This window comes from Mauremys reevesii, linkage group 5, assembly GCF_016161935.1.
Source record: "Mauremys reevesii isolate NIE-2019 linkage group 5, ASM1616193v1, whole genome shotgun sequence".
In the NCBI taxonomy this organism is placed as follows: Eukaryota; Metazoa; Chordata; order Testudines; family Geoemydidae; genus Mauremys; species Mauremys reevesii.
In genome coordinates, this window is record NC_052627.1 from 61,135,856 (window position 1) to 61,358,651 (window position 222,796).

General features: G+C 41.1%; 1 protein-coding gene and 1 long non-coding RNA gene across 9 annotated transcripts; one reads left to right on the forward strand and one right to left on the reverse strand.

Annotated features, from left to right (window-relative positions):
* The first annotated feature begins 78,801 nt into the window (after positions 1–78,801).
* Positions 78,802–218,175, forward strand: GUCY1A1 (guanylate cyclase 1 soluble subunit alpha 1). Of its 7 annotated transcripts, none has more exons than XM_039539151.1 (10): positions 168,752–168,888; positions 198,339–198,473; positions 198,925–199,341; positions 204,269–204,330; positions 206,452–206,510; positions 208,129–208,838; positions 210,518–211,003; positions 211,571–211,714; positions 214,036–214,190; positions 216,751–218,175. In XM_039539151.1, exons 3-10 carry the CDS (start codon positions 199,087–199,089, stop codon positions 216,950–216,952), a joined length of 2,073 nt encoding a protein of 690 aa, XP_039395085.1. In that variant the 5' UTR covers positions 168,752–168,888; positions 198,339–198,473; positions 198,925–199,086; the 3' UTR covers positions 216,953–218,175. The 7 variants fall into 7 exon arrangements, with proteins under 7 accessions (XP_039395088.1, XP_039395086.1, XP_039395085.1 ...); XM_039539155.1 differs by lacking the exons at positions 168,752–168,888; positions 198,339–198,473 and adding an exon at positions 169,262–169,350 and having other exon boundaries at positions 210,518–210,809; positions 210,897–211,003; XM_039539154.1 differs by lacking the exons at positions 168,752–168,888; positions 198,339–198,473 and adding an exon at positions 78,802–78,880.
* On the reverse strand, positions 98,098–120,551 carry LOC120405518. Of its 2 annotated transcripts, XR_005598636.1 has the most exons (5): positions 120,232–120,551; positions 119,828–119,937; positions 118,010–118,122; positions 117,197–117,331; positions 98,098–98,870 (listed from the first exon to the last, which is right to left on the reverse strand). It is a non-coding gene; the product is annotated as an uncharacterized LOC120405518 (long non-coding RNA). The 2 variants fall into 2 exon arrangements; XR_005598635.1 differs by lacking the exons at positions 118,010–118,122; positions 119,828–119,937.
* Positions 218,176–222,796: the final 4,621 nt, after the last annotated feature.

A 222,796-nucleotide genomic window follows, 5' to 3' on the forward strand; every position in this document is an offset into this window, starting at 1 on the left:
AGACAATACCTTCTATAATTTTAAATTACAATAATTCACATAACAAAAACATTCTTCCCCAAAGCCCAGTTCCTTTCTCTGTCCCACATCCTGGGAAGTTGGGGCACAGCATAATCTCAGCTTCTTGGGGGAAGGAGGAAGAATATTGAACCCCTTGTTTTCCTCCTCCTGGGTCCCATGGATCTGACTTGACCCTCTTCTCCTGTTTGAGCTGGTGGCATTTGTCCTGGTCAGCAAGCTTGTGTCACTCCAGTGCTGACTCCAGCTCCAGTCCTCTCTCCTGCACAGTAATTCAGTTCCACTCTTAACTCCACATCTCAGGCTACCCGCAATGGCTGGTGATGGGATACTAGATGGGGAGGGCTCTGAGTTACTACAGATAATTCTTTCCCATGTGTCTGGCTGGCGGGTCTTGCCAAAATGCTCAGAGTCCAACTGCCTACCATATTTGGCTTTGAGAAGGAATTTTCCCCTGGGTCAGATTGGCAGAGATCTGGGCGTGGGGTGGAGTGGGTGTTATGCCTTCCTCTGCAGCATGGGGCATCGATCACTTACAGGTTTAAACTAGTGTAAATGGTGGATTCTCTGTAACTTGAAGTCTTTAAACCATGATTTGAGGACTTCAGTAACTTAGCCAGAGGTTAGGGGTCTATTACTGGAGTGGGTGGGTGAGCATCTGTGGCCTGCAATGTGCTGGAGGTCAGACTAGATGATCATGATGGTCCCTTCTGGCCTTAAAGTCCATCTCTTGTCATCACTGCAACCTCTGCTGGACCATCTGTGGCACCATCTCCTTGGTCCCTGCACACCCAGTAGGAGGAAAAGGGAACTCTCCTGACCCCATCTAGGGGAGGTACACCACCCATCTCAGATCATCTGAGCAGAGTGTGGCTACCACTTCCAATTTTTCCAGATCAGTAGCAAACAAATCTTGCTGCTCATACAAGTTCAACAGCTGCTCTTTCTTCAGTGGTCCCTAATTCTTGTTTCAGTCTCTCTTTTCACTATTCTGTTCCCCCAAATACTACAAGACCCCCTTTTCTCTGTGCCTTTCCATCTCTGATACCTGTGTTCACTGCTGTTGACTCTTATGGCAGTCATACTGTCATAGATCCCATACACATTGCCACCATATTGTCACAGTTTCAGGGTAACTGCACCTGTATTTCCCTCTGTGGCCCACTTCAGGAGTGCCCAGTCAGGTCTCAGGTCTGTAGCCATCATTAGTCTCTGGGAGGGACCCTTGTTCCACTCCCTTATAACCAGGGATCATAAGGCTGCACAGCCCAGTCCCATGCTCGTGGATCCAATGACCAGTGCCCATGCATTGCTTTCTCTCCAAGGGCTATGAACAGTGTATTGCCAGCAGTTACAAGTTACCATACAGCTTTTTTTAAGCAAGGACAATTATTCTTAAGGTAAAAGCATAACAGAGAAATAAACAGATTTAAACATACTTTAAACATGCCAGACATTGCCCCTCAGTCTTATGGGGCACTACTAGGCCAAAGTTCTTCCAATCTATCAGTAGGACTGGGGCCTCTTGTTTGCTGAATCAAAGAAGGCCCTGTGCCCGTTTAAACTCCTAGGGCCCGTTCATACTCAGCCTTTTCATACCAAAAGTGCTTTCTTTGAGTCTCTGGAAAAACTCAATTTGAATCAGGCTAGGCAAACCTCTCCAGGGGGTAGTACCTCTTGGGAGTTGTGTAGTCTCAGTGACTCACCTTAATCACCCCTCTACTATTTTTGGGTTCCTGGAATAGTAACCCTTCCCCATAAACTCTCATTTTCAGTGGAGTACATCAAGAGTAAGTTTGGTGAAGTCACTGAGTTATTCTGAATTGACACCAGTGTAACTGAACAATCTGCCTCAATTTATCTCAACCAAATTATCCCATGGAGTAGAACATAATCTAGTCATAAATTTAATACAGTGGTCTACAAAGATATATGGAGTTGCAATATTTGTCACAACCAGATCTGGGTATTACCTCTGCATAAGACATTAGTCTGGTGTCCACACTTCCAAAAGGATGTTGGCCAAATTAGAAAGAGTTCAGAGAAAAGCTACAAGAATGATTTAGGGTCTGGAAAATGTGCCTTATAGAGGGACTAAAGAAGCTCACTCCATTAAGAGGTGACTTGATCACAGTCTAAGGCCTGGTCTACACTAAGGGGGGGGGTCGAACTAGGGTACGCAAGTTCAGCTACGCGAATAGCGTAGCTGAACTTGAAGTACCCTAGTTCGACTTACTTACCCGTCCAGACGTGGCGGGGTCGAACTCCGTGGCTCAAGGTCGACTCCGCCACCGCCGTTCGCGGTGGTGGAGTTCCGGAGTCGACCGGAGCGCGCGGGGAGTTCGAACTTGATTAGACGCGATAGTTCGAACTCGGAGAAGTCGAATTCACCGCGTCGACCCGCGCGGTGAGTATGGACCTGCCCTAAGAGTACCTACATGCAGAAGGGATGTGTGATAGTAGATGGCTCTTTAAACGAGCAGAAAAAGGCATAATGTGACCCCATAGTTCGAAGCTGAGACTAGACAAATTCAGCCTAGAAATAAGGTGCAATACAGTGAGAGTCATTGACAAATGAAACAAATTACCTTGGATTCTTCATTACCTGAAGTTTGAATGTCTTTTTACAAGATGCTCTGTTTCAAACAGGAATTGCTGCGTGACATTCTTTGGCTTGTGTTATGGAGGTCAGAATGGATGATCATAATGGTCCCTTTTGGTTTTAAAAATCTATAAAACTATGTGCTAGTTTGGTGGCTGGACCTCTAATGGTCCAATATACGTGCAAACCCCATGTGTTGGGGTCTCAAAACATGGATTTATACTTAAAAATGGGTGCTTGTAAATTTAAAGACCCAAATTAATCTCTAGCGTGACCTGAAACCATTATTTTCAGATTCTTTCCATGTTCAAGTGAATCTGCCTTTGAAGTACCTGTGGCCGAAGTTTACTATTTAAAATGAGACTTTTAAAGTTTACTTGCAGCCTGATGTTTAGAGGCAGCAGCCACTTGATTGTAAGTAGATGTAATATTTGTTTTTTTAAAGTCACTAGCCTCTTTTTGATGAGACCAGCTCCTATAACTACTTCAAGAGTAGGAATGAGCATGGCCTTTCCCATTGCATCTTCTGCCTTTGAATTATCCATAGTATAGCAGCTTCTGTCAACACAGCCAATATTTTTGAGAGCTTTACAGAACTATGAAATTGTCGGGGTTTAGATGCTAAAATTACTGCACAGGATAAGCAAAACACCATGAATTTATCCAGCCACTGAGATTCTATTTCTGCTAGTAGAGCTGGGAGCTCTCAGCAAAATATAGCTGGAAAATATTTTGGCTTGTATAAAAACATGCTTTGCTTTGTAAAATAAAAATAATGGAAAGCAGATCTAGATGAGGTAGTAATAACATGCTAATCAATTTTGCGGTACATTTCAATGTTTCCCAAGAAATCTTTTTGCTAATGGTATGAGCGACTCATTTGCACCGCAGTAAAATTGCTAAATGGATTATGCACTGTATGTTTTAGATAAAAATTACTGGCTCTCTTTCTCCTCAGTTCTTGTTACTATTTTCTTCTTTGCATACATCTATTTACTGCATTATTTTAAGTCAATGTGCTTTTTTTTTGTTTGCTTGTCTGTCTCCTCAGTCATCTGGTGCAAAATTGTGCCTGTTAAGCACAGCCAGTGCTAAGAAGCAGAGTCATCCCATACTGTCCTACGGGGTACACTGGGAGGCATTGAGTCTGTGGAACTTTGCTGATTTATACCAGTTGAGGATTTATTAAGATCCAATGTAGTTTTCTCTAATACTCTCTGCAAATTTCATTAATTTGGCTCCTCCAAGCCTCCAGGGTTCTCCTGGACATCCATAGACTCACTGGATCTATACAGATTTAGGGTACATATACATTGTTTTGAAACCTGTGGCAGTGAGTCTCGGAGCCTAGGTCTACAAACCCAGACTCATGTTATGGTGTTAAAAACAACTGTGTAGATGTTTGGGCTCAGGCTGGAGCATGAGCTCTGAAGCCTAGGGTGAAGGGTGGTCTTCAGAGCCTGATTTACAGCCTGAGCCACAGTGTGCGTACTGCTGTTTTTAGAGTCATAGCACCAGGCCTGTAAGCCAGAGTCTGTAGACCTGGGCTCTGAGACTCACTGCAGATTCTCTCTACCAAACAAACAGAAAGATGCTTATAAAGGGTCACAGGCTCCAGTCAGGGTCCATCGTCTTTCAAAAGAGCAGAAAACCCTTCTGTGCCAGCAACATTAGGGCTTAAGACACATGCTTAAGAATTCTAATTCCATCTAGCAAAGTTCAGTGATTCAAATATAAGCCAGCCAGCACATTACAGGTGGGATGTTCAAAAGTGCTCAGTATTAGCCTAACTCAGCACCTATTAAAATCAATGGAATAACTCCAGTTGACTTTAATGCCAGGAGAGTTAGGCCAATGTTGAGAGCTTTTGAAAATCCCACCCTATACATTTATCCCAGTGAGGCAATGCTATTCAGATGTTTGTGGTTCCTACTGGTTTATCTGTGACTATCAGATTGCACTAGAACAGGTTACATACATTGTAATGAATAATTTATTCAAGAAACTGCATCTCTTTCATTCATGCATTGTCCATGAACATGATTATATTGACTTTATTCACCAAATGTCATATGCTGCCACCTTACTTTACCAGTAGCCCCTTTAATCTCAGTGGGAGTACTGATAGAACAAAGTACTACTTAGGGTACGTCCATACTTACGGCCGGGTCGACGGGTAGCGTTCGACTTCTCGGAGTTCGAACTATCGCGTCTAATCTAGGAACTCCACCACCGTGAACAGCGGTGGCGGAGTCGACGGGGGAGCCACGGACTTCGATCCCATGGCAGCTGGACAGGTAAGAAGTTCGAACTAAGCTATTCGCGTAGCTGAAGTTGTGTACCTTAGTTCGACCCCCCACCCTAGTGTAGACCAGGCCTTAGTGTGTGTAAGTGTGACAGAACTGAGCCCTAATTAATTTTGGCAAGTAATTCTTAGACTAGATTGCTGATGAGACTTCATTATGAGTATTCAATATTTGAGTTGTTTGGATTGGTCACTTAAATCGCATAGTCTATTTTTGTTCCATAACTGGATGAGCATAACTTTTAGCAGTAGATTTCCAGTGCAGAGAGTAACTGTTATATTGTCTTTAAGCACATCCTTGAACAAGGAGTAATGCCTGAGCTGCATGAACTCAGGAGTAACCCTGAGAAACAATGTGACTAGAAACACTCCTCAGAGTCACTGTGCCGCCCTACTTTCTCCTTACTCCTCAAGGGTAGTGATTTACTGTTAGCCTATACAGTCGTTAAAGTTGACTGAAACAAGAGGGAGGGAAGTAGAGTGAAGCAACTAAGGAGAAGGTTGAGCTGTGGCCGAATGCTAGTTCCCCAAGTCAGGGAGTGGAGAAGTAGCTGCCATTTGATTTAGTTGTATATGGTGTGTTTCTCTTTCTCTCCCCCTGTAATAATGGTATTTAGAAAATTATAGAGCACTTCACATATTAAAAGTGCAGTACAGCCATTAAGTAATTAGTCTTGCAAGCACCCATGTGAATTTATAATATGTAAGTATAATCCAACTTTTAAGATTCAAAAATTCAGCTATATCTCAAAGGCCTTCCTAAAACACTGAATTAGATATTGGTAGTACAGCACCAGTGTAGGATTATGGAAAGCTATACCAATAGTTTACACACCAATATCTTACCAATAGTTTACACACAGCCTTGGATATTAGGACCTGTTTTAGTGTGACAGTCTTTCACATGAAAGAGATACTAGTGACAAACAGAAAGGATCTTGGTTTTGTCCTATCATGGAGCACACCACTCACCGCCAGACTGGTGCCTCCTCCTCGTACTCTGAGGATTAACTTGAGGCTGACAGTCCCTCCCCGCAATCCATGGCTTACACACTGTCACTCTGTCTCTGCTGTTTGCCTGTAGCACCTCTCTCAGCCTCAGGAACTGCAGCATCCTCTTCGTGGTTCAGCCCTCCAGCTGTTTCACTGCCCATGTTCCTTCCAGGGGAAGGTTTAGCTCCTCAATAATCCTAGGCAGTCTTCCTGCACAATGCCTCTATGCCCACCCTCTTCTCTGGGTTCCAGCCCAGGGATCCTCAGCTCAGCAGTCTGGACCTTCTCTCTCTGGCCTCACTGCTCTATACCTGGGCTTCTTCCTACCACTGGTTCCCCCTTCTCTTCCTGGGCCTACAGTTCCCAAAGCCTCCTTCCTCTTCCCAAGGGGTGATTGCAGTCTGCACTCATGCCTCCCTTTCTCCTAGGCTTTATAGGCCTTGCCTACTCCTGCCCAGCTGATCCTCCTTAATCAGATGCCTAATTGGTTAATTGGCCCATCTGGCCTGCATTAAATCCTGCAGGGGAGTATGCGGTAGTCACTCCATCACATGCGCTCAGTTTTCAAAGCCCAGGGCAGTGGATGAGTCACGCACTCCCATGATGTAACCCTATCTTTGCATTTGACCACCATCATAGTTTGCTCATCTAAACAGCCATCTGTATGTGCAGTTATTGGATTGTAACATCTGTATGAACTGGCTTCTTGGGTGTGCTGTGAGTATGTGTGCATTTTACACAGATCACCAGCTATGTGAGGATTTTAACATTTCTTATTTGGAAAGGTCCTATTTGCATATTTTATATATGCATCTAGTATGTTATATATTTTTGTATATGGTACTTCAGTGTACAGACTGTAATATACAAAAGGAGTCCATATATAATTTCATATATTCAATATATAAATCATAAGTCATGTAGACAGTATCTGCATATAAAGTATGAGTGGGATTTTCAAAAGCATTTGTATTGGACGAACTCTGCTACCATTGAACTCACTAGGAGTTTTACCATTGACTTCAAAGAGAGCAGAAATAGCCTAAGGCCTTGTCTACATTACAATGTTTTGTCGACAAAAGGTGACTTTTGTTGACAAAAGCTGGAATGCATACACACTGCAATGCCACTTTTGGTAGCAAAAATGCCTTGTTTTTGAGACAAAATACAACCACCCCGATGAGAGACATAAGTTTTTTCCTCTAAATTTTTGTCAACAAAGTGCCAGTATAGACACCACGCTTGATTCGCCTCCAGGAGGTGTCCCACAATGTCCATCATGACCACTCTGGTGAGCAATTTGAACTCCACTGCCCTGCAGCCAGGTAAACAACCATCCGCCCCTCCTCCTTAGAAGCCCCAGGAATTTTCGAAATTCCATTTCCTGTTGGCTCGGAGTGGAAAGGTCTCATTGCATCTTCCCAGGTGACTATGGCAGGTTATCGCAGCAAACGCTCTCCCGCTGGACCACTGTGGAGCTGTTGCATCTGATCAGTATATGGGGAGAGGAGGCTGTGCAGTCCCAGCTGCGCTTGAGCCATAGGAATTGGGATACCTACAGGCACATTTCTCGAGGCTTGTGTGAAAAGGGCTATGATCAGGACATGCTGCAGTGCAGAGTGAACATAAAGGTGCTGAGGCAGGCATACCATAAGGTGAGGGAGGCAAACCGTCACTCCGGTTCTGCACCTAAAATCTTCACGTTCTATAAGGAGTTGGACGCTATTCTCATGGTGACCCCACCTCCACCGCCAAGAGACCCGTGGATACTTTGGCAGGACTGGAGGCAGTGGAAAGAGGGCCTATCCCAGAGGACGAAGTCATTGATGAAGAGGTGGAATTAGACGATGATGAGGAGATCCTGGCATGGTTGCCCAGTTGGGCAGGCAGCCAGGAACTGTTCATTACTCCAGAGGTGTTTAGCCCGTCCCAGCAGTTGCTCTCCGGTGAGCAAGAAACAGGAGAGGAGACGCCTGGTAAGTGGCCGTGGTTTGTGTAGTGTGGAGGTGGGTTCAGGGTATAGAAATGTAGAAGGCTGGCTGTGTTTCTGTGAGCTGGACATTTGTCTGTGTAGCTAATCAGTATGGCGGAACAGGGTGTTGGTGCACACCGAGATCTCACAGGAATCCTCCGGAGAGATCTCCAGGAAAGTTTCCTGAAGGTACTTGGTAATCCTCTGCCAAAGGTTCTTTGGCACAGCAGCTTTGTTCCTTCCCCCATTGTAGGAAGCTTTTCCGCACTGTTCGGCAATCACTTGTGCAGGGATCAAAGTGGCACACAGGCAAGCAGCATGGGGAGCAGGGCGGAAGCCAGAAGCATGTAGTAGATATACCCTTGTTTCTCTGCTTACCTTTAGCAGTCAGATGTCTGCTAGAATTAGCTCCACCTGTGGGAAAGTGTGGGTGAATTTTAGAATTTTTTCCCTAGTTAGCTGCACCACAACTGTTGCAGAGTGAGTGCTCTTTACCCCATGTAGAGCACACACACCCCCACCAACACTCATCATGCTTTGGGGTTTTCAGAGATGTGCCCTTGCCAAGGGTCAGTGAGAAAGTGATTGCTATCTTTCAAAAGGTGTATTTTACTGAAATGTTTCAATGCTGTTCATGAATTTAACAATCATGCTTCTGTGCATTGTTCCTTGTGCTTCGGCAGATGTGGCCTTTAGGAACACCCTACGCACACCATCCCAGTGTCTCCACCAGATAAGAAAGCAAAGACATGTTCTGTGAGGTACTGCACTCCTCCAATGCAGAGAAAAGGGAAACAGGGCCGCCCAGAGGATTCAGGGGGACTGGGGCAAAGCAATTTCAGGGGCCCCTTCCATAAAAAAATTACAATACTAGATTCTCGTGGGGGCCCCTGCGGGGCCCAGGGCAAATTGCCCCACTTGCTCCCCCCACCCCCACGGGCAGCCCTGGGAAAAATAAACCTTCCGCATCTCAGCACAAAACCAGTTTTGAGAAAACTTCTTTACAAGGTATCACTGGGTCTCAGCATCAGCTAGTGCTAAAAGGCACTAAAGCTCATTACAAGGGTTGGACAAATATTTTCCATCAAAACTTTTTTTGGATCAAAAACTAGGGTTTTTTAAAAAGCAGAAAAAAAATCACGGACAATGTCTGCTTTCCTTCAAAATTTGTTGTGGTTTTTTAAATTGAAAAGCTTAAATTAGTCTGCCAAAACCTGAACATGGTTTGAGGTTTCAGAAGTGTGTGGCCAAATATTTGCTGCTTGCTGTGTTTGATTGTTTAAAGAAACAATACATAAATTCTGCTTAAAAAAAAATCCAAAACTTTTGAACCACCTCAGCTTGTGACCAAACACCTGAGCCCATCCAGTCAGAGATTTTTCCAGGTTCCTGATACTCTGCTGGCTTCCTTGACTCATATCTGTCTCCATGACTTTGGGTTCATTTAGGTTAGAACATAAAAACAACCATACTGGGTCAAACCAAGGGTCCATCCAGCCCAGTATCCTGTCTACCGACAATGGCCAATGCCAAGTGCCCCAGAGGGAGTGAACCTAACAGGTAATAATCAAATGATCTCTCTCCTGCCATCCATCACCACCCTCTGACAAACAGAGGCTATGGACACCATTCCTTACCCATCCTGGCTAATAGTCATTAATGGACTTAACCTCCATGCATTTATCTGTTTCCTAGAGACAGGCTCCATGGGGTCCCTCACAAACTGAAGACAGTTACTGTGGGTTTGTCTTTAGTATAGCTTATGTACATATTCCACGAACTGAGCATTTGAGCTTGTTCCAGAATCTGGGATGATCCTATGTTGTGAAAACTGAAATGCTCAAAATAGCACATGCATGTGAATGGACACAGGGTGCTAAAATTAAATTAACCCAGGGGTTCTCAAACTGGAGGTCGGAACCCCTCAGGGGATCACGAGGTTATTACTGGGGGTTGCGAGCTGTCAGCCTCCACCTCAAACCCTGCTTTGCCTCCAGCATTTATAATAGTGTTAAATATATAAAAAAATGTTTTCAATTTATAAGGGGTGGCGGGCGTGTCGCACTCAGAGGTTTGCTATGTGAAAGGGGTCACCAGGACAAAAGTTTGAGAACCACTGAATTAACCCCTCTGAAACCTCAGGGAATGCGCGGGGGGGGGGGGTCTCCCTTGGTAGGGTTGGGAAGGAGGTAGGTGGTGTAGGATATTGCTCTTCTCATGTGATCCCTCCCCCAGTGGCTAATTTTAAATGAAGCTACCTTCCCCTGACATGAATCTCCCTATGGCACTGAAATTAAACTATAATCTGGTATTTGAGAAGTGAAAGGGATGGTAGCCCTAATGGAAAAGCTAACAGCTTGGCTCTTCTGCAAGCCTCAAAGTGCCGAATGAGCTTCAGGGTATGGAAGGCTGTGCCTCCCCAAACAGCCTGGCCCTGCCCCCTATCCAATCCCCACCCACTTCCTGCCCCCCCGACTGCCAGCCCCCAAAATCCCTGACCTATTCTGCTCCTTGTCCCCTCACCGTCCCCCAGAAACCCCACCACCCCCCTGTGGCCCCACCCCTGCTCCCTGTCCCCTGACTGCCCCGACCCCTATCCACACCCCCCGCTGAGTCCTGACCGCCCCTCCCAGTGCCTGACTGTCCCCAAGACTCCCTGCCCCTGGCCCTTCCCTCACCTGGAACTCAGCGCGCCGCTGAACAGCTGCAGTGTGTCTCCGGCTGGGCCTCCTGAGCTCTGCCCCGCTCAGAGCCGCGTGGTAAGGGGGCGGGGCTGCGAGCTCCAGTGGGGCCTGAGCTCCGCCCCGCTCAGAGCCGCGTGGTAAGGGGGCGGGACTGCGAGCTCCAGCGGGGCCTGAGCTTCCTCCGCTCGGCGTGGAGCTTGCAGCCCCGCCCCCTTACCACAGGGCTCTGAGCGGGGCGGAGCTCAGGGGCCCCACCGGAGTCAGGCTGCAGCGCTGTCCGGGGACGCTGCTTGATGCGCTGAGGCTTCAGGAGGGGGGCGGAGGCGGGACCCTCAGACGTTCTCTTGGGGGCCCCTGCAGAGCCCGGGGCCTGGGGCAAATTGCCCCACTTGCCCCCCCCTCTGGGTGGCCCTGAAGGGGAACACAAGGAGTGGTGGGAAGCCGAAAGGCAGAACAGAAAAGAAAATCAGGAGTTTATTAAGGACACTACTGAGCAGATGATTAAAGTCATGGAGGAGCAAATGCCGATGCTAAAGGCCTTAATAAAGCTGCATACTGAGCAGATATATGCCCGCCCTCCTCTGCAGCACATTCAGAACTCTTTTCCATGCTCCCCCCAAACTCTGCACGCACAGTCCTTTGCAATTTCTGGGACTTTTCAGTTTCCCCTTCACTCCACCCCCTCGGAAAACTTTCATAATGATAGCTGGACCTACACAAAGTTGTGAAAGTCTGCCCTTCCCTGATTCCTCCTTTCCCGCCAAACATCTTTGTTTCTTGTGCAATAAAAGCAAAGTTTTTGAATGATAACATCTTTATTTGTTTTCTACAAATTGAGATAGCAGGCACTACCAATACATACACTGGCAGTTTATTCATGTGCTTGCTGGAATGTAAGGCCCCCAATGTCATCGTTACTTCCTAGGAAAACATGTAATGTAACATTGCAGCACAAATTACAGAGATATACATTACTGGTTCTCATTTTCAGAGTGTTGCCTCAAAGCCTCCCTGATTTGAACTGCCTCTCTCTGGGCTCCTCTGATAGCCCTGATAACTGGCTGCTCAAAATCAGCAGCCAAGCAGTCTGCCTCAACACTCCATCCCTGAGCAAACCTTTCACCTTTAGCTTCACAAATATTATGCAAAGTACAACACACAGCTATGACCATGGGAATATTATCCTCATTAAGGTCTAACCTGCCATAAAGGCATTGCCAGTGCACCTTTAATCTGCCAAAGGCACATTCCGCTGCCATTCAGCACCTACTCAGCCTGTTGTTGATCCGCTCCTTACTGCTGTCCAGGTTTCCCATGTAAGGTTTCATGAGCCATGGCTGTAAGGAGTATGCCGGGTCTCCCAGGATCACTATGGGCATTTCAACATCACCCACTGTAATCTTCTGGTTTGGAAAGAAAGTCCCCACTTGTAGCTTTCTATGCAGGCCGGTGTTCCTAAAGATGCAGGCGTCATGCACCTTCCTGGACCCTGCACTGATGTCAGTGAAATGCCCATGGTGATCCACAAGCACCTGCAACACCATGGAGAAGTACCCCTTCCTATTGATGTACTCCGTTGCAAAGTGGTCTGGTGACAAAATTGGAATATGTGTGCCATCTATCACCCGGCCATAGGGAAACCCATTTCTGCAAAACAGTCCACGATTTCACGCACATTTCCCAGAGTCACGGTCCTTCATAGCAGGATGTGATTAATTGCCCTGCACGCTTGCATTAATGCAGCTCCAACGGTCGACTTCCCAACTCCAAATTGATTCACAGCTGACCAGTAGCAGTCTGGAGTCGCTAGCTTCCACACAGCAATTGCCACAGGCTTCTCTACAGATAGGGCAGCTCTCATTCTGGTGTCCTTGCACGACAGTGCTGTGGTGAGCTCTGCACACAGTTCCAAGAAGGTGACTTTCTGCATCTGTAGATTCTGTAGCCACTGCTCATCATCCCACACCTGCATGATGATACAATCCCACCATTCAGTGCTGAGCCCCAAAGCAACGGTCTACCCTTTGCAGCTGTTCTGTGAATGCCAAAAGCAATCTAAAGTTGCTCCTATCCATATCACACAGCATTCCAGCAACTGGGAGTCTTCTTCAGTTAGGGACTTTGTGATTAACTACACTGCCATCTGTGATGTCTTCATGACAGTTAACAGAGCATAGGAGAGTAGTGTGAGATCCATCCCTTTTCACAAAGAAGGGCCATTGAAAAATGCCACAAAAGAAACCCATGGAGTGCTGGGACAGAAAGCAATGCATCATGGGACATTAAGCCCAGTCCCAAAATGCAGCATGATATGCACCGCCTTCCCACGACACTTAGTGACAGAAGCTTTCAAGCTGGACTGTGGGATAGATACCCAGAGTGCATTGCATACACTGTCGATGTTAGTGCCCCAATGGTGGATGTGTCTGCTGACAGAGGGAGCAAGTGTGAATATGGCATTCAGATTTTGATTATGCTGACATCACTTTTGTCAACAAAACTTGGTAGTGTAGACAAGGCCTAAGACTGTGGACTCTTGTGGACCTTACATGTATTTTTGGATTGTCTCTTCTTATCCTAGCAGAACTGTTGTATTTACTATTAGTATGATCTTTATAATTGAATTCTCAATGTTAATTTGCAATGCAGATGTGAGAATTTAGCAGTATAAAGCTTGATTTATTTGCTTGCTTAGTTCTATGTATCATAATTAGTTTCCACTACTTTTCGTATGGGGCAAAAACCCATAACGCTTTTCTGCTGTGAATCATTCCAGTGTGTCCAACTCAAATGTAGTGCTTAAATCCCTTTTAATTTCATTTTTGTATACTCTTCTTTTCATTGCTTTATAACTTCCTCCTGCTTAAAAAAGATTAGCAATGCTAGGATATATTTTTGAGGGGTCTATAGTTCTACTTAGAAACAAAGATATCAAATATCCAGTTTCCTTTCTTTTTTTCTTTTTATAGGGTAAGAAAAGATGTAATGATGTGCTAATGATCCTTGCACTGCTTACATACTCCAAAGTTATATTAGACCCACGGTAAAGTGTATGTACAGTACTATTATGGAGGTGTTATGCAGTATACATACTTTAGTGCCAACTTTCTGGTAGCATTAAATGCTGCTATATGCAAGGGGAAGCAAGTTCACATTATATGAATTCCACTATGTTTAAGTTTATGGCAATTGACTTCAAGAGGCAGATGTCTAGGTAAAACTTGGCTAGATTGATGAAGTCTTTCCTTTAAAAAATATATCTTCTACTCCTACTCTAGATTATGGACACTGATTCAGATTAAGAAGGAAATCAAATTTTATGCTCTTGGTCCATCTCACTGTACACAAAAGAGACCATCTGATGCTACACAAATATTCTGCAATAGTTAACACTAACAGTATGCAGCTGTAAAATGTCAAAATTCTGCACAAACATTAACTAATTAATGTATTAATGATGACAGGCAAAAGCAGATGACATCAAATAAATAATTAATCAGATTTCTTATAATTCATCTCTTTCCAGCCAATAAGTAAATACTTTTGTGATGATGCTGACAGCGACAGTCATGTCCGTGAGAACAGATATTGGAGATTCAGAGCATGGCAGCTAGCAAGAATATGTTTTATTTGCCTTTAAGGTTGGAATTACATTATTATTATTATTATTATTATTGGTTTGTATTATGGTAGCCCTTAGGGTATGTCTACACTGCAATAAAAAAAACCTGTGGCTGGCCCAGCTGACTTGGGTTTAGAGGCTCAGGCTGCGGGTTATAAAATTGCAGTGTGGCTGTGCCCAAACATCTAATAACCCCACAGTCCAAGCCCTGTGAGCCCGAGTCAGCTCACTTGGACCAGCTGTGGGTGTTTTATTGCAGTGTAGATGCACTTAGGTTGAATCTACACTGGAATAAAAGACTGGCAGCATGGATGCAGATGGCCTGGGTCAGCTGACTTGGGCTTCCAGGGTTTCTGCCTCAGGGCTAAAAATTGCTATGTAGACATTTGGGCTCTGGCTGGATCCTGAGCTGTGGAACTCTTCCCCCACTTGAGCCTAAATGTCTAACACAGCAATTTTTAGCCCTGCAGCCCGAGCCCCATGAGCATGAGTCAGCTGAATCAGGTCAGCTGTGGGTATTTAATTGCTGGGTGGACATATTAGGTACTGTACAAATACCTAGTAAGAGACTGTGCCTTCCCTGAAGATCTATCATTCTAATTAGACTAGACAGAAAAAGGAAGTATTATTATCCCCACTTTATTGGTGGGGAACTGAGGCACAGAGAGATTAAGTGACCTGCTCAAGGATGTATAGGAACTCTGGGGTAGAACTTGGAAACTCACTCAGGTGTTCTTACTCCTAATCCAGTGCCTTAACCACAAGACTAACCTTACCCTCTTCATGATTTAATTGTACTATAATATTTGAAGGGTCACAGTCCCTGTCTCAAATATGATGTTAGCAAGAACTGTGGGAGCAAGAGATCCAAACTCAGGCCCTCCACAGATCAGAAAAAAGTGCTGTCACTACAGCAAGTCATATCACTCTGTTTGTACTGGAGCCAGTCAAACCTAACTGGGTAAAATAAGAACTGACCTAAATCTTTGGCCAGTCCTTGAAGCAAATGTTAATTGTGATGGCATAAGTGTACACAAAGGTGCAGTGTTTGCTAGGTTCTCCCCTGGAAATGAGGATGACAGTATCTGGAAGAAAACTTTGTGCTCTGAGTAGTGTTTAGACATTCTTATGTGAGCTTCAGTAGATGCTTTCCACAAAACATTTTCTCAGGATGCATATATTTAAGGCAAGCATAAACAACATCTTTCTCCTAATTTCCCAGGTAGTGCATCACACTGGAATACTCTTTCAGGTACATTTGCCATACTGCTGACCCATCACTGCTGTTCTTCCCAAGAATCTTCTTTTCTGAAGACTTCTCCCAGAATTCTTGTCTGTCTTCTGGAAATTGAACTTCAGAGGGGGATTAAGGAAGTCATACTATCTTAGAATTCAAATTCTTTCCCTTCATTTGACTAGATGTTATTCCCGCAAGTATATTCTTTCCAAATAGATAGAAAATCTGCAACTTTCCCACTTATTTTTGAATACCAATACTTTCAACTCCATTTACATATTATCCATTAAACAAAAAAACAAAACGCTTAGAAATCTTAAAGGTAAATACTTTTGGAAATTCACTTTCTGTTCATGCTGCACAGAATGAAGTGCAGTTGTAGTCATCAATTTGCTAATGTGCGCTTTTCTGTCTGCCTTGTCACCATTAAATATATCTGTAACCTTTGTTTCCCTCTGGAATGCCCTTTCAAGAAATACACGCTGTGCCTGGAGTGAAATAAATGTGTCAGCTTTTAATTAAGTATTGAGAGATAAACCACTATCTTTCTGTTTCATCTGCCCAAGAAAGGATTGGGAGTGGGAGAATTCAAAACATTTGTCTTGTCAAACCATGTGCCTGTTTTGTCTATTTGGACTGTAAGCTCTTTGGGATAGAGACTGTCTACTACTCTGGGTGTGTGCAGTGCCTAGCACAACAGGAGCCCATTCTTGGCTTGCCTTTAGGCATGACTGTAGTAAACATGATTATTAATAATTTGCTCCTTTTCGCTAACTATATGATTCATTTTGTTGTTTAGTTCCCATTATTTTATTATGAAAACTGAACATTTTACCAGAAGTTGTTTTCCAGTTTTACTGTCTATAGAGGGCTCCCTGGTGCTGGCTGAGCCGCACTAGACCTCAGCTGTGCTCCAATGACCCTTGATTCCTCTGATATTTTAATATTTAGAGATCGATCTAAGGCACTGCCACACCCGCGGCTCTGCCCAGGCCCCACCTCCACCCACACCCTGGCTCCGCCCCTGCCCTGCCTCTTCCCCACCTCTTCCCACCCCTGCCCTGCCCAGTTCTGCCCCCTCTCCTGAGCATGCTGCACCCTCTTTCCTCCCCGCAGCATCTCCTGACACTGCAAAACAGCTGTTTCGCAGCAGGCGGGAGGCATTGCTAGGGGGGCTGCCGGTGGGTGCTCAGCACCCACCATTTTTTTCCCTTGGGTGCTCCAGCCCCAGAGTGCCCACAGAGTTGGCGTCTATGGCTGGAAGGCCCTTAGAGAGGCCCTCTAGTCCAGCCCCCTGCACTAGACCATCTCTAACAAGTGTTTGTTCAATCTTTTCTTAAAAACCTCGAATGTTGGGGATTCCACAACCTCCCTTCAAAGCCTATTCCAGTGTTTAACTATCCTTATAGTTAGAAAGTTTTTTCTAACATCTAACCTAAATCTCCCTTGCTGCAGATTAAGCCCATTACTTCTTGTCCTACCCTCAGTGCACATGGAGAATAGTTATTCACCATCCTCTTTACAGTAGCCCTTAATATATTTGCTACTGAGTCCTCCCTCAGTTTTCTTTTCTCAAGACTAAACATGTTTTCTAAACCTTTTTAATTTTTGTTGAGCTCCTCTGGACTCCCTCCAATTTGTCCATATCTTTCTTAAAGTGCGATGCTCATAACTGAACATGGTACTCCAGCTGAGGCTTCACCAGCGCTGAGTAGAGTGGGACAATTACCTCCCGTGTCTTACGTACAACATGGCTGTTAATAAACCCCAGAATGATATTAGTTTTTTTTTAACAACTGCATCACATTGTTGACTCATATACAATATCGGATCCACTATCACCCCCCGCTTCTCCCCCCCCCCACTTTTTTTTCAGCAATACTACCAACTAGCTAGTTATTCCTCATGTAGTAGTTGTGCCTTTGGCTTTTTTCTTCCTACGTGTAGTACTTGTCTTTATTGAATTTCATCTTGTTGATTTCAGACCCTTTCTCCAATTTGTCAAGGTCATTTTGAGTTCTAATCCTGTCTTCCAAAGTGCTAGCTATCCCTCCCAGCTTGGTGTCATCTGGACATTTTATAAGCATATTTTCCACTCTGTTATCCAGGTCATTAATGAAAACATTGACTAGCGTGGCAGTGAAGAAATTATTTGTAATAGATACATTGTTTAGTTGTAACAGATGTTGTTGATTAATTTAAACTTCTGCAAATGTCTCATTTCTCATTTCATCATCATACAAAAAATATATATACTTTGCAATAAATCATTGATATGGGAAGAGTAACCGGCTTTAGCTGCTAACTCTAAAATAAACTTTGTGTCTTATTTATTCTACATTGCCCAAAAGAGGGAAATGTGCAGGTCTGAGCACAGAGAGAAATATCAATGTGATGTAGTTCTACATGTGTTGAAAAGGCATGGAATAATTACCATGGTTTAATGATTTTACTTATCGGGATCCAAGCATCCTACATTTCCTTGTAAATAGAAATCTTATTTACTCGTAGCTTGGTAGCACCCAAAATGTGCTTGGTACTCTCCAAATTTATAAAAACAACAATCCTTGCTCCAGAGAGCTCACACTCTGAAAAGATAAGGCAGAAAACAAACAGCATCTTTCGTAAAATGTCTACGTTTTGCTTGTTGTTTTTCTCCCTCTTTCTGCCCCTGCAAACCTGACCCTCTTCCCACCTTTACAGTGAGATGCCAAAGTCTGCCTACACAGCTATTACTGTCCCAATGCACCCTCCTGCCAACCTTAGGGCATAGATATTACAGGCCTTGCTGAATCCCCTTTAGCAGATAGTTACCAGTCTGCTGTATTGAATCCAAACTTTGGATCCCACATGTTTTCAAACCATCTGGTTCTTAGCAGCATCCAACATCCCACATTGTCTCTAGTTCTGGCCTCTCAGGTCTGCTCCCGGGGTCTAGACTTCCTGTCTGGCCACCTCCCTTCCTGTCTGGCCACCAGTCCAACTGCCCTCAGCCCTAAGACTAGCACTGGCCCCCCTAAACCTTCCTCATAACTTATGCAAGCCTTTCCCAGAGGTCCACCCTCATGGGCACTCCGGATCATAATCTAAATAAAGAACACAAGCTTCACAAAGCACCTTCTGAAGCACCCACACACACTTTTAAAAATCACATGAGTTACAGAGCTATAGAATAGACAACAAACATGATTGCAATTCCCTTCCTCAGAGTCCTCCCCATTCTTGAGAGTCTTATGACCTTAAGGACTGCCAGGTATTTCCTGCTCCCATTCCTCTTTATTGTGTCTTCTGCTTCTGGAGATAGTATAGCCCTCTGGTGTAGAGAGCACATCTCTTGTTAAATATGTCTGTGGTACCTTTTCCTGCTTCTCTTCTTATGCTGGTAGTTTACGTGCTTTAGCCTTCGAGTGAGACTACTAGCAGAAGACCCCATTGTGCTAGGCACTGTACACACACAATGAAAATACCGTTCCTGAGCCAAGTTAACTGTATGCCAAGAACCACACCTTTGCAATGTTTTACATATGGGAGGTTATCCGTGTGTGGCCTTATTTTAAAAAGGTTTAATTATGTTGTAAGCTACAGTGGAAGTTTGGATTGAAAGACAATTTTAAGTTGAGTGCTATAAGAAAATAAGATGTCTTCAAAACTCTATAGACAGGAACTAACCACAATGAATATAACTGACTCATGGGAGTATTGGAGCTAAACCTTTTATATGACAGAGTTCAGACACCAACATAGCCTAAGGCCACGTCTACACTAGCGAACTTACAGTGGCACAGCTGTACCTACGCAGCTGCAACACTGTAAGATTTCTTGTGTTGCTGCTCTATGCTGACAGGAGAGAGCTTTCCTGTCGATACGATAAAACCACCTCAATGAATGGCGGTAGCTCTGTTGGTTGGAGAAGCTTTCCCATCAACATAGTGCTGTGCATACGAGCGCTTATGTCAGCAAAACTTATGTTGCTCAAGGGTGTGTATTTTTACACTACTGAGTGACATAAGTTTTGCCAACATAAGTGGTGGTGTAGACATGGCCTAAGTCAGTGTAAGTAAATTTTCCAAAATCTTGAGTTTCAATATACTACTGAGTGAATGAATGTGCATGATGGAACTTGAGTAAGATTAGGTAAGTAAGTAAGAAGAAAATCATCAGCTCGGTGAAGCTCATTTGAAATGAGTCATATGCCAGCACATAAAGTAATTTTATTTTAATGTGAAAAAAAATTGTGGAGAACTGCAGCTAGGTTTGAAAAACCCCATTATTTTAGTTCCCAAACCATACATTCCACATCCTTTCTATTTACTCAAGCTGCACAAAAATACTATTTTTTCTTTTCTTGGTTTGTGCTTTATCCTTTGTTAGATTCCTTTAATCCTAGAATAATAGCTTCTAAACCATTTCACACAGAATGCAAGAAGATGAAGCTTTAATTGTTGTGAGATCCTCACTAGACATTGCTAATCCCTGATCAGATGCAAATCAGTGGTGGCACATGTTGACATTGTATTTTATCCATTGCTAGCTATCTGCTTTTATTGAATATTTCTGTGTGATATGGACATTTAATTTACTTTAAAGATGAAAGATATAAAGAGACGCAGGACCAGACTCTGAGCCCCTTATTTACATTGGGGAGCAGTTCCTCACATGGGTAGTCTGTTTAAACACAGTTTAAGTAAGAGAGTTCACAATTTGAACCAAAGCTATTTTCTAAGGACCAAATTCTACGACTTATGCTCACACTGGACCAGATCATCATTCATCACTTTGTGATCTACCAGGCAGTTTGTTGTGCTACCCATGGGAGGGAGATGGTGACTCCCTTACAGTTTCTTAGCTGCTCCAGGAAGAAGTAAATTGTGACAAATCTATAACTAGTGTAGTGTATGTGCCTGCATAACTATGCCACCTAGACTGTTCAGGGGCAGAGTCATGTCTCCAGCTATTCTCCAAGCCCTCTCATCCCTTCTCACCCACCTGCATTGGAGAGGAATGAAAGGGGAAGAAAACAAAGCAAAACACTGTCTGGCAGGAAAACTGAAACCAAGAACTCCTTAGCTTTCTAAAAGGGTGTAAGTTGAGTCAGTTCTTTTCCTGGAACTGAAGTGGGAAGTCCATCTAACTTAGCTTATAATGAAATGTAAGAGGGGATGAGACTAAACATGAATCTAAGTTTGCTGTTTTAAAATAATTTTCTCTAATGCATTGCTCCATTTGATAACAAATATACTTGTTTTAATAAAGCTGTTGGAAATTGTGTCACTTATCACAGCTACTGAAGAGAAGAAGCATAAGTATTTAGTCAGACCTGCATGGGAATAAGCATTTGACATAAATGGGTGGTTGTACCCAGAGTGGAAGAATTCTACCTGAGATAGGTAAAGTCACGAGGCCTAACACCTGAAGAGTGCACTCACTGAGAGCACAAAGGGGGCAGAGCTGCATAACTTTGACAAGTCCTTTTTAAAGTCTCACCCTTACTCTCTGAGTAATCCCATAGAGCAAGTACTACTGAGCATGAGTAAGGGTGACAGAATCAGGGCCACAGTGAAGCTACAAAACCTAAAGCAATCACTCATATATTTTTGAAATGTGTCTGTTTAAAAAAAAAAAGCACAACCCACCCCCCAAACATTTGGAATAGTGTTTATTAATTTGTATAACTTGTACAAATAACTTGCCATGAGAAAAAAAGTCCAGATTCTGGTCATTAGTAGAGCTAATTGGGGATTTTTGATTACATGGGTTTTCATCAGAAAATGCTGATTTTTAAAACACAAAAAACTTGTCAAGGGAATGTACCAGTTTCAATTAACCATTAATCAGGAAAGGCTCCACAGGCCAAAATGGAATTCCTGGTTACAACTGGAGAGAAAGAAACCCACCCCAGCATAACCAATACCAGGGGCGGCTCTAGACACCAGCGCGCCAAGCAGGCGCTTGGGGCGGCTGTTTCCCGGGGGGGCGGCATTTGGCTCCGGTTGAGCTCCCGCCGGCATGCCTGCGGCAGGTCCACCGGAGCCCGGGACGAGCGGACCTACCGCGGGACCGGGGAAGGGCGGCGCAGCGCTCCGCGCTGCTTGGGGCAGCCCGATTTCTAGAGCCGCCCCTGACCAATACTTATGGTTATAGCACGCAATTGGGATATGGGAAATCTAGATTCAAATTTCTACTATATATGATCCAGGCCAGCAAGGTGAACCTGGGTCTTCTCCAATGCAGGGGATTGCCCCTAATCACCAACCTGTTGGCTTTTTTGAGGTAAATTTCTCTCACTGGTTTTTCATGAAAAACTGCAGCAGAATGAAACCAAAACTTTTTGAAGAGCTGGAAATTTTCTGAAACCATGAATCTCATTCTGCTCTTATCTCTACCAGTTTTACACTAATGTCACTCCATTGACTGCAGTAAAGTTATGCCTGAGTTACAATTTCATGAGGCTAGAATCAGGCTGACATATTACTACAGAAATGAGGAATCATTCTGCTCTTTCTTCTGTCCTTACTACAAAAGGAGTTTGTAGATATGGTCCTTCCAAATAAAGAAGGGAGTCTGTAAAAGGGATAGCCACCACCTGCACACCCCCTCATGGCCAGGGCTGCTTGTCCCTGTTTTCCCCTTCTTCGGGACTCCTTCAACAAACTCCACAGTCTCTCCTTCAGTCACAGCCTTTCTTAGGGGGCTGGGTTTTTAGTCAATTAACAAAGTTCTGAAAAACACAAGAACATTCTTTCACCCAGGCTTAAGCTGGGCACAGCTGCCCCTCCTCTGTAAGATACTGTCCCTTCTTTAGGGATCACTGCAAAAGACTCTCTTTTCTTTCCCAACAGCTTCACTCTGCAATAACCTTATTACAGGAGCCCTTCCCTCTAACTTTTGGCCTTTTACCCTGGGATCACTTAATTCAACCCAGATGTGGCTCATCTTGCAATAAGGGATGGCTTAGACCCAGGCTCTCTAGCCCCTGGGCAAGCCACCCTGTTACAGAGCATCTTAACTCATCAATCACTCACTGTTCATTAGAGCTGGCTGAATTACTCATTAAAAATAATGGCAAGTTTCTCCCCCATTACTCTTGGTATTTTATTCAAAACATAATCTAACTGATTTCAGCAGAAATATTCATGGAGTAAGGTTATACTTAGCACGAATATAGATGACAGAAGCTGGCCCAAAAACTGTTGAAAATTTAGCCCTTTTTTCTGTAAATAAATGGTTTGCAGACTAATTCTGGTTTCTATACACACATTCATTATTCATATATAAATTATGCTGAATAATTTATACAGACAAATTTCACCCTGTTCACATCACCTGTTCTCTATTTATGGCATGTGACGTGGTGTTTCTATTCCCTGATTGGACGACTAAAACTTCTTAAATAGGATGTAGCTAAAAGCAGATGTTGACTAGTAAACAACATGCTTCTAGTACACATTTTAAAATGACAAATTAGTGTGCTAAAATCCATGAAGCCTTTGTGATTCATTAACATTTTCACAAATACCCAGCCTGTCTAAATACTAATGGACAATGACTAATAAGTCCCTAACAAATAATGCCAATCTGAACACATTACTTTTATATGCAGAATATCCCTTAATTACTTTTGTGTTATGCATTGTTCAAGCATTTGTGAAACTGTTAAGGATTCTTTCACAAATCCTGCAAAAAATATCAGCTCTTCTTCATATGTTAAGGGTGTATTTACATGGGACACTGAAGAAAGTTAATCAGGATTAACTAAAGGTTTGAATTTAAAGTGGGTTAATTAAACCACTTTAAACCCATTTGGGCTCTCTTATTCAGAATTAAAGTGGCTTTAATTCAGTGTAGTTTAATTCACCAACTGCCCATATGCAAGAGGGTGGGGTTAAAGCCTCAAGCTTGTATGATTTCAATAGCAGCAGCTCCAATTAGAGCCCCATTTCTGCAGAGCTCATTGCATGATCAGGGCCATATAAAATATTTCATCTATGTAGTTGATATATTTAACAAATAGGTGTGCTTTTTAATGTTTCTACAATAAATATTTTTTATCAACAGCAAGGGGCTGAATTAAATGATTTGATTTGCAAAAGCTTTTGGTATATGACAGGAGGCAGGAATGGGTAGGTGCTTAGGCTTTTTTATTGATAATATTTTTGTAGCTGGTAAGAAATTACAGGCATTTTGGAGAGAGAAAAAAAGAGAGAGAGAGAGAAACAGTGTCTTTATTTCCATCCAAAAATTTTGAGCATACAGGTGTGTAATGGACTAGTTTCATTGCAAAAGTGTTGGTTTCATTGTATTTCTGTCTGCTTACGTGAAAATGTACCAGACTTGCATCCGAAGAAGTGGGTATTCACCCACGAAAGCTCATGCTGCAAAACGTCTGTTAGTCTATAAGGTACCACAGGACTCTTTGCTGCTTTTATGTGAAAATGTACCAGCTGGAAAAATTAAAACAGCATGAATCACACATTCAAAAGGTCACTGATCTAAAAACACAAGCCCTGAGAAAAAGATACAAATGATGTATGTAAATTACAATTACCAACTGAAATCTAAAATCCTTCCAAACATTCTGAACTACTAAGGACATTAATTAATTTGAAAGTAATGTGGAAAGCAGGCAGGCAGCCACCCTGTGATGTCATTTTCATTATAGGAAACATAGCTAAGGAGATCCTGTGGAGCACAAGAGAAGATAAAGGGGCTTACTGGCTCTGTGGGGTGGGAGAGGAGGAGATATATGCAGGTAATGTTTCATGTGTGAAGAGCTGAAAAGAACCCCAGTTTAAGGGATTTTAATATATATTATTTAAAAATAATATACATAACAAAGATTTCAGAATTATTATATGGGCATTAAGGATCATAAAGTAACAACATCTGTCAATAATAAAAAAAACAAAGCTAACAGGTAAAAATAGTTTGCCCTTCACACAGCTATTAGGAAGAATTTTGAAAGGAAACAAAAAACATCCAGCTCTGTCAAATGTTGAACCTTCTTGTCACGGCATAACAAGGGCTTAACAAGAAAGACAAAATGAAGTGTATGCATGAGGCAGGAAGGAAAATGTGGTGCTTGTAACTTTGATTGTCAGAAATTTCAAAGATGGGCCTCGAGCTGTTTTGGTTCAAAACAGGCTTCTTAATTTTTTGTGTCAGAATCTGTTTGCATGAGTATGCAGAAGGCTGAATTCAGTAGGCTGATTTTATAGCAGCTGAAAATCTACTCAAAATATTCACCAAAAGCTATGATAGAACATTTTTTCTATCTGTAAGCTGTTTCACTGCTGCTTCACATAGATACACTGATCAAACTCAAATCAAGTCTGATCTCAAGTACAGGTAATCCCGAGTTTTACCAAGTTTCAGTGGATCTATGCGAACCCATCCCTTTTGTATGTGAGCACCTTCAACGTGAAATCAATTAACAATAGCAAAGTCCATGGCGAGCTTCATGGAGTCTCTTTATGGGTAATATAAACTTCTGCTTGGGTTTGGGTTATGTTTTTGTTTGGTTGGATGTTTTGTTTTGTTTTTTAAGTAGTGGGGGAAAGCAGCACATTGAAGAGGCTGTCAGTGTTGTCAGTACAGTACTATTCTTTTTATGGAGGAGGAACTTTGTCAGAGCACAAAGTTTTGCAGCATTTCCTAATGATGGATAGACTCCAGATTTATCAAATCTCCTCTGGAAGTTCCTTCGATAGCCACATCCCCTTGACTGAGACAGTCAGTGGATATCCAAAATCTGTGTAAAATCAGAGATTAGCTCAGGTGGTGAATCATTGCATCACAAGGCCACCTATTAGCATGATGCTGGGCAACAAATCATTTCATCGGGAGGCAGAGTCAGGCAGCTTAAAGACAGGGAGTACAGTGGACTAGAAGCTGAGTGGAGCAGTGTTGCTAGTTAATCAAAGGCACAATTTAGTGACTGCTTCAGTGAGGCTGTGGTGGATAATGTTGTGTCTGGTGGGGACTCCCAAGGCTTTTAGACTACACAGTTCCAGATTAATGAGGTGCAGATAATCAAGGTTTACCTGTACTTCTATGGTGTGAGTTAAATCATAAGCACAGACCTAGTCAGGTCCTGACCCACAAATCCAATTATCCTGGCGAATGGTAGCCTATTATGAAAAAGCATGTGTATTTTGTTATTGCTTTAATATATGCAAATTTAGCCATTACTGGCCCACTCCATTAAGAGTATTAATGAGACATATAGTATATATTGTCTGAAAGATACTCCAAAAAGTAATAGATTTTTAATGTATATACCACAAAATAAATGAAGCTATTGCTTTTGTGTTTTCATTACAAACTACAGTTACCATAACATACAGGGTTGGTGGGAAATCAATTATTCTTCTAGGATACTTCAGTTTTAACAAAAGAAGATAAAAAAATACCTGTCATAAGTGGATGCCTTTATTTGAACCATTTTTCAAGACTAGAGAGTTTATTATGTAAGGATTTTTATGTATACTACAACCTGAAGTATTAATTTCAGCCTAGCAAAAATTCTGTTCTTGCACACTTTTATTTGTTCCTTTTCATTATCATGATAAATGTGAGACAGTGGATTATGTTCCTCAGGGTGAAAATTTTTATGACAATTTTGCAAGTAAGGTTAGTTATGATTCTTTACTTTCAGAGGTGGCTTTTGTATTTTATTTTATTTACAAGTAAACTAGTAGCATATAGTTTAGAGCCCAGGTAACAATATTCAGACCGTTCATCTAAGATTTAGGGCCTGATTCTCCTCTCACTTACCTTGCTGTATGGCAGTACTCATTCCACTGAACTCAATATATTTACACCATCATAAAAGTTGTGTGACTTCAGTGTGGCCAGAATTTCACCCATTGACTTATGTGGAGTTACTCTTGATTTACAAAGGTGTCAGTGTGGAGAAAAAGGTCCTTAGGGTCAAATTTGGCTCACAGATTATTATTAATCATTTATTATTTCACATTTTTGTATAGTATTATAGATTTGCAATGGTGACTTGCTGAAAGAAAAAGACATAGTCCCTACTCCCGGGGTTTACAATTTTGATATACATTGAATGTGTATTCAAAAGAACACAACAGCTCTCTGGATAGTTGATAATTCATCCTATTGTTAACTCCGTTGCCTTCAGTGCACTTACAGCAAGAATTAATAATAGGTGCTTTGACCAGTGTGGAGCTGAGAGCTATGAAGCTAGCTAGCTATATGGTTTTGTTCTAGTTTCGTTCCAAGGTAAATGGCTGGATCTGAAATGCTAACAAAGGAAAACATTGTTGGTTATCAGTCTATCCCACAACACCAAATTTTGACACATGGGAAGTTAGGAGGGATCCACTGGTCCTTGCTAGCTCCTCCCCAACCTGTCCATACCATGCTTCTTTGGCCCTATTGTGCAGAGTCAGGCTGTGAGGAAAGCAAGAGGATTGTATCTTCTGTGCACCTGCTACAAATCCTGCTTTCCCCATGCAATGGTAACAGACCAGCCCCACAGCAGTTCTGCTGTGTCTAGGTCCCTTCACAACTATGGATGAAAGAGTGTGATTTTGCCCCTGGAGAATAAAAAGAGTGCCCAGGGGGCAGAAGCAAAGACATAGCATTCTTTGCCCCACTGATCTTTTTTTCTTCTTGTCTCAAGCCTCAGCTGTGTATAGTACACAGTTGAGTCAAGGTTTTAAAGAAAGAGTTTCATAGTGAAGGAAACAGTCAAAAATATCGTAGTGGAAACTTAAATCCATCTCCCTTTCACATGGGTTTTAGAACAGCTCTGCACAACTTGAAATAGACTATTTTTGAGGTTCAGTTACTTTTTCATATTGTTCAGGTGTTTATAGGTCCCTCTATTTTGGTTTGGCCTTGAAGAACTCTGCATCCTGCCTAGAAATGAAACATTTCCAGAAAATATGAAGACTTTTTTTGGGGGAAACAACCTGGAAATGTTGGGAAAAAACTTAAATATCTGCAATAGCTGCTTGCTTATCAAAACTAAACTTTATTTTCTTCTTTAACAATGAGAAATGTATTATGTGTAATTTACATAGCACATAAATAGTACTGGTAGATGCACAGTATTTATGAAATAAAACATATAAATTCTTACTTTGAATAATGACAAATACAGCTAGTATCTGATATGGAGCTATACTCTAAGATACTTAAGTGTACTTTTGTTGTCTGTTGACATCTCTCTCAAATAGGGAAAAAAATAAAATGTTGAAAATAGAAAGCATCAATATTGTTGACTTGTAAAGAGAAAGGAGGGTTATATCTGTAGGGTTCAGAAATAAAATGTTAATAGAGACCTGATATTGTAATACAGATACAGAAGAGACTTATATTTCTAAAAAAAAAATGCTCAGAAAATGAACTTCCCTATACATATTCATTATACTATAATTAACACAGCACAGCAGTAAATTTGGGTATAAATCAAGACATTTTAATAATGCATTGTCTCATTTGTAGAGTAGATGTCATAATGGTAGAAAAACTAGCCATCCTGTAAACAAATATAATAGAATTTAAAAGGTTTAGTTACCAATATAATCTTGGAAATGCTAGCATAGCTCAAGATTTTCTTTGTGACTTCTCTAATAGGAAAATGTGTCTGAAAGATCCACAGTTTTAGATTCTGAATTTTCACGGTGATCTTCATGTACTCCATTAAACTGAAGATTTGCACGAATTGAAACAAGCTTCTCAATTCTTACACATGTGAGCCTGTTTCTTGATTGTGGGTATATTTACAAATATTGACCAGTTTCTTTCACAACTGCAGAAGACAGAAGAATCTGAGGCAGAGGAGAAGTAAGAGGAGTCAGAGGCTGTGTTGTAATAGACCTTCCCACCATGTTGTAAGAGCAATATGCTTGGCAGATTCTGAGATTACACACCTGGCCCAAATTTCTGAAGAGGTTCTGCATAATTTGAAAGTTGAAATTTCCAACATCTAGTCCTAAATGTGTTGCTTTTGTTTAGTAATCCAGTCAAATGCTGTAACAATGCTATCATCACTAATATTACTACCTTTGAATCTTGGGTCTAAGAGGTTTGCAGTTACATGCCTTGTGCAGGAAAATTCATCCCATGTACGAGTGAAGTCCTTCACTTTTACTTCTTCCTGACTTGTGAATGGAGATTCACTTAGAATCTCAAAAACAGTTGCCTTTCTCTTGGCCATAAATAAAGCTAATATTTTGTCATGATTATTTTTAGTTAAAGTTATGGACACGTCACAGACAATAAACAAAAATTCAGGGTCTACAACCTGTCTGTGATTTTTACTCTAAATACATCTGACTAAAACTTAGCACCTCCTGAGGCCCAAGACACTGCTGCTTTGGGGTGTCCTGGGGGCCAATGGCTAGCCCTTGCACTGGCAGCAGGGGCTGACTGCACCCAGCCGCTGGCTGCTCAAAGGACCACTGCTCCGAAGGCCTCCAGGGGCTGCTTCTGCTACGAGACCACTGCTGCTCCAGCAGCCCTCCTGTTCAGGTGGACCCAGGGCCAGCTGCCTGGAGCCACTCCAGCAGCAGTTGGTGCAGCGGGCGCCAGGGTCCACCACCCCAGTAGCTGTCTCTGCCAGAGCAGTCGCCGGTGCGACTGGCCCCAGGACTGACCCAGCGGAACCTGGGGTCAGCCGCACCGGCAGCTGCAGAAGTCCTGGAGGTCTCAGAAAGTCTCGGAATCCATGACTTCCATGACCTCTGTTTGACAGACTCACAGACTTAGCTATAAGTTGAGAAATATCTGAAAAAGTGCTTTGTCTGATTTGCATACAGTGATTGCGGAAACAATTGGTTTTAGAATCTCCAGAGCGCTCTGCAGGTGAACTCAGATCTCCTCACTGAGTGCAGTGTGTTGTACACTTTTAACTACTTTAAGATCTTCAATGATCACTGTTTCTTGAAGAGCCTCTATGTTTTTAAATAAACTTTCAATTGACTTCACCACTCTTCCCCCTCTTGTTTTTGTAGAAAGGTTCATTGTTACCAAGTCTCAGTCCCAGTGTCCCATGTCTGAGTCACAGTGTCTCAGTCCTCTGAAGCAGGAAACCAGTGCCCATGTTTTCAGAACAGCATGCACAAAATGTGTGCACATAATTTGAATTCGCCACTACTGTGACTATTGTAACCATGCAATCATGGTTACTATGAGAACAAATAATCATTTAGATTTTTAGCTCGTTGTGTATTCCCCTGAATTGTGAATGTGATTACATGTATGCATTTTAGCACATGTGATTCTGAAAATATAGGCCATATTCTCCTGCACATACTTCACCTATGACCTTTCTATTCCTATTTATATTTTACTCCTGTGGAAAGGGACTTTTTATGCTTCAAAGCCAATTATAACAACATGTCCGGTCATCTAATGAAAGGTATCACATGTTCACATTATTTTTCTTGTCTGCTTTTTTCTTAAGTATCAATACAGCTACACACATTTTCTTCTCACGCAGAAAAGAGGAAGGAATGTAGTCTGTGCTGATTCAGTTTAATAGCAGTTTGTCGTGAAATGCAGATATTGCCTGATGCACATGCTACAAATTCATTCTACCTGATTAGGAAAGATTAAAGTAGAAACTCTTCTAATCAACATAAGTACTCAATGTAAACTGGGAAAGTACTTTATGGTCTGCAAAGAGATCCCTTTTCCCATTCTGTGATTCCAGGGAGTGACATGTCTTTGCCACTAGCTGACTCTTGCATGCCACTACTGTTGCCAGCAGCCAGAGTCTTGTGTTGATCCTAATGAATGGCGACACATATTGTTAATTATTCTGACATAAATTCTCTCTGCCCTTTTTCTTTTAGGCAGATATTCTGTATAGTTTTACCAAAGTGCCAACCAAATACGCATGCTGTGTTGTTTTTTTCAAAGACCGTTGCTGCAAGTCAGCTGCAATTAAATACATATTGAAAACTGACCTTCTAATAGGAACTTGATTTCAACCCTAACTCTAATAGTATGAGCACCTCATCATAATTATCTGAGGATAGCCTTTTGAATTTGAGATCTGACAACATTCAATAATAGTGTCACATTAAAAATCAGCTTGTAAAAACAGGAGTGGTATCATAATGATGATAAGAATACATACCAGACAAATTACTTCATTTTGATTAAATGAAAACACAGATGAAGTCAAGGAGGTAGTGGGAGGTCTTCTGGCTGTTAGTGTTGATCAAACAATTTTAATCAGCAATCCATCTCCTTTGGCACCGAGATCTGAAAATCTCCCTTGGCTATGTGAAAAATTATTAGGAAAAAGTATTTCCAGCAGGGCTATTTTAGGAAGTTTATTGTAAAATGATGGTTCTCCACTTTCTCGCTGAAAGGAGCATAATGATTCTGAAGATAAATAATAGATTTCTTTTCTTGTTAAAACTCTCAGCATGGTGCTGGAAGATGTGCTAGAACACTCTGATGGGAAAAGAGGATGACCCTATGAGGGGAATGTGCTACCACTCCCATCATACTGCCTTGTGCTGTGCATGCTTGCTTGTTCTCCCCATCCCCCAAACATGCAGCTTACATTACTGACTTGGAGGAAGAGTTTAAATTAAAAAAAGAGTTTTTCTTTAAACTACCATACCAAATAATATCCCCTTTGCTGCTTAGTATTGATTTATGGGTTAAGAATGCACACCTCGGAACTATAACAAAACATTTCTGAGTAAATTTTACAACGGAAGACAAATTGTAGTCCATATATAGTTTTCCTTTTAACAGATTCCTTTTGCGTTGTGTAAACCTAAAAATAAGTGGACTGAATTTCAGTGATGGGTTATTAACTGTAAACAGTGTAATAATATAGCTTTATCAGTCTGATGGTTTGACAGCAGTGTTCTAAATACAGCTGGGTGGATAATGGATTTGTTGGTTCATTGGCAATTACAAAAAATTGGGAAAAAATGTGTCAAACCAAAAACAATTTTAAAAAAATTCAGTGAATGGAAAAGTAAAAAAATAGGTCAGACTAAAAGTTTCATTTTGGTTTTGAACATTTTTTAAAGTTCTGAAATTTTTAAATAAAATTGAAGGAAATTTCAAAACAAATTTTTTTTGAACAAAAATATCTAAAGATGTCACTTTTAAAAAAATGAAACAAAATGTTTTGTTTTGTTTTCTGATTCCCCCCAACAAACAATTTAGTCACATGACATGAACAGCTGACATGAATTCGGAAAATGGTTCAGTGCTGCCAAATTTGCATTTTCACCAGAAAAAAAAATGTGGATGAAAATTTTGCCCTGTTCTAGTTTTAAGTTCCATAGTGGAATTCTAGATTTTTTGAAGGTATCATGTTGTTGCCCTCTGTTATGCTATATGGAATCATAGTCTGTCTTAAAGAGGAGGCATTTAGTAAAGAGAATAGCTACAGCTACAAACAATCAGGCTTCCACACAACTTGAGTTCCAGCTTTGTCTATCTTCTTTTTGCCAGGGACCAGCTCCTATCTGGGACTTTTTATAGCACATAGCTAGTGAATGAATAATATACTGCCACCAAACATATCATTATGTCCTGGGCCCTGATTCAATAAAGCAATTATGTATGTGCTTAAATCTATCTGCATTCAGGAAGGGTGTTTAAGCACATATTTAAGTTTAAGCATTTTCTTAAATCTGGTTTACTTCAAGTGCCTTTCCTGAATAGGTTTGTTTTCCTGAATGAGTGCCCTGTTCTTAAAAAACAAAACAAAAAACTTGAGTGCAATATGTTTGACTTAGATTGTTTTTCTAAATCTAAATAGAATACACTCTTCAACTATTTGCAAGACAATTTAAAAAAAAAAGTTGCATGAGATTGTATGAACCTCAACTAATGTGACTGAAAACAAAGAACTGTTCCTCTTTTCTTCTCGCTGATTGCCATTCATAATCACTTAGAAAAACATGGTGAAGTCTACCCACAAAGAAAGGAGATTTGGGCAATGGCACTATTTTCAATAATGCCGGAACAACAACATATTTATTTCTATTCTGCTTATCCCTTTGTGTTTCTGGCTTTTCTTTTTAATTTTTTTAGATAACATTTTTTGGAAGTAGTGACTGGCTAATGAGTCTGAAAATTTACTTGTGGTATGTGAATTTACTTGTGGTATGTGAAATTTACTTGCTGCTAGTGACAAGCTTGGTGACTAGGCGTGACTGGAAAACAACATTTCTGTTTTGCAAAAAGTGTCAAGGTTTTGAAATGTATTTGCATTCTGATGTGGAATGAAAACAAGACCTTTTAAAATTTTTTATGAAAAACATGAGAGTCCCCCGTAGCCAGGTGGTCAGAACATTCCCCTAGGTCTTCTGCGTCCTGGGTGAATGCCCTAACCACAAGGCTATTGTCTAATCTGTGGAGAGTCTCTACTATATTGACTTCAGTTGAGCTATGGCACTTCACCCCAGCCCAGGCTCTTTACTTTGCTAGCATAATATATGTTCACCCCTTCCTTATTTCTCTTCACAAGAGGAGCATGTTTTATTTTCCTTTGCTTTAGCTTAGTTTGAATGGAAGCAGAGTCCCCTGGCTTTTTTACTTTTCTCTTGGATGCTTCTAGATTTATGACAGACAAAATGAGTCAGACTATTCCTCACAGCTCTAAGCTCCTTATAAAGGTCAGTATATTGTTGTGAAAAAATGCTCCAAAGAAGATACATGTGACATTTTATAGTATTGATCTGTTTATAATTGCGTTGGTAGCATGGCTGCCTGGAGTGCTTTGATTTCCTTGATCACCCATTTTTAGTGCTGCTGGTTTTGAAGCAGCAAGGGAAGCCTCCTGTGTCTTTGATGATTTTCCATCCTTTTCCCTATTCTATGCAGCCCTCCTCCCACACAACATCACTGAATAAGGGCTCACTCCTGGAAGGTGCTAAGCACTCTGGCCCTGACTCAGTATTGCTCTTAAGCACATGCTTAACTTTAACTTTAAGAATGTATCTTGTCCCATTCACTTAATCATTAGGATCACTTGCAGGATCAAACAACATATCCCTATGTGACTATACATCACACACTCAATTACTAGAGAGAGATGTTGGGTTGGAGAAAATCTGAAAATGAAACATTCACATATCTGAAAATTCATTTTTGTGAACAGTACATGTGTTCAACAGCAATATGTTTGTAAGAACTACATTAGCAATGTTATTCAAATCATATAAGGGACAAATTGATTTCACAGCCATATTATTTCATCCTGGTGACCAATGATGGAGATGAAACTGAATGCAAGAAAAAAAAAATCAAATGACATCTTAGGAGCAGATTCACTCAGTTACACCAACATCAATGGAGCTAATCCAGATTTATTCCAGTGTAACTGAAAGCAGCCCTTTGTGAACTAATCATCTATACATACACACTGGGGGAGTCATATGCTGCATTCCTTGAACTTTAACTTCAGTGATAATTCTGAGTGCACAGGAAATACAGATTCAGGAAGTGTGTATTCCATCATTATTTTGACATCAATATTTGGAATAAATATTCCAATGAAGGTAGCTGATCAGTCAGAAAATTTAGAGCAATATTCTGAACATGAGTAGGAAACATATTGAAATTCTGAACATCAGTAGGTATAACCATCTAACCCAGTAAGATACTCTGCTAGTATTTCAAACAATAGTGGATAAAAATTTTAGAAAACTACCGGACAGAAAGTACAGTATGTTTGATTAAATTGGTAGAGTAGCTCAAAGTAAACCATTTTTCAAATTCAAAGACATGCTTTTTTTTGTATTTTTTTATGCCTTTTTTCACAGAAAGTAGAAGTTTCAAAACGTTTTTGTTCCAAAAAAAGCTGTTATATTTCTGGCCATATAGGAAGGTAATACTGGAAACCTTCTGAAAAATCTCCTCCTGATAAGCTTCCCAAGCCAAGGATCTGATCCAACTCCTGTTAAAGTCAATGGAAAAGCTCCTATTAACTTCAATGGGAGCTGGATCAAGGGTCAACTTTTTAGAGCCAAGACTATCTGATAAGCATCCTAACTTTAGGATCCACACCTTATTGAGAACATCAAGATAATCAGAGGTTTATGCATATCATTAGTAATTTTACCCATCTTAACACTCAAGCTGGGAGACCATTCAGCCTCCTTGCCAAACAGATCACTATGCCATGCTGAGCATTTTTCAGCTAATTTTTGTTCTTCAGCATTTCCCTATGTCAGATGAAAGACAGAATATAGAGATGCCACGGTAACTCTCAGCTTGGATTTACCCTTTTTATTTTCCACTTCTCCCCAGAGAAGAATTTGGTTTGTTTAAAATGCCATTTCATTTTGCAGTGCAGTGGTGTTAATTTCATCAGCTCTCATTTCCTCTACAGATACACAGCAAGAGTAAAAGCACTCAGAAGCAGATATGTTCCCAGGAAGATGGCCAGCCCAGGGTGAGCACCATAGTCATTTTAGGACTCTTGAGTGCAGAAGGGGAAGATGCCTTCCAGGATGGTGGAAGAGTCCATAGCTACTCCACAGGGGCTACTCATGTGTGATTCCATAAACATTACTGAATTTATACCAGGGATCAATATGGATAAAAGTTTATGAATTCATTAGGTCAAATCTGTCCTCAACCAGCCTTATTGACCTCAGCATATTAGGGGCCATCAAACTACAGATGATACTTTTAGTATGTGCCTTCTACCTGTTGTGATAGACAAATTCCTATTTTTGGTCAAAACAACTGTCTGATTAGTAGTGTCAGAATTGAAAGGAAAGATGGAGACATTTCCTTGACTATAACAAAGTTCAGTGTTCTCTCTGGATACTGCTAAACCATTCTCAGACAAATTTTGTCCCTAGCTCTGCTGTCTCTTAAATTTGCTGCTACCACCAGATTTCTCTCACATATATCTATATATATATATATACACACACACGCACCCACACACATTTATCTAGTTGTGACTGGTTGCTGCAGAACAACTTGCAAGATAATTAGACATGATTTTAGTCAATTGTGGTTTATTGCAGATGTGAGAGAAGCCAGTGATTGAGATTCTGTGTTGCACACTCTGGAGGTGCAGCACGTAAGGAATAGCTAAGAGGCAGTAGGTGGGGGGCTAAGGTGGCTTTAAACCATCTTTGCACCCATCTGCTGAATCTGGGCTGCTCCAGTGACTGGCGTGGTCCTGGTATAATGTAAAAGCCGTCCACAGCAACAGAAAATCCATGTAATGGCATATACTGCAGGGACTCCTGACAGCTCCTCCCATCCCCAGCAGGCCCTCTGCACAGAGGCTTAAGCAGGGGGCTCAGCCACATGATAGTGGAGTTTGGGAAAAAGAGGAATCTGAACATCCAGACAAAATAATACAAGAGGCAAAGCTCCCCCATCCTTCTCACTAAAGGTAGTTGTAGAGAGTTGAAGCTGCCAGAGGCACAGCATCTCTGAAAAGCAGGCCTTAGATGTCTCAGGTTAGGCTCTCAGAAATAGAGGAACCCTAAATTAGGCCTTAACTTTCACTCATATTGTGCCTACCTTATGCCAAAAATCTGATACCAACATTTGTTCCAAGTTGCTGAGTGACTCTTTTGAGGTGGTAAGTGCCCCTTGTGTCTACTGGCTTCAGTGGGCGTGGAGAGAGCTCAGCAACATGCAAGAGGCATTGAGCACCTTGTAGGATCTGATCCTTAATGAACAGGACCTCACGGGTTTCATTCTCTAATGCTGGTGAATTAGGACTTGTCGATGCACCAGCACAGGGATGCCTATATTGCCCCAACATGGTGCCTGCACTGGAGAAATTCTGCCCTAGGCTCCTGTGGGCTGTTGATGGCCCCTGTATACATATAGGGATGATGTGGTGATGGGTGAAGAGAAGAATCCCTTCCTAGCCACCATCATTAGCTGTTGGCAGCAGTACAGCTATAATGAAAAGTCATTTCACCCCAATGCAGAGTGGTTTGTGCTTACATGGTTTCCCCAGTGCAAATCATACTGCAGTAGTCACAACTGAAGGAAAAGGTTCTCCCCTTGTGGGAGGTTAAGCTTCTGAATATGATACAGATACAAAGGATACAGAGCTCAGGAAGATCCGCCACAATATAAGATTCTTGATTACTAAATTGACAAGGTTGTGTTTATAGAATTGATTTTACTTCTTATTTTGGATCTGATCCTGTAAGGTGCTGATCTCCTATGATTTCCATGGGAGTCAATAGGTATTGGGAGCGCTCAGCTCCTTTGAACATTGAATGCTTTATTTGTAAGATTAGGAATCTCTAGAATGTAGGGCTTGTCCATAACATTATGCATCTTTAATGCTACTTATTGCTGGTGCACATCACCTCCTTTAGTGGCACAGGTGAGGGATTAGCTCTGAAAGTCCTTTATCATCACCTAGATTTGGACATGTATGTGAAGTTCTCGGGGGAGCGAGGGAGGGAGGAAATGGAGAATACATACAATAATCTGCCCTTTATAGAACAGTTCCTCCATATCAAGAGGACTTCTGTGGACAGCAATAGAAAATAAAAGAAGGCTAAAGCTAATGTGTGTATGGACAGCAGACATGGAGGTTGCTGTATAGTTCAGTGTTGGTACTAGTGGAAAGGAGAGTGCATGGGGGAAAACATGAAAACTATATAGCATCCAAATGAACAAATGGACAGCAGGTCATGCTTTAATGCGCGGTAGCAAAGGAAAGAAAAACAATATAATTTGCTATTATATTTCCAGTGTCTAACCCTTTGTGTTTTACAAAGTTTCCTTTCTAATATAATTTACTCAACCACCTCTTCAAACAAAATATTTGTGTCTTTGCCATTTGCTTTGTGCAAGACTATCTTAAAAGGTCAACTGGTTTTTTTCTGTCACTGTAGTTCATAATAAGAGTACCATTCTATGATAAATCCCCTTACATTGTTGCATCAGCCTCTATAGCCACTCTGTCCTATTTTTTCTGTTCCACAGAATGAAGGGGTCAAAAATGTCAAGCCTTCCTCTCCCTCTGCTAATTATCTCAGTATTGATTTTAAATAGCTCTTTTGTTCCCAATAGAAAGAATTATATTAGAGGAGAACATTGGTATTGCATTGGAAGCTTATTCTATTTTACTCTCCAGAATGATTTCTCAAGCAGAAGGGAACCACAGAGTGTTCCATGTATTTTAGAATGAGGCCAGTGAGTTAATAATTGTGGTTAATTTAGGCCACAATCCTGCAAATGACTGAATGACTTCAATAAGGTTCTGAGTGGTTGCAGGCATCCACTCAAGTGTAGTCACCTTTTTGTGCCCTTTTTTCCTTATTATACTAGTAGTACTGAATACAGATCTCTGTTAACCCCTGATGAAAACATGATTATCTTAAGGTTCCTCAAAATTGTTCTTAAAACCTCAAGGCAACACCTTTGATTAGTGACCAGCATGGAAGTACTATTTAACCTTAAGATTCCCAATTATATACACAAATGATTTGTTGATATCTGACAAAAAGCATTTAAAGTTATAGGGATGTGAAAGATTAACAATGCAATCTGAAAACCTCAGAAACAGAAGATTTTATGTTTCATTATGAATTTTTAAAGCTTGTCCAAAAACCTCCACCCATAAGGAAACCATGGAATTCTGGAGGATTTTATTAATAAATAGTAATAGGTTTTAGCAGTTTAAAACATTTGAAATGTATTCAATGCATTTGCTTTGAGTTTTGATGGTGTGACGTTATTGGTTAAAGATCAGTGACCATGAGACAGAGAGCATCAGGAAAAGCAAGGAAACTGCAAGCCTTGAGAGACAGCCTGCAGTTTGATTATGAGCAAGAACTGGCAGAAATTCGAATGGAGAAAGAGGCTGATGAGAGAAAGAAAGAAGTTGCTAAGAGAGAAGAAAAAGCTCGTAAGAGGCGTCTGGAGCTGCTGGCTGCTGAGGAGAAAACTCGACAGATGCAACAGGAGACAGCTAGACTCCAACTCCAAGTCAAAAAAGCAATGGAAGAACAGCAGAGACTGTATCCTCTCGAAAGTCCAGTTTGTAACAATGTTGGTATGTTGTATAACTCTGAGCAGTTGTCTGCGGGTAACCAAATGTACCCCAACAATGCCACCTTTTATGTCAATGCTGTTACTGTGTGTTCAGTAGGGGGTGGTCCCATAAATTGTGCCAGTGCTATGTATGAGAGTGTAAAAGTCAATGGTAAAAGCTGTTTAGGGCAAACTATGGCTTCTAACATCACTCTTGTTAGAGCGGATCTGGTCAAAGAGGAAGATTATTTACCAAATCAGAGTGTGAATGTTGTGATCCTCTGTGAGTTTACTGTCCGTGTGCCTTTAGCCAGAATCCACCTTGAGTGGAATGGGGCTCAGCATGAAGTGATAGCTGGCGTCAGGAAGTTATTGCCTAAAGATCTTTTAATTGGGGAAAATGTTGAAGCTTTGTTCAATCCAGGTAGCCAGTCACAGGAGAGGAATGATCTTAAACCTGTGTCTATTGTGGGCAATGATTTGCCTGAGGTGGGTTGCTCCAAAGGTTTGTCTGTGCCAAGAAGCAGTGTGTCTGGGAATGAAGTTGCTGAATGTCTGTCTGATGTCTCAGAAGTGAATCTGGAGTTAGATCAAGAGCAGAAAGATCTCATTGGTGAGGAAAATGTTTCTCAGGAGCAGATTAAAGTAGATGGTCAGGTTAAATCCCTAACTGAGGAAGGAGAGGGTAAATTTGTAATGGGTAATGAATTGTTGGCTAGTGCAGCTTGTAGAAGTAAACCTGAAATGGGTAACTGTGATTTGCTAAAAGTAGCTCAGTGTAGTGAAAAGAGCAGCAGCTTATCTGTTGGGAGAGGCAATGTGCCTAAAAGGGGATTGTGTAGAAATCCGCCTGTGGGGCCTGAAGTGAGTCTAAGTGTAAGTGAGACCCAGAAAGCGGCTGTGGTTGCTCAGGGAAGTGTTCCTGTAGAGCAAGCCCTAGGTGGAGAGGGGAAGGGCAGAATTTCTGTGAGGGGTGAATTGCTGCTTAGAGAAGCTCCTAGGGAAAGGAATCCTCATGGTAGCCTGTGCAAGCAGTTTACTGCAACTGAAGGGTGTAAAAGTGATTTAATCAAGAAAGTTTCAGTTCCTAACCGCCAGAAATTTTCTGTTGTGAATGGATCCACTGACTTTCCTTTTGAGAGATCCAGTGTGGGCAGCTTTGAAAAGGTCTCAGGTGGAGTAGAAGCTGTTAAGGAAGTTGAGCAGCCCTATAACCACCTGGCTGTGTGTGGCCAGCTTGTTGGTGGGGAGACAATGCTGTTGGGACAGGAATGTCTCCATGCTGAATCTGTAAGTGAGCAGTCGGTGCTTCAGGATCTGAGGACAGATTCAGTTACTGGTGTTTCAGGGCAGAACAGTTGTATGGCTAAATGCTTGAGGAGGCAGGGGAGAGCAGGCCAGCTCTCACCCTCAGACTCTTTGGATTTGTGTGGTATCTCTGTAAGACAAAGTCCAGCCGTGGAATCCATAGCAGCTAAGAAGTTAAAAGCGAGTGTCTGTGTTGATGCGAATTACTTGGCTGGCAGGGAGAAGAAAGACTTGCTAATAGCTGTTAGCACAGAGGGCCCACCCCATCAGCCGGTGATCTCTGTTAAGCAAGAGAAATCAGGGTTTAATCCTGCAGGACAAGAAGGAAAGAGAAGACTGAATTTTGCAAAGGGAACCCACAGGTTAACCCTAAAAGGCCCAAACTCCAATGGTATTGAGCCAAGGGTGTGGCATGACAAACATGTTTGTAGATGGACACTTGCAATCAATTTGTTGTTATTGCTAATGCTAACTGTAACAATGTATAATGTGCCTAATCTTTTGGAAAATCCCTTAAACATGTTGAAAGGAATACATGAAAACACACTTTATGTTAAAGGGCCTTACTATACTGATGTTTCACAGTTAATGCATGCAAACAGTGTTGGAACTTTTCACAGGGGAAAATACATTCCAGACCTGATGTGCTGTATGAGAGGGGAAACTGAGGCACACTACCATATTGCTTTCATGGCTAAATGCCAAGATTCCTGTTCTATGAACAACATCAATATCTACATTGGTGTAATGTTAATTGGGTTCCAAACATTGGCCAAAGCTGGTATGGATAAAGTAGCTGTTTTCTTTAGCTCTTGGCAAGATCACATGAAACATACAGGAACCATGCTGCAAAAGCTAACCAAGTTATACCTTGAGTTTGTAAGGAGATTCATTCATGTTATTGAACATGGCTTTGATAAACCATTTCGGTTATACACTGGTACGGCCTCTAGCCCAACACTAGCTGTAGTGAGACAGACCCAAGGAAAGGGGGCTCTTGGGATGCAGTCAGCGATGTTTTGTCATCCCTTCCTGCATCAATTTTGCGTTGGGGGTGTGACGTTATTGATATAAATTGGGACCATATAGAACATGGGTTGCAACCAAGGTCCTGTAGTGGCACCAAATCCTAAGTAAAGGGGGTCATATAAGGTGTCTAAGACCAGGTTATGGGTTGCTGGTTATAATTATGCTGTCTGTATGTCTGTATCATTTTTAGTTGAAGTTATGAATGTTGGTTCTATGCTGTCAGTATTTCAAGTTTGTGCTGTGCTTCTGGGGGAAGCCTCCCAGACAAGCTGATGTTAGCCCGGCATAGCTGGATTGATGGCCCATTAAAGAGCCATCGGCTACACAATTGACCCATGGAGAGAAGGCAGACACGCCTTGTGACTCAGCAAAGTATGCAGGGACTGGCCCATGTGACTCTAGGCTCCATTTTGCTGTAAAATTCCACAGTGAAGACAAAGGGATTCTTACACCTGGAAAAGTCTATATAAGCCTAATGCCTCACCTCCATCTTGTCTTCAATCCTGCTTCTGACCTCTGGAGGGACTTTGCCACAAACTGAAGCTTTACACAAGGGACTGAAGGACCCATCCCAGTGGGGGATGCTCTCCAGAGACTTAATCTAAACCTGCAGTTTACTCCAGCACTGCTGCAAGCCTGAACTAAGAACTTTGCCATTACTGTATGTAATTGATTGCATTTAACCCATTCTACCTCTCATCTCTACCTTTTTCCCTTTGTAAATAAACCTTTAGATTTTAGATTCTAAAGGATTGGCAACAGCGTGATTTGTGGGTAAGATCTGATGTGTATATTGACCTGGGTCTGGGGCTTGGTCCTTTGGGATCGAGGGAACCTTTTTCTTTTATTGGGGTGTTGGTTTTCATAACCATTTATCCCCAGGACGAGTGCACTGGTGGTGATACTGGGAGACTGGAGTGTCTAAGGAAATTGCTTGTGTGACTTGTGGTTAGCCAGTGGGGTGAGACCAAAGTCCTTTTTGTCTGGCTGGTTTGGTTTACCTTAGAGGTGGAAAAACCCCAGCCTAGGGCTGTAACTGCCCTGTTTAAGCAATTGGTCCTGATTTGGCACTCTCAGTTGGGTCCCGCCAGAATCGCTCCGTCACAGATGGTACCTGCTCTGTTTGTAATCTTCAAAACAAAAAAAACAACAACCCACTGAGTTGTCAGTATAAGGATGGTAGCTGAAAGTGTGTTTGTGGATGAAAGAATGTATATGGAGAAGTAGAGGTACAGAAGGAATAGAAAGATACATAGTTTGCGTATGAGAGTGAGAGAACTAAGCAGAATTTTTTTCTTCTTGCAAGTCTCTTTTAAGTTTGTGATCTGGATAAAGAAATGTGCCCTCCAAGAAGTAATTAATATCTCTCATTAATATCACACACCAGAAAGAGACAGTAATTTTGTTTTAAATTCTCTGCTAGAAGATAAATTAGCATGACTGAACTGAGAAGCCTGAAAGCCATAATTCACATTCTTTATTCAGGTAATTATTTAAATTGTAGAAAGGCAATGGAGGAGGGACATACATTTTTAATATATTGTAGAATAATCATGTGTCAGAAAAATATGCAAAACTTGGTAAGAAAAGAAATGCCTGTGAATTAACAATTCAAAGCTCTTCTTCCTTTAAAGGTTAAAAACACTGAACACAATCTGTAGGCTATAATGAAGCATTCTAAGAAATACTGGCAAAAGGCGGGTGGAAAATGTCAGATCCTTGTTTATATTTTTTCCTCTTGAAAGGTTTAAGACAGTTTTACACTCATCATCCAAATAAAAGTCATGCCAAAATGTTTCTAACTATGTCAGATGCTCTATACTGTAGTTTCATATTTATGCCATTCTCCTCATCTTGCTGAGCAGGTTAAATGAACTAGACTCTAGAACAGAATCTCCTTGTTAAATGTACATAACTCCAATTTATGTCACAAGGACCTGGCTTTGCTACAGAAACCATGCAAGAGCCCATGCCGTGTAATGGACATTTTAGTTCTTTGGGCTTTCCCTTGCTATCCTGTTTCCCCTGCCACTACTCTGACCCCCACCCCCAATTGTATCATCCCCCTGGGATCTATCTAGGGTGACCAGACAGCAAATGTGAAAAATCAAGATGGGGTGGGGGTGGGGGGTAAATAGAAGCCTATTTAAGAAAAAGACCCCAACATCGGGACATCTGGTCACCCTAGATCTACCTTAGATACTTATGTGGCCCTGCCATCATAGGATCTAAGTACCTTGCAATCTTTAAATGTATTTATCCTCACAAAACCCCTATGAGGTAGTGAAGTGCTATCTCCATTTTACTGATGGGGAAGCAAGGCAGAGAGGGTAAGGGCTTATTTACACAGTGTGGCAATGTGCACTATGGGTGTGTGATTTCTAAATACACTAACGTGTTACACATTAATTGGTCTGTGTACACCCTGCTGGTGTGCTGTCTGAATGTAGGGAACTTTTAGTGCTTACCAGCAGGGTCTACAAGGACCAATTAATGTGTAACACATTAGTGTATTTAGAAATCACACGCCCATAGTGCACATTGCCACACTGGGTACAATAGGCCCCTGACTTCTATATGCTACCACACTATACATGTGGAATAATAATAATAATAATTAATGTGTAAAAATGCACATGCATATTAAAGGGAGAACATATCCCTAGATATTCCTGTGGGAGTAATAAAGGAGATATTCTAGGAAAAAATACATTATTTAGGATGTACCAATTTTCTAAGGAATGAAAAATATAAAGTAAAGCTTAGAAAGGCTTTCTGGTACAGGTACAGAATTTTCTGTGTAATCTGGGATTGCACATAAAGAGTACAAAAGGTCATCCTCCTGAAGATCATTTTAGTTTCTCTTAGCCTTTCCTGCCAATTTTTCTGTTTTTCCCCCTCAACAATTGTATTCACTTTAAAACGAAACCAAGAAAACAATTTCCCCTTCCCCATGATCTCCTTCATGAGAAACTACCATTGCTGAAGGCAGCAGCATGGGTGAGTTACATAGCAGTATATTTGCCTGTGTTCCTCATTATCAGGATATAATTTAGTATTTTACATTTGTGATAGTGTCCTGTATCCAGGTCCTCAAGCTTTGGCCATGCATAAAACAATTAGTGGTGCACTTGGCTTATTCTGCTTTCATTCTCTCCAGCTGAGCAGTATGGTATAAGTGAGAAATCAGAACTAGTCCCTAGCAAATAATTAGACAGTTGTGAAATGCTGTGCATGAAGAGAAAGTTCTTCCTAATCCCTGCAGGTGAACAGCATGAGATAGGATTATCATTATCACCTCTTGCACAGATACCAATGTAATAGTAATCACAAGAGCACTCAGACCATTTAACATTCTGCCATAATATCTGGCTCAATGACCACCTGAAACAGTGAATTCCCAAGGGGCCATTCCCCAGCTGGGAATCACTGGCATGTAGCAGAACTCCAGCCATTCCCCTTACATCTGGGAGGCAGATTCTCACTTAAAAGAGGGGGAAATAGCCAAAATTAGAGGAATAGTTCCCCAAATATGTTTAACATGATAATGCTAATCTTTCCATAACAATAACACAGTATGTGCACAATAAAATAGGCACTGAGCGCCTCGTTTCCAGCATTCAACACCTACTGATGTGCTCACTATCTCTGAAAAATCAGATCACCTCTTTTTAAAAAAGCTTAAGTATGAATTTAGGAGCCCATATGTAGGTGCTTAGGTTTGAAAATTTTGTCCTAAGCTGTTAATATAGATAAGATGGCTTTCACCTGCCGCTTCTATGGTTCCTATAGTACCATAACTTTAAAACTGTTATGATTCCCCCCCCCCAACCTATTAGAAACATCCTACCCTAGGATGATATGCAACATGTACAATTTCAGGGGTATTGTTACGGGGAATGCTGAAAATTAGGTTTATAATGGGAAGGTAGTTTCTGCCTTGACTACAGAGTGGATACTGCCATTTATAATCAGAACCCTTATTTCTTACCAAAGCTGACATAAGGCCTTAAAGTCCAGAGTCTTGATGTGTACTGGAGGAAATGGCAGCAAAGCACATTGGTCTCTTAAGTCTGAAAATCTGTGGCTTAACTCTGTAAAGCATTTCCAGATTTATGACTGCTGTCTAACGCTTATTCTTCTAGCTTCAGAGGGTCTGCTCACGTAAGAAAGGGCTGCAGGATCAGGCTCACAGTTTAGTAAAGAATCTAAAAAAATAGTGCTATATTCTGCAATATGGTAACACTGGACTCTTCTTTAATGCCCATAAGAAGTGAATTTATTATAATTATGACAGGCAAAAAAGCCTCTGTAATTCCCATCTCTGAATTCCTCAGCACACTGTCCTCCTGGTGTCTATAGCATATAAGCTCTTGCAGTCTCATCAGAGGTGAAAGTAAGCCGGTACAGTCCAGTATGGCGTACCGGCAAGAGCTGGTACGCCGTGCCGGACTGGACCGGCTTCCCCGGAGGTGATTTAAAGGGCCCAGAGCGCCAGCTGCTGTGGGGAGCACTGACCCCTTTAAATCAGCGCCGGAGCTCCGGCAGCCGGGCTCGGGTGGTGATTTAAAGGGCCTAGAGGCTCCGGCTGCTGTGGCTCAGGCAGTGCTTTAAAGGGCCCGGGGCTCCCCACAGCAGCCGGAGCCTCTAGCCCTTTAAATCACCATCAGAGCTCCAGCAGCGGGGCTTGGGGAGCGCTTTAAAGGGCCTGGGGCTCCCCACAGCAGCCAGAGCTTCTGGCCCTTTAAATCCCCACCGGAGCCCAGCAGCAGGGCTCAGGCGGGGATTTAAAGGGCCTGGTGCTCCTGCTGCTGCGAGGAGCCCTGGGGCCCTTTAAATCACCACCAGAGCTCCGGCAGCTGGGCTTGGGTGAGGATTTAAAGGGCCTGGAGCTCCAGCCGCTGCAGGAAGCCCCGGGCCCTTTAAAGTGCCGCTGCCAGAGCTACAGCAGCAGGGCTCAGGCAGCGCTTTAAACGGCCCGGAGCTCTGCGGCGGCTAGAGCCCCAGGGCTCCCAGCCGCCTCTGCAGCCGGTAGCTCCGGGGTGATTTAAAGGCCCTGGGGTTCCCAGCCACAGCCAGAGCCCCAGGCCCTTTAAAAACCATCTCTTCCGGTTGAGGTCACGCCCCCACTCAGGACTCCGGCGTACCGGTAAGTCCTTTCAGTTACTTTCACCCCTGAGTCTCATTGTGTATATTGTACAGCACCCAGCATGTCAGCATTGACCAAATAATAAAATATTGCCCTGCTAACATTTTAGAGTAACAAATATTTCAAGAAATTGGTTTCTTTGCAGAATGAAAACATAATACAGGTTTGAAGACTAGTGACTCTACTTAGAATCACAAAAAACTCAGCCAAAAACCAGAACACCTCAAAACATTGAGAATGAAAGTGTGAGGCCAGGAATAGATGCAGGACAAGCACTGCAGTAAGTTTCATAAGCTTTCTTTCTGCCTCTGCTCAGTGGAATTTACAGAAAAGGCTGTGTACCATCGTCCTGGAATCTTTTTATGAGCCTACACAAGTGCTAAGCAATGATATTGTTGGTCTAAGTCCATTGACCATCTTGGGGCTTTGCCTGCTGCGGGGGGCAGGGGAAGTAGTGCATGCAAAGATAAATTGAGGCAACTGATGAGGTTGTTGCAGTGAATTTTGCTAAGAGCATCTTTATACACAGGTCACTACTGAGTCAAAGTAGAAACTTAACTTCTTTGATAACCATGCCCATTGGGGGAGGAGTGGGGGTCAGGAGTAACACTGACCTTTAACATTAAAAACTTCCCCTCAGACAAAACTGGCAGTTGCACGCCACAGATGATTGGAGAGCAAGAAAAGATAACTCCCTGCATTGACATTATGGGGCAGGTAGAGGAGAGTGCAAAAAGGGCTGTACAAAACTTATGAGGGTGAATCATGGCATCCCTTCTGAATGGGATATTCCTGCCTAATTATGATAATGAAAGAATGGTCTTGCTGCACAGGCAAAAATCAAACCCAAACTATTAATTAATCTCTCAGAGAGAGGACTGATGAGAGATGCAAATTCTGGGGCAACCATAAAGTTTAGGATGGGGGTGGGATATTTTCTTTATCTGTGTGATCCTAGTTAAATATGGCAAAGCAATTACTGAACTGTACTGAACCAATAAGCAAAAACTGATAGTGATAAGCAGCATGCCTTGGATACATAGTGCTTTTGTTTCATATTATTTCATGTGTCATTATGCAGATCAGAAAGAAAGATGTGATCAAAAGCCGTGATGAATCCAGAAATAATAAAGGGAATTATCAACTTTTCAAACCACTGGTGGCATTATCAGGAGGATCTGAGATCACTGGGAGCTGCTAGGTGCCATTAATGGCCAAAATTTTACATTTATCTAGCCTATGGGTAAAATCCTGGTGCCACTGAAATAGTTGGAGTTTTACCACTGACTTCAGTGTGGCCAGGATTTCATGCTATTTGTCTAGCATTGGTGCAGGTCAAGGGTAAAGGAGAGTGTGTTGCAGAACCAATATCCTTTTGTGACCTATGCTGTACTTCTATCCACCATGAGCCACCAGATTTTTCCTCCTTCCATTTGAAGGTAGCATTTAACACACAGGATCAGATTTTTAAATATATTCAGACACCTAAAGATGGAGATAGGCATTTATTGGGATTAGTGTGGGCAAGCACCATAAGAAATCCTATTCACTGCAATGAATCTCAGTTTTTTGACTTGACAGACGTACAATTTATTCTGCCAAAAAGCTGCCTTTAGTTTTTGTCCAAAAGTTCAAGGTAAAACCACCACTAGTTAAGATATAGAGGGTGGTGCTAGATAGCCACCCTGTGGAAGATAAACCCCCAAACAGAATTTTATTTAAATATTTTATGACTAAAATTAAAAAAAAAATTCATAAAAATATTTAGTGACTGAATCATTGTGGGATGTTACTCAGCCCACTATGTAATTGTAGTGGCACCAAAAAGACTAAGCAAGACCCAGGGAGGTGCTATAGGATGTGCTGTGTGCGCGTGGAGACAGTTTTCTTCAAGCCTAGCCTACAGTGCAACCTGTTTCATCCTGACATATATCACAGAGATAATCTGATGCATTTGATACTTTATCCACATTACAGTGCATATCACAGTAAATTAATTACATTACATTTCTTTTGGGGTTGGGGAAGGGGTTGCATGTGAAATTTTATCTTCAGTGAAAATGAGAGTTTGCCTTATTGAGAATTCCCACAAGCATAACAAGTTTTTGGCAGTAGCTTCCAAAAAGCTGCAACCTGAAACTCTTACCACTGGGGTACTGACACTTCTGACCAATCTCTCTCATGAGAACATATGGTCAGACTCCCTGGTTTGTCTGAGCTGTGCTTGATGCAAGGCCAGAAAGGGAGGAACAAAGTTGGTTTTAAACTGCCCTGCTCCTGGGGTTTGCCAAGGATCAGGCTCCATAAAGGCTTCTGTCTCATACGCTTGGCTGCCCATGATCCCAAATAGCTGTTCCAGCAGCAAGGAATCATCCAGATACAGCAGCTACCTAGCTACACCCCCTTTTCCCTGGCCACAGCACATATGTTAGGGTGTTGGGGTCGGAGGCACCAAAACTGTTATGCCATCCCAACTGTACAGAATGAAATCCCCAGATAGTTGGTTAATCTAGCTTTCTGGGTGTTTTGTGCCACAGGATCAGGGGCCAGAATCTTGGCCCAAAGTCCAAGAATTTTAATGGGAATGGACAACATTCTGGATGCAGCTATCCTTGCCTCCCTGTGTGGAGGATAGGTCAAGTGGTCAGTTAAAAAAAGGGTATTGAAATGAGCAAAATAGTGTCACTCTGGTATCATTTTTAGACTATATTTGATGACCATTATATAACTCCCAATCTGCTACAACCAAAATGCAAGAGAAACAATACTGACAGCAGTTTAAAATGATGTGAGACAAATTTCTTTAAGAGGCATAATATTTTTTAAACCTTCTGCTTCAGTATTTCTGAAGTGAATAATTTCCAGTAATAAAAATGAGGAAAGAATAAGCCAGGAAATGTATATGTATAGGGAGGAAAGCAAATGCATAGAGATGCCCTCCAGCATGAGGATCACTTGGGAGGTACAGTGTGCTTCATGCAATAAAGAAATCCTATAGACAGTTCACCATAGGTTGGGGCATGATTTTTGCTCCTACTTTTACATCTGTGTAACTCTATGGAAGTCAGTGGAGCTATTTTTCATTTACACCAGAGCAGGATTATCATAGAATCATAGAAGATTAGGGTTGGAAGAGACCTCAGGAGGTCACCTAGTCCAACCCTCTGTTCAGGATTACACTCCTAAGCTTTTCTTCTTTTAATTGACCACATACTAGTTCTCTCAAACCACCATTAAGTTAATTAGCTGAAGCCAGACCACTGTTTAAAGGTCTGTGGTCAGTTTCTTTTAGTTTTGGTAAACCGTATGGGCAAGAAGCTGGGAACAGAGCTCCACGTGAGTGGGTACTATTCTTAAAACCATGCTGCTGGTTTTGCACTTCTCTTCCCTACCTTGTTTGCTATATAGCAAGGGAAATCTGAATTGTTTCTCCATGTTTATGAATTCCCAATGTACATTAACATTCCATGCACTAAACTGGAAAAGGCCAAGTGCTGTTTTAAATTTTTGCTAGTCTTTTTCAGATACATTCTGCTTCATATTTGAATCTTTTCTTGCAGACCACGTATGCCCAGATAGTGTTGCTAAGACAACAGGATGAATCATTTACTTAATTTAGTAAGGTTTTGAAAGCTTTTGATTATAAATAGCTATAGCCTATTTATATTAAAAATAGCTGTTCCTGGTGTTTTGTCTCTTTTGTTTTAGGGCAAAAAAAGTCACTGTTATGTGTGTATATCTTAAGGGAATGTTTTCTGTAGCGATTTCGCCAACATATTGACATTAATGTTTAGTGTATTTTTTTTCTTGGTGGTAGGTTTAAAACAAAGCTTTGCATTTGTGCTATAAAAGGATCTGATTCATCACCGAGAAAGAAATTCTGTAGTGTTAGGAATCAATAAGGGCATGTTCTTTATCTGCACTACTGACAATCGTTGCATTATGGCTCACATGGGAACAGATTATAGTTTGGGTCAGTAGTTCACAATAAAAGTCTCCCATAATACTCTGGTGTTCTTAGATAAACAGAGGTCTGGATGTGAAGATCAATTGTGTGATGACACTGAATGGAAAGAGCGTAGTGAAAAGGAGGGTAAATGCCACTGACTCCATAGTCTTGAACGAGTGATAGGAAATGGAGCTATGCAGTGTTGTTGTAGCCCTGTTGGTCCCAGGATATTAGAGAGACAAGGTGGATGAGGTAATATCTTCTTTTGGACCAATTTTTTTGGTGAGAGAGACAAGCTTCTGAGCTACATAGAGTTCTTTTTCAGGTCTGGGAAAGGTTCCACCTTGTATTTAGCTGTGAAACTCAGAGTACCTTTCCCAGACCTGAAGAAGAGCTCTGTGTGGCTCGAAAGCTGGTCTCTCTCATCAATAAGAGATATTAACTCACTCACCTTGTCTCTAGGGTGACCAGCTGTCCCGATTTTATAGGGACAGTCCCGATTTTTGGGTCTATTTATTATATAGGCTCCTATTACCTCCCCACCCCCCCATCCCGATTTTTCACATTTGCTGTCTGGTCACGCTACTTGTTTCAGGAAATGGAACAGACATTCATCTTCAGGATCCTTTTGGACTCCATGTAATAGCTAATGCCCATGTGAGATTCCTGGGGGAGTGCCAGGAAATCAAGCCCACTGTGAAGTTTGCCAGAAGTAGAAATGGGACCAGGAAGTATAGAAATATTAGCTCTTTGAACACAGACATTGGTGACTAGTGCTATAGTTAGGATAGAGATTTGGTTAACCATGCTTCAGGTGAACAGAAATCCGGTCATAATGTGAGATAGTGTACATGAAGGTACATTGAGCTAGTGGAATTATGTGTATTCTGGGTTGTCTGTATAAAGAACCATAACTAACTGGAGGGAACAACCAAGTAGTCAAAGCATCAGTCTGGAATGGATATGCCTGGATCTCTTTATTCTCTCAGTTGTCTTCAATTTCTAGTCTCTAATTTCTCTTTACATTTATACTACCAAATTCTCTCAGCAGATACATGAGAGAGAATTTGGAGTAAACAGTTTCTCAGGATTTACAGCATCATTACTGACTTGGTCTGAATTATTTTGAAAACAAAAGGGTATGTGACAAGAGTCCATGAAAGGCATGAGCTCAATAACCCTGTTGCTGTTTGCTAACTGCTCCTTCTAGACAAGTTAATGAGGAGGAGGGGCACAAAATAATCCATCTCCCAGTTGGAGTAACTCAGAACAACTTTCTTCCTGTATCACATCACTTTCTCCTCCCTATTGTTTCTCTCTTTACTTCTGCTGTAACTTCTCAGCAAATGTTGGCAGTGGGGGAAAGGCTACTCTGCCCAAGTAGCCATGAATTCTTGGCCAAAGTGGATTTTGTCAAATATGTGTAACTTTAAGCACATGAGTAGCCCCATTGATTTCAACAGGACCACTCACAGGCTTAAAGTTATGCATATGCCAAAGTACCTTGCTGAATTGGAGGCTTTTTCTATATATGCAAACAGTAGCTTCCACTTGAGACAAGTTTAGTGTGGCTCTTACTGACTGACTCAGAGGATGGTTCCGACAAATCGCTGGTCTTGAAGCTGGGCCTGTGGGTCCCCAGGCAGTGCTCAGACCATAACCACTACCTGGTAGCTCATTAGAGCCAAGAAGTAGAGGAGTTCTAGCTGACCAAGGACTCTGCCAAGAAGCTCCTCGTTCAGGGAGACGTTCGACCCACTGATTGGCCCGGATGAGCTAATGAACCTGGAAAGAGACACAGGTCTGAGCAATTAGGTGAATCCCTGTCTAGTTGCCACTTGGACCTTGCCTACTTTTCTGACTCCTGAGCCCTGCCAGTTCCTGCCCTCCTTATCCCAGATGCCCATCTGCCCTCCCTCCACCTCCCCATCTTGCTTTCCTGCCTTGGTCCCTGCTCCCATGTCCTACCTCTGGCTATGACTCTCACTCTTGGCTTGACCTCTGACTCAGACTCTGTCTTGACTCCTGATTTGACTCTGATACTGGCTTCAGCCCTTGGCTTGACTCCCGACTCTGGCTCAGTTTCCCAGATATGGACTAACCATTAGGTGTGGCTGCCCACATTCCAGTCCCTGTAATGGTTCTCTTTTAACTCATTTGGTAGGCTCCTGGTTCAAATCTCAACTACAGCAAAACATATGACAAACACAAAGCATGTGCAGCCATTGGATGGGGCAAACTAATTGGATACTACTTCCACTGAAATCAATGGCAAGACACACACTGAAATTACTGGGAGCAAGATTGGTATCAAATATGCTCATGTATCCTGCCACCAATTGGCAGATATGTGTTAGGCCGTATCTATATTAGCAAGCATTATAAGCAAGAGCTCTCTTCATTATCAGCATTAAATTACACAATGACAAAAATGCCTGAGTCCTGTCTACACTCACAGCTTCACAATTGACTCCTTAATGGAGGTGAACCAGTATAGAAATACGAGTCCAAATTTTCTCAGTATTCTCCAAACACCTGAAGATACAGTAATTGATAGTGTCTTGTGCAAAGGTAAGCAAGGTGTCACAAATACATTGCACCTTCAGACAATTTTAGTTTAGAGAATTTTAAGTTAATCAAATACAAATATTAATTGAAAATTAAAATTGAAATTTTAGATCAGCAGTGGTATCCAGAAAATAAGCATGGCTCATGTATTAAAGCACAGCTTGTTATCTAAAGGACCCAAGCTATTCTGAATTCTCAGTTAGGTTTAAAATGCTGATAGTTTTCTATAAAGGGGGAGTTATGCAGAAGAAATCAAGACTATAAGATAATCAGACTGCAAGGGAATGGAGCTGACAGATTTACAGGTATTATGGATGGCTGAATATTTCATATAAAAGTATGAAGTGACATGAGTTTATCATTGGCAGTGGAACAATCCTTGAAGCAGGGTCTCCTACAAACATGGCTAGTGTATTTAAAAAGGGGAGTATTCTCATTTAAAAAAAAAACACACCATCAGTACTCTAAGGCAACCTGTGAGCTCTTTAGCAAGCATGACCAGTGTTCTTTTTAAAAAATATACATGGACAGTAACAGTTCCAAAAATACTATTTTTTTTAAAAAGAAGGCAAAATCGGGGGAAAAGTATATATTTACTTACTGTAAGTCAGCATAGCTTCATTGGGGTCAGTTGGACTTTTGTCGACACAGGTTATAGGGCAAAAAGATTGTTTTTGTCAATATAGCTTATAAAATTCCTTTATCCAAATGAGTTATTCCAGCAAAAAGCATGTCTTGTGGTTTAACAGAATCTACATTAGGGTTTTTGCCACCATAGCTATGTTAGTCAGGGGTGTGATTTTTCATACTCCTAACTGAGATAGCTATGCCAGCAAAACTTCAGTGTAGACCAGACTTTAGGTCCCATTAATGGTTCAGTGGGACTTGTGCTGCTAAATCACTTTAGCCCTTTTGGAAATCCCACCCAATGTGCCTCCACAGTCTCCCATCTTATGCACTTCACAGAGACAGGTATTACTACCCACAGGAGGTAGTTAAGGGACAGCTCCCAGTTCACCAATTACTGAAATCTGTGGTACAATTGGGAAGTTGTTTAACAGAACAACACAGCACTACACAACAGGACAATATTAAGTGCAGAACACTTTATCTATCATTTGTCACTTGACCATAACAGTTGTTTAAAATGTCAACAAACCAGTGAAAAGAATATGATTTACAGGGTATATTACAGCTGCTTCTAATTCTGTACTCTGCCTGAATTGTAATAAGCATAATTCAGTAACCTGCTGTTATAACAGAATATGCTACAATTCTGATATTCATGGCCAGTGTACTTTTCTTTTCACTTTGAAAGTAAATAAACAACATTCATGAGATAGTGAAAACAGACCAAGTTCCTAAGAAAACAACATGAACGGTCTGCGGTAACTGCCATGTGAATTCTTGCAACTAGAGTTTAAGTAATTATCAGTAGGCATGAGATTTGTGTGTGTGTGTGTGTGTAAGAGAGAGAGAGAGAGAGAGAGAAATAACATTTAACTTTATAGATTAAGGCAATGCAATGCAAATACATACTCTATCAGCATCCAAAAGCATAAATGGCATCCAAAGATAGTGACTGTCAGTGTGGGAAAGAAAAATAAATAATAATACAGCTCGAAAGCTTGTTGTCTATTTCCACACTAAGAGATATTACCTCATCCACCTTGTCTCTAACAACATATAGAAGACTTCAATTCATTTGAAAGAATGTTGTTTGGAAGATGAATGATTTTTGCAGAAGAAGATAAATGCGTGTTTCTTTATAGCCTGGCATGTTAAGAATCATTTGGTGTGCCCATTATAAAACCTCTTTTCAAGGCGATTTTTAACTATTGTAAACGTTGCAATTTGCCATTGGGCTGAAGCCAGGAGTTTAAGTTGTCAGTTCAGAGGCAGGCTGGGCTTTTTCCTGAAAACAAAATTGGTTAACAATGCCACATTTTTAGGATATGTCAAAAATAATTCAGATTTTTTTTTAATTTGCTTGTGGTTTTAAATCCTGAAATTCTGAAGGCTCTAGAGCCAGATTTAATGAAAATAAGTCCAGCTTTCAGGCTGTGGAACACAATGACAATGCAACTATCATTTTTCACAGTTTCTGTGGCCTTGCTCTGGTTTCACTGCAAACAAACTGGGTCTTTTAAAATCTTGTGCAGGCCTATGGGTCAGATCCCAGAATAGATGGGGTCTTTGCAGCGAGTTGCCAGGAATGGAATCCTCCCTCTTTCAGATCATGTAGTACCAGTAGAGCATCTACAGCCAATACTCCATCTTAAGGCCTCAAAGCACCTGCACGCTCTGCACTTGAAAGTAGAGGTTGACATTTAGAGCTAGGCAAGTTTTTTGGCAAACACTTTATTCACAGAAAAATGATATTTCAGTCAATTGGAAGCTAGATTCACAAAATGCGGTGAGGAAGAGCAGCTCTCTTGAAACATTCAGCCCAGTGGTTAGGGTACAATGCTTGTGGAGTGTGAGAGAGCCCTGTTCAATTTTTCTCTCTATCTGATAAAAAGGAGGGATTTGAACTTGGGTCTCCCACAGGGCAGGAAAATGTCCTAGCTACTGAGCTATGAGACATTCTAGGATGGACCTATCTCACTTTGTCCTGTTGAAGCTGTTCTAATTTATTTATAAATAATTAGTCATTGGAACAGGGGTTTGAATTTAGGAGAGTACCTGTTGTAATAACTGGGCTTAGAAATTTACCTGAATTGTGAGCTCAGTTGTGAGGTGAGTGAAAGTTCATAAAGTGTCACAATAACCTATAACAACAAATTTGATGGAAAAAAGGTGCAAAAGGAAGACAGAAGAATTGAATTAAACCAAACAAAAAGATCCGCCGATATAAGGCAAGGACTGTGTTAAGACCAGCGAGCCTGGTAAATAAGAAAAGTGTGGGACTGGAAATCAGTGAAAAATTGGGATGTCAGAATTAAGTCTAATTGGTAAACAAAATAATGAGGGGTTGGGCTACTCCACCCATCACTCCCTTTTGGGGTACCAGAGACTTTGTGGGGAAAATATGGACAGATGGATCTGAACGCTGTCTGACTGAAGGACAAAAGAAGAGGAAGAAATGATTGTCTCCATCATGGCTACTACCTCCACTGTCCCCTAATCTTCATCCTAATCCTGAGAAGTGTCCTGACCAGGCCAGAAAGAGGGACCCATATGCCACTACCACTTCCATGGCTCCAGCTAAATCCTGAACACTGCTTGGGATGAGTCTCTCTTTCTCCCACCCCACCAATGTGTCCTTTTCCTTCTCTACCTTATTTCTTCTCTTTAACATCCTTCTCCTTTTTCCTTCTAAGAGTCTGTCTTAGGCAGCCAAGAATATATATTTTGTAACACTGCTGTAAGCCTATGACCAGAAAAGGTATCTCAATTCAATGCCCTAAACAGCCTAATGCTGGTACAACTTTATCAGGTCTTTGAATGGCTGATAAAACCACCTGCTGTGCCTGTGTTTCTCCAACCACAAGGTTGCAAGTTAAAGTCTACACCAGAAACAGAAGCTTCATATTTCCCACCCACCCACACACCATGGATCTTTTTTTTTAAAACAGCAGCAACAACAGCTCCAGCTGATTTCAACTAATTCTCTTGTCCCCACAAAAGACAGTTATTGCCATCTAAGAAACTGTCAGACAAGGGGGTTTCCTTCTAAAGACTCTCGTTAGCTAAAGGGAATAAGGGGTTTTGTTAAAATGTAAGTATTAAGATTTTAACTTTAAAATTATATAATTGTTTTTCCTTCTTTCTGTATTTTTGTAAAAAGATGAAAAAAGTCTGTATAATGTAATTGCCATGGTACTAAGCAGGCTGAGGTGTCAGTGTACCAAAACCCAAACCTTGTTTAAAACTGTTTGTTGTTGGACAGTTTCGAGCACTATTAACAACTTTGAATCTTTGAGCCCATTTATTCCATCTAATTTAATGTAGCATGATCTAACCACCAGGCTAGAGAGTCATTCACACTTTTTCCTGGTTAAATAATTATTCATTGTCAAAATGAATGTCTATGAAATGCCACTACGAATGACAATGGGGGAAAACAAGAGTCTCCTTTGAGGAACAAAACTGACTTGCTCTGAAAGCAGATGTCATCCTGCTGTACTGATAGCTGCGGATCATGGCTGAAACATAAGAACATAAGAACGGCCGTACTGGGTCAGACCAAAGGTCCATCTAGCCCAGTATCCTGTCTACCGACAGTGACCAATGCCAGGTGCCCCAGAGGGAGTGAACCTAACAGGTAATGATCAAGTGATCTCTCTCCTGCCATCCATCTCCACCCTCTGACAAACAGAGCCTAGGGACACCATTCCTTACCCATCCTGGCTAATAGCCATTAATGGACTTAACCTCCATGAATTTATCCATTTCTCTTTTAAACGCTGTTATAGTCCTAGCTTTCACAACTTCCTTAGGCAAGGAGTTCCACAAGTTGACTGTGCGCTGTGTGAAGAACTTCCTTTTATTTGTTTTAAACCTGCTACCCATTAATTTCATTTGGTGACCCCTAGTTCTTGTATTATGGGAATAAGTAAATAACTTTTCCTTATCTACTTTCTCCACATCACTCATGATTTTATATACCTCTATCATATCCCCCCTTAGTCTCCTCTTTTCCAAGATGAAAAGTCCTAGCCTCTTTAATCTCTCCTCACATTGGACCCGTTCCAAACCCCTAATCATTTTAGATGCCCTTCTCTGAACCTTTTCTAATGCCAGTATATCTTTTTTTGAGATGAGGAGACCACATCTGTATGCAGTATTCAAGATGTGGGTGTACCATCGATTTATATAAGGGCAATAATACATTCTCCTTCTTATTCTCTATCCCCTTTTTAATGATTCCTAACACCCTTATCTACCTCCTCATGGTTCACTTAGAGAAGCAGAGAGAGGAAAGAAAATGGTGGCTGCAGAGCACAGGACTCTGAGGTGGGGGAGCCCTTTTCAGAACACTTGATGGGACCTAGACATGGTCAAATTAAGTCAGTATCAATCTGTGTATATCAATCTACAGTGGGTGGGAATGGGATCTATATGAGTGGTGGATTGATGAGCACTGTAAGGCCTGGTCTACACTAAGAAGGGGGGTCGAACTAGGGTACACAAATTCAGCTACGTGAATAGCGCAGCTGAATTCGAAGTACCCTAGTTCAACCTACTCACCCGTCCAGACACAGCGGGGTTGAACTCCGCGGCTCCCCCGTCGACTCTGCCACCGCCGTTTGCAGTGGTGGAGTACCGGAGTCGACCGCAGCACTTCTGGAGTTCGAACTATTGCGTCTAGATCAGACGCGATAGTTCGAACTCCAAGAAGTTGAACTCACCGCGTCGACCCGGAAGGTAAGTGTAAATCTACCCTAAGTCATTTACAGATCAAGTTTCTCAAAGGGCTCAAATTTTGATGTTTCATCCCCTCAGTAGGGCTCCAATGAGTAGACTAAGGTCAAAAATTATATTAGATCACACTTGATGTTAGGGAAGCTCCATTGCCCATCAATATCCAGGATGCAGTGAGTTCATCGCAATCTTCACATGGATGGATTGGGACAGTCCCCACTCCTCATCTCAGTTTCATTTAATTCCTTCTTGCAGGATGATGAAGTCCAGACTCAATCTAATTAATTGCCTAGAATGATTCCAAAGATATAATGTGACAGATTCTGTCTTTTCAAGGGCCTCTGATAGAAGTTTCTCTCTAAAAAGTTACATATAAACCAGCATCCAGTTGGAGTCACCAGTTCAGTTTCTGACTTATATTACATCCCCCATGTAATAGATTTTTAAAAATCTATCCATAAAAAACAATACCATCAATGAAATTTAATTTAGTACTGTTAAAGATCAAATGAGCTGCAAAAACAAAGGGAATTCATGGTAAAAACTGCCATTTCTCATTTAATGAATCCTGCTGTGCCACAGAGTATAGAAAAAAAATGAGTCACTATCAAGATGAGGAATACAATAGAGAAATTAAAGCATTAAAAACTAAGTTTACTGAACAATAAGGGTCACATTTTCAACTGGCCTCTAAAAATGTGCATGCAGCATTTACTGGCTTATCCATTTGAGCAGACAAAACCCGAAATTGTGATTGCAAAATGGGTACTTTGAATATAACTGCCCATTTTTAACATATATATACCTGCTTTATGCACATCATTGTGGATGTTTTGTACACTTAAACAAATATGTATGCTGAGAATTTGATTCTAAAGAAAATTCACAGTTAGAGTTGGAATTCTAGACTGCATCTTTGGCCTTCCTAAACTTAGCTTGTGAATGGCAAAAGTATCAGGAAAGCATGATGTTGTGTTGTGTGACAGTATCACCAATAAACACAGTGGGGAGTGAATTAAGCACCTAGTGCAAACTCGATACTTTGGCCTTAACTCTGAACTGCCCTGCTTTGGTACATATAAGTCAGACCCTTAATATTACTTTTAATACTGTCTTTTCTAGTTTAATATAAGTTAAATTAGGAGTTCAAGGCTAAAATGTGCAGAGTTCATAAATCAGTAGTTTAGCTAATGGATTGGTTCCAAATATCTGGCTAATAGCAGGCAGTTCAGCTTAGATATGCATTTCATCTGGCTCCTGTCCATGCTACTTTTGTAGTACAACATACTATATAGGAGAAGCACTGACCTTTTGCAGCCTGTGACTGATTCAGTGCATAGTCTTCAAGACTAAACATTGGTGCCAAGATACAATTGTCACTGGTGCTTCTGGAATGCATATGAGTAATACTTTACAGTAACTGAACATTTTAATGTGCTTTAGTTGAGCCTCTCAGGTACAATAATCTGATTAGCAGGACAAAGAAGTTGTATGGTCTTGAATTCCATTAAACAGAAATTCTGGGTGGGATTTTCAAAAGGGGCTAAGAAAGTTAGGGAAAGTCAATGAGTGCCTAATTCTTAGTCCCCTTAGAAAATCCCAGTGTCTGGTCTTTGTCATCACTTCCTTATCTTCACAAAACCTAACATCCCATTTCCTAACATGTTTACCTATGAAAGGTGTCCCACAAAGATGTCTTCACAACGGCTAAGCATGTTCAAAGAGAACAATGATTTGGCAGATTCAGATAGTCAGATTATAAGATCAGATGGGACCATTATGATTACCTACTCTAACAAACAAGGGAAGGTTCTCCCAGGATGATTGACAGCACTAGCCCCAATGGAACATTAGTATATTTTTTAAAGTAATGGACTTTCTCACACAAACTTTTTTGGATTGCACTTGTAGATTCTGGAGGAAAACAAAGGCACTGATCTAAGTTACTTATTTTCTTTCTAATTTTGAAGACTACTAATTAGTCAGGCTTTGTGCCTAGTAAAGGGGAAATCTCAACTTTCATTTAAAAACAAAGTGTCTAGCCCTCTTCTTTATGAAAGTAGCCTTGAAAACAAACAACTTGCTACGACTGAAAGGAACAAATAGCTGGCTCCACTTCCACAGCAGAAGATGCGGGGTGGTGTGTGTGTGGGGGGTAAAGATCCATATTCCTCACCACCACACAGACACTTTTTATATAAAATGAATCAGTTAAGTGCTGCAAGGGGACTCCCCTCTTTCATCTGTCAGAACCTCTGCGTGTACCTATGGAGTCCCTACTTCCCGGGTACTTCAGAATCAAATGAGGAGGAGGAAGGGGTAGAAGAAGAGAGAAGTCAAAACTGATTTGCACAGAGTGCAAGTTCTGCACCCTGGCTTAGAATCTCCACACACACTTGTTTTCTTTGCTAAGGCCGCTAGGTGGTCATACTGTTGGTCATCTCCTTAAAGAATGTGCCTATCTAACTCCTGTCCCACACAAACATAGCAGGTCATCCATGGTTGGTTACTTGAAGATTATCTGTCAGACTTTCTTGTGTGCAGGACAAGTTACTTCCTAAAGGAGTCTTTCTTTATTTCTAAGTGCCTTAAATCTTACAAAATGTTCAGATCAAATGCAAATTGAAAACTCTACTTATTTTGGGATGTGAGGAAAATGCAGGAAGGGGATTTAAAAAGAGGGTAAAATAAGTATGGAGAATTTTAGTGGATATTTATTTGCTGGCAGTCCTTTATATCGTATAGTATAGTTAGGCTAAGTCTACATTACAAGTTAGAAATTTGATTCCCAGCTGACATACATGTACTCGTGCTAGCTCTTATGGAACTAGCATGCACTAAAACCAGTAGTGTAGCCATAGTAGCACACGCAACAGCAGCCTGGGCTAGCTGTCCTCAGTACAAACCCACCTGCACCCCCTGGGTATGTACGCAGGGCAGTTACCCCTGTGCTGCTGCTGCCACTGCAGCTACCCGACTATTTTTAGGGTGCTAGCTCTCTAGTGTAAGTGTACGCAAGCTAAAAAACCATATGCCTATTTCATAGTGTAGACATACCCTTAGTTTGAGATAGGTATAAATCAACTTACGAGCATAGGGTGAGCACCTGTAGGTATTTTTATTCATTTGACTAAATAAAATAAATGATTTTACTATTCCTGAAAGTTAGATGTTTTCTAAAGAGCCTGAGATTTGTAGGTACCAAGTTCTAAAAAATCCATTACTGAATGTTAGGTGTTTCAGGAATCTGCATGTACTGTGTGTCTTGAATATTAACCGCTTGTAGTGCTGAATCAAAGTGATGACAATTTAAATAATAATAATAAAGTCATTGCTCTCTAAGTAATTGTGCATATTGTACTTCATTCAGTGCTTTGAATTTGACTTAAATCAGGATCGCAAAATGTTTTGATTCCACAAAGCAGAGTACCAAGACCCTTATCAGCCTACTGCCTTCAGGCATCTAAGTCTGTTTCTGAATACGGCTTAACCCTGTCAATAAACAGAGAAAACAAATTATAAAATGTACTTTATTCTTCTGTTAGGTGTGCTGCATGATACAGTCTATACTGTATGTACTGTAATTGGCCAGCTCTATCTGGTGTTTACTTCTGGGAGACCATATTACTTCAGGTACATTAGTCAATGTCATATTTCAAATTCTGCCACCTGTTTCTAACATTTCATTTGCAGCTCTGTGGAACATAATCCATGGGATATTGATATGGTATGCTAGTATGTATATATGTATCTTTCTATCCTTAGAACCACAGTTTACTGAGATTTTGAATGCATATGCAAAGTTGTTAACTTTATTAGGAGCAATAATCTTCTTCACATAACTATTTAATTAATTTAAGAAAATGAATATCTAATGTCAGTATGAGTCATTTGTATCCCTGCTATATAATCATCAATAAGTCACATCTTTGGGAAAATGTAATGATTTTAGATCAGTTTTAACAGTTTGCAAACTTTCACACTAATACCCTTTATAAAAGATATGTTGTATAGAAAATCTAATCTTCAAACTGTCTATCTTCAGAGCCTTGCTTCTGCACACAGGTGACTCATCTACCATAGCACCTGTCCTTGCTGTTATGCAGTGCAAAATACAAAGTGTACCCTAGTTTAATTTTTATTTGAATATTTTCATACAGGCAAATAGTAATGTTTGTTAGGACCCCAGGATTGTGTTGTAAGGGAATTTTCGATTTATTCCTTGCAAGTAATGTGTATTTATATGGAGATCAAAAAAGACTTTAGAACAGGACAATGCTGTTTAACATCACCCTATATAGAAAAAGTGGTAGATATTCCTTTAGCTATATATGAAATGTGCAGCATCTACTCACTCACCTATCATCTTATTCTGCACAGATAATGGCACAGGGACAAAAAGTACCCAGTGAAACCTATCATAACCTGGCTCTGACTTTAATTCCATGCATTTTGCAATTTGAGTGTACAGGTTATTTAGCAGGTGAAAACACCTCACTGAGTTTTGTATGACATATTTTACTAATGTAGAGATTTGTATGCATGACTGCTATAGCAAGAGCAGAGAATTTTCTTAAGGCCCCTTCTCTGGAACACCTTGAGCGTAACTGAGCTTGAGGCTTGCAGAGCTGCTTTAACTCAGTGCACGTGACTTGCTCTGCCACTGCTGAATTAAGTGTGAATGTGATAGAGTAGGTAAAAAACAAAACAACAACAAAAAAACAAAACAAAAAAACCACACTCAAATTTCGAATTTAATGTTCTTAATTAATTTCCTTTTTCTCTCTCAAGTGGTTAGATAAAGATTAACAAATGTTTTAGCAGTTGCTATAGTTGGTTGTTACTAGTTTGAAGATACCAGTAAAACTTGGTGCCAGTGGAAAATCCCACTGGAACTGTCATAGAAAAGTTATAAATAGTTAATCGAGGGTGGAGGTGGGGGAGGAAGGAAGCTGAGTGAGGTAGAGGAAGAAGGATCACCTCCTGGAGGAAGGAAGGTGTGGACAGTCAGTCAATCTGTCTCCACCCACTGAGCTCTCCAGTCACCGAAGGGTAAAACTTGCATTGAGTGTTAAGAATAGCTAGCTTACATTCAGAGAAATGACTGATTTAACAGCAAAGGGCAATCATACAAGGTTTGAAAGACAACCTAGATTCTGTGGAGTCAGCTCAAACCACCACCAAAGGTTAAGCTCTTGGGAGAATCCTGCGTAAGTTAGTAACATTAGCAAAAGAGCAAGTAGGATTATGTGATGTTATAAAAATAAAGTGTTTTTTTAATTAACTGATGTAGAGAAATTTTCAAGGTTAACTTTCTTTTTAGATTAAAACATGACAAAGTGCACAGAAAGTAATCCTGTATAATCACGGCAGGGTACAATAGAAAAGTCTATACCATTTAGATCTGCTGGACAAGACTATAACGGAGGTCCCGAGATTAATGGAGACTGGGATGGGGACACCTTTATTTGGTGAGCCATCTTGCATTCCCCCCAATCCTAGGACTGTCCAGCCTCTGGTCTAGTCCTTGGTGTAAATTAGAGCCACATCAGGGCTGCTCTCATATAGGCTGGCTGCCAGGGCCCCAAAAAGCCATTTCTAGTAGCTGGGGATCACCAGGGTTTAGAGAAGTCCTAGACGCACCTTTTGGCCATAACTATGTACACTACATTACTGCACAAAGGTTGGTGATGTAGAAATACAGTGGATCTACAGCACCTGGTGATTCCCCTATAGGGTGGGGGAACATCCAGCTGACTAGATAAGACTGGAGAGGCACAAAACAGCTATAGTGGGGATCAGAACCCAGGCATATAAGGACAGCAACATTAATAAAAAAAACCCTGAGCCTATGTTATGAAACAGACAGGTGCATTGCTTATTAGTATATTCAAAACAAAATAAAATCCAGCTAATGGCTGCATAGCAGCATCTGTGCAAGATTTTTCTGGTGGTCTTCCTAAGGGTAGATTTTCTACATAAGCAATGGCATTCTAATATTTTGCTATGGAAGAGCACTGAACTGGACTGAAATTGATTTAAACCTTTTCACTTGCATTTGTCAGCTTTCAGTAAAAGCATGATTTTCTTTATGGGATCAGAACCAGGCTGGAGTCATTATATTTTGCTAGAGAAAATCTTCAATTCATTCCAGTCATACCACTGCTGTTTCTTTGGATTCTGATGTTTGAAATAAATGTCTGCCTCTGCAGCCTCTATTGTCGCTTCATGCTCTGGGGAAATGTAAGAACACACATATTTCCAGATCTTTACACACCAAGGGGAGTGGGGGGAGAGAGAGAGAGAGAGAACACAAACTGTTACTAAATAAAGTCCCCCAATGAACTACCATGTAAATGATTTGTGGTGCTGGAGTCTGATATATAGACTATGAAAAATTCTGAGAGCTGACTGAGCCTGCATTGTACATTGTAAGAAAGAAAGAACAGGCATAATTCAAGTCTTTGGGTCTAGTATTCAAAGCCCTCCATAAGATTAGTACAGGCTATGAGAAGGTCTGCTTCTCTCATGTCTCCTACAGCATCTACATCCCTGATGAACAATGACACTGTTGACCACAATAGTCTCACACATGTATACAGGTGACAGCATCCTTGGCCTGCATCTGGGGAACTCCCTTCTGCCAAAGACGAGAATGACCACGAACTTCCCTTTCTTTGGAGTAGTGTAAGGCTCATATCTTCATTTAAGCTTTCCACAATAAACAAGAAAAAAAATGTAGAGAAGGGAAGAGGGGAAACAGACATTTATTGATTTATTGGAGCCCAGAGACCTGAAGTCAGTATCAGTGTCCAATTGTACTAGGCACTGCATAAACACCTAGGAAATCATGGTTGCTGCCCTAAAGAGCTTACAGTCTAATCAATCTCCTTAAAATCTTAAGAAATACCATGGTGATGGATATAGTTTAAATGCTTAGTGTCACAGTTCCGGTTAACTGTACCTATATCCCCCCACCCCCCATGGTGTAGCAAGGGCACTCACTCTATGTGTCTCAGCTGTCACCTGTCTTGGGTGGAGACCAGCATCTATCTCCCAGGGAAGACCAGGGATTTTCCCTGCTTACACTGAGTTGCCAGCATGCCAGATTGATTAAACAGCCCACTGTCTATAGCCTCTGAAGAGAAAGCAAAGCACAGTGTAATTGCCTACAGTTATAAGCAAGCACATTTATTCTTAAAGTAAAAGCATTGCAGAGAAAACATTAAACCAACAAAGAATCTACACATATGCTAATAAGTTTACCAGAGATCATCCCAACTCCAACAAGGGCTCTTGTCATCAGTGTCAGTGTCATCTTTCCTGCCTTTCCAGGATTGGGCTCTTCCCTTGGACAGACAGGGCCTCCTGGGCTGTCCGACCCCTGCCCCCACCCCCAGATTTAGTCAAGGGTATATAATACAAGTCATGGACAGGTCACGGGCTGTGAATTTTTGTTTCTGCCTGTGACTTGTCCAGGACTTTTACTAAAAATATACCAGACCCTCGCTAGAATGCAAATCTATATAGCATGAATTCGCATATAATGCGATTGTGGCCATGGATCCCAAATTTAATTACTTTCATTGCAATTCATTTTAATGCGGTCCCCGCTATAACGCGGTCCCCGCGTTAACGTGGTACCATGCATGGATCCCAAATCCCGCATTCTAGCAAGGGTCCGGTGTACCTGTGACTAAAATGTAGTAACGGAATGCAGGAGACAAACCTGGGCTCAAAACCAAAAGTACAAAAGCTGTGAAAAATATCCATGATCTACACAATAATACATAAACCTTTCCTTCTGGAAATTGCACTGTAGGAGATTTAAAATTCCCTCCTTCCCAAACGTACTAAATCACAATGACAAATAACAACATGGTTTTCCTTCTTCGCACTGAAAAATGCTGAATATCAGTACTCTGCAATCTGAAATATGTCACTTGCCCTTTAGTTATAACTCTCAGCTATGTGAATTGCAAGGAGTAGTTCTTTCACTGAAGTCTTTTTGTTTTGTCTTAATCACTGAGACACAAAAACAAAGCCATTGGCTCACAATTATCTTTTAAGGGATCTACATTTTTCCCCCATCATATTCAAACAAAGAGAATCCTGGCTGATATCCATGCTGGCTTACTACACTATTATTTACTGTGAAGTGGATTGCAGATATTATGTGTTGGTGGAGAATGTCAACATTCCATGTGAGGGCAATGTACACATTGACTCAAAAATAAAAATACCTCCTAGAGCCTTGTCCCTAGCATGCTACATTACACAAAACACTTAACTGAAGAAAAGAAGAAAGATCACACACGAAAGAATGCAAGATGTACTTCATCTGGGGAAGCAGACTAACTCTCCAGGGCAGGAACTGTCTGCCTATGTGATTGTATAGTGCCTCTCAATACAGCTGTTCTTCTGACTGGGCTTTTTAGACACTTACACAAGACAGGCAAACAAACAAAACTACTGCTACTCCTCGGGATCTTAGGAGACAACAGGAGTTTCAGCATTGATTTTGTTGAATCAGCTTTTGGCCTTCAATGTCATGGTTATTTTCCTCTGACCTTTATTTATTGCCCTGGTATGATAGGAAGGTGTCTAATGATGCTATTTGAATTTCACAGGACTTAAATGCTATTCACTAACATATGTAATAATTCCTAATACAAATTATATTACGGAAGAGTATTGGTAAATGGGTATTAACTCATAACTGTAGCACCTAGGAGCCCTAGTCTTGGAACAGGACCCCGTTGTGTTGGGCACTGTACAAACACAGAACAAAAAGAGACAGTCCCTGTCCCAAACAGCTTACAATCTAAGAATGTCTATAGGACCAACTCTGCAAACATTTATTGCACTGCTTACTACTGTGAATAATCACATTAAAAAGTAGCCATTTCTGAGTGACCCAGAACTTTCCTGAGGTTCATGCCTATAAACATTAGGCTCCTGTAAACTGTGAATCAAGCTATCACATTTGCACAAAGTGATTGTGCATTATGTATGCAGTCAGGTTCTTATCTGGCTCATTTAATTGCCTCTGTATGGTTCTGGGAAACATATCTGTTGTCCCCTTTGTCATGCAGAGCCCCATTCCATATAAAACATAGCATTTACACCAGAAATTATCAAGTATGTAAGCTCAAAAATAGCTATTAGCATTCGCATGGCATGACTCAATCGCATGAATATTCTGGGGAGGGTGGAAAGTAACATGAACACAGCAGAAGCAAATTGATTTTCAAACATGAATGAGTACTTCTGGGAAAGCTTTCTGAAGAATCCAACCAATTCTACATTTTTGAGTCCAGTCAGCACCATCTTCCAAGGTATGCCACACCAAATAGTATGAAATCACTCTGTCAGAGTTAGAGAGACAGATATAAGGCCAAAAGGGACCTGAGGCCCCCCACAATAGCAGAAAAGTGATAGGTGAGATATAAACCAGATAATCAAGGGAAAGTAACCCACACCCTCCCACACACAGTGCTGAGGAAAGCAACCCTGCCCCTCCCTCCCAAGTTCATTGCCAATCTGATGGGGGAGAGGAATTCCTTCCCAACCCCACATATGGTGACCCTGAGCATGTGAGTGAGAACCAGCCTGTCAAGCACCTGAGAGAGAGACAGAGAATGCTCAGTGCCACCTCAGAACTGTAAGGGAGGATTGTGTCACAGTTCAGGGGAACTGGGCCTGTATTTCCCCTCAGTGGTCCAGTAAAGGCACCTGCTCAGGCTTCCAGCTGTTGGATCTCTTTGGTGGCGACAAGTGTCTGTCCCCCTTCTGACTGGGGTATTTCTGGGCTGCACAGTTCGTTGCCTCTACTGTTATCGTCAGCACAGACACCTGCTTGCCTTCTCTTCAGAGACCGTTAACAGTTGTAACTGTTATAGTTATAAGGCAACACACAGCTCTTCCTGTGCAAGCCTACTTTATTCCTAAGGTAAAAACCATTATAGAGGAAAAACAATAAAAGAACCTACACACACACACACACACACAGGCGCTAATAAGATCACCAGAGTTCACCTTAACATGGATTCTGGCAGAATAATTCCTTCAACCCTCCACCTCAAAAGGGATTCCTTCTGGTTACAAGTTCATCAGAGCTTCAGTTTAGGGCATGCACTCAGTCTTATAAGGCCTCATTAGACCCAATCCTTCCAACCCTTCCCAAAGGATCAGGGGTCTCTGAGAGCAGGGGTCCTGTCCGTTTGCTGAATCAGGAAGGAGGGCCCAAGCTAATTTAAAGACAGGCTATTTATCCAAAAGCCATTTCTTTGTTTGGTGGTCCCTGGAGAATTCAGTTTCAACTAGCATATGCATAGGTGTTGATCCCCCCATTCTGCCCTGAGGCCCCGTCCTTGCTCTGCCTCTTCCTGCCCACCCTGCCCCCTGCCCTGAGGCCCCGTTCCACACCCACCTGCCACTCACTGCTCTCCACCCTCCTCCAAGTCCCTCCCCGAGCCACTGAACAGCTGATTGGGGGTGGCACCACCAAACACTGTGGCTGGTGGGTGCTGAGCACCCACTATTTTTTTTCCCATGGGTGCTCAAGCCCTGGAGCATCCATGGAGTCAGCACCTATGAGTATATGCAAATGTACCCAGGGGAGGCTCCAGGAGGTTGGTAATGGGGAAGTATATTAGCATTCCTTCTCAGGACAAGAGAAAGTACATACAATACCACAACAACATATACACAATTGCATTTTTAATACAATGTACCCGAAAGGTATTAATCCTTATTCAATAAGGTTTGATCAGAATATTATCAGCATCACAGATTCTATCTTAAATACTTAGAATGGCTCCCATTGCTGTAATGTCTGAGTGCCTCATAAACTTGAATATATGGATCCTCACAACACCCCTGTAAAATAGGAAAGTGCTATTATGCCCAGTAAATATGCACAAACACCATATGTATGTAGGGAAAAAATTAGAAAGGCCAAGGCACAAAACGAGACTAAACTAGCTAAAGATATAAAAGGTAACAAGAAAACATTCTACAGATACATTAGAAGCAAGAGGAAGACCATGGACAGGGTAGGCCTTTTACTCAATGGGGGGGTGTCGGGCAGGAAGGGGGAAAACAATAACAGAAAAAAATGTATAAATGGCAGAAATGTTAAATGACTTTTTTGTTTAAGGTTTCACCAAAAAGGTTAATAGCAATTAGACATCTAATTTGATGAGTGCCAGTGAAAATGAGGTAGGATCAGAGGCTAAAATAGGGAAAGAGCAAGTTAGAAATTAGTTAGACAAGTTAGATGTCTTCAGGTCATCATGGCCTGATGAAATACATCCTCAAGGACTTGACTGAGTAGATATCTGAACCATTAACAATTATCTTTGAAAAGTCATAGAATAAGGGAGAGATTCAAGAGGACTGGAAAAGGGCAGATATAGTGCCAATTTATAAAAAGGGAAATAAGGACAACCCAGGGAATTATAGACCAGTCAGTTTAACTTCTGGTTAAACAGTACTCAGAAAGATAATGGAACAAATAATTAAGCAATCAATTTGCAAACATCTAGAAAATAATAAGGTGATAAGTAACAGTCAGCATAGATTTGTCCAGAACAAATCATGTCAAACCAACCTAAATAGCTTTCTTTGACAGGCCTACAAACCTTGTAGGTAGGGGGAAGCGGTACATATGGTATATCTTAACTTTAGTAAGGCTTTTGATACTGTCTTACGTAACCTTCTCATAAACAAATGAGAAATACAACCTAGATGGAGCTACTATAAGTGCACAACTGGTTGGAAACTGTTCCCAGAGAGTAGTTATCAGTGGTTCACAGTCAAACTGGAAGGACATATTGAACGGAATCCTGCAGGGATCAGTTCTGGGTCTGTTCAATATCTTCATCAATGATTTAGATAATGGCATAGAGAGTACACTTACAAAGTTTGCAGACCATACCAAGCTGGGAGGAATTGCAAGTGCTTTGGAGGATAGGATTAAAATAAAAAATGATCTAGAAAAATGGTCTGAAGAAAACTGGATTGTGAATAATTTGAACAAGAGTATCGTCGAGCTTGAAATGAACAATAATATTGTCAGTATTAGGCCTAAAACTTCTGGTAGTTTTACAGAGCGAGCCTTGTAAAATTAACTTTAAAAAGCAAGCTTTGCAAAATTACACTGAAACTTGTGGTCTAAAGACGCTACAACCAGAAAACATTTTGTGCTGACTCCTATGTGGTAAGATAGGCTAGGCCTTCAGGCCAAGCTTATAAAAAAAACACCTTACCCACAGTCGAGACAGTGACATATTTGGAGATAAGTTATCTCCTGGTGATAAAACTAAAACACCAATTGGCTATCAAAGTAACCACAACTACCACAGTAAACATTTGGCCTAACCTGATTGTTTGGCCTGTTTTGGAACATGGCCGATAGATGAGATAAAAAGTACAAAGGCACAGAACTGTGTGTGTGTGTGTTTTGGTCAACCGAACCCACACACCCCCTGAACCGAAGGGATGTGAACTTCTCGACCATCTGTACCTGGCCAGTGCGGAAAATGGCCAACTGAAGGGTAATGTATTCTTGGAAGAATGCAGAGTAAAGTTATGGAGTAAAGAAGTCTGGTTGCTCAAGCTAATTTGATCTCAAATTGTGTTGACACTACAATATTAAGAATGGTAATGTTGGGATAATTTGATCTCAGGTTATATCAATGCTGCAGTATTAAAAATAGTAGTAAAAGTTTAATAATAGTATCAAGTTGGTTAGAAATAGTAGTAAGTTGTTAATTTATAGTCTGTCTGTATGTGCTTGTGCGTGTCATCAGTATAGCTTGCAATGCTAATGACATAGTTTTATAGTAGTCAGTAGCTAATGCATAATATTACCTTTACTTGTGCTTGTTTTCAGTATAATTTGCCATTTATATTAATCCTTATTCAATGCTGGTCTTTAATTCTGCTTTTCTTATTTTGTCTGTTTTGCATTTATATCCATAAGTCATTAAAAACCTATCTTGAGGAATAATCAGTAGTTTTAATTTATTTTATACAGTCACCACTTAACCTCATTACATCTGTGTTGGGTGGTGGGAAGTAGTGATCACCCAGGGTCCCATTAGGGTCCTGATGTGTGTCTCCTTCTTCCTTTATCTCCGCAAGGATGAAATTCAATAAGGACAAATGCAAAGTACACCTTAGGAAGGAACAATCATTTGCACTCATACAAAATGGGAAAGGACCGCCTAGGAAAGAGTACTGCAGAAAGGGATCTGGGAGTCATAGTGTGACTACAAGGTAAATATGAGTCAACAGTGTAACACTGTTGCAAAAAAAGCAAACATCATTCTTGGATGTATTAGCAGGAGTACTGTAAGCAGGACATAAGTAATTCTTCCGCTCTACTCTGTGCTGCTTAGGCCTCAGATGGAGTATTGTGTCCAGTTCTGGGTGGCACATTTCAGAAAAGATGTGGACGAATTGGAGAGAGTCCAGAGAAGAGCAACAAAAATGATGAAAGGTCTAGAAAACATGACCTATGAGGAAAGATTGAAGAAATTGGGTTTGTTTAGTTTGGAGAAGACTGAGGGGAGCATGATAACAGTTTTCAAGTACATAAAAGGTTGTTATAAGGAGGAGGGAGAAAAATTGTTCTCTTTAACCTCTGATGACAGACAAGAAGCAACAAGCTTAAACTGCAGCAAGGGAGGTTTGGATGGACATTAGGAAAAACTTTTTAACGGTCAGGGTAGTTAAACACTGGGATAATTTGTTTATGGAGGCTGTGGAATCTCTATCAGTGGGGACTTTTAAGAGCGGGTTAGAAAAATACCTGTCAGGAATGGTCTAGAATACTTAGTCCTGCCTTGAGTGCAGGGGACTGGACTAGAAGACCTCTCAAGGTGCCTACAATTCTATGATTATATAAAATAAAACCAGGAGCATTGTAAATTAGTGTGCTTGAAACCCACACCAGGATTCTGATGTATAGTTTATCATGTATCAGAACAGAATTATATCCTGACTTTCAGTTGCTTTATATTTATTCTAATCTAAATAAAGTAGGCAATACATCTACAACAGAGACTTTTCCTTCCATGTAAAGTGTTTTGTACATTATGTTTTGCGGGTAAGGAAAGGGTTAGTTTTCCTCCAGCAAATGGAATCCAGAGGAGGATAGAATATGTCACATTGGTTTCGCCGTGTGTTTTAAACAAAGCATTAGATGCAGTCACTGATCATGAATGTGCCTTATCCCAGAATATATCACAAGCTGTGTAATTACTCATTCAGTATTACAGTTGTGCCAAGGGCAGGTAAAACCCATGGCATGTCAAGGCCAATATGTCAAAAAAAGTTTAATGATCTCTTTAGCACGGTTCCTTTAACACAGTGACTTTGCAACCATACTCACTAGTGGTCCCTAATTTGGTGATCTTAAAGCTATACCATGAGCTATGGAATAATTAAAATATTTTAAAATGACTGCTAGGAGCCAGCCTGGAAGTTTGTTATAAAGCTTTTTTTAATGCAATATTTTCTGCTGTTTGAATTCAGTTACCAAGTAAGTAGTGGGGTACAGGTGAAGTGCTGCATTTGTTGGGTTGCAGTTATATCAATACTGCTTTGCTTTGCAGTTATATCAATACAGCTTTTCATTTCCAAACAAATACTAACTATCCAAGTGAATACCTTATTTCAGTGTGAAGACGTAGAGCAATTTTCTTTGCATATGAGCCACTAAGGGTGAAATCCACTCCACCCATAAGAAGCCTAAATATTTGGGTTCTCTGATGGTGGAGTACAGAGCAATAGGGGATAATAGGCCACTACTCCTGGCGAGGGTTCAAGGCCGGAAAGTTTTCTCTACCTGTCCTTCCTCGTGGTGGCCATTATTCCAGCCTCTCGGCTGGATCAGTGACTGTACCTCTCTTCCCCCCAGGGCTGGCTCCAGGGTTTTTTCCGCCCCAAGCAGCGGCGTGTGTGTGTGTGTGGGGAAGCTGCGGTCGCAATCGGTGGTAGCTCCACTGTGCCACTTTCTTCTTTGGCAGCAGGTCCTTCCCTCTGAGAGGGACCGAGGGACCCACCCCCGAATTGCCGCCCTTTTCCCTTGGCTGCCCCAAGCACCTGCTTGCTCAGCTGGTGCCTGGAGCTGGCCCTGCTTCACCCCGCCCACCTCCACTTATTAGTTGTGTCAGGTATTGGGGTCATTGGATCTGAATAAATTCAGATCTGTAGTCTCCTCCCCTTGCCTGCCTCCATTATGGCCTTCTATGCTGGCAATACAGCGGAGGTACTGAGACGCTCTCTCTGATGCATAGGGACTGTGTAGGCCCCTATGTGCAGCCACTCAGCAGCAGAATCCCCAGCACAAAGATTATACGGAGCTTAATTAATTCAAGAGACCTTGAGCTGGTCCTTTGTACCACAGGTGAATTCACCCTATGAAGGTGAAACAGTCATGAAACATCAGTAAATTAAATGCTAAAATTGTGTGTGGTATTTTAAAAACAAAAGTAACCCATGAAGTTCCCTCTCTAGTTTGGAACTACAATTTTGGAACTAAAAATTTTCTGTTCAAATGGCATAATGTAGAGCTTCCTCTTACAGTTGAACCCTGTTATGTCGCTGGCCTAGGGGTTTGCCAAAAAGCGTCGAGATAACCGATGATCGAGATAGCGGGGACCGGGTAAGCGGGGCCGGGCGGGCGGCAGGCGAAGCGGGGACCGGGTATGCGGGCCGGGCGGCAGGCGAAGCGGGGACCGGCGAAGCGGGGCCGGGTGGATGGGCGGGCGGCGAAGCGGGGACCGGGTAAGCGGGGCCGGGCGGGCGGCAGGCGAAGCGGGGACCGGGTATGCGGGGCCGGGCGGGCGGACGGCAGGCGAAGCGGGGACCGGGTATGCGGGGCCGGGCGGGACCGGGCGGGCGGCGAAGCGGGGCCGGGCGGCCGGGCGGGCGGGCGGCGAAGCGGGGACCGGGTAAGCGGGGCCGGGCGGGCGGGTGGCAGGCGAAGCGGGGACCAGGTCCGCGGGGCCGGGCGGGCGGGTACGCGGGGAACCGCGGGGCTGGGGAGCCGGGGAGCGGGCGGCCGGGGACGCGGGGAGCCGGGCGGCGGGGGTCGCGGGGTGCGGGCTGCTGGGGACTCGGTGGGTCGGGGACGCGGGGTGCCGGGGGGTTGGGGACGCGGGGAGCCGGGGGGTTGGGGAACCGCGCGGCTGGGGACGCGGGAAGCGGGCGGCTGGGGACACGCTGGGTCTGGGACGCGGGGAGCCGGGCGGCTGGGGATGCGGGGAGCGGGCGGCTGGGGAACCGCACGGCTGGAGAGCCGGGAGCGGGCGGCTGGGGACACGGTGGGTCGGGACGCGGGAGCGGGCGGCTGGGGACACGGTGGGTCGGGACGCGGGAGCCGGGCGGCTGGGGACGCGGGGAGCGGGCGGCTGGGGAACGCGCGGCTGGGGCCCCGGGTCGCGGGCGGCTGGGGACACGGTGGGTCGGGGACGTGGGGAGCCGGGCGGCTGGGGATGCGGGGAGCGGGCGGCTGGGGAGCCGGAGAGCGGGTGGCTGGGGAACCGCGTGGCTGGGGAGCTGGGGAGCGGGCGGCTGGGGAACCGCGCGGCTGGAGAGCCGGGGAGCGGGCGGCTGGGGACACGGTGGGTCGGGGACGCGGGGAGCCGGGCTCGAGATATTAGGGTTCGGCGAGATTAAAGAATCGACATAACGGATGAGAAACCCATAAGACAAAGAGGGAGTTTGGCGGTTCCACTTCTCAAACGTTGACTTAATAGGATTGGCAAGTTAACCGAGGTCGAGATAAATGGGTTCGACTGTATAATGAAATAATCTGTTGCAGTAGCGTGATGGCTGTATTTTATTCTACCACCACCATCTACGTTAAAAACTGGTATTTACCACCTATGCCTACATCAGTGCATCCAAAAGACTAGCTTCCTAACGGAGATGAAGATATAACTACAGTGTAGACATACAGTCAGTGGGATATGCCAATGCTCCTATACATATTACATGAGCTTTTGCCCAACTTCCCACCCCCACAAGCATGTGCATATTTGCTAGTGCTTGCACAGCTGGGAGTATAGGTTAAAGACAAGCTTTAGCTCAGACTGGAACCTGCCCACTTTGCAGTGAGAATGCAAGATCATGCAAGTGGTGATAGTCCTCCAGTGCCCTTCTCCTGCAATTGATGGTTGACTAGGAAAGAATCTTAGAGCATCTCTCAGCACAAAGAACCATGGGAGATGATCCCAGATACACATGGGTAAGTGCAGAAACAGAGGATCCAGAAACATGGGTAGTGCTTTCCTGTGGGAAGGCTCATACTCGGGCTAGACTAGGTTAATCCAAATGCTCAAACCCAGGTCCCAATCTCCCAGGCTAACTGTGCAGTGTAGACCTACCCTAAGCAGCATGCTTCCCATGCATAACTGCAGACCAATTTGCAGGAGACCTTGTGCTTCCTGAAAAAACATTGACTCTCACTGCATACGCCACCCAACTGTGCTGGGTTGAAAGTCAGTGGCAGCATAACTTTCTAGTAAAGCTAGGGTGGGGCCTCAGGATATCAGCGGGGATCAAACAAGACAAGGATGCCCCATTTCCATAGAGGCCCATTGCCCAGCCCTCCTCTGACTACTCTGCAGCCCACTATGACAGCTGGAAGAGGCAAAAGCAACTAGTTTTTTTTTTTTATTAATTTGTTCTCCTCCACGTACTTTTGAAGAAGAGTGCATCTGAGCTAAGGCTATCATTGAATGACATTGTTCTCACTTCAGCTGCTTTTATTTTTTCTCTGTAGTTAACTATTCATCGTGCTTTAAAATTGGTGAAGACTAAAAGCAATAATTTCATATGACAAATTACCTGAAGCTGCTTTTTTCCCCAAGGTAAAGATATGTATAACACCACTAACTTTCAATCTGTTTTTCTTTTTTTAGCTTGCATTCTGATATTTTAATAAAGAACAAACTGAACCCATTAATTAATGGGATTAATCTGAGTGATTTTTTTATGGTTGAGTTATCTAATCCTCTAAACAAATGAGTTTAAAGGGGCAATAATTAGACTCTTCACAGTAAAAGCAGAGATGATGCCACTGTTATGTAAGAAGAGAACAGGATTACTTTGGCAGCTTGTGCCATGTCCTTTTGTTATATTTTCTGTGGGAATGGGATAGTCTGTCCAACATGGGAAACATTATCCACATTTCAGTTATCTGTTTTTTCACTGCCTTAAGTTTTAAAGGAGTCTTTTATACATGCCAACAATTGTGCACTTACAAGGAAATGTTCTCTTTTATTGTTGTTCTATTAAAATGTGCATTCCAGACAATAAATATCTTTGAATGTTGCTTAGGTCAACTTAGGTAAGTGAGTCTCTTTTATGCTAGAGTGTAAGCATTGTAATGCAATAATGACGTTGCCTATAGAACAAAATTTAAATTATATGGATTCCAACCATCAAAATTCCCTTTTAGATAATACCTTTATAATTCCCTTTTAGATTATAATACCTTTATAATACTCTTCATCACTCATGATTAGTGCATCATGAACCACTGTAGTGGGTCAGTGGGAGGTCACTCCCCCTAGCTACATCACTAGGCATCGCCCACAGTCAAGGAATTAACAGAGCACTGCACAGACGACAGCTGTGCAGTCTGGCCAGAGCCACAAATGAGTCCCTGAGCCCAGGCCCCCAATCAGGGCGGGGCGGCAAACAGTTAGGGGCCCTGGCCCTGATCCTGGCAGAGCAGCACAAGTCTATAAGGTCCAGCCCTCCATCAGGGTGGGGCAGCAAACAATTTAAGGCTCTGGCCTACAATCAGAGCAGAACAGCACAAGAGTCAGGCATCCTAGCTCTGGCAGATGACCTAGAGAGGGTAGGCTGCCACCCCATTGGTAGGGAGGTAGGGGGTAGGTAGGCTTGGGCCCACCTGACTCCACCAGGCCCCATTAGGGTGACCAGATAGCAGGTGTGAAAAATCGAGACGGGGGTGGGATGCCTATATAAGACAAAACCGCAAAAATAAGGACTGTCCCTATAAAATCGTGACATTTGGTCACCCTAGCCTCAATGCAGGGCCCTAACAGTGGTGGAATATTCCACCACTGGGTCAGCAGGGAATCCAGCCGCAACATGCTGACCAGGTCTCTGGCAGCAGCACAGCCAGACTGAGGTCGTCTACCCCGGGCCACTTCCTCCCCTCCCCTCGGGGTGTACCTGGATCTGTGGAGGGTCCTCCATTTAGTGGACATAGAAGGCGAGCAGCAGTCCCAGCTACTCCTCAGTGCCTTGGTCAGTGGGTGGCTCCAGCAGCTCTGGCCAGTCCTCAGCTCAGCTGGGGTCCACTGCAGACTCCCATCTCAGGAGCAAACAGGAGGCATCTGTCTCCTTCTGCAGCTGTTGCCCAACTGAGCTCCAGGACCTGCCCTTTATACTTCCTGTCCTACTTCCTCACTTCCGGTGGGAGGGGCGAGCATGGCCTGGCTCTGCCCACCTAGGTTCAGAGAATGGTCCCTCCCACTCTGGCTCAGTGGGAGGCAACTCTGCCTCACTACAACCACTGAGGCCATGCTCCTGTTTTCAACACAAGGATATTTTTTTTCTATTGCTCTCCTAGATCAAAAGTCCCGCTTCTCACACTGTTCATTCCACACTAATCACACCTCCATTCTTTGGTCATGCCCTAGTTTTTCTTTCCAAATTTGGGGTATGTACACTTCCTTGTAGGTCTTGGTTACTTCAGGCATGGAACATAAGTATGAAACATTTCAATCTAAATCTCTGATAAGCGAATAAGCAAAAAATCTTTTAGAACTGTGACTGAACCACTCTTCGGATCTTGCTCCTCCTTGGTCCTGCTGACATCTCTCCTAACATTACCTGCTGTACCCTTTTGCAACACAACTTTATCATGCTGTCTTGAGTGGCTCATGACCTTGAGTGCCTACCTCAGGGCCGACAGTCAAAAGCAGGGTAGACACCTCAAATTGGTGGTTTGTTCTATATTTAGATTTCACTAAGCCAGTAACAAATGTGAACTCCTGGCCTACTACAAATAGTTTTATAATGGAGTCACAGACAGTTCCCTTAGACGCTCCAGTTATTGTGCCACCCAGGCAAGCTAGATTATGTGATAAATGGTCACTTAGAGACAGAGCTTGAAAACACCCACCGAAATATAGAGTTCCTTGCAAGATTTATTGAAATAAAAAATGGATTTAAAACAAAGAGGATTTGCTTAACATGTATAAATTTGTACTCCCTGCAATCTAAACTAGATAGGCGTTCTGTACTTTGTAACAGAAAAGAAAAATCGTCTATGCTCAAAGAGCAAGTCCTATCTCTAGCCTCTCCTTTGAGAGCTCACATTGCATGCTTTCCAGAGAGAATCCTCCTCCCCTCCATGCATCCTGTTTTCAAGTTCTAGCTGTTAGGATTCATTACCATATTAGAGGAGACCACTTTTCTCCCTAAAACCAGATTTTTCTAATGCTTTTTCTAATGATGTAGGTCATTTACATCTCACTGGGAATTTCCCTGTATCTACACCTTAAACATAGTATTTCACAGGTTGTTCTGAGAGTATGCCATCAACTTGTTTCACTTCTGATGGACTGACCCATCATTTTTGGGGAAGGTAGCTCAGTCTGGTTGGGTGAACTTTTTTTCTAAATCTGAAAAACCTCATCTCCTGATTCTCCCTCAGTTATTATGAAATATATCAGTTTCACAGATCATAGTCAGTTTGTCACACTGGTGACACAAACTATCGTCTGCATTTACTTTGATATACTAAGTCATAAGTTAATATGTTATTCCTGTGTGCCTTGTCATAATCTCTTGTGATTGATCACGGGACAACCTACGTTACAACCTACCTGTTGTGAAGATTTGTGAATCTGTCTATGTTTAACCAATTATTTTATGATGGGATGGATGTTAATAGCAGCATAGTGCCCACTATTGTGCACCACCAACAACTATTAATATTTTCTTCACCAGTTCTGCAACACCAGAAGAGCTGAAGACTCATCCAGCTGAAGGATAACACAGGTTTTCTTCTGTAGTATCCAGTGTTATGGTAAGCACAGAAGTTGTCAGAGCAAAAATATTTAGGCAAAGTACCACAAGAAATATGATGTGAAAGAATTCTACAGCTTTCCCAATTTACACACTATTCATCATCTAAGTTTATGTCTCCCTAGCAAAAGGTCAGCCAGTGCTTTGTCATCATGTTAATCATTTTTATGTCCCAGGTTCAGTCACAGAAAGAAGAGTTAAATAGCTAAATTTATACCCCCTAAAAATAGGCTTTCAGACTTGCTGGATTCCACCGTATTAAAATGTCAACAACTGTCAGCTCTTCTGGAAAAGCTAGTTCTGCCTTGCCTGCGACTACCCCATGAGAATTTCCTGATTTTTAAAAAAAGAATCTGTTGAAGATTTGTTTCCATAATTGGGGCAGAACGGTTTCCTCAACAGAAAGATGAAAGCTGAAAACTCTTCCCAGTTAAAACAGTGTTACTTGTCCCAGGACATACAAAAGATTTAGAATACAGTACAACCCGCTCGGGCAAGGAATTAGGCCAATGTTTTTGCACTTCTGTGTCAAAAGACACTCAGCTAAATCCATATTTAGGCACCTAAACAAACATTCCCGGCCTGTTTTTCAAAAATGCAGCACACTCCCCAGCATTGAAGTCTGTGGGATCTCTGAATATACAGCAGCTTTGAAAATCAAGCCATTTTTACTGATGAAGCTAAATATGAATTTAGATACTGCACTTTAGGGAGAAGTTTTTTAAAATTTGGTGCCAAATTTTGAACACATTTTTGACCAAAAATATGTTCACTTTGCTATTTAGCCATTTTTGAACAAAAGTCTGATAAATAACTTAAATCTGATTCCACTTGAAATGGGCAGATGTATGTTTCCTGACTAAACCTAAAACCATCTCCTCCAATAAAGGCTCAGGTTAACTCAATATACTCTCCTTCATGTGTTCAGGACCAAGGTGTGATGGAATAAGTGGGTGCAAATCCCATGGAAGGCGGTGAGCCATATTCCTCAGTGATGAAAACAATGATGAGGAAGATAAGTTCCTCTCATTTACACAATCTGCCAAATCAGTGCAGGATATCCTACTTTGCCACTTAAACCAGTCTATATCGTCTGCTGAAGAAACTGTACTTTATCTGTAACTTAAGTTATGCCATACATCACCATTGAATTTCGCTTGTTGGTCCTCTATCTCTGTGGTCTGCTTTTTAGGAACTCATCTGTCAAACCACAGAGAAGAGCTACCTTAAGTGCTGACAGACCAAGCATGCTTTTAAATACTTGGGAGGTGCCACTGCGGAGATCAGACAAAGATGGAGGAGGGGGCAAATACAAGTGCCTAGATAGATGAGTTCTGATTAAGAAAAAGTAGTGGGAGGTAGGCAACCAAACTATGGCCTGGGTCAACATTAAAAAGTTAGGTAGGTTAACCCAGCTGTGTCACTCAGTAGTGTAAAGAATCCACACCTGAGTGATGTAGTTAAACTGACATAACCCCTGATGTAGACAGACACAGGGTGATGGAAGACTTCTTCCATTGACCTCGCTATTGCATATTGGGGAAGTAGACTACCTGCACCAATGGGAGAACCCATTCCATTGGTGTAGGTAGTGTCTACACTGAAGTGCTACAGTGTTTCAAGTGTAGACGAGCCCTGAAAAGTAAGAAAGAATGCTATGGGGACATTAAACCATTAGGAAAAAGTGGAAAAGAGAATTGAAGAAAGGAGAGCTGGTTTTGGGAAAAGTAGATGAGAATATAAAGGAAAAAGGAAAGTCAAGGAGAAGCAAATAAGGTGTAGATAATGGAGTAAGAGGAGGGAAAATGCAAATAGGATGGAAGAAATAGAAAGATAAGAGGCAAATTAAGAGAAAAGAAGGAAAAGGGTATAGTTTAATTGGTCGAGATTCTGAAGCAGAGCTATAGGAAAAGTTCTGCACCTAAAGTAAAATTGGCTAACTTTTGTTTTTCATCAGGTTTGTGATAAGGCAAAAAATATTTTTAAAAGTCTTTTCACAAGTATGGCTTTCATGGACACCTTCAATGCAATTGTTATTAGACTATTGTTATTAGACAGCCAGTCCTATATTTTGTGGTTTTCAGTCTGTCTTTTAAAAAAATGTTTAAAAACTACCATACAAAGGGCCTAGGACTGCAATGGTGCTTGTAAGACTCTTAACACTGCTCAGTTCAGTTTTAAGCTACCGTGGAATAAGGCCTTTCAGGACAAAAAGAGTTACTGTATAATAAAGTTTTAAAACAAGACTAGTTGGGGACAAGAGTGTAAGATTTTATTTACTGAACCAAAAGAAGTCTGCCAGATTCTAAATGTTTATATCATTGGTAGACTTTAGAGTCTTAATTGCTCTACCATCTCATGTAAATTCTTTTCAGATGAGTGTGTTGAAATTTGCAGGAGGAAAGGGGAAGGGAAATATTTTATCCATGACATCAGGTTGCATATTCTATAAATAGATTTTCTAGTACATCCACACTTCAGGATCTCAGTTGGACTCCTGCATTTTTAATATGATTCAATTTTCAGAAACAGGTTTTCAGCCATTTATTTGAGTTTCAAAATGTGCATTGTGATGGGGTGTATCAGCCCCGCACTGGTACAGCAGGTGTTAACTCCTCTCTCTTAGCTGAGGAGGCTACGCACCCCCGGCTCTGCTGGGCATGCTCCAGCTGGAAGCAGGATATAAAAGCCAGCAGAGCAGCTCAGTCTGGGCTGACCGCCGGTGGGGAAGGAGGTGTGTTGCTAGCTCCTGAGGGAGGATCGCCTGCACTCCAAGATGCAGAGGCCAGCCAGTCGGAGATGGACCCAGACACACTGGCTCGGGTCATCACGGAGAGTGAAGAGACTGGAGAATCCCAGAGAGGGAGAACCTCAGAGACTTGAATAGGAAGTAACCCAGGGGAAACAGTTACAGAACTAGACGAAGGCTCAGCCTGTTTCAGTCGAAGCCCCACCAAGCTAGTGGAGGGTGATAGGGCCCTGGGATGGGACCCAGTGGAGAGGGTGGGCCCGGGTCCCCGTATCCTGGCCACTACCCACCCTGAGGTGGTGGCCCCGCTTACCAGGACTGCAGACTCTGTCTGGTAGGCCACACTGCCCTGAGAGCAAGGGCCATCTCACTGACTCTGGCCATTGGACCACGCTGCCCTGACAGTAAGGGCTGTAGTATTGACTCCGGCCATTGGGCCGTGCTACCCTGAGAGCAAGAGCCGTGTCACTGATGCGGGCCGTTAGGCTGCACTGCTCTGAGGGCAAGGGCTGTATCTCTGACTCTGGCCATTAGGCAACACTGCCCTGAGGCAAGGGCTGTAGTACTGACTTTGGCCAGTAGGCTGCACTGCCCTGACAGTAAGGGCTGTAGTTTTGACTCTGGCCATTGGGATCCACTGCCCTGAGAGCAAGGGCTGTATTATGGACTCTGGCCTCTAGCCTCAAAGCCACGCAGCCCCGAGATGTGGGTCAGCCCTTCCAACCCAACCATGGGACTATGATGCGCCTCTCCCCACCACCTTGGGGTGACGGTGTGTATCAGCCTCGCAACATGCTTCCTTCTCACGTTTGAATTCATAGCACTCTTTCTTGAGCACTACATCATTGCCAGAGGGGACTACTGAAAGAGATCAGCTTTCTTATAATTGTAATGTTTTTTTATTCTATTAGCATACATGTCACCATGCATTGTTTTCCAAGGGAAAAGAGCAAAAGGTTTTCCTAAATTTTCTAAAGGCAAAACAATCCGCTGTCCGGCAGATTTTTTACACTTAACTTTCAATTTTCAGAAGACTGCTAAACAAATAGGACAGCATGAATCCTACCAAGTTCTTTCCCATCAAAACATTTGTATCCAGCTCACTGGAGAAAGCTATGAGAGAGGAGTGTGACAAACTGATGATATCTGAGCAAACCTCATGTAATTAAGACATTTTATTGAACTAAATCTTACTGAATTAGGGTTAATACTTTGGGATAGATTGTTTGCATGTTATTGTAGCATTGCCTGGACCGTCTTTAATAGGGAGGGGGGATGCTAATGAACTTTCTCCATTATCACTCTTTGAAACTGTATATGCATATCCCCATGGCAGGGTGTGTGTGTGGCTTCAGCTCATCCTATTCCCCACCATCCCTTACCAATGCTGGGACTATGTAAGTGCCCCGTGTAGGCTACTTCAGTCATTTCTTCATTCACAGTAACAATATTTTGGTCAGAAAATTGGTTGCTCTCAAAATAACCAACTACTTTATGAATAGGGATTATCTATCTGCGGGCAAGTATTATATTAACCACAGTATACCAATGTAATTTGACAAGATCATGTGAAAGATGGGTTTTGAATCAGATAACTAAATAGAGATAATCCCCAGAAACATCCTAATTATAAGGGATTAGACAACACATAAGCAGTCCGGTGAAGTCAAGAGTTTTTAGAGCAGGACAAACCATCATACTCCAGATGACCTGATACTAGTGTTGGGACTCCAATTGCATTAGTAAACATTTTTGTTAGGATTATTTTTAAGTAAGTTATTTCTGCAATTCCTCACCCCCTGCATTGTGGAAACAGTCTGACCCTGAAAAGGTATGGTTCTATATTATTAATAAAGAGTCCACAAAAATAAATTCCTACTAACTGAATATAATTGTTAAATATTTTTAACTTATGCTTATTTTATTTTGGCTCTTATTTTGCTTCTTTTGAAAGTTTTAAGTTCTTTTCTCATCTTCCATTCTATATTAGCTCACATGAAAGGCAAAAAGATATTGCTTTTAGATTAAGTCACTGGTTATCTTTAAAAATAAAACATACACATGCCATTAACTATTACAAAACCCCTAAGCCTTTAAAAGCATGGAAGCACTTGAGAGAGGGAAGATTATACATACACATGCACAACACACAACCAATTCATACAGTCCCATAAGTGTACTTTGTAAAATATATTGGTTTGGGATTCTAGCCTAGGATTAGGTTCTGACAGGAGCTCTTTGCATCATAAACAGGTTCATTATTCAGGAGGTTACTTAGAGTTAATTAAAAAGATGAGATTGCTGAAGCACACAAATTTTGTGGGCTTTAGTTATTACAGACAAATATAATTGGAATGATAGAAAAGTCAAGACACATCAGTATAAGAATAAGTACAATAATTTATACCTAAACAGCCTTGTTGCAATGCCATGCAAAAACTATAGGATTATGATTAATGCATTTTAGTGCTTGTTGCTCCATATAATTTTTTTTCTTAAGTAAGCTAAAAAGGAGTTGAATCTCATTAACAATGTTTGCAGTGAGAGGAATTTTATATATATATGTGATGTTCCTTAGCTCACACTGGAGTGTCGATACTATAAACCAGTCTCTGGCATTCAGAAGTTATGTTATTCAATCCTTTGTTTCCTGAAGTATAAGAAGCTAGTATTTATTTCAGGTAGTGTTTCAGTTTCCATTTCATGCCTCTTTCATGTTTGTTGGTGTGTGTGTTATTTCAGAATAAAAGAAAACATGGAAATATCAATGAATCAGAAAAAGGGAAAATGTCAGACACTAGAAAAGGTTACCTATTTTCTGACAGTTTCTCATCATGCAGCCTAGGACATGCTTCAAAAGGTTCTGATTTTGGTTTGGTTCAATAGATTTTAAAATTCATATCTTTAAGATGCAAACCTGTTGCGTCTGCAAGATTGTACTGGAAATCCCATTATACAATTTTTGGTATTTCCAGCATCTGATCAGCTCTAAAAAGATGGGTTGGATTCACCCCTCCCACGATAAAACCCATGACAGGCAGCTAAGGGCAACAGATGTCATGAGGATTCCCTTCCTGTTTTTTTTCCTAATCTTCCTATGGAGCAGATAGGGTTTGCTCCCAAGGAAAGAGCAGCAGCATCTATCCTCAAAACTCCCCAACCCTGTGGGATCTTCAAGAAGCAACATCTATGTCTATGGAGGCCTTGTACTCCTTCTCACCAGCCCCATCCTATTTCCTCCCCTATTTCCTGGAATCATGACTCCAGTGGGACCATACTACCAGAGAGTCTTCAGAGCCATGTCACAACCCTCCTCTCCCACAATGACCCTACTTAAAGGATGATCCATGGGGAAAAGTAATAGTCATTCATTGCCCTGTTTTGGAGCAGTTTCTGGACCATCTTTTCATGTTCTCCATTTATTTATACATACACAAAAAGGTGATTGGGTTTTTTTTTTATAGCAACTCTTTTAGAAAGCCATGATGATAAAAGATCCATTATTACACTGACTAATAAAACATTTAAGATTTTTTTAAGGAACATTCTATGAAGAAAGCTTCTTGCTAATCAATGTAATCTATCAATATAGAAAAGCAGCAGCATCATAGCTTCTATCAAAAGCTTTGTTATAAGCAGAAGTTTCACCTGAATAAATTTAATCAAGACCTTAAACTGTTTTTGGCAATGGCAAACTTTCATTAATGTACATCAGCCTCCCCTTGTCAATTACAGTTGAGGCAAGAGAATGCTTTGGAGGCAGACAGCAGAGATAATGAACAGCCATCTGTGCTGCTAGATGAGGAATTAAACCTGAAAATCCTTATTGACGTGAATAATTTTACTCACCCAAGTAGTCCCACTGGAGTCCACTGAAGTCAATGGAACTGCCTCAGATGAGAACCTTTACTTCACATCCACAAAGGCTTGCTGGATTGGGCCCAAATATCACCATCCTTTTGTTTACTTCAGTTCAGGTTCTGCCTCTGCCTGTATGGAGATTAGCTAGCAGTGTGCTTGGGATATTTTGAAATGGCCCTATATTTAGAAAAAAATTACACAAATGTCACTATTTTGAGTTTAGAGAACCATTTATAGAATTCAAAATAGAATGTGAAACCGTGGAATTTCAGGCTTTGAGTTTTGAGACTATTTCATACAGTATTAATGAAAACTGAAGAAGGTTCAGAGAAGAGCCATGAGACTGAAAAAATGATTAGAAAAAATGCCTTTTCATGATTAGCTAAATACACTGAGCTCCTTGAGCCTAACAAAGAAGGTTTAGGCTTCTCGATTATGTGTATAAGTATCTACATGGGGAACAAGTATCTAATAATGTATAACACAAACCAATAGCTGGAAGCTAAAGCAACAATTTCAAACTGGAAATAAGGTGCAAGTTTGATAGTGAGAGTAATTAAGCATTGGAACAATTTACCAAGGGTCTTAGTGAATTCTCCATCACTGAATTTTTAAATCAAGATTGGATGTTTGTTTAAGAAATATGCCCAGGAAATTATTTTTGAGAAGTTCTATGGGTTCTCTCAGAGCTCAATTTGTGCCAGGCTACAGCCCTGGCATCTCTGTCTGTGGTGTTTAGTAAGGCATGCAATTCTACACTTGCATGTTAGGCGTGACCTTGCACGTATGGTGTGTGAGATCAGGCTATGCAGAGGATGCCATTTTGTTTTGTTTGAGCCCCAGCATCTCTTTCTTTACAAAGAAAGCACTGGCCTGTGTTATACAGGAAGTCAGACTAGATGGTCACAATGGTCCCTTCCAGACTTGGAATCTATGAAAGCCAGCTGGTGTAAGTTAGTGTAAATTAGAGCAGCCTCAGTGCTGCTCTAATTTACATGGAGGCTAAATTGGCCTGCAGCTCCTGATATACTGATATACTGCATCAAGTGCAGCTTTGCCAGACCTAGACACTGGGGTCTGAGAGTGGATTATGTCATATTTCTCTAAACCAGTTAATTATACTAAGCAACAAGGAGTCCTGTGGCACCTTAAAGACTAACAGATATACTGGAGCATAAGCTTTCGTGGGTGAATACCCACTTCATCAGACGCATGTAATGGAAATTTCAAGAGGCAGGTATAAATATGCAGGCAAGAATCAATCTGGAGATAATGAGGTTAGTTCAATCAGGGAGAGTTATCCAGGTCTCACACCCATAGAGAAGAGTAGGAATGAAAACTGCTTTGTAAACCAAAATCTTGGTACCTGTTTGCAGATCCCTATCATTGAAGACTCATTTGAGTAGTCTTCCAAAGGCTGTGCTGGCACAATGGATCCTGTATTCAATTTCTGTGTCAATGCTGGCTGTTTGGGAGATGTGGCTGGCAAGGTATTGAAAATGGTCCATGTTTTCCAGGGTCCTCTCTGATGGACCACAACCTTGTCATGGTGAAGAGGCTTGTGTGGGCTAAAGACCCTCAGAGCTACATTGTCCAGAGCTTTCATACTCCTGGTAGGATCCCCCTTGGCGAGCAGGCCTGAGGCGAGGCTCCTGACTAACCACGGTCCAAACTTCACAAGACCGCAGTGGTAGATCACGCGCATAAAGAGGACCTTTTAGTACTCTGCAGCTGAGAAGGCAGATGAGGGCTGCTGCAGGAGGAAGGCCTCTGGTTGTCTTTGATCTCCTTGCCACTGGGTCAGGGTTTTCCTCCTGTCAAGTCTCGTGTTGTCACTGCCTGCATACTGGTTTCTCCACAATAAAAGATTTCACACGAATTGTGGTACTAGTGAGGTTTCTTAGAGCTTGTGTAACAAACCAAAGTTGTATATACTGATACTACTGTGAGGAGCAGGGACTGAACCCAGGTTATTCAGCATCAAAAGCACAAACCTCAGCCATTTGAGCTAAAGGAGACCTGGCTTGTTCAACTGTGAAATAGCTGTCAACTATGAGGAGGGTCCCAGAGCCCAGACTCCAGCCCATGCCTGAAAGTCTACATTGCAATTGAACAGTCCCATAACCGGAGTCAGCTGACATGGGTCAGCCACAGGTGTTTAATTGCAATGTAGACATACCCTGAATGATCACTGCAGTCAACCATTGAAAGAAGTCCTGACCACATTAATTAGGCCAGTATATTACATATTCCCTTTATTACATGAAAATCACACTGTCCAAACATTCTGACTGGAGCATTTAATTAAGATAAATGTAAGGAGGACTTCTCTTCTATATTTTAATTTACCCTTCTATCTCTGTAAGACAACCTTACTTGATTCCGTATGAAGGGGATTGTCAAATGTCATGTTATTGTATACAGACTGAATAAGGCAAGAATTGTGCAATTGAAAAAGGTTTTAAATTTGTTCCACAGGTACAGTATGATTCATGGTTTGTGAATATTATGGGCCTAATTCATCTCTTTCTTCCTCTCATGTACAAATCAGGAACAACTCAATTGAAACCAGTGGATTACACCAGTGTAAAATATTACTGTAACATTATAATCAGGTTCATTGTTTTATACTACTCTGCATAAACTTCAATTCATATTTATTCCTAGATTGATTGAGACTTGTTTGCTTCAACTCATGAAATTACAGTTAAAAGAAACTTAAATTAGGTCTTAAATTATGCTAATGACAAACAATAAGATAGTGATTGCAGTTAATGAAGCTACAACAATCATCATTAGCCAAATAGCAAGTGCATAGTTAACCTGCAGTAATTTTTTCATTTAAATAAACCGGCAGCCAAGTGTATATATTGTAAACAGCATTTGCACAAACTGTACAACTTCATATATATATATATATATATTTTTTGGAGAATGAGAGGGGGTAGTTGAATTTAAAAGCCTCATTTAACACCCTTTCTTCTACCTCTATATAGGTCTGAGGTACAAACCTATGAAAATGATATTTCTCTTTATGCTTAATGTGAAAAGGCACAAGATATTCATAATATGTACAGAAAATACCCAGATTTTGGCTTTGACCATGCTCAAGACCTACCTGGAAGTGATTATGTGATGTGGATAACTGCTGGCAACTAGAATTTTCAAAACAAGATTTTAAAAAAAAATTTCTTGGTAGGCAAAGCCGCTTTGGAATTCTGTATATGTTCAAGCTTATAGCAACCACGATGATATTTTTGGTAGATGCATAATAAAGTCATGTATCTGTTTAGCTATAGTCATTTGAGTGCATTCCAAGAGAAGGTTGTCTGTGCAATAGAAACATCAATAAAAACCTGGTTTCTTGGAGAAAAGCCTATATCTTTGTTTGTTTGTTTTTTCTAAATGGACAGCTCAAACAAATATCCTGCTACTAAATCCTCAGTGATTTTTACTGGGTGTCATTAGCTGCCAAATCCCCCAGGCAAACTGGATATGCCATATATTATGAATCTGTTGCTTGCCAAACACGTCATAAAATGATAATTAACTTGGATTGAAACTGAAATCCCTGTTCATCTGCTAGCAGCTGCAATACCAACAACACCCTGTTTATTCACCAATAGCCACTCACTGTCAGAAAATTTGTACATTATAATAGTAATTTAGAGCTCACCAGTATTGAGCTTCTGTTTGCAACTCATAGGTTTCACAATATTCAGCTAAAATTTATTCCTTGTGTTTACTTTTACCAAACATAGTTTTGGTATCAGTATGTATGATTTTCACAAGGAGTGGTATTATCTTTTCATTGTATATTTCACCATAAAGGGAAGAATACATGAGTTTATTCACATAAAACTAGTATATGTAAATACTGTATCTGTGCCTGTGTGGCTGTGATTGTACATCTGTCTAGGATGGAGATCTTTGTAGATCTCCTGCCTTTGAGAGTTTTTTTACAAACCACAAAACAAAGTCAGGTTTGGAATCAAGCCACAGTAATTAGCACTGCCTCTGATTCCTGATATGTGATTGTCCTCCAGGGGAAACAAAAACCCACAACAGAAAAGGAATGAGAATTGTGGTATTCAGTACATGCCATGAGATAAATCATACTGGCAGGTCTTTACTTTAGGGAAATAAGCTGCAGCCCCACCGATCCCTTCAAGTAAAGTTCAACAGGCTGTACAGCAGTAGGGAAACCACACACAAAAAATTGCCAAGAACAGACAGCATTGCCCAAGCCATAAACAATTGGAAAAATGCTCTTGTCCTGAGAACAATGATCATGCCCAACAAGCTAGAATGCAATTTGCTTCTGGTTTTGTGACTAATAGCTCCTGCCCCAGAAATAAAAGTAGATTACATATTCAGAAATGGTATTCCACTTTCCTTCTTTGAACCACCTATAGCTGAAAATCACTATGTCTATCTCCTAATTACACTGCATGTAGGAGTGTACAGCTTACTGCAAAATGATGTTGAATCATAATCATATTAGTCTTACTGATATTGTTCAAAATTTGAGAAAGAATATCAGACATTCTGTAATGGAATGACCTTGCAGAATTCCCGTAGGCAAATGATTTTCAGCCCCTGCCCTCCACTTGTGAGTACAGATTCACACTTTACAATGGCAAATATTCACATGCCTATTTTAAAAATGTCTAAAGTCTCTGTGGGCACAGGTGTTAAAATTTGCACCTGTTTGCTCCTCTGTGCAAGGTGGTTATTCATAGAATATGGTTGCATTTATATGCATATGCACAAAGTGGGGCCAGGCAGTGTCCTCGCTGAAAACTGAACCTTGATTTTTGGAAGTGCTGAGCAGCTACAGCTGCCATTAATGCCAAAGGGCACTGTAGTTGCTCAGCCAGCCATTCTAGAAATCAGGCTTCACAAGACAAGAATAGCTTCTAGAATTTTTGTGTGTTCCACTCTCCTTTGCATCAGTCTTTAAGACCAAAGCACTCCCCTCTGCAACATATGTAACAAGGTTATTATTCCAAACAAGTTGGTGTTGTTTGCTGAAATGTTTAAATAAAGATGTAAATCTTGATCACTGTTATCTGAAAAAAAGATATGTGCAGCACAACCACCATTTTGGGAGCTGGTTTTTCAACCAGTTCTATTAAACACATAATTATCCTTGTTGCCAGTGACTGAGGTGATACTGCTCTCAAATGAGTATATGGGACTAGGAGTTTATTTCTCATATCAGAGGCCAGAATGTGGCTCATAGTTAACCCTCAGTTTTGACAAAATACCATGCAAGCATTTCTGGCTTTCTAAAACCCATATGCTCTCTGTACTTTTGGAATAACTAGAGATCTGCCAGGAAAAAATAGTCTAGTTGCAAATGGATATCAGATTTAAAAAACAAACCAAAACAACCTATATGAAAATAGAACACAGAACTACTTATTGCACCCTTAGGCAGTAGTTATTGATTTGCCAAGCAGACATTTTACCTATTTCCAAACTTATAGAATGAAAAAGCCACAGTGACCTTTGCAGCTGCTACTTTTCAGCTAGACAACATCTTGAAGAAACCCATCTGTCCATTTACGTCAGCAGGACTTATTCTTTTGCATCATTGTAAAGGAATAAATCACATAACAATGAACATGTCATATTGTATCCAGGTACTGACATTCATTTATAAAATAGGGTTTGTTTTTTTTTAAACAGGAGTCCGCAAACTTTTTCATTGACTTTTACCTTATCACTTGATTTTTTTGTTTTAATTAAAAAGAACATGGGTTAAAAATAGCATTACATATTCCTCTTGACTGACAGCTTCCTTTGGCTTCTGTATCACAATCAGCAGAAATGGAGTCAGAAGGCCCATATTCCCTGGAGGGACTACTACTGAGGGGACACCACTGGAAAAGGAAACATGGGGAGTTAGGTTGGAAGCAAAATCAGCCACATGAAGAGAGAAGTGCACAAGGTTTAATGAAGTTCCACTTGTTCATCTCAAACTGCGTTCAGCATTTCACTCTTTAGAAGTGAAAAAAGTTACCATTAGAGAAACAAAAAGCATGGTTGCTACTCATCTAAAACCTCATATCAGAGAGATGCCACTTTGCGATAATGTTTGATAAATGCGGATTTAATGGCAAACATGATATATCTATATTACTGCTCCAACCCCTTGAAAGAAATTCCCCTGATGTACTGTAATCTGAGGATCTGATTGTCACAGTTGCAGGACTGTATCCCTGTATCCCCTATCTGGTTTCTCTGAAGAAACCCTGTCAGGTTTCAAGCCTCATGCCATCACTTATGGAATTTCACCTCAGAACAGTTCTACTACTCTTAGACTGGACTCTTGGCTTTATCACCTTGTGTATCAACTGTTTAGTCCACAAATTCAACCAAGTTTGGACAGCTGTGGTTGTTCCATTTGGGAATCTTTGATTAGTGGCTGTACAATGATCAGACAGCCTTCTTTAAAGTACTGTTTATTTTTCAGTAGTAACAAATCATTTAGAGAAAAAGTATTTTAAAAACAGTCTACATGTGTCTAATACTTGAAGTCTTACCATCTCTTAACAGTAATCTAGGCAGGCCTTACTTCTTCAGGCAGTCCTGTAGGCTTCTTTCTGGTTCCCCCAAAGAACTACCCTCCTCTCTTGAGACAGACACACAGAGACAGACTCCTTTTAAGCCTTGGTAAAGTTCTTTGATCTCCTGTTCCTCGTTCTTCTGTCCTGGCATTTTCTCTTAGTTACCGTCAAGTGACTCATTCCTTGAACCATTCTCTTTGCCTGGCAGCCTCCTGTTAAACTACACTATATTCACACTATATATATACCAAATAACTGTCAACATGCTATATAAATATTGCAGAGCAGCTCCAGATCTGTCACATGGATTTTACTCTTCTGAAGTTCTGTGGTCAAAATTTGCAAAGAAGAACAGTGGCATGAACACTGTCTAATGCAGATACATATGAGAAAGAATCCAGAGATGAATAATTATAGTTAACTGACCATGATTATTTGTGAAAGCCAAAAATGTTTCCAGCTAAAAAGACTGGTTCTTCTAAAAGTCTGTGAAACTTTGAACATAAACCATGTAAAATATGCCCAGTATGTTTAAAAGAAAGCCTGAAACTTTTAAGACTTCCAGTGACAATGCAGCTGTAGTTGCCTCCCTACTTAAAACAAAGTCATGTATATTGTCTATGAAGCACACTGATAATCATGTGACAGTGGCAAATCACTTAGGCTCTGTGCCTCAGTTCTTGATCTGTAAAATGAGGACAATAGCACTTTCCTACCTCACAGGGATTTTGTGAGGATAACTACATTAAAGACTTACGTGTTCAGATACTACAGTAATAGGGACCACATAAGTACTTAAGATATAGATAATTTTAGCTGATTGGCGAGGATGCATCATGCATCAGATTTGTCAGGATAGGCTTCTATCTGCTAGACACAGTACTCATCCTTAACACTTTTACTTGAATAAGATAACTAAATATCACCTCAGTATCTGCACTATTCCACAGCTCTATACAGTAGCCAGCACTAGGATAGGTGAGCACCTACCAAAGTTATGAAGTGCACTCAAAGATATCGTTTCTCTCTTCAATCCAGTGCCAAGGACTGGGCTTCTTTTGTTGTTAGGAAGTATAGGTTGAAGAAGTGGGTTTTGCATTTTCTTTCATCCTCATCTCTTCTAGGACAGAGTCCCAGATTCCTGGGGCTCTCAGGCACTGAGAAAGCTCTGTCTCCTCTCTATAGAAGTTTCCACTCCAGGTTGACAGTTCCATTTTTTCCAACACAATGTTATTTGTATAGGAGTTTGTGATCATGCAGTATGAGGAAGTCAGACAGATAGGCCTTTGAAGAGGACAAAATCTTTAAATATGACCTAGTATTAAATGGGGGACTGTGGAAGAGAGCAGAGCACTAGGATGATGTGCTTTCAGCATCCTGTTGCTGTTTTCTAAGGTAACTGTAGCTTTAAGGTCAGCATCTTTTCTCACCCAAGGTCAAGCTTAAAGGTTCAGGTGGGCTTGAGGTCAGCTGACTAGGCTGAGCCTGCTTCAGACCCACAACATCCACACAGCTATTTTTAGAGCGCTAACTCCCCAGCCTGAGAGGCTTGCTCCCAGTTGTAGGGGTGGGTATACTCACTAAGGCTGCAGTGGGTATGCCCACACAAGAAAATATTTTTTCACGCAATGCACTGTCAACCTCTGGAACTTCTTGCCAGAGGGTGTTGTGAAGGCCAATACTATAATGGTTCAAAAGGGAGCTAAATAGATTCATGGAAGATAGGTCCATCAATAGCTATTAGCCAGGATGGGCAGGAATGGTGTTCTTAGCCTCTGTTTGCCAGAAGCTGGGATTGGGTGACAGGGCATGGATCACTTGATGATAGCCTGCCTGTTCATTCCCTTTGGGGCACCTGCCATTGGCCACTGTCAGAGGACAGGATACTGAGCTTGATGGCCCTTTGGTCTGACCCAGTATGGCCGTTCTTATGTTCTTAATGACCTGAAGGCTGATGCTGTCAATGGACAGTGATATTACATGGATGGCTTCTCTCCCAACTAGTATTACCTCAGCCTTCCCTCAGTTAAGCTACAGCCAGTTGCTTTTCATCCAGTTGAAGATATCTTCCAATCCCTAGGATTTCTGGGGAAATGGTATTGTTTATATTGGATATGAGGGTGGTGTAGAACTGGCCATTTACTGGACTAGAACACCAGCTATATGCAGGGGTTTTCAACCAGAGGTACACGTACCCCTGGTGTATACAGAGATCTTCCAGGGGGTACATCAGCTCATCTAGACATTTGCCTAGTTTTACAACAGGCTACATAAAAATCACTAGCGATGTCTGTACAAACTAAAATGCTCATACAGACAATGACTTGTTTATACTGCTCTATATACTGTACACTGAAATGTAAGGACTTTATATTTCAATTGATTTATTTTAGAATTATGTGGTAAACATGAGAAAATAAGCAATTTTTCAAGTAACAGTGTGCGGTGACATTTTTGTATTACTATGTCTGATTTTGTAAGCAAGTAGTTTTTAAGTGAGGTTAAACTTGGGGTTTCTCAAGACAAATCAGACTCCTGAAAGGGGTACAGTAGTCAGGAAAGGTTGAGAGCCACTGGTCTAGTCCATTGTGAACACAATCTCAGCTTCATAGCTTCATACAGAGGGAGGAAAGAACAGATCCTTTGGGACTCTACAGGTGAGCCGTCTGAAGTAGAGCTGGTTAAAAAAAGGGAGGGGATTCCCCAAACATTTTTATGAAAAATTCAGCCTGTTTCCCGCCTCCCCATCCCCCCACTAAAAAATGAAAATGTCAAACATTTCAGCCAGCTATACTCTGGAGGTGGAGGAGTAAGACAGTCTTGAGTCATTCATTCTTAGACTGCAATGAAACCATCTCAGTATGATCCTACTTATCCCTACCACATCTGAGGCACTGTTTCATACTTGGAATAAAGAACACTCCAAACACCTCAGTAGATTTAACAATAAATGTCCACCTTTTAATGGCCCTTCCCTGCCCTCCTGAGATGCACAGCACAACCCCTTAAACCCTGAACTGTGCTAGAAGGGGTGAAGGTATAATTTGTAGTGGTCAAGCAGAGATTTCCCCAGCCATTCTGCCTGCACAGGGAAGGCAGGGACAGAATGGCTGAGGTAACATGGTGGAAGCATACTGGCAACAGACCTAAAACTTATTGCATAAAAATTTACTATGCACTCCATTTCCTTGCTACATGCTGCCAGATACTAGTAGATCTAGTATGTTGGGTTGGATGAGGTCCTAGCCATGATCTTCAAGCAGCTGACTATGCGTAGGGTTGTGGAGTACTAGTGTGTTTTGTTTGGGCCCCCTGCCTAGTGCTCAGGTAACACTGGGTAAATACTCTGCCTGGCATCTGCACAGGAATGCTAGCAGGATAAAAGGCTCACTTGTACCCTGCTCTCCCTTGGTACACCTGTGTAAGGCAAGCTAGAATTTGTTTATGTATGTGAAAGGATCACTACTTACAACTGAATGGCATCTTGCTCTGGGATGGAAACATGGCAGCCATGCTGCACTAGATACACTGAGGAGGAGATGGGAAGAGTAATTCTTCCCATTTAAAATACATGAACTTAACCCAGTTATGTGGTCAGAAATCAAGAATTCTGAAGTCATTATTCACTGTACCCTACTGAAGATCAATGGGAATAGTCCTCTGAGCAAGGGTTGGCACCTTTGTTAGCAATACATTTCAGAAAGTCTCTCTGATTGTCTCTAAACAAGGAGGAATAGCTTTTGTTGCCATCAGGAATATGGAAAACTCAAGTGTTGTTCCTGTTAGTGGCGCTGCCAGGTTAAAACAGTCATGTAGGATAGTGGTAAAGACCATTATATTTGTTTGCAGTGTTGTAGCCATGGTGGTCCCAGGATATTAGAAAGAGAAGGTGGCTCAGATAATATCTTTACAGGATCTTCTTTACAGACTTGAAGAACTGTTTGTGTAGCTCAAAAGCTTGTCATTCACCAACAGAAGTTAGTCCAATAAAAGATTACACAAACAAAAGATGAGGTAGGTGAGGTAATTTTTCTATGCTTACAATTTGGAGGCATATTTAACTTCAACAGACTTTGTTTGGGAATAAGGTACTACTCAATACAACAGAAAAGGTCATTAATATTTAAAGGACTAGGCATGTTTAAAATGTGTGAAATTTTATACAACAGCTTTAATTTTTGTTGACCACTGTTTGATATGCCAGCCTGGAGTTAATTGTAATTAGCCATTGACATATGTAATATATGGGACCACAGTATCTGAACAGCAATATGTGTGTGTTCCTTAATGTCATTTGATAACCAAAACTAGATTTTAAAAATTCCTTTAATAGAACTGAATAAACCTTAGTGCTTAATTACACATGTGTATGGGACAACTAGTTACTTCACTGCTTTGGCAAAGATTTCTAGTTAGATAAGACATTCTGTCAATGCTTTGTTACATTTACAATATATAATTTAGAAATAGCACAAGCCAGAATTAACAGTAGTATTCTCAGAGTAGTGATTTTATTAAGCATGATTTTATTTTAAGTTTGTTTTGACCCTTCTATCCCATTATATGAATCTTCCTATTCTGCTGCAGCCCTATCAAACTACCTCTAAAGGAATCCGTGTGTTGGGTAGGGATTAAATTAATTTCTTTTGCCAGAGACAAAGCTGAACTCATGACATTTCTGTCCTGGGAAATAATTTTAAATGTAATAGCTTGGTATTGTGCTTTCATCTTTTTTGCTTCTGTCACTGATCTCCTCCCCTCACACACATTAAGGAGTGCTAGCTACTGGATTTAGAACAAGTCCTTTGACATATGGCCTAGGTTACTCCACCTTCTTTTATTTCAAACTAGATTTTGTTAAATGAAGTTATTTTCATTCACAACACATTCTTATGCTGAAATAAGTGCTAGGAAATCAGTCCTGAAGAGAACAATAAGGAAGAATACAGGACTCCTTTGCATACTGATAGTACTAATTATATAGCACCTTGGCTAAATTTTAATTAAAATATCTCTTGAGAGCATTTCTCCTTTCCCTGCCGAAAAGGCCCATAAAATAGATATTACTTAAGGTACTTGGCATTCTTCATCTTCAGTCATTCATAGTCTTCATCATTGTTTATTGGAAGCAGCAGCTGAAGAGTATTCATTTAATGACTACTTTCTTCATTTTTAATTTCAGATGGTTATTTAGAAACAGTTAATTCCAAGGTCTTATTTGCAAACTATTGGAAAGATACTGAAGTGGGAATAGGGACTTCAGTTCGCAGTGTGTAGGGACTAGCCTGGATCCTGAAGTGAACAGCAATGTTCACACAAAGCCCCATTGGCCTTAGCTATATTATGAAGCTATAGAAATAACATATGGGTAAGTTTTATGGCCAAGGATACTTTAGTTTAGAGCAGGGGACTTGACTTGATCTAACCCAGGGAGGTCCCTTCTGGCCCAAGGTAGTTACATGCTAAGAAAAAGGTAATCAAATATCATGCTTTATGTTCAGGAAGGGTAGTAAGATAAAAGTAAATCAAATATCAGTATCAAAGCAATATTTTACCCTATACACAGCATTGTTTGGAATGTGCCTTCATCTAAAAGTTTAGAAACTTGGTTAAGAAACAGAAAACAAAGGAAGGGAGTATACTGATTGTCAACTTAGATGGAGATTATGAGAGGGAACTCTGTGGATCTGTAGTAGTACTGATATTATTTAGCAACAGAAGAGGCCTGTGGCACCTTAAAGACTAACAAATGTATTGGAGCATAAGCTGACAAAGTGGGTATTCACCCACAAAACCTTATGCTGCAATACATTTGTTAGTCTATAAGGTGCCACAGGACTCTGTTGCTTTTTACAGATCCAGACTAACACAGCTACTCCTCTGCTACTTGATGTTATTTTGGATATTGATTAATGAAAGGTTGAATACTGAAGTGGCAAAATTTGCAGCCAATACAAAATGTAGATTAGTTAAGTCTAAAGCGGATTGTGAACAATATTTTTGAATATATTTTATTAATGTTGTTCACCCAATTCTAACTGTTAAGGAAAATTAGAGGACCCTGAAAAACTAGGTGAATCGATAACTCTGATACTTAAAAATTGTATGTAGACAATGGCAATATCATGCACACACTAATATTACTGTGTTCCAAATTAACTAAAGGAAGGATTTCCATTTAGTTCAATATACCTTAAGCTCTATGCATGATTGTTGACAATACAGTGAAAGATCTCTGTTCACCATGCATCTTTGATCCAAAAAAATCCAAACTAGATGTTACATCTTGGCTGTAAAGCATGTCTATGCCGCACTGGGGAGCAAGCCTCCCAGCCTAGGTAGCTGAGTAAACTTTACAGCTCGGGCTCTGAAGCCTGGGGGTGGCTGGAGAGGGGAAGAGAAAGAGAATAGTCTTGAGTCCCTGAGCCCAAGGCTCAATGTCAAAACAACATCTACATAGCTATTTATTAGTGCAAGCCTCACTAACGTGACTGTGGATCTGGCCAGGGAGGCTTGTTTCCAGATGTAGTTGACATACCCAAAGAGCTTAAGTGTAAGGCTGGTGAAACCAGGTAAATACAAAACCCGGGGAAAAGCACAAAGTGACCCTTCTGATTAGTGTAGTGTAATAAGCAGTAGTCACAGCATCTGTATGTTTGCAGTTCTGGCCCAGTATTTTTCATTGCAATTTGTTTTCAAAAAGACATTGCAGAACTATACTATTTGTAAAGAAATAGTTAGCATAAATTAAACAAGATATCTGAAGACAAGTATTTCTTGATATGTTCTGCTCTCTTCATCAGCACCTGGAACGACACATGAAATAGTGGAAGAAAGGTATTGTCAGCCTGATTCTGATCTGAATTTAGTGGTGCTGGATTTGCTTCTCATTCAGCATTACTGTAATTCTTGACTTCAGAGCTACTCCTGATACAGAAAACAGTGAGAGGATAATCAGGCTAAAGGAATCACATCACTATCAAATGTGCAAATCTGAACCCTTTGTGTATTATTCTGCAATCACTGTTTATATTATTAGTGACCGAGTATAATGTCAGGATGACCAGACCAATCAGTTGTGCAAGAAACGTAGCCATCACTCACTATAGAAAAACCTAACCAAGAGTTTAAATATTAGCTACTGCAAGGTCTCTATGAAACTGAGTTTTGTATCAGACAATGTAGTCATGCTACAGTATACAGAAAATAAAGGGCTTATATGACAACCTTAATGACTACAGTAGCCAGATGACTTTTTTTTTGTTTTTTTAAAAGTATACATTCTAGCTAGATTTTCATCTCTATATTTGTACTTCTAACTAAATATTCTCAGCCTGATTATGATCTTGCTTACACCTCAACCCTCCCCCCACAGTGAAACTCCATTGGGCCAGATTCTAACATTGTACTGATTTTGTACTAATGAAACTTCATGAATTTCAGTGGAGTTATTCCAGTTTATGCAGACATGAGTGAGATCAGAATCCATTCCTTTATACCAAGCCCATCTAGAGTGGATTATTTTATTTTTATACTAGAGTTCAGAATGTTACTGTTTAACACAGCTCCACTGTATTAAAGTCTTCTTGATGATATCCATCCACAATTATTGATAGAACTTTTCCTGACAATGAACACAGAGCCTAAAATTGTATTCTAATGACTGCTGGAAAGTCATGAAACAGGACATAATGGATCAAATTCTGCTCTCAGTTATACTGCTGTAAACTTGGGTTGAAGTCAATGGAGTTACTCTGGATTTACACCAGTATAAGTGACAGTAATGGAGAACATTAAGAGCTGTCATGGTCAAGGTGGATTTGAGGACAAGCTCTTACTCTTTAGAAAATGCTTCATGAGGCCAGTACAAAGTATAGCCTCTGATGACTCAAATCCTACCCTTTGCCTTCTGAAAAGAGAGCAGGTGTGAAAAGCATGTCTGGTGCCTTATAACCAGATTACTCTGGGGAGATGCTTGTTAGCCATGGTACACAGAAGTCCATCTAAGAGAATGGACTCTAATATCAAAGCCAAAGTGGTCAGGCCTGGCCAGCCATTTTGTAAGAGTTGTGCCAATCACCCAAGTTCTATGGGTCTTTGTCTTCATGGAGTATATCAGTATAGTGTTAGGTTGTCCCTCAGAAGTGATGCACAACCCCTTTGCATGACTCTGTGGAAAATGGGAAAAGGCTACTGCATTTTGGGTGCATACAGCTAGAGAAGCAAGCCCAAGAACTATGTTTGGCTGTCCTGAATGCAGGAACAATGACTGAGAAAAAACAACCCACAAGTAGCCAAGACATAGAAACACAGAAATGTAGGACTGGAAGGGACTTGAATACATTATGTAGTCCTGTCCCTACACTCAAGGGAAAACTAAGTAATAACTAGGCCATTCCTGACAGGTGTTTGTCTAATCTGTTCTTAGAAATCTCTAATGATAGATATTCCATAACTTCCTGTAGCAAGGTCGATGACTCACCAGCACAGTGCCTCCTGCTGGTCATCCTGGGAATTAGCTCTCCAGCTCCAGAGCGCCCTCTGCTGGCCGGTGGCTAACCTGTTGCTGGCCTCCGTGTCCCCCCTGGACCCCAGTGCCCCTTTTGTCAGGGTTCTGCCCACTGCAGTACCCCCCCCAGTCTTTGGGTCTTCTGTCCCAGGGGAACCCACAACCCCCATCTCACCTTGCCTCAGTGGCTACTGTCAGTCATCATCAAGCCCCTGCTCACTGGGGCAGATTGCAGTCTATAAACCACTCATCACCAGCAAGGGGGGGGTTGGACCTGCTGCCCTTGCCTAACTCTGGTTTGTACCTCTGCAACCCTAGTACCTGTTTTGGGCCTTTAGCCAGGCTGGAGCTCCTCTGCTCCTTTGCTTTTCCCCAGCCCTGCTCTACCTCAGGCATCCTGCTCAGCTCTCAGGCAGCCAAGTCCTTCTCACTCCATTGCTAGAGAGAGACTGCCTGAGCACCTGGCCCACAGCCTTTTATAGGGCCAGCTGTGGCCTGATTGGGGTGTGGCCCCAGCTGTGGCTGCTTCCCCAATCAGCCTAGCCTTCTGGCTCCCTGGGGCAGCCCTTTCCCAGGGCTGTTTTAACCCCTTCAGGACTGGAGCGGGTGACCACCCTGCTACACCTCCCTAGGCAATTTCTTAGAGTGCTTAACTATCCTGGGAGCACGTTTTTCCTAGTGTCCACCTAAACCTCCCTTGCTGCAATGTAAGCCCATTGCTTCTAGTCCGATCCTCAGAAGTTAATGAGTACAATTTTTCACCCTCCTCCTTATATCAACCTTTTAAGTACCTGAAAACTTATGTACCCCCAATCTTCTCTTCTCCAGACTAAACAAATCTAATTTTTTTTCCCAATCTTTCCTCATAGGTCATGTTTTCTAATCCTTTAAATAATTTTTGTTGCTCTTCTCTGTACTCTCTCCAGTTTGTCCACATCTTTCCTGAAGTGTGGTGCCCTGAACTGGACACAATAGTTCAGCGGAGGCTCTCTACTCACCCCCCTCTCCCCACTGGCTTACTGTGTCCCGCCTCACTCCCCAGCTCCCATGAGGGAGGGGAGGAGAGGAGGGATGTGGTGAGCAGTGTGGACTCTGGAGGTAAGAGAGAAGCATAGTAGGAAGGCATTCAGCAATGAGCACAGTAAAGTGTGTGAAGTTGCCGACATGAACCATTTGCTGCAGGGCCCTGGACTGGAACCCAGAGTAGGGGGTGGGTTTGGGATCCCCTACTAACAACTGCAGAATGGTACTGTTTAGGGCAGTGAACTAGTCAAGTGCTGGGGTCAGGGTGGTGAGTGTGAGGACTGCCTGATGCTGCTTGAGCAGAAAGATTGAAGTTCTCCCCACCCCCAGAGGAAGAATCACAATGTGACCGTGTTGGAGGGCTGAGTGATGAAGCAGCTGTACTATGACGACGTGAGTAGGAGGAGAGCAGCACATGGGAAGAGGGGAAAAAGGGGACTCTGAACCAGGTTGAGCTAATCCCCAGAATTAAGTGCCACTCAGCAGTGAGTTGAGTGCCCAGCGAAAGGGGTGAAAGATGAGTTGTGGAACAAAGGATAGAGTGGTGGAGGCTCATGGAAAGGGAAGTTAGAACCTCATCCATAAATCTCAGATTATGGAGATTGAAAAGCATTTTATGTAAGGGAAGGGAGTTGTCCTGTGATAAGAATGCCAGGTAAACTAAAGAACAGAGTGTAAGATCATAGTGAGGCCATCCATTATATGGGTCAGAAGGCTGGCTAATGAGGAGAGAAGAACTACTTCACACTGCTGAAGTGAGAATGCTCAAGAAGGTGCTCAGGAAGAGCAGAGCTGATAGGCTATGCCAGGTGGTCCCCAACCTTTTCGTCTGGCAGGCGCCAGATGAAGGACCGTGGTGGCGGTCAAGCATCCGCTGAAATGCCGCCGAATTTCGGCAGCGATGCCTCTCGATGACGTCGCTTGTTGGTGGCAAGCGGCATTATCGAGAGGCATCGCCGCCAAAATGCTGCCGAATTTCTGTGGCATTTTGGTGGATGCTCGACCGCCGGCCAAGATGCAGGAACCGTGTTGGGGACCCCTGGTCTATGCAATGAAACTATACAAGTCATGATACAGATAGCCCTCCCCCCATCATGGAAAAACAGAGGATGTATCAACTGAGATGGCTGGGACATGTGAGAATTGAGATGTTTGATATAGAAAGTACAAGAGCTAGCAGTCATGGGACAAAGATGATAAAGACCTAGAAGAAAGTGGTTTGAGATGCTGAAGGAGGACAAGAAGCTTGAAATATGCACTTAAGAACAAGGAGCTGCCAACATTTATTTATGGGACAAGGGGGAAGAAGTGGATAACATTAAAAGCAAACATGCCAGTAACCGGGGCAAAAAAAATTATATATATATAAAAATGTGTGCCTGGTTTTTTTGTTCACATTTAGTTTTGCCGGCTGGAGCGTTTCCTTTTCCACACATGTTAATTATGCTGGTTAAGAAGAAAAGAAATTTGGTCCAAATGTTGTTCTTCATATTGATAGTGATTAAGTCAAAAGGGGGTTATTTGAGGTGTGTATAAATTCTAAAATCTAAAGATTTCTAAAATATTTTAGAGTGTCACGATGCAATTATGTTGTAGGAAGGTCTACACAAATGTATCAAACACTGGCAATTTAAAGAGTCTACAAGTCTGCTTGTGTAAGTGTTACTGTCAAGCATCCAGTTGTCTGCCAGTGTTTGGCACAGTTGTTATAAACAGCAACAATTAGATTGGTTTGAATACAGAATGGAATGTTTTGAATAAAAATAATTGACATTCATTAGTTAAATTGGCCGATTTAATCAGCTCAGGAAAAAAGCCTCAATAGCTAGGATTATTGAAAGAATTGTTTCATATTGGTTTAAGTCATCTGCTGGTATAAACTGAGACAGCCTCACACTTGGCTAAGTGATTTAATCAAAAGCAGAGATCTATCAATACAGCCCTTATCAAATTGCCAGAGATAATTTAAAGACTTGGAAAAGCAACTCCCATCTTTTCATGTACTGTATATTTATACCTGCCTACTGAATTTTTCACTCCATGCATCTGATGAAGTGGGGTATAGCACACAAAAGCTTATGCCCAAATAAATGTGTTAGTCTCTAAGGTGCCACAAGGACTCCTTGTTGTTTTTGCTGAACAGACTAACATGGCTACCCCTCTTAAAGACTTGGGAATCGCAAAGCAATCAATTTTGGCCAGAGAGGAGACTGCAGGCTGAGACCCCCAAAGTTGCATCACTTGCCTTTTGGAAGCCTACTCTGGCTACACCAGTATAACATGTTCTGTACTATGTTGATGGCACCTTGGTATATGCAGTAGAAATTCTTTACAGCCACAAGCCTGTGAGTAACCTCTTGAATTAAATGATTTTTCAAGTGATATACTACACATTTAAGTTCCAGCAGAAACTGGGATGCTAGTTAATCATTTTGACATACCCAGGATACACTCTAGGCCAGTGAGTACTGTGTCACCCTTACCCTCGAAGCTGGGGTGCCCTTTACACTGCTTTCCTGTGGCCTTCACTTCTGGACTGCTCACAAGCAGTGTTTAGCATGTAAGTCACTCTCAGCTATGTCTGTATGTACTTGTGGCCTGCCAGTGACATTCAGGCTTTCACCAGCCAGAGTTATACTGCAGTGTGCTCCTGACACACTCCCAGGCCCACATTTCCCCCCAGAAATATAAATCTTTTTCTACCCAGCCCTTTCCTAGACAATACAAGCTCCTATAAGTCTCATTTTATTAATAAAAATGATATGCACCAAATTCAAAACAAAGTCCGCTCCCCTCCCCCCCTGCTCTCTGGCCATACTTCTATGCCAGGATCCCTTCTGTTTAATGGCCCCTTCCTTTGTCCATCAATTTACTGCACCAGAAGGAACAAAGTGAGAGCAAAGAGGACAGAGTCCCTTGGGGTGTTTGTCCCTCATTTTTATGGTAACAATCCCCTTCTTAGAAAACAGTCTCCTGAATCTCAGCTGGAAAAGAAGTCTATGCAGAAGGGAACCCCATGCCTTCCTTTGCTAAAATGTAGATTTTTTTGCCCACACCTGCTTCCTGCCAAAGAATGGCCATTCAGCAAGAAATGGCCTATTGACCTTATTTACACCTGGCTGAAGCATCAGCTTGTCTTTTATCTGAGGAACTGGTTCAGCCACTCTCCAGACTTTGAAAGTGTTTTCAGATAGGTCTACACTTACACAGCTGCACCAATGCAGTGTTTTAGCACTTTAGTGAAGACGCTACTATGCCAATGGGAGAGCGCTTCTATTGGTGGTGTTAATCCATCTCCTCGAAAGAGAGTAGCTATGTCAAAGGGAGAAGTTCCCCCCTCAGCATAGTGCTGTCTACACAGGGGGTTAGGTTCGTATAACTACCTTGCTCAGGAATGTCGATTTTTCACACTCCTGAGCAACAGTTATACTGATAGAGATCTGTAGTGTAGACCTGGCCCCAGCAACACTATATAGTGGAATCTTATAACTTTACACACAATGTTGCCACACACCTTACCAGGACAATGACCAGTAAATTATGAGTTTTTAAATACCTCACAAGGTATACTTTGTACAAAGATTATTACAATAGTGTGCAAAGGGATATATAGGGGTACAGACAGTTACAGTCACTACAACTGAGATTATGGCCTTGAAAACATACAAAACCATTATAGGAAATGGGTTAAAAGTTTTGGAGTTTTGTTTATTCAATAAAGATCAGAGTCAAAATGTACAAAGATGTATTGTCTAAAAGATAGGTTAGTACAGCTCAGTTCATAGGATAATGACTAATTGGAAATTGTACCTTTGACTGGGCCCAAAGCAGTCCCAGATGTTTAGCTTCTCTATTGCTGTAGGCAAGACAAATCATTTGAAGTTTTGGAACACCATGTGTAATTTTTCTCCTTACATCTACCTGGCTTCACAAAAAAAGTTCTAGTTTCTGATTCTTACAAACTGCTCTCTGTCTGAGGTACTTATATGGCCTCCCATTACTGTAGTATCTGACTGCTTCACAAGCTTTAGTGTCTTTATGCTGAAAACTGCTTCTAAAATATCTAAGGAAGAAATTCAATGCCCATCTCCAGGTAAAAAGTAAATTGACTTCCTGTGGGACACACTATTTAGGGAATAATAATAAGGGAAAACCACCTCCCTTAAAACTCACAGACTGGGATGTTACTCTGGCTCCTGGGCTTGAACAAGATTTGTGACAACTGTGTACCTGCTCAATGGAGGTTTATGGCTAATAGAGCCTCCATTACTGACTCACGGGCCCACCCACTCGTTCTAACTCATCCTCTCCATGTTTCACACCCCTTTTTTTTTTTAAATGCAAGAGAGAAATAATCAAAGCACCAATCCGTTGTGAACCTTATAAGGAACATTTTTGTTCTTGCTTCTAATTGCTGTAGAGTGGTATAACAGATTCAAATACAGGATCGTTACAAAAAACAAGTGCAAAAGACTTGTCTGAATGAATAAATCCAGTACAAAAAGTGTGTTTTCAGCGTTTTTTCAACAATTGTTGACATTATGTACTTTGGTTATGCTGGAAGGGGGAGTTGGCAGGTATGGAGAGTTGTGCTGGAACAAAGCACCTTTGATTAAGTAACCTTCTGTTAGGGGTCATTAATGTTCATTAAATGTTTTGGGAACCTCAGATGAAATGAATAAAACTGAAAACTTCATTATAATAATTTTACAGTACTTAGACTTTTTCCCATAAGAGCTCTCCACGGATCTTCAATTACTCCTTTCTAACACATTTTTTTTTAAAGCTGCTTTGAAGTTCTGTCTTACAAAAGAGTGAAACCAAAACAGCCAGGTTCTATCTTTTTAGCTCCAACCTATACCTATAGCTTCATATTCTTGCTAAGTCACAGTGGGAAATGTCATGGAACATATGCACCTCATTTTGGTAAGTGAACACACAGTTGCAAGCACTTGACAGACCACTATATATACACTCACATATGAAATTCTCCATATTTTTCTTCACCATTAACGTCTGCATGAAGCTTTGTCAACTGAACAGAAAGGATAATATTGGGCTTATTTCAAAATCAAGAGCCTCAGAGCTGCTATTGTATAATTAGTATGCAGTATAATTTTCAGCATTACCTCACTAATCACTTTATTTTCCTAAATCAAGAGGATCAGAATATTAGCTCTGGATTTTGACAAGCACTTTGAGTTGGTGGGTCCTAGTCTGTGGGGAACTTTCTCCTGATGAAGAGCTTGGTTTTGGGGGGTATTTTCTGGCCTTCAATACAGAAAAAACCATCTGACTGCACTTCTCCAATTGTCACCTACACTGGAACCCAAATTGGATATCATTAAACAATTGCAACCCATACTTGACAGGGACCACATCCTGAAAAAAAATAAATCTTTCCCTCTTCTGGCCTTCCAACAATCCAAAACCTCACCAGCCTCATTAGAGGCAAGCTCCCCATAAACCAGGACACACCAACTCAAAGCAGCACCAGACCGTGCCATACTGGATGCACAACCTGCAAACATATCATTAATACCCACCCCAACACATCTTTCAAGATCCCTGGGTCCTACACATGCCTATCACAACAGGTGGTGCACCTCATCCATTGCACTAAATGCCGCAACTATGTGGGTGAAACCAGAAAAAAAAATCACTATGCTCTCAAACTCATAGAAAAATAAGACAAAAAATAAAAAAAATAAGACCAAAAAACCCCATCAAACACACCATAGCACTTGTGAACACTTTTCAAAGTGATCACTCCATATCTGACCCCCTCAGTCCTTGTCCTCCAAGGAAACCTGCATAACACTTTCAAAATATGAGCCCAGGAGCTTAAATTCATAACTTTGGTAGACACTAGAAATAATGGTCTTAAGGCACTGGATTTATGGCTTATTTCAACAATCTATAACTCACTAACCCCTCTTTTTTTCCCCTATGACTGCGGCAGTGTTGACTGATCACCTTGAATGATCTCTTACTCAGAGCTACTTATGCTAAACAATCTGTTCCATCTTGTAGTTAGGTGTGACACTCCAAATACTTTTCCCAGACCAGAAGAAGAGCTCTGTGTAGCTTGAAAGTTTATATCTTTCACAAACAAAAGTTGGTCCAATAAAAGAAATTCCCTCACCCCCTTTGTCTAATATTCTGGGACCAACATGACTACAACACTGCAAAGCCAGAAAATTAAAGACCATTTGTGATTAACACTGTATTACTGATCCATCACATTTTCCAATTACCAGCACTAAGAGGTATCCTCATCAGAAGTGAGTCATTCCAATAAACTAAACACAAGTTCCCACAATATTAGTGGGTTTAGAACGGGGGGAAAAGATAAGGCAAAGAAATATCCCATCCTCCACTATATCCCCAATGAAAAACAATCACCCGAGCAGCAAAATCATACCAAAATGACTATCTAGGTTGCTCAGACCAAGCTCACCATTAACTTAAAAATAAATAAATAAATCAGACCTAGTTTAGAGTTGTCTTGAGTTTGGCTTGCCTGTAAATCAGACTTTCATCATGGTCTTGAAGGACTTACAACAATGAATAACAGAACTCCGAAATGTTTGCTTATTTATTGATGTGTCAACTAAGTGATATTTGGAAGGAGGATATTGACAGCTTGGAATGAAAAATAAAAATCAAATCAAGATCTGAAGACTGTGTACATACAACGAACAACTCCAATTACCTCAACCATAATGGGAGGCTAAGGATCATTAGGATTACAGTTTGAAAATGTGCAGACACACAAAGAAGATGTTAGCATTTTAAAGGAAACTGATATTTGTTGAATGATATATTGATCAGAAGACAGGAAAATTTCCTCAAATTCTCTGATAAGTAGGGTCACTCATGATCATGTCAAATGTGTTTACATGAACATAAATTAAGCTTTGAAGTTCTCGCTGATAAAATGTTGCTTATCCCCCATGACAGCCTGAAAATGGGTTCTGGCTTTCATCCTGCATCTAAAGTATATGTTTATAAGGAAGAAAACAGAAGGGAGCTACTTTTGTAGAGTACTCTGAATTTCCTCTGAGTGCCTGATCGGGGGCTTGACTTCAGAGAAATTTCCCTGATTTTACTAACAACGTAATGATAAACCAGTGCAATTTTGCACTTGGACTATTGCTTTTGCACTTTACACAAGAAAGACAATGAAGAAGCCACATGGGCACAGCTGGATCCCAAATTTAGTAAAGATATATAGAAATAAAGGCCAACCTGCATAAATACTGCTTCTGCTCTGAGTGATTTCTGACATCTTCTAAAAGAAAAATCAGTGAGAGCTACTTGAGGGCTCTAACTAATTAAAGTGTTATACCCTAAATTCCCTCTAAGCTGCGCAGCTCCCTATTAAGCCCCGTGCAGGGGCTCAGGACTGCGGCAGGGAGAGATGCCTCTCCACCAGCATGGACCTGCTGCGGGGGGGGGGAGAGGCGCCACTCTCCACTGGCCCCAGCACAGACCAGATTTACCATGGCCAGGGGAGAGGTGCCTCTCCTGCCCAGCCCAGGTGTTGCTGCAGGGAGAGAGAGCTGGGGACAAGTCCTCTCTCCCCACCATAGCTCCTGAGCAGCCTGTACCCCAAACCCCTCATCCCTGGCCCCACGCCCGAGTCTGCACCCCCAGCCAGAGCCCCCACCCCCACTCTCAATCCTCTGCCCCAGCCCTAAGCCCCCCCACCACTCCAAACCCCTCGGCCCCACTCCCACCACATTAATTTTGTTATGTGCACCAATATGGAGGTGATGTGTCAGTGCACCAATATGGAGGTGCTGTGTGGTGCACATAAAATTCATTCTGCACATGCATGGGAAAAAATAGAGGGAACACCGCCCCTATTTCTATATATTACAGGTTTAAACTACCCTACATTGGTTTAGCTGCCCCTGTTAAATTAGAATTTAATTGAAGCATCAAGTTAAGCGGCTGATGTTGTAATGGATTTGGTAGACAGCAACAGTACATTACTCTCACCAAATGAAAGAGGACCCTTTTTATAATGTTCAAGGAACTATCGAAGTACAGCTTTGTTTTCAGCTTCTGGATTCAAAATATATCTTGCAGCCAGTTTTCCCTCTGGAAAACTGTCCTGATAACAGATTCTTGCAAGCAGGGTTGTGACTTGAATGTCAAAGAAGATTACGGAGAAAGCTAAGAACTTGGATAGGGATTGAGTAAATGGGCAGAAAGTGCCAAAAATAAAATTCAGTTTGGGAGTATTACCTGCATCTCTTCTTTCACAGCTTCTCTCATAATCAATTTTTCCAGCCTAATGGTCTTCATTTGGTCTGACTCACATTTTGTTCTATATCAAGGCATGCAGGGTCAAATTTTTAAAGGTACTTAGACATGTAAAGATAGGCACCTAGTGGGATTTTTAGAAGGACTTCTGTGCCTAGCTCTTATTGAAATCAGTGAGAGTTAGGCAGCTCGTACAATTTCCAAAAAGCACCTAAATGCCTACCTTCATCTTTAGACCCCTAAATGCCTTTAAAAGTCTGGTCTTTAGATACCACAACAATCTGGATGGGGGAGAAATAAGAACATATATGTAGGAAAATGAAGTGTGCAGCATAGGATTAAATAAATCTCTCAATCTATATCTCAAAGTGTTAGAGACCAACTTGCAGAAGAGATCTCAAATGAAGTGATGACCTTCTGCTCTACTGGAGTAACAGATATGGGCTTGCCTTTTGCTAGTGCGCATCTTAGGATAAATCCTCATGTCAGCTCTCCATTATTGACCTTAAGTGTACTTTAGCGCTGCTGCTGCTCTTTGCACAGAGAGTACTAGCACCACTAAGGAACTAACATTTACCAAGACTAACCACATTTTTCCTATTGAGTATTTCTGACAAAATACTCTGTAGGCAAATGTGATCTAGGGGATTGAACCTGGGGCCAAGAGTCAGCAGTTTTGAGTTCTCTTCCTCGTGGATGTATCTTAAAAAGGGTGTCATAAGGAGGAGGGAGAAAACTTGTTCACCTTAGCCTCTAAGGATAGAGCAAGAAGCTATGGGCTTAAACTGCAGCAAGGGAGGTTTAGGTTGGACATTAGGAAAAGTTCCTAACTGTCAGGGTGGTTAAAGACTGGAATAAATTGCCTAGGGAGGTTGTGGAATCTCCATCTCTGGTGATATTTAAGAGTAGGTTTGTCAAGGTTCTTCCCCCACTCTGAACTTTAGGGTACAGATGTGGGGACCTGCATGGACACTTCTAAGCTTAATTACAAGCTTAGATCCGGTAACACTGCCACCAGCCAGAATTCCAGTGTCTGGCACACTTCCTGCCCCCCCAAAACTTTCCCCTCCCTGGATAGCCTTGAGGATCACCAAGTCCCCGGTGATACTGATCCAACCCCTTGGATCTTAACACAAGGAGAAATTAACCATTCTCCCCCTCCTTTCCCCCACCAACTCCTGGTGAGTCCAGACCCAATTCCCTGGGATCTTAAAACAAGGAAGAAAAAAAAAATCAATCAGGTTCTTAAAAAGAAAAAACTTTTAATTAAAAAAAAAGAAAGGTAAAAATCATCTCTGTAAAATCAGGATGGAAAATACTTTACAGGGTACTTAGATTTATATAGCCCAGAGAAAACCCCTCTAGCCTTAGGTTCAAAGTTACAGCAAACAGAGGTAAAATCCTCTCAGCAAAAAGGAACATTTACAGGTTTAGAAAACAAACATAAGACTAACATGCCTTGCCTGTGCTACTTACAAGTTTGAAACATGAGAGACTGATTCAGAGAGATTTGGAGAGCCTGGATTGACCTCTGGTCCCTCTTTGTCCCAAGAGCGAACAACCCCCAAAACAAAGTGCACAAACAAAAGACTTCCCTCCACCAAGATTTGAAAGTATCTTGTCCCCTTATTGGTCCTCTGGTCAGGTGTCAGCCAGGTTTACTGAGCTTCTTAACCCTTTACAGGTAAAAGAGACATTAACCCTTAACTATCTGTTTATGACAAGGTTAGATAAATGTCTATCAGGGATGGTCTAGACAGTATTTGGTCCTGCCATGAGGGCAGGGAACTGGACTCGATGACCTCTCGAGGTCCCTTCCAGTCCTAGAATCTATGAATTTTCCTGGCCAAGTCATTTAACCTTATTGTACCTCCATTACCCAGTCTGTACTTTGCAGTACATTTCATTGGTAGAGTTTGGTGTATAAATGGTGAGTCTCTTTATTCTCGGTCAGTCCTACAAGGATGACACTGAAGCAAAGTTGGTTTTCTTCACCACTCTCCTGCCACTAATGAAAGGCACTAGAAGAGTTACAAGTAAACCATATGAAAGTGTATTATGTATGGACACAACATCCACTGTAAGGAAGTTAGTAGAGTGACACAGTAATATTTATTGGACTGGCTTCTGATGGTGAGTGAGACATTACTAGTTCTTGCATAAATTAGGACACCCAATTTTCAGGTGCATTTGGTTTTCTGCAGAATCAGAAATGTTAACTTTTTTTTTTTAAATAAAAAGCTGTTCCATCCTTTGCCATGAGAGATGTAACGTGAACTAGTGTCCTATTAACCCAGCTTTACAGAAAGTTTGCAGATATAGTGCAGCAATAATAAAAGGGCCTGACTTCACTGGGCATGTGTGTGGACATCAGTGGGATTATTTATGCAGTTGAGTATTAAACTCAGGCAAGGGTGGCAGTGTTGGGCTTAATACGTGAATTCCATCAGCCACTATGGAGTTGTCCTCAGGGACTACACCTGTACTACAAAAGATGGGCTTGCTTTTTTAAGAATGGTGTTAGCCTGCTGCAGGATTTCAGTGTCGGGAAAAAACACAAACACACATCCCACACTTTATCCTATTTTAGAAAACCATATTCAATTAGTTTAGCCAGATGTTTTAAATACATTTAAAGGACCAGTTCATATATATATATATATATATATATTTATTTTTAAGACCACCAATGTAACTTCAAAGCCCAACTGCAACAGTTTTCTGTAAACACCATCACTGGGTAACAGCAAATGCAGAAACATTCCAGTATAGATAAAATTCTAACCCCACTGGGAGGAGTTTCACCCCACAATAGATCTTGTTTGTGTAAGCTTTTGCCTCCTAACCAAACTCATGCATTTAAAAAGAGTGATCTACACAGCCATGTGGAAGCGAGGGACTACTCAATCCCACTACTGTTTGGGATTTTAGATGCAAAGGGACACATTAAGCAGGTGTAATCCCCAGTTTGCATCAGGGCTAATTTTCAAGGTTCTGAAAATGCATTTTATGGGTATACATTGGTATTGCAAAATATATATTCTCAGCAGGTTATTTTCTTGACTTTTTAAAAACTTGCATTTTCATCCCAGGGTGTATGGCAAATGGATGTTCTAATGATTTATTGCTTTCCGCATCATTTCAACCTCTTTACAGATTTTTAAATGTGACTGCCTTCAGGATGTTACTGTATAAAAATCTCTCTTCACAGAAGTCTTAACACTCACTTAAGTTTGTCTAGTATAAAATATTTAATTTATGCTTCACTGGTAATATTAAGTAATCAGCGTTCATATTGTGTCACAATTCTGCCTTGCATTGTAAATCATACCTAATGAAAGCAACATTCAGTCCTCAAATTCAGATTTGCAGTTGGTTGATAAAGTTCAGTGCAGCATTTGACAGCACTTCATTTAAAAAGTGCTCCATATTCATGTGAGAAGAAGCCTCCTAGCACCACCTTAATGAAACATGAAGTTATGACTACAGTCAAGAGCTGCTGTTCTGTTTCTAGCCCCACTTGTGCAGCCAATTCCATGTTCAAGAAGGCATTCCTGCTCATCAAGTATTTGACCAAGCGTTACAGAATTTATTAATCTGTCTAATCAGATGAGGCTCACCCAGATGTTTTTTTCATTATTAAAAGCAAAGCCATAGCAGATGGAACATTAACACTTGCATCTCTGTGGAACTGGACCACTATGCAATATTGAAAATCTTAGGGTGTACCTACTGTGTCTCATTCTCTATTCCTTGCACTAGTTTTATACCAGCTGAATTCCATGGAGTTGCACTGAATTCCATCAGCTACAGCTGACTGAAAAATAGGAAAACAATGTCATGAAAGACATTAAAGTGCTCTCCTTTTACACAGTTCAAAATGGAGCCATTTTCAGATTCTTGGCAATAGTATTAATGAAACTTTATCAAGATTTTTCACTTACGCAAAAAAAAACCCCAAACCAATCATATTCTTTCTGAAAACTAGATTTTTGGTAAGCAAAATTCCTATGCTGGCTTGGAAGAATATTGAATTTTGTACCCACCTACACTCTGTGTGTCATTTAATTAAGTGACTCGTGATGAAAAAGTGTCATTTTCAGAAAAGCCATTTTCAATGAAAAACAGTGATGTATAAAGTGGTTATAAGAGGGGGAAAATTTGGTCTACTTACTTACAGCAAAGAAAGTGAAACCCATGATATTCATATCAGCAATATGGTTGTTTACATGGCTAAGGAGGTGTTTCATAGAGATATATACTGCATTACAAAGTAAAGATTATATTGACATGTCTGGCCTACTACTTGCAATGACCACTTTGTTAACTATCTATTTTGGTACCTTTTGTCCACAGTATCAAAAATTACTCTGTGTAGTGCACATAAATGATTACACAGTTAACATGTATCTATCTTGTGTTCTTATTCCTGGTGTCTGTTACATCCTCACTTGTCTGTTAAACCCATCATTTAGATTAAGCTTTTTGGATTAATTTTTTTTTCTGTGAAGCAACTAGCACACACATTGATGCCATAAATAAAAATTAAGAGCATGACATTTGTGACACTTCTAGCATGGGAACTAGGTCTTAGACAGTCTCCATCCTGCTTTCATGCAGTTTAACATCCAACCAAGAATTAAAACTTTCACGTAGATGCATATCTGCCTTGCCGGGGTGCACTGAAGAAAACAGGGAGCCTCTACTCCACAATGTAGAAGCCCTGAAGAATTAGCACACCTATGAGGGCTAGTCTGTGAACAAGTTACTGTGTGGAACTTCATGGATTTAAAGGGAGTGACCATTTATTTTGAGGGCTAGCATAGGGCAAGGCCTGGGTTTTTTTGTTGCTCAGGGAGATCACATACTACTACTGAAGCAGCAGTAAAAAAATAAAAAATTAAAAATAAAAAGCACTATCCAGGATGCTTCCCCAAGACATGTTTGAGCCATAAGAATGGCCATGCTGGGTCAGACCAATGGTCCATCTGGCCCAGAATCCTACCTGACAGAGGCCACTGCCAGCTACTTCAGAGCTAATGAACAGAACTGGGTAATCTACGTGATTGATTCCCTGTCATCCAATCTCAGCTTTTGGGAGTTGGGGTTTAGGGCCACCTAAAGCATGGGGTTGCATCCCTGACCATCTTCGGTAATAACTATTCCTGGACCTAGAATCCATTAACTTAAAACAAAACAAACAAAAAAACCCAGTGTTATACTTTTGGCCATCACATCATCTTCTGGCAACAAGTCCCACAGGTTGACTCTGCATTGTATGAAATACTTCCTGGTGTTGGTTTCAAACCTGTTGCCTATTAATTTCATTGAGTGACCCCTGGTTCTTGCATTACATGAAAGGGTAAACAAAATCGTTCCCCACTCACTTTTTCCACACCATTCATGAATTTATCCCTGTGGTCATCTCTTCTAAAATGATGAAGTTCTCCCATATCCTGAGCCTTTTTGTTGCTCTTCTCTGGACTTTTTTCAATTTATCAACATCTTTCTTGAAATGTGGCTCCTAGAACTGGACACAATACTCCAGTTGAGGCCTAATTAGCATGGAGTAGAGCAGAAGAATTATTTCATGTCTTGCTTACAAACACTTCTGCCAATCCCAGAATGTTTGCTTCCTCCCCCAACAGTTTTGCACTGTAGACTCATATTTAGCTTATGATCCACTATTGACCCCCAGATCCCTTTCTGCAGTGCTCCTTCCTAGGCAGTCATTTCCCATTTGGTATGTGTGCGACTGATTGTTCCTTCCTAAGTGGAGTACTTTGCATTGGTCCTTACTGAATGTCATCCTATTTACTTCAGACCATTTCTCCAGATCAGATCATTTTGAATTTTAATCATATCCTCCAAAGCACTTTCAACCCTCCCAGCTTGAAATCATCCACAAACTCTGTAAGTGTACTCTCTATGCCATTATCTAAATCATTGATGAAGATATTGAACAGAAATAGACCCAGAACCCATCCCTATGGAACCCCACTTGATATGCCATTCCAGCTTGACTGTGAACCACTGCTAACTATTCTCTGGGGAAAGTTTTCCAAGCAGTTAAGCCTCCACCTTATAGTAGCTCCATCTAAGTAGTACTTGAGATGGGGCAACAAGAAAAGCAGTCTATATTCAACATGTGGGGGTGCCGTAGACTTATATATGGCACAGGTGACATGCGGTGTCAAGAAGGGCTCTGTCCTTCTCCCCCCACACATGTTTGTCCGCTCTCCCTGGCAGTTGGGTGGGGAGTAGGATGGAGCAGCTTCTGTCTGAGAAAGTCTGACTGGGAGGCAGGGCCCAGACTGTATTCAGAATGGAGACATTCTTTGTTATCAGATTGATGAAAGAGAAATTAAGTCTCAAACAGATATTAAGCCTGATGAACTTGGTAACAATTCTAAATACGATCAGCCATAGATTCAGGTAGAAGTGTGAATAAAAAAAATACACTTTTAGTTGGGGGGGGGTGAACAATTATGTTCTTTTAAGCACAGAATCAAATTATGCTGTTTCCTATTATTTACTGATAATTAGTCATTGACTGCAATTGCATTGGTCTAAATTTCAAAGGTAATATAAATAGAGCCATTAGTTAAATGCCAGATGCTTGTGGTGTCTCTGGAAAGACAGGAGTCAAAGAGTCAAATTTAAGAATTGTGGTAAACTTGCAGAGAAAACAGGGCCATGTTTTTCTGGAATCTCTCTAGGACTGCTGAAGATTGGTGTTTTTCTCTTTTTTTCTTGTCACCCAGCTTCTTCTGATTTGTGGGGCAATATAATGCCAGTGCTTTCTTTGCCGGTCACAGGCTGTTGCCAGGGAAGACACCACCCCCCCGCCCAAAAATAAATAAAAAAAAAAGTCGCCCACCACTCTGCTTTAACTCCTGTTATACAGCCTATGAGGAAATGTGGTCAGTATTTTTCATTGCCAGTTCATACTCCACTGTACAGCATTATTCATGTTTTAATATGCATGCTCTGATTTAGGTCTATGTAGTATCTGGTATTTTTACCTGGGAAATGATAATGTCAAAAATTTGTTAAAAAAAACCCCACCATCTTGAATGGTGTCTAGTAGTTGTTGGGCAGCCATGTTGGCTGCCCTTTTCTTTGGAACTTTGGTGCCCTTTTGTTTGAGTTTGGCACTCTTTTGTGGAAAGGTGGGAAAAGGACTGGTCAGGTAGTCACTAGTCTGCCTAGAGAATATATAAGCCCCCCCTACAGGTTCTAGGGTGCTGTCCTACCTAGCAGCAGCCCATGTTCTCAGATCAAGAACTGCTGGAAGATCTCAGAGATACCACCACAGCTACTTACCTGAGAAGTAATCCCGATCCTGATTGATCAGTCATAGGTCCGAGTCCATCCTGTGCTGCCTGTCATTCCCAAGCACATTGGTAGGTCCGAATCCAACATCTTGAGGCTGAGGCAGACAATCAGACGAACTTTGATCTGTAAAGTATAAATACCTTTGTCTGTCTTTTGTAGAGGGAGAGGGTTCTGGACTTCATGCTCATGCAAGCCACAGAGATATTTTGTCCATATATTTCCCTTATGTTAAATAAAGCATCTTTTTAGTTTATCTTCTCTTGTCCCTTATCCTTATTTGCACAGAGCTCAATTAGATCTCAATGCAGGGACAGCCGTACCTGTGACTTCTTAGCAGGGGTCCATAACATTCTTCATCTCTCCCCTCACATTGATACATTGTAACAATTTGGTGCCCAGAGCAGGACCCCTGATTTTGGCTGCAGTGTTAATTATAATTTACTCAGTTAAGGCTTTACCCTTTTCCTATTTACCCTCTTCATATGCATCTTAATCACAATGCAGAGGATGGGCACATTAGCTCCTTTGGGATGCTGCCTGGTTTCCTGGCTAGATATGTTCTGGAGAGTCAAGGGTTATACATTAGCTATGCCTTTCACAGGACTGGAGAGTACAAACTCATGTCAAAGACTTCAGTTTGAGTATCTCCCTTAACTGCCTCATGCTGAATAAATAACTAGTACAGAGAATATTGTACACGTTTTAACAAGTTTGAGTTTGGTACTGTGAAAACAAACAAACAACGTTGCCCATTATATACATTTTCCTTTATATGAAGCATGATAAAGGAAAGAGACTCACCAAGATGTGCACATACTGCAAGGGCCTGCTCCTAGTATTTAAAGGAATCTCAAGACAGCCTGGACTGTTTTGGGAGAATCAGAGAAGCTGGACATGCCGTGATCCATCTGAGGCTATGAGAATTACAGCACAACTAAAATCACTAATTCAAGTCAGATAAGGCAGTACATATCTTTGACATCCGATTATCCATGAGAACTACTGAACAAAATGAATTTGGAAGCTTCAATTCAATGTTGTTTGTATTTATTTTTAGAGCAATTATTGCTGTTGGCAGTTCTGACATAGAAAAGGAATGACTCAGAATGAATCAATATGTCCACAAGCTAAAGCAAACTGTTTACAAATAGAATAGGAGACAGCCAGTTACAGCTGTGTAACGATCTCTCTGGTACAGACAAATCAGCACCAAAATATTGTGACTTACGTCCCACCAACAACAGCTACTTCTGCTTTTTATTTGTGACAACTAGGTCATATACTTATCTAATATTACTTTTCCAGTAAAAACTTTTCACAGAGATGTATTTATTTCCATAAAGTTTCCATCAAGAAGTTTTTTGAAGCCAAGAGCCCTCTGGTCACGGCTGACCAGACAGAGGCGTAAATAAAAACTCAGGTTTTCAAACAGTATACAGCCATTTTAACAAGTTTCAGTTTTAAGGGGGGAAAAAAGCCTTTGAATTTTTTTATTCCAATGCAGAATAAAGGCACTTCAAAAATTGTCATGAAACAGACTTGTCAATCATGTTGTTGTCCTTAGAGAAGTCCAAAGGATGACAACACATTGTCACTCTGTCAGAGCATTCATCGAGTGCTAGGCAAATCCCAGAAACACTTCATTGATTAAAATAGTCTTTAGTTGCATTACCCACCACCATTTTAAAATGGATACAATCTTCTGGGAATTTTAACTATTAGACTCATTGGAAATATTCACATGCTTAGCTTTAGGCATATGCTTAAATTTAAATGCTTCGCTAATTCAGAGTGAGTGCCTTTGGCCCTTAGGGCCTCACTCAAGGCCCCTTTACATCAACGGGAGTCTGTTCTGAATGGTTGAAGAGGCTTTTAATAGTGCTATTCAAAAAAAGTGTTAAAACAGGTGCCATTTAAATGGACTCAGTAAATGCTATGACAAAGGGTAGGTCCATACTTACCGCGCGGGTCGACGCGGTGAGTTCGACTTCTCGGAGTTCGAACTATCGCGTCTAATCAAGACGCGATAGTTCAAACTCCCCACGTGCTCCGGTCGACTCTGGAACTCCACCACCGCGAACGGCGGTGGCGGAGTCGACCTTGGAGCCGCGGAGTTCGACCCCGCCGCGTCTGGACGGGTAAGTCAGTCGAACTAAGGTAGTTCGACTTCAGCTACGCTATTCGCGTAGCTGAAGTCGTGTACCTTAGTTCGACCCTCCCCCCCCGCCGCAGTGTAGACCAGACCAAAGTGAAGTGAACCAGCCACCATAAGGAAGAGTAACGGTAAGGCTTGGTCTACACTACAGAGTTGCTCCTGCCTATATATGTTGCTCACTGCCTAATAACTCCAGCTCCTCAGGAGGCATAGCGGTTAGGTTGATGTAGCTAGGGCTATGCAGCGTTAGTATAGACACTGTGTTGACTATTCCATCTGGGGGCCCTGGACGGCTGGAGGGGGCCCACACTAACAGTTAAATCACTGGTGAGGACACACACCACTAACAGAAGGTGCTTGTGTGGACATGCCAAATCAGTTTAAAGTTACATTGATGTACAGTCACTGCAGTAATTAGCCGATTTAATTTTGTAGTACAGATTTGCCTTAAGAAAGCATGCTACCTCAGAGTATCACCTCCTGGCAACTTCAGCAAGCAAGACTCAGCATCACAGCCCTCTAGCTCTGTTTCCCCACAACAATCTCCAGCCAAACCACTTAAAAGCATTGCTCCCTGGGGGCGGAAGGGAGGGGAAGAAGGGGAAAGAGAGAAAAGAGTTCCTTAGATGAAGTCCAACAAAAGCATACAAAAAAAATGAAACATCAGCCCAGCCAGGCTCAGCATTCAGTTGCCTTCTTTACAGGAAGGTCCCAGGAAAAGCAGCCTGTCTCAACATCCATCAATCCAGTCCAGTCCAGGCTCACCATCCTACAAAGGGCTCTACCCAGCCAGAGTCCTTAGACAGCTCCTGGCCCTCAACAAGGCTTCTTACCACCCTTCCCACCAGAAATAAATCTGTTTGCTCACCTGCAGGGCTGTCCTCCTTTTAAGCATTGGGGCCAAGATGTAGATGGCTGGAGCAGGAATCAGAGTTGGAAGTCAAGCCCAGGGTCAGAGCCAGAATCAGAGTCTAGGAGCAAGGATCAAAACAAGGCAGGGAAGCAGAGTCTAATATAACAACCAGGTAGACCCCCAGATAGTCAGACAACTTCCTATGCCACTTTTTGGGTTTAAATAGGAAGCCCTGACCAATTAGAATTCATGTTCCTCTAATCAGGCCCAGGGAAATCCTCACTGATGTAAAATCAGATCTTTTGGTCTCGCCTGTTCAGGTCATTCATAGCAAGTTGTGGGTTGGAACCCTCCAGACCCAGATTCAAGAACAGTAGAGGTAATAACATTAAGTCCCCCAGCCTGCACAATTATAATAGCAGCAAGAAGGTGACTGCTTCAGGACTTCCAGGCCCTTAAAGGGGCAGACTGCCCTGTATGATGAATCAATGAAATGTTTGATTGAGATAAAAGGTGTGTTGGAGAATGTGTTAGTTAATGTGCTAGTTAAGCTGTTCTAAAATTCTAATATAGATTACATGTGTTTTTACCTCATGCAAGCTGGTCAAGTTTAAGCCTAAATTCTCTCTTTTGCTTCATTCTTCACCAGTTGCATGTGGTAAAAGAATATCTGCCTTGTCTATGCTAGATTTTTAGATTGTTTGTTAGAACACATTAGCAAACAATTTCTAACAACACATCTTTTATCTTAGATAAGACAAACATTGTTTCAAGCAAGATTGGGATAAAGGGGAAAAGTCTTAACAGCTCATTCAATCCTAGGGCTATATATACCTTTTAAAGCACAAGAAAGCAAAATATTATGGAAAAATTAAAGATAAGCCGGTGTCAATTGAATGGCACATACACAAAATTTAGAGTGTAGAATAATAACATGATACTTCAATGGAAAGTCAATGGCCACAGGTTTGTATTTTACATAGAACCTGTGATCAAAATTCTGGTGGCTTCATGACTGATCAATTGGAACTCCTTGAGCTTACTCTGGTCTTCTGCTTTCCCAACTAATTACTGCAGGTTATAATGAGTCAGGGCATGTATCTCATGTATGCTCAAGAGATAATTGCTCTCAAGCAAGCAATATGCTGTACACAAGGGAATGTTGTTTAATTAATGTTCACCAGGTGGTTCTTAGACAACCACTAATGGCAAGAGCAGCACTGGTTGCAAGACCCAATTAGTGCATGTCATATTTCATGCTGCTGGGTTTCTTTTCCAATTACAATTATTCAACAAAAATGGTCCCTGATATACTGTCAGGCTCTGCCTGGAATGTTGCAATGTGCTAATTACCAAAGCAGAATCAATTTCTTAATACATTTTATAAAATAAGAAAACAGCTTTGACATATTACTGACTCAATGCAAAATAGATGCAGCACTATTTCATCTTCTTTTTTTAAAAAAAAAGGTTTTTCACATTACAAAAAATCAATACAGAGTACGGGCTTGCTGGAATTCACGGGAGGGCATGAATACCTCACTGTTCATCTTGGGCCAGATTCTGTGCCCTTACATCACACAAAGGGAGGAAGGATAACCCAGTGGTTGAGGCAATCAGCTGGAACATAGGGAATTGAATGTGGGTCTCCTACTCTACCCTGGTCTTCCAGGTAACCTTGGGTAAGTCATCTAGCCTCTCTGTGCCTCAGTTCCCTCTTCATAAAAGGAATCTCAGAAAGGAGATGGGTACCTCTGGAATAAAACTGCTCATTGAAATATCATGAAAATTACACCTCTGTGACTAAGCCAGTCACGTGATTTAGAGCTCAAGTGAAGTCATTCGTTATTTCATATGCAATCTCATGGATTTCAGCTGGACTGCTCACAGAGTAAGGTACCACTCACCCTGTTCTTTGCTCCCAAGTGCCTGAAAAATTCCAAATGTTACCGTGTTGGACTCACACTGATCATTTATTTTTAAGTGTGCAAAACTTTTCCCCCATGCAGCACCCCTATGTATCAGGACAGGTGCATTGCCTGCAGGCTGTTCTACTTGAATAATGTCTAAAACACATGACTGCACACCAGCCAAGTTACAGTAGGACAAAGGCACATTTAGATTTTAGTACAGAAAGCAGAGGAGCATGATTTTTCGGATGGGACCGTGCCTCATACCTGTTTGTGTTCTGTGCAGGTGAAAGGACTAGGAGCCTTTAGCTCCCATTCCCCCACTTGCACAGTTCACAAAAGCGTCTGGCCAAAAGTCCAAATCCTGGCCCCTATAGCTGGTCTCCCCCATCCTCCGATGAGGTCTTGTGATACTGCACTATCTTCCTAGGAGAAAAGACACCCTGTCCTTTTCTAGCTCATAAGAGGATGGTTTGTTCTTTTTCTTTCTTTCTTTCAGATGAAGGTTTCCAGTCACACTTCTTTTACATGATTGTGGTCAGAGGCTCACCAGCTCCTTCATGGTCCTCTTGTTTGGATTTTGCCATTTCTTTCCCCTTCTCCCATAGGCACCTCTCTATACCATCTAACTTATAAGGGGAAAGGACTGGTAATTCCAAGTCTTTGTGCCAACTGTACTTGCTGATTAGTGTTCAGGTCACTGTGCTGTTGCTGGGACAAATGGACCTGAGTAATGAGGAGCATGTTCATTATTGGTTCAAACAGAACCATGTGAAAACTGTTGCCCCTACACTGCTGCTGTCAGTTCCATGGAGCCCAGTGCTCCATGTTCCCAAATTTGGAAGCTTCTTGGTATCTCAAGTGTCCAAATGGTTGTGAGGTCCTTTAGCAGAGGCTTTAAATATAAACTCTAGAGATATAAGCAGGCATAGTAGTATTAACAGCCTCCAGTCACTTCTTTATTCCCCAACTTCCAGAACAACCCGGGACAATACATACACCACCCTTTAGAAGATTTACAAACAGAAACCAAAGAGATTCTACTCTTCATTCTATATATAAACATAGCATTTACCCCTTGGCATAACCACTAGGGGACCACTGAACGTGACAGGCATACTAGATAATGCACCCTTTACTTGACATTCTGCCTCAAAGACACAAAAAGGCAACTGCCAATACTACAATGAAAAGTGGTGGCAGGATTACATTACCCTATAATGTTGCTCCTCTGGCACTGCCATTTGTGATGGCTAATGAGTACTAGAATGATGGAAGTCTAACAGACGCACAGAAAAGATGCAAGAGGTGGATACAGACAAGTACATGAGTGCAAGGAAACGATGAGACAGTACTGGTCAGCATGATAGTGATCAGGAACAGTCAGCATGGATTCACCAAGGGCAAGTCATGCCTGACTAACCTAATTGCCTTCTATGACGAGATAACCGGCTCTGTGGATGAGGGGAAAGCAGTGGATGTACTATTTCTGGACTTTAGCAAAGCTTTTGATACAGTCTCCCACAGTATTCTTGCCAGCAAGTTAAAGAAGTATGGGCTGGATGAATGGACGGTAAGGTGGATAGAAAACTGGCTAGATGGTCGGGCTCAACGGGTAGTGATCAATGGTTCCATGTCTAGTTGGCAGCCGGTATCAAGTGGAGTGCCCCAAGGGTCGGTGCTGGGGCTGGTTTTATTCAATATCTTCATTAACGATCTGGAGGATGGTGTGGACTGCACCCTTAGCAAGTTTGCAGATGACACTAAACTGGGAGGAGTGGTTGATATGCTGGAGGGTAGGGATAGGATACAGAGGGACCTAGACAAATTAGAGGATTGGGCCAAAAGAAATATGATGAGGTTCAACAAGGACAAGTGCAGAGTCCTGCACTTAGGACGGAAGAATCCCATGCACTGCTACAGACTAGGGACCGAATGGCTGGGCAGCAGTTCTGCAGAAAAGGACCTAGGGGTTACGGTGGACGAAAAGCTGAATATGAGTCAACAGTGTGCCCTTGTTGCCAAGAAGGCTAATGGCATTTTGGGTTGTATAAGTAGGGGCATTTCCAGCAGATCAAGGGATGTGATCATTCCCCTCTACTCAGCACTGGTGAGGCCTCATTTGGAGTACTGTGTCCAGTTTTGGGCCCCACATTACAAAAAGGATGTGGATAAATTGGAGAGAGTCCAGCGGAGGGCACCAAAAATGATTAGGGGGCTGGAGCACATGACTTCTGAGGAGAGGCTGATGGAACTGGGATTGTTTAGTCTGCAGAAGAGAAGAATGAGGGGGGATTTGATAGCTGCTTTCAACTACCTGAAAGGGGGTTCCAAAGAGGATGGATCTAGACTGTTCTCAGTGGTAGAAGATGACAGAACAAGGAGTAATGGTCTCAAGTTGCAGAGGGGGAGGTTTAGGTTGGATATTAGGAAAAACTTTTTCACTAGTAGGGTGGTGAAGAACTGGAATGGGTTACCTAGGGAGGTAGTGGAATCTCCTTCCTTAGAGGTTTTTAAGGTCAGGCTTGACAAAGCCCTGGCTGGGATGATTTAGTTGGGTTTGGTCCTGCTTTGAGCAGGGGGTTGGACTAGATGACCTCCTGAGGTCCCTTCCAACCCTGAGATTCTATGATTCTATGATAGGTTGTGGTATCAGCATATCAGCAACCTAACCATTGTCATTTTTTTTGTAGGCATCACAGAAAAGGAGAGTTTTAAAGAGGGTTTTGAGGGTGGATAATGAGGTCACTTACAGATGTTTATGGAGTGCTCCTCCCAAGCTGGAGGAACAGACTGGGAGAAAGGACCAGGGTGCTTGTTTGCAAATTTCACAAGTGAGTGATGGAGGCAGACATCATGGGCTGATCAGAAGTGGGCATCAACCTTTGATCATGAATAAGTGATAATAAGTATAGTGAGGCTGTGAAGGGCCTTGAAAGGTAAGACAAGCAACGTATGTCTGATGATATATAGAGAAGAGGGAGCCGGCAAAAGGATTCCAAAGATGGATTACACAGTCAAAGCAATGGACTAGAAAAGTGATCTTTGAAGCAGCTTTCTGAATAGTATGAGGAGGACACAATCACATTTGTGAAGATCAGAGAAAAGAAGGGGGCAGTTGTTAAGAGGTAAGATAATGAGAGCTTGCACATTAATTTTGGCTTTGTGAATGCAGTGTTATGTGGAAAGAATCAGCAAGATTTAGACAGCCTAGATGTGAAGCCATAGAGAGATGTCTAAGATGACACCCAAGTTACAAGACTGATAGTGGTGTGTGGTCCACTGCCATAGAAGGAAATAGGAGGGGCCAAGATTAAGAGCTCTGTTTTAGCCATGATTCACTTGAGCTGAATGAGGGGAGGCCAGTGAGACAGGTCAAGGTTTTAGTCTGGACAGAAGACGACAAGTCTGGAGTAGAGAGATCTGTGATTTGTCAGAATAGAGATGATAGCTGAATTTGTGTTTGCAGAGATTGCCCAGAAATCAGTTGCAGAGGGAGACAGGAAAGGGACCAAGGACAGTGCCCTGTGGAGCCCCCACAGAAAGTTGGAGGATGCAGATAGAAGATCTCCCAACAGACACACTGAAGAAGCAATGAGAGGTAGGAGAGAACCAGGGGAGGACAGAGTTCACAGAAGCTAAAGAAGGACAAGATTTCAAGGAAGAGCATGGTTGATGGAGTACTGGTTTGAAACTCTGGCTAGGAAGAATTCATAAGAGATGTTGGTGAGAATGTTTCTGTGGAGTGTAAGGACCAGAAGTAAGATTGGAGAGTTTCTATGGTGGAACTGGAAGAGAGGAACTCCAGACAATGATTACAGACATATTCAAGGAGTTTAGAGCTGAAATGGAAAAGGCAGGTGTAGAGGTAGCTGGACAGGCAAGTGAAGTCAATTATGTTTTTTTAAAAAATTGGTGAGACTAGAGCATGCTTGTATTGGGGGGAAGAGCCAGAGGAGAGTGAGAATGTAAGGAGAAGAATAAGGAAGGGGATGAAAGCAATTATGAAGGAGATCAGGAGATGCGATGGGGCTACAAGGGCAAGTGGAGAGGTTAAAGGAGGAAAGCAGATCAGAAATGTCTATGTTCATTCTGTCCTGGGCCTTTATACATAGATTGTTAATAGGAGTGTTAACGCCAATTATGAGAGTGATCTTTGTGAACGGGACACTTTCCCACTAGAATTTGGAGTGAGATAGTCTGGTCATTTCACAGACGCCACTGAATGGCTGTGAGAGGGTAACATTTGTCATTGCTAATATGAGGCAAACTAGAATAGATAGACTGAGTGATGAGGACAGTAGATCTAATTATCAATCCCTTAAATATCCATTTTTACTCAGCTGCTACTTTTAAAAATTGTATTGTTCAGAATTGTTACCCAGGGGAGGGTTGCTATCTGGTCAGTTGACACATAGAAAGCTTTCCTGAAGCAAAGTTAGCATGGAAAACTTGTCTTATTTTACACACTCTTCTTGACTGCATTTCCTGCTCAGCCCTGCCATCTCCTTCAGCATATGCTACACTCACTTATTCCACCTTGCAGTGATTCAGCACCATGTAATTTACATCACAATATGGCACCTTTGGATTTGGCTCCATCAGACTGAGTGTAGTAGTAATCCCAATTTTTCCTTTTGTAATTCTGGCAAGTTAGCGGTCAACTCTAAGAGTGGGCACATTTTCATTTGATTCTTGTGCCTCAGTGACAATGTTAGCTAATATGTTTACTTTTACACAGTGCTTAATTTCTAAAGAAAGAGGGACTGGGGCTCAAGCAAAACAATATGGCATTTTCTGCAGCGTGTGACCTTGCATGCACTGTACGTGCAAGGTCACACTGCATCGAGGATGCATTTTGTAGGACAAATTGGCATGTTCCACACAGTATGACCTTGCACGCATTATACGTGTGATGGCATGTCTTGGATGCAAATGTAGAATTGCATGCCTCACTAAACTCCACTAATTGATTTGTGCCAGGGCTGAGCCGCAGCAAGTCCCAGCACAAAATAAGCTCTGCCTTTACATGGATATCCTAGATCCCACAGGAACAAAAACATCCATATTTGTAAAAAAAAAAAAAAAAAAAAAAAAAGAGTCCGGTGGCACCTTAAAGACTAACAGATTTATTTGGGCATAAGCTTTCATGGGTAAAAAAACCTCACTTCTGTGTGAGGAAGTGAGTTTTTTACCCATGAAAGCTTATGCCCAAATAAATCTGTTAGTCTTTAAGATGCCACCAGACTCCTTGTTGTTTTTGTGGATACAGACTAACATGGCTACCCCCCCACACCCAGATACTTGACATCCATATTTGTGTTATCAATCTCTTTTGCAAACCTACAGGATGTGATACCTCTACCCCACACTCAGTGACAACCTATTTAGGACTTTAACTACAGAAAAACCCTGGGAAATGTATATTTTTTCCTCAGTTTGCATTTTGTCCGAGATCCAATTCTCACTGAAGTAAACGACAGCCTTTCCATCAACTTTAATAGGATCAGGATCCATGTGTCAGGAAAGCTGTCCATATTTTACATATCATATAGGTAGCACCAAGTGTAAATCACAATTTCATAGAGGACATGGAACTGTGAAAATGCTCCCAAACTGTGATCTTTCAAGTATTACTTTAGCTTACTGTGCTGTGCACATGCGGAAGAGCAGACTGCTGTTCACACGGATGAAAGAACGGAGTGCAGGGTCCAAACTTAGTCAGCATCAAGGGCTACTGGTGAAATTCATTCCGTGCATAGTCACCAAGTTTGCTTGTAAAATTCTTTCAGTACAAACTCCATGAAATTCAAGACTTTGCCACTTACATGGTGATGAATTTTCTACATACTGTGATAGACCCAGGCTGGTTGGGTACAGCAGAATAGCAGAAGGCAGATATACTGGCCACTGGATTAACAGTTTTCTGTTCCCTGACTGACCAGAGCAGGGGCTGCTCCAGGCTAATGAGAACACCTGACTCTAATTAACCTGCAAAGAGTCAGGTGAGGCCATTCAGTTAATGTGACCACCTGACTCTAATTAAGGCCCTGCTGTTACTATAAAAAGGGCTCATTCCAGTCAGGCAGGGAAGCCAGGGAGTCAGAGGAGAGGAAGTGTGGCTGGTTACTGAAGACACCCTCAAACCATCATTAAAGGAGCCCTAAGGTAAGGGTGAAGAAGGGAAAAGCAGGAGAGCTGTGGGGAAGTGGCCCAGGGAAATGTAGCAACTCTGGCAGTGAAAGGTTGGCTGCCAACAACTGCTACCATTAGGGTCCCTGGGCTAGTACCCGGAGTAGAGGGCAGGCCCGGGTTCCCCCCCAACCCACCACTACAGGAACAGCTCCTGGAAGGGGAAGTCAGGTCCCTGTCAGGATAGGAGGCTGAACAGAGACTGTGGGAATTCTCTCACCAACCTCCTTGCAGCCTCTGATGAAAAGGGCTCAGTAGACTGTAACCCTGGTGCTAGAGAGAGAAGGGCTACATGGAGGGTCACAGTGAGCCACTGAGGTTAAGCATAAACCGCCTAGAAGCGCAGGACCCACAGGAGCAAGGTCAGAGCTCTGGCACAATACATACATACATAGTGATTTACACAGGGCCTTAAGCACGGGATCTATTTCAAACTCAGAGCAATATTAATGAATACAGTAAAAAAGGAAAAAAAATCACTCATTTTTCTTTTACACTGTTTGTACTTGTAACCCTGGCAACTCAGCTGTCAAAATAACAATGAGAACTTTTTGAACAAAAAAATCTATAATGTCTCAATTGCAACAGTACCAAGTATGTGCCTTTAATGAGATGTTGCTTTGGTCACTGTGGAAACCACACATCATCTGCTGTCTGTCAGACCATGTTGTGTGACACCTGCCTCTGCTTTGTGGTATCAAAGCAATGGATGCAAATTGTGGTATCCTGGCACACATTATTATGTTTTATATGAAAACATAAAAATATGGATTTTATTATTTATAACTTATTTGCAATTCATTCTTCTAGGTCGCATTTGTTACCTCCCATGATCTCCTCCTCATCCTCCAATTTAGAGAAATATCACTAACAGCCAACTCCCATTTGTCTTATCATACAGGCCTAGTCTGACTGTCTCAAATGAGAATACCTGCATGATTACAGGGAGTAGGATTTGGCCTTCAGTAGAACTCCAATATACTACTGAAAGTGAGAATGTCTCAAGACTTTTCATTGCTTGAGCAGTATTTTCATCATCAACAGTAATGCCTAAGGGTGCCAATCAGAATGGGGGTTCCATTGTACTAACACAGTTAGGCACCTTAGACTGAGATTCACAACACCTGAGTTGGTATCTCTTCCCATTCACTGCACAGGAGCTTAGATGCCCAACTGTCTGAGGTGCCTATGTCTACACTACGAAATTAGGTCGATTTAATAAAAGTCAGTTTTTTAGAAATCAATTTGATACAGTCTATTGTATGTGTCCCCACTAAGTGCATTAAGTCGGTGGTGTGCGTCCACAGTACCAATGCTAGTGTTGACTTTCGGGGCATTGCACTGTGGTAGCTATCCCACAGTTCCCACAGAGTCCGCCGCCCATTGGAATTCTGGGTTGAGCTCCTAATGCCTGATGGGGCAAAAACATTGTCATGGGTGGTTCTGGGTACATGTCGTCAGGCCCCCTTCCCTCCCTCCCTACGTGAAAGCAATGGCAAAAAATCGTTTCTCGCCTTTTTTCCTGGTTACCCATGCAGATGACATACCATGGCAAGCATGGAGCCCGCTCAGCTCACTGTCATTGTATGTCTCTTGGGTGCTGCTGGCAGATGCAGAACTGCATTGCTACACAGCAGTATCCCCTTGCCTTGTGGATAGCAGACAGTGCAATATGACCGCTAACCATTGTCATTGTCCCATGGGTGCTCCTGGCCAACCTCGGTTAGGTTGGTCGGTGGTGCCTGGGCAGACATGAGTGCGCCTGGCCAACCTCGGTGACGTCAGCTGGGGACACCTGGACAAAAATGGGAATGACTCCTCAGGTCATTCTCTAAGTTTTGTCTAATGGAGATTCAGTCCTGCCTGGAATATCATGCCAGCTGGAGGCTTCTGCCTCAGGCTGCTCTCCCAGTCAGCAGCACCACGCGATCGCACCTACCGCATCCTACCCCTTGCTCCCATAGCTCATGAAGCCTGGACAGTAGTAAGGAGCAGTTCAACTATAGGCTGAGCAAGTGCATAATGGTGGTAGAATGTGCCTTTGGACATTTAAAAGCTCGCTGGCGCAGTTTACTGACTCGGTTAGACCTCAGTGAAACCAATATTCCCATAGTTATTACTGCTTGCTGTGTGCTCCACAAGATCTGTGAGAGTAAGGGGGAGATGTTTATGGCGGGGTGGGAGGTTGAGGCAAACCGCCTGGCCACTGATTACGCACAGCCAGACACCAGGGTAGTTAGAAGAGCACAGCAGGGCGCACTGTGCATCAATGAAGCTTTGAAAACCAGTTTCATGACTGGACAGGCTACGGTTTGACAGTTCTGTTTGTTTCTCTTTGATGAAAACCCACTCCCCTTGGTTCACTCTACTTCCCTATAAGCCAATCGCCCTCCCCCCCTTTGATCTCTGCTTGCAGAGGCAATAAAGTCATTATTGTTTCAAACTCATGCATTCTTTATTTATTCATCACACAAATGGGTGGAGAACTGCCAAGGTAGCCCAGGAGGGGTGGGGGAGGAAGGAACCACAGCAGTAGGGTAGTTGTAGGGGCACTCCCTAGAATGGCATGCAGCTCATCATAGAAGCGGCATGTCTGGGGCTCTGACCCGGAGCAGCCGTTTGCCTCTCTGGTTCTTTGGAAGGCTTGCCTGAGCTCCTTAAGTTTCACACGGCACTGCTGCGGGTACCTGTTATAACCTCTGTCCTTCATACTCTTGGAGATTTTTTCAAATATTCTGGCATTTCATCTTTTGTAATGGAGTTTGGATAGCACAAATTCATCTCCCCATACAGCGATCAGATGCAGTACCTCCTGTTCGGTCCATACTGGAACTTTTTTGCGATTCTGGGACTGCATGGTCACCTGTGCTGATAAATTTGCCACGCTGGCCAAACAGGAAATGAAATTCAAAAGTTCGCGGGGCTTTTCCTGTCTACCTCGCCAGTACATCTGAGTTGAGAGCGCTGTCCAGAGTGGTCACAATGGAGCACTCTGGAATAGCTCCCGAACGCCAGTACCGTAGAATTGCATCCACACTACCCCAAATTCAACCCATCAGGGTTGATTTCAGCACTAATCCCCTTGTCAGGGAGGAGTACAGAAATTGATTTTTAGAGCCCTTTAAGGCTTCGTTGTGTGGACGGATGCAGGGTTAAATTGATCTAACACTGCTAAATTCAACCTAAACTCGTAGTGTAGACCAGGGCAGTGATTCACAAAAATGAGCTCACCTAAGCTAGCCAATAGGAGATGCTAACTAAAGGGGTGTGTGCTATAGGATGCAGGGGAACACCTATTTCTGTTTGGGATTCTCAGCTGCTAACCCTGTCTTGGCTACACTGTTAGCAAGACACTGTGGGGTAGGAGGAGCAGGCCCGGCTTAAAGAGTTTTGGAGCTCTGTGTACTATGTAAGTTACGGGTCCCCACCTTTTGTAAACTAGATATCAAAGCATCGCCGCCCCATGCAGACCCAGAATTCCCCTCTCCCCACCTCACCCCACAGAGACACCCAAATGCCTCATCTACCCCACATACACTCCAACAACCCTCCACCAGCCCCCACTTATCCTGGCAGCCCCCACCCACATCTTCAAGAGCCTTGACACACATCCCATTCAGACATCCCATGCAGCCCCCCAACACCTCAGCTCCCCACTCCTCACCCCCACTCTCCCCTCTGCCCTTCCCCTGTAGCCTCCTCAACATCCCCCAATCACCCCATAGCTCACCATCAATTGACCCCAAGCTCCTCACTCACTCCCACTGGGACATTCTTGGCCGTGCACCAGCACCCTCTAACTTGGTGCTCCACTCCCATCCTGGGCTAAGGTGGCTCCTCTTGATTCCAACTTCCCAGCTTTGGGGTGGAACAATGGATAGGTTTATAGTCTTGCCTTTAAAGACACATACTGTTTGCTTATCAGCTATGTCTGCTTACTTTCATTATCTGCCTGATTTTTTTAATTCAAAAATAACCGTAGAGAAATTAAAATGCTCCACTGTTCTCTCTTCAGTCATTTCTATTATAAAAAGTCTAATTGTTGTGAGAACCTTTCCTCAGTACTCATCAGTAACTTTTAAACTTGAATAAATCATAATAGTTGCAATCAATGGTCTTCTCTAATTAAAACAACAATTATTTTACATTCCCAACTGACACATGAAAATTTCTTATGCCAAATTCTATATTGATATACACTCTGTACAACCCCATCAAAGTCTGTGCAACATATGGCTCCCTGAATCTAATTAACTGTTGAAGTTGACTATTATGGTATGTTTCATGCCACGGTCGAGATTCAAAGCTCAAGATTTGGGCTAGATTTAGACCCAGAATAAGCAGACGCTACTCCTTGGAGTTCATTGACTCCAAGTCAAAGTTTAGTTTCTGTATCTAATTCACTTGTTGCTATTGATGTATGTTCTCTACTCTTGCGGTTTCAAGTTCCTTTTATGGTAAAAGAAACACTGAAATAACACAGCACCTAAAACATTCAGCTACAGCGGACAAAACATGGATATTAATAACATGTACTATGTTTTGTTTTTATAAAGGTTATTTTCCTTTAACCTATTAGATGCAGGAGGTTCTGTTCATTATCTGGTGCCTTTCAACTAGGCTATTAATAAGATCAGCATATGCAGCAAAATTCCATAGAATGCAATTTTTATGCAATTCCATAACATCACTAATTTTATTCAGTGCTCTTCATGATAAGAAGTGTTAAATCTCTCTACTTTAATAATAATTCCTATGGTAATTTGTAGTCACTTCTTTCCACAAAACCAAGGTAATCTATGCCTACATCATTCAATGCCACTCTTAGTGTCCTGTTTTCCTCACAGCACTATTTAATCAGGTATTGCCTTGGGACTGTAAGGCAATTGAAATAGAGGATTCATGTAGCAGATCAACAGCACAGCTAAGGAGAATCATTTTGAGTGAGGGTGAGAAGTTAGATGGTTTTTTTTAAGAGTTTCATTAAATAAATTACTGTACTTTCCATTCCTCATCCCTACATTGCAGAAAGAAGAGACCTACTTCATTTGAGCAAGATATTTCAATTATTCAGATTTCAGTAAAAGGTATTTTAGCCTCCACTGGGAATCCAACAGATTCCTTTAGAATCATTCAGTTGGTCTCTAATTGTTTCTAGAGATCTGTCTTGGTTTCTACCAAGAGACATGTAGTCACAGGAACCAGGAGACCAGCGGATTTGTGTGAAAACCTAGTTCTAACTGGAACTAAAAAACTGACATTTTTAAATAAAAATGTTGAATTTTTTTGAAAAAATTGTAACTGGAATTTCCACTGGGATTCTCATGATCAAAGGAATGCTGGACTTCTTCATCCATAAATTCAATGGGCCAGACTGGGCTGCTCTGGTGACATGACCATCAGTAACTAGCTATCCTGGGAGTTCCCTTTCAAAAAGGCAATCTCTGTGTGGTAGAGAGCTAGTGTATAGTGCTCTATGTCACTCCTCTCAAAGCCCTAAGAACAGGAGGCATGACACAGAGGAAGGGGTGTGGCTAGCTCAGATAAACCAGAGAATCTGGGTAAAAATATAGCTTAGCCATAAACTTTCCTTGTCATCTCAGTTATGTTAAATTTGTTGAAAGTCTAGTTTACAGAAAGGCCCACATCACACACAAGCCAGCATCCTGGATACCACTTGGAATCTAAAACTGAAGGACATACCTACCTATTTTAGGATTGTACACTGCCCCCCCGCCACTCACTTGAGCACATTTTTCTTCATTTATTTCTTTGGTTTTTACAAGTTTTTATTTTGTTTTATTTTCAGTTAGGTGAGTGTTTGGGTAGGTGAAAGCGTCTTTTGTGAATGACATTCTTCTGGTGACAAAGAGTCCTGTGGCACCTTATAGACTGACAGATGTATTGGAGCATGAGCTTTCGTGGGTGAATACCCACTTCGTCAGACGTATTCACCCATGAAAGCTCATGCTCCAATACTTCTGTCAGTCTATAAGGTGCCACAGGACTCTTTGTCGCTTTTTACAGATCCAGACTAACATGGCTACCCCTCTGATACTATTCTGGTGGAAAGGCTTTTTCAAGAGGAAGGATTTTTCAGCATTTCTGAAAGATGGACAGACTCTGGACTCACCTAATCTCTTCTGGAAGTTCATTCTATAGCCAGATTTCCTGTACCAAGAATGTTTTGTCCCCAGTTCTCACATGCGTCATCTTAGGCTTTATGCGCTGCACTGTCCCAAACAAGCACAATTGTCTCAGCAGTTGATAGGCTGAAATAAAGTCTTTCATCTAGTTGAGACTTGATACATTAATTGTAAGTTCTGCTGCCAAAGCAGCGAGCCTAACTGGCTATAGAAGAGCTCCTGGAGGTTTTATTACTTTTCATAGTTTCTCTCTTTTTTCCTTTATTATTGGTTAAATTGATCTGAGTGTTGCTAACAGAACAAAATTCCTTTGAGAGAAAAAAAAATACAAGAATATATTATTTACACTGCAATGAACCAGTCCTGTAAAGCACTGAGTGCCTTGCAATCCCATTTACATCAATGAGATTTGTAATCTATGTCATGCTGTCTGGAGTGGCTCACGACTGAGTGTGCCTATCTCAGAGCAGACTGTAAAAAACAGGGCAGCCACCCCAAACTAGTGGTGTGTTCTATAATTAGATTTCACCATGCCAGCAACAAATGTGAACTCCAGGATCATTATAGCCGTTTTACCATGTAGTCACACACAATCCCCCTATGCTAAACCATTTATACTGAACACAGTGGTTCTCAAACTCTTTTTCGCAGACCACTTGAAAATTGTTGAGGGTCTGGGTGGACCACTTAATAATCTTTCCAAATGTTGTCTGTACCATTAGCTAACTATTGTAAAGCGCTTTGGATAAAAACACTATATATATATAAAAATAACAATTTTTTGTTCTACAAATAAAAGCACACAACTCATATTTTAATATCAGTAGTCTTACCTTTCTAATGCGATGGATGTGCCCTCTCTCCCCCATCACAGCAGCCCCCGAGCTGGGGCTGGGAAGGAGGGACGCTTCTCCCTGGCAGCTGCAGTCCTCGAGCTGGGGAAAGTTGCCTCTTTCCCTGGCCACTGCAGCCCTGCATGTCCCAAATCCCGCCCCCCCCATCCCCTCTTCTCACCCCACTGCCCCCTCCCATCTACCCCTTATTCCCCCAAGGCCACCACCTCACCTTACATGTGCATCTTCTCCAGGGTCCAAGCACCTAATTAGTGGAGCCACTCCTGCTTGGCTCTACGGACCACAGTTTGAGAACCTCTGTGCTAAACTATCTGTTTGACTTTGTGTTTAGCTGTGACACTCTGATTGCCTCTCTCAGGTCTGAGGAAGAGCTCTGTGTAGTTTGAAAGCTACTCTCTCTCACCAACAGAAGTTTGTCCAATAAAAGATATTACCTCACCCACCTTGTCTTTCTAATATCTTGGAACCGACCTGACACAGCTACAACAACACTGCAGAAGTAGAAATTGGTAAGTATACTGGGTTATTTCTTAGGTCTTGCCTTAAAAATATCAAATCATGCACCGATATTAATGCTTAGTCTTGTAATCTGTATCAGATTTCCCAAATTCACTCAGAACTGCAGAATAGAAGAAATAATCACTTTATGGCTTAAAGCTGGTATTATTTTTAGGTATCTGCCAAACAATCAGACTATAAGAATTTTAGAAGTTTGACCCTTTGAAGATTTCCCATATAAGAAAACTTGTGATCCAGATTTTCAGTACAAAGAAAGCAACATTTCTCACTCTCCCACTCTGTTTTACTTGGCTTAAATTTCCATAGGAACTTCTCTTTCCCACAGAGTACTTTGAAATGACTGTGAGAGAACCATTCCTTTTCCTAATGGCCAGTAAAGTTCACTGACCATTTAATAAAGGACAATGACTGGCTAATTGTGGGCCAATAATTTTTTTTCAGTAATTGATAGACTACATGATGATTATCACCAAATCTGAAAATAAATTTTATTATGCAATATCCTAAGGAAATGTTCCTAGAAATGTCCTGCCATCCATACTGCAAAGAAGAAATGGATAAGTTTGACAATGTAGCCCATTGCTCTTTTGACATTTACTGGAGGACGTCCCACTGATCTGCATGGAATGGGTAGAGAGGCACTCAGCACCTCAGAAAATTAGGAAGTAAGTTTGCCACAGGATAGATAGAGGGAGGGTTTGCACAATACAAGCAAGTACAGAAATATAAACCTTGAAACCCTTCTGGTGCTGAGCACCTTCTACATATAGTTGAAGGTCCTCAACTCACACTGAAGGCATGTAATACCTCAATGCATCATAAAAGCTTCAGTGCTTCTTCTCCTGTTACTGTACTTGTCTTTTTGGGGTAAAAGTCAGACACACAGCCTGCCCCTGGATTTCACCCCTCAGCCCTAGTATGAAGTACAACATTTCTGGCTTTGAGGGGATATCTGAATGTCACCATACATGAGTCCATGATCAGTTTACAAAATTAATCTCATTTATGAAAAGCAGTAATAGGAATTATGTTTAAAACTTTCAATAAATATAGTCGATTATATGGTGAGAGTGAGGTTTGAGTTTACTTTTTAATAGTCTATATGTAAGTTCAATGTATAACTGAACTGCACTTTTAGGCTCTGCTTTTCATCCTAGCTTTATCTGAGCTTCTGTGTTTGGGTTGGCAATTTTACAAATACAAAGGATTGAAGGAGCAATTTTGCATATGCAAATACATGATTTCATTTAGATATGTAATTGGGAATAAAAACAGGCCAGGGTTAAGGTCTGCATCCCCCGGACCTCCATACTGGAACTACTCATGCTAGTAAGCACGAGGCTTGGAAATTAGTATGTTTAGGATCACTTCCTAAATCCTGCACTGGCAGGTCATTTAGGCTTTTACAATCTCTAATTTCTATGATCTAGAAATTTGCCAGTTGCTAAAGATGAGCAGTACTTTGGTTCATCAAGGCAGGTATTCTGTTTCCAGTGTGGGCATATCTTCCTTTCCCCTAGCCAAACCTCATGGTGTGAATCTTCACACCAACAGTCTGACTGTCTCATATACACAGCTTAAATTTTCTAGCAACACTGTAGAGTATGCACTCAGATAACTATTTATTAAAAATCTATACCCTTACTTTTTTATTTCTCACTGTAAGCTTTCAATAGGCTTGGGCCATGAGCCAGTCATTAATTTCCAGGAAATACCCTGCAACTTGATCACTGTTGCATAAAACTATAATGCAACAATTAATTTTGCCTGTACATCAGTATAAATCGTTATGACCTCTTTAATTTTACTTTATAATTGATATTGTAAAACACTGACGTACCACAAATCTATATTTTCCAAACTACTGTAACCACTCTGATACTGGCATCTTTCTGACTAGCAGCCAAGTTAATGCTTCAAGGGATGCACATACAGTATGGATTCAATCTGGCAACATGCTAGGAACTCTGGTCCTGATCTAGAGAAGCACTTATGCACATGCTTAACTTTAAGCCCGTGAGTAGCTCTATCAATTTCATGTGATTCCTCAAAGTTAATAATTTGTTAAAACAGAAAGAATTAAAAAGTTCACACCAAACACTAGCGTGTGCACAAGTCTCCTGAGGACTTCACATATACTGACTTCAGTGGTAGCCATATGCATGCATCTGAAGACAGAATTTGGCCCTTTGACAGCAAAAAAACAAAAAAGCCCTTTCAATGCAGTTTGTGGATAAATGTTTTGTACCAAGGACCTTTGTATTGCAAACAAAACGTACCACTGCTTTGTCTGTTCAGTATTGTGTTTGATTTAATTTACTCAAAACCATAACCACACACCACACATTAAAGAACACCTCCTTCAGCGGACACTTATATTCAACATGCTCAAAATATACAATTATTCCCAGCTAGACAGAAGTTTATTATATTTCTTGGACATTTAACTATTTTACCTTTATAATGTGTTACCAGAAAGTTTATCTATTGAACTGAAACATTTAAAAAATATTTCTGTGTTAGTCACAGAATTAGTAAACATGGTGAATTAACTATATGTGGTCACTTTCAAGTCTCAGCCATATTGATTATCTTCTTTATCACACCAGGCCCAAAAATACACATAGAACTAGATTCTGCATCTCTTATTCATACTGAGTAGAATCTATTTGTGCAGTAGTCTATGGAAATCAATGGGAATAGACTGGTGAGTAAATTCAACATGAGTAAAGGCTACCAAATCTGGTGAACATTAAAAAAGAATGCTTCTCACTTTAACAACACTTTATTTTGGAACATGGTAGTATTACATGGCTATCAATTTTCCCTGCACAGAGTTTCTCTAATAGCCCATTTTAAATTAATCCTGACATCTTTGATGGTCTTTCTACATGAAGAAATGGTGTTCTTTTGCCATCCTGACATTTTACTTCCCACTGAGTTCAGAACACAGGTGATTCACCTGTGCTTCAGTTGCCCAGTTAGGGAAGCTTTACAGTTTCTTTGCCCTACCAGATAACATGAATCAGAATCTAGCCCATTATACTACCTGATTTTCACTGTTTTGCTGATGTGGTCATAGAGTTCTAGTACATTAGAGAAGTATGATTTTACTTTACTGAAGCCATGCTCATGTGCCTTTATTGTATTGTGTTTCTCTAATGTAGGTGTTTTGCAATTCTATGTTAATTATCATTTGAAATAATTTACCTGATATTCTAGTAGGGTTTATTGTGCAGTAATTCCTAGGATCACACCTACTGCCTCTACTAAAGATAGAAATGTTACTAGTTTAATACATAATCTAGTATACTTTAAAAATAATATTAAAGGGAAAATTTCATTTGGGTCTCTACATTTTTTAAAAAATGTACACATGTAAAAAACCTGCACTTTCAATGACATGTAGACATATAGACATGTGAATTGGGAACTGTAATTATGCATGCCTGTCTGCTTACTGAATATCAAGCCTTTCATATGATGTTGAATGGTAAGGTACACGACTGAAGAATAATTTAAGGCATAAGGACAAGGGGGCATTACCGAGGTTTAGATTGCAGCCACAAATAATTCTGTTTCCTGATTCTGAATGCCCTGTCTCTTAGCATTAATGTTTCATGAACATTATTTTTTGCTTGGAATGAGGCGTGCAATTTTCCAGGAGATTTCTTCTTTGTATAGGCTGAGATTCTTCCTTTGGTGCCCACCGAAAAGCTGAAAGGTATGGTGGGCTGCTATCCAGCATGGGGGCCCAGGAAAAGTTCTGTCTAGAATTCCTTCATCATTCAGCTTCTGAGATGCAAGTGCCAAACTAGTAGCTCTTTTACTCTTGGAGAGAGTAGCATGTCCCTGATATTTCCTTGGCTGGCTACATTGATTGATATGAAGGTGTGACAGGGTGCTGGCTAGGAAACTCTGAGCCAGACTTCTGTCACGCCAGCTCCAATCAGGAAAGGGAAATTGGAACTGGCTGAGTAAGCCCAGCCCTAAGTGGGAAATAGGGAACGGCTGCCAGCCTCGATAGCCAGGGGCTACATAAAGGCTGGCAGGAAGGAAGCCAGGGGGAGCTGGAGCCTGCTCTCCCTTGCTGGCTGCAGAAGGTAGCAGTCCCTGAGGCTGTAAGCCTGATGCTGTCTGTAGCTACAAGGTTGTGGGAACTTGTACTGTAAATAAAGGGCACAGGTGATTGCACCAAAGCAGAGGTCTCTGGCTGGTTTGTGGATGCAGAAGTGGCAGAAGATAGAGGGGCCCACTGGTGCCCTGTTACATGTTGGGGCTTGTCTGGGATCCTGAACCAATGGATGTGGTTGGTAACCTGGAGATGGAGGAGACCTTGCAATGGCTCATCAAATAACAGGAGCAGATGCAGAAGGCCCTGCCAGGCTTCCAGCAGTACCACCAGGCTGAGAGACAGGCCTTGCTAACTTGGCAGGCAGAAAAACCTTCAGGACTTTATAAAAGAGCAGGCCAGCATGCAGCAGCAACTCCTGCAATGAATGGTGAGTCCCACAGTAGCAGATGGCACCTGACTTGGCACTCTGTAAAATGGGCCCAACAGATGACCCAGATGCCTTCCTTGGTAGGTTTGAGTGGGTAGCCATGGGTGTCATATGGGATAGGGCAACATGGGTCCTAAGTTTTGCTCCTTACCTGGTGGGAGAAGCTCAAGCGGCCTACGTTGCCTTGAGTGAGGAACAGGCCTGGAACTATGAGACGGTGAGGCGGGGCCATCCTAGACCGGGTGGGCCTGTCAGCAGAGAAATACCGCCAAAAGTTCTGGTTGGCCCGATGGATGGGGCTATATGGCCCTGGGCATTCACCCAGAGACTGATGGACTGAGCCACCCAGGGCTGGCTCCAGGCACCAGCAAAGGAAGCAGGTGCTTGGGGCGGCCAGTGGAAAGGGGCGGCATGTCCGGGTCTTCGGCAGCAATTCAGTGGTGGGTCCCTCACTCCCTCTTGGAGGGAAGGACCTGCCGCTGAATTGCCACCAAAGAATGAAGCGGCACGGTAGAGCTGCCGCCGAAGTGCTGCCGATCGTGGCTTTATTTAGTTAGTTATTTATTTAATTTTGCTTCACCACTTGGGGCGGCAAAAAAGCTGGAGCCGGCTCTGGGGCCACCCACTGGCTGAGGCCTGAGACGCAAATGGTGGAGGAGATAATGGACACCCTTCTCCTAAAACAACTGCTAAGGCACCTCCCTGAGAATATCCAAGTCTAGGTCAGGTGACATCAGCCAAATATGGTCTATGCAGCTATCGAGTTGACCGAGGAGTACACAGAGGAAGCCATTCCCTGAAGGGAGGGCCAACCCCATAACGACAGAGTTGGGGAAGAAGCTGAGGGAACCCCTTCCTGATAAGAAGGAAGAACCCCCAAGGAACTCCCAGTAGAGCCAGTATGATTGTTTGCTGGCAGTGTGGGAGGTCAGGACATAAAAAGGGGGACTGCCCAGATATGGAATATGGGTGGGCTAAATTTTGTGGCTAGACTAATGCTGGGGGACGGACAAGGGGGAAGAGGCTGTTCACCATCCCAGTGAGTGTAGGGAGGAGACCTCATAGGGGCTGGTGGATAGAGCTTCAGCCTGCTCACTTGTCCAGAGGGGGCTGATAAAACTGCCCTGGATAATTCCAGGTGCACAGATGGCCCTGGAGTGTATCCAGGTGCCCCTAGAAGTGTGAGGTAGCTTTAAATGGAAGCGGGTTAGGATAGTACCCTGTTGTGTTAGGTAGACTGGGGCCCTCCCCCGGAGGGAAAAAGAAAAGAGGAGTTATAGGCTGCTCTCCCCTGCTGGCTGCAAGCCTGATGCTGTCTGTAGCTACAAGATGGTGGAATTTGTACTGTACATAAAGGGCCTGGGTGATTGCACCAAAGCAGAGGTCTCTGGCTGGTTTGTGGGCACAGAAGTGGCAGAAGATAGAGGGGCCCACTGACACCCTGTTACGGAGGGTGAAAGCATAATCCTTCCCTTGCCTGAAAGGGGCAGAGTAACTAATACTCATTAGGGCACCATGAGCAGGGACTGTGCCCAACAATGGGATTTTGGCTCCTACTTCACCCGTCCTGGGTTAATTCCTTATCTGGCCCATACTGCTCATATAATTATCGAACACTAAACATTGACGTGAAAAACAATAAAAAGAAGTGTTTAAAATACTGGATGTCTAGTTTGGTTTGCAAATTGGGACCAACAACAGTTAATCACCCTACTAGATTTTGTTGTATAGATCCTGTAATACTGTACACACCACAGGAAAACTCTCTAGGCTTGCATAATTTTTTACTTTACTGCTCACAATTTAGGAGAGAATATACTGGCTGGCTCCAATTGCCTCATGAATTATGCCTCATGAATTAGCAACCTGGCTGTCATACAGAGGTAAGTTCTGATTTAGGGAGTAAAGACCTCTGCAAATTGCTTGCCAAACCGATTGATGTTCATAAGGTTACTCCCACTGAGGCTGGTCACCACAGAAGCTGAATACTGTCATTGCAACAGATTTTCTAAGTGAAATATACTGAATATTGATTTGTGTGCATTGCAGCATGAAACAGAATAGCATGTGGGCCCTGGTATTGCATTTAAAGAAGAAATACAACAACCCAGCTTTAACACTGTAATGAGAGATGATGGCACCATTTTCCATTCATATTACAATAACTGTCATTCATGATCTGTCATTTTCTATTCTTGTTAGACTCTTATTTTGTAAGGTTGAGATGTTCAGCACCCTAAATCCCAAGAAAGCTGCAGGATGTGTTCAGTCACATCATAGAATCAAAAATCAACCATCCCATAGAATTCCCAGTATAAAGACAGCAAGAAGAGGTATTAGCGTTTTGCTCTTCTTACAATTTGCTGGGCTAGATATTCCTGTTTTCTCTGTTGGCTGAGCAAACTGTTAGGAAGGTGTGGAATAATTCAGCCATTCAAAAGCAGAGGATTTTAAAGGGGATAATGTTACATTGTTATTGTATACATAAAATGACACAGGTTTGGAAACAGACTCAAATATGCATTTCTAAAAAGCACGTGCCGGAGACATTTGTCTTTATTTCTATTTCACAACAATACAAACAAACTCCTCCACCCAGACACAAGCAATAACACTGATAACTGCCCAGCAGTTCACTACCTTACAGGGATGTTCTAAGAATAAATGCATTGAAAGATTCTGAGGTGCTCGGCTACTATGGTAATGAGGGGCCATATAAGGCTTCAGATGGCTAGATAACAGCATTAAATACCAATATACAAATACATTAAATCTGCCAACCAGCAGCATCAAATAACCAAATGGAGATAAAAGTGGCTGAGGTAAGTTAAGGGACCAGTCAGTGTGACAAAAACAAATTCTACTCACAGTACTGCAGGCTGGGAGCTTGCTGCTTTATTTAACTGCATAGCAACACTGAATGGGGGAGAAAACTTCCCCTACCAAAAGGGGAAGTTAATATGGTGGCTGAGCATGGTCCCATCCCATAATACCCTGGTAACCCAGTTAACCCCATGATGACCACTTTACTACAGCCAGTCAATAAATTAAAACTCAAGAGCCCAAGAAAGCCCCTCACAACTTCATTCTTTTCATAATCTTAGTCTCATTTTGCCTCCAAAACGCTATCAAATAAATGGCTCACTGTATTTTGCATGCTTAATTTTTGATATTTAAGTTTTACATACTTAATTTTTGGTATTCACATTTGAATCAATGGGATTACACCTGTATAAGTGAGAAATTTAGCTCCCTGTTATTTTATATATATTTTTTAAATGTGCTTAGAGGCCCTTGGATAAACAATTAACATCTATTAAAAGATTTGAATAAGTAATTAAGAGACTCCATAATTAAGAAAATATGGGAATGTGGTGTTGTGAACCTATTACTCATGATGGTAAGCCTTATGCAAACCGCTCCATTGAACACAATGTGATCACCTGTGTAAATGAATGCTCACCAACATGAATGAGTTGCACAATCTAGTCCTTAATGCTCATACAGCACTTAACACAGACAATAATCACTACTAGCTTTTTAAATACTTTATCTCATACATTGTTATAACTTAAATAATCATCCCCCTGACTTCAAATGGTCATGACTCTCTGGAAAAAAACCCTCCTTTTCTGCTGAAAATTTCCATGGTCATTCTCAGCCCAATGGTGACTTTATTTTTGGAAGGCCTAATCCATTCACTCATTTTTATAATATGGAAAGGTAAAATAATTACACTTGTCAAATGTTAAGGTTGTTTTCTGGTCATGCACAACTCAAAAATGACTAAATTTAAATGACACGGATTTTTCTAAGAAAGATGGTCAGCTATTCAGTGGGTTTTAAGGTTCTTTGGCCTGTATTTCAGAAACTATTTTATTTTACTCAGTAAACCTTGATAAAGGTCTGAAGGTCAAACTGGTGGTGATATGATTATTTCACAAATGTTTGTTTGTTTTTAGCATAACCTTGTAGTCCTGAAGTCTCTGGCCCTACTTCCTATTTATCATGCAGCTGTTATTCTTACAGGGGTTCGGTGGCACATATACTGCTTTGTGTTATGATGCTCTCTCATTTAAACCATGGGAAATGATTTTTACAGCATCTTCTGAATTACTGATCTACAGATCTTTTGACTGTTAATCCAGTGTTTGGTCTAGTGTCTGAACAGGTACACTAGATTTTTTCAGACTGAAACCTTACCACAATAAACAGTGCATTCTGCTGACCATAGATTAGTTGAACTACAGTATTTTTGGCTCTCATGTTTAGGAGCTGAACAAAGATTTAGCTGAACACAAGGAAGAAATAGTTTAATTATAAACATACCTACAGTGGGCCATTATTGTGCCATCAATTTTTTAGCAGACACCCTATTGCAGTCAATGGGGGAGCTGTTAGAATATTGATGGCATAACATTGCTATTATGAGAACATGCAATCTGTTCTATTTTAAACAGAAGAAAAATTTGCTTGAGTAAGATCTAAGAGTGTGTGTGTGGGGGGGGTAAACTGTAGATTTTGTTTCAATGTATCTCAGAAGGATATAAGAAACAAAACTCTTGTTTAGGTTTTGCCAGCAAACTGTATATTACATAAAACAGAAACCCCCTGTATAATACAAGTGACCCAATAAAACCAGTGCTATATTCACTCGATCTGCTTTTTTGCCCTCACCAAGCAGCTCTCTACTGGCAAGAAGGTCCTGCATTGAGGATGTAAAAGCCTTAATTCCTCTCTTCTTACTCATGATTCCTGAAGACTTGCAGTATCCATTACAGGAAGATAAGAATGTGTACAATATTATATACATTGTTTGTCCTTTTTCCTTTGCTCTTTTATTTCTGAGGAATCTTCTGTATCTGTTATTCTCCAAATCAAAAGGAGAGTGAGAACATAGCACACTTGTTGGGTTGCCAAGATTGTTAGGTTACCTCTGTTTACCAGAAGCTGGAAATGGGTAACACAGGATGGATCACTTGATGATTACCTGTTCTGTTCATTCTCTTTAAAGCACTTGGCATTGGCCACTGCTGGAAGACAGGATACTGGGCTAGATGGACCATTGGTCTGACCCAGAATGGCCGTCTTTATGTTGGGATTTTAATTTTGAACCACTGGACCCTTATGACCTTGCTGTCTTTAATAGTTTGATACCCATGCTTTTGTTTTACTTCCCACCCCACAAAATGCCTCTTACAGAGGGGAGGGTGCAGAGGAGGGAAGAGGGAGAGAGAGGAATAGCAGGAGGGAAGGGAGTGACCTAGAACCAGTTATCATGCTACTCAAACCAGCATGTTTCTCAGCATCCAGTGGCTCAGACTCAAATTCCTAGTTCCTGTGTTTCACATGTGCTGGGGGAATTCCTCAACTGCCTTATCAGGGCAGCTTTAAAGTCCCTGTAAAATGCCAACCATTACCTGAGCTCCTCCTACTGGCCAGAGGTCACTCTGCAGCTCCCTGCCTCTCTTTTCCCTCTGCTGGGCCCCTTAACTCTACAGAGTCTGTCTCATCAATAGCAGCCCTCCTTGAGGTCTGATTTTATTATATCACAATTCCAAAAAACAAACACAAAAACTGTCCCACTCAACTTTTAGCTGGGCACACAGTCTGTTTTCCCAGAGGAATTATCCTTTGCTGGTCTCGGAGCACTTAGAGAAAATGCAGGGCCTACCCGCCTTCCTCCTACAGAGAAAACAAAACTTGCAGCTCTATTTTCATACCCAGCCCCAGCTCTCTTTCTCGAGGGCCACTGCAGGAGACTCTTCTCTCCCTACTGCTTCACTCTGTAGTTCTGCTGTTCCTGACACTTTCTAACTCACCTTATACCAATTCTGTTCCCTTTCAGTTTTGCTCTCACTGAAATTTACTCAGACCCTCTATAGCCCAGGTGCAATCCCACCCTCTTAACTAGCTCAACTAAGAGCACCTGCTCTGGCACAGGGGCACTGCTTTAATCACAGGAGCCAGCCACCCTGTGAGAGTCTGCTGTATGCTCCCCACCACACTGACACAAAGATCATCAGCCTTCAAGATCCTGGTCTTTTGGGGGATGTCATAGACTAGATGAAATCATGATTTATATAGTTAATATTAACAATGATATATGAAGAGTGAGTGACAGTACTTTGGCTAAAGATAACACTTTGTATTTGCTGGTGTCAGGGGTTGGGGGTATTGTTCAGTGCAATGATTTCATTTTCAGAACCCATATTTCTCACATGTACTGATAGAATTCTGGAGCATGTTTAGCAGTTGCTAAGTCTGATTAGACATTGGTAGCAGTTTATGCTAAGAATTCACCAACTAAGGACAAATAGAATGGATTGTTTTTGGAAATGCGTGTGGCACCTACATCAATGCCAATTCAGTTGATTAAAATCAATGACATTAGGTAAATAAGTTAATTCAGTATTACTGGACTCTTCAAATAAAGCGTTGGTGCAAATTCTTGAATTCTTTAAAAACCTAAAGTTATTCTATGTCACATGAATCTAGATTGTCTAACCCTAGTTCTAGAGTCTGATATTGTTCCCATTGACAAAGCTCCCATTGACTTCAATGGGGCCAGGTTTCCTATCCCTACTATCTATACAAACATGGAATTTGAATGAGAGCCTAACTCAACCCAGAAAAAAACTGAGATAACATTATTGGGTTAGGAAAAACAGTCCCAAAAGTCAGCAGACATTATTGGTGCCTGTGACAGAGTGCTGGAAGTTTACAAGCAAGCCAGTTACCAATCAGTTCTGTAGAGAAGACTGTTTGGGGATATACAGCTATTTAGCTGATCAGGCTGATTAGAGCTGTTGAATCAACTAGCCATCAATGGAGGGATATAAAAGAAGACACAGGAAAAGAGGGAAGGATCTGGACCAATTGAGCTCAGTATGTGTTGTGATTTCAAGGAAAGGACTCTTCCTGTGTAGTGCTGTGGGAAAGGGCACAAAACAGTGTGTATACTTGGCTACACTGGTGATGGGAATATAAATAAATTCACATGAAGTTGCTATTTACTGGAGAGTCTAGGAGATTGTTGGGGCATCAAAGAGTGGGGATGGAGCAGGCCTTGTTTCAGTGCTGATGACTGAGGGGATGTGCCCACCCTTTATAAAATGGATCTTAGATTCTGGCTTGCTCCTGGATGCTCAGCTAGTAGCTGAGGCTGAGGGCACTTTTATATCCATAATTGGCAAGGCTGTGGCCTTTCCCTTTCAATGCAGGCCTTGCCACAATTATCCAGGCCTTTATCACCCAGGGATTAGATTGCTATGATGCACCCAGTATGGGAGGATTGCATCTAGAGAAAACTGAAGTTAGTGAAGAATACAGTGGTCTGTTTAAGTAACTTGTCCAATGTGGCCATGCAGAAGAGTTAATGGGCATAAGATGTCTTTGGTCCTGCATCACCTGTCAGAATGCATGGGTGAGAGCAGGCGCGGCAGTCCTGGTACTCTTCCCCTGCACAGGTGGTAAGGGTGTGGGTAGGAAGGGATGCAACAGCCAATGCATTGGTTAAAGCAGCTGACCCAGCATAGGGGGTAAATAATCTGTTACTGGTATGGGTTAGTAGCAATCTTCTTCTTTCTGGGTTCATGTGAGAAACTAAGACAAGAGTTCTAACTGAGTCACATTTTGTTCCCTGACCAGCTCCTGGGGCAGTGCAGCAAGGTATCACTTCTGGCTCTAGGCAAAGTTGCAGATTTGTCCTAAGAGGAGTCTGATACTGGGAGCACATTATACTATTGGTCAGGGATGTGCATTGGCTGCTAACAAATTACAAGGGGCTTGTCTACATGACAGAGCTTTTGACGCTATTGCTATTTAGGTATTAAAGAGCCCTAAGCGGTTTGAAGTCTGCTTACCTAGGTGATTGTCTCTGTTCCTTTGCTGTACTGTCACAGCTGCAATCAGCAGAACTGCTTATTATAAATGAGGAGGGCACTGCTGGCAGGGTATTCTTCATGTGGACTCCTTGACTTTGGAATTTGCTATGCTTCATGTTCAGCCAGATCCTGGATCTACAGAGATGTTGCAAAGCCTATATTTCCCCCCAAGATTTTAACTTTAGGATTCTTTCAGTCTGATAGAATTGGTGGCTGTATTTTGTTGACTCAGTAGAGCACTTCCATGAATATGCTGTGCATTAGAGTAGCTTAATAGCTGTCACTTGGATTTTGTATGGTGGTGAATACCCTCAATGAAATCAGTGAGAGTTGAGGGCACTCAGGTGGAGGTAGTTATACTTTAATCCACTCAGAATTGCATGGCCTAACTGATTTAAATGGCAAGTCCCATTGAAAGAAACTCAGGTTTCTAAATGCCAAATTCACATTTAAAAATGGGATTTAGCCATCTAAATCACTTAAGCATTACAAAGCTGAAAGCTATGTTCCTTTAAACATCTGGGCCTGGAAATGATCAGGACATCAGAGAATAAGAGCCTTGCCTTTTACAGATATTTGTTTAAAACTGATTCTCTAATATCTTATTTTACACACAAAAAATCTGTAGAAACAGGTGAGATTACATTTCACAATGGTAATTTTATTTCACCACAACAGTGGGGAAGTCACAACCTTACATTAATTTCTTCAAAGCATCATTCCTCTGGGAGGAAGGAAGAAAATAGAACTGAAATATCTCTTTAGTAAAACTAATAATATGAATATACTGAATTTGTTGTATTTTTAATGTCAGCTTCAAGCACTACATTGCAAAATATGTGATAATTATATACAGCGGCATTGACACATTTGCCAGACTCAGTATATACATATAAAGCTCTGCAGGTTACAGTATAAATTAAGCAGATTTACTTGAAACTGATTTCCAGATTTAGAGATGGAAGACTCAGAGTAATATATGTTTCCTCAAACTTCTAGAAACTCTGTTTTTGGGCTGTGTACTATGCAGAAATGATGCACTAAGATACTGATACACTGTGTGTATAGTGATAAATACTGTTGCTTTTAAGAAATCAAATTTAAAAAGTAGTAGGTTGACTATATCTAGGGTGATAGTTAAAAAACAAACACACAAACTAAGTGACTTCAGAGTGCACTCTGGAAAATCCCACTCTAACAAATTCAGGGTCCAATCCTGCATATTCCTATGCACATGAATATGAGTGGCAGTGTAAGAACATAAGAACGGCCATACCGGGTCGGACCAAAGGTCCATCCAGCCCAGTATCTGTCTACCGACAGTGGCCAATGCCAGGTGCCCCAGAGGGAGTGAACCTAACAGGCAATGATCAAGTGATCTCTCTCCTGCCATCCATCTCCATCCTCTGACTAACAGAGGCTAGGGACACCATTCTTTACCAGTCCTGGCTGATAGCCATTTATGGACTTAACCACCATGAATTTATCCAGTTCTCCTTTAAACACTGCTATAGTCCTAGCCTTCACAACCTCCTCAGGTAAGGAGTTCCACAAGTTGACTCTGTGCTGCGTGAAGAAGAACTTCCTTTTATTTGTTTTAAACCCACTGCCTATTAATTTCATTTGGTGACCCCTAGTTCTTGTATTATGGGAATAAGTAAATAACTTTTCCTTATCCACTTTCTCAACAGCACTCATGATTTTATATGCAGGATCGGACCCTTAGAAGTTATTAATGAAAACATGCATTAATGAAGATAATATTAAAATTAGTAAAGAAGAAAAAGGAGTTGGTGAAACTGATGTACAGGAGGAATGAAGTCATAAAGTTGGGTCAAATAAATTAAATGTGCCAACTATTTTTCTGAGCAAATTTCCTTTCCCAGTCATTTGAAACACTTTTCTTCCCAAGCAACTTATAACATGTAAGGTTGGAAATTGCTATTAATTCAACGCATCTGCATTATCTCAAAAGAGAAATGGTAAGGCTTCACTATGCAGTTAGGGAGCTCTAGATTAGTTGGAAACAAGGCGAAACAAAACAGGTGGTAATAGAGTCATCCTACAGGATTGACAGTTACTTTCCAAGGTAGTATATATTAACCAGGAGGTTTCATTAGAATGTTGTTTTAAAAACAATTCTGAAAATTATTGCTCAACTTTTATGAAAAAAATAACCAGTGGGAAACAAGAGACTGTGGAGAAAAATAACAGGAGAGATTGCATCAAACTTTAGTTTAACAAATGGCCTTTTTAAATAAACCATTCTGTAAAATCACTGTGGTAATCCTAACTGTGTTTGTACGAGCAGATGCTGAAAAACAGTTAAGCTTTTGTTTAGTCTTTGGAAAAATCACAAACTTTAGCTTCCACTAGCATCAGTAATATTAAGAAATATAATAAACTGTTGTTGGCTAGATGTTCACTGCTTACTACGGGCTAGATTGTGCCTAGAACTAAACAGCTGCAGATGGGAGTGGAAGGGGAGGTAGCTCTTACCATTAAGGCTTCCCAGGTTGTAGGTTCACAGATGTTCTCTTCAGGATCAAGTATAGGGAACTATGCAGAGCTATGGTTCTGTCCTCTGACATGCTAGCCTGCAGAACTAGGCTAAATTATTTTCTTGTCTAGCATAAGAAGAGAGTGGTGGAAAACTTGTGTCTCTGAGATCAATGCCTCTGTTTGCCCCACTGAGGTGATACACTTATACACCATTCCTTTATTCAGGGCTTTGCCTTAAAAGCACAATATGGATTTATAAAATAGTGTCAGTTTACGGTTTGGTGGTCCTCTCTGAAAGAGAAATGACATCTAATTTAATTGTTGGATCATTTGTAATAAATACATTTTCACAATAAATACAGAAAGGAACAATACAGACTATATACCCCATTCTTCTTTCATATATAAACCAGGAGTAACTCCACTGAAGTCAATGGAGAATAAGAGTCAATGTGTGTGAAATGGTAATATCAAATATTGTATTTACATAATATCAGTGCCTCACCTATTCATACCATAGCTGCGTCTGAACTGTGAAGAAAGTGAGACATGTATCTTGATTTGAACATAAATGGTTTGGAATAGTCTCTAGTGACTAGTGAATATGATGATGTGTTTGTATGGGCTGTAGATTCAGCCTTTAAACCAATATTCTTTCTAATGTATCACAAGAAACTTTTTCCAAAAAGTTTGAGTATAAGAAATACTAAAAGCTGTAAATCCTTAATAGTTAGGAAACCTATATAGTGTGCCTGTAATGACTTGAGCCGGTCCCTTAGATGAGACAATACTAATGAATGGTGACAGACATCCTGGGATGACATGAGCTGAGGCCTGAAAACTAAATGCAAAGTTTGTAAGTGAAGATCATATAAGTGAATATCTGAAGCTTCAGAAACAAAACCCTTAATTTTTTAATAACTGAATTTCTAGGCAAACACATTGTGAAACAATGGGGGGGGGGGGAGATGGGTTGGAAACAGTATATCATCAGCCAGAATAAACGAGCAATTCTTTTTCAAGGGTCTCTGGCTTTGAGAGCATGATGATGTGACTACAAATCAGATCTGATGAGATGATTGTGGGAACACAGTGTACAATGGCTGTTAAGTAGAAAATGCACTACAATGTTTAGGTTTCCATTTCTGTCATAGGAAGTAGGTTGTTAGAGATGAAAGGATTATGACTAGATGTGGAAAAACACTCTGAACATTTCTAAGATGGAATTTGACTATCTTTAGTCATCTCACATTCACCAAGCTTGATCATCAAAGATGAGAGGGTTATCATGACATGATTCAAACCACCTGTACAATGTGCTGGAAGCATATCCTTTATCTACCATGTCAGAGGATTACATGCATACAGTCCATATAACATGCTGCCATACACAGGCTGTTAAAGATTTGAGTACTCCAACTTGGGTTCAGATAATTGTAATGATACATATTACTGGGAATTTTGTCTCCATTATGCCCTTTGGAAATATTTCATTAGGTATGACTGGTAAACTCAATGTTCTCAACAAAGTTCAGAGACAGGGAAGCTGAATAGGTGATGTCAGTCAAGCAAGTACGGCCTGTGTAAAGACAAATTCCTGGCCCGCAAAGCATTTGCTGGTGGTTTATGGAAATCTCGTCAGACTCATTGTGCTGGCTTCTCCTTTTTTTTGAGCTGCATTAAAATATAGCTGAATATACATAGCAGCCTTTTGAATATTGCTTTCCCATATAAGCAACTGTTATAGGTGCCACAGGGAATTTTAAGCAATTGCAAATGGGAGGAGAGTTTTTTCTATGCTGTGGTGGGTGAGGCACTTGCATAATTTCTCTCTTAAATCTTGTTTTAGGAAATCCTGCCATAGAAAACCCACTGATGCAAAATCGCTTGGTGGCTTTTGTATTGTGAGTGGAATCACAGCACATAAGGGTAGAGGTTGTTGCTGACTTGCCCAGGGAGGATCCGATTAAGACATTGTTGAGGCAGGGAAGCACTAGAATCACACATCCAATCTGTTGTGTTTTGAAAGTATGTCATTTGCCCCTACATAGCAACTGGTCAAATTTCCTAGCCTTCCCTGAAAATAAAATGTATATTCCCATGACTGTGTTTAAATAACACTTGCCTGTGTACCACACAGTCAGGAAGTAGTGGTTGAAGTAGATGTCTTCAATGAACAAGAAGTGCTATGGTCACAAAGGATATGTCTGCACTGCAATAAAGCACAGCTCAGCTCACTTGGGCCTGTGGAGCTTGGGCTAGAGGGCTATAAAACTGCAGTGTAGACATTCAAACTCCAGCCTACACTGCAATTTTATAGCCCTGCAGCCCAAGCCCCGTGTGCCTAAGTCAGCTCACATAGGCCAGCTGTGGGGTTTTATTGCAGTGCAGACATACCCAAAGCTCCTTTTGAGCAGACCTTGGTCAGAACAAAGCATGAAGAGTCTGACACATGCTATTAGCAGCATTTGAAAAAAATGCACACACCACAATGGGAAAGATTCCCTTTAAATAGTATGTCCTCAGTTTTATTTATATATTCTTTTAAATTTTTTATGCAAGGGTTTGGGGACTTTTGTTTTTTGTTCCCCTGGTGATGTTTCATAAGCAACACCAACCATGCTCAGGACAATCTCCTTTTCTCCCTCCCCTTCCTCTGTCTGTCTGCTGCCAGTTCAGTTTCATTTCCACTGCTGCTATTACTTGTAAACTGCTGTCACTGCAAACTCACCCTAGGTTTTGAAAGTCAAGCTGTGGTTTGTCTGGCTCAAGCATTCTGGTGATCACTAATAAAGATTCTGCAGATCAAATGTTTCTGTTAGTTACCTGTTTGTAAGGCATTTGGCACAGATCATCAAAGGTATTTAGGCTCCATTGAAGTTAGGGCTTATAAACATGTAACTGACAAACATTTGGTCTCCAGATTTCAATGGAAGTTAGGAGCCTAAATACCTTTGGGGCTGGGCCTTTGTCCTCAAATTATGCAATCAGTTATATCTATGCATCCCTATTGCCTTCAGTAGGGTTGCACAGGTCTAACAGATGGTAATTCAAAGATTAGAGGGTTGTACAGATAATCAGTGTTGCCAACTTTTGCAATTTTATCACAAGTCTTATGATTTGGTGTTTTTCTTAAAACCCCACCTCTTGGAGTCAAGTGATTACATGAGGATCTCAGCTTTCATTCTGAAACTAGAACCTAAATAAAAGGAACCCATTTAAAAAAAATCACATGATTCAAACCCGCTTTCAATTATTTGATACTCATGTTTTTTAATCCATAGGGTGGGCAATAGTGCTTAATTCACATTTGTTTGATATGCAAGGCAGAAACAAATCCAGTTTGTTCCAAGAGCTACAGGGCAGATCTATAGTTTAAACTTTGTGTTACAGCATCCTGTATGCAACCTCTTCACTGTTGAGGTTTTCAGTATAAACTCCATGTTTAACTTCAGGTGTGCAAGCAGTCCCATTGATTTCAATGTTTGCAGGTTCAAGGTGTAAAGTAGTAAATCTGATTGATGCACAGACATTATTAAAGATTATATAAATACAGTCTCTCAAGTGCTCAGTAAGTCTCCTCTCAATGTAACACTGTTTTCCTTTTGATGCATATAACTCTCATTAGTACTGATGGCAGAACTTACCTCATTGTGTTAATTTTAACAGTTAATACCCATCATCCTTTGGTGCAACTTTCTCCTAAATGCAGACAGGTGTGTGATTAGTACAAAAGACCATGGCCATCCTATTTGCTTTAAAAAAAAATTCATTTCTTGTTGATGACTAGAAGCCTTTATATCTCTTTCAACAATGTTCTTTTACAACTGCATAATACATTTCAAAATAGACCCCATCAGTGCTTCAGTCCAATTAGTATATTAAATTGCCTTTCTCACAAAGCAATATATTTCCTATAAAAGAAGATAATTACAAATAAAAGAACTTCTCTCATGGTTTTGTTTTATTTTACCAAGAAATTTTTTTCCAGCCTCAAATCTAAATTAATGCAAGAAACGCATTCACTGAACCAAAACTGAAGTTAAACTAATTTATCATTCCAAACCTCAAGTGAGAGATCTTTAGATGAGATTCACTGCAGGCCATTTGTGAATTAACTGAGTTTCTGAACTTTTTGGATGCTGACCTCATTCAAGGTCAAGTATGAACTGCATTTTTGTGTAGAGGCTCCTGCAAAAGTGAATGATTTGACCCTGTTGTGTTTGAAAAGCTCTTAAAGATATAATATTGGTGTATGGGTGTCATGGTGCCTCAGTGGGTCATAGCTGAGAATACCAAGATTCAGGACAACCTGCTGAGAAATGGGGCAGGCCCACCCCAAACTTGTGGTTATTCTTCCATTAGATGTACCAAGCCAGTAACAAAACTGAACTTCTGTCTCACAACACTGGTTAACAAGAAATCACTCTTTAGGTATCCCTGCCCTTGTTTCATCACCTGGACACTAGACTTAGTGATAAGGCTAGTGATGATGATAATTTGAAACCAATTTAATCAAACAAAGGGTTCTTCTAATCCCAAGAGATCAGCCACACAGCCAGGTCAATATACAAAACTCAGATCTTACCCAATAATCATACTGTTGCCAGTCCTTTGGTATCTAACATCTAAAGGTTTATTTATAAAAGAAAGAGGAGCGAGTTAAAATGGTCAAAGGAATCAAATACATACAACCATTGAAGAGTTCTTGTATCAAGTTTGAAGCAATGATGGAATAAACTGCTGGATTGTAAGGTCTCTGGTAACTTCTGAAAGATTGGAGGTCCTAAATCCATTGGTATAGTGGAATATGGAGGGAACAGCCTTTGTGATCCCTAACTGGAATTTTGCTTGGATCTTACATGGGGTCTGAAAACAGAGAGGCATCTCATTATGCTCTCCGTACACAAACACACACGCACCACTGCACACTGTGGTGTGGTGTGTGTGTGTTTGTGTATGGAGAGGTCCAGGCAGCATCTGGTTCAGGTAGCATCTTGTCCTCAGTAAGTTTGCATTCCATTATTCTACAGAATATTGACTCCTGTATTGAATTACTCAATGATTTGACAAAAAGTAGCATAATATCTTAAATGAGCTAGTCTTTTAACAATGGTGGCTGACAGTTTCATGGGAATAGCTGAACAAAACCACATGACAGATCTGATACCTTGAATGATTTTTCTTGAATATTTTGAACGGTTTCTTGAATGATGACATTAAAAAAGCAGTTTGTTGTATGTTTTGATTTGAAGAAACTATTTTGTCCCAGTTCATTAACAGGAGATGATGGCTATTCCACGGCAATGTCCTGAGGACTTGCTGCCTGCTTTCTTTCATGGGCTGTAGTGTGGTGAAATACATACTGTTGTTTTTCTGAGTAATAGTTACCCATTAATTGCCTCTAAATATTTAAGGTAGAAATCTGCTGTTTGTTTTGCACATGTAAGTAGAGCAGAATTAAACTCCCCCATTGAGATCCAAGATCAGAATTTTGCTCGTTTACACCTGTAAATATACTTTCTAGATTTTTCAGGACACTGCACAGATTACAGCTTGATCTCCCGTCAGTACACGCACGTGTGAGTACTAACCAACATTATTGAGTATGAAAATGGATCAGTGTCTCACTTGAGACCTGAACCAGCACCCAGTGAAGTAAATGAGGGTCTTGCAAATTCCAGGAGTGCTGCAAATTTTTATGAAAAAAGGGTTCAGTCACTTCAACCACTGTTTTACAGTCCATCATACTTGGTATGATCTGTAGATATAAAATTACACACTATGGCCATCTGTTTTAGAAGTTTCCCATGTATCAATTACAATCACAGCATCTATCAGAGTGACAACATTGACTGTGCTCTAGCAACATTCCAGAGATATTAAGAGGAGGAACTGGTCATTTGGCAGCACTAGTTACCTCAGATGACACAATCACATTAAGGGTAACATCTATATTGTTTCACAACAGTGGTAAATACAATGGGATTGCAGTTAAAATTAATGCAGATGGATGATACTGAGGGTACACTATCTTCTTGACACCAATTTAGGAAGGTTTATACACATAACTATGTGCCACCTTGTCATTACTCTGAGCTGTGATAATATTTAAATCAAGACTTCATGAGGTAGGCCAATAGCATTTCAAGTTTGCCTTAAAAAGTTGACTCTAACATTGCAGCTACTGGAAAAAAATGATTACAGTAAAATTGGAAAAATTCTTCCAGAAAAAAGTCTTTTTTTTCCAGCTCACTACTGGAAATGGCAAAAAGGTACATTTATCCTGTGAATGTTTTAAACAGCTCCTGATTAATTCATTATGGGCTCAGTCATGGGGCTGGCTGCACATTTGTGCATGCATGGTAGCAAGGGGATGTAAGGAGTTGCCTTACACCTCTGTGAGGGCTACTCACATCATTGGAGCCTATGCTGGATGGAGGGGAGAGCAGCTACTGTCAGGCTGCTACTCCCTCCCCTATGCAGGTAGGCAGGGAGTGGGTGGGGAAGGACAGGGAATGGGCACACAGCACCAGCTGGTTGTGACGCCTTGGGGTCCAATCCAGACCAGTAAGTGGTTCCGTCACTACCTGCCCTGTAATCATAGGTGCTTCTGTGATGTGCAGCTTTGGCCCTGACCAGCAGCCTACTCACAGCATACTAGCCTCACCCTGGCTTCCACCAGTCTGGCTGCTCCTTGCAGGGTGACACCAACAGCCCTTCCAGTCCCAAGTCTCCCCAAAACCATCATCTTTGTATTGTCCAGTCCCTTTTGCTGGACCCGCACAGAAGTTATCAAGTTTGCTGCCTTCAAATAGACAATATACCCAGCAGTCTGCTAGTTTAGTGAAAAGCCCACACTTGGTTGAAATACAGAGCACAGAGGCGGTTTGTAGTAACACAAAGTTTATTAACAAAGAATATTGTGATTTCTAGTTAGTGTGGAAGAGATAGGAAAAGTTACCAACAAAACAAGCAAAATTTTACTTTAGCAAGTTACAGTCTTGGTCTAAGGAGGTTTCTCAGCTATATTCAGTTTCCAGAGACTTTCAACCCCCTTGGCTGAAAGGTTCCGCTTTTCTCAACTCTACAAGAGGTCTGGCCTCTTGTATTCACCCAGTAATGCCTGGCTTTCTATCCTTGCTTATGTCTTCCATAGTTCAATGACCTTGCTTCAGGTGGTAGGGTTTCTGGAGCTGCAGCTTCCATCCCCCATTGAGAGTGTTAAATGGCCATCCTCCATGTTGGGTTGCCTGATGGTTTTGTCTACCTTGTGTATAAATATAATTTCATTGTTTCTCCTCACTCAATTTACATTAGAGACGTATTCAAGCAGGGGGAACCACATTCCTTTGAGTAGGGGAGGGTGACTTAAGCCCTGACTGCCAAACACATTTTAAAAACATGTTTCCAGCACATATTTATAATTCTTCATATATCACCCTTACATACACCACATAATACTATTAATGTCCAGCATGATGGCAGTTTACATGTGATACCTTATGTGAACCTTTTGGATACAGATTATGATAATAGTGAGTTGGGGCAATTAATATGTCAGGCCTGATAAGAATTATATTATGGTATGCCCTCTGCAAGTGGGCATTGATGGGCATCCCTGGGTCACAATGGTGCAGCTAAGTAGGCACAGAGGGGGAAGTAATCTGCAGCAGCAAAAGGACTGGCATAGATTACTTCCCCTCTGGAGCACAGAAAAGCAGAGCCCAGTCTGTGATCCTCGGTCCAGGGAATTATTACCCAATTAGCTTGTTGGACGTTGTCTTAAAAATTATACTAGATATCTTTTGGGGAGATTAGAGGATTGGGCAGAAAATAGAAAATTATTTACTAACGGACAAGCTGGTTTTCAAAATGGCTGCTCCACTACAGAGAATTGTTTTATTCTTATTTGATCTACAAATTTACCCCTCTGATGCAGCCTTTATTAGTCTAATATTGGCATTTGATTCCACTGATAGAAAGCATCTGCGGGGCCAAGTGGAGACCTCTGGAACAGATGCCTCCTGGTTACCTTTTCTTTTAAGAGCTCTTCACAGGCAAACAGAGACCAAGATTAGGATAGGCTTGGATGGGGAACTAATTGATTCCACCCCAATTACAAAGGACTGGGCTGCCTTTTAGCCCTTTTCTTTTTAACTTTTATATTAATTATGTTGTTTTAGTATTAAAAGGGGATCAGTATTTTCCACCTTGTAAACGGGCTACTCACCGCCACGGCGCCTCCTGCTGGTTTTTCTGGGGAATTCGCTCTCTTTCAGCCCAGAGCGCCCTCTGCAGGCCGGTGATCCCCCCCTTTTTCCTATTGGCCCCGTGTCCCTCCCAGGACCCGGTGCCCCTTTCACTATAATTGGGTCTCCCCCTCCCAGGGGAACCCCCACACTACTATCCCCACTTTGCCTCAGTAGTGGCCACTGACAGTCATGGTCTAGCCCCACACCCTGGGGCAGACTGCAGTATCAGCCCACTCATCACAGGCAAAGGGGTTTGGACCTGCTGCTTTGTCCTACCCCTGGGCTGCCCTCTGCAACTCCCAGTACCTTTGGCCCTTTGCTAGGCCGCAGCCTGGGGCTTTCCAGGCTGGAGCTTCCCTAGCTCCTCAGCCTTCCCCAGCCCTGCTGCACTCAGGTACCTAGTCTCAAGCCCTAAGCAGCCAGGCCCATCTCTCTCTACAGCCAGAGAGAGACTGTCTGGGCTCTGGCTTCCCTGCCTTCTTATAAGCCCCAAGGCTTCAGTTTGGGGCATGGCCCCAGCTGTGGCCACTTCCTTACTCAGGCCAGCTTCCAGCGCCACGCCTCTCAAGCCCTGGCAGGCAGCTTTTCAAGCCCCTCTGGGCAGGAGCAGGGTCCACCCTGCTACACACCTAAAAAGTCTGTTTTACTATATGCAGACAATATGGTTCTATGACAAACATCATGGGATTGAAACATTTATTACATGCATTTGGTTCATACTGTCTACGGGAGGGCCTTTCGATACAATACTCCAAAATCAAAGTAATTGTTTTTAGTTGAAGACAGAGCTTGCATAAATGGAGGATTGATGAGCAATATATTGAATAAGTTAGTTGTCTCTCCTACCCAGGCATCCGATTCCCACAAAATGAGTTGTGGGATAAACACATTCAGATGACAAAAGAAAAGACCTCAGATTCAATGCAAGCTGTGTTACATTTCACCTCGACACATGGAGGCAACAACAGCCCTTACACTGATTGAGGCCCCGGGATGCCAAATTGTATATGGCACAGAAATATGGGGATGGAATGATGCCATGGGATTGGAAGTGATTCAAAACAAGTTTCTTAGGAAGATTCTTGATCTCCCAGATAATATCTTAGTTGCTCTTCTTAGAGCTGAGGCAGGCAAGAATTCTATTTTATCTAAAGTGCAATACTGTAATATCAAAATTTGGCTTCACATTCATAGTATGTGTCCACAACACTTCCCAAGGGTATGCTTAAAGGAACCGGTCAGTTGGGTTTTTGTATGTAAATGTCCATAGTTAGAGTATATTCAGAATTCTTTGCATTTTCTAGGCCTCTTAGAATAGGAAATAATTAGATTTAAGTTTAAAATGTGAAATCCCGAATCAAGTTTAGTTTAGACAATATTAATAAGCAAGTAGACATGGCAGTTGTTTCCATTACAAATCTGTCTCCTTGGTTCCCCCTGGTTATTTAAACATCTTGTCCAATAACGGGTTCAGAAGGGCCTTTATTGTTCTCCATTTTCAATCTATGTAGTCAGCTCACTTAGAAGGCTGATATAGTGGCATTGAGAAATCTAACTGCCTCTGTTCATGTGGCTCTGAGTAGATGGAAGACCTACCATATTATTATTTGTATTGCTACTTGTGGTCAAAATGACGTTCCATGTTTCTGTTTTGGATGCCTTTTTCTATGACTTCTCAGAAAATAGAATATTTATTAGGAATTGACAATGTATCTGTGATCCAAGTGCTTGCATTATTTGCATGGTCAGCTGCTAAAATAAAGAAAAGACAAGTGTCATGGTGATTATACAGGATTTAATTGGTTTTATGTTCTTTTAAATTTGTATTTATATATATTTTAATATTCTAAAATTTTAGATTTTGTTTTAAAAAAATTGTAAATAAAATTTAATTTTTGGCACACTAGCCTATGGCTAAGTCCCTGTTAATAAACTTGACTTGACTAGGCATAGAAGGATGGGTATTATGCAAATCTGGCCTGGGGTCTCACACAGACCTCTACCTCCTCATTTGACAGGCCATCCTAACTACATTTTACATGTTGTCACTAGCCCGGGGACAAGCATCAAGTTCAAAGAGACGAGTCACCAATTTCAGCATACAATTTACAGTACAAGAATTATTTCTTAATTTCAGTGCTTATTGAACAACACACGTTTCTTAAAAAAGAGGCAGGTAAACATTCTTTTGGAACCATTTCTTCAGGATTCTGAAACATTTTTTCCATATTTGGTTATGTGCTGGAAAAGCCTATTAATAAGCCTGTGGACCAAGAGATCAAATCTAAGGAGACCAGAATAGACTATAATAATAAAATATTATAAGTGATTTTTTCCAGTATAGAAGGATGAACTAAATGGTGAAATGGTTAATGAAAGGCATTCCTGATGTTAGGAAAGCATTTATAAATAAGGATACCACCTCAAAACAATACAAATTAAGCTAAAATTGTAACTATATAGAATTCCACCCACTTGAAAATTCATAGTGTTCAGCGTTGTTCAAACTGCTGAAAATGCCACCTACATGGTTGTGCAGCAGATGCTTTCTTCAGTAGCAAGATTAGCCTGCTAAGTGACACCCAACTCCTCCTTACCCACCCAAAAACCTCACCAGAAGATCAACTCCAACACCCATTATGGATTGAACAGATCTGTATATGATAGCCAATGCTGAGGCCCCTGTATCCTCAATACCTACTTCCCTGTATAGCTTGAACAAAGGAGTCTTGAAAAGCAATTTCCAGGAAATTAGTATTTGATGTAAGGGGTCTGTGGTTCTGTTACAAGCTGCTCCTGTGTGTCTAGTGGCCACATTTATATATTTTACTGTACTGGAGGGAAATATAAAATAGCATATGCTCCTTTGTTTCACTGTGTTCGTGCTTCTAACTTTTTCTGGTTGACAATTTCCAGTGTGTTGCGTGTAATCAAAAAAGAAATAGAAAAGAAAATGTAACACAAACTGTCACGTACCTTACACTGCACCTACTTGTGATGTGTTTAGCCTGGAAATCTGCTTCTCTGGGATGCTTCCTAGGAAACCAAATTAAGCCTAATGGCATGTAATAGCAAGGACTGCTGTTAACAGTAAATCACTGAGGTGACTCAAATTACTGAGGGTTACCTGCAGGTGATTAAGTGCTATTCAGATAGGAATATCTCCTCTTTGTGATATTTAGAGGTTGAAGATGCTTTTCTTACCTTTAAAGATGCATGGCCAATGATGCAAAATTGCTGTAATAGCGTTATCAGGACCTTCTCAGGACCTTTCTTCTCAAAGTTAATGCTCATCGGGTCGATAATGCAACATTGGGAGATTTCACCCCCTTTCCCTCCCCGAAAAAAAAAAGCCAGTGTGTAGACAAGGCCTCAGTGGTGAAATACAGTATAATAGTAATGATTACTGTGTACTAATTTCATATAAAGAATATGATCATAGACATACTTGGGTAGTAGAATGGAAAGGTCTATAGAACAAAGGGGATGTCAGACTCATTATAGGACAACACATAATGCTAAAATAAGTTCTTTGTGATTAAATGCAATTGTAGAGAAAAGAGAAAAGACAAATGTTCCTGCTTAAAATGACAAAAGATGAAGTATTCTGGCAGTGGTATGATGTTTTAAAAACCACTTTAGATGTTTTTAGAATAGCTGCAATAAGTACAAATAACTATCCAAATGCATTAAAGCAAGCCACAGCTTAATGCATTAAATCCACAAAAGCCAAAAAACTTACAGATGATGTTCCCTCAGCCATCGTCAGTCTTAGGCCAATTAAACATGTGGTTCTTTAGGGATCCACCTTACACATACACACTATCAATTACTGCTCAGGTAGGGCTCTGATCTGATGCGTAGGGATTCAAATAGCAGACCATAGTGGCTATTCCCCACTGCCACATTGCAAGGGTTGCTCTGTTGTAGCAGAGCACTCAGAGCTGGTACATTTGTTTGTGATTTCCTGGCTCCTCCACTTCTATACTGTATGTAATGTGTGTCAGGGGAAGATTGGTTCTAGGAGGCAGTGCATAAAGAAAAGGATTCAGTTGACATTAATATTGCAAGGAAAGCAAGGAGGGAAAAAAAGAGAGATGAGTGAATCCAAGCAAATGAAAAAAGAGATGAGAGAGAAAAAGGCAGAGGGACTAACAAGGAGGAAAGGGAGAGAGAAAGGAAAGAAAAATAGGGTCTATGATGAAGAAAAGAAAAGCAGAAATAGATGAGAGCTTCTATCTAAAAATAAGTACTGAGTGGGGCTGATGCTGCAAACGGTTACTTATGAGAGTAGCCATCACTCACACGAGGCGTCCCACTGAAGAAAGTTAGACTTCTTGCATATATAGGAGCTAGTCATGTGAGGAAAGGTTTTCAGGTTTGAGACTCTTGTATTTTTTTCTCTTAAGAATAATATAAAAGAATTTCAGTAACAACTAGTCACTAACTTTTCCACAACTGTGGACACTGAGCTGGGTTTTCAGTATTTGATGATAACTTTTCTGACTAAAAATGTGAGATTAATGAGGTTAATATAGCTCAAATGATTGTTACTAAGTGTGATGGGTTCGGTCACAGAGACCCCCTTGGGACTGTCACCTGACGTGCTGAAATTACCTCTGAGACTGTTTTCCCTGCCAGCTTGGGACTTCCAGAACCCTGTTTTGTTGAGCCAGACACACTAGCCTGCTGCAACACAGACCCAGGGTCCAGGCCACGCCCCCGAAGCTGCAGGTTTTAAGTGAAAACAGCTCTGCAGGTTACCTGACTCCAGCACCTAGACACCCAACTCCCAATGGGATCCAAACTCCAAATAAATCCATTTTACTCTGTATAAAACTTATATAGGATAAACTCATAAATTGTCCACCCTATATAACACTGATAGAGAGAGATGCACAGCTGTTTGCTCCCCCAGGTATTAATCAATTGATCTGGGTTCATTAATAAATAAAAGTGATTTTATTAAGTATAAAAAGTAGGATTTAAGTGGTTTCAAGTAATAACAGACAAAGTAAGACACCAAGCAAAATAAAGCAAAAACAGGCAAGTCTAAGCCTAATATATTAAGAAACTGATTACAGGTAATATCTCACCCTCAGAGATGTTCCAATAAGCTTCTTTCATGGACTAGACTCCTTCCTAGTCTGGGCCCAAACCTTGTTAGTTCCAGCAGCCATCTCAGGTGGTAACTAGGGGTTTTCTCATGACTGGCAGCCCCCTTTGTCCTGTTCCACCCCCTTTTATAGCTTTGGCACAAGGCGGGAATCTTTTGTCTCTCTGGGTCCCCACCCCCTATTCTAAATGGAAAAGTACCAGATTTAAGATGGATTCCAGTATCATGTGACATGGTCACATGTCCTGTGAGGCCCCAGCCTCCATTCTTGCTGGGCTGGGCCACATGTACACAGGAAGGTTTGCAAGTAAACAGAGCCATTTACAGTTCATTGATTCTGAAGGACCCTCAATGGCTTCCACTTAATATGTTTACATCAGTAATACAAGATTATATTTTATTCTCCTAATTTCAGATATGGAAATAATACATGCAAACAAATAGGATGAACACACTCAGTAAATTATAAACTTTGTAATGATGCAAGAGACCTTTTGCATAAAGCATATTCCAGTTACATCATATTCACATTCATAAGCATATTTTCATAAAGAATATGGAAGGCAACATCACATAAGTACTTCTTAACATTGATTAAAACTAAACTACACACTTTGCTTGAGGGTTCTGCATGGTTTTTCTGCTCAGTTTTCAAGCAAAAAGCCTAATCAATTCCTTGCAGTCCTGCAGTATATATGAGAGTAGCTGCTGTACTCAGCCATTTCCAGCATTCACTAGTCTCTATGAAGGGCCAGATTCTGTTAATGATCATGCCTTTGCTCACATTAAGAAGCATTTTACTCCACAAGCAGTCCCATTGGCTTTACCTCAGCATGAACCAGGATATCAGCACCGAGGCCTAAATGATCAGGCGATCTAGTCCAATAGCAAATGTTGAGAATACGAGATCCAATCCTCTTCACAGTGTTGTCAATGGGAATTTGCCATTGATTTTAATAGGGGTAGGACTGGAGCCTTTATTTGTATATATCAGAGTGATTGCAAAGCTGAGGTCAATCTATTTTCATTCCAAATAATGCTGTAGTCCTCTGAATGGAAAAGGCTTAGTTCTGTGTTCCATTTTCTTTTGACATGGAAAGATGTTTGGAATAGAGTCCATTTAACCACTCATAACATTTTCCCACACAATGAAGAGTGGATCCAGATGTTTGTAAAAGTGTCCAAAGGAGAATTTTCTTGACGTTGTCCAAGAATGTTTTCATGAGTGGTTGTATTAGTAGGAAATTGAGAGATTGTATATATAGGAAGTTGGATCTTATTATTACTATTTATTTGGCGTGAAAAAAGATTACCTCCCCATTGTATTAGGCAGGGTACAAGCACTGAGTATCTGCGCCAAAGGGAAAATTAAATTGGTTACGTATAATTATGAGGTTTTATTTAAATTAGAAGATCAGAGAGCTGAGATATTCAATGAGACATCCAAAATTTTTTGTGCACAATCTTACCAGCAATCTCTAATTTTCAGTTATTCTAGACTGGCATATGGATTGACCAACTAAGATACAAATGTCATATTGTGTGCAATTTCTTCATCCCAGATCAACAGATTTCATAACTGGATTCCATTAAAGTGATGTTGGGCATTTATATAGGAAGTGTATTAGTACAGTAGTGTGCTATTATACATCTGTCTCAATAATGAGGCATCTGGGAATAAATTAATTCGTCCTAAAATCAAATCCATTTTACAATATAAGTGAAAGGTCAAAAATGTAGAAATAACTATGGAAGGGTCATGCTGCCTAAATGCCAGCTTTCTCTCCAGTGTTTAATGTTATTTGTGTGTTTCCCTCTGAGTATAGGAAATATGTTAAAGGAATGAATGAATGATCTTGCATGTGTATAGCACCTTTCCTCCAAATAGATCCTTTACTATCTGACTGTACATATAGGAATCACTTTGTTCACCAGAGGGTGAAACACAGCAATGTTTAGAACAGGGTAACCAGATAGCAAGTGTGAAAAATCAGGACAATTTTTGGGGGTAGGAGAGGGGGCAGAAGATGTATAGTTGCATATATAAGATAAAGCCCCCAATATTTGGATGGTCCAGATAATATCAGGACATCTGGTCACCCTAGTTTAGAAACACAACAACATGACAAAGGTTTCTTAACAATTGGTTCGGGACAGGAAATGAAGAATGGCATAGCAACTGAAAAAACAGGATGAATTTTGATAAATAGCCAAACTTGCTCAGCAGTAGAAGCAGAGTGACAAAAAAGGCCCTAGGATTGGGAGAAACCACTGACTTGCTGGCTGAAAATGAGGGGGAAGAAGGCCAATCAGAATTGCAGGTGGCGGTTATTCAGGAAGTAAAATAGCAGGAAATGTCTGGTAAAACCAGTGTGCTTCCTCCAATGCAAAAAGAAGGAATAGTCTTGCATATGTGCTGTTGCTGTTAGAGCTGCTGGAATATCATCCATGATTCATTGATATATTGCCATAAGACTTTTTCTTTACCAAAAAAAAAAAAAAAGAGTATTCAACAGAGTATCTAGAGGTACCTTCAGATGGAACAAAGTAATTCTAGACAACCATACATAGACAATATTTTAACAAGGAACTCCTGCAAAAAAAATTCCCTTCAATTCTGATAAACCATGGGACCCAAGAATGTGCATGCTTGTAAATAAACTATATGAAGAATGGGGAGTTTATACATTTGTCTCCCATTTAAACAAAAATTCTCTTCAATAACCTTAACCAATGGGAAGGAAACTCACGTTGGAAAAATAATATTATAACGACAAGTTTAGGCTTTGTTCCTGAAAACTATACTAGGACTGATTTACTACTGCATTACTCCAGTACCAGCATAAAACTGGAGTAACACAGCGGTGAATCAGGCCCACTGACTAAACTGACAGTATAGACTTGTATAATTCAAAGTTATCAACAGGGGTGAAAGCCTTAGAGAGGAATATGGAAAGGAAATACATTGTAGTGCATCCCCATGGTAATAAATGTGTTCTTCAGAAATATATTTCTGATCCTTAAGCTCTGGCAAATATGATTTAACAGTACTCAGAAAGGGGCAAATTCAACTGGAGGCATGTAAACCACCTAAACCTCTTTTGAATTTGATATAATTTTAATATGACACATCAGGCACATCAGTATTTACCACAGTGCTTGCAGTTTCCTAGTTCAAAGACAAATGAAACAATAATAATATACCCAGGAGGCAAAGAAAGTTAATATGCATTTTGTATGTCTTTTAAAGTTAAATTACCCTCCACTTTGCAACACATCTTTTGGCTTTAAAGTTGGGCCGAAAGTGCTCTCCAAAAAACACAGGGTCTGCCATCACTTTTGTAGCCTCCTATATCTCCATCTCCCTCCATTTATTGTCACTCTTTGCTTAAAATTGTAATGCTTAATTTTATTTGTAAGCTCCTTGGTGCAGGCATCTGCCTTTTTCTTTCTCTATACAGTGCCACGAGCACCTAGATGTCTAAATAATAATTAAATATATTAAAAGAATGTTAAGGTTGCAAAGCAAACCACTCAAAAGTAGGAAATGCAAGAATTAAGTTTGTCTGTGCATTGAGAAGAGACACATTCTTCCTGCTCACAGTTCTGGTGTCTGGTGCCATAAGCAGCTGGGAGCAATTGCAGGGAAAGTCCTGTTTAGTCCCTGCAACTCTGGATTGGAGCATGCTGGTTGCAGATGGAATGTCTGGAGAATTTAGCCGCCAAACTTGAATGTCTTTAGTGAGAACTGTGAACCAAGATTTTTATAACTTATAACTTGTCCAAATTCGGGTGGATTTTCATAGGAACAGGAAAAGGCACATCCCTGACACTAGGGTGACCCTGCCTGGAACCAAATAGTGTCAGGGTGACCCCTCCCATCAAATTCCAAGTCCCTGCTCCAAAACATTGGAGGTGCTAGAACATCTCAACAAAACAGTTGTAAGACTTTTTTTTTAACATGGGCAACACAATGTATTTTTTTTCTAATTTCATTCTTGGGAATAGGTGAACCATTTTTTGCTGAAACTTTCCAGAAATGTTCAGCCTGAGGCACTCACTTGGTATGGGAAATTTCAGAGTTAAAGTTAGATGTTATTAGCAACTGAAAAGAGGGGTTTATAATGGAAGGTGTTGGGCACCCTTAACTACAGATGGTCCTGTCAGCTCTGCCTATAATACATGAATGTAAATACTCAAGGGATGGAACGTCATGAGTTGAAATCCGATTTTAGGACTCAGACAGATTATTTGAATACATATAAGGCCTTTGAGCAGCACTGACCTAGCCTGGGCCCACAGATGCCAAGGCCAGAAGGGACCATTGTGATCATCTAGTAGGACCACTGCACATCAGAGGCCATAGAACATCCCCCAAAATAATTCCTGGAGCATCTCTGTAAGAAAAAAAGATCCCATCCTGATTTAAAAATGACCAGAGACATATAGTCCACTGGGACCCTTGGTAAATTTAGACCTTCTTTCTCTCTCAGCCTATTTCTCAGCTCTCTTCCCTCTCTCTTTGTCTCTGGTTCCCTCTCCCCCTCCCCGGCAGCCCTGCTTAGCACAGCCCTGATTGGGCCGGGGGGAGGCCCCACCTGCCGCGGAGTGGGTGGCTGGGGAGGGGACAGGAGGAGCGGCTGCAGTCCGCTGGCCAAATACACGTTTCAAACATGAGTTTGCCGGAGCCAGAAGCTCTGGGAGCAGAGCGGCGCCTTCCCCAGAGGCTCTGAGCGGGCCGGGCCGCGGCACAGGGACAAAGCAGGGGGCAGCGCAGCGCTCGCGCTATGGTGAGCGAAGGCAATTTCGGGCAAGTGAGATGCGCGAGTCTCTCTCCTTCGGGGACAGACTCAAACTCCGGTCGCGCACCAGAAGGGGGCGGGGGTCAGCAGCGCTGTTTGGGGGGGGCGGTGCCCTGTTGTGCTGGGGAGGGGGTGGGGGAGAGTCCCGCCTGCAGAGCTGGGTTGCTCCCGTGCAGCGGCAGGTGATTACGGGAAACAGGTGGCTCTGGGGTGTCTGTGTGTTACCCCCCATCCCCACCAGGAGCAGCGGGGACGCTGAGCAGCGCTGGGAAGGAGCTCAGCCCTCACCGCCCCCCGACTGATTTCCCCCCCCCCGTGTCCCTCACCGGGTTTCACCCCTTTCCCCTCCCCCTCGCTGTTCGCCCCTTGTCCGCAGTACGGATTCGTCAATCACGCCCTGGAGCTGCTGGTGATCCGGAATTACGGCCCGGAGGTTTGGGAGGACATCAAGTAAGTGCCGCCCCCGGCGCGCTGCGAGGGGCCCCGGCTCGCTCTGTCCGGGAGCCGCCTCCCCTCGGGGCAAGACGCCCCCCGTTCCCCCCGCTGTTCGCCCCAATCCGCCCCTGGCCTGCCCCCGTGCGGATCGTGGCTCCCTTTCCCCGTAGGGATCCCCCCGCCCGGGCACTCTGCGCGGCAGCCGCGGCTGGTTCCCACGCTCCTGTCAGGGCGGGAGGGAGCGGAGGCAGCCGCAGCAGCCCGGGGGACACGGGTCAGGGCCGCGGAGCGAGAGGCAGCTCCCGGCTCGCTGGCGCTTGGTGAGCGGATCGCCCAGGTTCGTGGGAAGGAAGGAGCAAGGTCGGTTCCACCGACTCAGCCGCCTCCTAAATGGGCCGATCCGAGCTCAGTTGCTCGTGGGAATGTTGCAAACGCGCCAGCAGCCTCCAGCGCTGATTCCCAGGCTGAGCTCCCGGGTGAGAGTCCAGGGGCTCCAGCGCATCCCCGCTCGCAGCCCGATCCCTTCTTCACACAGCGGCAGCTGAGCTAGGCTGAGTGCAGTGAGGTACAGGATATTTATTAGTGCATACGGAGAAATGTATGTTGCGCGCATGCATTACGATTTAGGATTCCTCTCTCTGCATAGGAACGTGTAAGCAGTAACACTATGGCTTGAAATATGTACGGGACATGGGAAACTAGGTTAGCTGACAAAATAACGATTTGTAACGCTCACTTTGCTTAACCCAGGCCCATGACTGTCTACTGACAAATTTACAGTAAATCCAACAGGAGTCCACATATATGGTTTATGTATATTTCTATTTAATATTTGAAATAATCTCCAAACAAACTGGAATGTTAAGATAGGATGTGCACTTACTGGAGCTTTGTACATTGTGCTTTTATAAAAGACCTCACCAATTGATAGTAGATGTCAAGTTAGTGAAATCAGACTGGGTAGCTATCTCATTCTTTTTCTGGATGTTTTTCTGAATTTGTATATAAAATAAAATGTACAAACATGGATTTAGTCAACATAATTATTTTATACTGTATCTAATTTTACACTATTTCTTCAGTTTTATACTTTTTATTGCATATTTTCTGAGAAGAAATGGAACTCAAGAACTGTTTTATAAACATTTTTACTAAAAGTTTGCCTTTTTCTACTAATTTCCTCAGCCTCACTATTTTTAATTTTAAAAAGTTGTTTTTGTTTATGACTATATGCTTATAGTTTCTTTGTTGGGTTGATGGAGTTCTTTCTGCTTCAGTGGCACTAATTTAAGATTAACATAGGGCTTAGTAGTTAACTTTTTAAAAATCAGATGAATGTATAAACACTTGAAAAAGCTTCTCTCCGATATAAAAGAGTAGATTTATGCATCTTATGTACTCTGTCAAGCTGATCCATTGCTGCTCCTAAAATGGCTGTATTTTCAGAAGTGTCTGTTTGGCCGAGTATGCACTGAGATGGTTTTCTTATGTTCTGTGGCTGAATTAACAGCAGGAAAACTCTTAACTAGAGATATAACATTAATAAAAAATGTATATTATGGTGCACATAGCTAGTCTCTGTCACAGTATGGCGGCTTGTATTATACGCTTGTTGATATATGGGTTATTCTATACTGTATTAGTTATTCTAGGCAAAATTAATAAGACTTCTGACAGACACTGTAATTTTTTGAGGAAAACAGCATATTTGCTCACTAAGACTTTCCATTCTGCAATTATAGAATAATCTAACTGAAGAATTCTTCATCGGAAAATGTAAAGCAATAACAAAACAAAAGATGCTTGTGTTTGCTTATTCATTACATTAGTTAGGCAGTGAACAACGTGGGCTTTTAGTAACTCTGAATGGCCTAATCCAACAACCGTTGCTCAGGCAAAACTCCCATAGACGTCATTAGGTGGTTTCCTTGAGTTAGGAATATGGGATCAGCCCCCAACTGCAGAAAATAGGGTGAGGGAACATGTAAATTAAACTAAGCAAGAGGTGATATTTCTAATTTTTCCAGCAATTATGATAGTACAAGACAAACATGGATTTCAGTTATGGAAATCTTCTCTGCTTGAAATGAACTGCAAAACGAGGTGAATATGCTGGGTTATGCCATTCAAATGTGATATAAATACACTTAATGGGAAATTCAGTTTACTTTATAATGGTACTTAAGACAGCTCGTGGCTCATCAGGGCTGTACGTATGGCTGTGGATTCTGTAGCTCTGATCAGTGTTCTCTTTACCAATCATAAGAGCATAAGATGAGCCACTAGATAAATGTGAGGTAGCATGTGGAGTATTGAGCAGCTGAACTGGTTATATGGAAGCCTTTACAGACAGCCAGGGAAGATGAGGAGGAATGAGAGAGGAAATATGTTTTTGATGTTTGTCTCATGGCATTATGTCAGTCTGCAGTGATTGTCATGAAGCAAATACCATCACAGAATGTCAGGATGTTGTGCAGTGATTATCATCTTTTTGACTTTGCTGATAAAATGGCTCCCCATCTTTTCTACCATTGACTTAGCTATGTCTGCATATGCATTTAAAATAATGAAAAGTTTTCTGACAAAAAGAATAAAGGACATCACAGGATAATATTAATGGTTGTGTACAATTGGAAAAGAGGAAATACAAGAAGGAAAAAGTCCATAGATCTTTGTCTTACTCTGAGTAATGTTTGGTTAATTGTCTGTCCACATCCCAGAGAGATGTAGCGAGGCCACCCTAACCGTGGTGTAGACGGTTCTAGGTCGATGGAACACATTGGAAGGCAATTGAAACCTTGTTATGTAATGGAGAAGAACATAAAATATCACAGACATTGTACATACATATGCTATTCACTTGAAATATTGTGATTAAAAACTGTAAAAACAAACCAACCAGAAACCAATAAAATGTTTCATTGTGTTACAAAAATTATATTTGTTTGTTTTGTTAAAAACTGGCTGTGAAATGTTATAATTTTGGAAATTATTCTATAAAATATCAAGTATCTCAGAATTTTTGGAAATACTGGGAAACAAATAGAATGCTGTTCTAAATTAGGTATAAAGAAAGGTATTAAAGAAATGCATTTGTCTTCATAAGGCAGATATATTTTGACAGGATTTTGCAGCTTTTGTAGAGATTCAGAAAGACTGTATTCAGCATACACACAAACTTTTTATTTTTTTAAAACAGCTTCAGAATGGAAATTACAAGCCTTTAAAATATTTGTAAATGGTTTACTGGAAAGGTTTACTGGAAACTAAAGTAAGATATGTTTTATGTAATTTTGCAATGTTGACATCTAGAAATCTTTAGGTGCCATGTTGCATATTTTGTTAGCAATTCAAAACTGAGTTATGCAATGCTAACATTTTTTTGTTGCTAGTCATACATTCAGTTCTACAATCACTTTTCAAACCATTTTGTCCACATAGTTATGACAACATTACATTTATTCAATTGTTTAGCATTATATTGAAGTTTTGCACCAAATAAATTTTAAAGGACAAAAAAATTAAGCCATTTGATATAACATTTGAAGATTCCTTCTAGCAGATATTCAATAACCTGACATGGTTTTAAAATGTAGAGTTCCAGTAGGTTTTAAATGGGCTATTTGTACCAATGGTACGGAATCATACTTATTAGATAAATGTGATACTTTAAAATAATATTTAGCGCTACAGCCTCAATTCAGGAAAGAATGCATCCTTTTGAATACAGAGCTTAAACACACACACAACTTTAAAATTCTATTGGAACTTAAGCACCTTCTTAAAATCAAGCGGGTGTGATGGATTTAAGCAGTTGCATCAGTGCTTTCCTGTACCAGGACCTAAACCCTGAAGTCAGTGGTTGTTTTCGTTTAATAAGGACTCCAGAATTTGCTGAATACAGCAGTTTGTAGTATTAATTTAAATTCTTGTTTATTGCTCTGCTGGTATGAAGCAATGGAAGAGACTGTTCTATCATCTCTAATGAAGCCTTTTATACATGTTGCACAGCTATTGATTACCACTGATTAAGTAATGTGCTGTTATCCAGTGTTGTTGTTTCAGTGTCATTCCGAGATACACAGCTAATGTTCTTTAGACATTCTTGGTTCCTCATTTATTTCACATAGTGTGTATCGTATACATCTTCATTCTTCCCTATGTGGAGTTTGGAGGAGCTTTTGTTTTGTTTTGAATTTTCTGGTAACAATTTCTAAATGGTAGACTGATCTGACATCTAGCCATGTGTGATGCAGTGGGATTTTTTCCCCTAGGGAAAACAAAGTGAAATGCTTTATTGCACGATAGTCTAAGTCAGAGCAGTACTATTCTCTAGGGGTAAATTTCAGCTCAGGGCATAGGGCCCACACAAGGTTCTGTGCACCATTTCAGCTCCATAAGATGACTTTTAGGCTTTAAAATGATTAGGGTCTTGCACAGGCCTTCTACCTTTAGATGAATTTCACGGTATAAAAATGTGTGGATTTTGAGGCAGGAGGGGATTATATTTAACAACTGAGCCTGCTGGCAGTTGCTCTAATAGGTTTTTCTTTAATATTATGTTATGACCTTTATTTTATTTAAAGTAGCATCCATGCCACCTCTAAATTTTTTTTAATCTTTAACGTTTATCTTTAGGGCCTATCACAGGGTATGATGCCCCACACTCTGCCTCTCACTTTGCAAGCAGTCCTCACACACTCCTGAGTAAGTTCACCACAGTATGCTTTATTTACAAAGTCTTTATATAGTTTTGTGTCCCCACAGCATAAGACTTTCCTCAAGCTTCTACCTACTCCCTAAGTATGGGGAGAGGGGTAAAGAGATCTCACTTCTCTGAGATCATGGGCTTCTTTGCCTACTCTCCCTCCCAATCCCCTCTGTTTCCCTTCCTGTCTCTTATTTAACAGCCCTCAGCTGATGAGCTGAATCGCCTTATTAACTGGTTAATTACTCAGTCCTAATCAATTATCTCACAATTTGGCCTATGTGGAATGCTTACAAAGTGCACAGAATGTTCACCCAGCTCTGGGCTACTCCATTCTGTCAGAAGGCCTTTTTGACTGATCTCATTTTACTGGAAATCCCCCTTTCTAAAATTTAGCAAGACTGTTACTTTTTGGTACCTTACCTGACCATTGGATGTTGAACCTAATTATATTGTGATCCCTATTACTTAGTGACTCAGCTACTGTCACTTCTTGAATTAGCTTCTCTGTGTTACTTAAGACTTAGTCAAAAATAGCATCTCCTATTGTGTGTGCTCTAGATCTAGCTGTTTCAAGAAGCAATCACTTAAAATGTCATTAAATTGTTTCTCTGAACCTTGTCTTGTTGTGCCATTAGATCAGTTTATATGTGGGTTTTTTAATCATTATTATAATTTTGTTAGATTTTATTGCCCCTTTGATCTCTCTCTATGATGGTACTCAGTTGCTTTTACTTGATCTGAAGGTCAGTAGTATAGTCTTACTAATGTATTTACATTCTTACAGCTTGGGGAGTTGTCCATATAGGTTCAACTGTGTGGTCCCCTCCACTCACAAGTTTTATCTTACTGGATTCTATGAAATTCTAGCCGATGTTGCTGGGCTGATTTCTTGTAGATGTCACAGCAGAGGTGAGCCTTGAGGATGAATGAAGAGCGGGTAGTGACTTTACATATTATTTCACAGAGGGCATTTCCTGTGTAAGGGACTTGGCTCCACCTCTCAGGCATTGTGCCTTGTCTGGGTGCATGGGGTAGCTATACTGTATCTTTTTAGGAGATGCAGCAACTTTCTCCCTTTCCAGCTGCAAAAAGGGAGCAACACCCTGAAGAATTGTTCCACAGAAGGTTATCTCTAAAGCACTGTGGTGCTTGGTGCTCTCCCTGGGGCTGTGCCATGTATGCATCAGTCTACTCATAGCTGTGTGTATTGGCACACTCTATTGAAAACTGGTCAATCCTATAGTGGAGGAACTTGTGGAGAGTGCATTAGCTGAGTACACAGTGATCCAGAAAGCAGGTGTATGTATGCCATCATGGCAGGTGTGAGCCAGTTCCAAAGACTTGATTAAAGGCGGCAGAGTCTGGCCTTTAGGGCTTCATTTGCACTGCTTATTGTCATGTAGAACAACTCATGCGTGTAGTCTAGTAAGTTAGATGGGAGCAAAAACTAGTCAATGTGAGGAACAGGTTTGGAATCAGTACTCTAGTTATTTCCCCTCTGCAGTTGGTTCTATGTGTAAAGCTGAAATGAAAATTTAATTAAATGCACATTTATGAATGGAAATCTCCACCAACCAGAATATGGGAGATGGTCAGCACAAAAATAACTAATTATTTACAGTTTACTTTTTCCTCTCATAGAAATCCTCCTGGCTCTTTATTTCAGTGACATGCTGGGGTGTCACGGATTCCAGAGATTACAGCGAAACTTCTGGAATCTGTGATGTAATAACAAGAATAGGGGTTGCTACTAAAAAAAGCCAACATATAGCAATAGTTATAACATGGTGGTTATTGAGATACTAGGGTCAGGAAATAACTGCAGTATTGGGATATATTGTGTGATAGTGAGGGATATTTTAATTGTGACCTATTTAACTTAGTTAAATGTGACCTATTTAACTTAGTTTTCATTTTAGCCTTGTATTTCACTTTGGATTGATGCAGGTGGAAACGGTCACATCTTGTTCAGGGAAAGTTGATTTCTCTCTGCATCAAATGCAGAAACTATTTACACGTGGAAGAGCTTTATGATTGCAGAATATCTCAGCAAGATTTTCAGTTTATTACATGGAAAAATGGCTAGTTCTGCATTTTTGTGTAATTATTTCTGTGATTAAAAAACAAAACAATATACAATCATGTTCTCCTTTCTTGGCTATGGGAAGGGTTTTGTTGCATGCTCTCGCTAACAGCTGTGCAGCTCCCTATTCATCATTGCATGGACTCCAAAGCCTAAAATATTTGTTGCAGGGCCAGTTTCTTTAACTCTCACTGCTGAAAATGGCCAGATTTCCATGTATCTGGAGAACATACATGTCAACGCAACTTTTGACTCCTCCCATTTTTCCTAAATTATTTTCCCATTGTCCGTTTAGTTTGCTGAAAGTACAAAATCACTCGATCTGTGTTCTGAAAGTGCTGCACTAATTGAAATGTGGTGGAATGAGACCCTGTTTGCTGTTTGGCACAGACATTCCTGTAAAACCCAGTCGGGAGAAATCACAAACATCATTGACATCTACAGTATGGTTTTCAAGATAGAATTTTGGTTTTCCCATACTGGAAGAATAGTCTGAAGGGAAGGACAGCCATGTGATAAAGCTACTCAGGAAATCTGGATTCAATTCCTGGCTCTGCCATAGATTTCTTGTGTAGGTTTCTCTGTGCTTCAGTTTCCCATCTGTAAAATGGGAAAAGTAACACTTCCTTTTTCTTGATGTTTATCTGTTTTATTTATTTTAGACTGTAAGCTCTTCAGGGCAAATATTGTCATTTACTATAATTATTTGTATAGAGCTGTGACCTCAATCAGGGCTTCCTAAGTACTAATACCAAAAAAAAAAATACAATCAGTGACAGATTTAGACAGAGCAGTTAAACTAACCATGTGCAAGGTAACATTGGTTCATTATCTCAATCAAAGAAGCACAGCTGAGGCTAGACAACAGGGTAATCAATAGCATTTCTGTCTAAGCAAAAGCTAGAAAAGAGTTTGCATTTGTTGACTAAATGCAAAACACATTGATTGCATGTAAGCCTAGCCAAAATTAAGAGAAAAGTAATTAAATCCAAGCCACAGACATTCTACTGAATAGAGCAGATTAACATAGTAGATCTTATTCCATTAGGAGAGCACAGACAGGCATTAGAAAATATGTCTGTGTTGCGTTAGCATTGGTCAGTACAATACAGCGGAACATGATTTTCCACAAACCTTTTCTGAGAACACTTTACAGTGTTAAGTAATACAATTATAATTGTAGATAATAGATAAGGGAGGAATTAAAAAGTAAAGGGAAGCAATAAAAGGTGTCTTTTCAGATTGGATTTAAAGAGATGGTGAGTCACTGAGGCAGGCAGCGAGTTACGGGATTGCTGTTTCTAGGTGGCAGGAACTAGAAAGGAGAAGATTCCTCTTGTTCCAGTTGTGGCCAGAATTTGGTTATGAACAAAGTAAAGTGAAGCTGGATGAGATGAGGAACTGAGAAGAACAGTAAGCAGGAACAAAGCTCCATGTAGGAGGCTGGAGGAAGTCCATGGAGAGTTTTAATAGCAATGCAGGCAATTTTAACTGATTCTGGAGTGCCACTCATGTTCGATTCTGAAGTATGATGTGACTATTTGTACCTGTTAGGAAGCAGGTAGAAGTATTCTGCACATACTGGGAACTTACTTTTGGGGAAGTGAAAGAAAGCTGCATTAATAGTCTAGATGAGAGGAGATATATGCATTGAAGTAGATTTTATCTTTAGTAATTGGAGAAAGATATCTATCAAATGCCAGATTAAAAGACAAAACTGCACAATCTTCCAAAAGATAAAACATAAAGGAATAAAAAGCTATGCACATACTGATATAGGACATATCCCTTTACCATTTGCTTATTATAGTATACAGGGCTGCAGACTGGTACAGTTTGCATCATCTACATGGGAAGTGAAGCTCTCCAGCACCTAAACCTGTCCAACGCCAAATCTGAAAACATTGCTCTCTCTGTTTGAAAGATGATGCTTAAAGTCAATACTTCTACCAATGTACAGGATTTACCACTTCTCCGAGCAGTCACTATGTGGCTCTTCCAGTATAGCAGGATGAGGCTGAAAATTCTTAACTGAGCAAGAACATTGAGATATATGCCTATTTTAATACTCTTGAACATGAGATTTATCTTTAAAAAATCAGTACCATTTTAAAATGGTGTATTCAGAATTTTATTGCTATTGCTATTGCTGTAATTTATGTACTAGATGGCTAGTCTATCTGATGTTAGAAGAAAAATGTGATAGGCAAAGTTCTTATGCACGTGTTTATATAACATATCACTACTATTTTATTTCAACAGTTACTGTACAACTAGTGGAAAACATTCATAATCTTAAGTCAAATATTAACAACTGCTTTCAGAGCTTCAATGCTAAACTTAGGTTTGGCTTTTAGCTACAGAGCTGCATTACTTTGGAATTCACTCCTGTTGTCAGTTTGATGTACTACTAGCAACGCAGGATTTAATCCTCTGTTATAAACAGAGTTGAAAACTCTGTGCAAAGATTTATAATATTAATGTGTTATAAAGATAGTTGTAATGCTGTGGCTATGCACCACTGTTTCATTTCTCTGTTGCCCTAAGACACTCTTGGAAATTAGATATTTTGTCTCGATAGAAATTTCCTGGTGCAAATATTTCAAATACATTACAAAAATTCCAGTCTAATCTGGGCTCAAAATAAAGAAATAGCCAGGTTGTGATTGTGGCTCCACCTGTGTGAGTGAACAAAGCTGGAGAGGATGCTGAAGACTTCTTTACTCCCTGTATTATGTACCTACATAGGGGAAAGTCACAAATCCTAGAGCAAAAACACCACAAGATTCAGAATTCTGCCAGCAGAATTAGATATTCCAAAAGAGGTGGTGTTGGGCCCTCATCCTGCTCCACCTTGGTATCCATTGGGAATGGAGTGTGTGCCACCCTTCACAAAAGAGATGTAAGAGTTGCTTCTTAGCATGCTTTTCCCCACAAGCACTCATGCTGTGCTCCTGCACACCAAGTTGCAGAGCTGCTTTGTCTTCTACAAGCATAGGTTGTCTCTAAGAGATTTTGTAGAATCCCTGCTAGCAAGTATGTGTGTACAAGTCTGAATTTTGAATTTTTCATTGTGTCATTTCATATGTGTCTATAAACAGGTGGCTCCTTACACAACACACACAATAAGGTTTAACCATCCTTTATGGGGTTTCCAATGTAAACTTCCTCCCAGAGAAACTGGTTTAGTAAAACATTTCCTATTCGGGACAATACTCAATTACATGCTTAACTTTAATTAAGTGCTGTCCTGAATAGGAATGGATTAAGCGGTTGTCTAAATGCTTTCCTGAAGCTGGGTTGGGGTTCTCTTGGGCTGTTTTTAGGGTTGCTCTCCTCAAGATTCCTCTATCCCTACTCCCTTCTCTCTCTGATTGAAATTCACATTGCTTTATATCATGGCTTGAAGCTAATTGTAAGAGTGCCAGTGTGAACCAGTAGAGGAGCTCTGCACCTACGCATAGATTCTTAAAACCGGTCATCCTGTCACAAGACCACCAAAGAGCCATCAGATTAAATCAGCTTTGATCATTTGGCTGGAATCTAACTGGTAACCTATGTGAGCATGGTAAAAAAATCTAGATAAATAGGTAGAAAGTTTGCATATCTCATTATGATTCCCAGAGCCATCTAGTCTCTTAATATCAGTGTCTTCAAGCAGTCATTATCTTATTACCCCAGTCTCCAGTGTAATGAGACTTCTGGAAATTCATTCTGTCTCTAAATGTAATGAAATAATAAGTGCCTCGGCAACAGATGACTTAACCAATTGATATGTTAAGAAAATAATGAGTAAGCACAGAAATTGCTCTTGCTTTTTTTTTAAATGGTGAGTGGGAAATGGTGTTGAATGGCCTTAAGTCTGATAAAACTTACAATTATTTTTGATCTCTGTTCAGTACATCTATTATTACATTAGCTGTTGGGTCACAACAAAAAAAGGAGCCTGCCAATTCTATGTCATGTCATAATACTCTTGTCACAGTCCCTGGGTAGGCTGCCCCTTCTGGGACCCTCTTCCAGTCCTCCTTGCACTTCACTTCTCTTTGGGATGGGATCCCATAATCCAGCTGCTCTCTGAGGGGGTTTCCGGGTTACACCCCTGTTGTTGCCAACAGTGATACCTAGTGGGCCCAATGGATTTGGCACCTGCAAAATTTTCCTTTGGGAGCCTGTGGAAAGTAATAATATGCAGAGACACAGAAGCAGTTTCTTCAAAGCTAAGTGTGATTTACTTCCAAAATGTACATAATTGCTCAGAGAAATTGATTTAAAACAACAAAGAGACCTATATGCGTGCTGTTTTACCTACACCTGGCATTCTCCCCAAACTCTCCTATGTAGGTGGGATTTAGCTGTGGTGTTCCTCCCTGTTCCTCTTATGGATCAAGTGACAGCCATGCAGACCCTGACTCTACCTCAGTCTGTGTCAGCCTGCAGTGGCAGACAACTTCTGCCTCCATTTCTGCAGGCTAAAAGAATCAGGAGTACTTGTGTCACCTTAGAGACTAACAAATTTATTTGAGCATAAGCTTTCATGGCCTACAGCCCACTTCATCAGATGCCACAGGCTAATATCTTTGTAAGTTTTTAGTATCCTTTTTGACCTTAGATTTGGCCTGAGAAGAGGAGGCTTTGCCAGATTGGAGGGAGCCAGGAACCCCCACTGTTTGCTTAAGGAGTCTTGGTATTCTCTATGACATTACTTTATCTTTGTAATTGTTTTGCCTTTCCTATTTGCTTCCTTTAACAACCTCTTTTTATCTCACCTATAACAAATAATCCATTGTACATAAACACACAGAACTATGCACAATATTAATAAGAAGTAATTCAGATACTTCTGAATCAATAGGACAACTCACAGAGTAAGGTATACACAATGTGAGTAATAGTGACAGAATCTGGCTCCCATAGTATCCGGCAGAGCTGGGGTGTGAAATACAGAATACTACAGAATGTGTATTGCGGACTCTTGACTGCAGTACAGGAGTTTGCAAGTTTCACATGACTTCTTGGCAATGGAGGTTAGAATCTTTAAGGAAATCCCATATTTAGTGTTTCCTTCTCAGGATTTCAGATGCAGGAATAAATGTCATCCCAGTGCTAGTGGGAAAAGGAAATGTAGAGGAGGAAAAAGAGAGGATGAAGAAAGGAATGAAATTCTCTGTGGACATTTCATAAAGGTGAAATGAAATATTTTAAAAACTGAAACGCAAAGCTATACAATCTCAAATCAGTAACACTATATAGCCCTACATTTAAATTGCAAATCAATGCAGTTTATAACAAAATAGTAGGAATTAATTTACTTCTTAACTTACCTGCCAAGACCAGAGTTCTGGGATTGCTGTTTTCCCTGCTACAACTAATGACCTCACTAATATTTACTGGAAGATAGTCTGTGAGACTGCAGCTCCCAGCTCCATGGTGTTGGTTAGTGAAACAACCATCTATTTAAGACAGAAGAAGAAACTTGAAGGCCTTGGCTCAGTTACCTTCACATTTTAACTTACTTGTATCTTGAAATAGATTAGTTAACAGAAGGAAACAAAACATTGCAGAGGTAGGAGAGCTGTTTGGTGTTTCACAGCTGTTTGGAGCTGTTTAAGCTTTGGTGTTTCACAGAATTCTCAGTAGAGAAAAATGTGAAATAACAAGAGTACCCCCACATTGTCTATGCCTTTTGATTTGATTTTTCTCTGTTCCATATGTTTTCACCCTCTCCATTACCATATCTTTTTCTCTCTCTTTTTGCCATTTTGTCACTTTCTTCTCTCCTTTTTTCCATCCTTTCCCACCTGTTTCCCATTGTATCCTTTTCTGGCTGTTTTAATTTTTCTCCTTGCTCTCCTTTATTTTTCTCCTTGTTTCCTCCCATTTTTTTCTCCCTTGTGAGGTAAGGAGCAGGAACTATTGTCTAGCAATAATAATTTACACTTGGCAAAAAGTTTAACTACATTAGAGAAACAACTAGGGCTCTGATCTGCATGTGGATTACACAATGCGAATAGTCCCATTGTACTTCAGTAGAACTACTCACAGTGTTGCATCAAGCCCCAGGACTGTGCAGGACAATGCAGTTTTAGTAGATTTCCCCTTGCAGCTTGCTCCACGTGCCAAGTGCTTTTGGTCTTGAGTTCTGCTTTGGTTTCAGCTACTGACTGATTGTCTTAGACTTCTGGTGAGTTCCACGACAACATAGTGATATCAAAATGCCAACGATGTGTGGTGGGCCTGCCAAGCAGAAGCATTTTCGGAGTGGAGGCCCAGCAGGCTCTGTAGCTTAACTTCATTTATTTGAGCTACAAGACCGCACAATTATTTTAATAATTCATAATAAATATTGTTCCATCCTTTTGAAGGTTCAAAGCACCATGTAAACACTAGTGTATCAACATCACCTGCCTGAGTTATTGGAAATATCGTCCCCATTGTACACATGTAGAAACATACAGCAAAATTAAGAGGGCCAAGGTCACACAAGAAGTTTGTGGCAGTGCTAGAAATAGAACCCTGAGGAACTAATTTGATTTCAGTTGCCTTCCTATTCAAACTCGTACTTTGTGTCCAAATTTAGGGGTCCAACATTTTTGTACATCTAAATCTGTGATTCTCCAGTTTCTTGTCCTTCGGTCTTCCTTCATATTTCAATCCCACCAAATTCCTTAATCAGTTTTGTTCCACTTGTAGACAAACTCTAGGGAGTGCTAATATTTGTCCAATTCAGGAAATCATCCCTGCTCAGGACAGTGCTTAATTACATACCTAAGTCCTGAATATGTGTTGCCCTGAAGCAAGGCCTTAAGATGCCTGGAACTGAATGTAGTAACTAAATTTTAAAGGCTGGATGATCTATTGTTCTGTGGGATACAGTATGCAAATTCAGTAGTTCTGTGAAATGCTGAATTTTTTACACTTACTTAAAGTGGTATTAGGTGTAGTTTGTAATATGCTAAATATTTTTAAACGTGTTAGTTGTTATAACTAGGACAGCAGCATAGATCAATCATGTTAATCAGCATTTGACAGTATTTGGGGCAATGTTTGTGGGAATATTTGCAATGTTGAAGAGTTCTGAGGAGCTCAAAAGCTTGTCTCTTTCACCAACAGAATATGGTTCAATAAAATATACTACCTCACCCACTTTGTCTCTTAATTAATCTTTTGGCTATACTTTGGAAAATATGACAGTGAATTCTGAAAGTTCAAAGTAATATATATGTCCCCTTTGACTGACTTTTTAGGGAACTGGTTTTCAGTGAAAGTGTTATTAAAACACTAAGCCATTTTTAGAAATGATTTAGCTATTTCTGATGTAATGGATCTCAGATTTTTAGACCTAGATAACTTGTATTTCTACTGCAGGCTGTTGCACAGGTTTTTTTTAAATACAGTTGTCACATAAGAATTACTATGATTATTTTCAGATTCTCACCTCAGTTTTTGCACAAAGCTCCTACTGATGTCAAAGAAAGTTGCAAATACAGAACAGGGGCAGAACATGGCAATTAGCACTGAGATGTTTGCCTGCCTGTTGCTGTTATTTGCATATGCTGACTTTTCCTGTGCAGAAGTCATTCTAGAAGCACACTATGCCATTTGCCGATAACTCTTCCTTTCCACGGTGACGAGAAAGCAGAATATTTTTAATGGAAGGATCTCACAGAAGAGCAGATGAGATAACTGCAGAAGTCCCACTGAAAACAAGGGCTGGCATGGCGTAGATTAAATAGCCTAAGAAATACCAAGATTTGCCTTCTGATTTATTTATTTTCCAATTTGTTGTATTCAACAAACAGGTTCAGTAAAGCCTGTTTTGCATACACCTTAGTACAAAGGCTGACAACAAAAGTGTTTGTTCATTCACTGCAGTCAACCAATCGTGCTGTTTCTCTTAACAATATGTGTGCAAGATAATAAGCTGGCGAGGTTCCAGAGTACTGGAGAAGGGCAAACATAATACCTATCTGTAAAAAGAGGAACAAAGAAGACCTGAGGGATTATATATTGATACCTGGAAAGACATCAGAACAAATGATTAAACAATCAATTTTTAGCCCCCAGATAATAATAGGGGTATAAGTGATAGCCAGTATGAATTAATCAAGAAAAAATCATGCCAAACCAACCTAATTTCCTTCTTTGACAGTGCTACTGGCCTCGTGGTTGGGGGAAGCAGTAGAAATGATAAATTTTGATTTTAATAAGGTTTTTGACTCTCCCACATGATATTCTCATAAGCAAACTACGGAAATATGGTCTAGATGAAATTACTATAAGGTGGGTGCATAACTGGTTGAAAAACCATAGTCAAAGAGTAGTTATCAATGGTTGGCAGTCAAACTCGGGGTGTCGGACGGACATATTGACTGGTGTCCCATAGGGGGTCCATTCTGAGACTAGTACTATAAAATATTTTCATTAATTAGCCGGATAGTGGAATGGAGAGTATGCCTTTGTGCAACTGACACTAAATCAGCTGAAGCTGATCATGAGGAGATTTTTTCATTTTTTTGTATCATCAGCTGCTGATGATGATGAGGATGATTTTCATTTTTGTACCATCAGCCGCCCATGACGGGGAGCAAGGATGTTGGTGTTGAGTCAGAGGATTGTTTTTCCTTCGCTCTGGGGGGGGTGGGGGGGGGGGTGAGTAGAGTGCCAAGCTATGCCCTGACCGCGGGCACTGTGTTTGACCCTAGAAGCATTTGGAGCTCAGCCAAACCGATACTAAGCCATTCTCTCTCGTTAGGGAGGAGTACAGAAACCGGTTTAAAGAGCCATTAAAATCGATATAAGGTGCCTGCTAGTGTGGACGGTTTCGGCGTTAAATCGGTTTTACGCTCCTAAAACCGATTTAAACGCCTAGTGTAGACCAGGCCTAAGCTTGCGGGGGGGATTGCCAGCTCTTTAGAGGACAGGATTAGAATTCAAAGCTATGTTGACAAATTGGAGAATTGGTCTGAAAACAAGATGAAGGTCAATAAAGACAAGTGCAAAGTACTACATGTAGAAAGGGAAAATCAAATACACAATTAAAAATGGGGAATAACTGGCTGAAAAGGATCTGGGGATGAAAATGGTTCACAAATTGAATACAAGTCAACAATGTGATGGAATTACAAAAAAGCTAATGTCATCCAGGGAGGTATTAACAGGAGTGCCAGATAAAACCCTGGAGATAGCTGTCCTCTGCTTGGCACTGGTGAGAACTCAGCTGGAGAACTGTGTCCAATTCTGGGCACCACCACACTTTACAAAAGATGTGGACTAACTGAAGAGAGTACAGAGGAGAGCAACAAAAATAAAAGGTATAGAAAACCTGGCCGCTGAGAAAAGATTTAAAACAAACAAACAAAACCAGGCATGTTTAGTCTTGAGATAAGAAGATTGAGCGGGGACCTGATAACAGTTTTCAAATATGTTAAGGGCTCTTACAAAAAGGACTGTAATCAATTGTTCTCCATGTCCACTGAAGGAAGGACTAGACGTAGTGTACTTAATCTGCAGCAAGGGAAAGTTGGGTTAGATAATAGAAAAAGAAACTTTCTAAGTATAAGGAAGCTAAGCAATGGAACAGGCTTCCAAGGGTGGTTGTGGAATCCGCATCATTGGAGGTTTTTAAAAATGTGATTTGACAAACACCTGCCAGAGATGGTCTAGAATACCTCTTGAGATCCCTTTCAGCCCTATGTTTCTGCGATAACTTTAATCCTGCCTCATCTGCACAAAAATGTTTCACTTTCTGTTTGCCCCATAAATTTGGGGAAAGAATAAAAACCACCCTGGTCTTTTTACATATTGTAGACATACATTTAATTATTAAGCTCTGTGAGAAGCATTGTCTGCTTAAAATAAGTGTCTCCTTGATTTTTCCAGGAGAGCATTAAAAACGCAATAAGATGAAAACGCAAACTATGAAATGTTATCTTAATGTATTCCTACCTGGTGCCATTTTGATGGCCTTTGTGTCTTTGGACTACAAATATAGGGCCTAATCCTGCAGTCCTTGCATACTCCAAATTCCTGTTGGTATGAATGGGAGTTTGAGGTGTGCAAGGACTGTAGGTCCTGCCCCAAATTGTCATATTATCAGTAATGTCAGGTTTGCATTATGGCATATTATGTGAAAAGTCAGTCTGGTCATTGAAACAAAAGACAAAAGTCACTGGTTTATAATATAAACAGCTGATTTTAAACAACATTGTACTACAAAAACAATTCAGAACTGTGTAATAACAATGAAAAAGTCCTATTCTGGGGTCTGGCTCCCTCCTCTTCAGAGCTGCTTTCCTGCCTCAGGCTCTTCAAAAGCAGCAGCACAGCAGCTCTGAGAATACTTCTTAAACCAGCTACCGTAAAACCTCAGAGTTACGAACTGACTGGTCAGCCACACACCTCATTTGGAACTGGAAGGATGCAATCAGGCAGCTGCATAGACAAAAGAAAAAGCAAATACAGTACAGAACTGTGTTAAACATAAACTGCTAAAAAATAGGGGAGTTTTTAAAAAGATTTGACAAGGTAAGGACACTGTTTCTGTGCTTGTTTCATTTAAGATGGTTAAAACAGCATTTTTCTTCTGCATAGTAAAGTTTCAATGCTGTATTAAGTCAATGTTCAGTTGTAAACTTTTGAAAGAACCACCATAACGTTATGAATGTTTCAGAGTTTCAAACAACCTCCATTCCCGAGGTGTTTGTAATTCTGAGGTTCGAATGTATATAGCCTCAAATACCCCCAAACCAGAGAAATCATGGACCTCTCCGCAGTGGCTTATTATCGGCTAGGCCTTGCACTCTCTGAAGTTTTTTAGTTGTTTTTTTTTTTTTGCTTCAGCACTTCAGCCCTTCTCTGAGGTTTTTTCTTTTTTCTTTTTTTTTTGCTTCTGCACTACTCGGAGGTTTTTTTTTTGTTTCGCTTTGGGACTTTCGATCTTGGGGCAGCAAAAAACTCTGGGACTAGTGGTGGCAAAATCACGAATCCGCCACTGCCTCCCCGCCCATATGACAAATCATCTTCCCTCATTAGGAAAGTTCCTACTCTTAAATAGCCTCCCATGCAGCCTACCTCTTAACTTATCAGCTCTCAAGGATCTCAGAAGATTTGGTTCAGTTGCTACTATCATGTCTACCACAACCACTTGCAAAAGTGCCAGAATGTCAAAAGTCATGGATGTGTTTTCTTTCAAATAGAAGAAAACATGCAAATCTCAGAATCTATTTCCATGACAACTGTGGCAAAACTCCTAGGATCTGATCCAACTACTGTTGGATCCTGAAAAACTGTTGTTGACTTCAATGGGAGTTGGCTTGGGCATTTAACTGCCTTTCATGTTTACTCATAGTTATTAGTGATTTTTCTGTGTGAAAGACACAGTAGTGCTACAGGTGGGAAACACTGAGTCAGAAAAATCTGTGGTTAGAATTTGTTTATAAAACACTGTTTGTCTCAAAAGGGCTTAGTTTTTGAACAAATACGTGGGATCTATAGATTTCAGGGAAACGTTTGGTAAACAATTGCTTTTTAAACTTTCTGTTCATTATAATTTAAAACAGTGAACATAACAGTAGGTACCTGGAAATATTTAGCCATTTAGTGTCTTAATACAATTGATGTTTTACACTGCCACGTAGCTAAAACAATGGCAATTACTGTACTTGTGCAAGTTTGTGTCTTAATATGGCAAACACATGTTTAACTTCACTGATATGAAAAAGAGTGGTTTTGTTTGTTTCAAGGGCTGTAGAATTTTGGAACCTCTTAATGGCTTGTTTTTAAATTCATCCACTGTTATAAAAAAGGAACAACAAATCTGTTCGATCATGAATATCAAACAAAAATAATAGTTATAGCCACTGTCAGAAGAAGGCTATTAATTTTCATATTATAATAAATTATTCATGGTATGACTGCAAATCAAGGGTGTGATTTTGCAGACATGCACACAACTAACTTTATTCATGAGAGCAGTCCCATTGAAGTCATGGGACTACTCGGGTGAGTAAAGTTACTTGTGTGTGTATAAGCTTGTGGGATCAGGCTGTAAGTATGCAATTGGAGCGGAGGGAGCCAACAAGCTTGACTGTCACGGTTTTCTTTACAATAACTTCATGTTTTCGGACTTGCAATCTCTTTCTTATTTGTTGATTCTAACTTAAATTGTTTGAACTGTGGAAAAAATTCTGTTCTCAGTCATATCCGTATAACTCCCATTGATTACCTTGGGAGTTGTACCTGAGGACAGGATTTTGCACTATAAGATCAAGAAAAGATTGTGTTAAGGGACTATTCATAGATTTATTTCTTTGACTCCCCATTATTATTCATTACAGTTATTCAGTTAAAAGCTTTATTGCTTTTTGACAGATTGCAAATCCAGAGAATAAGAGGAAAATATTATATATAAGTCTATGTATTTCACTTAGAAGTATGAAAATACAATTTCCTTACCATTTTGGATATTTTCCATTAGACAAAAAAAAATTTTATTCTGTTTTCATTGCTGTAGCTTCTCTGATTTGTTTACTTACTTATTTGTGCACCCGGGTCATTTACCATGTCATTAGTGATGTTATCACAGCCCAGGAAGCAAGACTTCTCAGTAAAAAGTGAGCTGAAATGCCTCGTCAAATACATGAATCTGTTTAAGGTCCAAAATCGTTAAGGGGCTATCCTGTCCCTGCAGCTGCAAGCTCAGTGAACAGCCAAATGGTGAAATTTCACAGTGTAAGAGGGCTCAGGGTTCCATTCTACACATAGCTTGGCTCTGTGGTAGCTGACGGCACTGAGGAATGGGGATTGGACAAGGGTAGGCAAGAGGATTTGCCACCATGAGGTGCTGTAGAGCCTGCTCCAGATATTGGACTGCAATAACTTCACTGGAGTGGTTCCACAGCCATTTTGCCCTGGGAGAGAGAGGGTTCTTCCCATGCCACCGTCCCAGTATGGCAGTCTAACTACTTGGGCCAAGCTCTAGGAAAAGGATTTGCCCCTAAGAAAATACATGTGTAAATCTAAAATGACAAGTCTATTTTATACCAAACATTTGACAATCAGTCCTTCCTTTTAGCTACATGCTAAGAGCTGGGTGTGGAATTCTGGGCTTATGCTGTGCTTTTAATTACATCTAGGGATGGGTGTGTGTTGTAATGTTTAGAGCTAGAGTTTGGACCACCTCCACCCTCCCTAAAAGTTTAACAGTGTTGGATCCAGGGGTTTGTTTCAGACCATTTTAGAGAGATGTGTCACTTATAAAATCAGAACTGACACCAATCACCCCCAAAGTTCAGTGGTGTTTTGAAACTTGGATTTGGGTTGGGTCCATCTCTGGGAATACTGACTGTTAAATCATGATATTCATTTTTTTCTCTTATATTAATAGTTATAACTATTCACGCCGCAGAAATGTAAGTCACATGTTAGGTACTAAGCCTTTCACTTTATCTTTAAAATGTACACATCTGTGATCTTTAAAGTCTACTCATGTATTTTATGGAGCCCTCATTTCCCATTGATTGCAATGGAGCCATTGAGGACTAAGGTGCTACTCAGCATGAGGAACAGTGGAAGAATTTGATTTAGGAAACTCCCTATCCCCAAAGCCTCCCTCCACCTCCAATGTTTTTTCTTCCCCTTATGGTCTGTCTCTTGGCTGGACAGCTGGCTAATTTTGCAGTAGCAGAATTATTATTATTGGTCCTGTTTTCTCTGACATAACACATTTTTAAAAAGAATAAAATATTAAGAATTAGGAGGAACTATCACACTAGACTGAGAGAAGGTCTTTCTTGTGGCTCAGGGTCAGATATCAAGCAGGGGAGTAACTGGGGTGATGTTTAGTATTTAATTTGGATTTCATAATATCCTTTCATCCTTTCAGGAAGTCATTAAGACTTTTAAAGTAATGGTGATCCCATGAATGTTAAATTTCACTAATGATGTTTTGAAATATTAGTCTGTAATCACTGCAATATTTCAATAATTATTATGACTGCTTAGTACTGTGGCACACCAACCTCTTAAGCTATTCAGTAGCACCAGATGTACCATGCCTTGGAGGCAAGCCTTGAAAGTGCTCCAGCTGTTAGATCCTCTAGTCGCCAGCCCTGGTGGATCTCAATAACTACTCAGACGTGACTAAAATGAAGGGATATTTTATTAGGCAAGAAATGCCAAGGGATATTTTACTAGGACTTGCAAGGTTACAAATACCTTGCAGACCAATAGAAGATTTGGGAGGCTTGGGCTTAGTGCCTGAGATGCCGTCTCCAGTCCAGTGCTCTGCTAACAGCAGGTAGCAAACTTGCAGGTTTCCTGGATAAAATCAGTCCATCAGTCTCATTGGGGGCCCCTTTACATTGTTCACAGCTACTATGGCAGCATTTTCTGCACAGCTTCTAATAAGGGAATCTCCAACAACAATGGCAGCTACGTTATATACCTCCCATCCCCTCCCCGCACATACTCCGTGGCTGAATGTAATTGTACTGTACAAGGTCAGTAAGCCCTTCTTACGTATCCAACACCTGGTCACAAAACACTGACCACTTCACAGACCAATCCCCAGTGTCTAAGGCACTTTGTCTGCAATAGTCTTTTTCAGGAGCCTGTCCATTTAAGAGCCTGAGCTAGCCACCAGGCCCCCTCCTTGCTCAGTCATCTGGCTACAGGTCCCATACCTAGTCTCTGTTGTTACGCTGCAAATTCTGCAGAACCCTGAATCTGGTAGCAGAGTCTGCCCATCACAGTCTGCTCTGCACTTGGTTCTGCAGCTTCTGCTGCGGTCTGTTCCCTGCTTTTCATGTGGCTCCTCAGCAACTTCTTTCCTGTAGTCAGCATCTTTATTTTGCTCTTGGCTCATCATGCAGCAAGTTTCTTCCTCGAGAGAGAGGTTATTTCTTGGGTCAGAGTCTTTTATAGAGTTTCTGTCCCTTCCCATATTTGTCAAGACAGGAGGCCTGCATCCCTGTGTCCATTCTGGAGGGTCACAGGGCAGCAAGGAGGGAGATAGCAGTTTTCTGCTTAGCAGATTCATCATATTTGTTTACATTTAATAAAACAATACAGTCCCAGTCCTTGTGCAGTACAGTGCCAGTATGGACGCTGGCCAGAATCTAGCCCTCTGTGTATTCACTTGTATTGAGTACTACACATGGTATAGAAGAGATATTATGCTTTTTAAAGGCTATATTCTGCCCTTCATCTATGAATCATCATTATGTTATATATACACATTAAATGCCTGTATGCCAAACTCTTCTTGATGCTAATGAGAGTTCTGTGCAAGGAATGAGGACACTCAAGGATAGATTCTCAACTCTGTCCAAGTTCTGCACAAGCAAATTTAATTGTTTCATTTCCTAGCTTTTGAGTGCTTAACTGTGCAATCTTTTAATATTGTTTTCTTTTGTATGTTATAGACATATAAAAATAGGGTTATATAGTGTTGCCAGTGTTAAATTAGATATCCATTTTATAGTGTGAGTATGAAGAAGTATCTGGGCCAGATTCTTAGCTGATATAAACTTGTGTAGCTCCTTTGGGATCTGATGTTTATGAAGTATATTTTATTGGCCTATTTTTAATTTTTTTATTGTTTTTCATGATTTCTAGGTACTAATGCAATTGCCTCCAGGCAGGTTGGCTGATGTGTTTGCTCTGCTAAAATTAGGACCAGATTATCAGCAGGAGGCAAGGTGTGGTGTCATCGAACACCTCAGTGGGAGAGTTAATCTCATACTGAAAAGATGCAAAAAGGTTTCACAAACATGTCATTGAGGAGATGGGCAGGTTTGAGATCACATGAGTCACACTCTTCCCCAAGGTCTGCAGTACCTAATACAGCAACTGGCAGCTGTCCACCTGAAACCAACTGGTTTTACTAACACTGAGAATCCTGTATGCAGATGTGAATATGCAAAGCCCACAGGTAAGTTGAGAACATGGAGACCTGGGAGATGGATCGGAAATAGGAGGAAGCGTGGGCTATAATGGCAGAGAGAACGAAGGATCAGGGAAAAACTGGGAGGCAAGATCAAATCAATATCTTAGATGCCTATATACAAATGCAAGAAGTATGGGTAATAGGCAGGAAGAACTTGAAGTGAAAATAAATAAATACAACTATGACATTTTTGGCATCACCGAAACTTGGTGGAATAATACACATGATTGGAATGTTGGTATAGATGGGTACAGCTTGCTCAGGAAGGATAGACAAGGGAAAAAGGGAGGAGGTGTTGCCTTATATATTAATAATGTACACACTTGGATGAGGTGGAGTTGGACATAGGAGATGGAAATAGTGAGAGTCTCTGGGTTAGGCTAAAAGGGGTAAAAAACAAGGGTGATGTCATGCTAGGAGTCTACCTACAGGCCACCTACCTAGGTGGAAGAGGTGGATGAGGCTTTTTTTAAACAACTAACAAAATCATCCAAAGCCCAAGATTTGGTGGTGATGGGGGACATCAACTATCCAGATATATGTTGGGAAAATAACACAGCAGGGCACAGATTATCCAGTAAGTTCTTGGACTGCATTGCAGACAACTTTTTATTTCAGAAGGTTGAAAAAACTACTGGGAGAAAGCTGTTCTAGATTTGATTTTAACAAATTGGGAGGAACTCGTTGAGAATTTGGAAGTGGAAGGCAGCCTGGGTGAAAGTGATCATGAAATCATAAAGTTCACAATTCTAAGGAAGAGTAGAAGGGAGTACAGCAAAATAGAGACAATAGATTTCAGGAAGGTTGATTTTGGTGAGCTCAGAGAGCTGATAGGTAAGGTCGCATGGAATCAAGACTGAAGGGAAAAACAACTGAGGAGTGTTGGCAGTTTTTCAAAGGGACACTATTAGGGGCCCAAAAGCAAGCTATTCCGCTGGGTAGGAAAGATAGAAAATGTGGCAAAAGACCAGCTTGGCTTAACCACGAGATCTTGCATGATCTAAAAAATAAAAAAGAATCATATAAAAATGGAAACTAGGACAAATTACGAAGGATGAATATAGGCAAACAACACAGGAATGCAGGGGCAAGATTAGAAAGGCAAAGGCACAAAATGAGCTCAAACTAGCTACAGGAATAAAGGGAAACAAGAAGACTTTTTATCAATAGATTAGAAGCAAGAGGAAGACCAAGGACAGGGTAGGCCCACTGCTCAGTGAAGAGGGAGAAACAGTAACAGGAAACTTGGAAATGGCAGAGATGCTCAATGACTTATTTGTTTCGGTCTTCACCAAGAACGCTGAAGGAATGCCTAACATAGTGAATGCTAATAGGAAGGGGGTAGGTTTGGAAGATAAAATAAAAAAAGAACCAGTTAAAAATCACTTAGAAAACTTAGATACCCGCAAGTCACCAGGGCCTAATGAAATGCATCCGAGAATACTCAAGGAGCTAATAGAGGAGGTATCTGAGCCTCTAGCTATTATCTTTGGAAAATCATGGGAGACAGGAGCGATTCCATAAGACTGGAAAAGGGCAAATATAGTGCCCATCTATAAAAAAGGAAATAAAAACAACCCAGGGAACTACAGACCAGTTAGTTTAACTTCTGTGCCAGGGAAGATAATGGAACAAGTAATTAAGGAAATCATCTGCAAACACTTGGAAGGTGGTAAGGTGATAGGGAATAGCCAGCATTTGTAAAGAACAAATCATGTCAAACCTATCTGATAGATTTCTTTGATAGGATAACGAGTCTTGTGGATAAGGGAGAAGCGGTGGATGTGGTCAACAATGTGATGCTGTTGCAAAAAAAGCAAACATGATTCTGGGATGCATTAACAGGTGTGTTGTGAGCAAGACATGATAAGTCATTCTTCCGCTCTACTCTGTGCTGGTTAGGCCTCAACTGGAATATTGTGTCCAGTTCTGGGCACCGCATTTCAAAAAAGATGTGGAGAAATTGGAGAGGGTCCAAAAAAGAGCAACAAGAATGATTAAAGGTCTAGAGAACATGACCTATGAAGGAAGGCTGAAAGAACTGGGCTTGTTTAGTTTGGAAAAGAGAAGCCTGAAAGGTGACTGATAGCAGTTTTCAGGTATCTAAAAGGATGTCATAAGGAGGAAGGAGAAAACTCTAAGGCTAGAACAAGAAGCAATAGGCTTAAACTGCAGGAAGGGAGTGTAACGATGTGGTTCTGGTGGGACCCAGCTGAGAGTGCCAATTCAGGACAAATTGCTTAAAACAGGGCAGTTACAGCCCAAGGATGGGGTTTTTCCACCTCTAAGGCAAACCAAACCAGCCAGACAAAGGAGACTTTGGTCTCACCCCACTGGCTAACCACAAGTCACACAAGCAATCCCCTTAGACACTCCAGTTTCCCAGTGTCACCACCAGTGCCACTCATCATGGGGATGAATGGTTATGAAAACCAACACCCCCGTAAAAGAAAAAAGGTTCGCTCAATCCCAAAGAACCAAGCCCCAGACCCAGGTCAACATACAGATCAGATCTTCCCCACAAATCATGCTGTTGCCACTCTTTTAGAATCTAAAATCGAAAGGTTTATTCATAAAAGGAAAAAGATATAGATGAGAGCTAGAATTGGTTAAATGGAATCAAGTACATACAGTAATGGCAAAGTTCTTGGTTCAGGCTTGTAACAGTGATGAAATAAACTGCAGGTTTAAATCAAGTCTCTGGTGTACATACACAGCTGGGATGGGTCATTCAGTCCTTTGTTCAGAGCTTCTGTTTATAGCAAAGTCCCTCCAGAGGTAAGAAGCAGGATTGAAGACAAGATGGAGATGAGGCATCAGCCTTTTATAGTCTTTTCCAGGTGTAAGAACACCTCTTTACTGTGGAAAATTATAGCAAAATGGAGTCTGGAATCATATAGGCAAGTTCCTGCATACTTTGCTGAGTTATAAGGTGTATCTGCCTTCTCTCAATGGGTCAGTTGTATAGCTGATGGTCCTTAATGGGCCATCAAGCAGGCTAGGCAGAGCTAACACCAACTTGTCTGGGATGTCACCCAGAAGCAGAGCATAAGTTTGAAGTATGGACAGTACAGAGCCAATATTCTTAACTTCAATTACAAAAATGATACATGCATACAGACAGCATAATCATAACCAGCAACCTATAACCTGGTCTTAGACACCTCATTTGACCCCCTTTATACAAGATTTGGTGCCACTACAGGACTTTGGTTGCAACCATGTTCTATATGGTCCCAGATTATGTCAATAACATCACAGGGAGTTTTAGGTTGGACATTAGGAAAAAGTTCCTAACTATCAGGGTGGTTAAACACTGGAATAAACTGCCTAGGGAGGTTGCAGAATCTCCATCTCTGGAGATATTTAAGAGTAGGTTAGATAAATGGCTATCAGGGTGGTCTAGACAGTATTTGGTCCTGCCATGAGGGCAGAGGACTGGACTCGATGACCTCTCGAGGTCCCTTCCAGCCCTACAGTGTATGAATCTATGAATATATCCTCCAATTGTTGAGCTGCTGTGCACTCCAAAGCAGCCACCACACCAAAACAAATGAATGTTTCCCTGGCATGTGAAGTCTGCATCTGTTTCATAAGGTAACTTACCAACAAAGCAGATGAAGAAAGACAATTAACCTTTTTATACATATGTGATTTAATGAGATTAAATGAGACTAAACAAATACTTTAAAGTTCTTAAAAGATTAACATGTTTTTTTCTTGTGGGTTTGGGGGATCTTCTCTGTGTGTATTTTAACAGAAGCCTTGTTAAGATGCTTGGGACTAGACAAAGTAGTCTCACTTAATTTCAAATCACTGAGGATAAGAGATGATATAAATCCCCATACTTCACTGTATGTCTGTACTCTACATAAGTATAAAATAAATCTTTTAGGTTTATAAACTAATTTGCTTATGATTTTTGTCCTATTTCCATGAAATAAAATTATTAAACAGTGCTTGTTAAATGCTAGTTAACAAGTAGTCATGCATCTGCTCTTCATGGAAATTTTAATATTAGCCTGTTTTTGAAAGGTATGATCCATTGCACTGTACTTAAAATTATTGTCATGGACATTTATTACTAGAGTAAAGAATTCACAGGTAAATAATATAGGTGAGCATAGAGGAAGGCACTTCACCTGTTATACAGGCAAGTATATATGGAAGTATACTGAAAAGTATTAAAAACAAAAGATTTTGAGCAATGCAGTAAATATCCTGTATAATTCATCAGCATTTTTTTCTGATGGCATGGTATAATTTTGGACAGAGTCAAATAATCAACACATTTACTGTTCATTGTTTGATCCTGGGAGCTGTGATTTTTTTTTTATTTTAAACTTCCTTTCAAAGGTAAATCTCATGACAATTAATATGAGACAGAGGGAGAACATGAATTAACACTAGAAGTTGTCCTGGGGTAGACTCTGTGAGAGCATGATTTGGGCAGCAAGGACAGGGCTAGAAACTTTCCAAGTTTCCTCATATCTCTTTAAATTATAATTTGTTGTCAGTGGGTGTGTTCAAGTGTTATGAGCAACCATCAATCTTCAAACAAGTATTGGGACTGTCTGATTCAGGCTGTGATGTATTCCATGTCTCATATTTCTCATACTTTTTTAAGGCCCATTATAACTAATGATATTTCCCCAGTAAACAGTAGCATGATAATGCATTGTCTTGCTACTGTCGATATGTTTCTGTACACGAGTCTGACAAGACACTGTAGAATTATGTTTCCTACTTTGTTTTCATTAAAGGTTTGATTCTGTGTAAGGCCATGTAAAGGTCATGGTTTGGCCCTACTTTGTTAGGCTAATTCAGTGCATTGTGGTTTTGAATGGAGATATCATGTACCAAAGGGCCATCCAGTTTCTTTTTGTAAAAAAAATAATGTACTTAGTGATAGTAATAACAAATAGTTGTTAGGAAAACCTTTGTTAGGAGTAAGCTTCAGCCTTTTCTTAAACTGTGTTGAAATTTAAATATTAGTACAGTAATAATATTTTTATTAATATTATTGGAATCATCAAGGCCCTAATTCTTCTCACTTGAAAATTTATGCGGGTTTTGACATAGACTTCAATTGTAAGACGATCAAGCTTGTGTTTCGAATAACTAGACTTACTGGAGTCATAGGTTCAAATGCTACCAGGGTTAATGCAACCCTTCATTCTTCAAAAGCTGAGAATTTGAAATTTTCGTACAGTTCATTTCTAATCAGAGGCAGTGTGTGTAAATGAAGAATTTCATTCATCGGGAGCCATTTTCCAATGATCACTGTATTTCAATGCTACATTGTTTTACAAAAGATCTTTTCAAAAAGAAACTTTTTTCTTAAATCCTAGTGTATTTGGTACAGTGTTTATACAAAGTGCTTCAGTAATTATATTAAACTGAATCAGCATTGTTCTTAAAAAGTAAGGTCCCGATTCAGCAAAGCACTGAAGCATTTGCTTAAGGATAATCAAAGACCTAAAGAACATTTTTAACAATGTAGCATATACATTATTATCACGCTGGAAGGATTCGATTTTTATGGATAAATGTTGGTAAATGTTGATTTCACCATACATATAGAATCTGATGAAAAAATGTTTCCATTGATGATAATCAGAGTTTACAGATAGGCAAAGAAAGAAGAATGCTGCTTGAGAACTTTTTAGAGTCAAAATCCTGTGATTTAGACTTTTGAATTAGGTTTATTATAAATGGACTAAAACGCATAGTAAAAACTGGCAAATTTGTTGATTTCTGGATATTTACTTTCTATATTTTGACATGTGATGTTGAAAATTTGTGTTTTAATGGTTTATAAAGCTTTAACTTTTTGAATTTTGTCTATCGCATTCCATAATTGTCCCTGCCCCCAGTCTGGAGGTTAAATCAAGACATCGCAATTTAGGAGGTAACAGGTGTGGCATATACTTGTTACAAAGAGGATATAGTTGACTGATAAACAGGAGTTGGAAGTAGCTTTAAGGAAGCTGGGAAAAGGAGGGTTGGAGCTTCTAAAATCTGGTTCCATGGGAGACAAATCCACCCTTTTCCCACCCCCCTTTAATCCTCAGATGAGGGGTGGATGGTGGGGTCCCAGCAACAGGCTTGGACCAGAATGGAAATAGGGAGAACTGATGGCAGCCCACCCAAATCATTAAGGAAAGAAAGATGACCAGCAATGTACAATTTATTGCTGTGTATTCCCAGATGTGTTAAGTGAATAGAGTTGCAACCTAATTAAACCACATCTATTGCAGCTTGCCTTTCTACCTGCATGGCCAGGACAACAGCCCTGAGCTGAGGGGCTGGATCTTGACATCCATGGTCTTACATTCCAGAAGTGCAAGTAGATCCAACTCAGTCATACTTGCACCGACTATGAATGTGATACTGTGAGTATCAAGAGCACTGAGGCTTAAATTCCCACGTTAGTAAAAACAAATCCCATTGTTTCACTTCAGGTAGGTTTTTTTTAACAGGAATGAAATATGTTTTCTGACTGTTGTCAGCGTGTCTTCGTTTGTTTTTTTCAACAGAGATCTAATCCTTCAACATGATCACAGTTACAGTTCAGATAAAATACGTTTCTGCATTAGCTACCAGGGCCCCAATCCAACATGCACATAACTTTAAGTACATGAGTAGTTGAAGTCAATGAGATTATTCATGTGCTTAAAGTTAGGCATGTGCTTAAGTTCTTTCTTGGGTCAGAGCCTCCAGGTTATGGTAAGGCTGACCTTACCATAACTTGACATTTCCATAGCCATAAGGCAAACTAAATTAGTGTACACTATCATTCTTTCATGTTTTGATTCTCTTTTTTTCTTTCCTCTTGTTTTGTAGGGTTATAAAGCTACATCTGTTCCTGCAGTGATTTATAACGACAAATCTTCCACAGCAATTGCCTTCATCTACTGTTCTGGCTTCTACTGTCAGTCAGCAGAAGAGAATTAAACACAAAGCAAAGTACTCTTAATCTCAATAGACAGAGAGACTTTGTACAGTATGTTCTGTACCAAACTGAAAGACTTGAAGATCACTGGGGAATGTCCTTTCTCCTTACTGACCCAAAGTCGTATATCTGATGAACATGAGGAGGAATGTGCAGAAGTGCCAAATAGTTCTAGAGCAGCTTTGCCCATCTGCAAAGAAGTCAGTGAAAAAGACACTCATGGGACCCTTCCACAAAGGAAAACCAGTAGAAGCAGAGTGTATCTGCACACGTTAGCTGAAAGCATCTGTAAACTGCTCTTTCCTGAGGTATATGATTACAGTGTACTGATAATGATATTTTATTAGAGCATTAGGGATAAACATTCAAAGAATGCATTTTAAATAAGCATTAAAGTATATGTAAGTCTTTGAATCAAGTTCAAGCTCCTTGTTCTTCCTTCAAGGCCTTGCCCTTGCCTACATCTCTGCTCTCATTTCTTCATTCTCCCACTACTGCTGGATATAATTGTGCCAAAATCCATCTGGAATCATTGTGCCTCTTTCGCTTCATCCCTTCTTCCATGCTGCCCAGTACTCTTCAAAGGCCTCCCTTCTCCGTTTACATTAATCATCCTCCATCACTTCATTTAAATCACTCCTTAAAAATAAATTTCTTCTGCAAATCCTTACACATAATCCACTACAGATAGGTAAATCCTTTTAATAAAAATGCAAAATAGCTATTGCCATAATGCTTCTATACTGAAGGCCCTTCTGGCATATTGCTTGTTTAAACTGTATTGTTTGTGTTTGATTTAGGGCCCAAACCTGTAATGCTTTCTCATACAAGTAGTCCTTCTGAAGTCAACAGGATGCCTATGTGCAGTATTGAAGCCAGGGCCTACTCGCCTCATTAAGGGTTACCACACCTAGCTTCCAACTGCTTGAAGCATTTCCTACTGAATTGCACTGAACAGAATGTCTGCGCTAAATTAATAATACAAATAACAGTGACATGCAGAAATAGTAAAGACATATTTTCACCGGTGCAACTTAAGGCCTAGTGCAAAAGGAAATAGAGGATTCACGTGCCCTGCTCAAACTAGCTGAGCAGTTAGGTGCCACATTCTGCATGCACAATATCGGTTTCAAAAAGTATTGATAGTAGTTGTTTTAAATACTAAAAATAAACAATTAAACATTGCCCAAATAGTGAGGTCCATGCATAGGCAAACTCCACTGATTTCAACAGTAGTGAGAACTGGATTAAGTCCTGAGGGTTTGACTCAATGAAAGGAGCTAAGTGAACCTGCACCAAACAGATTTTAGAAGCATCTGCTTGACCTGCAAGGGTATATGTACTCTGCAGATGGGAGGGAGACTGCCAGTCCATATAGACAGGCTTGTGCTAGCTTGCATAGGTGTTGCAGCATAGGTGTCAGCTTGTGCTAGTCACCCAAGATTGGACCCAGGGTGTTGGGTGAGTGTGGACTCAAGTGGCTATCCTGAGCCACCATCCATGCCACAGCATCCACACTTCTATTTTTAGCATGCTAGCTCGAGGAGAGCTAGAGCAATCTGTCTACTCAGGCTGGGAGATGCACTGCCAGCTGCAGCATAAACATAGTCCAATTGTCTGGCTTAGACTGAGTTCCATGATAGGTGTGATGTCATGTGTATAGTGCATGCTGGGACCTTCTAGTGGATGAGAAGTTGGTGATCAGTGGTCAAGTTGGTTGTCATGAATTCTTAATGGGGGGAAATAAGTTTTCAACTGTTGATGTGCTGAGTGTCTATGTTAGCTTGGCTGGTGACATTCAGCACACATTTCTGCAGGCGATGGAATGTTGTTCATTCTATTTGCATGTCTGTTTTCACCATACTTCCATTTCTTATACTCAGCCTATCAATTTTTAATAGACTCTCTTTTTTTACCTTCTGCTTGGTGCAGTGACATGAAAGACAGCCATCACTTAAAACAGTCAGTTGTAAATTCAGAGGAAATTAAATTCTGTAGGCAAATGTATTGGCCACAGTGCCTTCTTGCAGTGGTCCCACCACACTCATTTGTTAAAATACTGTCTGTGACCCAAGCATATTTTGTTTGGCTAATTTTATTTTTAATTTGTTGCTGCTAATTCTCTCTCTCTCTCTCTCTCTCTCTCTCTCTCTCTCTCTCTCTCTCTCTCTTATTTGCTATTTGGAGAATGATGTAAGTGTACACAGCTCTTCCATATAGAAAAACCATAGTCCAGATCCTCATCAGGTATAAAACGATGCAACTCCATTGATGCTGTGACCATGTGCACCAGCAAAGAACCTAGCCCAAGGTCACTACAACATGAATTAGCAGTCATTGAAATCAGTGGAGCTCTGTGCAGTCACAGCAGTCTGTTTTCATCCTATCAGCTGCAGGATCAGGGCCTATTTTCCCAATCATCCCCCTTTCAAGATGGATTTAAGTTTGTTTAAAAGCTTATTTCTTACTAGATTACCTTGTGCTGCCTTGCCTAACAGTGATTTATGTCACCCTTTTTTCAATTTGAAAACTTCAAAGCATATTGCCAGATTGTGTCCCTGATCAGAGCGGGTCGCTTCCATTGACATCAGTGAGACTTATGCGTAGGAATCAAGGGCACAATATGGCCTCAAATAACTTTTCATTAGGCTCAAAATACAAGAGAATGCATGTGGGTTTTTTGTTTCCTTGCTGGTTTGGATTTTTTTTTTTTTTTTGGAATGATAAGAGTACAATACTTGGAGTTGAGTGAGGAGTTGGATGGCCCTCCACAATCTGTTCCTGTTGATATGTTCGTGTGAATTACATCTTGATTAAATGAGGTAGAACAGTTGTTCACTTTTGGGTTTATTTGAAAACCAAACTATTTGCCTTTCTTATGATATTTGTTTTTCTGGCAGAGTATCCTTCCTTCCTGGCCTGTCTTCTGGAAGCATACAAAGTAGAAATTACAGTGGAACTGATACATTTCTATTGGGGGTAGACAGGCCAGACCAAAGAGAGTCTGCATACAGGGACCCTGAAATGAGAGTATAGCATGCTCCCTGGTGGTTTTCTGTGCTGGACCATGGAGGTGTGGGTTTTGAGTGGTGCTGGGGCATGGTCAATAGATCCAGTCACAGGGCAGATTCACTAGTCCAGAGCCGTATATAAGGTGGGTGCAGAGAGCTGTGGCCAGAGGCTGGAGTAGGAACTGCAGAGTGGATGTGCAAGTGTGAGCTGGAGTGGGGGTTGGATTATATTCTCCAGGTACCCTAGTCGGCCATTCTCACCAAGGCTTTTCACCTGGCTCTTTAAGTAACCAGAATTTCACCCTTAGGATGCCTTTTTTAGATGGACAAAGTCACGCTGGGGTTATGGGAATTCCTATATTCAAAACTATTCTCTTTTCTCATGTATTTTATCATCACAAAAATGGGTGTAGTGGTTACTTGAGGCACTGGTTGGTGCTTATTTTGGAAACTATATTTTATGACTTTTCATCTTGACCCCTTCAACATTACTTCCTAAAATTGCCAGGAAAAAAATTACAGCACTTAATGCCCGTAGAAATGTTATTGCTTAAGAGAAGCATTATCTGTTGTCCTTCAATGTGGGATGTATAACAAATATAATTAGTTTTTTAGGAGAAAGTTAACTGCAATATGAAAACATTGCATTAGTAGGAGCATTGTCAGCAGATCAAGGGAAATGATTTTTCCCCTCTATTCGACACTGGTGAGGCCACGTCTGGAGTATTGCGTCCAGTTTCCCCCCCTCCCGCTCCCCCCGGCCCCCCACAAAGGATGTGGACAAATTGGAGAGAGTCCAGCGGAGGGCAACAAAAATGATTAGGAGGCTGGGGCACATGACTTGAGGAGAGGAGAGGACTATGAGGAGAGGCTGAGGGAACAGGGCTTATTTAGTCAGCGGAAGAGAAGAGTGAGCAGGGATTTGATAGCAGCCTTCAGTTACCTGAAAGTGGGTTCCAAAGAGGATGGAGCTCGGCTGTTCTCAGTGGTGGCAGATGACAGAACAAGGAGCAATGGTCTCAAGTTGCAGTGTGGGAGGTCTAGGTTGGATATTAGGAAACACTATTTCACTAGGAGGGTGATGAAGCACTGGAATGGGTTACCTAGGGAGGTGGTGGAATCTCCATCCTTAGAGGTTTTTAAGGCCCAGATTGACAAAGCCCTGGCTGGGATGATTTAGTTGGGGATTGGTCCTGCTTTGAGCAGGGGGTTGTACTAGGTGACCCCCTGAGGTCCTTTCCAACCCTGATATTCTATGATTCTATAATTATTTTTCTTATTCTTACAGACACATGTCTTATGGCAGTTTTGCTCTATTGTGTTTAGTCTTTTTCATTTTTAATTTATGGCAATAGAAAGTAGAGCTGATTATGTCAAAAGCTACATTTTAGAAACGGTGTTTTCCTTATCAGGATCTAGCAACATGGAAGTAAAGCCACATCGCCATATTTAGAATACAACACCAGAGTGGCACATTGACACAGAACTTGATTAGACTGTTACTGGAACTCAAGATACCAACATAAACTAATCTCTAAAAATTGATATTTTATGGTTTTCTAATGACTTTCACTCTTTGAAAGGGAATATTAATTCTTAAAAAGCAAATAAAGTCTTTTTATAATAATATAACTCTCTTTATTACATTTTTGTTGGATTCCTCTGAGACCTTTTCCACTCAGCTTATCCAGAACACTTCATCCAGTTTTCTGGGATCCAGAAAATTCAGTTCAACTCCAGATTTTGTCACGAGGTGCCTTTGTTTGGCATACAGCAACACTACGCTCAGTTGATCCAACTCAAACCTGGGGGTGGATGCAGAGTAAATCAAAGCTCCAAAGTTATATAGAAACTCTCTCCCTTTACATACATTTACACATCTCACTGCATTTACTATACCTTACATCACGTATTTTTGGATTGGCTTGATTACTTTGAAAGAAAAATTCCCAGTGTAGCATGCTCTGTCCCTGAATTGTACATGCTCGACCTATTCCTTACCTCATGTCTACATTCCTAGTGAATGGTTCTCTGAGTGTTCTCCCTCTTGTCTTAGTTGACTCAGACATTCTATGGTTTTCAACCTAATGGTCTGTTCATCTCCCATTCTGTCTTCCAAGAAATGAAACCTCCAGCCAAATGTTAATTGCTCATGTCAGGCCAGGACTCAGCTACAATTTTAAGCAACTGACATTTTAATAAACTTATCTCTTTTCATTTCCAGTTTGAAAGGTTACATCTTGCACTTCAGAGAACATTAGCAAAGAACAAAATAAAAGAAAACAGGTACGTTTAATGTGTTTGTGAAAATAACACTTGGTAAAGGAGAGCGGAAAGGAATGGTTAGTGAAGGTGACTGGGAATCAGGATTCCTGAGATCTGTTTTCACTTCCACCACTGATTTGATATGTGGCCTTGTTCATGTCACTTAATTTCTCTGTGCAACAGTTTATTTAAAAATACTTACAGAGGTGTTGTCTGACTTAAATAACTAACTGGCTAATTCCGGGATTGGCAACCTTTGGCACGCGGCCCGTCAGGGAAATCCGCTGGTGGGCCAAGATGGTTTGTTTACCTGCAGCGTCCTCAGGTTTGGCTGATCGCAGCTCCCACTGGCCGTGGTTTGCCATTCCAGGCCAATGGGGGCTGCGGAAAGTGGCGTGGGCCAAGGGATGTGCTGGCCACCCTTCCTGCAGCCCCCGTTGGCCTGAAACGGTGAACTGCGGCCAGTGGGAGCTACGATCGGCCAAACCTGCAGATGCTGCAGATAAACAAACCGTCCTGGCCCGCCAGCGGATTTCTCTGATGGGCTGTGTGCCAAAGGTTGCCGATCCCTAGGCTAATTCAACAACATTGGTGCAGGGACCACCCCTTGGGTAGGTAGCCAGGAGTGTTTATAGGAGTCCAACTAACAGTGGCGGCAGCAGGTATGTGCACTGTAGATGTTTAATTGCAGTGTAGATGTTTGGGTTCTGGCTGGAGGCAGAGGGTACCAGAATCTGGGCTCTAGCATGAGCCTAAATGCCTATACTGCAATTAAACAGCCTCTAGCCCAAGTCAGCTGACATGAGTCAGCTGCAGGTGTTTAACTGCAGTGTAGACATACCCTCAGTCAAAGTCAATGGGAGCTAACTGTGCTCAGCATCTCTAAAAGATGAGGCCCCTCAAGGTATCTCAAATTGGGCATTCAAAAAATAATGCCTCCTGAATTAGTGGATATTTTTGAAAATGTTGGCCTAAGTGTTTATTGTTTGTATCTGCAGGAGAAAAACAATACTAAATTAGGGGGACACGTTTCTACTAAAAACAACAATATAGACTATACAATTCCTATGTGGCACCATTCAGGAAGCAGCAATTAACATATACTATCCGATTAGTTAATTTTGGATTAGTCAGTATCTGTAAAGTACTTTTAAAATGTAAAATATTATTATAAATTAGGCCCACTGTAAAATATTATTAGGCCCACTGTAAAATATTATTATATTTTACATTTTAAAAGTACTTTACAGATACTGACTAATCCAAAATTAACTAATCGGATAGTATATGTTAATTGCTGCTTCCTGAATGGTTCATCAATGGAGATTATTTTTTTTTGTGATCTTTAATTTTATATTCCTTTTAGAATGTTAGTCTGAAAGAGAAAAAAAATAAGCTATTGAAAATCCGGATGATAATGAAGAATGTAGACACTTACAGTACTATGGTGATATGTATTTTTCCAGGTATTTCAGATTCAGAATGTAGGGAACAGTATATGTACAATGTCTTCAAGATGTATTGATTAAATCAAGGTAAGGATAATCCTTAGTTTAGCTCAAAATTTGTCAGTGAATTCTGGTTACCTCGAGAGAATTCAGTGGGCCTAATTTTTGTCTTGTGCAAATCTGGAGCAACTCCACTGAACTAATTAATTTTGAGATCGGTGGGATTACCCCTGATATTTATCAGTAAAACAGAAATATTTTCTGACATGCATTTTTAATGTAAATTAAGTCAGAGAAATGCATAATTTCAATAAATGCCTGATTATAGAATACAAGTACAGGTAAGTAGGAAATATCACCATAAGCCCAAATGCTGAAGTCAATGAGAATTTCAATCAGTTAAGGTCCATAGCATTTGATCTATATTTCTTACCATTTAATTCAAGATCACACCACTTAAAACATTAATGTATCACAAGTTTACAGGATGATGTAATATTGTACCAAGGCCCATTTCTGACTAAATGAAAGTTTGCATATTTATCAACAGAGCCAATCTGTACACAGCATGCATGGGGAAGATATTTTATTTTACTTCCCTAGTCTTTTTTTCATTGCAATGTGATCTTCATTAAGTTTTATTGTTGAGTTTGCAGATAATTTTTTTAAACGTACATTTTTATGGTCTTTGCAGGAAATATGGGGAGAGAGAAGATTTTGAAAAAATAGTCACTGATCATGCAAATGCAGCAGGTAATATGATACCATTAAATAATATTAAGTAATCACCAATCTTGGCTGACACATCTGGGATTGAACTAGGGGCTAAATGCTAAAAGAGCTAAAAGCATGAGTTGTACAACTTGAGATAAAGAGCCAAAGCTCTTTATGTAGGGCTGTAACAGACTCATATCAGAGTGGAACATGTTACACATACTCACCAGTGGGTTACAGATATGGCTGGTCAAGCATTTTCAATTGAAATTGAAATCCAGATTTGTTTGAACCTGTACTACCCTCTAAATAACTAGCAGCCTGAGGAAAACAGATCAAGTTTGATCTAAAACATGAAACTCATAAGAACAGCTATATTGGGTCAGACTAATGGTCCTTCTAGCTCAGTATCCTGTCTTTAGACCAGGGGTAGGCAACCTATGGCATGCATGCTGATTTTCAATGGCACTCATACTGCCCAGGTTCTGGCCACTGGTCCAGGGGGCTCTGCATTTTAATTTAATTTTTAATGAAGCTTCTTAAACATTTAAAAAACCTTATTTACTTTACATACAACAATAGTTTAGTTATATATTAGACTTATAGAAACAGACCTTCTAAAAACATTAAAATGTATTACTGGCATGCAAAACTTTAAATTAGAGTGAATAAATGAAGGCTCAGCACACCACTTCTGAAAGGTCGCTGACCCCTGCTTTAGACTGTGGCCAGTGCCAGATGCTTCAGAGGGAATAAACAGAACAGGGTAATTTAACTCCTGTTATCCAGTCCCAGCTTCTAGCCGTCACAGGTTTAGGGACACTCAGAACATTGGGTTGCTTCTCTGGCCATCTTGACTAATAGCCATTGATGGACCTATCCACCATGAATTTATCTAATTCTTTTTTTAACCCAGTTATACTTTTGGCCTTCACAACATCCTTTGGCAATGAGTTCCACAGATTGGCTATGGGTTGTGTGAAGAAGTACTTCTGTATATTTGCCAGCCCATTCATTTCATTGGGTGACCCCTGGTTCTTGTGTTATGTTAAAGGGTAAATAACACTCCCATATTCACTTTCTCCATACCATTCATGATTTTATAGACCTCTGTCATATCCCCTTTAGTCATCTCTTTTCTAACATGAACAGTCCCTGTCTTATTTTTAGCTGTTCTGTATATAGGACTAGCTTACTGACCTAGAGGTAAGTGCTGTGCCAAAGTATGCTTTAATTCCTGAAGCCAAGAGTGCTCCCACCAAGAGTGGCTCTTTCTGCATCTCTGGAGGGAAGGTGGAGTCTTGTGTCCTTCAATAGCAAGACCTACTAACTGATTAGGAATGGCACTGGCAAAGTTTTGAGGAGCCCAATTCAGCATTCCTGGGCAGAATATGTTTAGCTGAGACAAATCTTGTATTTGGTAAGGGAGATTATATAAGGAGAAAACAAGAGGTTAGGGTGCAAGTTCTACCCAGACTCTGTGTTTCCCAGTCAGTGGATATTATGACTTAATTAAGTTACTTCTAACCCAGAGTCTCTTTTGAAGGCTGTGCTGGGATGGGGAAGTGTAATGCTAGACGGGTATGAGTTAGTGCTGGGGCGAAAAAAAGGATTGAAACTCAAAGTGATTGACTGAAATGTGGGTCTACCTTTGTAGGTGTTCCAGTTGAAACTGTAAAGGAATATCTTGGTGAAGAGCTATTCAAAATATGTTATGAAGAGGATGAACACATCTTAGGAGTTGTTGGAGGAACCCTTAAGGACTTCTTGAACAGTTTCAATACCCTTCTGAAGCAGAGTGGCCATTGCCAAGAAGCAGACAAAAAGAGAAAACTTGAGGAAGCATCCATATTATGCCTGGAAAAAGATCAAGACTTCTTAAATGTGTACTGTTTCTTTCCTAAGAAAATAACTAGTCTCATTCTGCCTGGCATTATTAAGGCAGCAGCTCATATTTTGTATGAAACCGAAGTGGAAGTGATGCTGATGCCCCCCTGCTTTCGTAATGACTGCACGGAGTTTATTAACCAGCCATATTTGTTGTACTCTGTACTAGTCAAAAGCACAAGACCTTCCTTATCTCCATGTAAACCACAGTCCTCTCTTGTGATTTCCGCCTCTCTGTTCTGTAAGACTTTCCCATTTCATTTCATGTTTGACAAGGATATGGCTGTTCTACAAGTTGGCAATGGGATAAGGAGACTTTTGAACAGGAGAGAATTTTTAGCAAATCCTAACTTTGAGGAATATTTTGAAATTCTTACCCCTAGAATAAACTGCACATTTAGTGGGATCATGACAATGCTCAATATGCAGTTTACCGTACGAGTGAAGAGTTGGGACAATGCTGTTAAGAAATCATCTAGGGTAAGAACTGATGCATAAGCATTATTTCTGTGAAGCATTTATTTGCTTTGCTTTTCTTTATTGGAGGCAGGGTTATAAATCAATAGCCACTATAAAGAAGGCACAGTCTGTAATCTTAGATTTTCTGCCTCCCAATAGCTAATACTACAAAATAATGATTATAATAACAATATTTTCGAAACTTGAGTATCTCCAGGAAACAGGAGACTAGACTTTCACCTCTAGTCAGATGCAGAAGGTTGTGTAACAAAATGTAGGCCAAATTTTGAAGCTTTTACTCACTCAAAACTCTTTGACTTCCCTAGGAATTTAATCTGAATAAGGACTGCAAGATTTGGCCCTATATTTGTTTGTTAAGAAAATGTAACAGTTGATTGTTGAGATGAAAAGTAAAGCCAAGGAAGCACTGTCCCTTTGGAGACAGTTGCATTCGCTTAGTGACAGAGCGGCTGCAGAACAGAGGCAGAGGAAGTAGCAGTGAAAGCTTTACCACAGTGCCCTGCTAGTCTGCCTTATCCCTGATCTGGAGAGGGCGAGAGGATAGTTCACTCTCCAGGTTCATTCAGCCTTTGATACCTTTTGCTGACAGTGTCATCATGGATGCCAAATAGTGATATATTTATTTATTTAGTGCTGTGAACACTGCGTCACTGGCAAACAGGCTGAGATACTGTAGCTCAGACAGCAGCTTTTGGCCTGTGCTCAGTTCAAACTTATGACTTATATGTGATGGGCTCCAAACCCCATTAATGAGTAGCTGAGCCATTCAGCCCCACCATCTCAAGAACCCTATGTATTAAAGGTTTTAGTCAACTTTTACCTTAAAGTGGGGGAAATGACAATGCTGCTTTAGTGACTTTATCTAAGGTTTGTTTCTCTTACCAGTGGCTCAAATACAGTAATAGGCAGTATCTCAAAGACTCAAAGAGATGACAGATTCCAAAAGTGTGTGTATTCGTTTGTGCCTGCAAAAGATACATTTGCCTTTGCAGGTATATACACATGCAAATGTCCATTTGCAAACAGCATAGGGTGTCTGGTCTTTGAAAATTTGCCCTATAAAAGCAATGTTATTGAAAGCTATGCAATACCTTCACATACTATATGATTAGGTATGAAAGGAAACAAAAGAAAATAGTTAATGCAAAACGTTTTGCTTTCTTTAGTGGATAATTAAAACATGATGCTCATGTTACTTATGCCTATTCGTTTTTAAATTGTGCTAGTTTGTAAAGTTCCTCTATTGAAATAGAAGCGGATTCCCTCCCCTCTTCCTTCAGACACACAGACAAACATTAATAAGTTGGTGAATGAAACAGATAATGTAATTGTTACCTCAAAATCTATAGGTTTCTGATCAACAAATGCGCACCAAAAATGCACAAAATTATGCTCTTGGCTGTTGGTTTCTCCCCAGTATACACCAACACTTACTGATGCCATATCAGAAATAGGCATTTATCAGTAAGTACTGCTTTACCCTGGCTCCTACGAGGCCAACAGTAGTTCTGATAATTGACAGCACCATATGTTTCCCTTTAATTATTTATTTAAAAAATACAAGGCTATAGGACCAAACTGTTCCTTGCGTGATACAGCCTAACTGTCTGTCCTGATTCTTCCCCTTCCTGAAATATTGCCATAGCTGTGGATGACTCTTCTTTCTTTTATTGTTTCAGGTAATGGATCTTAAAGGCCAAATGATCTATATTTTTGAATCCAGTGCCATCTTGTTCTTGGGATCTCCCTGTGTGGACAGATTAGAAGATTTTACAGGACGTGGATTATACCTTTCTGATATTCCAATTCATAATGCACTGAGGGATGTTGTTTTGATAGGAGAACAAGCCAGAGCTCAAGATGGACTAAAGAAGAGATTAGGAAAGCTTAAAGCTACTCTTGAGATGGCCCACCAAGCTCTGGAAGAGGAGAAGAAGAAGACAGTAGATCTTTTGTGCTCAATTTTTCCTGGTGAGGTTGCTCAGCAGCTGTGGCAGGGACAAGTTGTGCAAGCCAAGAAATTTAATAATGTCACAATGCTTTTCTCTGACATTGTAGGATTCACTGCCATCTGTGCCCAGTGCTCACCTATGCAGGTTATCACCATGCTTAATGAGCTCTATACTCGCTTTGATTACCAGTGCGGAGAGCTAGATGTCTACAAGGTAGAGAATTTATTGCATTTCTGTGGCAATCTTGGGGGTCGGAGGAGGAGGGGGGAAGGAAGGAAAGGGAGACTAAGCTGGTATAGAGAATAATAGGATTTGAAAAATTATTTTGACACAGACCTTAACTATAATAGTTTGACAGGTCACAAAATGAAACAGAGATTGTCTACAAAGTCAGCTGATTGTGCAACCATGCGGGAAATTTGCTGAAAGTTAGAGGCCTTAGGTTAAAATTCTGCTCTCAGGTACACTGGTGTGAATCTGGGGTAAGCATTTGATCAAAGCAGGTGCCAGAGTCCCACAGCATGGGGAAAGTATTTTAGCATAATAAAAGCAATTGCCATCACCAGTGCAAGGCAGTCTTTGCAACTGCTCTTTGCAGGACTTGTCCAATTATCTTTTAGGACTCAGTCTTTCCTCAGATAAAACTTCAATTGAATCCAGTGGCAGTTTTGTCTGAGTAAGAACTGCAGGGTATGGCCTATTGAGAGCATTTAAAACCATGCCATATGTTTTCTTCATCTCAGACTGCATAGACAGTAAGAGACAAATGTATATGTTTAGGTGGAGACCATTGGAGATGCTTATTGCGTGGCTGGAGGTTTACACAAAGAAAGCGAGACACACGCTGTTCAAATAGCATTGATGGCACTGAAGATGATGGAGCTGTCAGATGAGGTGATGTCTCCCCATGGAGAGCCTATCAAGGTCAGGCAAATATATTAGAAACATATTAATGGATAGATTTTTTTGCTGGGGTGGAAATGTTTATTATTTTGTCATCAATGAAATTACACCTACGTAATGTTTAATAACTTGTAACAAACAGGGAGAGTGTGGGAATGGTCTGACAAGAGGACCAGAGTTTTAATTCTTTTAGAGATTAGGGTTCTGTAAGGAAGGGAAAGATTAAACCAAAGCTCTAAAAATCCATTAGGAGGACTGAAATTCTCTGAAATTATTCTCAGAACATTACTGTACTGTTGTTCAATGTTTCCATAGCAATAAAGTTGCCATGGATGGGCAATATTCTGCTATGGTACTTTAATTAGGAGACCAAGCCTCTCTCTCTCAAATGAAATCCTTGAGAAAATTGCATTTGGAAGGATCTGTTTTGAGGCAGTGGGTGAATATGAATCACCAAAAGGACAACAATAATCCTTATTGCAAGAGTGTATAAAACATGACAGTTTTTTCCATCCCAGTTTTGTGTTAAACCATTAATATCAACTTGGGCAAAACTTCAGTCAGCTATGGTGGGGTTACAATACAGTAAGGCCCCAGTTTAACAAAGCATGTACTTAATTTTAGGCATGGGTTTACATCTCATTAAAAAAATGGGACTAGTATGAACGAATTTACTCCTGTGCATGTTTGCATTAAAGGGAATGGTCAACTAAACATTTTATCAGTTTCACCAGGAGGTACTAAATATGGCACTCATCCAAAATACATATGTCAAGAGAAGTCTTTCTATTGAATTCAGTGGCCTTTGGATTGGGTCCTGTTTTTATTAAGTCTATAGGCCTCTGAGACCCTAAGTATTATTTTTTTTCTTTTTGAGTACATTTCCTTGCATCTTTATTCATTTGTTTTTAAATCCAGTCCCTCTTTTTGGGGTTAAAATAATTTTTGTGGCTCAGATAGAAATCCAAGAAAATGTATTTTGAGATGGGTACGTACTCTACATTTTATCAGCAAGAATATCACCCTTCTGTTATAAACATGTCCCATTATTTATTATAAGTCACAACAAATTTAAAAAATATACAATACAGTTAGAAAGATCCTGGAAACATTTTAACAATATTTAATGAAGAAGTTTACAATTTCCATCACAATTGCTGATGTCAGTTTTGAAAGACAGATACTATTAAACTTATAAAATTCATTTAAGAGATGCAGAAAATGTGTACTGCATAAGAAGTTACAAGCATCAAATGGAAGCTTTTTATAAATGAAAGTGACGCTTCCTCCATTTTTGAGCTCTTGATGGAAATATTGGCTGTTTTGTGCACTGTTTCTCAGCTTTGTTATTCTATTTTTTTAAATAAATTTTCTGAAAAAAGATGCCTGACTGCAAATTTCTTATTTTAAGCTAGACCGCTATATTAGTGTCCATACCTCAGACATCTGTGAGCTCTGCTATATGGGTGGATGTTGTTTTTGTTTCAGGGTGCTCTGCTATTCTATTTAAAACTATACAGAACATCAGTTCAGCTCTTGTTAAAGGTGTGGAATTGAGAGTTGTAGGGATGCAAAAGAATGGGTATAGCACAGGTAGTAGCAGTGCAAGCTTCTCCACAGTGTTCCACCTCTGAGCCAAAACACTGTTCTGGAGAGACCCTCTCTAAATGTGAGAGAATACGTCATATAAGAGGTCCTTTAACGGGAGAACAAATAAAACAGAAGGAACACAAAAAACAATATCAAATAAGCAAACTATGCAAACCCTAATACTAATTACAGAAAAAGAGACTCCTGCATACTCCAACCGACCTATGCATTCGGTAGCCTGCTTGTTTGCTCAATTACTCAATTCCCATACCTTAGAACCAGGCTTTATTCTAGGTATGCCCACCTCTACCACTGGAACTATGGTGTACGTGTCAGAATTTTCCTTCTTTAGAGCTCAGACTCTGACCTTAAGACAAAACCCAATGCTTCTTACATTTATTTAACCATATCACCAGCCCATCTTCCCTCTAAATACCCAGGAAGGTAAACTGAGAGTTACTGTGTCTCCTGATGTCATTTCTAGATCAATTTAGGGCTGTAGAGACCAACTTTATCACAGTTATGTAAGCAAATGAATATCTGTTTAATATTTATGGGCAGTAAAATTAAGCAGTTTAGTCTTTCCCTGAGCAGGTTTACTTCCCGCTAATGAAAATGGAATATGTGCATCTAAAGGAGATGACCCCCACCTCATGATCATTCTAGTTAAGGAGGAACCAATAAAATGAACTGATTTCAACGGATTAAACTATTTTAGCTAACAAATATTGTTTTATATATTTTATTTAAAGATGCGTATTGGCCTCCATTCTGGGTCCGTCTTTGCTGGAGTTGTTGGGGTTAAAATGCCACGTTATTGTCTCTTTGGAAACAATGTAACCCTTGCCAACAAGTTTGAGTCTTGCAGTATACCTAGGAAAATAAATGTCAGTCCAACAACTTACAGGTACAGTAATTTACAGTGTATAGTTACCAAAAAAAAAAAAAAATCTAGAACTAGTGATTGTTTCTTCAGTACTTTCACAATTGTTTCCCGCATTTTCTTTTCAAAATATTGTTTGCTTTCCTATTTTATCCATTGATTTTACTGCTCATGATTGTACCTTGATTACTTTTAGTCAGGAGCTGGACAGCAGCAAGCAAAGTGTGGAGTGAGGCTGAGTAGCTAATACGTATTTTCTCCCCATCCTATTTAGAACAATAAAAAGTCCCGATAACTGAAATACATTTTGCTACTAACCTTGACGCTTTGTATCTTTTGCTTTTTCTTCATCTCCTGGTATCTGGTGTTCATTGAGCTAAATGATTTTCAATGGGAGCTAGGAACCTAACTCACTTAGACACCTTTGAAAATAACAACCAAACTAAACAGTTGGTAGGCTCCTCCTTAAGAAAACACCTCTAGACATTGACAAGCTTGGCAACTATCACCAGATCTTGAATTTTCCTTGTTTAAGGAAGATAACTGAGAAGATTGTAGTGAAGCAACTCTAGTGATATCTGATTTATACAAATTTTGTTGACCCCAGTTCAATCTAGTTTTAGACAGTATGAAACCCAGACTATTCAGTTCACCCTAATTAATGATCTTCTAGTGGTGGACAAATATGAGGGGCCCATACTGATTCTTTTAGATCTGTCGGTAGTCCTTGATGCCATTGACCACAAGGCATTGTTGCCAGTTCTGTGGACACTGCTGGAGAGACACAGAGTTGAAGTTAAGTTGCTCTGCTGTTTTCTCACAGAGAGGACCCAGAAGACAGGGTTAGGAGATTATTCAATCAATCAGCTAGAGGGCTCTCCCTTGTGAGATACAGAAGGATCCTGTTCTGTCACGGCTCCTTTTTAATGTGTATTTGAGGCCTCAAGGGGAAATAATAAGGTTTGTTTGAATTTGCTGATGATACACAGCTCTAAGTCTTTATTTCACATCCCCAGGTCAATATAATCTGTTGGGTTTTCCAGCATCTGGCCAAGATCACAGCTTGAATAAGAGTGGGCTGGTTGAAAAATGAATTCAGATAACGTCTGAGGTGATGATGTGGGTGGGGGAAGAAACCAGAGACAATGGGGAAGTGATTTTTGTTCCTTCTATTAAGGAGGTACCTGCCTTTTGTTCCTCTAGCTCACAGTGGAGGTCTATTAGAGCCCTAGCTTCTTCAGAGTGTCAAGCTAACCTTGGTGGCCAAGAATGCTTTTTTTTTCTATATGTACATGGCAAAGAAGTTGTGAGGATGTAGTCACATATCAGATGTAGTCTTCAACACCATTAGTCATGTCTGTGACACTTCTAGATTGGATTATTACAATATACTTTACTTAGGGTTACACCTGAAGACCACTTGGAAATTTTGCTTGCTTTCTTAGCAGTGTTTTGCACATAGACTATATTTTATTTGTGTTTCAGAGACTGTACTGGCTTCCACTTCATTTCTGGGTTCAATTCAAGGTGCCAGTTTTGATCTGTAGAGTCCTTATGAGTTGGACCTAGGTATCCAAGTCCATTTTTGTCATGTATTACCTGGCAGTTGAGAGCAACTGGAATGTTTGAGCTGATAGTTCCTTGATTTATACTTCAAGGGGAAGTATGCAGTGTTGTTGTATATGTGTTAGTCCCAGGATATTAGAGAGCCAAAGTAGGTGAGGTAATATCTTTTATAGGACCAACTTCACAAGCTGGTCAAATAAAAGATATTACCTCACCCACCTCATCTCTCCAACTTAATTGGGAAGGACATTCTCAATGTGGGGCACTTGATTATGGAATTTGCTACCTCCCTTGGTGTGAAGGAGCCCAAATCTGTTGACCTTCAATAAGACCTTCAGTCAGGCTTGTTGTGATGGCAGGGATTTGGCTGAGATGGAGAATTCCTTTCCCTATCAGTTCAGCACTATTGTAAGGTGATGGTTGCATGTCTTCTTGCAGCCTTTTAATAGTTTACACACAAAGGTGTCTTAGAACTTCACATATGTAGTGCAATAATTATCTCTAAAGTGTAGAAGCAAACTTTTTGTTTGTAATTCAGATGCCAGAGGAGATGACTGGCTTTAGTGGAAGTTTGTGTAAAATAGTATAAAGGTTATATTTAATATTAGGTCTAAATATTTTACTTGACAAATCCTTCAGCATCTCATTGGTTGAAAGATGAATTCTGGTGCTAGGTTTATATAATAATTTGATTTATTATTTAATGCTAAATAGTCTCTTGAAATGTTAACAACAAATCTATCATGTACATTTAGAACAAGGAGAAATACAAACATGCCTTGTATGGACAAAAAAGGAGAGACTATCGTCCTGTTTGAATATCTCATGTACCAGCAATCAATGAGCAAAGGTTATGCTAAATAAGCAAGACAATATATCCTCTTTTAAAATAACATATAGATACTGGAACAAGTTCTGCTCCAATTTACAAGACATGTAAAAAGAAGAATGTTGTCACTAGCAATAGAAGTTAATGTTTGATTTCATATTTAATCAAGTCATTTTAATTGTCTCATAGGCTGCTAAAAGAATATCCAGATTTTGTGTTCACACCTCGCTCAAGAGAAGAACTTCCTCCAGACTTTCCCAGTGATATTCCTGGTATTTGTTACTTTCTGGATGCTTATCTTCAAGGAACAAATTCAAAGCCTTGGTTTCAAAAGAGAGATTTTGAAGATGGCAATGCAAATTTCTTGGGCAAGGCAACAGGGGTAGACTAAATTGTACATTCACACATTTACAAAAGAATTTTATAAAATATTTTAATTTTGTATAAATTGAGAATTTAAAAAGGTATGAAACATGAAAGCACTTTAGATTGTTAATACCTGAAAGCCAGTATTAAAATTTCAGGAAGTATGTCAGATACTACTTTTTATTTTTACTTTCCAGATGATATATAGTCACTAAAATAATATTTCAACGTCACTATTTAAAACACTGTTTAAGAGTACTTTTTTTTCCTGTGGCAATCTGTGCTACATAACGACCATTTCAACTCTACCTGTACTGAAAATTCTAAACATGTTGTACATACAGTGTATCAAAAAATATTGTGTACAAGTGATGCAGTCATATGCAGTTTGGTGTGCTGGTGCATAACAGTGACTATTAAAATGCAGTTTTCTTAGTTGCTCCATAAGAAAAAGGAAACACCCGTTACTGTAATAACTCCTTCCATTGCATCTTTGGGCCTAGTCCTGTGAGGTGCTGCCCATCTCCTAGCGGGAGCTGAAGTTAACAGTAATTGAAGGCACTCAGCACCTTGAAGGATCAGGTTGCTAGTTGTAACTAATACCAGTATATACAGCAGAGTATGGATGCTTACTGTTCCCTGAACTTTGCTTTCTTTGTGCATAAAATAAATATTTATAGAATATTCAAATATTGTATAATCACACACTAAAGCCTCTGTAATCAAATAAGACTTTAGTTTTTGGAGTTTTCAAACCCTATTTTAAAAATTATTTCCCTCTGATACTATGTATCATAGCAATAAATGTTTTCCGTTTGTTGTCATTTAATTTGTAACTCTTTTGAAGGAAGTAATAGTACATAATGTAGAGTGTTTACATAGAAAGGAAATTCCAAGCGGACTGTACAGTGTGTAGGACACAAAAATATTGCTTTGAACATATGATCTTATACTTCAGCTAGAAATAATGTAGAGGTGAGATGGACTCTGAAATATCTACGGTTCACTCACTTTAACACTTGTCACTGAGAACTAAAGGTGAAGACAAATGCTTTAAAATATATGAGTACACATCTAATACATACATTTTACAAGTAAACAGAGGTTTCGTTAGTTATTGAGACTTGACTTCAGGATTCCATTTCTACTTCAAGTTAATAACCTTGCACAGACACTCTCCTGAGACACACAACTTGGCCCCTATAGCAGATTGGGATTGGCATACCTTGCACTGACTTAGGCCTGGTCTACACTGGGGGGGTGAAGTGGGGAGGATCAATCTAAGTTATGCAACTTCAGCTACATGAATAACATAGCTCAAGTCAATGTACTTAGACCTACTCAGCACGGTGTCTTCACTGCGGTGAGTCGACTGCTGCCGCTCCCCCGTCAACTCTGCTTGCACCTCTCATGGCGGTGAAGTCCAGGAGTTGACAGGAGAGCATTTGGGGGTTGATTTATTGCATCTAGACTAGACATGCTAAATCGACCCCCACTGGATCGATCACTGCCCGCCAATCAGTTGGGTAGTATAGACATACCCTTAGGATATTTGTGACAACATCAGTTCCTTGCAAGAGAGACACTGATATCTGAACTCTTCAACATTCTTTTGTATTTACGTACTGATTTAAAAAGCATTTCTGTTGTCCTCTAGGGCTGATCCAACAGAAAATATCAGTGGGCTTCTAGTCTGCCCAGGTACTAGAAATCCTGCCCTAGAAACCAACATGGTTAATCACTGCAGAGCTATCCAGGATGTTGACAGATATCATAAAGTGACTTCTTTACTTTCTGACTCCCCTTCTGATTTTTGGAAAAGAGTTGTGTGTGGTTATTTCTGGGACCATATGTGTATGCTAAATGACACCACTAAGATTCTGCACCTGTATAGTCCTGCTGGTTTTAAAAGTGACACCAAGGATGTCTCCACATGTAGGGGGCAGAGGAAGGTTAATCCACAGCTTTTTGAGTTAATCTGCTTTGAAAACACTTGCGTATACATGATGCAGTTCATTTTTAGCACACTGACTCTACATGTATTGCAAACTCTTGAGTGCTTAAAGTGAACTAATTTTGCTGCGAAGCAAGTTAGTCCAGCCTATTGTTCATGTGCACACAATCCTGCTGCAAACTACTTCCACAGTCTGCAAAGGCTATCCCACACTCCTCTATGTGTGACCATTACTGATCTGTCTGTTTACCTTTGTGCCCTCCCCTGGTCTGGGGTCAAGTTGACCAGATGTCCCCACCCTCGTTTATAAACTTGCACACAGCCAGCTTTTGTCCATTCACCCCTGGATTCCAGTTTACTACTAAAGACCTACAACATGCCTTGAGCAGCTTCACCAATATCCTGTCTCATCGCCATCTGGGAAGGTGTCAGTGCAGGGACCTCTTGTGGCAGCCATTGGAATAAAGACCGTTTTGTGGCCATTGCTAGGCAGATGTCCATGAGGGACCATGACCAGAATGCGGAACAGTGCTGGATCAAGAGCAAGCTGCTCCAGAGCACCTCCGTTGAAATGACAGAGAACTGAGAAATTCCAGCAGGGAACATGTAACCTGTCCATTTTTGAGGAACTGGAGAGGATTTTATAACACTACAAGACCACCCAACCTAGGCAGCTTATGGAGTCTGCTGGCTGCCTTTTCCCCCATAGGATGACCAGCAAGACTCATTGAGGAATGAACATGAGGAGGCCAATTAAGAGATCTCCCCAGAAAGCCAGGATCTGTGCAGGACCCAGGACCCTGATGATAGCCCAGTAGAATTGAGCTCAGTTTCTGCTCTGAAGCAACCATCCCTGATTGCCAGGCAGAAACCCAGATCAGGACTGAGGGGGCTGATCCCATGGAGGGAACCTCAGCATGTAAGTTTATTATTTTTTTTAAATAATTTACATTTGTATTTATTATGCTATCCTGCCATGCCATCTTCTGTTCTGGGTGCACCATGGCCACAGCCATTGTAGGCAGACATGAGCTAGAAGCTTTTCCCGAATCTGAGGTCCTGCTTCCCTCCCTCTACCCACACTGTCTATTCACCGCCCCCCATCCCCACGTCATACATCTTTCCAAAATGACAGCTGCTCTGGGGGCAATTAGCCTGTGTCTCATTCTAATGCCATGGCTACTGACTGTTTTCAGAAGGCACATATATTATGTCCCCTATTTTCCTTTCCCTCAGCTGTCCTGCCTGGAGAATGCTGCCACCACTCCCCAACCCTGTTAGCCACTTCCAGAAGCAGGGCAGAGAGCATGGTGCAGCCTTCACATGAGGAAAACATTCTTTTATGTGAAATACAAAAGTTTATTCAGACAGTGGTTACAGGAAGAGAAGTTTGGTTCATGGTCTCACTTTTCATGAGATAGACATGAGCATTGCATGCCCATAAAGCCACAAAGAATGGCTGCCCACTAAATGCCCTGCAACACTCATTTTTACTGATGAGTAACAGTTCCTGAAGCATTCAGTCATTGCAGAAACCTATCTATTTTTCTTTATACTTTCAACTTGTCTGCAGGGGAGATTAAGCAAAAATGTCATGCTGAGAAGTTGCTCAGTTTTTGTTCAGAGATTGAGAAATAATTACATGACCATTCCTACTGGCTTAGCTTGTGACTCCTTTCCACTCCTGTAATACTTCTGGGGGGAGCATCTTGGTGAATAACTTCACTGTATCGCCCTGATCTACCCTTTGCCTTTTGAATAAGGCCATTCTTTGCCTCTTAGTCACCTAGTATTAAAAAAAAATGCTATCACAGCCTCCCTAAAACACGATCAGTAATCATTTGCCATTTTTAATACCCCCACAGCATTGGCCAGACCCTCAAAAGACAGGCCTTTGTGAAGGGGGCCTGCTCCCCACAGATGCTGCCTAGTGGCTAGGCAAGGGCATGACAGGATCTCTTCTGTCTTTGTGCCTCCTGTTGACAGCTTCTCTGGCCAATACAGTCTCTCCCTTTCTGTGACTCAGCTCTCTGGCTGGGCCATAAGTTGTGTCCAACCCTTCTGGGATATGTAAAGAATCCACAAAATGCTAGTTCTGCTGCCCAGCAAGGGGATTTAAGGCTTCACCCAGCGAAAGTCCCAAAGTCGGGACTCTCAAGATATGGGCTCTTCCTAGTCCCAAGTCTCTAGTATCAGAGATAGTCTTGTTGCCTCCAGCCCTATGACGGGTTTGGTAGATGAACCCAGATGCACCCTTTCCACCAGCTTCCAATCCAGGACTCAAAGGTAGGCAGTTGAGTCCTACGCCCTGGAGTGCTATGTAGTTGCCACCCTGGTAACTTCCTGCCAGCCTAGCCACACAAGAGGGAACAGCAGAGACATGTAAGCAAAATAAAGAAGAAGTCTCCAACCTTTCACACATCCAGCACCCTTTGCCCTCAGCTGGTCAGGTAGGCCATCCCTAGTCAGTGGGTCGGGCAGCTGAGCCTCCCACAGTGCACATCTGCTAACCTCTGCTGGCAGACTGCAAGTGAGCTACTCTGCTCCCATTTAAAGCTCCTCTTCCAGCCTGTTCATGCATTGCAGGAGTGGCAGGACAGAGCTGCCTGGGCCCAGAGTGACTCTTAACCCTTCCTCTCCAGTGTGGAGTTTGTAAACCCCATCCCAGGCCCTTATCAATGGCTGAACAACTGGCAAACCTGAGGGATGGGAGGCAAATGGAAAACTTGTGATGAAACAGAAAGAACAAATAGAAAAATGTAGAGAGGTGAACCCAGTATCTGAGGATTGAGAGAGGGAATCTGATAAGGAGCTTTCCACAGAGATCATTGCAGTGGCAAAGGACAGCATGAGAGTTGCTAGGGAAAATGTTGCCATGGCCAAAGACAGTATGGAAAAAGGGAGATGCAGAGGTGACTCCTGGAGGCTATATAAAGCCAAAATGTCCTGTTGCAGCACATGTTGCTGTTAGGGTGGCAGGCAATGCAGGACTGCAAGCCTGCATGCAGCCATGTTATGCAACCCTTGGACAATACAGGCTGCTGGAAACAACAGCATCTCCTCCTTGCTGTACCCCCGCAGCACTGCTCCTAGAGGTGATCAGGGCAGCGAGAACAGTGGCACCTAGGATCCGAGCTCTTTTGAGCCCTCTGTCACCCTTGGTAAATTCAAGTCTCTGCACTCCATGCCAGAAGGCCATACACCAGAAGAGGTATACGTGCCTGTTATTATAAGCCCTGCTGCATCTTGTGTTGTGCCTTGTACTGTACTGTTGCACTTTACTGTTTTGTTTCACTGCTGGTGTAATAAAATGATTCTTCATAGTTAGATAATAGATAGCTTTTAATTAAGAAACAAAACAGTTCTCATTTTCATGTCAGTTGATGGTTCATTTCTGTTTGTCACATAATAGTTTAATAAAAACCTTTAAAATTGCACACGTAAGGAGTTGACAGTTCATTTTACACAGAAAATAATTAAATTTGCGCTATTTCATAAAGTTTTACAAACATGGGTAGGCAAAGAGACAAGGTACAATAGGTATCGCTGCAACGTTGCTCTTCATTGCCAATAAACACTGAACTACACAAACAACTTCTACCACTCTCCAGGGTTAACAGTTGGATGTACAGCCACCAGTTTCAGGCCCAAGACTCAAAATAAGAGCAATAGGAATACCTGACAATACTGCCCCAGCTGTTTGCATCTTATATTAAACACATTGCTGGCTGCTCAAACCGCTGAGTGAGTTTCTGTACCTCAGCCTGCACCTGTCATTAAGGTTCTCCCCCTTAGTCTCACAAATGTTGTGCAAAATACAACATGTTGCTATAATCTTTGGGAATTTTTTTTCTGCTGCTTCCAACCTATTCCACAAATGCCATCTCCCTTTCAAAATGCCAAATGCACACTGTC

Excerpts from the sequence above, each read along its gene's own strand:
- GUCY1A1 (XM_039539154.1), top strand. The coding sequence starts at position 199,087 with ATGTTCTGTACCAAACTGAAAGACTTGAAGATCACTGGGGAATGTCCT. Across the intron at positions 199,342-204,268 it reads GTAAACTGCTCTTTCCTGAG|TTTGAAAGGTTACATCTTGC; the intron begins GTATATGATTAC and ends TTTCATTTCCAG. Across the intron at positions 211,715-214,035 it reads CCCATGGAGAGCCTATCAAG|ATGCGTATTGGCCTCCATTC; the intron begins GTCAGGCAAATA and ends TTTTATTTAAAG.